Genomic DNA, 285234 nt, shown 5'->3' on the forward strand with positions numbered 1-285234 from the left:
CCGTCCTTGGAGGAGCTGTGCCCAGGCCCTCTGTGCACACGCAGTCCCCCATCCAAGCCCTCAAGAGGCCACTCCCCTTGTCTCCCTGCTCTCCGCCCCTCACCTGCCCCTGTCACAGGCCACTCCCGCTGTGGGGCCGGCCACCTCCTGCCCCTGTGTCCGCCATGCCCCCTGGGGCGACTCCCAGTGTCCCCGTGGCCGCCTGCCTGCTGCCCAGAGCCTGCCACAGCACTGGAGAGCCTTCCCGGAGGCAGGAAAGTTCATTCAACGAATGAACTACATTATATTAGGAAAAGCTGTCCCACTCACAGTGCCAATAAATCAAACATCCACACGTGGCCCATCAACACGTGAAGGGTCTAGTTTAAAAGGCTGTGAAACCTATTGAGAGGTAAGGTTGGCGTCATTGGCCTGAAATAGAAACAATATTCTCAGGATATCCATTTTTCTCCAAGTTTAGAAGAAATTTCAGTTAAAATTCCAATTGAATTTCCTTTCAAATTTGACTAGATTATTCTAAATTCAACTGGAAGAATCGCTAGATGAAACCGTAAAGGAACAAGAGATGCCAGGAGGCTAGGCTCACTGGAGAATAACTTAGGAAGCCCCATCATTAGATCCCATCAGCACAGGCCCAAACCCATGGCCAGTCCAGGGTGCCCAGCAGGGGGACCTGAAGCCATCCCAGCTCTCTGTACACTTTCAGACTCAACCAGTGGGCACGCCTGCGGGCACCCAATAAAGGAGGGCAGGGAACTGGGAGTGTATTTACGAAACAAGCACTTCTAACCCATACCTGGGACCTAATATGAACAAAGAGTTGCATGCCCCTAGGGGGGCTGTGAGCGTCCGGCTGACCTCGCGGGGAACTCTGTCACTGCAGAGCAGAGGGGCTGCTCGGGACAGACCCGCTGACCCGACACCCCCCCCCCCCCAGCGCTGCCCCTTCCCACGCCCCCTTCCCAGGCAGCCGCTTACTCTCAGAACTTGGTCCAAAATCAGAGCCCTTGGCCCAGCCAGGCCGCTTCCTCCCTTGTCCCGCCCGTCCCTGTGCTGCCACCTCCAGAAGACCGGGTCCCCTTGACAACCGCTGTTCCCACACCCCTCCATCCTGGGAGGGGCCCTAAATGCAAACCTGTCATCCCCTGCCCCAAATCCTTTAGGGCGTGCCACTGTGCTCTGCAGGAAACACAAGTTTCTTATCCCAGGTAGGGTCCTGGCACCCAGGCCTCCCCAGTGTTCCCCTAACCTGTCTCCCCTCCACCCACCACGCTCCAGCAGTGCCCCAAAACCCCTGTCCCACCATGCGGCCTCTCTCCCCTCCCACCCCAGGGCCTTTGCACGTGCTGTCTCCACTGCCTTTCCATGTCCACCTTCTCCTTACCCTCAGCCTAATATAAGACTGACCTTCCATCTGGACTTCCTTCTTGCTGCACTGCCAGCCCCTGTGGCACGGGGTCCTGTTGCTCCCGTCTCCCTGCTCCCCCCACCCCGCCATGTATTTGAGGTGGGGCCCTGCTCAGTAGGGACGTGGGAATTGATCCACCATTCTGAATGTGCCTGGCCCTTTAGCATCTTCTCAATCCTCTGGATGGGCCAGGGGCACCGAGGCCACAGGCCCTGCTTGGGGAGAGGGTCGGCCATCCACCCCAATGCCCCCACGCGCCCCTCCATGGCCCTTGACATCCCAAATCACCTTCAGAGAACTGGCCTGCAGAGCCCAAGGCGTGCATCTTCGCCCTGTCCCAGCTGTCCCCGCTCTGGCTGTAGCCCCCACCCACCCCAAGCCCATCGGTGGTCCCTGCCCCGGTCCCACCTCCCACCATGCCCACCCTGCTTGGCCGAGCCCAGCCGGCCGTCCTGGTGAAGCTCCCCGCCGCCCCGAAGAAAACTCAGGGCCTGGAAGGACAGGCCGCGGGGACCCTCCAACCCTTCCATCTTCAACTTTGTAGCCAGGAGCATCCCAGCAACGGCCCCATCCCCCACTGAAGCAAACCAAACTCTGCCGACTACAGAAGACGCTTTGTGGACCAAGGAAGAGGGTCAGAAATGGGCTTCTCCTGTAGGAGAGAGCGGGGCACCAGCCTGGGCGCCGGGGTTTGCCCTCTGCCACCTGAGCTGGTTTCCTAAGGAAGGACAGCTCTTCCAATGCCCAATATCGATATTTTACTTCTCTCCTTGAACAGTAGACGATCCTTAGGCTCTTGGTTCTTTTGAACTACGCTGAAACGCTGCTCCAGTAGTCAGTTAGTATGAAGACCCGATGATGCTTACGTCTTAGGAGCTGCTGTCAGGCCCTGACGGGGTCAGGCTCAGTGGACTTGGGGGAGCCTGGTCACCCCGCTGCCGCCGAGAGGGGCCACCAGGGCGCAGACTCCGAGTGCATGGAAGTGTCCGCCCCGCGCTGCGTCAGCCTGCACTCACGGCCGGGTCCTCACTTCCCACTCGGCCATGTCAGGGGGCTGCAGGGTTCCCTGGCACTCCAGGCCTCGGGGAGGAGGAGGCCCAGGGGGACCCCCAAAAAATAAACACGTGAAAGTGTTTCATTTTTTAAATTCTATCCAGTATTTAAGAGCAGACCAGCTCTGGGGAGACGGCTGCAAAGGAAGCTCCAGTCCTTCCGGGAAGGCGGCTCTTGGGCTGGCAGGACTGTCTGAATCGACTGCTGGGGAATGGAGAGGACACTGCAGTGGCCGGAGGGCAGGAGGGAGAGCCCGGTATACTGCAGAAAATCCGGTGGCCCTTATCCTCCCTGCAGCGGTCGCCAGCCCCAGCCCCAGCCCGCTGGCACGCAGCAGAGGGGGTAGCCGCCCGGGCTTCGGGTGCACCTGTGGGAGCTGGCGGGGGGGGGGGGGGGGGGGCCCGGCTTGAAGGCCCACTCCTGCAGACTCTGGGGGTACGCTCTGATTGCTGGCCACTGCTTGGGGTCAGCTACTTTGGATCCAAGGGTGGCCACTGTTCCCTTCTCCCTTATGCTGTCAGGATGCTCTGTGCTCCTGGCAGTCGGTTTAGAAGGTGTCTCAGTACAGATCTCTGAGTTCCACTTGGAGTTTATTGAACCTCTTGGCGGTGTGGGCTCACGTGTTTCATCAAATTTGGGGCGTTTTCAGGTACTATTTTTTTCAAATATTTTTGCCCCAGACCTTCTCCTTTCATTCTAGGACACTCATCTGCACACTTTGATGTACCTGATGTGTCCCACAGTTCTCTTATGCTTTGTTTGTTTTCCTCATTTTTCCTCTCCCTGCCCCTCGGATCGGATCACCTCGATGGACGAGCCCTTTGTCACTGACTCTTCTTCTGCCTGCCCAGAACTTCCTCTGAGTCCCTCCAATGAATCTTTTCATTTTGGGTGTTTCATTTTTCAACTCTGGAATTCCTATTTGGTTCCTTTCAACAATTTCTATCTCTTTATCGATATCCTCGACTTGATGAGGCATTGTTCTTGTGGCTTCCTTTAGTTTGTTATCTGTGGTTTCTTTTAACTCTTTGACCATATTTAAAATAGTTAATCTAAACAAGGACTTTTCTGGTAAGCCCAATGATGTGCTTTCTCAGGAACAGCTTCTATTAATTTCTTTTTTCCGGTGAATTGAATCATAATTTCTTGTTTCTTTTCATGCCTCATAATTTTTTTTGAAAACTGGGTATTTTGAATACTATAACATGGCAGCTCTGGAAATTAGATTCTCTCCCCTTCCCAGAGCTCAGTGTGGCTGCTTGTTGTTTAGTGAACTAATTCTGTAAATTTTGTATTCTTTGTCATATGTGGTAACTGAATTCCTTGTTCCATTAGCTAGTTAGTGATCAATTAGGGATTTGACAGAGCTTTTCTTAAATCCCTGAAACCAAACAAATGAACAGCAAAACCCTCCCAGTTTTGCAGGAGGGTGTCTTCTCTGTGGGTTGGGGCATGCCTTCAGCACTGAGCCAGGCAGTTCACAACTCTGCCTTAGCCTTCAATGCCTGTTCATACAGGGCCTGAAGTCAGCCGAAGGGGAAACTGAGGGCCTTCCAGGTCTTTTCTGAGGTTGAGCCCAGCCCCGGGCAAGCTCATGTCTTGTAGACACAGGCGTATGTGGGAGCTTCTCAAACACCACATTCCCTAAAGCACGACCCTCCCCAGAGTCTCCCTCCAAGGTTTTTGGTGCCTAATGTTTGCTCAAACTGTTACCCTTTGACCCAGAAATCTGTAGCTAATTCCACTGCTTTTAATTTTTTTCCCACACCTACCCCCCAGCCCCACCCCAGTAGCTGCATCTCTGCCCCAGAGGTGTTCCAAGTTAGGCAAAATAAAGACAAGTCCTGCGGTCACCAGGGAGCCACAAGGCGTGTCAAAACACCCAACCCAGTTCTCACTCACTGCACCCCTCGCTCCCTCCCTCTACTGGGCGTCATGGAGAACGTCCGAAAGGAACATCCGTGCGTACAGCACCTTCCTTTGCTTGTACGATCAGCAGCAATCTCCATTTTTAGACACTTTTCACTGGTCCACAATAACAAAGAACCAGCAAGCACAATGTCACCGACGACTGAATCAAAACTACCCGTTCTCACGTGTCCCCCCACCCGCCCCCCAGTTAGTTCCCTGGCAGTGCTGTGGCACTGTTGGTGTCTTCCTGTTGACTAATGGCCATCACGTGCATTTTTAGTGTCCCCCCATATCCCTCTACTATTGACTCTTTGTCCACTCTCAAGCCATTAGAATAGTTCATGCAAGAACTTATTTATAATTGTAACTTAATCAGTGGGATATATATGGCGTTATACATGCCCTTTCCATCATATTCACCTTCAATATGGCAATGTTACTTATAACCCCGCTAATTAGTTACTGTCACTCCTGTCCATTCCTGTGCATTCAGGTTCACCCTCTCTGGGCAGCCTTCCCCCATCTCTAGCTTCTGTGTGCCTCTAGGTCTGCTATGTCCTATGGTGGAAACTCTGAGATGGCCTTTTCCAGAATCCTAGTAGGGAAATCAGACACTTCGGTCCTTTTGTGAATGGCTTATTTCGCTCAGCGGTATGTCCTCAGGTTCCAGCCACGTTGTTGTGTGCTTTGGGACCTCATTTTGTTGATATGTCTAAAGCTTCCTTCATTTTTCCAATGTGTTCCTCATGGACTTCGGAGCTCCTTGATGGGAAGTGAACACATTTATGACTGTTATTTCTTCCTGATGAACTGCCCCTTTTATTAACATGTAGTTTCCTTCTTTGTCTTTTATGACGTCTTTACATTTAAGGTCTATTTTGTCTGATATCAGTAGACATGCTCCTGCTTTCCTTCAGTTACAGCCTACATAGAGGGCCTCGTTCCAGCCTTTCAGTTTCGGTCCATTGTGTCCTTAGGTCTAACCTGCGTCTTTTGTAAACAGCGTATAGATGGATTACACTTTTTTTAATCCATTCTGCCAGTCTGTGTTAGTCACTTACTTAGGTCACATGGGGAGGCACCGGGACGCGAACCCTGGTCGCTGGCAAGGCAGGTGAGAGCCCTGCCCTGAGCCACCACGGCCCGTCCCAGTCTGTATTATTGATTTGTGAGTTTAGTCTGTTAATGTTCAAAGTAATTACTGTAAAAACAGTTCCTGATCCTGCCACCTTAATCTTTAGTTTTTATTTGTCAGATGTATATATTTTTTTCCCGCTCGCTCTTTTTATCCTTTAAATTACCCTTTCTCATATTCTTCCGTTCTGTACCCTACTCCAGACCTCCCTCTCCTGTCTTTCTTTCAGCTGACAGAACTCCACTGAGTGTTCTTGTCCAACAGGTCTCTTGTTGACTAGCTCTCTCAGTCTCTCCTCAGTTTTGAAGGATACCTTGGCTGGAGAAAGAATTCTTGGTGGGAAGCCTTTCACATTCAGAATCTTAACCGCCTTCTTGCTTCCATGGAGTCCGAAGTCAGTCTTGTGTGTTTCTCCTTGTATGCAGAAGTTTGCTTTTCTTGTGCTGCTCTCAGGACTTTCTATCTCTCTGCCACACCTGACGGTTTGAGTAGTCTGTGCCTTGGCATAAGCCTATCCAGATTTTTTCTATTTGGAGTTCATTAGGCCTATTTGATTTGTGTATTTATATTTTTGATAAGGGTTGGGAAGTTTACCCTGACTATATTGTCAACTAACTCTCCCAGCCCCTTACTCTCCTCTTCTCCTTCTTGGACATCAGCGTTTCTTATATTTGTGTCCCTCTTGTTGCATTTTTTTCCAGCTTTCTTTTATGCACTCTAGTTCAACTGTTCTGTCTTCTAGCTCATTCATTTATTGTTCCTTCTGCTTCTTTGAATTTGCTATTGTGTGTCTCTAGTAAATTTCTAATTTGGCCTACTGTATCTTTCATTTCTGTGATATCTGCCATTTTTAATTTAATCTTCCAAATTCTTCTTTATGCTTTTCTAGCATCTTCCCGGTATCCTTTATTTCTTTATAAACATCCTTGAGTAGTTGTTCCATATTCTGTGTGCCCTGAGGAACTTTGATTTGGCCATTGGCTGGGGCAATTCCTGCTCGGATCTTCCCATGCTTCCTGATTTTCTGTTGTGTTCAAGGCATTTGATTATCTTTATATGGCTATTTTGCAAGTTGGTTTCTTTTGCTTATCTGAAGTTTGGTATTTATTCATGGAAGGTTTCCTTTTGCATTTGGTTTGTCAGTTATTTCCTGCCAAATCAAGGTCCGAACCTCATGTAGAGGATACAATTCAGTTTGAGGGTCTATGAGAAGCTAGGCTGGGCTGTACAGGCACTTCAGTGGCAGAATGGCTGCCTATCACATGGGAGACCCAGGCTTGACTCTTGGCCTATGAACCCAAGGAAAGAGAAAGAAAATAATAATAATAATAATAATAAAATAAAATAAGAATATAACAAAAATATGAAAAAAAACAACAAACAAAAAACAAAACAAAAAATAAACAAACAAAAGAACAACAACAAAATAGTAGAGTTACCTCGTGATCACGTCGGCTGCATCCACAGCTGATTGCATTTGTAATCAGCCAGCGGGAGTGTCTTCTGCAATGAGTAATGCTCAATCTAATCACTGGAAGCCTTTTAAGGAGGATTCAGAGGAGACAGTCTCTATTCCTGCTTCGGCCTGTGAGCCTCTCCTGTGGAGTTCATCCAGGCCATCCATCGGAGTCGTCGGCTTCACAGCCTGCCCTGCGGATTTTGGACTCTGCCTTCCCACGGTCATGTGAGACACTTTTATAAATCTTATATTTGCGAGTGTTCCCTGTTGATTCTGTTTCTCTAGAGAACCCTAGCTAATACAGGGAGCAAAATTATCTATCAAAATGAAGCAGAAATTAAGGCATTTACAGATAAACAAAAGCTTTATTACCAAACGACCTGCCCAAAAATAAGTGCTAAAGGGAGACCTTTGGCCTGAAGTAAAGAAGCCTAGAGAGTAACTTGAATCTTTAAGAGAACAATAAAGAACACCCGGAAAGGTAACTACTTAGGTAAATATAAAAATACTGTAATGTTGTACTTTGCTTTGTAACTATTATTTTTTCCTTTTGTGACTTAAAAGGCAAATGTGAAAAAAGATCAGAATCTATGTTAATGGGATACAATGTATAAACATGCAGGGTGAGGCAGTAATGATTTAAAGGCGGAAGGGTAGGCCTATATAGGAGCAGAGTGTTTGCATACCCCTGAAACTAGGTTACTGCTACTCAAATAAGACTGTTACTACTTTAAGATGTTAATTGTTATCACAAAGGTAACCACTAAAAAAATAATTTAAGTTATAGAGAAAGGAAAGAAAAAGAGAATAAAAAAGATATACTACAAAAATCGAGCTAGATACAAAAAAGGCAGTAACAGACTGAGGAATAAAAAACATACAAGACAGAGAAAAGAAGCCAAACAACAGGAGAAAACCCTAAAATGAAATGGATTAAATTCTCCTATTAAAAGGCGTAGATTGTTTCTGATCAACCAGGATGGCATTCTAAGGGGCTCCAATGATCCATTCCACCACATAGTCTTTGAACTACTAGCAAAACCGGCAAAGCCACTTCTTCAGAATTCTTGGAAAGAGTTAAAGATTTGCCGTAAATGGGTGAGTGCCAAATTAAGAAAATGCAACTTAAAAAAAAAATGGAAGGAGAAGCATGAAGCGCCTTTGCTGGATGCTGCCAGTCGTCTTCTGGCGTGGCGTGGGGCCCACCTGCGTGCCCGCTGTGGGTCTCTGGCTGTGTTCTGGGAGGAGCAGGGTAGCATCTGGGGTGCCCGTGTGTCAATCAGATGTCAGCCTGAGAGATGGTCCAGGGCATGCCTCTCTGGCTCGACTTCCAAGCACTTGCCTTGCAGTTAGAAGCAACTTGGGACAGCTAAATCAGGTAAAAAACAAATAAGTTGAAGTGGTCTGGGGCAAAGTGGTCTGTGGGGGGGGGGGTGTAATCCATTTCAAAGGAGTCGAGGGGGCATTTAAATTCCTATAAACAGGGGGATCCCAAAGGCCACAAGCTCAAGCCCAGAGCTAGACTCAGGCTCAGGAGACAGACACTCCACCTGGGTGCCCTTCCCGATGGGAGGACAGACTCCGAAGCAGAGCCCTAGAGCACAGAGCCAATTTGCAGAGACTGCAAAAGGTGGATTTTTTTCAATTGGTTGGTTTGTTTTTGTTAGCTCCTGGAACTCAAGGAAATCTCTGTCGTATCAATTGCTCAGGGACTAAATCTCAGAGTTAATATATCCAAATATTAAAATGTACAATGTATAATAAAAGACTACAAGACAAACAAACAATGATGGCCCATCCAAAGGAACAAGATAGAAATTCAGAAAATATGAATGAAGAAGACTAGACTTTGGACATACCAGACAAAGAACTTTTAAAAAAATAATCCTTGATATTCTCAAGAAGGTAAGAGAAAACACAGAGAACTAACTAAAGGATTTTAAGAGAACAATGAATGAACAAATGAGACTCTCAGTAAAGAGATAGAAATTTTTTAAAAAAGGAACCAAACAGAAATACTGGCTTTGAAGACCATACTAACCCAAATAAAAAAGTTCCCTGGAGGAGACTGTGGTAGGCTAATAATTTATTAGTATTGGTAGAGTTTGTGGAGAGACTGGAGAAAAAATATGGAACTACTAAACTTTCCCACCTGGGAAACCCCTGGTGCTCTCTCAAACATTTTTTTTTTTTTGCTAAAAAAAAAAAAGTCAAGTCCTTGATTTTGAGGCTTACCCTTACGAAACTTATTTTTGTTGCAGAGAAGCTAAGACTACCTATAGTTATGCCTAGGAGTTGCTCCCAGGAAACCTCTTTTGTTGCTCAGATGTGGCCTCTCTCTCTAAGCCCAACTCTGCAAGTGAAACCATTGCCCTCCCCGCTACACGGGACATGACATCCAGGGGTGAACGTCTCCCTGACAATGTGGCCATCACTCCCAGTGTGAGCCTGGCCCTGGCACTGCGGGCTTGACAATGACTTCTGAACCAAAAGGGGAGAAAATGTGACAAAATAAAGTGTCAGTGTCTAACAGAGTTCATATGGAGTCAAGAGGCTATTTTGGAAGCTACTCGTAGGAAAGCTTAGGTTAGATGTTGCTAATTGCCATGGTTTGCCAACCCCAACCAACATCACTCCTGTTGATGGTGAAGAACACCCGGCTTTATCTGAGATCCTACAAAAGTTTCACACACTAAGTTTACTCTTCAGAAACCTGAAACCCTCATGTGGTTCCCAGGCCAGGTGAGTCCTGAAACCCAAAGATGCCAGACTTCCCAGGACATCAGCTAGCCCCATCCCCCGTCCCATACTGTCGGATGGTGGTGACAGTGACACAGTGTTGGGAGTGTAATTAACAGCACTGAATTTTAGATTTGAATGTAGTTAAAAGGGGAAACTTCAGGATGTGTATATATTACCGGAATAAAATTTTTTAATTACCATAAAATTGGACAACACAGTGAATCCTAATGTAAACTATGGACTGTAATTAATAGCACAATTATAATAACATTGTTTCATCAATTGTAACAAAGATATCATATTAATACAAAGTATTAATAAGAAGGAAAACTGTGTATGTGAGGAGGTATAAGGGACTTCTGTACTTTCATATGATTTTTTCACATATCTACAGCTTCTCTGATTTAAAAATGTTTAAAAAGTCAGAGACTGGCACATTATGTAAAAACATGATCTCTATATGCTGTCAACAAGAGACTCACTTTAGATATAAAGTCATAAAAAAGTTGACAATAAAAGAGTGCAAAAATATTTTCCATGCAAATAATAATCAAAAGACAGATGGACTAGCTAAATTACTGACAGATAAAATAGACTTTAAATTATATAATAGTAAAAGTTTCAATGTAGCAAAAAGATATAACAATTATAGACATATATGCACAGAGCTCCAAAATATATGATGTAAAAATTGATGGACCTGAAGGGAGAAATAGATAGCGCAGTTTAAGTCTTTAATATACAAAGTCCGGTAATGAAGAGGTCAGTAAGGATATGGAGGACGTGACCAACGCAGTAAACCAGTCACCCCTGATGGACATGGACAAAACACCCACCCAGCAGCAGAAGGTACATTCCTTCCAAGTGCAAGTGGATTCTTTCCATAACAGATAATGTCAGGCCACTGGGTTGGTTTGAAGCTATTATGGACCCCAGAAAAGCAATATCCTTTCATCCTCATCCAATTTTGCTGGGTGGAATCTTTTTTATTATTTCCATGGAGATGTGACCCACCCACTTAAGGTGAGGTTGCTTACTGGAGCTCTTTAAGAGGGAACCATTTTGGAAAAAACTTCAGAGTCCACACAGCCAGAGACCTTTGGAGCAGAAGGAAAATGCCCCTGGGTGAGCCTTATGACATGAGGAGAAGAAGCTGGCAGATGTCACCATGTGCCTTTCCAGCTGAGAGAGAAACCCCAAACATCATCAGCCTTCCTGAACCAAAGTATCTCTCCCTGGATGCCTTAGACATTTTTATAGCCTTGCCTTAATTGGGGCATTTTCATGGCCTTAGAGCTGTAAACTTGCAGCTTAATAAATTCCCTTTTTAAAAAGTCATTCTATTTCTGGTATATTGCATTCCAGCAGCTTGCAAACTAAAGCAGCCACAAGTCAAATCTTAATAAATTTACAAAATCTGAATCACACGAAGGATCGCCGTTGACCTCAGTGGAATTGTAGTGAATTAAAATAACGGGAGCTTTGCTCTGACGTGATGCCTCAGCATCTTAGACCCTGTTGTTGGGTCCCTCAATATTCACCCAGGACACCTTCTCATACAAGATAAGCAGGTTCTGTTTCCTCCAAGCATTCTGCTCAGGTTTGCACCCCCACATGAGTCAAATGCAAATCCCCGAATCCCTACTTTTGCTCGATCAAGTGCTATGTCTCCACCCTGGTAACGTGACAAAGGCAGAGTCCCTGGATCCACTGTGGCCCTCGCTCCTCACCTGCTCCTGACGTGTTTCCCCACGTGACCTGGGAAGGTGCTTCTCCTTGCTGTTCTAGGGCTTGTAATTTCTGATAAACCTTCTTCCATCCATCTCCGGTGGATGCCACAACTGACTGTCCATAAAAAATCCTTATATGCAATCACAATGGAATAAAGCCAGAAATCAATAACAGAAGGAAAACTTGAAAATTTCCAAGAGTGTGCAACTTAACATGCTCTAATTAAACTACCAGTGGGTCAAAAAAGAAATAACAATGGAAATTAGAAAATACATAGAGACATGACAACAAAAACACGAAATACTAAAACTTACAAGTGAACAAAAGGCAGTGCTCAGAGGGAAATTCACCATTGTAAATAGTTAAATTAAAAAAAAAGAAAGATAGGGCGGGCCACGGTGGCTTGGCAGGCAGAGTTTTCACCTCCCATGCCGGAGACCCAGGTTTGATTCCCTGGTGCCTGCCCAGGCAAAAGAAAAATAAAACTCAACTAAAGGAATGAGAAAGAGAAGAGCACACTAAACTCAAAGTTAGCAGAAGGAAAGAAATAGTAAATGTTAGAACAGAGATAAATGAAACTGAAAATAGAAAGGGTGGTGCAACAGAGTCTCAGTGGCAGAATTCTCGCCTGCTGTGCCAGAGACCCGGCTTCAATTCCTGGTGCTTGCCCATGTAAAAAGAGAAAGAAAGAAAGAAAAGAAAATAGAAAAACAATAGAGAGAATCAACAAAACCCAAAACAAACCTTTAGCCAGGCTAACAAAGAAGAAGAGAGACACAAATAAGTAGAATCAGGAATGAAAACGCAGACAATACCACTGTCTTTCATAAATAAATAGGATTATAAGAGAATGCTATGAACAACTGTATGCCACTTATATAACCTAGATGAAATGGAGAAATTACTAGAAACATACAATTTACCTCAGGAAGAAACAGAAAATCTCTACAGACCTATAACAAGTAAAGAATTTGAATTAGTAATCAAAAACCTCCGAACAATAAAAGTCTGGACTGGAGGGCTTCACTGCTGAATTCTACCAGACGTTTTAAGAGGGATTAACACCAATCCTCCTCAAACTCTGGAGAGATTGAAGAGGAGGGAACACTTCCTAATTCATTCTATGAGGTCAATATTAATCTGATACCAAAGCCAGATAAAGACAGCACAAGTAAAGAAAATTACAGATCAATATACCTTATGAATAACATTACAAAAATCCAAGTGATATTTATTCTAGGAATACAAGATTATTTCTCATAAGAAAGTCAATCAGTATAATAGCCACAGTAATACAATGAAGAATAAACACAACACATGATCATCTAAATTGACACAGAGAAAAACATCTGAGAAAATACAACGTCCTTTCATGATAAAAACACTCAGAAATCTGGGAATATAAGAGAACTTTCTCAGCATGATAAAGGGCATTTATGAAAGATCCACATTGAGTCTTTCACCACTGAGTGAAAGACTGGACGCTTTCCCCTTAAGATCAGGAACAAGACAAAGATGCCCACTGTCACCACTGTTAGTCAACACTGTACTGGAAGTTCTTGCCAGAACAATCAGGCAAGAGAAAGAAATGAGGCATCCAAATTGAAAAGGAGGGAAAAAATCAAATTATCCATATTCTCAGATGACATAATCTGACGTATAGAAAATCCAAAAGAATCCACAAGAAAACCACTACAACAAATAAGCACGTTCAGCAAAGTTGCAGGGTACAAGATCAACACGCAAAAATCTGTTATGTTTCTATCCACCATTAATCAACAATCTGAAAAGGATACCAAGAAAACAGATCCATTTACTAAACCATCTGTAAAATAAAATAACTGTGTGTAAATTTAACCAAGGAGGTGAAAGATTTGTACACTGAAAACTGTAAGCCATGGCCAAAAGGAATTGCAAAAGACAAAAATGAATGAATAGACATCTTGTGTTCATGGATAGAAAGGCTTAATATTGTTAAGGTGTGACTAGTACCCAAAGTAGTCTGTAAATTCAATGCAATCCCTATAAAAACCACAGCAGCTTTTTTTTTTCAGAAATGGAAAAGCTGATCTTCCAGTTCACATAGAATTGAAAGGAGCCCCCCATAGGCAGAACAATCTTTAAAGTTAGCGAAGTTGGAGCACTCCCATGTCCTGATTCTGAAACTTAGTACAAAATGACAGTAATTAAACAATGTGGTACTAGCATAAGAATAGACACGCAGACAGATGGAATAGAACTGAGAGTCCAGAAACAAACCCACTCTCCTATGGTAGTGGATTTTCATTTTCAACAAAGTTTCCAAGTCCATTCAATGGGAAAAGAAGACTTCCTTCAAAAAATAGCTCTGGGAAAACTGGAAATCCACATGCAAAGGAATGAACTTGGGACCAAATCTCACGCCATAAACAAAATTTAATGAAAAATGGACCAGCAACCTAAATATAAGGGCTAATACTATAAAACTCTTATGAGGAAACAGGGAAATATCTTCAGGACCTTGTATTAAGCAATGGATTCTAAGACTTTTCTGAAAGAAAGAGCAGGCAAGGAAAAATAGATAAACGGGACTTCATAAAAACTAAAAACTTTTGCACATCAAAGGACATTATCAAGAAAATGAATGAAACCTACAGAATGGGAGAAAATATTTGTAAACCATATATCTGATAAGGTTTAATATTCAGAATCTGTAAAGAAAGCCTATAACTCAACAACAATAAACAAACTTTAAAAATAGGGCAAAGGGAGGGGTTTCCAGGAAGATGATGGAATAAGAGGTGGCAGAGCTCACTCCTCCACCAAAATACCCAGAGGACAGGCAGAAACTGTCCACAGGAGCTGTTCTGGGGCATGGAGACCAAGGGAATGCCATGCACCATCCAGGGAAGAGAAGAAAGAAGGGATGGAGGAAGGGCAGAGAGGGACTCACTTGGCCTTGGCTCCCAGCTCCCATTCCACCCACCCCCCCACCCCCCCCCGCCCCTTGAGGGCAGCAGCTTCTGGTTGATCTGGACTCAGAGCAGAGCTGAGCTGGTGGCTGCAAGCTAGGAGAGTTGGGGAAGCCTTTCCAACTCCCTGGGAACAGAAAGGGATGTGGCACAGTTCTGAGCCAATGGTGGGCTGGCAAAATTAGACCTCTGGGTCCCAGAACCTGGGCCCTTTCTGCATAAGTGCCCATGGCACAATTGTTTCCACCTGCATCATAAGCAGGGCAGACAAGGGGCTAAAAATATCCCATCATTGAAGAGCTGTGAGGAATAGGTGGCCAAAGGGCACCAACTGCTGGGCAGGCTGAACTGCTTTCCTGGCCCTTTTTCTAGGGACCTCTGGAACTGGTCTCTACTCCTTGCATGGATCATTGGCCCTGTTTTGGCTGGGAGTACTGCTAAGCCAAATGCCAAACAAGAGTTTAACACTAACCCAATTGAAAATAAAATCCTAGAAAAGAGAAGGACTGCCTTCAGAACAATCTCATCAAGATAATCAGATGCTCAGCAAAAAAGTACAAGTCATACTAAGAAACAAGAAGGTATGTCCCAGTCAAAGGAACAAATTAAAAAGTCGGAGAAGATATAAATCAAGGTTGTTCAAACAAATCTCCTAAATTAAGTCAAGGAGATGGATGAAAATATGGCTAAAGAGATAAAGGATATTAAGAAGGCACTGGGTGGGCATGAAGAAGAATTTTCCTTGCAAAAGAACAGAATGTATGAGATGAAAGGCACAGTGCATGAGATTAAAAATGCACTAGAGACACACGACAACAGATTTGAATGGGCAGAAGAAAGGATCAGCAGCCTAGGAGACAGGACATCTGAAATCAAACAGACAGGAGGACAGATACAGTGAGGAATGGGGAAATTTGGGTAGGGTGTCAGGCAACTTAACTACAACAGAAGTGTGTGAACATGTGTGTCACCGATGTCCCAGAAAAAGAACAGAAGGGAAAACAGGCAGAAAGAATATTTGAGGAAATAATGGCCCCAATTTTCCCAACTGTTATGAAAGACATATGGATAAAAAGTCCAAGAAATGCAAAGTACCTCGAACAGACCTAATAGATCCATTCTGAGTCTCCTACTAATCATGATGTCAACTGCCGAAAATGAAGAGAGAATTCTGAAAGCAGCAAGAGAAAGTGATTCATCACATACCAGGGAACCATAATAAGATTAAGTGCCAATTTCTCATCAAAAACCATGGAGGTGAGAGGAAGAACAAAGCAATGTCAATACTGCAGGGTGCTGAAAATAGATGGTAATTATATATGTTAAAACTTAAACCTATGTGTGGGACTAAAGCAAAAAATGTTTATTTGGTACAAAATTTATATTTTGACCAGTGCATTCCTAATATAAGTTATGTAGACAGCTTAATTGAACTCCATAAATACATGGAACCTTGAGTAGGGCATGAGATTTTGTGGGTTTGTCCAGAGTGATGCCCCGATAAATCCCAGAGTGATTTTGAACAGTGACTAAAAAGTATTTGCAAAGTCCACTTGGGGGAATGGTGAGAAAGGGGGAAAACTCAACTTCCCCAAGTGGAGAATTCTTGATATTCTCACAAGCAGTGGGGACAACCAAAGCAATAGGCTGAGCCCTCAATCTGGGGAGTTGTTCATATGAAACTTAACCCCACAAAGGATAGGCTAAGCCTACTTAAAATTAGGCCTAAGAGTCACCCCCAGAGAACCTCTTTTATTGCTCAGATGTGGCCTCTCTCTCAGCCAACACAATGAGCAAACTCACTGCCCTCCCCCTCTCTATGTGGGACATGACTCTCAGGGGTGTGAACCTTCCTGGCAACGTGGGACAGAAATCCTAGAATGAGCTGAGACTCAGCATCAAGGAATTGAGAAAACCTTCTCGACCAAAAGGGGAAAGAGTGAAATGAGACAAAATAAAGTGTCAATGGCTGAGAGATTCCAAACAGAGTTGAGAGGTTATCCTGGAGGTATATATCTTACACATTACATAGATATCACATTTTTAGTTAAGGTGTAAGAGAGAGGCTGGAGGGAACTGCCTGACAATGTAGAGCTGTGTTCCAGTAGCCATGTTTATTGAAGATGATTGTATAATGATATAGCTTTCACAATGTGACTGTGTGATTGTGAAAACCTTGTGTCTAATGCTCCTTTTGTCTACCTTATAGACAGAGGAGTAAAACATATGGATTAAAAATAAATAAATAATAGGGGGAACAAATGTTAAAATAAGTTTAGTAGATTGAAATGTTTGTGATCAATGAAAGGGAAGGGTAAGGGGTATGAAAAAAAAAGCATGGAGGTGAGAAGGCAGTGCTATGATATATTTAAGGAACTGAAAGAGAAAGCCTGCTAACCAAAAATTCTTTTTTTTTGATTTTTAAAATTTTTTTATTAATTAAAAAAATTAACAAACAAAACATTAAGATAACATTCCATTCTACATATACAATCAGTAATTCTTAATATCATCACATAGTTGCATATTCATCATTTCTTAGAATATTTGCATCAATTTAGAAAAAGAAATAAAAAGACAACAGAAAAAGAAATAAAATGATAACAGAGAAAAAAAAAGATTATACATACCATACCCCTTACCCCTCGCTTTCATTTACCACTAGCATTTCAAACTAAATTTATTTTAACATTTGTTCCCCCTATTATTTATTTTTATTCCATATGTTCTACTCTTCTGTTGATATTGTAGCTAAAAGGAGCATCAGACATAAGGTTTTCACATTCACAGAGTCTCATTGTGAAAGCTATATCATTGTTCAATCATCATCAAGAAACATGGCTACTGGAACACAGCACTACATTTTCAGGCAGTTCCCTCCAGCCTCTCTGCTACATCTTGAACAACAAGGTGATATCTACTTAATGCATAAGAATAACCTCCAGGATAACCTCTCAACTCTGTTTGGAATCTCTCAGCCATTGACACTTAGTCTCATTTCACTCTTCCCCCTTTGGTCGAGAAGTTTCTCTCAATCCCTTGATGTAATTCTCAGCTCATTCTAGGGTTTTTCTCAGTCCCTTGATGCTGAGTCTCAGCCCATTCCAGGATCTCTGTCCCATGTTGCCAGGAAGGTCCACACCCTGGGAGTCATGTCCCACGCAGAGAGGGGGAGGGTGGTGAGACTGCTCGTCATGTTGGCTGGAGGGAGAGACCATATCTGAGCAACAAAAGAGGTTCTCTTGGGGGTGACTCTTAGGCCTAAATTTTAAGTAGACTTGACCTATCCTTTGTGGGGTTAAGTTTCATGTGAACAAACCCCAAGACTGGGGGCTCAGCCTATAACTTTAGTTGTCCACACTGCTTGTGAGAATATCAAGAATTCAACTTGGGGAAGTTGAATTTCTCCCTACTCTCACCATTCCCCGAAGGGTCTTGCAAATACTTTTCTGGTCACTGATCAAATCACTCTGGGATTCACTCTGGACAAAGCAACAAAATCTCATGTCCTACCTGAGATTCCAAGTACTTATGACATTCAATCAAACTATCTACATGAGCTATATTAGGAAATGCTCTAGTCAAAATACAAATTTTGTAACAAATAAACATTTTTTTGCTTTAATCTCACACATAAGATGACATTTTAAAGTATTAATTATCATCTATTTTCAGCACCCTACAATAATGACATTCCTTTGTTCTTCCTCATGCAAAAACATTTTTAAAAAATTTGTACATTGCACATTTCACTATTATTACACACTCTAGGCATTCCTAGATTATACCATCTCAATCTTTAACATCTATCTTTCTTTCTGATTTCATTTATGTCCCCAGCCCTCCTCCCTCTATCATTCTCACATGCAGCTTCATTCAGTGTTTTAACATAATTACTGAATTATGTTAAATTAGGTAATATTGTGCTGTCTATTTCTGAGTTTTTGTATTCAGTCCTGTTGCAGAGTCTGTATCCCTTCAGCTCCAATTACCCAATATCTCACCCTATTTCTATCTCCTGATGGTCTCTGTTACCAAGGAAATATTCCAAGTTTATTCACTAATGTCAGTTCATATCAGTGAGACCATACAGTATTTGTCCTTTTGTTTCTGGCTAATCACACTCAGCATAATGTCCTTAAGGTCCATTCATGTTGTTACATACTTCATAACTGTATTCTGTCTTACAGCTGCATAATATTCCATTGTATGTATATGCCACAGTTTGTTTCGTCAACTCTCTGTTGATGGACATTTTGGCTGTTTCCATCTCTTGGTAATTGTTAATAATGCTGCTATAAACATTGGTGTGTAAATGTCAATTTGTGTCCTTGGCCTCATGTCCTTTGAGTAGAGACAGCATATAGATGGGGCCTGTTTTTTAATCCATTCTGCCAGACTATGTCTTTTGATTGGAGAGTTTAATCCATTAACATTCAGTGTTATTACTGCATGGGTAGTACTTTCTTCTACTATTTTGCCTTCTGGATTTTATATGTCATATCTAATTTTCCTTCTTTTTACCTTTACTCATAGTCTTCCTTTCTACACTCTTCTCCACACCTCTCTCTTCTGTCTTCGTATCTGTCTCTAGTGCTCCCTTTAGTATTTCTTGCAGAGCTGGTCTCTTGGTCACAAATTCTCTCAGTGATTTTTGGTCTGAAAATGTTTTAATTTCTCCCTCATTTTTGAAGAACAATTTTGCTGGATACAGAATTCTTGGTTGGCAGTTTTTCTCTTTTAATAATTTAAATATATTATCCCACTGTCTTCTCGCCTCCATGGTTTCTGCTGAGAGATCTGCACATAGTCTTATTGGGCTTCCCTTGTATGTGATGGATTGCTTTTCTCTTGCTGCTTTCAAGATCCTCTCTTTCTCTTTGACCTCTGACATTCTGATTATTAAATGTCTTGGAGTGTGTCTATTTGGATCTATTCTCTTTGGGGTATGCTGCACTTCTTGGATCCATAATTTTAAGTCTTTCATAAGAGTTGGGAAATTTTCAGTGATAATTTCCTCCATTAGTTTTTCTCCTCCTTTTCCCTTCTCTTCTCCTTCTGGGACACCCACAACACGTATATCCATGTGCTTCATATTGTCTTTCAGTTCCCTGGGTCCCTGCTCATATTTTTCCATTTTTTTTCCTGTAGTTTCTGTTTCTTGTGGAATTTCAGATGTTCCATCCTCCAGTTCAGAAATCCTATCTTCTGTCTCTCGAAATCTACCATTGTAGGTTTCCATTGTTTTTTTTCATCTCTTCTACCATGCCTTTCATTCCCATAAGTTCTGTGATTTGTTTTTTCAGACTTTCAGTTTCTTCTTTTTGTTCTTTCCTTGCCTTCTTTATGTCCTCCCTCAATTCATTGATTTGGTTTTTGATGAGGTTTTCCATGTCTGTTCGTACATTCTGAATTAATTGTTTCGGCGCCTGTATGTCATTTGAATTGTTGGTTTGTTCCTTTGACTGGGCCATATCTTCAGTTTTCCTAGTGTGATTTGTTATTTTTTGCTGGCATCTAGGCATTTAATTACCTCAATTAGTTTATTCTGGAGATTGCTTTCACTTCTTTTATCTAGGGTTTTCTTGCAGGGTGAATTTATTGTCTATCTGTTCTTTGACATTCCGTTCAGCTTTATCTGGACCTCTAGCTTAGGTTCTGTTTAACAGAGGAGAATTTTTCAGTTCTTGTTTTCTTGTTTCTTGCCCTGCTTGTGTGGTGCCTTCCCCACACACACACTTAGGAGGGTCTGCTTAGATATTATAGACCCCAGCCAGATTTTCCCAGACCAAACTGGTGTCCTATCAGTAGGAAAGAGGCACCTGTGTCAGTTTTCCCTGGGGGTGAGACCCAGCGGGTTGAAAGACTTTCCTGTGAAGTCTCTGGGCTCTGTTTTTCTTATCCTGCCAAGTATGTGGTGCTTGTCTGACTGCAGGTCCCACTAGCATAAGCTGATGCGGTACCTTTAACTTTGGCAGACTCTCCCTGCTGGAGGCGTGGTGGAGACGGAGGAGAGGTTGTAGGCTGGTTTTAATGGTTTCAAATTACCAAACCCTGGTGTCTGAATTCCTTGATGGAGGGATTCCACCTGGGTGGGGCTTCACCCCTCCCCTGGGGAAGGCTCAGGCTCCAGACAAGCCCTCCAAAGAGCTCACTTCTGCCTATGCCTGGGGCAGTTGCAGCCTGAAAAGTCCTGCCGCTGTATCCAGAGGCAGTCAAGCCTTTGTAGATACACAGCCACAAAAACCTCTGTTTCCTTCTTTTTTTTCCCCCTTTTTCTGTCAGTCCTGCCCCCTTGGTGCTGGGGCAAAAATGAGCAGCCTCCGCTTTGATCGGGTTCACCTAAGCTGGGGGCCTATTTTTAGTAGTCAGAATGTGTTAATTAGTTCCACAATTGGTGTTTGATTGTGCCCAGTCCCTGCTGCTGGTAAAGTCCTTTCCTTTTCCCTCTGGGAAGCGGCCTGTGGGGGAGGGGCGCCGGCCACCACAGCTTTAGGAACTCATGGTTCTGGGGGGTGCTCGCAGCCAGTCCAGCTGGTCCAGACTGGGATATGCTGTGTGTCTGGTCACTGACGTGGCCCCAAGAGCTGTTCTGTACTGTTTCTGGTTATTTAGTAGTTGTTCTGGAGGACGAACTAAAACATGCACGTTGTTAAGCCGCCATCTTGACCTGGAAGTCCCCAAAATTCTTTATTTGACAAAGCTGTCCTTCAAAAATTAGGGAGACAGCATCATGAAACTGACAAAGCCTTCTTGACCAAAAAGGGGAAGAGAGAAATGAGGCAAAATAAAGTTTCAGTGGCCAAGAGATTTCAAGCAGAGTGAAGAGGTTATCCTGGAAATTATTCTTATGCATTATTTAGATAACCCTTTTTAGTTTATGCTATAATGGAGTGGCTGGAGGGCAGTACCTGAAACTGTTGAGCTGTGTTCTAGCAGCCTTGATTCTTAAAGATGATTGTGTAATGATATAACTTTTGCAATGTAACTGTGTGATTGTGAAAACCTTGTGTCTGATGTTCCTTTTATGCAGGATATGGACAGATGAGTAAAAAATATATGGATAAATAAATAAATAAATAATGGGGGGATAAGAGGTAAAAAAAATTGGGGTAGATTGAAATACTAGTGGTCAGTGAGAGGGAGGACTAAGGGGTATGATATGTGTGAGTTTCTTCTTTTTATTTCTTTATCTGGAGTGATGCACATTTGCTAAAAGTGATCATGGTGATGAACACACAACTATGTGATGATCTTTTGAGCCACTGATTGTACACCATGTCTGGACTTAATGTGTATGAAGATTTATCAATAAAAATATTTTTTTTTAATGAGGGAGAGTTGGGTGCATGGGTGGTTCAGTAACAGAATACTTGCCTTCCATTCGGGAGACCTGGGTTCGATTCCTGGACCATGCACACACACAGCCCAAAAATGAGGGGGAGTTGAAAATAATCACAGATAAGCAGAAGCTGAGAGCTCATTAGCAAGAATCCTGTCCTGTGAGAAATACTAAAGGGAGGTCTGCAGGCTATAAAAAAAAAAGAAGAAGAAGACAGGAGACAGAGTCTTGGAGGGCAGTGCAGAAATGAAGATTATTAGTAAGGGTAAAGGAAAGGATTAAAAGAGACAAAAACAATATATGACATATAAAAGCCAAAGGATAAAATGATCAAAGCAAATTCTTGTCTTTCTTTACAGTAACAACATTGAATGTTTGTGGATTAAACTCTCCAATCAAAAGATACAGATTGGTAGGATAGATTTAAAAATATAGGGTGGGCCACAGTGGCTCAGCAGGCAAAGTTCTCACCTGCCATGCTGGAGACCCAGGTTGGATTCCCAGTGCCTGCCCATGCTGAAAAAATATATATATATGTATATATGTAATTCCTCTATGTGCTGTCTACAAGAGACTCTCCTTAGACCAAAGGAGACAAATAGGTTAAAAGTGAAAGGATGGAAAAAGTTATTCCATGCAATCAGTAGCCAAAAAAATGTGGGGTATCTACAGAAATATTGGACAAAATAGACTTTAAATACAAAAATGTTATATAAAAAAGTATGACATATATTAGTAAAAGTGGCAAACTGCCAAGAAGAAATAATAATCATAAATATTTGTGCATCTAACTAGGATGGCCCAAAATATATGAGGCAAATGCTGGCAACACCGAAGGGAGAAACACACATCACTACAATAATAGTTGGCGACTTTACACAGCACTCTTCTCAATAGATAGAACATCTAGACACAGGATCAACGAGAAAACAGATCTTGAATAAAATGATAAATGAACTAGACCTAACAGACATTTATAGAACATTATACCCTAAAACAGCAGGATATACATTCTTCTCAAATGCCCATGAATCATTGTCCAGGATAGGCCACGTGATAGGTTACAAAACAAGTCTCGATAAATGTTAAAAGACTGAAATTATGCAAAGCACTTCCTTTGATCATAATGGAATGAAGTAGGAAAGTAGCAGCGGATGGAGAATTCACAAATATATGGAGGTTAAGCACACTCTAAAACAATCAGTGTGGTCAAAGAAGAAATTGCAAATGAAATTAGTAAATATTTTGAGGAGAATGAAAATGATTATACAACATATCAAAACTTACAGATGCAGCAAAGACGGTGCTGATAGGGAAGTTCGTAGTCATAAGTGTGTACATTAAAAGGGAGAAGGAACTAAAATCAGTGACCTAATTGCACATCTGGAGGAACTAGATGTTCTTTTAGGAACTGTTCTTTTTCTAGTTCCTCCAGATGTGCAATTAGGTCACTGATTTTAGTTCCTTTTCCCTTTTAATGTACACACTTATGACTACGAACTTCCCTATCAGCACCATCTTCGCTGCATCCGTAAGAACAGCAAACTATCTCAGAGCAAGCAGCAGAAAGAAGTAACAAAGATTAGAGCATAAATAAATGAAATTAAGAACAAAGAATAAAGAGAATCGATAAAAGCAAAAGTTGGTTCTTTGAGAAGATCAATAAAATTGAAAAACCCTTTGCTAGACTGACAAAGAAAAAAAGAGAAAAGATTCAAATAAATTAAATCAGAAATGGGGCGGGGACATTTACTACTGATCTCACAGAAATAAAAAGATACTATCAACATCTGTTTGCCAACAGATTATACCAGTTAGATGAAATGGACAACTTCCAGGGAACACGCGAACAACCCACATGTCTATAGAAGAACTAGATGACCTCAATAAGCCAATCACAATGAACGAGATTGAATTATTCATCAAAAACCTCCCAACAAATAAAAGCCCAGGACCAGATGGCTTCACAGGTGAATTCTACCAATTATTCCAGAAAGAATTAATACCAATCCTGTTCAAACTCTTCCGAAAAATTGAAGGGGAGGGAACACTACCTAACTCAGTCTATGAAACAAGCATCACCCTAATAACAAAGCCAGATAAAAATAGTACAAGAAAAGAAAATTACACACCAAGTTCTCTAATGAGTATAATGCAAAAATCCTCAAAAAAAAAATCCTCAATAAAATACTTACAAATTGAATCCAACAGCACATGAAAAGAATTAGACACCGTGATCAAGTGGGTTTATCCCAGGGATGCAATGGTGGTTCAACACAAGACAAGCAATTAATTCAATACACATTAAGAAATCGAAGGGGGAACCACATGATCATCTTGATTGGTGCAGAAAGGGTATTTGACAAAATTCAGCATTTTTTGTTGTTGTTGTTGCGTGGTCTGGGAATCGAACCCAGGTCACCTACATGGAAGGTGAGTACTCTACCACTGAACACCATGCACCCGCCAACATTCTTTCCTAATAAAATCACTTTGAAAGACAGGACTAGAAGGAAACTTCCTCAAAGTTATAAAGAGCATATATGAGAAGCCCACAGCTGACATCGCACTCGATGCTGGAAGACTGAAAGCTTTCCCTCTAAGACTGCAAACAAGACAAGCACGCCCACTGTCACCACTCTCATTTGACATCATGTTAGAAGTTCAAGCTAGAGGAATCAGGCAAGGAGAAGAAATAAAAGACAGCCAAATAGAAAAGGAAAAAGGAAAACTTTCACTGTTTGCAGATGACATGATCCTATATTTAAAAAGTCTTGAAAAATCTACAGCAAAGTTCCTAGAGCAAGTTCAGCAAGTTGTGGGTACAAGATGAACATGGGAAAATCAGCAGTGCCTCTGCTCACTAGCACTGAGCACCCTTGGGAAGACATTAGGAAAAAAATTCCATTTACAATGGTAACCAAGATAGCCAAATATCTAGGAACAAATTTAACCAAGGATGTAAAGGACCTGTATTCAAAAACAAAAATACATTGCTAAAATGGATCAAAGACCTAAACATTAGAGCTAAGACCATAAAACTTTTAGAAGAAAATGTAGGGAAATATCTTATAAATTTTGTGATAAAAGGTGATTCCTAAATCTTGCACCTAAAGGGCAAGCAATGAAAAAAGAATTAGATAAATGGGATCTCTTCAAAATTTATAAACACTCTTGTGCATTGAAGAACTTTGTCAGGAAAGTGAAAAGGCAGCCTATGCAACGGGAGACAATATTTGGAAACCACAAATCTGATAAGGGTTTAATATTCAGAATATATAAAGAGATTCTACAATTCAACAACAAAAAGACAAACACCCAATTAAAAATGGGCAAAAGACATGAACAGACACTTCTCAGAAGAGGAAACACAAATGGCCAAAAGGCACATGAAAAGATGCTCAACTTCCCTGGCTATTAGGGAAATGCAAATCAAAACCACAATGAGATATAATCTCACACCCACCAGAATGGCCATTATCATTAAAACAAAAAATGGCTCCGCCGGCGGCACTCCCGCCACCAGCCAGACCTCCTCTCCCTCTTTCTCCGCCGGGGGCACTCCTGCCGCCAGCCAGACCTCCTCTCCCTCTTTCTCCGCCGGCGGACCTCCCGCCGCCATCTTGCCCTTCTCTTCCCCCTTCTGCTCTGGTGGCGCTCCCGCCGCCATCTTATCCTTCCCTTTCTCCTCCTGCTCCGGCGGCTCTCCAACCACCACCGTGCCCTCTTCCGCCTTCACCAGCTCCTCCGCCACCGGCCTCGACAGCCTTGCCACCCTCACCTTTCCTTCTCCAGAACAGCTACTGGGGGAGTGGACACGATACAGAGCAGCTCCCGGAGCCACGACGGAGATCAAAGGGACGGCGTACCCCATCCTGGAATGGCTGTCTGGGAGAACCAGCTCTGGTGAGATCGCCGAGGGGCACAGTCTTTCCTGGGCAGGACAGCAAGCGGCCGGAGTCCCTCCCTTCCTCCTTCCCAGGCCAGCTGGCAGAATTGGGCAGGCGGTCCCCTCGGGCCGCGGCAGCTGGCGCCCCCACCACGCGAGGCGCCCCGGACCAACTGACAGAGTTGGGTCGGAAATCCCCAGACCGCGGAGAACGGTGACCAGGGGGGTCCCTTCCAAACACGTGACTCCCCGGTCCGGCTGGGAACAGTGCACTCTCCTGGGCTGCGGTGGCTGGCACCCTCCCGCCACGCTTGGCGCCCCAGGCCGACTAGGAAATTCTGTCGGGCGCTCTCCCTGGCTGCGGCGGCCGGCGACCCTCCCTGCGTTTGGACCCCCGGGCCGGCTGGCACTCTTCCAAGCCGCTTCGGCTGGCGAACCTCCCCTACGGCGAGAGTTTTCCAAAGTTAAAGGACCCACAGCAACTTTCACTGGCGGAACCCGTAGACAAACGTGTGCCACGAGCGCCACCTACTGGGCAGGATAAGAAAAACAGAACCCAGAGATTTCACAGAAAAATCTTTCAACCTGTTGGGTCCAACACCCAGGGAAATCTGACTAAATGCCCAGACGACAGCAGAAGATAACGGATCACGCTCAGAAAATTGAAGATATGGCCCAGTCAAAGGAACAAACCAATAGTTCAAATGAGATACAGGAGCTGAAACAACTAATGCTGAATATACGAACAGAAATGGAAAACCTCTTCAAAAACCAAATCGATAAATTGAGGGAGGACATGAAGAAGACATGGGCTGAACAAAAAGAAGAAATAGAAAAACTGAAAAAACAAATCACAGAACTTATGGAAGTGAAGGATAAAGTAGAAAAGATGGAAAAAACAATGGATACCTACAATGATAGATTTAAAGAGACAGAAGATAGAATTAGTGATTTGGAGGATGGAACATCTGAATTCCAAAAAGAAACAGAAACTATCCGGAAAAGAATGGAAAAATTTGAACAAGGCATCAGGGATCTCAAGCACAATATAAACCGCACAAATATACGTGTTGTGGGTGTCCCAGAAGGAGAAGAGAAGGGAAAAGGAGGAGAAAAACTAATGGAAGAAATTATCACTGAAAACTTCCCAACTCTTATGAAAGACCTAAAATTACAGATCCAAGAAGTGCAGCGCACCCCAAAGAGATTAGACCCAAATAAGCGTTCTCCAAGACACTTACTAGTTAGAATGTCAGAGTGTTCTAGTTTGCTAGCTGCTGGAATGCAATATACCAGAAACGGAATGGCTTTTAACAAGGGGAATTTAATAAGTTGCAAGTTTACAGTTCTAAGGCCTAGAAAATGTCCTGATTAAAACAAGTCTAAAGAAATGTCCAATCAAAGGCATCTAGGGAAAGATACCTTGGTTCAAGAAGGCCGATGAAGTTCAGGGTCTCTCTCTCAAGTGAGACGGCACATGGTGAACACAGTCAGGGCTTCTCTCTTGGCTGGAAGGGCTCATGGCAAATACGGCATCATCTGCTAGTTTTCTCTCCTGGCTTCCTATTTCGTGAAGCTCCCCGGGAGGCGTTTTCCTTCTTCATCTCCAAAGGTGGCTGGCTGGTGGACTCTCTGCTTCATGGTGCTGCAGCATTCTCTGCTCTCTCTGAGTCTCTCATTCTCCAAAATGTTTCCTCTTTTATAAGACTTCAGAAACTAATCAAGACCCACTCAGATGGGTGGAGACATGTCATCCCCTAATCCAGTTTAACAACCGTTCTTAACTAAATCTCATCAACCAGGGAGATGATCCCATCACAGTCCCAAATACACAGCATTGAATAGAGACTATTCTACCTTTAAGAAATGGGGTCCATATTAAAACATGGCTTTTCTTAGGGGGCATACTTCCCTTCAAACCAGCACACAGAGGTCAAAGAGAAAGAGAGGATCTTGAAAGCAGCAAGAGAGAAGCAATCCATCACATACAAGGGAAACCCAATAAGACTATGTGTGGATTTCTCAGCAGAAACCATGGAAGCTAGAAGACAGTGGGATGATATATTTAAATTACTAAAAGAGAAAAACTGCCAACCAAGACTCCTATATCCAGCAAAATTGTCCTTCAAAAATGAGGGAGAAATTAAAACATTCTCAGACAAAAAGTCACTGAGAGAATTTGTGACCAAGAGACCAGCTCTGCAAGAAATACTAAAGGGAGCACTAGAGTCAGATACGAAAAGACAGAAGAGAGAGGTATGGAGAAGAGTGTAGAAAGAAGGAAAGTCAGATATGATATATGTAATACAAAAGGCAAAATGGTAGAGGAAAGTATTATCCAAACAATAATAACACTAAATGTTAATGGACTGAATTCCCCAATCAAAAGACATAGACTGGCAGAATGGATTAAAAAACAGGATCCTTCTATATGCTGTCTACAGGAAACACATCTTAGACCCAAAGATAAACATAGGTTGAAAGTGAAAGGTTGGGAAAAGATATTTCATGCAAATAACAACCAGAAAAGAGCAGGAGTGGCTATACTAATATCCAACAAATTAGACTTCAAATGTAAAACAGTTAAAAGAGACAAAGAAGGACACTATATACTAACAAAAGGAACAATTAAACAAGAAGACATAACAATCATAAATATTTATGCACTGAACCAGAATGCCCCAAAATACGTGAGGAGTACACTGCAAACACTGAAAAGGGAAATAGACACATATACCATAATAGTTGGAGACTTCAATTCACCACTCTCATCAATGGACAGAACATCTAGACAGAGGATCAATAAGGAAATAAAGAATCTGAATATTACTATAAATGAGCTAGAGTTAACAGACATTTATAGGACATTACATCCCACAACAGCAGGATACACCTTTTTCTCAAGTGCTCATGGATCATTCTCAAAGATAGACCATATGCTGGGTCACAAAGCAAGTCTTAACAAATTTAAAAAGATTGAAATCATACACAACACTTTCTTGGATCATAAAGGAATGAAGTTGGAAATCAATAATAGGCAAAGCGCCAGAAAATTCACAAATACGTGGAGGCTCAACAGCACACTCTTAAACAACAAGTGGGTCAAAGAAGAAATTGCAAGAGAAATTAGTAAATACCTCGAGGCAAATGAAAATGAAAACACAACATATCAAAACTTATGGGACACAGCAAAGGCAGTGCTAAGAGGGAAATTTATTGCCCTAAATGCCTATATCAGAAAAGAAGAAAAGGCAAAAATGCAGGAATTAACTGTCCACTTGGAAGAACTGGAGAAAGAACAGCAAATTAATCCCAAAGCAAGCAAAAGGAAAGAAATAACAAAGATTAGAGCAGAAATAAATGAAATTGAAAACATGAAAACAATAGAGAAAATTAATAAGACCAGAAGTTGGTTCTATGAGAAAATCAATAAGATTGATGGGCCCTTAGCAAAATTGACAAAAAGAAGAAGAGAGAGGATGCAAATAAATAAGATCAGAAATGGAAGAGGAGACATAACTACTGACCTCACAGAAATAAAGGAGGTAATAACAGGATACTATGAACAACTTTACGCTAATAAATACAACAATTTAGATGAAATGGACGGGTTCCTGGAAAGACATGAACAACCAACTTTGACTCAAGAAGAAATAGATGACCTCAACAAACCAATCACAAGGAAAGAAATTGAATTAGTCATTCAAAAGCTTCCTAAAAAGAAAAGTCCAGGACCAGACGGCTTCACATGTGAATTCTATCAAACATTCCAGAAAGAATTAGTGCCAACTCTCCTCAAACTCTTCAAAACAATCGAAGTGGAGGGAAAACTACCTAATTCATTCTATGAAGCCAACATCACCCTCATACCAAAACCAGGCAAAGATATTACAAAAAAAGAAAACTACAGACCAATCTCTCTAATGAATACAGATGCAAAAATCCTCAATAAAATTCTAGCAAATCGTATCCAACAACACATTAAAAGAATTATACATCATGACCAAGTAGAATTCATCCCAGGTATGCAAGGATGGTTCAACATAAGAAAATCAATTAATATAATTTACATTACATTACATTAATTACATTAATTAATGTAATATTACATTACATTAATTACATTACATTAATATTACATTAATTACATTAATTAATGTAATATTACATTACATTAATATTACATTAATTACATTCATTAATGTAATTACATTAATATTACATTAATTACATTCATTAATGTAATTACATTAATATTACATTAATTACATTAATTAATGTAATATTACATTACATTAATATTACATTAATTACATTACATTAATATAAAAATATACCATATCAACAAATCAAAGCAGAAAAATCACATGATCATCTCAATTGATGCAGAGAAGGCATTTGACAAGATTAAACATCCTTTCCTGTTGAAAACACTTCAAAAGATAGGAATACAAGGGAACGTCCTTAAAATGATAGAGGGAATATATGAAAAACCCACAGCTAATATCATCCTCAATGGGGAAAAATTGAAAACTTTCCCCCTAAGATCAGGAACAAGACAAGGATGTCCACTATCACCACTATTATTCAACATTGTGTTGGAGGTTCTAGCCAGAGCAATTAGACAAGAAAAAGAAATACAAGGCATCAAAATTGGAAAGGAAGAAGTAAAACTATCACTGTTTGCAGACGATATGATACTATACATCGAAAACCCGGAAAAATCCACAACAAAACTACTAGAGCTAATAAATGAGTACAGCAAAGTAGCAGGTTACAAGATCAACATTCAAAAATCTGTAGCATTTCTATACACTAGTAATGAACAAGCTGAGGGGGAAATCAAGAAGCGAATCTCATTTACAATCGCAACTAAAAGAATAAAATACCTAGGAATGAATTTAACTAAAGAGACAAAAAAACCTATATAAAGAAAACTACAAAAAACTGCTAAAAGAAATCACAGAAGACCTAAATAGATGGAAGGGCATACCATGTTCATGGATTGGAAGACTAAATATAATTAAGATGTCAATCCTACCTAAATTGATCTACAGATTCAATGCAATACCAATCAAAATCCCAACAACTTACTTTTCAGAAATAGAAAAACCAATAAGCAAATTTATCTGGAAGGGCAGGGTGCCCTGAATTGCTAAAAACATCTTGAGGAAAAAAACGAAGCTGGAGGTCTTGCACTGCCTGACTTTAAGGCATATTATGAAGCCACAGTGGTCAAAACAGCATGGTATTGGCATAAAGATAGATATATCGACCAATGGAATTGAATAGAGTGTTCAGATATAGACCCTCTCATCTATGGACATTTGATCTTTGATAAGGCAGTCAAGCCAACTCACCTGGGACAGAACAGTCTCTTCAATAAATGGTGCCTAGAGAACTGGATATCCATATGCAAAAGAATGAAAGAAGACCCATATCTCACACCTTATACAAAAGTTAACTCAAAATGGATCAAAGATCTAAACATTAGGTCTAAGACCATAAAACAGTTAGAGGAAAATGTAGGGAGATATCTTATGAAGCTTACAATTGGAGGCAGTTTTATGGACCTTAAACCTAAAGCAAGAGCACTGAAGAAGGAAATAAATAAATGGGAGCTCCTCAAAATTAAACACTTTTGTGCATCAAAGAACTTCATCAAGAAAGTAGAAAGACAGCCTACAAATGGGAGATAATATTTGGAAATGACATATCAGATAAAGGTCTAGTATCCAGAATTTATAAAGAGATTGTCCAACTCAACAACAAAAAGACAGCCAACCCAATGACAAAATGGGAAAAAGACCTGAACAGACACCTATCAGAAGAGGAAATACAAATGGCCAAAAGGCACATGAAGAGATGCTCAATGTCCCTGGCCATTAGAGAAATGCAAATCAAAACCACAATGAGATATCATCTCACACCCACCAGAATGGCCATTATCAACAAAACAGAAAATGACAAGTGCTGGAGAGGATACGGAGAAAGAGGCACACTTATCCACTGTTGGTGGGAATGTCAAATGGTGCAACCACTATGGAAGGCAGTTTGGCGGTTCCTCAAAAAGCTGAATATAGAATTGCCATACGACCCAGCAATACCATTGCTAGGTATCTACTCAGAGGACTTAAGGGCAAAGACACAAACGGACATTTGCACACCAATGTTTATAGCAGCGTTATTTACAATTGCAAAGAGATGGAAACAGCCAAAATGTCCATCAACAGAAGAATGGCTAAACAAACTGTGGTATATACATACGATGGAATATTATGCAGCTTTAAGACAGGATAAACTTATGAAGCATGTAATAACATGGATGGATCTAGAGAACATTATGCTGAGTGAGTCCAGCCAAAAACTAAAGGACAAATACTGTATGGTCCCACTGATGTGAACGGACATTCGAGAATAAACTTGGAATATGTCATTGGTAACAGAATCCAGCAGGAGTTAGAAACAGGGTAAGATAATGGGTAATTGGAGCTGAAGGGATACCGACTGTGAAATAGGACTAGATACAAAAACTCAAAAATGGACAGCACAATAATACCTAAGTGTAAAGTAATCATGTTAAAACACTGAATGAAGCTGCATCTGAGCTATAGGTTTTTGTTTTGTTTTGTTTTGTTTTTTTTTACTATTATTATTACTTTTATTTCTTTTCTCTATATTAACATTCTATATCTTTTTCTGCTAGTTCCTCTAAACCGATGCAAACGTACTAAGAAACGATGATCATGCATCTATGTGATGATGTTAAGAATTACTGAGTGCATATGTAGAATGGTATGATTTCTAAATGTTGGGTTCATTTCTTTTTTTTCCGTTAATTAATAAAAAAAAAAAACAGAAAACGACAAGTGCTGGAGAGGATCGGGAGAAAGAGGCACACTTATCCACTGTTGTTGGAAATGTCAAATGGTATAACCACTGTGGAAGGCAGTTTGGTGGTTCCTCAGGAAGCTAAGTATAATATTGCCACAGGATCCAGCAATACCACTGCTAGGAAATTATTCAGAGGAAGCAAGGCAAGGACACAAATGGACATTTGCTCACTGATGTTTATAGCAGCATTATTTACGATTGTCAGGAAATGGTGTGTCTGTTTGAATCTTTTGTGGACCCCAGAAACGCCAAGTTCTTTAATCCTCATTCAGCATTGTTTTTTGTTGTGTTTTGTTTTGGTTTTGTTTCCATGGAGATGTAACCCACCCAATTGTGGTGGTAACTTTTGATTAGATGGTTTCCGTGGAGATGTGTATCCACCCATTCAAGGTGGGGTTGCTTACTGGAGCCCTTTAAGAGGGAACCTTTTTGGATAAAGCTTTAGAACCACCAGAACCAACAGAGCCAACAGAACCGACAAAGCCCCAGGGAAGCCGTTGAAGATTCCTGGAAAAGTAGCAGATGTTGCCATGCACCCTCCCAGCTGGGAGAGAAATCCTGAACTTCATCAGCCTCTCTTGAGTGAAGGTAACTTCTTGTTGATGTCTTAGTTTGGACATTTTCATGGACGTACAACTATAAACTTGTAACTTACTAATTCCCGTTTTTAAAACCAGTCTAGTTTTGGTATACTGCATTCCAGCAGCTTACAGACTAAAACAGATGGGATCACCCCAAATGTCCATCAAGGGACACGTGGCTAAACCAGCTGTGGTGTACACATACGACGGAATATCACGCAGCTGTAAGACAGAAGAAACTCACAAAGGATGTAACAACGTGGATGAACCTTGATATTATGTTGAGTCAAATTAGCCAGAAACAAAAGGAAAAATACTTTGAATGGTTTCACTAATATGAACTAACATTAATGAGTTAGTTAACTTTGACAGTTAAGTTTAAGAGCACTGGTTACCAGGAAATAGAAAAGTGGGTAGAGATTGGGAATTTGGTGCTAAAAGAATACAGAATGCGTATCAGGACTGATTGTTAAGATTCAGAAATGGATAGCACAAAAAAATACTACCCGATGGCAGCACAAAAATATACATACACTGAATGCAGCTGAATGTGGGTGTGGTAGAGGGAGAAGGGCTGGGGGCCGTATGAAACCTAGAAGGAAAGGTAGTGGATAAAGACTGAGAGGTAAGACTTAGGAATGCTGAGAGTGGTCAATGATGGTGCTTAAACGTAAAAAATACAAGAATGTTTTGCATGAGAGAGAACAAATGAATGGCCCAGTGTAAAGTGTTGAAAATGGGATGGTACACAGGAAGAAGTACAATCAGTGCAAGCTGGGGCCCATATTTAACAGTAACGTTGTCATCTGCTGTAACAAAGGCATTATGCTAAAACTAAATGTCAATAAGCAGAGGTATGGGGAGGGGTGTGTGAAAGTAAAGGCAATATCCTCATACAGATTATGGTGGTAAAGACATAGCTATGTTATTATGCTGGGAACCACTGGCTTTTTATTGAGGTTGGATTGTGTGATATGGGTTTAAATCTGTTTCCAAATGAACAGAGAGAAGCAAGTGCTGGAGAAAATGTGGAGAGAGAGACATACCTGTTCACTGTCGGTAGGAAATGAGAGGTGCAGCCCCCTGGAGGGCAGAGTGGTGGCCCCACAGGAGGCTAGGGGTGGGGCTGCCATAGGATCCTGAGACCCCATTGCTCAGTGTATACCTGGAGGAGCTGAGTGTGGGACACGCATGGACATTTGCACCCTGGCGGTTATGGCAGCAGTGTTTGTGATCCACAATGGATGGAGGTGGCCTAAGGGCACAACGACTGAGGGAAGGAAGGGGGAACTGTGGTGTGTACATACAGTGGACTACTGAGAGGCCTCAAAAAGGAATGAAGTTGTGGGGCATGCAACTAGGTGTATGAACTTAAGGACTGTGTGCTGAATGCAATGGCAGGAACAAAAAGACAAATATTATCATGTCCCGCTTGTATGGACTAACTACAATATACAAACTTGGAGAATTGAAGTTGAGGGCCTGGGTTATGAGGTTGGGGCCTATCATAAATGTTCCTAAATTGCAAGCTCTTACAGCAGTCAAATCTATTCTGGAGTTGTAACTTTTATTTCTAAATTCTGAGATCCCGAGTGATTTGTGTATAACCTGGTCATTCCCTAGAAAATTCAGGTATTTGTATGACAGCTGAGATTCAGAGTTAGAGCTCTGAAACTATGAAAGTTAGCACGACCCCATACAATAACTGATAAAGTTGAAAAAGGGAACAGACTTTATCTAGAGCTATGAAGGAAGCTGATCTAGATAGGACTAAGGTGGAGCAGAACACAGGGTAAAGGGTGATATGGTCCATATTTTAAAACTTCAACCACAAAGAACCTCTTTTGTTGCTCAGATGTGGCTTCTCTCTATAAGCCGATGTGGCAAGTGAACCCATGCCCTCCCCCACTACATGGGACATGACTCCCAGGGGTGTAAATCTCCCTGACAATGTGGGACAGAAAACAAAACAAAACAAACAAACAAAAACTTCAACTTCTGTGGGAGACCAAAGGAAGAGATGTTTATTTGGTTCAAAATTTATATTTTTCGGTAGCACATTATCTAAGTTAACTTATATGGGCAGTTTATTTGAATAGCATAATCACACAAAATCTTGACTAGAGAGTGAGATCTTGTTGGTTTGTACAAGTTAATGTTACACCATGATATATCCCAGAGTAACTTGGGTAGAAAATAAAAAAAGTATTTGCCAAGTCACCCTTGGGGGACTGAGAAGAAAGGAGGAGATATTCAACTTCCCCATCTGGGGAATTCCTGATATCCTCACAAGCAGTGGGTACAAACAAATCAATAGGCAGAGTCCTCGATCTTGGGGCTCACCCCTGTGAACCTTATTCCTGCAAAGGAGAAGCTCAGCCGGCTCATAATTATGCCTGAGAGTTGGGAACCCCTTTTGTTGCTCAGATGTGGCCCCTCTCTCTCTAAACCAACTCGGCAGGTGAACTCACCGCCCTCCCCCCGGAGTGGGACATGACTCCCAGGGGTGTCAATCTCCCTGGTAATGTGGGACAGAAATCCCAGGATGAGCTGGGACCTGGCATCATGGGGTTGAGAAAACCTTCTTGACCAAAAGGGGGAAGAGAGAAATGAGACAAAGTGAAGTTTCAGTGGCTGAGAGATTCCAAACAGTTGAGAGGTTATCCCAGAGGTTATTCTTATGCATTATATAGATATCCCTTTTTAGTTTATGGTGTAGGGGAAAGGCTGGAGGGGAGTACCTGAAACTGGTGAGCTGTGTTCCAGTAGCCTCAATTCTTGAAGATGATTGAATAATGATATAGCTTTTACAATGTGACAGTGTGAGTATGAAAACCTTGTGGCTGATGCTTCCTTTATCCAGGGTATGGACAGATGAGTAAAAAAAAAATAAAGAAATAGTGAGGGGCATAAGGGGTAAAAAAAATGTGTAGATAACAATACTAGTGGTCAATGAGAGGGAGGGGCAAGGGATATGAGATTATGGGTTTTTTGTCTTTTTGTTTCTTTTTCTGGAGTGATCCAAATTTTCTAAAAATGATCATGGTGATGAATACACAACCATGTGATGATATTGTGAGCCACTGATTTTGTACTTTGGAGGGACTGTATGTACATGAAGATATCTCAATAAAAATCTGTAAAAAAATACATTGTTAAAAGAAATGAAAGAAGACATAAATAAATGGAAGAACATTCCATGTTCATGGATTGAAAGTTCAATATAGATAAGATGTCAATTCTACCTAATTGATTTACAAGTTCGGTGCAATCGCAATCAACCTTCCAATGGGCTACTTTGAAAAAAATGATTGTAATAGTATGCCACTATTACAAGGAGTTAATAATGGAGCAATATAGGGGAAAATGTATCTAATGCAAACTACAGGCTCTAGTTAACAGTAATATTTTAATATTTGTGCCAGTTTGAATCTCTTGTGTACCCCAGAAAAGCCATGTCCTTTAATCATCATTCAATATTGCTGTATGGGAGCTTTGGTATTGTATCCATGGAGATGTGACCCATCCAATTGTGGGTGGTAAATTTTGATTAGGTTACCTCCATGGAGACGTGTCTCCACCCACCCAAAGTGGGGTTGCTTAGTGAAGCCCTTTAAGAGGGAACCATTTTAGGAAAAGCTTTAGAGCCACGAGAACTGACAGAGCCAACACAACAGAAAGAGCTCCGGGGAAGTTGTTGAAGAAGCCTGGAGAGAAAGCTAGCAGATGCCGCCATGTGCCTTTCCAGCTGAGAGAGAAACCCTGAACGTCATCAGGCTTCTTGAACCAAGGTATCTTTCCCTGGATTCCTTGATTTGGACATTTTGATAGCCTTGCCTTAATTTGGACATTTTCACAAGCTTAGAACTTTAAACTTTCAAAGCCATTCCATTTCTCATATATTGCATTTCAGCAGCTTTTACAAACTAAAACAATATTCTTCCTCAAAAGTAACAAATGTATCACACCAATGCTAAGGGTTAATAATCGGGGGAAGGGTTAAAAAGGGTATGGCTTTTTTTTTTTTTGGAGTAATGAAAATGTTCTAAAACTGATTGTAGAGATGAATGCACAACTCTGTGATTATACTGTGAACCACTGATTGTATACTTTGGATGGACTGTATGAAGTATGAATATATCGCAATAAAACTGCCTAAAAAATAGTAGACCAAGGTTTTGATTAAACACTTCTCTAAAGCTGTAAGAATAGTCAGTAACCATATGAAAAGACGTTCAACCTCATTAGGCATTAGAGAAGTGCAAATGCAAGCTACAGTGAGCTACCATCTCACAGCCACTAGGACAGCTGTTATTAAGGTGACAGAAAATACATGTTGGCAAGGACGAGAGAAATAGGAACCTTCATACACAGCTGGTGGGAAAGTAACACGGGGCAGCCGCTGTGGAAAACAGTTTGACAGTTTATTAGAAAGTTACACATAGAGCTACTATGTGACACAGCAATTCCACTCCTCGGTACATACCCCAAAGAGCTGAAAGCAGGGATTTGAACAGATTTGTGCACACTAATGCTCACCACAGCACTATTCCCAACAGCCAACAGTGGAAGCAACCCCAGCGTCCACCAGCAGATGAGTGGACAAGCAAAGTGTGGTCCAGCCACCCAGTGGGACATGGCAACAGCTGTAAGAAGATGTGACGTGCTGGGACACGCTGTGGCATGTTGCATGGAAAAACCCAGGCACAAAAAGACAAGGGTTGTATGATTTCTCTTATGCAGAATACCTAGAATAAGCAAATCTTCAGACACGGAAGCATAACAGTGGCTGTCAAGGGATGGGCATGGGGGGTTAATGCTTGGGGTGGCCGGGTCTCTGCGAGGGCTGAGGGAAGTCCTCGCGAACCGCGTGGCGAAGGCGTCACGACCTTGGCAATGGACTTCAAGTCACAGAAGTGGCCACATAAAGCCGCTTACAGTGAGTTTTATGTTACTTACATTTATTACAAGCTTTCAAAAAATTTGTAAGTAAAAAAATTTTTCAAAAAATACAATGGTGTTTGTTTGTCCAGGTGATGCCCTGATGAATTCCAGAGTGATTTGATCAGTGAGTGGAAAAGTATTTGCAAAGTCCCCTTCGGGGAATGGTGAGAAAGGGGGAAAACTCAACTTCCCCAAGTTGAATTCTTGATATTCTCACAAGCAGTGTGGACAACCAAAGCTATAGGCTAAGCCCCCAGTCTTGGGGTTTGTTATATGAAACTTAACCCCACAGGGGATAGGTCAAGTCTACTTAAAATTAGGCCTAAGAGTCACCCCCAAGAGAACCTCTTTTGTTGCTCAGATGTGGCCTCTCTCTCCAGCCAACATAGCAAGCAAACTCACCACCCTCCCCCTGTCTACGTGGGACATGACTCCCAGGGGTGTGGATCTTCCTGGCAACGTGGGACAGAAATCCCAGAATGAGCTGAGATTCAGCATCAAGGGATTGAGAAAAACTCTAATGAGCTGAGACCTAGCATCAAGGGATTGAGAAAACCTTCTCGACCAAAAGGGGGGAAGAGTGAAATGAGACCAAGTGTCAATGGCTGAGAGATTCCAAACAGAGTCGAGAGGTTATCCTGGAGGTTATTCTTATGCATTAAGTAGACATCACCTTGTTATCCAAGATGTAATAGAGAGGCTGGAGGGAACTGCCTGAAAATGTGGAGCTGTGTTCCAGTAGCCATGTTTCTTGATGATGATTATATAATGATATAGCTTTCACAATGTGACTGTGTGATTGTGAAAACCTTGTGTCTGATGCTCCTTTTATCTACCATGTCAACAGATGAATAGAACATATGGAATAAAAATAAAAATAGAGAGAACGAATGTTAAAATAAATTTAGTTTGAAATGCTAGTGATCAATGAAAGGGAGGGGTAAGGGGTGTGGTATGTAAAATTTTTTTTTCTGTTTTTGTTTTATTTTTCTGTTGTCTTTTTATTTCTTTTCTGAATTGCTGCAAATGTTCTGGGAAATGATCATGATGATGAATATGCAACTATGTGATGATGTTGTGAATTGCTGAGTGTATGTGTTGGGAATTGTGCTGGTTTGAAAGGAAGTATGCCCCCTAAGAAAAGTCATGTTTTAATTATAAATCCCATTTCATAAGGTAGAATAATCCCTATTCAATACTGTATATTTGAAATTGTAATGAGATCATCTCCCTGGTTGATGTGATTTAGTTAAGAATGGTTGTTACACTGGATTAGGGGATGGCATGTCTCCACCCATTTGAGTGGGTCTTGATTAGTTTCTGAAGTCCTATAAAAGAGGAAACATTTTGGAGAATGAGAGATTCAGAGAGATTCAGAGAGAGTGACACTACGAAGCAGAGAGTCCATCAGCCAGCGACCTTTGGAGATAAAGAAGGAAGATGCCTCCCGGGGAGCTTCACGAAACAGGAAGCCAGGAGAAGACACTAGCAGATGAAACCGTATTCGCCATGTGACCTTCCAGCTGAGAGAGAAGCCCTGACTGTGTTCGCCATGTGTCTTCTCACTTGAGAGAGGAACCCTAAACATCGGCCTTCTTGAACCAAGGTATCTTTCCCTGAATGCCTTTGATTGGACATTTCTATAGACTTGTTGTAATTGGGACATTTTCTTGGCCTTAGAACTGTAAACTAGTAACTCATTAAATTCCCCTTTTTAAAAGCCATTCCGTTTCTGGTATATTGCATTCTGGCAGCTAGCAAACCAGAACAGATTTTGGTACCAGGAGTGGGGTGCTGCTGCTGTGGTTTGCAAATACCAAACCTGTTGGAACGGCTTTTTAATTGGATAAGGGGAAGATTCTGGAGGAGTTTTGAGGAGCTTGATAGAGAAGGCCTAGAATGCTTTGAAGAGACTGTTGGTAGAAATGTGGACTCTAAAGATACCTCTGATGAGGCCTTAGAAAGAAATGAGGCACGTGTTATTGAAAACTGGAAGGAAGGTGATCCTTGTTTTAAAATGGCAGATAATCTGGCAAAGTTGACTAATGGTATTGGTTGGAAGGCAGATTTTAAAAGCCATGAACTTGGATATTTAGCAGAAGAGATCTCCAAATTAAATGTTGAAAGTGCAGTCTGGTTTCTCCTTGCAGCTTATAGTGAAATGCGACAGGAAAGAGATAAGCTGAAAACTGAACTCTTGAGTAAAAATAAACCAGAAATTGAGGTCCCATAATTCTGAGCCTACAGAAAGGGAGACTACAGAGTATAGTGTGGATTTAACCAAATGTGGAACCAGCCAGCCATTTCAGAGAAAGCCAGGATCGGACATGGCGTTATCCAGGAAAGATTTGTGGAAACTCCTTATGTCTGATGGGCATGATCCAAGGCTACTGCATAGAAAGCCGACGAGAGTGCTGTGGGACATGTATAAACAGAGCCGCTGCCAGTCTGGACTGAGGGGTTCAGAGAAGGGACACATTGGAGGAAAAATAACTTCAGAGGCAAAACCATGGAGCCTGAGGTCTGAAGTCAAGAAGCCTCAGGCCAGGAGAACGGACCCACCCAAGCCCGTGGAGAGGGTGAGTTTGCCCCGAAGGCAGAGGATGGGCCTTCCACCTCATTGCAGTGGAAGAGTCATGCCGCCTCAGGCCTTGGAGAGGGTGAAGCACATTCCTTGGGGTTTGGGGAGAGCCTGGCTGCCATCACATGGAGGGGTTGAGCGTGTGCCCTGGAGATGGCAGAGAGCCCGGGTGCAGCCCCAATGCTTGGAGAGGGTGGAGCTGAGAAAAAGGTGGTCTCCCCAATATCCCCCAAGGTTGCATGCAGAGAGAGGCAGGCGTAGGCATTTGGAAAGGGTGGGACTACCGCTTTCTAAAGCCCTGAGGATAAATGACTCTCAGACTTTGAAATTTAATGGACTTTACCCTGCAGGTTTTCGAAACTGTATGGGTCCAGTGACCCCTGTGTTCCTTCCTCCCTATGGAAATGTGTCTGTGTATCCTATGAATGTTCCTCCTTTGTATGTTGGCAGCAAATAACTTGTTGTGAGTTTTCAAAGGTCCAGAGCAAATGGAGAGAATTTTGCCTTAGGACAGACCACGCCTGTAACTGACTTGATGAGATTTTATACCGTCTCTAAATTTGTACTTCATTTGTATTGCTATTGAAAGGCTTAAGGTTTCTGATATTGTTATGAAATTAACGTATTTTGTATATGGGAAAAACATGTCTTTTTTAGGGGCCAGAGGGTGGAATGTGCTGGTTTGAAAGGAAGTATGCCCCCTAAGTCATGTTTTAACATAAATCCCATTTCATAAGGTAGAATAATCCCTATTCAATACTGTATATTTGAAACTGTAATGAGATCATCTCCCTGGGTAATGTGATTTAGTTAAGAATGGTTGTTACACTGGATTAGGGGATGACATGTCTCCACCCATTTGAGTGGGTCTTGATTAGTTTCTGAATTCCTATAAAAGAGGAAACATTTTGGAGAATGAGAGATTCAGAGAGATTCAGAGAGAGTGACACTACGAAGCAGAGAGTCCATCAGCCAGCGACCTTTGGAGATAAAGAAGGAAGATGCCTCCCGGGGAGCTTCACGAAACAGGAAGCCAGGAGAAGACACTAGCAGATGACACCGTATTCGCCATGTGACCTTCCAGCTGAGAGAGAAGCCCTGACTGTGTTCGCCATGTGCCTTCTCACTTGAGAGAGAAACCCTAAACGTCGGCCTTCTTGAACCAAGGTATCTTTCCCTGAATGCCTTTGATTGGACATTTCTATAGACTTGTTGTAATTGGGACATTTTCTTGGCCTTAGAACTGTAAACTAGCAACTCATTAAATTCCTCTTTTTAAAAGCCATTCCGTTTCTGGTATATTGCATTCCGGCAGCTAGCAAACCAGAACAGGAATGTTTGTGTTTCTCACTTGTAATTTTTTTTTAATTAATAAAAAATTTTTTTAAAAAAGACAGTGGAGGCCAGGGGATGATGAAATCACATCTGTGCCAGTTTGAAAGGATGCATGTCCCCTAGAAAAGCCATGCTTTAATCCTAATCCCATTTTGTAAAGGCAGCCGTTTCTTCTAATCCCTATTTGGTATTGTATGTTGGAAACTTTAATTAGATCATCTCCCTGGAGATGTGACTCAATCGAGAGTGGTTGTTAAACTGGATTAGGTGACAACATGTCTCCACTCATTCCAGGTGGGTCTTGACTGGTTTACTGGAATCCTATAAAAGAGGAAACGTTTTGGAGAAAGCAGGAGGTTCAGAGAGGGCAGAGCAGAATGACATAGCCATGAGAAGCCGAGTCCACCAGCCAGAGACCTTTGGAGATGAAGAAGGAAAACACCTCCCGGGGAGCTTCATGAAACAGGAAGCCAGGAGAGAAAATTAGCAGATGACGCCGTGTTCGCCATGTGCCCTTCCAGATGAGAGAGAAACCCTGAACTTCATCAGCCTTCTTGAACCAAGGTATCTTTCCCTGGATGCCTTAGATTGTACATTTCTATAGACTCGTTGTAACTGGGACATTTTCTTGGCCTTAGAACTGTAAACTAGCAACTTATTAAATTCCCCTTTTTAAAAGCCGTTCCGTTTCTGGAATAGTGCATTCGGGCAGCTAGCAAACTAGGACATCTTCACAGAGTTTTTAAAAATTAACATGTCAACTCAGAATTCTATAGTGAGCAAAAACAGATGAATCAAGCTGCCTTCGGGTGAGAGAATTCATTCCCAGCAGCCGCGTCCCAGGAAGCACAGAGCATCTCTTCAGGCTGCCGGTGGTGGCGGGGGAAGGCTGGATGTGCGACGGGAGAAGAGAGCCAAAAGGCTACACGTGGGAGTTATTATAAAACATGTTTATACGTTCTACACACGTATAAATAGAGAGAGATTTTTCCCCACAACAATATACCAATATTTCTCAGGGTTTATAGTGTAATAGAAGCAGAATAGGAGACAGGGGCACAGAGGGTGGGGAGGGGTTAAATGAAGCTTTCTCTGACGACCCTCCTGCTTTGCCTGGGCTGCTGGTGTAATAGTATTTGAAGGTGGGCTGCGACATGTTACACATAACAGCACTCCTTAGAGCAACCTAAAAATAACCACAAAGGGTGGACGCTAAAACTCATTCGAGTGATACAAAGGAAAACCGAAAAGAACACCCAGCTCCAGCACATGTCTGTGCACGTCATTTCTCTCCACACCATGGAGCAGCTCTCCGGGGCACAGCTTCTGTCGGCTGTGCTTCAATCCCTGACGCTTTTGTGGCCATTCTGGACGGCGTGTGTAAGTTATCCTCCAGGTGCTTGACCATTTGCCGGGCGCATCTCCAGGGGTCCCTGACTCCCCGTAGGAGGGGCAGTGGGGGGTCACCAGAGCCCCAGTCCATGCTGTGCAGATGGGGCTGGCCGCCGGGGTCCCTTCTGCCACCCACCTCCAGGCGTGGAGCAGGATGGGGACGGGGAGGAGCACCAGCCGGCCCTAGCCCACCCCCTTTCTGTGAGCTGGGGTGGGGCGGTGGGCGCAGCCTCCAGGAGCAGGCACTGTGCCCCTCGGCCAGGCCCACCCGTCCAGCCACCTCACCAAGCCGGGGGCGGGTGGGGGGACGCGCTTGACAACCAACTCTGCAGGTGGGTGGGCCCCGCGCGGGTGGGCAGGTCCCGGGTGGGTGGGCCCCAGCATGAATGAGCATGGGCTGTACACAGGGTGTTTATTCTCAGCTCTCCAGGGAAACAAATGACCGGAAATACTTTGGAGAAACCAGTATCCCAGTGAATCTGGTGGGTGAGTAATTCCTTATTTGGTGTAGTAAATTCTAGGACCTCTTGTTCACTGTATCAAGTCAACAAGGCAAGAAGTTGGAACAAAAGAAATTCACCATGAAACCTGCCGTCTGTTGGCCGCCAAGGAGAGTGTGGCTGGGCCCGCAGGTGTCCTGAGCCCACAGGTGTCCCGAGCCCGCAGGTGTCCTGGGCCCGCAGGTGTCCCGAGCCCGCAGGTGTCCTGGGCCCGCAGGTGTCCTGAGCCCAGGACACGGTGAGGGGCTCACAGCGCAGCCCGGGTTCGCGTGGGGTCCGCGCCCGCCACCCTCTCCCGGGGGAATGAATGGGACTCGTGTCCCACAGGCCTCACGACAGCGACATGCTGAGCAGGCAGGCGTGGCGCGGGACTGACCGGGGCGCTCCCCGGGCGCATGGAGGTGCCATGCGGACCGGCTTCCCAGAGACGAGCCGGCCCCCCACGAATAAACAGGCCGCAGAGCACCCATCTCTGTTCAAGCACAGCAGCACCAGGGTGGCCCCGCGGAGCCCCAGGCCTGGGACTAGAGGGCAGGCCAGGCACACCCGGCTTTGGGGCGAGCTGCAAAACGAGTCCTGGCGACAGGCGGGAGGGAGGCAGGGTGTGGCCGCCCGGGGCGCAGAGGGCCGGGGCTGTGCCCACACCCAGAGGAAGGAGTGCTTGGGCCATCCGCTGTGCAAACCGCCCCCCGCGCCACCATCGCGGGTCCCTGTGGAAATCTCATTGTGTGGTTATTGTTTCTGGCACAGGCAGTTGTCCCACAGCAAGTCACACCCGCCTCTGGACGGTGCCAGGACATTAATGTGGGTTTCGTGCCTCTTCCTCGCGTCCACAGTCCTGAGCACGTTTTACGGTAGGATACGGCTGTGTCCTAGTGTGCACGTCTTCATTTGTTCACCACAGCTGCACCCAAATGTGCCGTCACCCAGCATCTATGAGAAACCTGTGCGCCCCATTCTTCTCCCTCTGCACACCCCACCTCCCTGCTCCGCGCTATGGGGCACGCCTGACTGACAGGGCACACCTGATCTATGGGGTATGCCTGGCCTACAGGGCACACCCACCTACTGGGCACGCCTGACCTACGGGGCACGCCTGGCCTACGGGGCACACCTGCCTAAGGGGCACACACGCCTACTGGGCACGCCTGGCCTACGGGGCACACCTGGCCTACGGGGCACACCCGCCTAAGGGGCATACACGCCTACTGGGCACGCCTGGCCTACAGGGCACGCCTGGCCTACGGGGCACACCTGGCCTATGGGGCACACCCGCCTAAGGGGCATACACGCCTACGGGGCACACACGCCTACAGGGCACACCAGCCTACTGGGTTCAATGGCAGCTTCCTCAGCAGCAGCGCGTGCTGACTGGGTGGAGTCCCAGAGTGGGGGTAGGGGTGGGGGGTGCCTCATGGAGTAGCTACGGCTGCAGCGGCTGCTACAGAAAACAGGGTGGGTGCATGCCTGCCACCCCCAGCCTGGAAGCCCCAAGGAAAAGATGAGCTTGAGAAGCACCACGCCCCAAGGCTAAGCCCCTGCTGAGAACAGAGACCAGGGCAGGCCCAGCCTGAGCTGAGAGTGTGGAGCCACTCCGGGGACCATGCAGCAAGGGCTGCACCCTAAGGTGGGGCGCTGACGGGGAGGCGGAGAGCCTGAGGCCGGGTGGGGCATTGTAGAAGGCACAGGCCAACTGAGAACGCGACCCTGCGTACCCCCAGCCGCAGGGCCCCAGCCTTCCCTTCGCGAGCCTTTCAAGGCTCTCAGCCGGGCATGGGTCACAGGGAGCGTCACTCCTCCCAGAGCTTGGCCTGACACAGGTGGAGCCGGCTGGGGGGACGCGGGGTGCCCCAAACGGGCTAAAGAACTACTGGCGTGTACCTTCAGGGGCCTGGGGTGGAGAGCAGAAGCACTAAGAGCAAAGAGAGCCCATATCAAAGCAAGCTAGTAAATGCAAGCCCAGTAAACGTTGGGTTAAATCTTCATAGGGTGCATTCACCCGGGATCTGGGACTTAACGATACTTGAAAGTGTGGAAAAAGTGACATCCCAATTGAAAAAGGTGGTGATGCCAGAGCTTCTGTGGAAGATGATGGAGGGATGAACCAAAGGGTCAGAGGAGGGGCCTGCTGGGGGCCGGGCCACCACGGCCAGAAAGCCTGCCGGCCAGCTCTCACCTACAGGGTGACAGGACACCTTTACAAAGCACTGAGGCATGTGCAGGTGGCAATACCTGCATCTCTGCGGGCCCGTGGCAGCACGCGGTACAGCTGGTCTCCCCAAGGCAGTCAAACCCGAAAGAGGAGCAGGTGGACACGTCGTGGGCAAGGTGGGTGCAGGCCCCACGACAAGCACCAGGAGGGATAGGCCACCGCCAAGGGGGGGCTTAATCAGGGTGTACAGACATTGGGGCTAGAACCCCAGGCGACTGAGGGCAGCCGCTTACACGAGGCCACCAGTTCTCAGAGCAGGTGCCCACCGACGGAGAGACCCGGGTGCCAGTGGGTGCAGGCAGTGACCACCCCAGACCCTCCCCAGTGACCGGGTGTAGGCAGTGGTGACCCCAGACCCTCCCCAGGTGACCGGGTGCGGGCAGTGACCACCCCAGACCCTCCCCAGGTGACCGGGTGCGGGCAGTGGTGACCCCAGACCCTCCCCAGGTGACCGGGTGCGGGCAGTGACCACCCCAGACCCTCCCCAGTGACCGGGTGCAGGCAGTGGTGACCCCAGACCCTCCCCAGTGACCGGGTGCGGGCAGTGGTGACCCCAGACCCTCCCCAGGTGACCGGGTGCGGGCAGTGGTGACCCCAGACCCTCCCCAGAGGACCAGGGCGTTTCCTCTAGGAGAGGGATGGCGAGGACGTGGGGGGTCACAGTGCTGCGTTGTGCCCAGGTGGGCTTATGGCCAGGTAACAGGCAGAGGCTTGGGGCCAGGTCCCAGTGGACCCTTGGGGCCAGGGCCCCACGACGGCTGGCTGAACCCCACACTGGCTTCTCAGCCTGTGGGCAAGAGCAGTCATGGTGCGGAAGCAAGGGAAATACCCAAAAGCCCCCCATGCCTGGCCAGGGTAATATCATTAAAAAGGTATTTTCAGAGAGTGGGTGGAAAGGTTAGTGGCAGCCCCGGAGTCAGAGGAAGGCTGGGAGGTGGTCCCCATTACAGCCCGGAGCTCACCGGCCTCACCTGGGCAGAGGTGCAGTGGGTTCTGGGGGGCTGCGGCCTGAGGACAGAGTCCACCCTGTGGCCACCCCACGGGCGCTGCTCTAGGGGTCGGGGCACTCCTGGGAGCAGTAGCGTCCACATGGGCTTGACGACACCCGGCCCCTCCACGGCCTTCCCCAGGGCCCTGTCAACCCTGCTGCCCCGGTCAGGAAGGCTGGACGCTGTCCAGAACACCACACTGGCCACTGCTGAGAGAGGTTAGAGACCTGGTAGGACAAAGGAGAAGGTGGGACGAACCCCACAGAGACGCAGGGGCAGCACAACAGAAAACCCCCCAGGGGAGCAGGGGGTGCAGAGAGGGCCGCTTCAGAGAGGACAACAAGGGCTGCGTCCCTGACCTCCTGCCGCGGGCAGAGAACCCAATGCAGCAGGCCTCGGGCTCTGTGGGGGCTCTGTGGGGGGGACTCTGCGAGGGCTGGGGGGGCCTCTGCGGGGGGAGCTCTGCGGGGCTCTGCGGGGGCTCTGTGGGGGGAGCTCTGGGGGAGGCTCTCCAGGGGGAGGGCTCTGTGGGGGGAGAGCTCTGTGGGGGGAGCTCTGCGGGGGCTCTGTGGGGGGAGCTCTGGGGGGAGGCTCTCCAGGGGGAGGGCTCTGCAGGGGTTCTGCAGGGGGGAGGGCTCTGCAGGGGTTCTGCGGGGGGAGGGCTCTGCAGGGGTTCTGCGGGGGGAGGGCTCTGTGGGGGTTCTGCAGGGGGGAGGGCTCTGCAGGGGTTCTGCGGGGGGAGGGCTCTGTGGGGGTTCTGCGGGGGGAGGGCTCTGCAGGGGGGAGGGCTCTGCGGGGGGGGAGCTCTGCAGGGGCTCTGGGGGGGCTCCTGTGGGACCCAGAGCTGCCAGGCATGCGGGGCGGGGCAGGACAGGCTGCTTTGTTTCCCGCAGGGAAAGGGAAAACAGTACCGACGGTGGACGGACCTTCGAGAAGTGTCAAGGCCAGGCGGCCAGCCGGGGCCCCGCTCGCCGGGCATCCCCTGCTCTAGGGGAAGGGGTCTGAGAGGTTCCCGCCCCCCACCACGCAGAGACCCCGGGCCTCCCCCGCCCCTGCCCCCCCCACCACACAGAGACCCCGGGCCCCCCCCACCCCGGCTCAGCTGGCCAGTGGCATCGTCTCAAGTCGCCCAGCCTGTGCCCCAGCGGCCGGCCTGTCGCCCCCCTCCTTTGTGCCCCAATTTCTCGGAGCGCGTGCCCCTCACCGGCCTTCACTCCCCATCACGCCGGGCACTCTGCCCTGCGTTCCTCACAGGACCCGCCCTGCAGGGGGTACGCTGGGGCCCCTGGGCCGCCTCCACCGGGTGCCACCAGCCTGTCCAGCCTGTCCTCTCCTCCTCCCACACCTGTGCCCACTGGGCTGGCGGCCCCTCGGACCCGTCCACCGTGGGGTCTGCCACCCGCGCACCAGGGCGCTGCACGGTCTCGACACACCCTGAAACAAAGCGCAGATGTGCCCGAGATAGAAGGAAAGGGCTCGCCCAGGTGCCACCCAGAGGCTGGTCTGCTGTGCTGGCACCAGCCCTGCTACCGTCCTTGTCATTGCTGATGGGGACAAAAGTGAGCTCTTGCCGTGTACATCTCCGGGGCTGCTGTTGCAGAGCTCCCGGTGCTGTGGCTTCACAACAGCAGTGGGACCCCCAGGGCTCTGCAGCCAGACTCGGCTGGGAGCGTGACATGGTGGATCCTTCTGGAAGCTGTGCACCAGGCCGCAGCCAACCCTGGGGCTCGGGGCAGGGAGGAGGACTCAGCAGATGGAAGAAAGAAACATTCGCCTGCTTTGAGGGGCACACAGGCAGAGACCCCCAAAACAGGTGGGGTAGTGGTGAGTGTCCTGACAGGATCCAGGAAACAGGAGTGTCAAATGCCTGCCAGCTCAGAGAGGCCAAGCCCGACTTGCCCTGGGCCTGTAGGATGTCGGGGAGTCTCTCTGCCCCCCGTTGTTCTGCTTTCCCACTGTGGAAGGCTGGGGTGGTTTTAAAACATGTCCCCAATTCTCTGCTGCTCTCCCCTGCAGGGGGTCTCCAGTCCCCCTCGGTGTGGCTCACCTGGGGAGGGGGGAGTGCCCGGGAGGGGCCTGGGGACAGGACAGCAGTCCAAGGGCACCCAGGCTCCTGAACCCCTGAAACCAGGTGGGGACCCATGGAACTGCTGGAAGCTGCTGCATTTGGAGGTCTTTGTCACATGGTGACAGGGTAATGAATACAGTGACTCAAGGAGCTTTGGCCGTGGGTCTGGGGAGACCGGACTGAGGCACTGGGTGGGGAGGGAGAGACGCCAAAGTGCCGCTCCCCACTCCTGTGGAATGCCCAACTGCATTTCTCTATACCAGAAAAAACAATGGCAAACAATAAAAATACAATTCACCAAAAACATGAAAACTGGTAATATATATAACAAAAGAAATTCAAGATCTCTACGCCATAATCAATGAGATTTTCAATATTGTTCAGATGTCAATTCTTCCCCAAACTGATCAATACATTTTATGTGACCTGAACCAAAATCCCAAAGGGACTATTAGAAATCGGCAGGTTGATTCTAAAATTCAAATGGAAACAGAGAAGATTTAAAATAATCAAGCCCATCTTAAAGGAAAAGAGAGGAAAGTTGGAAGACTTACACAGTGTGATTTCAAGACATGTTATAAAGCTACAGTAATTGAGCAGCATAATTAGTGGAGGGATGGACAAATATGTCTGCGGAACAGAATAAAAGGTTTAAAAATACACCAGCACACAAGCAGTCAATTGATTATCAACAAAGCTGCCACCAGTGAGGAGAGGAAGATATTTTAAGCAGTGGAGAAAATGAATCTTGACTGCTGTGTCCCACCGTTTGCGGAATTAATCCCAGAAGGGTCACAAACCTCAACGCAAAGCCGAAGTTAGTAAACTCAGAAGGAGAGAGCTTTCCTATCTTGGGGTAGTTGAAGATCTCCTAGGTGAGAAACAAGAAGCATGATCTCTAAAAGAAAAAAACACTGAAATAGGCTTCATTAAAATTAATATCCTCTTATTGAAAGTCAAATTAAGTAAATGGAAAAGCAAGCCACAGGTTGGAGAAAATCACAAAACGTGTACATGGGGTAGGACACGTACCCTGAAGATATCGAGCCCCTATACCAACCATAAAAAGACTTGAGCAAGACAGCACGTCAAGGGACAGGTAGGAACTGGCCGAAGGGCGTGAGAGGGTGCTGGACCTGGTCACTGGGCTCCGGGAGGCAGCTGTGGGCGCGGACACGGCCTGGGGTCCCCACGGGCGGGCCCAGGACCGCCCCTCCCCACGAAGCCAGACCCGCCCTCGGGAACATCAGCACCGTGTGGCCACCAGCCTCGGTCGCGGCTGCCCACACGGGACGCCCCCGAGCCCCTGCGGGACCCTAGGTGTGTCCACCACAGTCGGGAGGGGACAGAAGCAGCTGGGAAGGTGCCTGCCGTGGCTGGCCGAGAGGCTGCGGCCCCAGCGGGGAGGCGGGGCTGGGAGCAAGGCCTTGGGCTTTACAGGTATTTCATATTTCTCCACACCAGGTGCGGTAATGAGGACCCTTGTGAGTCCTTTAATTCCTTTTATTTACACAACTGGTTCCTCTTTGCCATTTCTTATTTTCCATAGCTGTGATCTCTTGCTTTTTTATGAGGTCAGCTAGTGGGATTATCTATTTTTTAAAACAACCAGATCCTGCATTTAACATTTTTCTAGCCCTTACATTTCTAATTTTGTGATTTTTTATTTCTGCTTCCTTTGGGGCTGTTACTGTCTTTATATGTTTTTCTGAGCAGAAGGCTTAAGTCGTTATTTTGCTCTTCCTTTTTAAATTAATACAACTATTTAAAGCTGGTGAGCACGCTGGACGTGACTCCCACTGGTCTGACAGACGGACGGTCCGCGGATGCCAGTTTCTGGTCATTCTGCAGCCTCCTCTGAGGCCCAACCGAGGGTGTCCTCCCCGGGCTGGCAGACCCCGGCTCCTCCCCTGCTCGGGGCTTCCCGTGAGGCCGTGTCTGCCATCTGTCTGCTTTCGTGGGCGGCCTCGGGGTCCCTGCTGGACGCAGCTGTTCAGAGGGAGGGGTGTGTGGTCAATTCCATTAGTGAGACGCCCAAAGAAGAAGAAAACTTTTTTACAGTGGCTCATGCCACAAACAATTTGGTCTCCACCCTAGCCCCAGTTTTTCCTTCGGAACTGCCCTTTCCAAAACAAAACGAAAACAAAAACAAAGCAACCCATGTGTACTAGGTAAGCTGCTGGAAAGCAATATCCCAGATATGGAATGGCTTTTAAAAGGGAATTTAATAAGTTACAACTTTACAGTTCTAAGGCTGTGAAAATACCCAAATTAAGGCATCAGTAAGATTACCTTCACTCAAGGAAGTTCAGTGGGTCGGAACCCCTGTGTCAGCTAGGCAGTCACGTGGCTGGCAGCTGCTGGGCCCTTGCCCCTGGGCTCCATTGCTCTCAGCCTCTGTGCCTGTGGGGCTCCCCCCTTGGCATATGCGGGCCTCACTCAGCTCCTCCGGGACACAGCTCTGGGGTCTGTCTGGCTTGTTGAGCATCTCACCGGAAGGCACATGGTGATGTCTGTTAGGTCCTGCATCTCCAAACGTCTGGGTCTCCTGTTGGCTTCTGTTCTCTAAGCGTCTGCATCTGAGCTTCTCCAAAATGTTTCTGGTTTTAAAGAACTCCACTAAACTAACCAAGATCCATCTGAAACGGGTGGAGTCACATCTTCATCTAATCAAAGGCCACACCCACAGATGGGCGTGCCACGTCACCATGGGGATAATCTAATCAACCATTTGTGCCCTACAGCACTGAACCAGGATTAAAGGACATGGCTTTTTTGGGGTACACAGCACCTTCAAACCGGCCCACCATGGGGGGAGTTGGGGGCGTCGGTAGGAAATCTCACCTATGGCATTAGTGGCATCCCTCCAGTAGGCTTCAAATTGGAGAAGGAGGAGAATCCTCACATACACGCTCACACTCACACTCACTCACTCACTCCCCCAGACACGCTCACTAGTCCTGGCTGAGCAGCACTCTGCAGGCGAGAACAGGTCTCTTGTCCTCAGGGCTCCTTTCCCCTCCGGGCGCCCGCACCCCCACCCCCACCGGGAACCCCGCCCCCCCCCCGCCCCTCCGCCCCCGCAGCTGGGAGCAATTCCTTGGAGACACTGAAAAGCAAAAGTTGTGAAAATAACAATTACGTGGTTTGGGTGAATTCCATGTCTCCACTTAACCACCGAAACTAATTACAGGCTATATTATTTGATCATTTGAAAGGGAAATCAAAGTTATCTTTTCACCACGCAAGGGGAGAACTACGGGTGCGCTAGGCGCTTTCTGTGGGGTGCATGCTTTCTGCAAAGGTGGTGTCGGCAGAAGCGGCGGCGTTAGCGCCTCCGGAGGTCCGCGCCGCAAGTGCAGGGTTGATTGGGGTTCAGGAAGCCTGCGGCGGCTGGACGAGGGGCGCGAGAGCTGGGGGCAGGCTGGCCCTGCTGGCTGCCTTGGGGTGCCAGGGGCCCTGGAGTCCAGCTGGGGGCGGGGGGACGGCCGTCGCAGCGCGTCGTTGTCCTCGGCTCCCCGCCCGCAGGGCCGCCGCGCGCGGGGCGGAGAGCGGGAGCGGGACGCCGCGTCCCCCGAACGGTGGCCTGAGCAGGAGTCGCGGCCCCCGTTCCCCGGCCACCCCGGACACCACGCGTTTGCCCGTCGGCGCCCGCCGCGCAGCCTGCGCCCGGGGCCTGGCAGACGCGGGTGCGGAATCTCCCGCGTGGTGGGGCCGTGCCGCGCGGGTCCCCCGGAGGCCCCGCGGCTGCCACCAGAACCCCAATCCCACGCTCTGGACGCCCCGGTGCGTTTCTGGCTCGGGGTTCAGGGGCGCAGGCCGCGAGCCCTGTGCAGGAGCGACGGGGGACAGCGGGGGCCCCGAGGAGCGCACGCGGCGCCCTTCCGACAGCAGGGAACGCGCCCAGTTCGCGGCCACGCTCACCCGCCACGCCCTCCGCGGAGTCTGTCCCGTCGCCCGCACGCACCACCACGCGGGGCGACAAGAGGGTGGGGAGGAAACGCCAGGGCCACTCGCGCCGCGGAACCCCACGGCGAAGGCGCGGGTCTGGGCGGGGCCTCTGCTGCACGGGGCCTCCCCGCCACGCGCCCATCGGGAGGAGCCCCGGGCTGACCCCGCCCCCGCGCTTCGCTCGGCCTGAACCTGCAGGAGCCTCTGCCAGGCCCACGGGGGCTCCCGCTCACCCCGCCCCACCCGGCACCCCGAGCCCCAGGGCTGAGGCGGGGCGGGAGGGTGCAGGTGGCATCTGCCAGTTGCTCAAGTGCCTAAAATAGCTAGAAGAAGTAACAGCCAAAAGGTCACCCATTTATACATCCAAAGCTTATGGGTGTCAGGGTATCTGGATTAGCAGAAGCAACGCGTTTCCTTTGCTCCTTCGTTTGTGACACGGCTGTCAGCTGTCCCTGTGTCCTCCCCGGGCGAGGTCGTTCTCATGCTGACCCCCCTCATGCTGAGAGAGGCGCGGTGGCCAGGTCCCGAGCAGGGGCCGCCTGGGTGTGGCTGGATTCCAGCACCTTCTGTCCACAGGCCCTGGGGGGCTTCAAGGCGGTGACTCCCCAGGAGGTCCCCTTCACCCTGCGTCCACCCTAGGTGAAAGGGCCCCTTCCCGTGACAGGGACTCTTGTCTTGTATGAGGACTATGTCACCGACACTAAACGTTCCAGAACCAGCTTCTCCACAGAGCAGGGCTGTGCCTGGAGCGGCCCAGGTCTGGGGGCTTTTCCTGCGGAGGGGGTGTCTGACCCCAGCCTGAGCCTGGCTCCCCAAGCTCCACCTCCCTGTCTAACCCCAAACCCAGCCTCAACCCTACAGGCCACCTGCCCTGCCCCCATCCCCGCAGGCCGTTTCCACAACGAAAACAAGGGGCTCCTTCACATTTAAGACACCTGCAGCTTGGGGGCTCCTGAGTGCTGGCAGTGTCCGGGGGACTTGTCCCTCAAGGCCTCCCGGGTGGATCCATGAGAGGATACACTGTCTAGGGGCTGCTGCTGCTGTGGGAAGTGGGTGCCAGGACTCTTCTACAGTAGAGAGGCGCGATTTCTCTACTCTGGGGGCAAGGCCAGCCTTCCTCTCATCCGGGTCAGTGGGGTTATCTAAATCCCAGACCAGGCCAGTGTCGGGGAAAGACGCCCTCTCACCTCCAGAAGGGAGGTCTGTCCAGGATTGGGGGCTCCCTCTGCCACCTCCAGTCCACCCCACTTCCCCAAGTTTGTTCTGTGCCACAGACAGGTCCTGGCTCCGAGTCTCCTCCAGTCCGTGCCAGGGCTGTGCTGTGCCGTTTCCCCACAGCCTTCGTGTCTGCTGCCGGGGCCCACTGCAGCTGGGGGCGCAACTGTGGGGCAAGGGGTTACCGTAGGGGATCTTTTAGTGTTGGGGTGTGGGGAGTGCCTGCCAGGACCCCACTGTTGCTGGGTGCAGGGGGCCCCTGGAGAGTGGGTGCACTGCTTCCCCAGCCTCTGGGAAGTGAGCTTCAAGAACTGTTGGCTCTGGAAAAGCCAGGGGCCTCCTGTGCCCTCCCCTCCCTCTTCCTGCTGCTGGACGGTAAAGGCCTAAGGACTTCCTCTCACATCGAGGGAGCAGGCCCAAGGGGGTGTTTAAAAGAAATGGGCATCCTCAGTCTCTCTAAACCCAACTCTGCAAGTGAAATCATTGCCCTCCCCCCTATGTGGGACATGATATCCAGGGGTGAAAGTTTCCCTGGCAATGTGGGAGATGACTCACAGGGATGAATCCAGACCTGGTACCGTAGGATCAACATTTGGTCATCCTGACCAAAAGTGGGAAAGGAAGTATAATAAAGTATCAGTGGCACCGTAGGATCAATAATTCCATCCTGACCAAAAGTGGGAAAGGAAGTATAATTAATAAAGTATCAGTGGCAGAGAGAGTTCAAATAGAGTCAGGAGGCTACTCTGGAGGTTGCTCTTACACAAGCTTCAGTTAGACATTGCTGCCTATCATAACCTGCCAACCCCCACCAGGACCATTCCAGCCAATCCTAAAGAACACCTAGGGCAGTTTGTAAGATACCACAAGGGTTCCATGCACTAGAGTAACTCTCCAGAAACCTACAACCTCCAGATGGGTCCCTGGACCAGTTAAGTCTTGAAACCTAGAGAGCCCAGCCTCTCAGAACATCAGATAAGTCCATCTCCCTACCCCATATTAGTGACAGAACCTTCCAATTATGAAAGATTTAGAATTGCCACAACCCAAACAACCCTAAAGAGAGGGATGGAAAGATCAAAGGTGATGGTGGAGTTACAGAGAAGATAGGATTTAACAAATTAATATGAATGCTGAATCATTAAATTGATATTTCTTTTAGTTTCCAGTATTTTCAAGCCACTTGAAGTAAAAACCTAAAATTATGAGACTATAACCCATGTCAAAGTCTGAAATATGTTCTACAACTAATTGTGATGCTGTGCTTTGAAATTTATAGCTTTTTGGTATATGTTATTTTTCACACAAAAAAGGAAACAAGTCAATCGTGATGATAAAAAGTATTTATTCCTTCTAGCCTCCTATATTCTGGAGCAACTAGAAGGAAAAATCTGAAGAGGATGGTATGGGAGCCCATGACAGACTCTGGGATCTGTCCTGTAACTACTCGTTGAAGAGTGCTTTGAAAACTACTGCTTTTTTCTTTCTTTGCTTTGTATATATGTTATATTGTACAATAAAAAAAGTTTAAAAAAAAAAAAAAGGGCACTGAAGACCGGCATTATGTGGCCACAGACACAGAATCCAAACCCTGGGTGACGGGTCCCAGCACCCAGCAAGCTGTGGTCCCTGTGCCATGCTTCTTGGCGCCAAATGGACGGACCCCAGATGCCGGCTCCGGAGGTGGCTCATCTTCAGACTAAGAGAGAAAATAAGTAACTTTTTTCCCTGATAAAGACGATTCAGAAAGGACCGGGGAATCCAAACGCACTTCACCTCTGTGCTCAACAAGCACCGAAGCAAGGTCGGGAGGAGGTGCGTGGCTTCTCGACCTGCAAACCCGGACGCAGCGTTCGCAAGCGCACTGTCCCCGCAGACCTGGTGAGACCCGGCCAAGTCTATGTGGGGGATGTACCCACTGGCTGAGGCAGCAGAGACCCCAGGAAGGCTGAGTGGAGGCAGGCACAGGTGCAGACACTGCACAATTCCACCTGCATGGGGTGCAGGGCAGCACGGCGGGAAGGGGCCCCCCTGCAGGGAGCATCCTCCATCTGGACTTCGCAGCAGTTTCACGGATATATGCACACAGGTGAAGACAGCTCGGGCTGCAGACTTTGCTTTAAGATACACTGAAGAGCTGGGCCCTGGCGCCCCGCCACCCTGCCTTCAGCGCTCCACGCAGCTCTCTGCTCCCCTCCCGCCAGCCCTGGGGGGCTGCAAGCTGTGCGCGCCCCAGAAAACATGCTCTTCAGCCCCCCCACCCCTGTGGGCATGGGCCCTTGTGAGCAGGACAAGGTTAAGGTGTGGCCCCTTCATGGGGAGTGGGTGTCTCCACCCTATTTGAAGAGGAGGAAATGCAGACAGAGAGAGCCACGGGAGGCAAGAGGCCGAAGCTGGAAGCGAAGGGAGGGAGGAGACACCCCAGGCCCCGGCCGGCAGCCAGCCCAGACCACCAGGGCCCTTGCGGGAAAGCATCGTCCGAGGTGGACTCTTCCTGGCCCCAGAACAGTGAGCCGGCAGCTCCCGCCGTGTCGGGCAGCCCACTGCATGGTGTTTAGTCAGGCAGCCCAGGAAAGGACACATCCCTAGACCCTGCCTCACACATTAATATTTTACACCAAACTGAGTACATTAAGAAAACTGAAAAAATCAATTAGTTGACACGGTTTATTTGGGAGGTATTCCAATTAACGAAACCCACTTTCGTTTCATTAAACAGGGGCTGGCTGTAATGGGGACCCGCAAGGGCTTCGGCACCGGGATCAATTCCAAATCCCGCCTCGCGCCCCCGAGGCCTCCACCCGCGGGAGGCAACCCAATCGCCTTCTCGGAGGAAGCGGCCCTCCGTTCCGCCCTGCAGGCATGCAGGCCTCCCACCCCGGGCTCCCCTTTCCCCCCCCGCCCCCAGGTCCCCCGGGCTCCCCGTCCCCCGGGGCTGCGTACCCTCTCCGCCCCCGTCACTTGCCCGAACCCAGCCGCAGATCCCGGAGACCCCGCGCGCGTCCCCTTCTGCCAAAACAGCGAAATCCTCAAGCTCCGCACTGAAACCCCGGGCGGGAGGCGGCGGCCCCATTGGCCCAGGGGCCCGCCACTCTCTGCCAGAGCCCGCCCCGCCCCCGCCGCCATTGGCCCAGGCGCCCGGTGAGCAAGATCTGCCCGGTGGCCGGCCCAGCGACCGCCTCCATCCTCGGGAGACTTGTCCTCGGGCGCGCCGGCCTTGGCGGCGGAAACAGAGACCCAGGACGCAGGGCCTTGCTTGCCTTCGCGGCCAAAGGACTCAGACCCGCCTTGGCCGGGAGCGACACAGAAGCCAGGAGGCCTTTCCACGCCAATCCCCGGTAGTTCAAGAAGGAATCCGCCCCTCCGGTGCTTTGCGCTGATTGGCTGAACAGGAGGAAGGCCGCTGGTGATTGGTCCGGCTGGACGCTTCTCGAAGCGCACGCCGTGCTGCGCGTACTTCCGCCGACAGGCCGGCCGGGCGGGACGCCATTGGCCAGACGCATCTGCCGCGCCCCGCCCAGCCCCTCGGCCAGAGGGCCGGACGTCATTACCCGGCGTGCCCCGCGCCCGGCTTCTCCCCCGCCCGCTAATGTTTGGGCCAATTCAAGATGGCGGTGCAGGAGTCAGCGGCTCAGCTCTCCATGACCCTCAAGGTGCAGGAGTACCCGACCCTCAAGGTGGGCGAGCGGGCAGGGCACGCGCCGGCGCCTCCCGCTGGTGTGTGCGGGCCGCGACAGGGCGGTCCCGGGGGCGGGAGAAGGGGCGGCGGGCCGGGCTGGGGCTGGGTGCGGCCTTCTTGGGCCGGGCCGGGTTCTCTGAGGAGCGGCCGGTCTGCTTCGGGCCGGACCCCGGGACGGCGGGGTCCTCGGGCCGGGCTCCCCAGAGGCGGAGGCCAGGCGCGCGTAGCCAGTGTGGCTGCCGCTGCGGGCCTCAGGCGGCCTGCGAGAGCTTCGTGGCAGGGGCGGGGAGCGCGTCAGCCTCCCCCTGCGGAACGCGAGTGCGGCCCGTCGGCCTTACACAGCGCGGGAGCCGCCCCTGACGGTCTTGGCGGTGGGCAGGGTGCCGAAAATGGGGGCTGGGATGGAGATCACCGTTTCCCGGACCTGGGGTCGCGAGCCTCAGCCCGAGGGTCCGCCGGGACTCGCGTCGGTCCAGCTGCCCCCCCGCCCCGAGGCCGCGTGTTGGAAGGTGTGGGGGGGCCGGCTTCCAGTCCCTTCTGGGGGAGCCTGTAGGAGGGAGAGACCCAGCGACCACTGCAGAGCGCTGTCCATGGGCGTCACCAAACCTGAAATACAGCCCTTGCCTCTCGCTTGCCGCTTGCGTGACCTTGGGTGGTCACTTGGCCGAGTCGCATGCCAGGAAGGTGAAACGCGCGTTCGGAACGTAGGGGCCGGGGCCGCCGGCCGCGCGGTCAGCGAAGGGTGTGATGGTGTTTGGATGGAAGGGATCACCTGAGAAGAAGTCTGGAAGAGCAAGGTCGCCGCGTTCCTGGGAGGTGTGCAGCTGAGCCTTCCTGCTCCTGGGTTCCTCCCCGGAGGGCCCCGAGTCCTGGCCACCTCTGTGGTGACGGAGGTGTGTGGGGGGAGGTTGCCGCGGTCACCCGCACCGCAAGGTGGTTTAGCCAGGGCGGGAAGAGCGCAGCTTAGCCGCCTGCCCCCAGCGTGCACCCTCAGGAAGCTTCACTGCCAGGGCCGGCGCTACCGAGGCCAGGCGGTGTACCAGCTGTTGGGGACTGAGTCGTGCCCCCCCGCGAAAGGTGCGTCCAGGTCTCACCCTGGGTTCTGTGGGTGTGGCCCCAAACCGAATGAGGGTGCGCTTTAATCCAACATGGCTGGAGTCCTCGTATGCAGAGGGAATTGGACGCAGGAGAAGCCATGGGAAGTGGCCAGAAGCCCGAGGTCAGCGGAACCCAGAAAGAAAAGGAGGGGACGCTGCCCTGTGTGCCGCCTTAGGAGGAAAAAGCCTAGGCCCAAGGGTTGCCAGCAGCCCGCCCACAACCCCTCAGTCTTCTGGGAGAAAGCAGCACCTCTCTGGAGCATTGACTGTGGACGGTTTCTAGCCTCAAAGCTGCGAGCCGGTCGGCCCCTGTTCTTTGAGCCCACCTGTAGTGTCACAGCTGGCAGGCAGGATCCCTGGTGCAGGTGGTCTTTGGGAGGGCAGCGCAGTGCTTCTGTCTCTCCTGTTCCCTGGCTGGGCAGCACTCTCCGCGCAGCACAGGCACGTTCAGCACTGCATCTGGTCAGGGCAGAGAGGCGGGAGGGCACTCACTGGGACCACATGCCCCTTTGCCAGATCCCTTCAGGTGTGGGTGGTGGGTTTGTAGCTCACTCCCTGAGGTTGGTGGTTGGCCTGTTGTAGAGACGGTCTCTGTGGCTCAGGGAGTGTGTACCAGGCTTCCCGCGGCCCCACTAAGCGTCTTCTGGGGTTGACATTTACCCCTGTACCTTAGCCTGCCACCTCCCAAAAAAGAAACATTGGTGTGGAGCATTGAACTTCTGACCTTTTGTCTCACTCACCCCACTTCCAGGGACTGTTATTTGTACTGACAGACGAGAAATCTTGAAGATAAGAACTATGGTGGTTCATCATTTTTGGTGCTGACTGGTGAATATGGAAACACCAGACAGAAGAGGTTTCCCGAAAATCCTTTCATTGCTCAACAAATGAACTGGAAAGGAAATGCAAGGTGTCAGGACGGAGTTTTCCTTCAAGACTTCCTCTTCTTGGATAATCTTGAATGTCATGTGTGCTTCAGAGTTGTTAAGTAGCATTTTGATTTAAGTAGTCTTGCAGATATACAGGTAAAGAAAGATTATAGTTTCATTCCAGGTGAGCTTACCAGATTAAAAGAAACATTTTATTTCTTTTTCTTGTAAGAATCATTTTGAAAGTGGAATTTTTGCAATTAGAAATGGTACTTCCACCAGTTTTCCTCCCTGTTGTTTAGATCCCATCTAATAATTCCTTTATTTATTGACATTTGTGTCACCATTGAGTTAATATTTTTTCCTAGAAAATTCTGGGAGTAATTCCTTGTGGATAATGGGGAAGTTCTATAGGGCACCAAGGGATCTTTGATTTGGAAGCGCTGATTAATGTAGAATTGAAGAGGGCAGTGCAGGCCTTTGGCTCCGGAGCAGCACCTGTGGTCTGGAGGGGGAGTCCATGTGCAGGGTGGGTGTGGGGAGCCTGAGTGCAGAGAGTGAGGGAGAAGGGCTAAGGGAGTTCTGGGAGGAGTGTACGGACAAGGCCAAATTCTTTTGCACAGTAACAAGAATTGGCATTTCCTTGACTGAATTTCCACCTGGCGGGGAACTGCTTTTTCGGAAGGAAGCTCTCTACAGACCTGGGGAGAAGTGCCTCCTCACGCAGTGAACACCCCCAAGGGAGTGGGAACCTAGTCGTGCTTCCTTTTATCAGCTGATGGTGGCCTCCTGTGTCCTGGCGAGCATCTCTTTTGCTTTTATTTTACTGGTAAAGCAGGAAGAACGTGAAGTAGCCAAGAGGTACCCCCACCAGCGACACGCTCTGAGCCTTGGCTCGCCTCATACCTGTTGAGCTCCCGTTGCTGCAACAGTGGACACGAGGGCACAGGATTCTTCTTTGGGGTTGGGGGCGGGTGCATTATAGAATGCTCAGCAGTGTTCCTGACCACCAAGTGCCAGTGGCATCCCCAGAACTATCCCCTCAAGGGCAAAAGTGCCTCCATTGAGAGCTATCGGACTAGATCTTGCTTTATGGGATCTGCTTTTATGTTTTCAAAACAGGGCTTGGCATCTCAGTACATACTGTGGGCTAGTCGTTTTTTTTGAGCTGCATGGGGGCTGTGCTGTGGGGAGCGCCTTTGGGGCCCTACAGGAGGAGACAGTAATTTATAAAAGTTTATTCTCCAAAGTTTTTAGAGCCAAAGTGTAGGAAGTGTTGAGGGTCTGCTACTATTGTGTGGCCCAGAGGCCATGGCATTCCATTTTGGGGTATGTTCTTCCGTTCCCCAGGGTTAAAGATGGTCCAGACACCTGATTGATTAATTAGTTAATGAATTTGCTTGAAGGACAGTCATGTATAAAACGCAGGATTCCCACATCCACCGTAATATGGGTAACCCCACCTGGCATTACAGTTGATGAAGCACGTTTTCATAGTTTTATTGTTAATGTAGTCCGCGGTTCAACTTCGGGCTCACTGTGGGTATTGTGCAGCTTCACAGAGGATTCTTTGGAGACTTTATTCCTAGGCTGTGACCCTGAGATCTCAGGTGGGAGGCTGCATGGCTCAGAAGCAGGAGTCTGCGCAGGGTCACTCCAGGCTTGGCGCTGGCCCTGCCTCTCCCCGAAGATGGCACAGCACCCTCCCTCCCATCCTCAGCTGGAGCCTCGGCTCCCTGGCCAGGGCTTGCCCAGTTGCTGCCTCCTCAGCTCCACCCTGTCCTGCACGTTCTTTCCTACCCCACTGTTCCTGGAGGCGGCTGGCTGGGTTGCACTGTTCTTCCTCGACTGGGTCCATAGATGCGTATGCACATGGGTTTGAGTTCTCTACAGAATGGTTAAATGTGAGCTTACAATCAAGTACGCCCTGCGGTTTCAAAGCCAGGGCTTGCAGTTGTCATAGGAAGCTCTGGGTGGCAAGGATGCACTTCAGGTTTTCTACATATCTGTGCTATATCTGGGGGACCCACATGTATTTAAGCTTAAGAAACTTTGGTATGGTTTGCAGTATTTGGACTTAGGAGTCAAGCAGGCCTTGTATTTGGATCCTGGTTATTCTGAGCCCTCAATGGGCAGCCTTAAGTGGATTCTTAACTTTTGACCTAACATTTTCTGATTTGCAAAATGAAGCTAATTCCCCCTCAGAAGGTGATTGCATTGAAGGCACTGGTCCTCTGGCTAGCCATGGGTACCTAATGAATAGTACTTCTCTCCCTCTTGCCAAGCTCAGACCCTTGTTACACCTTCAAAGCACCTTTGCTCCTGCCTGTAACATCCTCAGGTTTCCTTTCTGCCTGTCGGGATCCTACCTGTTTCTAAAACACCGTGCAGTAGAGGGAGGCCTGTTCTCCCACTCATGGTTTTGGTGACCATTCGGTCCTCCGAGCTTTCACGCCCTTGCCTGGTGTTTGAGCACACAGCTCAGGTGCTCTGTGTCTCTGAGGGGGCCACAGCTGTCGTCTTATGCCAGGTCCTTTTGGAACAGGCAGGTGTGGTGACAAGGAGTTCCTGCTAATTGTACAATTGTTGGGTTTTTGTTTTTTAATAATCTTTACTTTTAATAAGTTTCAAGTCATGAAAAGAAAGGACTTTCTAATAACTAGTTCTCTGTAATGTGTGGGTAATACTAGAGGCTATGCTTACTCCCTCAGCCCTGGGCAAGTGGCAGCAGCCACTGTCAGGTGCTCTGAGGGGCCTCCCCAACCCTCCCCCCACCACCACAACCTGGAATGTGGGACCATTTTGTCTGCTTCATTGCATAGCGTGGGAAAATGCTTAGAGAGGTCAAGCCCCTAGATTAGGCGGCCCAGCGGTGAGCAGCAGAGCCAAGAGCCAGCCCCAGTCTGCCTGACACCAGGCCATGCATGGAAGCCCTTGCCACACCTCTTAACAGCAGTGAGAACCCATATGTGCCAGGCATCATCTGGGGTCCTGGGTGTTACCTTGAAAAAGACAAATGAGGTCCCTCCTTTCCTCATGTAGCTTATACAGTTTGCATTCAGCTGGCAAGGTCAGCAATATATTTTCACTGTTCTGCCTCAGGAGTGTATCAACTCTCCAGCCCTATGTCATAATCTTGTTTTCAGGGACCTTGATCATTTCTCCCTCCCACAAGACATCACACTGGTCCATTATATTGATGATGTCATGTTGATTGGACCTAGTGAGCAAGAAGTAGCGACTACTCTAGACTTATTGGTAAGGTATTTACGTGTCAGAGGATGGGAGATAAATCCAACAAAAATACAGGGGCCTTCCACCTCAGTGAAATTTCTAGATGTCCAGTGGTGTGAAGCATGTTGAGATATCCCCTCTAAGGTGAAGGATAAGCTGTTTCATTTGGCCCCTCCTGTGACTAAAAAATAGACCCCTCATTGGTCTCTTTGGATTTTGGAGATAGCATATTCCTCATTTGGGTGTGCTACTCTGGTCCATTTACCAAATGACCAGAAAAGCAGCTAATTTTGAGTGTGGACCTGAACAAGAGGAGGCTCTGTGACAGGTCCAGGCTGCTATACAAACTGCTCTGCCAGTTGGACCATATGATCCAGCAGATCCAATGGTGCTGGAGGTGTCAGTGGCAAATAGAGATGCTGTCTGGAGCCTTTGGCAGACCCCTATAGGATGATCACAACACAGACCCTTAGGATTTTGGAGTAAAGCCTTACCATCTGCTGCAGATAACTGCTCTCCTTTTGAGATACGGCTTTTAACCTGCTACTGGGCCTTAGTAGAGACTGAACGTTTAACCATGGGCCAAGAAGTTGCCATGAGACCTGAGTTGCCTGTCATGAACTGGGTGTTGTCTAACCCATGAAGCCATAAAGTTGGGCATGCTCAGCAGCGCTCTATTGTAAAATGGAAATGGTATATATGAGATAGGGCCAGAGCAGATCCTGAAGGCACATGAGGAAGTGGCCCAAATGCCCATGGCCCCCACTCTTGCCACATTACCTTCTCTTTCCCAGCCCAGAGCTATGGCCTCTTGGGGAGTTCCTTACAGTCAGTTGACTGAGGAAGAGAAAACTCGGGCCTGGTTTACAGGTGGTTCTGCATGATATGCAGGTACCACCCGGAAGTGGGTAACTGCAGCCCCTTTCTGGGATGTTCTTGAAGGACAGTAGTGAGGGGAAATCCTCCCAGTGGGCAGAACTTCAAGCAGTGCACCTGGTTGTTCATTTTGCTTGGAAAGAGAACTGGCAAGAGGTGCGTTTGTATACTGACTCATGGGCTGTTGCTGATGGTATGGCTGGATGGTCAGGGACTTGGAAAGACCATAATTGGAAAATTGGTGACAAAGAGGTCTGGGGAAGAAGTGTGTGGTTAGACCTTTCTGCGTGGTCTAAAAACATGAACATATTTGTGTCCCATGTGAATGTGCATCAGAGGGTGACTTCAGCAGAGGAAGCTTTTAATAATCAGGTAGATAAGGTGATTGTCCTGTGGATACAAATCATCCTCTTTCCTCAGCCACTCCTGCCATTGCCCAGTGGCAATGAACAAAGTGGGCACGGTGGTAGGCATGGCGACTGTGCATGGGCTCAACAGCATGGAATTCTACTCAACCAAGGCTGACCTGCCACTGCTGAGTGCCCAAACTGCCAGTAGCTGAGACCCATGCTCAGTCCCCAATATGGCACCATTCCCTGAAGTGATCAACCTGCTACCTGGTGGCAGGTTGATTACATTGGACCACTCCCTTCATGGAAGCAGCAGTGAGATGTTCTAAAATAGACACATACTCTGGATATGGAGTTGCATTCCTACATGCAATGCTTCCACAAAAACTACCATCCATGGACTTAAGGAATGCCTTATCCACTGTCGTGGTATTCCATGCAGCATTGTTTTTGATCAGGGAACGCATTTCACAGCATATAAAGTGCGGGAATGGGAGTTTTCCAGTCTTACCATGTTTCTCATCATCCAGAAGCAACTGGGTTGATAGAACGGTGGAATGGCCTTTTGAAGACTCAGTTACCGTGCCAACTAGGTGGCAGTACCTTGCAGGGCTGAGATGATGTTCTCTAGGAGGCTGTGTATGCTCTGAATCAGCATCCACTGTCTCATGCTGTTTCTCCCATAGCCAGGAGTCACGGGTCCAGGAACCAAGGGGTGGAAATGGGAGGGGCACCACTCACTAATACCCCTAGTGATCCACTAGCAAAATTTTTGCTTCCTGTCCCTGAAACCTTAAGCTCCGCAGGTCTGCAGGTCTTAGTTCCAGAAGGAGTGCTCCTACCAGGAGACAACAATGATTCCATTGAACTGGAAGTTAAGGCTGCCACCTGGTCACTTTGGGCTTCTCATGCCACTGAAGCAACAGCACAGATGGGGATCACTGTTCTGTCTGGAGTGACTGATCCTGACTATCAAGGGAAAATAGGATTGCAAATACACAATGGGGGTAAAGAAGAGTTTTCCTGGAATGCAGGAGATCCCCTAGAGCGTCTCTTAGTACTACATGCTCAGTGATTAAGATTAATGGAAAAGTGTAACTACCTTATCCTGGCAGGACTACCAATGGCCCGGAAACTTCAGGAATGAAGGTCTGGGTCACTCCACCCGGCAGAGACCCACGGCAGCTGGAGTGCTTGCTGAGGGTAAAAGGAACATGGAAAGGGTAGTAGAAGGTAGTGGTAAATATGAGCTACAGCTATGTGACCAGTTACAGAAACACGGACTGTGATTGTATGGCTATTTCTTCCGTGTTTTGCATAGAAAATGTTTGCATTTGTACATAAGCAAATATCTTTGTTTTCCTCTTATTATGTGACATAAGTTGGATTGTTCATGTTTTAGCGTTTGAGTCATAGGATACGAGGTTAAGGACTCACGCCCTATTCTGGAGAGGCTTAGTGTATTTCTGGTTGTACGCAGGACAGTTGAGTATTATTAGGTGAAACATATCTATTATGGTGTTCTGTTTGGAAATTAAGCATGTTTCAAGGTGATGTGTATGGCTGCCAGGTTGACGAGGAGTAGACTGTGATGGTTTGATTCTGGTGTCAACTTGGCCAAGTGATGAGGTCCAGTTTTCTGGTCAGGAAGCACTGGCCTGGCCATCGCTGCAAGGATATTTTGCGGCTGGTTGATGAAATCACCAGTTGATTGCATTGCGGCTGATTGTATCTGTGATCAGCTAAGGCCACAACGAGAGAACCCAATCAGTTGAAGGCTTTTCAGGAAGAAGAGAGGCACTTTCACGGCTTCTTCAACCAGTGAGCCTCTCCTGTGGAGTTTGTCCATACCTGTGGTTGGAGCCACCAGCTTCTCAGGCTGCCCTGTGGATTTTGGACTCTTCCATTCCCATCGTTGTGAGACTACTTTATAACTCTCATATTTACAGATCTCTCCTGTTGGTTCTGTTTCTCTAGAGAACCTTGACTAACACAGCTGCTTGAAAGGTTTTGAGGAAGGCAAGGCTAATGTTGGGCCTAGGGAGGGGTGCAGGCCTAACAGGATGAATCTGACGTCTCTAGCTGGGTGGTGGGGAAGTTGTAATTTGGTTTGTCCCCAGAAGACAGCTGTCCCAGTTGTGTGACATGACTTGGGGTGTTTCACAGCCGTGCAGAGATTGTAACGGAAAGGTAGTGAGGGCCTGGCCTGGCAATGCAGGCCGGCCAGTGGGCGCCAGCTTGGGAAGGCAGATCAGCCCCGGAGGAGAGGAGGATGGCGAGTGCGTCTGAGGCGTAAATCCCTGATCTGCAGAAGGGCATTGGGCCAGGGTCCGTTTTCTTTGCAAGGACAGTCTTTTTGTTTTTGTTTTGTTTGTTTTTTGCATGGACAGGCACTGGGAACTGAACCCGGGTCTCTGGCCTGGCAGGCGAGAAGTCTGCCTGCTGAGCCACCATGGCCTTCCTCAAGCACAGTTTTTGACATGGGAGGTGCCTGTTGACTATTTTTAGGTATATCATTTCAGAGGCTTTATACCCAAGAACTGTTACTTTGAGATCTTTCTGGAAAAAAGAATCATTCATTGTTTTGGTGACTCGAATTGCTCAACTCAGCCTGGCTGAATACAGGAAAATACAGCTGTGCCGATGGGTCTCACTTAAATTCCTGACCATGAACCTCAAGGGGTCCTGGTGCTGCCCCTACCCACCGGCCTGCAGATGGGTTTCCTGGCTCTCCCTAGCCAACCCTTCCTCTCGCCCTCATGGCTTTCTCCATCTGCTGCTGCTTTTTCTGCTTCCTTCTTCCAGGGTCTCTCTTTTCCCGTCTCTCTAAATCAGAGTCTTGCCCCTAACATGCCACTTAAGTGTTCTCAGGTTCATGATTGACTTCCTGTTGCAGGTCACCCTTTTTCAAAGGCTCCCATGAGACTCTTCTCTGGGTTCTCTTCACTCTTCCTGTCATGGGGTGCTCAGAGTCTGTCCTGGGGTCTTTGTCCTTTTCTACTTTTGTTGCTAGTAGCACCGGTGACTTCCACTGTCTGCTTCCAACCAGGCCTCTCCCTGAGCCACCAAGTCCTTAGCTAGACTCTTGCTTGGTCTTTCTCTGGATGTGTGGGAGACATCTAGAAGATCCGCATACAAAACCAAGTGCCTGGTCTCTGCCTCCCCTTGCCCCACACCAGCTCCTCATAGCCCCCTCTCCCATCTCACTTAACAGCATCCTCCTTCTACTTGTTCATGCCAGAACCTGGGAGGTGTGCTTGACTCCTCTATTCTCATGTAATCCTTGAGATCTCCTCCCAGACCATGATGGCTGCTGGAGCTCCAGCCTTCACCTCCTCCAGGCAGTAAGCAGGAGAGAAGGGAGGGGGAGAAAAGTGCCCTTTCCCTTGGCGTAGCTCTGTGGGGAGTCTTTCTGTAGTCCTGTTCAGCATTTATACTCGGTACCTTGGCCAGGGCGTGTGGCCGTTTCTAACTTTAAAGGAAGCTGAAGGAAATAGAGCAGTTGTTGGGCTTGTGGAATTCTCTGCTGCTCTCTGTTCCTACCCCACTTGGTTCTTTGTCAGACTCCCCCATCCGTGTGGTCAGGGGTTTTGTTTTGTTCAGATCTGTGTTCACAGCCCTTAAGAGTGTTTGGCATGTAGCGGGGAGGGTAGCATGATAAATAGTTGTAATGAAATAGTTTCCCCTCGATTTGGTTGGACAATCCCCTCTTGAAATGTTGTAAATCGCTTTTGTCCACCTGCGTGCTCCCTGGTGCTCAGGGGACGTGCACAGAGACCTGGTGTGGCAGGCCTTTGAAGTTCCCAGTCACTGCCCCTCTCCCCACCCTTCATCCCTCTGGCTGTTCTGGCCTGACACAGTTCAGCCCGGGGTAAGTTGCATACTACACTTGGCACTGAGGCAGCCATTTGTGGCTGGAAAAAAACTGTGCCAACCACAGAGGGCTGCTCTGGGTCAGCCCATGCTTGCTGGCCTCAAGGATGAAAAGATCTTTCAGGCTTTCACCCCAACATGGGGCTGTGTTGTGTACCCCCTCTCTCTTCACGAGACCCCCAGTACCTGCTCCCCCATGCTTATGCTCAGCAGGCGCTGATTCCGCTCTGTTCCCTGTGTCCTGGCTGTGCCAAGGCCCACACTCCAAGTCTCCCTCCCGCTGCTGGGGGTGGGCCAGCCTCTGCCTTACTGTGCTGGGCTGGCCCCTCCGTGACTGCACTCTGCTGCCGCCTCCTGCTTGGCCTCGCCCTCCCCCATGACGGCCTCTCCTGTGGTTGGTCTGTTCCGTGGCAGTGCTCTGCTCCCGGTCCCCGGGGACTCCTCTTGTGCTGGCCTGGACTCCACCCCATGGTGCTCTCTCTTGGAGCACTTTCCTCCTTTCCCAGCATGCCATGTTTGCCTGATTCCTTTCTGCTCGTGACCGGTCCTCTTCCCTTGCTGACCTGTCCGCATCTTTTCTTTATATTGACACATGTTCACGTGCATACGTTTGTGATATCATCACATAGTTGTGTGTTCATCACTATGATCACTTTTTAGAACGTTTCATCTTTCCAGCAAAATAATAAAAAGGAAAAACACCTCATATAACACTCACCCCTCCCTCTCATTGACCACTAGTATTTCTGTCTACCCAATTTACTTTACCTTTTGTCCACCCTATTATTTATTTATTGTTTTATCCATATATTTTTTACTCATCTGTCCATAACCTGGAGAAAAGGAGCATCAGACACAAGGTTTTCACAATCATGCAGTCACATTGTGAAAGTTATGTCTTTATACAGTTGCCCAAGAATCAAAGCTACTGGAACACAGCTCAGCAGTTTCAGGTGTTTCCCTCCAGCCTCTCCAATACACCTTAAACTAAAAAGGGATATCTATATAATGCATAAGAATAACCTCCAGGATAACCTCTCAACTGTTTGAAATCTCTCAACCACTGACACTTCATTTTGTCTCATTTCTCTCTTTCCCATTTTGGTCAAGAAGGCTTTCTCAATCCGTGATGTGGGATCCCAGCTCATCCTGGGAGTTCTGTCCCACGTGATGCAGGATCCCGGCTCATCCTGGGAGTTCTGTCCCCACGTGATGTGGGATCCCAGCTCATCCTGGGAGTTCTGTCCCATGTGATGCAGGATCCCGGCTCATCCTGGGAGTTCCGTCTCCGTTACACCCCTGGAGTCATGCCCCATGTAGGGGGAGGGCAGTGAGTTCCCCTGCCAAGTTGGCTTAGAGAGAGACATCTGTATCTTTTGATCATCAGATATTGGGGTGCCCTGGGGCTCAGTCTGTGGCCCTCATCTCTGTTTATACTTTCTCTCATGTGATCACATCTGGATTTGTAGGCTGTAAGGACCCTCTGTATGTACTGATGTCTCCCAGATTTATGCCCAGCCCAGACCTCTCTCCAAACCCCAGAACCTTTTCCCAGCAGCCTCTAACCCATTTTGCTTGGAGCTCTGGAAGACATCTCACCATATTTAAACCTGAACTCGTATTCTTACCTGCCTTCCCCCCAAACCTGCTCTGCCGTCTCCCCCTGCTCGGTAAGAGGCAGCTCCTTCTTCCAGTCTGGCTCAGCCCAGAACCTTGGAGGCGGGCTTGCCCCGCAGTCTTCACACGTCACCTCTGGCCCGTCTGTACCTCATCACACTCCAGCTTGAGAGTCTCGGCGGGATCTCTCCACCTCCCTTCTCCTTGCTGCCCCGTGGCTGAAACCACCTGGCCCTCTCTGCATTGCCTTTGCCTGCTGCGATCAAGTCTCACCAGCTGCCACAGCCCCCAGATCGTGTTCTTCTGGCCTGATGTCTTCCCTCCTGCTCAGGACAAAATCCAAGGTCATTGAAGTCCCCACCCAGGGCACCACAAGGCCTCTCCTCTGCTCCTGGATGTGCCAGCATGCCGATGGTTCAGGGCGTTAACACTGTCCACCCCTCCTGGGATGCCCTCCCCCTGGGCACCACGAGCACTGTCCACTCCTCCTGGGGTGCCCTCCCCCTGGGCACCACGAGCACTGTCCACGCCTCCTGGGGTGCCCTCCCCCTGGGGCACCACAAGCACTGTCCACTCCTCCTGGGGTGCCCTCCCCCTGGGCACCACGAGCACTGTCCACTCCTCCTGGGATGCCCTCCCTCTGGGCACCACAAGCACTGTCCACTCCTCCTGGAATGCCCTCCCCCTGGGGCACCACAAGGCCTCTCCCCTCACCGTTTTTTGGTCTTTGTTCAGGTAAAGTTTAGTGAAGCCTTCCCCAAAATTTGCAGCTGTTCATTAGCCTTTTTCTCAGTTGTCCAAGCATCGGACTTGGAGTCAGCTTTCGTCTGTTCCTAACTGCTGAGGTTAGAAGCTCCATTAAGGGCAGTGCTTATAGTTCTTTATTTGTGGATGAACATGTAAATGTTATTTTGGAAACGCTGTCCAAAGCACTAAGACCTGAAAGAAGGAAATATAGTTGTTTGAAAGAAGGAGACATAACATATTGATGGAAAATGGTTACAATTAACAAGAAAGGTCAACACAAAATAAATACACAAAAATCACTTTTTTGTATACCAGCCATAAACATTTGGATTACCTTATGGGAAATTCCTTGTTTACAGAAGCCTAAAGAGAACAGAAATAAAATACCTAGGGTCAACTTACTAAGGCAGTGGTGGGTACTGAAGGAAACCACAGAGTGTGTCTGACTAGGACCTGGAGGAATAGGCAGGCGTTAGCAGAAAGCACAGTGCTTCTGTGTGGCAATCTCGAGGAGAATTGTGAAGATGTCACCTTGTTTTTCTGTGTCTAGTAATAAGGGGAGCACCAAGGAGGGTTGAGTTGCCCCTGCCAGCCACCAGCACCAAGTATGGCACTGCCCAAGTAACACCCTTGTTGCAAAACTGCTGGCTTCTGTTTGTGTATTTCATTTAGAAAGCAAGCAAGCTAGCTTTGCTGTTGTTTCCGCCGTGCAGGGGAGCTGGGGCGGACGCTGAGCTGCCTGTGGCTTGCACGTTGTGCTTGGTCGGTGAGCTGTCCGGAGGGATGAGAGGGCACTGCTGCAGTGTGCGGCGACCTTAGCGCCCCTGTCACGGGCGTCCAGTGGCTGGTGCCACGTTGCAGTGTGCACGGCTCACGCCCATGCATTCACTTACACTGCCCTTTGTGAGATGGACCTGTGCCGCAGGGAGATTTCCATACACACTAGCAGGTTGAGGAGGAGGTGGATGAGGCCAGCCCCCAGGCAGAAGAGAGCATGGAGGCACGGGCATCTCTCTGTGAGGCAAAAACAAGCAGTGATCTCCTCAGATACCCCTGAAAGTTGACTGGAAACATGAAATTTCAATAAGCCTATTTGAAATCAGGGGTTGGCACACTCCTATCTCTGGTATGCACCTCTGGGCACATGTGGAGGTCAGCTCATGATAGCATGAAGCCGCTGTGGTTCACAAACCACCAGCCACTGGACGGACTCCAGGACCGCTTTCCATGGCTTGGTCCAGCCCCCATGTCGAGTTTTCTGGTGTCATGATGTTTACAGACCTCTTCTGAGGATTCTTGCTTAATTGTGAATCAAAAACCGCATGTCATTGGGGAAACATTTCCTTCCTGCATTGGTAAAAATGGCTGAAAACGTGATGACAAACTAAAATGCATTCCTTTGTCAGTAAATACTGCAGAAAACACACAGCAAACACTGGAGAAAGTGTGAAACACGAATGAAGCAGCGTGGGAAGAGTGTTCTAGAGTGGATGAAAGTACAGGCGCGTCACGTGAGCTGCAGCTGATGGTGCTTGCCAGATTCAGCTTCAATAATGAAAACACAAGAATCCCTTTATGTGAGTTACTGAAGAGAAGATGTCCTGAAAAAAGTAGAGTTAACATCCATTAACTGATGGAGAGATCCTGTGACCTTAAATGCTGTAATGCAACAAATACCATGGACAAAATGAATAGATATGGTTAATATAGCTTTAATCTTTTGGTATAACCAGATACAATAGGGCCAGACTTTAAAAACAAATAAACTTAAAGAAAAAATGTCCCCAAATATGAACCTTAAAGAGCTGGTTCAAATTGAGGAGAAAGATGCAACTTATCCCCTCCTCCTTGTGGAGTGTTGGACAAGGGGTACAAACATCAGTAGGTTAAAACATCCATAGCATATCATTATTCCTTATGAGTGAACATAGATACAAAAATATGAGCAAACCAAATGTACAACTGGATAAAAGGACTTCTCGCCATGCATAGGTGGAGTTTATTCAGGATTGGAAGGTTGGTTCCATCTGAACATCAGTCAGTTTATTTCTTCAGGGTCTGTGGTAATGCATCCCTTCTTGTTTCTGATTTTGTTATTTGCATCCTCTTTTTCTTTGTCAGTCTTGCTAGTGGCCCATCAATTGATTTTCTGAAAGAACTAACGTTTGATTTTATTGATTCTTTCTGTTGTTCTTTTGGTCTCCCATTCCTTTAACTCTGCCTTACTTAATCTTCGTTATTTCTCCTCTTCTTTCTGTTTGGGGTTAGTTTGCTGTTCTTAGGATCTTCAGGGTGTGCTGATAAGTCCTCGATTTTACTCTTCTTTTTTAATATAGGTGTTTAGGGCAATAAACTTCCCTCTCAGCACAGCCTTTGCCACATCCCATAAGTTCCAACATGTATTCTTTTCATTCGTCTGCAGATAACTACTGATTTCTCTAACAATTTCTTCCTTGATCCACTGGTTGTTTAAGAGTGCTTTACTTAATTTCCATGTATTTGCGAGTGTTCTTGTTTTTTGGTGGTTATTGATACCCATCTTCATTCCATTGTGATTAGAGAAAGTGCTTTGGATAATTTCAGTCCGTTTAAATTTATAAAGACCTGTTTTGTGCCCCAGCATATGATCTATCTTGGAGAATGTTCCATGAAAACTAGAGAAGAGTGTATATTGTGGTGTTTTGGGGTGTAATGACCTATATATGTCTGTTAAGTCTAATTAATTTTCAAGTTGTTTAACTTCTGTATTTCCTTATTGATTCTCTGTCTGGTTGCTCTATCTTTAGAGGAGAGTGGTGTATTGAAGTCTCTACTATTATTGTTGAAACTTCTGTCGCTCCCTTCAGTTTTGCCAACGTCCATCTCATGTACTTTGGAGCTCCTTGATTGGGAGCATAAAATTTATGATTGTTATTTCTTCTTGGTGAATTGTCCGTTTTATTAATATATAGTGTCCTTCCTTATCTCTTATAATGTCTTTACATTTTTTTTTAATTTTTTTATTAATCAAAAAAAAGAAAAGAAATTAACACAACATTTAGAAATCATTCCATTCTACAAATGCACTCAGTAATTCTTAGTATCATCACATAGATGTATGATCATCATTTCTTAGTACATTTGCATCGATTTAGGAAAAGAACTAGCAAAACAGCAGAAAAAGATATAGAATGTTAATATAGAGAAGAGAATTAAAATAATAATACTAATAATATATATATATATAAAAAGGAAAAAGAAAAAAACAAAAACAAAAGATAGAAACACACAAACAAACAAACAAAAAACCATATTTCAGGTGCAGCTTCATTCAGTGTTCCAACCTAGTTACATTACACTTAGGTATTATTGTGCTGTCCATTTTTGAGTTTTTGTATCTAGTCCTGTTGCACAGTCTGTATCCCTTCAGCTCCAATTACCCATTATCTTACCCTGTTTCTAACTCCTGCTGGTCTCTGTTACCAATGATATATTCCAAGCTGATTCTCGAATGTCGGTTCACATCAGTGGGACCTTACAGTATTTGTCCTTTAGTTTTGGGCTAGACTCACTCAGCATAATGTTCTCTAGGTCCATCCATGTTATTACATGCTTCATAAGTTTAGTCTGTCTTAAAGCTGCATAATATTCCATCGTAGGTATACGCCACAGTTTGTTTAGCCACTCTTCTGTTGATGAACATTTTGGCTGTTTCCATCTCTTTGCAATTGTAGATAATGCTGCTATAAACACTGGTGTGCAAATGTCCGTCTGTGTCTTTGCCTTTAAGTCCCTTGAGTAGATACCTAGCAGTGGTATTGCTGGGTCGTAATCCATTCTGCCATTCTATGTCTTTTGATTGGGAAATTCAGTCCATTAACTTTTAGTATTATTACTGTTTGGATAATATTTTCCTCTACCATTTTGGCTTTTGTATTATATATATCATATCTGATTTTCCTTCTTTCTACAGTTTACTCCATACCTCTCTCTTCTGTCTTTTCATATCTGACTCTAGTGCTCCCTTTAGTATTTCTTGCAGAGCTGGTCTCTTGGTCACAAATTCTCTCAGTGACTTTTTGTCTATAAATGTTTTAATTTCTCCTTCATTTTTGAAGGACAATTTTGCTGGATATAGGAGTCTTGGTTGGCAGTTTTTCTCTTTTAGTAATTTAAATATATCATCCCACTGTCTTCTAGCCTCCATGGTTTCTGCTGAGAAATCTACACATAGTCTTATTGGGTTTCCCTTGTATGTGACAGATTGTTTTTCTCTTGCTGCTTTCAAGATCCTCTCTTTCTCTTTGACCTCTGACATTCTAACTAGTAAGTGTCTTGGAGAACGCCTATTTGGGTCTATTCTCTTTGGGGTGCGCTGCACTTCTTGGATCTGCAAATTTAGGTCTTTCATAAGAGTTGGGAAATTTTCAGTGATAATTTCTTCCATTAGTTTTTCTCCTCCTTTTCCCTTCTCTTCTCCTTCTGGGACACCCACAACACGTATATTTGTGCGCTTCATATTGTCATTCAGTTCCCTGATCCCCTGCTCAAGTTTTTCCATTCTTTTCCCTATAGTTTCTGTTTCTTTTTGGAATTCAGATGTTCCATCCTCCAGTTCACTAATTGTAGCTTCTGCCTCTTTAGATCTACCATTGTAGGTATCCATTGTTTTTTCCATTTTTTCTTCTTTGTCCTTCACTCCCATAAGTTCTGTGATTTGTTTTTTCAGATTTTCTATTTCTTCTTTTTGTTCAGCCTATGTCTTCTTCATGTCCTCCCTCAATTTATTGATTTGGTTTTTGAAGAGTTTTTCCATTTCTGTTCGTATATTCAGCATTAGTTGTCTCAGCTCCTGTATCTCATTTGAACTATTGGTTTGTTCCTTTGACTGGGCCATATCTTCAATTTTCCGAGCGTCATCCATTATTTTCTGCTGGTGTCTGGGCATTTGATCAGATTTCCCTGGGTGTGGGACCCAGCTGGTTGAAAGGTGTTTCTGTGAAATCTCTGGGCTCTGTTTTTCTTTTCCTGCCCAGTAGGTGGCGCTCGTGGCGCTCGTCTGTCTGCACGGCAGTCGGCCCGGGAAACCGCGCGTGGAGGTGGGGGTCGCTGGCCGCCGCGGCTTGGGAGAGTGCCAGTCCTAATTGCCCAGCTGGCCCGAAATGCCAGGCGTGACGGGAGGGCCCCGCTATCCAACGTTCCCAGTCAGACCGGGGAGCCACGTGCGTGGAGGGGACCCCAGTCGCCAGCTGCCCCGGCCGGGAAAACGCGCGCCCCTCGGGTATCTCTCCGCAGCAGATTCTCCCTGCCCGTTCAGCTGTTCCAGAATGGGGTACGCTGTCTTTTTGGTCTCTGTCGTGACTCCGGGAGCTGTTTCGTATTGTTTCTGTTTCTTTAGTTGCTTTTCTGGAGGAGGAACTAAGACCCGCGCATCTTACTAAGCCGCCATCTTCTCCGGAAGTCTAATGTCTTTACATTTAAAGTCTATTTTGTCTTGTATCAGTATAGCTACTACTGCCTTCTTCTGGTTACAACTTGTGTGGGACATCTTTTCCATCCCTTCACTTTCAATCTATTTGTTCCTTGTGTCTCAGATGAGTCTCTTGTAAGCAGCGTATATCTGGATTATATTTCTTAATCCATTCTTCTAATCTCTATTTTTTAATTGATAAATTTAATCCATTAACATTCAAAGTTGTTACTGAAAAGGCGTTTTCTTGAATCCACTATCTTATCTTTTTGATTTTATTTGTCAGATATATGTATTCTTTTCCCTCTTTCTCTTTTTTTTTTAATTTTTTTATTAATTAAAAAAAATTAACTAACACAACATTTAGAAATCATTCCGTTCTACATGTGCAATCAGTAATTCTTAATATCATCACATAGGTGTATGGTCATCATTTCTCAGTACATATGCATCGATTTAGAGAAAGAAATAGCACGACAACAGAAAAAGAAATAAAGTGATAACACAGAGAGAAAACAAAACTAAAAATAAAAAGTACAAAAATATATGAGAAAAAAAAAAAAAAAACTATAGCTCAGATGCAGCTTCATTCAGCGTTCCAACATAATTACATTACAATTAGGCAGTATTGTCCTGACCATTTTCTTTTTAGAAATCATACCATTCTACATATGCAATCAGTAATTCTTAACATCCTCACATAGATGCATGATCATCGTTTCTTAGTACATTTGCATCGGTTTAGAAGAACTAGCAATATAACCGAAAAAGATATAGAATGTGGATATAGAGAAAAAAAATAAAAGTAATAATAATAAGAACAAAACAAACAAAACAAAACAAAACAAAAACCTATAGCTCGGATGCAGCTTCATTCAGTATTTTAACATGATTACTTTACAATTAGGTATTATTGTGCTGTCCATTTTTGAGTTTTTGTATCTAGTCCTATTGCACAGTCTGTATTCCATCAGCTCCAGTTACCCATTATCTTACCCTGTTTCTAACTCCTGCTGAACTCTGTTACCTATGACATATTCCAAGTTTATTCTCGAGTGTCGATTCACATCATTGGGACCATACAGTATTTGTCTTTTAGTTTTTGGCTAGACTCACAGCATAATATTATCTAGGTCCATCCATGTTATTACATGCTTCATAAGTTTATCTTGTCTTAAAGCTGCATAATATTCCATCGTATGTATATACCACAGTTTGTTTAGCCACTCTTCTGTTGATGGACATTTTGGCTGTTTCCATCTCTTTGCAATTGTAAATAACGCTGCTATAAACACTGGTGTGCAAATGTCCGTTTGTGTCTTTGCCCTTAAGTCCTTTGAGTAGATACCTAGCAATGGTATTGCTGGGTCGTATGACAATTCTATATTCAGCTTTTTGAGGAACCGCCAAACTGCCTTCCACAGTGGTTGCACCATTTGACATTCCCACCAACAGTGGATAAGTGTGCCTCTTTCTCCGCATCCTCTCCAGCACTTGTCATTTTCTGTTTTGTTGATAATGGCCATTCTGGTGGGTGTGAGATGATATCTCATTGTGGTTTTGATTTGCATTTCTCTAATGGCCAGGGACATGAGCATTTCTTCATGTGCCTCTTGGCCATCCGTATTTCCTCTTATGGTAGGTCTTTTTCCCATTTTGTAATTGGGTTGGCTGTCTTTTTGTTGTTGAGTTGAACGATCTCTTTATATATTCTGGATACTAGACCTTTATCTGATATGTCATTTCCAAATATTATCTCCCATTGTGTAGGCTGTCTTTCTACTTTCTTGATGAAGTTCTTTGATGCACAAAAGTGTTTAATTTTGAGGAGCTCCCATTTATTTATTTCTTTCTTCAGTGTTCTTGCTTTAGGTTTAAGGTCCATAAAACCACCTCCAGTTGTAAGATTCATAAGATATCTCCCTACATTTTCCTCTATCTGTTTTATGGTCTTAGACCTAATGTTTAGATCTTTGATCCATTTTGAGTTAACTTTTGTATAAGGTGTGAGATGCGGGTCTTCTTTCATTCTTTTACATATGGATATCCAGTTCTCTAGGCACCATTTATTGAAGAGACTGTTCTGTCCCAGGTGAGTTGGCTTGACTGCCTTATCAAAGATCAAATGTCCATAGATGAGAGGGTCTATATCTGAGTACTCTATTCGATTCCATTGGTCGATATATCTATCTTTATGCCAATACCATGCTGTTTTGACCACTGTGGCTTCATAATATGCCTTAAAGTCCGGCATTGCGAGACCTCCAGCTTCGTTTTTTTTCCTCAAGATGTTTTTAGCAATACGGGGCACCCTGCCCTTCCAGATAAATTTGCTTATTGGTTTTTCTAATTCTGAAAAATAAGTTGTTGGAATTTTGATTGGTATTGCATTGAATCTGTAGATGAGTTTAGGTAGGATTGACATCTTAATTGTACTTAGTCTTCCAATCCATGAACACGGTATGCCCTTCCATCTATTTAGGTCTTCTGTGATTTCTTTTAGCAGTTTTTTGTAGTTTTCTTTATATAGGTTTTTTGTCTCTTTGGTTAAATTTATTCCTAGGTATTTTATTCTTTTAGTTGCGATTGTAAATGGGATTCGTTTCTTGCTCTTTGCCTTTTAAAATAAACTTCAACTGGGCATTTGATGGGGAAAATGTACAATAAGAGTAGTGTGTTATAAAGAAGGCAGAATTACTTAAGAGAGAAAAAAGCTAATTAGGAAGATATTAAAATATATTTGGGCCATGGGGGATGATTTCAGAAGCAAATTTGCTGTTGTAGTACATCTCTCTTTGGTGGTCAGCATTCCATGAATGCTGCATATAACACATTAATTTTTTTTTTATTTTATTTTTATTCTTTTTTATTTTTTATTTTTTTTATTAACGGAAAGAAAAAAAAAAGAAATTAACACAACATTTAGAAATCATACCGTTCTACATATGCACTCAGTAATTCTTAACATCATCACATAGATGCATGATCATTGTTTCTTAGTACATTTGCATCGGTTTAGAGGAACTAGCAACACAACAGAAAAAGATATAAAATGTTAATATAAAGAAAAGAAATAAAAGTAGTAATAATAATAAAAAACAACAACAAACAAACAAACAAGTAAACAAAAACCAAAAAAACCCTATAGCTCAGATGCAGCTTCATTCAGTGTTTTAACATGATTACTTTACAATTAGATATTATTGTGCTGTCCATTTTTGAGTTTTTATATCTAGTCCTGTTGCATAGTCTGTATCCCTTCAGCTTCAATTACCCATTGTCTTACCCTGTTTCTAACTCCTGCTGAACTCTGTTACCAATGACATATTTCAAGTTTATTCTCGAATGTCCGTTCACATCGGTGAGACCATACAGTATTTGTCCTTTAGTTTTTGGCTGGATTCACTCAGCATAATATTCTCTAGGTCCATCCATGTTATTACATGGTTCATAAGTTTATCTTGTCTTAAAGCTGCATAATATTCCATCGTATGTATATACCACAGTTTGTTTAGCCACTCTTCTGTTGATGGAGATTTTGGCTGTTTCCATCTCTTTGCAATTGTAAATAACGCTGCTATAAACACTGGTGTGCAAATGTCCGTTTGTGTCTTTGCCCTTAAGTCCTTTGAGTAGATACCTAGCAATGGTATTGCTGGGTCGTATGGCAATTCTATATTCAGCTTTTTGAGGAACCGCCAAACTGCCTTCCACAGTGGTTGCACCCTTTGACATTCCCACCAACAGTGGATAAGTGTGCCTCTTTCTCCGCATCCTCTCCAGCACTTGTCATTTTCTGTTTTGTTGATAATGGCCATTCTGGTGGGTGTAAGATGATATCTCATTGTGGTTTTGATTTGCATTTCTCTAATGGCCAGGGACATTGAGCATCTCTTCATGTGCCTCTTGGCCATCCGTTATTCTTCTTCTGGTAGGTGTCTGTTCAAGTCTTTTTCCCATTTCGTAATTGGGTTGGCTGTCTTTTTGTTGTTGAGTTGAATGATCTCTTTATATATTCTGGATACTAGACCTTTATCTGATATGTCGTTTCCAAATATTGTCTCCCATTGTGTAGGCTGTCTTTCTACTTTCTTGATGAAGTTCTTTGATGCACAAAAGTGTTTAATTTTGAGGAGCTCCCATTTATTTCTTTCTTTCTTCAGTGTTCTTGCTTTAGGTTTAAGGTCCATAAAACCACCTCCAGTTGTAAGATTCATAAGATATCTCCCTACATTTTCCTCTATCTGTTTTATGGTCTTAGACCTAATGTTTAGATCTTTGATCCATTTTGAGTTAATTTTTGTATAAGGTGTGAGATACGGGTCTTCTTTCATTCTTTTACATATGGATATCCAGTTCTCTAGGCACCATTTATTGAAGAGACTGTTCTGTCCCAGGTGAGTTGGCTTGACTGCCTTATCAAAGATCAAATGTCCATAGATGAGAGGGTCTATATCTGAGTACTCTATTCGATTCCATTGGTCGATATATCTATCTTTATGCCAATACCATGCTGTTTTGACCACTGTGGCTTCATAATATGCCTTAAAGTCCAGCATCGCTAGACCTCCAGCTTCGTTTTTTTTCCTCAAGATGTTTTTAGCAATTCGGGGCAACCTGCCCTTCCAGATAAATTTGCTTATTGGTTTTTCTAATTCTGAAAAATAAGTTGTTGGGATTTTGATTGGTATTGCATTGAATCTGTAGATGAGTTTAGGTAGGATTGACATCTTAATTGTACTTAGTCTTCCAATCCATGAACACGGTATGCCCTTCCATCTATTTAGGTCTTCTGTGATTTCTTTTAGCAGTTTTTTGTAGTTTTCTTTATATAGGTTTTTTGTCTCTTTAGTTAAATTTATTCCTAGGTATTTTACTCTTTTAGTTGCGATTATAAATGGGATTTGTATCTTGATTTCCCCCTCCGCTTGTTCATTGCTAGTGTATAGAAAAGCTATAGAGTTTTGAATGTTGATCTTGTAGCCTGCTACTTTACTGTACTCATTTATTAGCTCTAGTAATTTTGTTGTGGATTTTTCTGGGTTTTCTACGTATAGTATCATATCGTCTGCAAACAGTGATAGTTTTACTTCTTCCTTTCCTATTTTGATGCCTTGTATTTCTTTTTCTTGTCTAATTGCTCTGGCTAGAACCTCCAACACAATGTTGAATAATAGTGGTGATAGTAGACATCCTTGTCTTGTTCCTGATCTTAGGGGGAAAGTTTTCAATTTTTCCCCATTGAGGATGATATTAGCTGTGGGTTTTTCATATATTTCCTCTATCATTTTAAGGAAGTTCCCTTGTATTCCTATCTTTTGAAGTGTTTTCAGCAGGAAAGGATGTTGAATCTTGTGAAATGCCTTCTCTGCATCAATTGAGATGATCATGTGATTTTTCTGCTTTGATTTGTTGATATGGTGTATTACATTAATTGATTTTCTTATGTTGAACCATCCTTGCATACCTGGGATGAATCCTACTTGGTCATGATGTATAATTCTTTTAATGTGTTGTTGGATACGATTTGCTAAAATTTTATTGAGGATTTTTGCGTCTGTATTCATTAGAGAGATTGGTCTGTAGTTTTCTTTTTTTGTAATATCTTTGCCTGGTTTTGGTATGAGGCTGATGTTGGCTTCATAGAATGAATTAGGTAGTTTTCCCTCCACTTCGATTATGTTGAAGAGTTTGAGGAGAGTAGGTACTAATTCTTTCTGGAATGTTTGATAGAATTCACATGTGAAGCCGTCTGGTCCTGGACTTTTCTTTTTAGGGAGCTTTTGAATAACTAATTCAATCTCTTTACTTGTGATTGGTTTGTTGAGGTCGTCTATTTCTTCTTGAGTCAAAGTTGGTTGTTCATGTCTTTCCAGGAACCTGTCCATTTCATCTGAATTGTTGTATTTATTAGCGTAAAGTTGTTCATAGTATCCTGTTATTACCTCCTTTGTTTCTGTGAGGTCAGTAGTTATGTCTCCTCTTCCATTTCTAATCTTATTTATTTGCATCCTCTCTCTTCTTCTTTTTGTCAATCTTGCTAAGGGCCCATCAATCTTGTTGATTTTCTCATAGAACCAACTTCTGGTCTTATTGATTTTCTCTATTGTTTTCATGTTTTCAATTTCATTTATTTCTGCTCTAATCTTTGTTATTTCTTTCCTTTTGCTTGCTTTGGGATTAGTTTGCTGTTCTTTCTCCAGTTCTTCCAAGTGGACAGTTAATTCCTGCATTTTTGCCTTTTCTTCTTTTCTGATAAAGGCATTTAGGGCAATAAATTTCCCTCTTAGCACTGCCTTTGCTGCGTCCCATAAGTTTTGATATGTTATGTCTTCATTTTCATTTGCCTCTAGGTATTTACTAATTTCTCTTGCAATTTCTTCTTTGACCCACTTGTTGTTTAAGAGTGTGTTGTTGAGCCTCCATGTATTTATGAATTTTCTGGCACTCCACCTATTATTGATTTCCAACTTCATTCCTTTATGATCCGAGAAAGTGTTGTGTATGATTTCAATCTTTTTAAATTTGTTAAGACTTGCTTTGTGACCCAGCATATGGTCTATCTTTGAGAATGATCCATGAGCACTTGAAAAAAAGGTGTATCCTGCTGTTGTGGGATGTAATGTCCTATAAATGTCTGTTAAGTCAAGCTCATTTATAGTAATATTCAGGTTCTCTATTTCTTTATTGATCCTCTGTCTAGATGTTCTGTCCATTGATGAGAGTGGTGAATTAAAGTCTCCAACTATTATGGTATATGTGTCTATTTCCCTTTTCAGTGTTTGCAGTGTATTCCTCACGTATTTTGGGGCATTCTGGTTCGGTGCGTAAATATTTATGATTGTTATGTCTTCTTGTTTAATTGTTCCTTTTAATAGTATATAGTGTCCTTCTTTGTCTCTTTTAACTGTTTTACATTTGAAGTCTAATTTGTTGGATTTTAGTATAGCCACTCCTGCTCTTTTCTGGTTGTGATTTGCATGAAATATCTTTTCCCAACCTTTCACTTTCAACCTGTATTTTCTTTGCGTCTAAGATGTGTTTCCTGTAGACAGCATATAGAAGGATCCTGTTTTTTAATCCATTCTGCCAGTCTATGTCTTTTGATTGGGGAATTCAGTCCATTAACATTTAGAGTTATTACTGTTTGGATAATATTTTCCTCTACCATTTTGGCTTTTGTATTATATATATCATATCTGACTTTCCTTCTTTCTACACTTTTCTCCATGCCTCTCTCTTCTGTCTTTTTGTATCTGACTCTAGTGCTCCCTTTAGTATTTCTTGCAGAGCTGGTCTCTTGGTCAGAAATTCTCTCAGTGACTTTTTGTCTGAGAATGTTTTAATTTCTCCCTCATTTTTGAAGGATAATTTTGCTGGATATAGGAGTCTTGGTTGGCAGTTTTTCTCTTTTAGTAATTTAAATATATCATCCCACTGTCTTCTAGCTTCCATGGTTTCTGCTGAGAAATCTACACATAGTCTTATTGGGTTTCCCTTGTATGTGATGGATTGTTTTTCTCTTGCTGCTTTCAAGATCTTCTCTTTCTCTTTGACCTCTGACATTCTAACTAGTAAGTGTCTTGGAGAACGCCTATTTGGGTCTAATCTCTTTGGGGTGCGCTGCACTTCTTGGATCTGTAATTTTAGGTCTTTCATAAGAGTTGGGACATTTTCAGTGATAATTTCTTCCATTAGTTTTTCTCCTCCTTTTCCCTTCTCTTCTCCTTCTGGGACACCCACAACACGTATATTTGTGCGGTTCATATTGTCCTTGAGTTCCCTGATCCCCTGTTCAAATTTTTCCATTCTTTTCCCGATAGTTTCTTTTTCTTTTTGGAATTCAGATGTTCCATCCTCCAAATCACTAATTCTATCTTCTGTCTCTTTAAATCTATCATTGTAGGTATCCATTGTTTTTTCTATGTTTGCTACTTTATCCTTCACGTCCATAAGTTCTGCGATTTGTTTTTTCAGTTTTTCTATTTCTTCTTTTTGTTCAGCCCATGTGTTCTTCATGTTCCCCCTCAATTTATCGATTTCGTTTTTGAAGAGGTTTTCCATTTCTGTTCGTATATTCAGCATTAGTTGTCTCAGCTCCTGTATCTCATTTGAGCTATTGGTTTGTTCCTTTGACTTGGCCATATTCTCAATCTTTTGAGCGTGGACAGTTATCTTCTGCTGCTGGCGTCTGGGCATTTATTCAGCTTTCTCTGGGTGTCGGACCCAGCAAGGTTGTAAGATTTTTCTGTGAAATCTCTGGGATCTGTTTTTCTTATCTTGCCCAGTAGGTGGCGCACGTGGCACACGTTTGTCTCAAGTGTTTGGAATGGGTCTCCCCCAGTCACCAATCTCCGCGGCCTGGGAATTTCGGATCCAATTCTCTCCGTTGGTTCAGGGGCCGCGCGTAGTGGGGGCGTCAGCTACTGCGGCTTGAGGGGACCCTGTGGCTGGTCGCGGGCCGCAGCGGGCCTGGGGAATTCCCCACCGGACCAGGAAGCCTCCCATGTGGGTGGGGCCACCGCGGCTTGGATAGCCCTCCGATCCGAGACTCGTATCCGCGGACTCGAAGCCGAGACTCGAAGCCACCTGCAAAAGAGGGGCGCCGGCCGTCACGGCTTGGGAAACTTGCCTCTCCGAGACTCTCAGCCAGCCCGGGAAGGAGGGAGGGAGTAGCTCAGACCGCCGCAGCTGCCGCTGATCGGGAAATCGCGCGCCGCCGGGGGTCTCACCGCAGCCGAGTCTCGCAGTCAGACTAGCCAGCCCAGACTTTGGATAGCCCTCTGATCCGAGACTCGTAGCCACGGATTCGAGGCCGAGACTCAAAGCCGCCCGCAAAAGTGTGGCGCCGGCCGCCTTGGCTAGGAAGCTTGCCTCTCCGAGTCTCTCAGCCAGCCCGGGAAGGAGGGAGGGAGTAGCTCGGACCGCCGTAGCTGCGGCTGCTCGGGAAATCGCGCGCCGCCGAGTGTCTCACCGCAGCCGAGTTTCGCAGTCAGACTAGCCAGTCCAGATTGGGTTACGCTGTTGTGTCCATTCCCTGCTGTAGCCCCGGGAGGTGTTCTGTACTGTTTCTGTTCACCTATTAGTTGATTTGGAGTCGGAGGAACTAAGACGCATGTACCTTACTAAGCCGCCATCTTGGATCCATCCCTCTTTCTCTTTTTATCCTTTAAATTATCCTTTACTGGTACGCTTCAATCTTGTGCCCTTCTCCAGACCTCCCTCATGTCTTTTTTTTTTTCCAACTGGCAGAACTCCTTTTAGTATTCCTCATAGGGCCGATCTCTTGTTGACAGATTCTTTCAGGAATTGTTTGTCTGTGAAAACTTTAATCTCTCCCTCAGTTTTGAAGGACAGTATGGCTGGGTACAGAATTCTTGACTGAAAGTCTTTCTCTTTCAGGATCTTGAATGTATCATACCACTGCCTTCTCGCCTCCAGGTGCCGGTTGAGTTGTCTGAACTCAGCCTGATGTGGCTACCCTTGTACGTGGTAGGTTGTGCTTCCTTTCTGCCTTCGGGGTTTTCTCCTTCTCTTCAGTGTTTGGCAGACTGATGGTGTGTGTCTTGGGGAATAAATCCTGCTTGGATTTATTCTCTTCGGAGTTCGCTGAGCTTCTTCGGCTTGTGTGTTTCTGTCCTTTATACGGATTGGGAACTTTTCCCCCATTATATCTCAGCTAGTTTTCCTAGCCCTTGACTCTCCTCTTCTCCTTCTGGGACACCAGTGATTCTTATATTTGTGCGCTTTGTTTTGTCCATCATTTCCCTGAGATACAATTCAAAGTTTTCCATCTTTTTTGCCATTTTGCTGTTTTGAGTGATCGAAATCAGCTGTCCTATCCCTTAGTTTGTGTATTCTTTCTTCTGCCTGTTCAAATCCACTGTTGTGTATGTTTTTTATTTGGTCTACAGCGTCTTCAATCTCTGATACCTGCTATTTTTCTGCTTATTCTTTCAAACTCCTCTTTATTCTCTTCTAGTGTCTTCTTGATCTCCTTTATGTCATTAGCCATCACATTTATTTTGTTTAGTAGAGTTATATGAACGTCTTTGATTAGTTGTTCCAGTATCTGTGTCTCCTCTGGTTTTTAATTTGGTCGGTAGGCCGAGGTATACCTGTCTGCAGCATGATATGCCTAGTGACCTTCTGTCTTCGTGGCATGTAAATATCATGATTGGTTTACTTTGGAAGTCGTTTTCCTTCAGGAGTGTAAACCCTCGTGTTTGCAGAGTGGCTGTGGAGCAGGCTGTAGGGAGGAGGGCGGGGCAGGACAGCACGGAGATGCGTTGCAGGGCAGGTATGGGTGCAGGTTGAGGATGCTACGCTGGCACCTGTGAGCGTGGGCTCCCAGCAGCAGGGAGGATGTGGCCATTCGGGTGCATGGGTCTGGGGGGTGGGGCCCTGATGTGCACTGGTTTAGGGTGCGGGGCCCTTTGTGCTCAGGGCAGCGGGTTGGGGTTGCGGCAGTGTGGGCTGGGGGTGGGTGTAGCCTGGGTATTGAGGTAAACGCCCGCGACCTTTCTGCACCGCGACTGCCTGCAGGGGGCAAGGAGGGGGAGTAGGGCTTGGGAGGGGCAGGGCGAGACTGCACATTTGCGGGAGAGGTGGGTTGGGGTGGGGCAGGCGTGCGCATTCGGGGGTGGGGCTGTGGGGTGGGTACATGCGCAGGGGTTTGGGGGGGCGGGGGCACTTGGAGCCCAGCAATGGGGGACGGGGTTACTTGGAGCTCAGCGATGGGGGGCGGGTGATGGGGTTCAGGTGCGTGGGATGTGGGGTGGGTAGTGGGTCGCGGGGCTGTGCCAGTAAGGGTAGTGCGTTCAAGGAACATGAACGCGGCTTGACTTACTTCACAGTCCCCGTCTCCCACTCCTGAGGGCTCCGGGCATCCACACTAGGACAGTCTCTGGTCCTCTGCTTCTCAGTTCCTCAGCTTTTGCAACCAGGGCCTCCCTGTGTGGTGCAGAAAACTCTCCCACATCACTACACCCTGGAAATCGCCGTCTCGGTCACCGTCCTGTCCCTTCTCTAGCTGTTTCGCCATCTTCCTGGAACTCCACATCAGTCAGTTTAATACATCGTATTAGTAAGGATAAAAACCAATGGTCATCTCAGTAGACACAGAAAAGCATTTGACTAAGTCCAGTATCCTTTTATGATTAAAAAATACTAGAAACAAACTAGGAATAGAAAGAAGCTTACTCAGCCTGATGAAGGAGATTTACGAAAAAAACATCATCATGCTAGATGGCGAAAGATCGAAAGCTTTCCCTCTTAAGGGCAGGACAGGAGGACAGGGATGCTCACCTTTGCTGCTTCTCAGACCAGGGTGGTTAGGCAGCGACAGCACCAGAAGGCGTAAAGATAGACTCGTGGGCCAAGAAATAGATTTGTGAGCCAGAAACTAACCCGGGTATCTGTGACAGGTTAATTCACTGGGAAAGAATAGTTATTTCAACCAATGTTTTTTTCCCCTCTTGATGTCTGGTCTGGCATGATTGAGGCACAAACTGTGTGTGCTGGTTTGAAGCTGTTGTGTACCCCAGAAAAGCCATGGTCTTTAATCCTCATTCAGTATTGCTGGCGGGGACCTTTTTGATTGTTTCCATGGAGATGTGTCCCACCCATTTGTGGGTGGTAACCTTTGATTAAATGGTTTCCATGGATATGCATGCCCGCCCTTTTAAGGTGGGGTTGCTTACTGGAGCCCTGTAAGAGGGAGCCATTTTGAAAGAGCTGCAGAGCCAGTGCAGCCAGAGACCTTTGGAGATGAAGAAGGAAATGCCCCCAGGGGAGCTTCATGAAACAGAAAGTTGGGGGAGAAAGCTAGAAGACGTCGCTGTGTGCCTTCCCAGCTGGCAGAGGTGTTCTGGGCCCACTGGCTTTTCTTGAGTCAAGGTATCTTTCCCTGGATGCCTTAGTTTGGACATCTTCACAGCCTTAGAACTGTAAACTTGCAACTTAATAAATTCCCTTTTTAAAAGCTGTTCTGTTTGTGGCATATTTCATTCCGGCGGCTTTAACAAACCAAAACACTGTCCTTTCTCCGTGGACTGCCTTGGTACCTGGGCCTGCATCGATGTCTGCCTCTGGCTGCCGCATCCTGTCTTGAGCCCTGCATCCATTCGTAGGCCAGGGCCACGCTGTCTTGGTCATGGTAGCTTTGTAGTGTGCGTAGCTTTATTTGAAACCAAGCACCAGTGCCCGTGTGTTACTGAAGCCATCAGGAAAATGTTTTTTAACATTTTCCTTTTTTCAGAATGTGCTGTAAAGATCTATCAGATTATGACGTTTATAGTCATGTTATCTACCCTTAGGCTGCCTGCCTCTGTAGTGTTTCCGTCTTCACTGCCGCTCTGGCACCCTGGGTGGCCTTCCCTTGTGGGTTTACTTTTGCTGGCTTCAGGACTGTGGGTGATTTTCCTTCCAGAAAGCGTTTACGAGTACTAAGCTTTGAGTCCCTGCACTCTGAGAGAATATTTATTTTGCCCTTATTTTTTTTTTACTTTTTATTGTATAATATAACATACATACAAAGCAAGGAAGTAAAGCAGTAGTTTTCAGAGCAGCCTTCCACACGTGGTTACGGGACAGATCCCAGAGTTTGTCATGGGCCCCCACACGATCTCTCAGATTTTTCCTTCTAGCTGCTCCACAATGTAGGATTGCCCTCATTCTTGAATAATAATTTGGCAGGTTTGGAATTCTTGGCATTTCTGAAACTCTGTTCGTTCTTTTGGCAAATGCCCTTTGGGAAGGAGACTGTGAAGGGGAGGTTGGTGAAGGCCGGCAGAGGACAGGGCCGCAGGCCGGGTGCTCAGGGGAAGGAGGCTGAGGAGGCCCGAGGCCGACATGGAGAAGTGAGTGCGGGGAGGGGCTTGGACGGGAAGCAGTGCCTGGCACTCCTCATGTAAGTCCCGGCAGTCCCTGCAGTGGGGGAGAGCCCCCCAGTACATAGCCCCTGGACAGGGACTCCACACCCACAAGCTCTGGGCCCTGGGCTGGAGAGGCAGCATTCTGCACTGGGGTGGGGGAGCAGGTGCCAAGGCGTGGACCAGTGGGGAGGGTAAGGTGGATGTGGGCTTGGGGGCGCTAAGCCCCCCCAAGAAGGGCACACTGGGCTGGACACAGCCATAGGCAGGCTGGGTCTTCTGGGTGCCAGGGCCTCACCCGTGTAGAGGGCGGCCTTGCGCATAGGCAAAGTGCCTTCGGGGGCTACTGTCACATTGGGTCTCACCAGGCATCCTGGGCAGGGCTGTGCTGGGTGTGCCTGTAGCCCTGGGACCCCCTGCGAGGTTTAAGTTTGTTTTGATTGCACCCCAAAAGTGTGTCAGGCTGGGAGGTGGTTAATTGGACTGTGACCCCCCCAGCGCACATTGTTGGGATGGGGCTGTCTTGGGCTGAAGATACTACAGCTTTGCTTGCCTCCATTTCGGGTGGATGTTAAAAATGAGTCAGTCTGAGGCGAGTATCTCTGGCAGGCGCCATGTGTGGGTTCTGCCACTGGCAGGTGGGTCGCAGGCCAGGGCTGAGCACGTGGCCCCTGTGCGTGTATGGGCAGGGCCCCCCCAGGCTGCCACTCCAGCTTCCTAGCGGCTCTGGGGCACCTCTCCGTCACCAGCACACGCCTGAGTGGACAGTGCGGCAGTGTGGTAGCCTTTCTTTTTATCTGTTATGTTTGTTTGGATCATGTTTATTGAAATACAAAGTTAATGCCTGAACCTGATAAAAAAAAGTTGGGAGCTTGCATGTTGCACCTTTCATCTTGGGATTCGTTCACTTCATCTTTTAATGATTTTTTGGGGGGGGGGGTGAATGTTCTGGGAATCAAGCCCAGGTCTCCTGCGTGGAAGACAAGCATTTTACCACTGAACCACCTGTGCACCCAAGTTACTCTTTTTTTTTAAATTTGTTTGTTATGTAATGTAACATACATACAAAGCAAAGAAAGAAAAAAGCAGTGATTTTCAGAGCACTCTTCAGCAAGTGCTTACAGGGCAGATCCCAGAGTTTGGTCATGAGCTACCATACGATCCTCTCAGAGTTTTCCATTGGCTACTCCGGAATAGGATACTAGAAGGAATAAATATTTTTTTATCATGACAATTGACTCTTTTTTTCTTTTTTTTGTGATAAATAACAGATATACAAAAAAAGCAATAAATTTCAACGCACAGAGCAACAATTAGCTGTAGAACAGATTTCGGAGTTTGGGATGGGTTACAATTCCACAAGTTTAGGTTTTTATTTCCAGCTGCTCTAAGATACTGGAAACTAAAAGAAATAGCAATTTAATGATTCAGCAATTATATTCATTTGTTAAATCCTACCTTCTCTGTGTAACTCCACCATCACCTTTGATCTTTCCATCCCTCTCTTTAGGGGTATTTGGGCTATGGCGTTCTAACTTTTTCATGTTTGGAAGGGTCTGTCACTAATATGGGATAGGGAGATGGAACTAGCTGATGTTCTGGAGAGGCTGGGCTCTCTAGGTTTCAGGGCTTATTTGGCCCAGGGACCCATGTGGAGGTTGTAGGGTTCTGGAAAGTTACCCTAGTGCAAGAAACCCTTGTACAATCTTATGCCCTAGGTGTTCTTTAGGATTGGCTGGAATGGTCCTGTTTGGGGGTTGGCAGGTTATGACAGGTAACAAGGTCTAACTGAAGCTTGTATAAGAGTGACCTCCAGAGTAGCCTCTTTACTCTATTTGAACTCTCTCTGCCACTGATAACTTTATTAATTATACTTCTTTTCCCCCTTTTGGTCAGGATGGAATTGTTGATCCCACAGTGCCAGGGCCAGACTCATCCCTGGGAGTCATCTCCCATACCAACAGGGAGACTTTCACCCCTGGAAGTCATGTCCCACGTAGGGGGGAGGGCAATGATTTCACTTGCAGAGTTGGGCTTAGAGAGACTGGGGCCACATCTGGGCAAAAGAGGTCCTCCAGAGGTGACTCTTAGGCATATGTATAGGTAAGCTAAGCCCCTTCACTACCTACATAAGTGTCACACGAGTAAGCCCCACGATCAAGGGCTTGGCCTATTGATTTAGGTGTCCCCAGTGTTTGACACAGAATCAGGGGATTCCCTATGGTAAAGTTTAATAGTTCCAAATTTTTCTCCCATCCCCCATGGGACTTTGCCTGTACGTTTTGATTATCTGCTTACTGTACTCTAGAATGTATCCAGGCATTACATTAAACTACACAGGATTAAAATCCTCATTCTTATTCTGGGCTCTCTGTGTTTCAGTTGTTCAGATGAGCTGTCCAGGCAGTTTGTTAGATTATGTGCTACCGAAAATTTAGATTCTGGACAAAATAAAACTTTCTTCCTTTGGTCTCAAAGAGTAGGTGCGATTCTAAAATACAGGCACTGTCTTCCTCACCCCTGTGTTCTGAATTACCTTAATCCCGACCTGATCGCCTTCATTCTTATCTCTAAGTACCAGGTTATAGATATATAAAACGGCCTTTCCAAGTCCAGAAATAATAATTACCACTCCAGACTAAATGTGTCTGCCGTAAGAGCTTACAGTCTAGGCCCCTGTTTTCTTATAAGCATTTTCTAGAGGAGACCGTACAATGAGTGTTCTTTTGTTTCTGGCTTATTGTGCCTCTCCAGATGTCCCACCAGTTCATTCACATCGTTGGATGCCTCACGACTTCATTCCTTTTTTGTAGCAGCACAATATTCGATCATATGTATACATCATCGTTCACCAATCTACTTCTCAGTCAGTGAGTCCTTCAGCCACCTGCATTCATCAGGCATCATGTGTAGTATCCAAAGTCCATTGGCCATCAACACCCTCAATTTTAGATAATGTCATTGTTCCCAAGAGAAAGATAACCAGTACACACCCCTTCACCAAATAGGAACTCTAGACTGCCCCTTAACTCTTGTCCTCCCCCCATTATTTACCCCTTTGTTGCTTTGGTGGTCTTGATGTATTCCTGCTAAACAGCCCACAGCATACAACAACAGCAGCATCTCCCCGCACCCCAGACCCAAACACCCGTTGTACACGAATCCCACCCTTGAAGCAGTTCCTACAAGAACCCATTTATATTTCTAGTGTTAATCAGTGTAACACATGGGTCTATACAACCCCTTTCAGTCTTGTTCATCTTCAGTATGGTAATACTACTTACAGACCCCCAAGTGATTCATTTTTATTGTGTTTTATGAGACTGTCAGCCCAGGTCAGGTAGGAGTGAGTCCAAGGCCCTGGTTTGGGCTGGGGCCCACCCAGCATGGTCTTAGGGTGTGTGACTAGAGAGTTGGGCTTCCTGGCTTCTCTGCCTCCCCACTTGTCTTCTGTCTGAGCCCCTGGGCTCCCTCCGTCTGTCTGCAGGTGTCCAGCTCATTGATTAGATGTTGAGTGAGGGAAGCCACTGGGGTACCCTGCATAGCTCTGGCTGGTGACTCAGTCTCTGGCAGCCCTGGAGTGGAGCGTGTCCTCTTCCGGAAGTACTAAATTGAATGCCTGCACTTGGACTTCTGGAAGAGTTCAGTGCTCTGACAGGGAGTACACGGCTCCTGGTTCCCTTCCTGTGGCAGCTTCCTGCTTCTCTTTGCAGGGACTCTAGGACATGCATGCATTCATGTCTGCATGCCCTTGTTATTTTGTTTTTATTTCAAACGATGTGTTTTGAAGTAATTTTGGACTTGCACAAAAGAGTTGTAAAGATGCGGGGAAAGCCTGCCTTCACCCAACAGCAGTTTCTCCTCCGCCTGCACCTCGGAAGCTTGCAGAGCTGTGAGGCACTGGCCAAGCTGAGGCTGTGGGCAGCATTCCTGTTCCCTTGTGCCCAGAGGACCAGCGTTCATACCTGCCGCAGCCAGCTGCTTGGGTCACCTGTCCTGCCTGATGACCCCTTTAGCACAAGCGTGCAGAGCCTGGTCATAGGAGGGGTGGTCAGGGAGGCCTGCTTCAGCCAGCAGCTTAGTGCAGCGAGGAGTGCTTGGGCAGAGTGCCGGCCTGGGTGTCGTGGGCCTTCTCTCGGAGACGACGACATTTTATTTTCTTTGCTGCAAAGACGGTCTCGTCTCAGTGAGAGGGCTGTGTCATACTTGATACCCTTGAGAAATTTCATGTGTGCAGTGACGGAATCAAGCGTGGGAGAGTCTGCCAGAGTGTAGGTTGGAGGGTGGAGGACTGCTTGGCCACTTGTACGAGGGGCTTGTTCTGTCCACTCAGTGTCCTGCCCTGCACTGAACACTTGGTGTTGTTTGTAGCTCACCAGGTGGATGTGGAGAAAAGCCCACCCCCCACCTTTTTAATTTTATAAGTAGTACTGCATCCCAAGAAGAAAGGACCTACCAGGACGTACAGTACAGGTGAGGGGAACAAGCCCCACAGCAGCGCTGGCAGGCTCACGGCTCTGGACCTGTGCGTTCTTTGTCCAAGTGTCCTGCAGAATGAGACCCAACAGCTCCTAGCAGCCCCTCCAGGCGTGTGCCCGCTGCTGCTCGTGCTGCATCCTGCCTGGGAGGGGCACACGCCACACACTGTCCAAGCTTGCACTGCGGCAGTGCCTCTCCCATCCTGCTTTCCTTTCCTTCCTCACCGTCTGGGTTTTCAGCGGGTGTTGTGTGTGGCTTGGCTGCTCTCTCCCACCGTTCAAGATTCCTGTGTTCGCCCACAAGCGTGAGTCCTGGTGAACCAGCTACCTGAGCTGAGCCCTTGCTGTGTGGCCCACCCAGCCGTACCTGTCCTGCACCTTGTCAGCCTTTGATTGCCTGCTGGCCTGAGTGCAGCCTGCCCAGTATCAGAATAGGCCTGAGGTACAGGTGGGCATGGCGGCTCCATTCAGCACTGGCCATTCCTGGGACACTGCTGGCTGACCCCTGGAGCCTTGGGTCTTGCACCTGCTTCAGGGCTCCTTCCTGGGCCCACGCGGGGCTGCTCTCTGTCTGGTGACCCTATTCCTAGGAGGTCCGACTTCCAAGCCGGGCCTGGATGCTTTGGTGCGCCCGGCCTTCTTCCTGTGACCCCCCTGCTCCGTGCGGAGCCCAGAGCCCCGTGGGTGCCTGACCGTGCGGAGCCCAGAGCCCCGTGGGTGCCTGACCGTGCAGGCGGAGGAGTCAGTCCTAGATGTTGTCGGGCTGGTTGAAGACGCTTGACCCCAAAACACGGTCACGTCACAGAGCCTTCCGCACCGGGAGCCCTTGCTCCTTCCAGCCCGTGGTTGCGGGTGTGTGCAGGGATGCACCAGCCCAACAGCCGGCGGGCGCAGTCCGGGTGCAGCGCAGCCCTGTTTGTCGCGTTGAAAATCATGGGTGCGTAAGAAAAGGAAGAGAGATTTAGTAGCAGTTCTCTAGAGCCGAAAAGTAGAGGTTATTTTTAGATTATTTTTTGTTTTGTATTTTTATAACAAGCATCCCCTCACTGAGTTTAGTTGAATATGTCCCCAAGACCTCCCGGGGGTATTTGTGTCCCTTTATTTCGCTCTGTTGGATGTGCAGCACATGTTTCTGTGCGCCCTTACCTCATATGGCTTGTTATCTGCCGATTCACTCACTCTCTGATTGGCCCACACTGAGAGACCCCGAATGCTACACTCGTCTGCTTCTGTCAGCCCCGCCTGGCACGTGATTGGCGTCTTGGTTTTCACATTAGATAGAGTTAATCCCTGCTGGTTCTCTCCTTTTCGATGGCTTCTTTACCTTTCTAGATGAACATTGGGATTATGTTGGAATAGTCCAGGAGCGCGGACAGTGCCTCACTCACTCCAGTCCCATTTGGTGGAATGGTTGAAGGTTAGGGTAGATGTGGTTTTGAGAGAACAGAAAGTTGAGCGCTTTTGCCACAAAAGGTGCCACGCTGGAGCCTTGGCATGTCCTGAATGTAGCCCCGGGCATGACTCTCGGTGACCCTGACTTCTCCCCTAGGTGCCCTACGAGACCCTGAACAAGCGCTTTCGGGCTGCTCAGAAGAACATCGACCGTGAGACGAGCCATGTCACTGTGGCGGTGGCCGAGCTGGAAAAGACTCTGAGCGGCTGCCCTGCCGTGGACTCCGTGGTCAGCCTGCTGGACGGCGTGGTGGAGAAGCTCAGTGTCCTCAAGAGGAAGGTGAGTGCGCTGGTAGGGCTGCAGGAGGTTTTTTTTTTTCAGTCTACTAAACTTATTTTAACGTTTGTTCCTCCTATTATTTATTTATTTATTTTTAATCCGTATGTTTTACTCATCTGTCCATAAGGTAGATAAAAGGAGCATCAGACACAAGGTTTCCACAGTCACACAGTCACATTGTGAAAGCTATATCATTATACAATCATCTTCAAGAGACATGGCTACTGGAACACAGCTCTACATTTTCAGGCAGTTCCCTCCAGCCTCTCCACTACATCTTACCTAACAAGGTGATATCTATTTAATGCATAAGAATAACCTCCAGGATAGCTTCTCAACTCTGTTTGGAATCTCTCAGCCACTGATACTTTATTTTGTCTCACTTCTCTCTTCCCCCTTTCAGTCGAGAAGGTTTTCTCAGTCTCTTGATGCTGAGTCTCAGCTCATTCTAGGATTTCTGTCCCACGTTGCCAGGAAGGTCCAAACCCCTGGGAGTCATGTCCCACGTAGAGGGGGGAGGGCAGTGAGTTTGCTTGTTGTGTTAGCTGAAGAGAGAGGCCACACCTGAGCAACAAAAGAGGTTCTCTTGGGGGTGACTCTTAGGCCTAATTTTAAGTAGACTTGACCTATCCTTTGTGGGGTTAAGTTTCATATGAACAAACCCCAAGATTGGGCTCAGCCTTCTGCTTTAGTTGTCCACACTGCTTGTGAGAATATCAAGAATTCTCCACTTGGGGAAGTTGAATTTTCTTCTTCTCACCATTTCCCCAAGGGGACTTACTGCATGAGCTTCAAACTTCAAACTTCATGCTTCAGACTCATGCATATTAATGTTTCTAAAATACCAGGTTTCATAAAAATACTTTTATTTTTTTATAATAAGGTAGATTGTAGAAGAAGAAAGATTAATCTTCATTTCTTTGTATTTCTACTTGAAAGCATTAAGTGTTTTTCAAAACTGTGTCACCAAACTGTGTATTTCTTTAGAAAGAACTCAGTAATAAGAATTTGCAGGTGTGGGTACAGCTGGATTTACCACAGAGCAGGTTGAGCTTGGTATTCCAGACTTTTTTTTGTCAAAACCTCTTTCCATTTGCTGTTTGGAGCATGCAGACACAAGTGGCCCAGCTTTGAAAATGAGCCCCTCATAGCTGAGGGTATTGCAGATGCAGTCAACTGACTAGTAGTTTAAGTCCATTTGTGAAACATCCTCACGGTAATAGTAAGGCCAGTGCTTGCTTGACCAAACAACTAGATGTGTTAACCTGACCAAGTTGACATGAAATTAAATAATTGGGAAGACATCCCCTGTTCATAGATTGGAAGACTGAATATTGTTAAGCTGTCAATACTGCCTAAAGTGATCTACAAATTCAGTGCAATCCTGACTAAAATTCCAGCAGTCTTTTTTGCAGAAATGAAAAAGCTGATCCTCAAGTCATTTGGAATTGTAAGGGGTCCCTAATAGACAAAACAGCTGTGAAAAAGAAAACCATGGAGTTTCCCTTTGAATCCCAGCAGGGGCCCTGTGGCTGCTTATGGCATCAGTGCTTGAGAAAAGCCTGAGGAGGAAGTGAGGAGGGGTGGGAGCTCTGCAGAGGGTCCCGGAGAGCCTCCTGGGAAGTGCTGCCACTGGGCTCTGGTCTGCGCTGTCGCTGCCCACACTTGGAGCTGCTGGACTCATCTCCCTGGTCCACTCAGCTGGGCGGGAGCAGGGGTCAGGTTGTGTGTTGGTAGGTTGTCCGCAGCTGTCGGATAGAGGGGCTGGATTGACCGAGCGGTTGACGGCCCAGCAGAGCATTCCTCTTAGAGCACCTGACTCGGAAAACAGTGCATGCACACCTGCATCTGGGGGGAGTGCCGGTGCTGAGTTTCACAGTCAGAACTGTGGGGAAGGGGCTTCCAGTGCTCCCAGAGAGCTTGGTGCCTTGGGCACCTCCCCTGCTCCCCCTAGCCCCTCCTGGAGGTACCCTGGGGCCCCTGCGTGGAGCTTTTGAAGCCTCCGTTCTCAGAACGGCTGTCTAGGTCTGAGCAGGTGTTCAGGGAGTGTCCAGATGTGTCTCAGGCACCATGAAGACTAGGGCCCCAGGGCAGGCCTGGAGAGGGTGGGGCTTTCAGAGATGGCCACGTGGGTGGGAGCTGGCTTTCCAAACTGGCAGGGCCATTTCATGTGCCCTTTTATTTCTGTCCTGCTGTCCACATGTCCCAGGACGTCCATCTGCTTCCCTGGTGTCTGTCCTGGCTTCCCAGAATCAGCCTTGGGAAGTGGGCACCCGATACTGGATGGATCAGCAGGCCCATTCCCACGCACGTCTCCCTTTGTGTGCAGGCCGTGGAGTCCATCCAGGCTGAGGACGAGAGTGCAAAGCTGTGCAAGCGCAGGATTGAGCACCTCAAGGAGCACAGCAGCGACCAGCCGGCGGCCGCCAGCCTATGGAAGCGGAAACGCATGGACCGCATGATGGTGGAGCACCTGCTGCGCTGCGGCTACTACAACACCGCTGTGAAGCTGGCCCGGCAGAGTGGCATTGAGGTGGGCCCAGCTGACAGGGATGGGTGGGACAGGGGAGGGGGCACGGAGCAGGGACGGGGAGGGGAAATAGAGCAGGGAAGGGACACCGGAGGGGGCACGGAGCCGGGGACGGGACAGGGGAGGGCACGGAGCGGGGCGGGACGGGGAGGGGGCACGGAGCAGGTGCAGGACGGGGAGGGGGCACGGAGCAGGGATGGGACAGGGGAGGGGGCACGGATCAGGGGCGGGACGGGGAGGGGGCGCGGAGCAGGTGCGGGACGGGGAGGGGGCGCGGAGCAGGTGCGGGACAGGGAGGGGGCACGGAGCAGGGACGGGACAGGGGAGGGGGCACGGAGCAGGGACGGGACAGGGGAGGGGGCACGGTGCAGGGATGGAATGGGGAGGGGAATAGGGCAGGGGCGGGACAGGAAGCAACCGCAGGGAACGGGACAGGTGGGCTTATTCCCAAGTCTCAGTAACTGTGGCCCTTGCACACTGACATCGCCATCCGCCCCTGGGGTGTGGGGTGGCCCCGGCCTATGTCTGGGCGGCATGTCCCCGCTTGGACAGTGGGCCTCTCTGTTTGCTTGTCAGGCCCTGAGTCTTCACTATGAAGTGTCTCCTGTTCTGTGTTTTTTGAGCTAAAAGGATATCCATATCCAAATGTGATGAATTCAGGTGCTTGTCATCTGCAAGTAGTTTAAACATGTCCTGGTTAGGAAAAAGGAGGAAAGAAATTTCCCATCCTGTTCCTTCCCGTTCCCATCAGTGTGCTTGTGGATGCGTCCCTGGTGCTCTTCTCTGCCAGATCATTTCCCATCGTTCCACTTTGAGTGGAACCGAGGTGAGAGGGAGGGAAATGGAACCCGCCTTTGACACCAGAATGTCGAGCAGAGTCGGAGGGGGCCCTGCGGGGGGTGGATCTCCAAGTTGTACCCTCCCAGGTCTTGGGGTCTTCATCACCCCCGTGCCCCTGTCTTGCATCTGGGCTGTTGCTCCTTGGGTGCCCCCTGGGCTGCTCCCTGACAGGCTGTACCCCACCTGGTGGCAGAGCCCATGGCAACCAGGCCCATGCCCTGTGCCTCCTGCCAGCCGCCCCTGAGTTGTCCACAGTCACTTCATGCGGCCCTAGGCGGCTCACCGCGACCTCTGCCTCTTCTCGTGTGAACTCCAGTTGTCCAGTCACTCCATGCGGCCCTAGGCGCCTCACCACGACCTCTGCCCCGTCTTGTGTGAACTCCTGGCTCTCCCTGACTCCCTTCTCTGCCCCTGCTCCGTCCTCCTGTGCTCCCCCTCCTCTTGTCCCCACAGCAGCCATCCATGGAGTAGGACGAAGGGGGCAGGTTACCACTGGGGTGTCCTTAATATCAACTCAGTGTATCACATGGAACACAATCCGAGAAATCTACCATGAGAGCAATCTCTTGACTAGTTTCTGGAAACTTAAAGCGAGCAGACTTGTTGTAGAGTCTCCTTTGGAAAGGTGGGCCAGGTTCCTCCAGCGCTGTGTGCTCGTTCTCATCCCAGCGGGGACTCAGCATCTGGGTCAGCTTGAGCCGGGGTGGGGGGGGGCTTCTACATCTTCTCTGAGCCAGCGAGGAGGCAGGGGGTTTGGGGCTGTGGCTTGGTTGTTCTCATGACAGACACAATAGGCAATTGGCAGAGAAGCAGATGGACGCCTGGGCCGTGGCAGAGAAGTCTGACTGCGTATTTGATTTGATCAGATTTTGCTGCCTGTGCTCTTGGTGCTTCTTGAACTGCTGGCCACACTTGCCCATCCTCCTCCTTCAGTCCTTTCTCCCGTTTTTTCTCTCTGCTTCTCTGGCCTCCTGCATGCTTGGGCTGCGTGCACGTCTCACTGGCTTCTCAGCGGCCCCTCTCTGGGAGAACGTCAGCCTGCGGGGTGTAGTCTCATCTGCTTGACTTCTCTCTTATGTTTCTGCTGCTGCAGCGGAGCCAGGCCTGAGGCTCTTGGGAAACACCTGTGGAATGGATTAGACACATGCACATGTGTGTACCCGCGCATGCACATCCAAAGGGCGAGTAGGGCAGAGGGCCTCCTGAAGCTGCCTGGTGAGCAGTCGGCCCCCTCAGAAGAGCGTCCGTGCATGGGCCCCCGGAGCCCAGAGGCCCTGAGCCAGGAGTTCAGAGAGGCCAAGTTTGCCGGGCCAGGGCTGGGACAAGTGCCTGGCCTGGTGGGTGGGGTGTGTCCTGCAGCCCCCTGTGGAGAGGTGGCCATGAGTCGCGTGTCCTTGCACACACTCACCTGTTGCTGCCTGGCAAATGAAGGCACATCGTTCGCAGGCCGCACTCGTTTGGGAGTCCTTCCCTCTGGGGAAGGCCCTGGGATGGTCCCATTGGCCACACCTCCCACCCCCCTGCAGGAAGGAAATCATGGTTAGCAAACATCTGCCCGGTGATGAGCTGGCAGGACTCTGTGACAGGAAGGCTCTGTCCAACCAGGGCGAGTTTGACCTGTGTACAACTGCTCTTGTGCACAGTTAATGCACTTTAGTTCCCTCAGGCTCTGCAGGTGGTTGACTCTTGGGACTTCATTCAGGTCAGATCCTGAGACAGGATCTGATCACGTCCTTGCTGCCAGAACAGCTTGGCATGGTGTTTTGAGATTTATCATTAAACTGATTTCCTTTGCCAGAACTGTCTCAGTTCAGATTCTCCTCTGCCCCCCTCTCTCTGGGTCAGCGGCAGCATGCTGCCTGGCGGCAGGGCCACCGCCCCATGAAGCAGACACCCTCACTCGGGCAGCCTGCCTGACAGGGAAGGCCTGTGGGTGGTGTGGGGTCTCCTGACCAATGCCTCCTTCTACGCTTGGCTCATGGGGCTGTGATTTTACCTTTCAAAAGAAGACAGTCTTCAGAAACTGAGAGAGGCAGGCAGGAGATTCTGACCCAGGCTCAGCCCGCCCTCACTTCCCCTTCCCCCCAGACCCCCAAGTCTAAAGAAATCTGCATGTGGGGCTTGAGGGAGCAGAATCCACGTGGGCAGGCCCCCAGTGCCCTTGTGGGTGGCCTCAGGTCATTCTGGGTGCGGTGGGCAGGCAGTCCACCCTGGCCCCAGCCCCAGCCCTCACAGCAGTGCTGTCCTAGCAGGGTGTGTCCACGTGGCTGACAACAGACTTGGGGGCTTGGCTGAGGTTACCCACCCACTATGCTCTTCTGCCAGGGACGTTCAGACTTGCATCGTCTGGACGTGTGGACAGTAGGGCGAGTCGCACTTTGCTTGTCTTCAGGGCACATGACCTTGGAACTGCTGGAGGCTCGCCCATTCAGTCTCCTGGATAGCAGCTGCCATCCTCCTCGGCCCTGGGGCCCTTCAGAATGTTTGAATGCTGTCACCAGGTTGTTAAGTGTCCACTTCGAAATACACACTGCTCCCAGAGCTCTCGGGTCATGAGGAGACGTGACAGGCTAGAGTGGTCAGTGTGTGGCCTTCAGAGCTAGCCTGAGAGCTGCACGATTCCAGGCAAGACCTCCAGGACCCTGGCGAGTGTGGAGAGGCCGCAGTCCTGCACCTTGCTGACTGGCCTCCCTGGGCTCATTCACGGGCCAGATGCGTGAACGTGGGTGTCCGAGTCTCCTTTGTGCTGTTTGGGACAGGAAACAAGGCACCAGGACCATGCCGTCCTGTAGGCCTCTAACCCCAGCGTCTTCTCCCACTCCTCGAGGGCTGAGTGTGTAGCCCACATTGCTGTGGCTCAGCTTCAGCAATGCCCCCACAGCACAGATGCAGGAAGCAGGAGCGTCTGCCTGGAGCTTGGCCCCCAGCCCTGGCTACTCCCCAACTATGGCAACGTGCCGCTGGCCTGGGAGCAAGCTGGAAGCAGGGTTCAGCTGGACATGTGTCCTACCCTGCGGGGCCTCGTGGGGGGCATCAGAGGGGAGCTGGACCTGGGTACCTGTGGGCCTCAGCCACAGGCCCAGCAGGGGTGGGGCAGCAGGGGGAGGTGTTGGGATTCTTCACCCCTTGGGTTCAGAGGTCATAGGTCGGGGAGCGCTCTGACCTTGAATTGCTCCCTTTCTTGAAGGACTTGGTGAACATCGAGATGTTCCTAACGGCCAAGGAGGTGGAGGAGTCCCTGGAGAGGCGGGAGACGGCGACGTGCCTGGCCTGGTGCCACGACAACAAGTCCCGACTGCGTAAGATGAAGGTGGGCTGCTCTGTGGTGGGGAGGCTCTAGCCCTCACCTTCCGGCGTTTGGCTGGCTGTGCTGCGGCCGAGACCTGTGAGCAGTATGCCCTCTTCCCTGTCACACGGGGAAGCGCCCGCAGTTTCGGGGGCAGGTGCCGAGGCCCCAGGGTAGGGGTCTTGGGCCTGTGGCCTCTCCAGAGCCTGCTATGATGGGTGGGTAGCCACCTTGCAACGTGGCGTGTGGAGCAGGCTGCAGAGTTCTGAACCTGCTCCTGTTACATTGTGGACACGCTTTCTCAAGGCCCACAGGTGCCTAAAAATTAGGCTTTTAACAAGGATTGTAGGTCATAAACTTTCCTTCTAAAAGGTGGGGGTCAGTGTAGTTCTTGCAGGAGCGTTTTAGGTTAACCCCTGTGCCCAAGCAGGTCGGGCTGCCTGTGATCACCAGCAAGGGTGGCTCTCTGCATGCAGGGCTGTCCAGGTGAGCACAAGTTGAAGGTGGGACAAAAGAGCACAGCAGCCTGGGCCCCCCAAAGAGAGTAGGGACCCTGGAAAGGAGCCTCCAAAAGGAAGGCCCAAATTGGGCTGTACCCTTGGCCCTGCTCTTCTCCCCAGCACCCCTGAGATTGGACAGCTCTCCCTCGCAGGGAAGCCCGTCTGGGTGCTTGCTGCCAGATCTGTCTGGGTGCTCACTGCAGACCTAGCCTGTCTCGTGGGCATTTCTGCAGGCCCTGGCCACCCGTTGGCCTGTCCAGTGTCGCAGGACTGCTGGGGGCCACTGTGCTGCTTGGGCACCCAGCCAGATCTGGGCAGGCAGGGGCCTTGAGGGAGGGGCACGGCCAAGGTCATGGCCATGACAGGATCTCATGGCACACCAAGGAAGGTGGCGCAGTGCACGACCATGGCTGCCGGGCAGGATTGTGGGTGTGCTCACATTCTCATACGTTCTCATGTACATATTCACACTCACAGATGCTCACATACACACGCGTACTTGCTCATGCACATGTTCTCATGTCACACTTGTTCATGCCTGCACATGTATGTGATTACACTCGTGCATAAGTACTCGTGCATAGTCACATGCACGCGCTCACACACATTCATGCCGTGCGCAGACGCACATGCTCTTGCTCACACATTCATGCTCTCACACGTGCTCCTCATGTGCTCGCCTGGCAGTGAGTGGAGCCTGGAGGAACTGTCCTGGCCCCTTCCAGGCCCCTTGGACCGGGAGTCCTGTGCTGGCGTCCTGCCGAGGACTCTTTTCTAAGGTCTTTTCCTAGCAAAGAGGAAAGTCCAGGTGGAAAATGAAGTGTTGAGACCTAATTTCACACAAATGTTTTTAAAGTAACGGGGTTTCCTAGTCAGTGTCTCTTAGGTTGACCCAGGTCTCAAGATGCCTGAGAACACAGAAGCCGGGATGCACGTGGTGTGATGGGTTGGAAGACTCAAGGGCCCGCGGTGATGGGCACCTGTGGGGGGTGACCTTCACGACTCAGTGCGCCTGTGGTGGCTGCATCCACACGTTCACCTAGTGGCCCACTTAGGGCAGCTGTTGTGCCGGTGACACACCTTACAGAGCTGTCACCTGGACTTGACCCAGGTGACGATCTAGGAGGTCACATGGTCCCTCTTCCCTGCTTTTGGGGGTCCCCCAGGAGCCCCTGCTTAGGGCAGCATTTGAACAGGCCCAGCTGGCTTCGATTCTCATGCCCTGGGGAGACTCAGGGCAGAGGGGAGCAGGCTTCAGGAGGTCCTGCATGGCGATCCCCCACTGTCTGTCCCTTTGGTGGGCCTGGGGCCTGTGGGCAGTGTGGTGCCTGCCCTCTTCACCGGTGTGTGCCAGACCTACATGGCGCTCACGGCCCAGATGCAGCGGCATTGGGGAGGCGAGGGGACAGGGCACAGCCCATGCGTTCCTGTGTTTATCATGGGCGCCAAGTATGCGGCCCTCCATTCACAGCTGGGAAGGTAGGCGGCTCCTCTGCCCCCTCCTCATGTCACTACTCGTTGCTGCTGCTGCATTGCCTTGGTGTTGCGGAGAGGACTGCCTGCTCCGGTGGGTTGGGGTGGCCGTCTCAGGCCTGGCTGGAACTGCTCTGCAGGAGTCGAGGGCTGCTGCCATCTCGCCACATGTCCTGCCCATTGGGTGACTTCACGGCTTAAAGTCACGCTTTTGTACAGTAGTCCTGCTTTCCATCTTGGATCACTTGGTTTAAATTTGCATGCTTGTCCTGTCCCCACTGTGAGCTGTATGAGTTTTAGCCAAAATTTGACTGACGTAGGATTCCAAAAAGTTGGCATTTAGGTGTATGTTAAAACTACCTCTGCCAGGTGTCTACTCCACTAGCTTTCCATCAGTCATTTCCAGAACCTTTAGAAACAGATACACTAGAAATGCAGCTGCACAGACATCCTGCCAGACTCCCCATTTCCCTGTGCAGCAGCAGCATCTTTCTCAGACTCTACTGCGAACCTTTCTACCTCCCCACGGCCTATCGACAGGCTCTGGGTCCAGCCTCTGGTTGTTTCTACCCACCTCCATGGTTCTCAGGACCTGAGAAGAGCTGCCTGTGGCCTCTGTTCTCCCCCCTGCCTCACCCCCTGCTCAGGTGTCACCTGCTCAGCAGGCCCCGGATATGGCTGCTCTGCTCCTGTCCCATGGCCTTTGGGCACTGCCTGCCGCAGCAGATGCTCACTGTGGTCCCTGTCTCCCCGCCATGTGTCAGCACGTGGAGACGGGCTTGTCTGTGTTGTTCCAGGACTTCCGTGGTGCAGCTCATAGGCTGGGGTGGGGCTGGGGTGGGGCTGGGGTGGGACTCGTGCATGTGCTCCTGCGACGGTGTGGCAACAGCATGGACTCCAGAATGCCTCTGTGTCCTCGTGCAGGTGCCTGTCGCTTCTCCTCCAGTCGCTTCCTTTACCCGGGGAATTGAACTGTTTTGTGAACTGAGGACAGCTCCCTACACAGGAGCCTCTTGCCTCCCTGGAGCCCGTGATGCCTCCTGGTGGCCATTTCTCACCCGCCAGGCTGGGGCCGCCCTTTTCATGCTCACTGACGGCCATGGCTCCTGCCCACCTGCTGACCCTGCGGGCCACTCCACACTCCTGGCAGTAGGAGTTGGCCAGCCCTCGAGTAGTTGACCCCAGTGGAAAGTTACTGCAAGTGAGAGCGAACCTCACTCCCAGGCCTGCCTCCCGGTGCTCGTTGGGTCCGCGCGTCTGAGCGCTCAGCTGTGTCCATGCAGGCCAGCCCAGCGCTGTGGGTCTCTTGGGCGTGAGGGCGTGTGGCGTGGCAGTGGGCACAGGTGGACACACTGTGTGAGACCTTGTCTGTCTTTCCTCTCAGAGCTGCCTGGAGTTCAGCCTGAGGATCCAGGAGTTCATTGAGCTCGTCCGGCAGAATAAAAGACTGGACGCTGTGAGGTAGGAGTCTAGGTCCTGGGATGAAGCTGCACGGCCCCCGCCTCTCCCTGGGGGCGCTGCCCCCTCCCTGCCTGGAGGACCCGGGGATCCAGGGCCTCCGTCTGCTTCAGGGCAGCTCTCCACGCAGGCTGGCCCAGCCCAGCCCTGCCTCGGAGCTCGGGTGGGGCAGCGCTCCTGGGGTGGAGTCTCTCGCCTCTGGGTGCAGCCATTAAGTTGTTCAAGACCTGGGAGATGGGGCTGTGGGAGCCTGCTCAGGCTGAACTAGCTGGACGAACACCTGGACTGCACTGGGCTTCCCCGTCCTATCTCACTCGCCAAGTGTGGGGAGCCCCCTTGCTGAGGAGCGTGTCCGCAGTGGGCTGGTCCTAGGGAGTGCTGACACGCGTGACCTGTGGTTGAGGCCAGGTGGAGAGGTGCCAGCAGTCCTCAGCACGTCTGAGACCCTCTGTGCGCAGTGGCGGGCTCCTGACTGCGCCGGGGCTGCTGGGCCTTCCTGTGCGCATGGAGCTGCTCTGGGAAGCAGCTTTGACACTCTCTGGGCGGCTGGTGTCTTCGGCGTGAGGGTGTTGGGGTGTTGCAGAGCAGCCCCGTGGAGACCTGTGCTGCATCCAGAGGCAGGTTCTCAAGGGCCTCGGCCTCTGTGTCTCTGGAACCTAATCCTCCCATCCTGGTCGAACCTGAAAGGGGAACAAGCTGCTGCCACCACAGGGAGAGCCTGCTGAAGACCTGGCCTTGTGTGCGTGGAACACAACACCTGCAGGCAGCCCGGGGCTGGGACCCTCGTCTAGGGCCTTCCTCCTGCCTCCGCCCTCTGGGTGGTCTGCTCAGCCGGGAGGGGCTTGCCCTTGAGGACCTGTGGGCTTCCCCTGTGGCCATGGAGAATGGTTGTGGGGGTGCCTGCGAGGACAGGCCCAGCCTGGCTCCTGGGCATGCTTGTTGCTGGGGGGAGCGTGCGGGTGGCTGGGCAGAAGCATGGACCCTCACCGCAGTGGGTGCTGCTTCCCAGGGCAGCAGGTGGGGGGCAGGCCCAGAACTCGGGGTGCTTGTCCTTGAGGCCTGAGCCCTTGTCCCAGCTCTCTGACACCACTGCACGCGTGTGAGCTGCCTGGGCTATGTTCTGGGGTGTGGAGGTGTGTCCTGCTTGTGTCTGGCTTTGTCCAGGGAAGGAGTGTGTGTGCTCTCATGGATCACTGTGGCCTAAGGCAGAAATGCCACAGGTGCGGGGACCTGACAGCCCAGGTTTCCCAGAGTGCAAATGTCCCATGTGTGCAGGCAGGGAGATGAGTGGTTTGGAGGTAGACAGGAGGTGTGTAGGCAGCAGTTTGGTAGACTGAGGCAGGTCGTGGTTAGCTCTGTCACTTAAAATGAGGGTCTAATGTCATTTCCCCTTTCACATTGCTTTGCTTGGATCCTGCCCACGTTTTTGGTGCTTTCGGCTCCACTTGGAAGTCGGAGCCGGCTGTGTTGGTTTACTCTTGTTCAGCCAGGTGGAAGGGGCATGGTGACCCCTGCTCTGCCAGCCCACCCCGCTGTGGCATTCGTGGAAACTAACCTGTGAGGTCAGGAGCACAGGACCGCTGCTGACCGGTGGGCGCCCTTGTTTCTGGTGAGGGCTTGCCACAGCGGGGTGGATCCTTGCCCACTCTGTGGAAAGAGCTCTCACCCCAACTGGTCAAAGTCACTTGGATATTTAGTCTTCTGAGCTTTTCTGCCACATGTGTTTATTCTCTTAAACCGAAGTGGGCCCTTGTTGTCTTAAAGTGGTGGACGTGGGGTGCTTTCTGGCTCATCTGCCACGTGTGGAGGTTTGGTGCAAGAGTGTCCTGGGCGTGTTCCGGGGTACTTCTTCACGTGGTTTGGGGTCCTCAAACCTGAGACATGTCTGCTGTCACTTTTTTGGGTACACGTCCAGTTTCTTTTCTGGTGTCAGGCAGACCCTTGTTCATTTTCTTGAAAATGCTGTAGATTTTTAGATCACAAAAACTGAACACACGGTTGTGCAGCTTGAGTCTAGCAAGGATCAAGATAGTTCATCGAATGGTTGTTTGTTTGTGAGGTAAGATAATCAAACCAGATTGTGCGATTAGATGTATTTGTAGATGTCGGGCAAGCAGAACCGGAGAGACTGAATCATCACTTTTAACCAGCTTTGGGGAGGTGTCAGGTGGCCAGTGGGACAGAGTAACTGGGTGGACCACATCCTTTCCGTGTTTTGAGGGACGAAAAGGGAGTGTCATGGGGCATGTAGGATGTCAGTTATAGTGGAAACAGGGTGCATGTGTGCGTGGAGACAGATTGGGTGGCAGTGGGTCTGTCTCGAGGACTGATGAGAGGGTCGGTGCCGGGCCGCCACGAGCACTCCCCAGGGCAGGCAGAAGCAAGACTGCGTGCTCTGGCCCCATTGTTTGGACGCAGAGCCCAGTGAGGAGAACCCTCCGATATGTGTGCAGGAAACGTGGGTGTGTGCATGCCTGAGTGCGAGTGTGGATGCGTGCTTGGGTGCGATGCGGTTCAGCCGTCTCCATGGTGCGTCCTCATATGTGCTCCCTAGTTGGGCTGTCTTTCCTCATGGAAGAGGAAGTTAGAGAGTGGGGATGTCCATGGCCGCCGCACTGGACTCTGGGCTCGCAGGCCAGCCGCTGCCACATTGCTTCTTGCCCACAGGCACCAACATCAAAACTCTGCCTGTGTCCCACACTATCCTTCTCTCGCCCACTGGGTCAGGGCTGTTTGCTTCCCAGAGCAGAGAGCTGCAGTCAGCTCATGGTGCCCATGGCCCCCGCCTCGGCCTCCTGGCCTGCAGCCTCTCAGGCTAAAAGGAGTCCACCCACCTGAGGACGCCCCTGTGACCCTGAGGGAAGGAAGCTGTCACACTTGGGGGCGGGGGGGGGGCTCTGTCTCCTTGGGTGTCAAGAGTGGGGTGGCCCCTGCTGTGGTAGGTGCAGGGCCGCCTCGGGGCCTGGGGGCCGTGCCCGGGGTGGCCTCCAGGAGGGAGTGCATGGAGGGTGTAAGGGTTGGGTCCTTCTGAAATCAAAATGAGACTTGGGAGACTTGGGGCGCACCTTGTTGGCTCAGACACCCCATTCTGAGTTGCCAAGCCAAGGAGTGTGGGCCCTGCGCTCTCCCATCCTGCGTGGCGCTGTGTGCACCCCTCTGGTGCCCCCAGTGGACCGTCCTTCCTACTGCCCCGGGGCCTGTAGGGTGCTGGGGTGGTGGTTAGCCCCGAGCCTGGCGCAGGCCGTGAGGTCAAGTGGTCAGGGGCGAGGTGCCAGTTCAAGTGTGCGGTTGTTTTTCAGACACGCCAGGAAGCACTTCAGTCAGGCAGAAGGGGGCCAGCTGGACGAGGTCCGCCAGGTCATGGGCATGCTGGCCTTCCCATCAGACACGCACATCTCCCCATATAAGGTAACGCACGCCGGCGCCCGGTGGGCAAGGCTGGGTGGCAGTGACAGTGGCCAACACACCGAGTGGCCGTACCCATGTCCTCTGTCGGCGAGTGAGGCGGTTGGTGCGGAGAGGGAGCGGCAAGCGCCCGGCACCATCTCTGTGCCCCTGCACTGTTGGCGGCATGATGGCTTGGCCTTAGCAGCTCCCCCGCCGCGTGACCAGACTAGGAGTGGGGTGAGGCCGGTCTTGACCGAGCTGGGAAAGAGCAGGGTGAGGGGCTGAGGTGTGCCTTGAGGCTGCCTGAGGCACCTGTGCTCTCGACCTGGAGGGTGGCAGGCGGAAATGGGGTCTGGGCGCAGCATGCAGCAGGGCACCCACAATGCTCAGCCCGTGGCTCCTCACCCACCAGCTGCTGCCCCCTCTGTGGGGCTGCTCTGGGTCCCAGGGCAGAGCAGCAGCCACTCATGTCCTGGCCCACCCGGTTCTTGTCTTGGGAAGCGGGAGGACACAGTGGCGGCAGGAACACCATTCCATGCTTATGCGCAGGGGCAGGGCTGACTGGGTCCCCAGCAGTGAGTGCAGGTGCCAGGGCATTGAGGTCGAGTCCTGGGGACCCTGCCCTTCTGGGGCAGGCGAGTACAGGGAGGGCTCAGAGAGTACAGCCGGAAAGGCAGGGCATCCCCTCTTGTCTGTACCCACGGGTGCATTAACAGAGACAGCACTTCTCTCTCCACTTGCTCTGGGTTTGTTGGGTGGGGGTGGCATGTGTTTTGAAGCAGGTGGCCGAAGGATTTGAGGAGGGAGGGCATGCTGTGCTGGAGTGGAGCTGTGCCTGCCCCACCCTGTCCAGGGCTCCCTCGGGGTCCAGGGCACCATTCTGGAGGCTGTCAGGGTCTGCAGCCTGTTTCCGCTCGCTCCTAGTGGCAGGTATTGGTCCCCGCTGGCTGCAGCTGTCCCAGCAAGCAGGGACCCAACCGCAGAGACAGGAGCTGCAGGCAGCGTGCCAGGGGACCAGCTTCTCCGGCCATGCGTGCTGTCCCTTCCCGGGGTTTCTGGAAGTCTCCCAGTCCAGGCCTGCCTGCCAGTCTTCCCACTCGAGCCCACGTGTCCTGTCTTAGGGGCTTTTGTTTGGGGGATGTATGGGCTTCCCTCGGCCTGGCCCCCTAGCCTTCCCAGGTATAGTAGGTGGGAACCGTGTCAGTGATGTGCAGGCTTCTCGTTGGCTCTTGGGTTGCTGCTGAGAAGTCCTGTGTTGCTTTGCATGCCACCTGCCCATTTCCTGCAGGCAGTTTCAGGATGAGCACCTTGGTCTCTCTGTCGTGAAGGTTTCCTTGTGCCCTATGCTGTCGGGTTCTGTGCCTCGCACTGAGCAGAGAAGCCTCTCTCTCCGGGTCTCCTGACCGGAAACTCCTTATCTGCCTCTTCACAGCTCCTCCCCTCGTCTCTCTGCAGGCCCCTTTGGCCAGGAGTTAGGCCATCGTGGGCCCTCCCCACCCCCGTGGGTGCTCACTGTAAAGCAGGGGCCCTCCCCGCCCTCGTGGGTGCTCAGTGTAAAGCAGGGGCCCTCTGCACGCCCGTGGGTGCTCACTGTAAAGTAGGGGCCCTCTGCACGCCCGTGGGTGCTCACTGTAAAGCAGGGGCCCTCCCCGCCCCCGTGGGTGCTCACTGTAAAGCAGGGGCCCTCCCCGCCCCCGTGGGTGCTCACTGTAAAGCAGGGGCCCTCCCCGCCCCCGTGGGTGCTCACTGTAAAGCAGGGGCCCTCCCTGCCCCCGTGGGTGCTCACTGTAAAGTAGGGGCCCTCTGCACGCCCGTGGGTGCTCACTGTAAAGCAGGGGCCCTCCCCGCCCCCGTGGGTGCTCACTGTAAAGCAGGGGCCCTCCCCGCCCCCGTGGGTGCTCACTGTAAAGCAGGGGCCCTCCCTGCCCCCGTGGGTGCTCACTGTAAAGTAGGGGCCCTCTGCACGCCCGTGGGTGCTCACTGTAAAGCAGGGGCCCTCCCCGCCCCCGTGGGTGCTCACTGTAAAGCAGGGGCCCTCCCCGCCCCCGTGGGTGCTCACTGTAAAGTAGGGGCCCTCTGCACGCCCGTGGGTGCTCACTGTAAAGCAGGGGCCCTCCCTGCCCCCGTGGGTGCTCACTGTAAAGCAGGGGCCCTCTGCACACCCGTGGGGATTCATTGGGTGTCTTTTCTCTCCCTCCATCTGCTGTCCCCTGCCATGATTTTCTTGGGTTGATTTTGGTCTTTTTCCTCCCCGTGTTGGGAGTCCGTAGTCCTTTGCTGGCTGGGCTGCCCCTGGCTTTCTCGGGTCTTGTGTGGTGGTTAACTTCTGATTTCTCGTTTGTGGGGTCTCGGGAGGCAAGGAACGTGGTTGTTGGACCAGCATGAACCGCAGCCAGTCCTTCTAAGTCCAAAGCCTTAAGGCTTCTGGCTCATGCCCTTGGCATCTCCCGCCCAAGGTATACCAGGAATCCCAAGTTCCCTGTCTTATCCTGCTGGGACATTTGCAGACAGTTCCAGGAAATATGCAGGGCAACCCTCCTTCTGAGCCAGAGCAGTTCTTGAGCCTGATGCTGGCTTGTCTTGTAGCATGCTGGGTGTTTCCCCTGCAGCCCCCCCCCCCCCACGACACAATGCTTTGTGAGTCTTGCAGCACCAATTAACAGGCTCCAGGGAAGCCCCAGGCAGACCCAGTCCCCCTTTGCCCAGGAGCTCACGGCTGCAGGCCTTCCGAAAGGCTACTGGACACTCTGCACCCTGCCGGTCACATGGGCCTGTGGTGTGGGGGTTGCTGCATGGTGAGGAATCGTCTGGAGGAAACCGCTGATGCTTCCGGGGGGTGAGACGGAGCCTGTGGGATGCCGGGAGGGCCATCCTGTCTTGGAGGCTGGTGTGAAGCACCACGCAATGCACACTTCTCCTGCCTGACAGAGTGCCACAGAGGTAGACAGAATGGGGACTCGAGCTGGGGGAAGCCGGCAGCATGGGCCAGGGGACTGCAGAGGGTCCAGGCTGTCACAGCAGCACAGCACAGACACACGGCTTCCTGATTATGGACGGCCAACCAGTCGTTACCACGAAGGAGAGAGCCTGAGAGATTCGGGCGCAGGGTCCTCTGGAGTATAATTAGTGGGGGTGGGGTGGGGTGGGGTGGGGTATGGGGGCTTGAGATAAGAACAGGAAACCACGAAAGGAGGGACTGGGCTTTGGGGGCCTCTCAACCCACCTGCTGGCTTGTGCATGTCTTTGTGGCTTGTTTTGTTTTGAATTTTATCTCAGGTTTCTTTATATTTACCAAATTCTACTCTGTGATTTTTTAATCTGAGGTAGAGTTGCTCTTTCCATTTTGACAAACTATTTCTCTGAAGTGAGACTTTTCCCCCTAAGTCCCAGCATTCTCAGAAGAGGCCCTGCAGCGTGCTTTGCCCTGAGCCATCCCTCCCGGGCCCCTGGGTTCTCCCTTGAGCCCGTGCCACGGGAATCATGTAGAGGCTGTCGCCCACTCACGGAAGAGCTGCTGTCCCAGGGTCTGGGCTGGGGGCTTTGTGTTGGTCTGTGCTGTCCCCACGGTTGCTCCGAGGGCTCTTGTCAGTGCTCCTGCCTTGCACTTACTTGGGCAGGTTTTTATGCATCGGCTCACGACAACCCAGCTTCCACCTGCTTTTTAAGCCATTTTCTGGGGTCACAGCGGGGTCCGTCAGGAGCTGCCCAGGACAGGACCCGACCCCTACGCCTATCTCTTCCAGGATCTCTTGGACCCAGCTCGGTGGCGGATGCTGATCCAGCAGTTCCGGTACGACAACTACCGGCTGCACCAGCTCGGCAACAGCTCGGTCTTTACCCTCACCCTCCAGGCCGGCCTCTCCGCCATCAAGACCCCGTATCCTCCTGGCCTCACGCTTGCAGAATTGCAGTGTCTGTCCTCTGTGCTGTTTTGCCGTGCTCGGACGGAATCTGGGGTTTTGGTCTCTGTCTGTTTTATGAAACGCCTGGGCCGTGTGAGGTAAAGTCTTCCCCCTTAAAACCAGGGCTCCAGCCAGACCTTGTTTCCATCTCATGCCTTCACCGCATCAGGAGTGCTGTGTGGGGACCTCAGCACTGGTGGCGCACGCACCAGCGGAGTGCTTCCCCCTCTCGTTCCCGTGGGTCTTCGAGTTCTAGTTGGTCTCGACCCTGTGGTCCTGTCTACGTTTCTTTTCTTCTCATTTGAACTTGTAAAACGACACACATAACGTGGTGGTTATTTCTTGGGTACAGCGGCAGCCTCCATGTTGTGAGAGCTGAGCACCTGGGGGCCCCTCCGTCTGGGATTTGGCACATCCTTCTGGAGTTTGCTTGGAGCACAGCAGGGAGCAGCCCCTCCATGCCCACTGTGCTCTGCTACTTCCAGGCCCCGCCGGGTACCCATCCAGCTAATTGCTATCATGCAGTCCACTTGCCTGTGCCTGGGCATGCTGTGTCCTGCTCAGAAAGTGTCAGACCTGGAGAAGGCCCTGTTTCACTTTGTTAAAGCTGCTGGAATGCGATATACCAGAAACAGGACAGTTTTTAAAAAAGGAATTTATTAAATTGCAGGCTTATAGTTCTAGGGCCATTAAAATGTCCAAACTAAGGCATCCAGAAAAAGATACTGTTCTAGTTTGCTAGCTGCCAGCATGCAACACACCAGAGATTGTTTGGCTTTCAATAAAAGGGGATTTATTTTGTTAGTTCTTCAGAGGAAAGGCAGCTAACTTTCATCTGAGGTTCTTTCTTACATGGGAAGGCACAAGATGGTCTCTGCTGGCCTTCTCTCCAGGCCCCTGGGTTCCAACAGCTTTCCCCGGGGTGATTCCTTTCTGCATCTCCAAAGGCCTGGGCTGAGCAAGTGCTGAGATGAGGAATGCGGAGCTGCTTGGGCTGTGCTACGTTGAGCTCTCATTTAAGCACCAGCCAATTAAATCAGCGTCATTCATTACAGCAGGCAGGCCTTCTAGCCGGCTGCAGATGTAATCAGCAACAGATGAGGTTCATACCATTGGCTCGTGTCCACAGCAACAGAACTAGGTGCCTTCACCTTGGCCAAGTTGACAACTGAATCTAACTACCACAGATAACGTTAAGTCCAAAGAAAGGGCTGGTGAAGTTCGGGGTTTCTCTCCCAGCTGGGAGGGCACATGGCGACATCTGCTAGCTTTCTCTCATAAGGCTTCTCCAGGGGCATTTTCCTTCATCTCCAAGGGTCCGTGGTTATGTGGGCTCTGTTGCTTCTGGAGGTTCTAAAGCTTATCTAAGGTAGTTCCCTCTTAAAGGACTCTAGTAAGCAGCCCCACCTTGAATGAGTGGAGACACATCTCTGTGGAAACCACCTAGTCAAAAGATCCTACCCACAAGTGGGTGGGTCACATCTCCAGGAAACAATCAAAAAGCTCCCACCCAACAATATGGAATGAGGATTAAAGAACATGGTTTTTCTGGGGTACAGGACAGTTTCATTCCGGCACAGTCCCTCACGCTCTCGTGGGCACTTTCAGGAGGAAGATGCTTGTGATAAGTTACAGCTCCAGGAGAACGCCCTGGAGCCCCCAACTCCTGTGTGTCCTGCCTTATAAGGCCATGGGGTGGGTCAGAGGCCCAGAGGGTGAGGCAGGAGGGGTCCCTGGAGGTGAGGGCTTTAGCCTTGCTTTCTCTACTCCCCACTTTACTCCAGGTCACCTCCTTCCAGGCCTTTCCAGCTGAGGGCCCTAAGCATAGCCTCCTGGGGTCCATTTCATTTATTTTGACTCAGGGTTTGTTGAGATGGACATTTATTCTTATAAATTAACTGTGCGTCTGTGTACTGTGCAGTGCCTGAGCAGCTGAGGCTTGCTGTGCCTGGGCAGGTGAGTTTGTGCAGCGTCTCTGTCTTGCAAGGGCACCTGTGTGCTTCCTTAACCCCCCACCCAGACAGTGCTACAAGGAGGATGGCAGCTCCAAGAGCCCCGACTGCCCCGTGTGCAGCCGGTCCCTGAATAAGCTGGCGCAGCCCCTGCCCATGGCCCATTGCGCCAACTCCCGCCTAGTCTGCAAAATCTCGGGCGATGTGATGAACGAGAACAACCCGCCCATGATGCTGCCCAACGGATACGTCTACGGCTACAACGTGAGCGCCTGGTGGGGCGGGCAGCGCCTGGCGAGGCCCTGGGGCTTGTTGCCACCCCAGATGCCACCTGTTTTTGAAAGTGGTGAAGGGGTGATGGTGGGGAACGACCCATCACTGAGAAATCCCCCAAAACTCCATGATGTGTATTTTCAGGAAGGAACTGTGGCAAAATAAGATCATCTGACAGTTGGTTGTATTGGTTTTTTTTTTTTTTTGCATGGGCAGGTATGGGGAAGAGATCCCAGGGTTCTGGCATAGCAGGCAAGAACTCTGCTGAGCCACTATGGCCCACCCTAATTGATACATATTTTATATTCACATACCATGTAATCATCCAAAGTGTACAATCACTGGTTCACAGTATCATCCTATAGCTGTGCATTTATCATCGCAGTCAACTTTTTGTGTGTGTGTGAAAACTAATACATATACAAAAAAGCAATAAATCTCAAAGCACAGCACAACACTTAGTTTTAATGGTAGGCCTAAATTATACTGCATTTGCTTGTCTTAATATATTCCTGGTCATATTTTTCAGTCCCTGCTTTCTATCCGTCAAGATGATAAGGTTGTTTGCCCGAGAACCAAAGAAGTCTTCCACTTCTCCCAGGCCGAGAAAGTGTACATCATGTAGGCCGCGTCGCCGTGCACGCCGTGGTGGCTCCGGGGCGGCCGCCTCCAGCACCCCTTCGCTGCGGCGTTGTTGTTTCTTGCGACCAAAGATCAGTGAGCAACAATATGCGTCCTAGGAAGAGAGGAAATGTGGTTTAGTAAGTTTGTACTTGAAAGCAGCGTTTTGATTGGTAAGATTTTGTAACTTAAGTCAACTATTTGATGCTTCTGAACAGTACTGTCACCTTTCCAAGGAAACTTTTCTGTAAAGACTGACTTAAACACTGAGGGGAACTTCTAGAACATTTCAAAAATAGGAATCAATTGTTTCTTGAGTTTTCCTCCTTTTTGCTAATCACAAGACTTGGGGACAAGGGGCTGGTCCCTCACCAGACCCACGGTGGCCTTGGCCGGGAGCGTGGCGCTGTGCTGTGTGGTTTGTGGCGTGGTGCCATGATACCGTCCTCGGGCTCCTGCCGAGTGCCACGCACACACCGCTGGCCGCGGGCCCAGTCTGCCTCGTAGCAAGTCCGTCTGCTGAATTAGTCTGTGCATAGGATTCAGTGTGCGTCGTCTACACCGCCTTATTTCTTGCTTTGAGAATGTATTCACGTGGAAACCCACTGGACGGCGTTTCTGCAGAGGCCTTGCCGGATGGTTCCATACGTTCAGAGTCTAAATACTGCTCAGTAGAGAGAAACTAAGAGTTGAGTCGAAATAACTACCGATGACTTCCCAACACATGAACCGTTGTAGTTTACACAAAACCGGATCGTAGAGGTTTGTACTCAGCGCTTATTTTTGCATGTTGATGTTGATTAGCTAATAAACTGTAAGTGTACAACATGTTAATAAAGCTGTTTTCTATTTCTTAGTTCTGTATGAGGAGGAGCTGCTGTGCATTTCTGACACGGGTGGAGTTGGCTGGCAGGGCTTTCGGCTCTGCCTTGTGTGCCTCTGTGTCCGCCAGCAGCGGCTCAGGGTGGAGGTGGAGGTGGAGGTGGAGGCGTCCCCTTCACAGGCCCGGGCACGGCCTCTCGGCGTGTGAACTCCAGCAGGCTGCCTTTCCCTTGTCCTGGTGCAGTTGGCCTTGCAGGGCTGTCTCCCAGGAGTCCTGCCAGAGGCCGCACCCCAGCCTCACAGCCTCTCCTCAAGACCTCACCAGGGTGACAAGTGTCCCCAGCTGGCCCCACTTCCCCCGAATGTGGCTGCCTCATGACCACACTCTGACCTTCCTCCCGCTGGTCACTGTGGCTCTGTCATGGTGTCCATCCCACATCTGTCATTTCTGGCTCTACTTCTTCCATCCCTCCATGCTGCTGTAGGGTCCTGCTCACCCCTTGGCAAAATCCCCTTAGCCACCTCTGGTCGCCACTCTGGCAGCCCTGCCCCCTTCTCTCCTCCCCCTCCCTTCTTCCCCCTCATTTTTCCCTTCCCATCCACTCACAGCTGCTCTCCCTGACACACTCTCTGATTTGTTCTGACTTTTGAGACTGCTGTTCCTTTCATACATTTATTGCTAAAGTCATAGACTACCTCCATGGCACCAGGGGCAATTCATTCCTCTTATAACCACTCCTCCCTCCTTCCACAGTGCCCATCTTACCTGGATTTTTTCCCATTTCAATGACCACACCATCTGGGTTTTCTTTGCTAACTTCTTCACCCAATTTCAAAGTTGTACAGTTCTAGAGGGTGTCCTTAACCCCCCTCTCCCCCTATCCTGGCCTGGCCCTCCCAGGACTATACACTTGGTGGCTGCCACTCCAGTCCAGCTCCAGTGTCCACTCATGGTCACTAGGCTCAAGGGAGCCCCTGCTTCTCTCCTCTGAGGCTGCTGCAGCTCAGGTCTGTTCTTTGTAGCCACTTGTAATATTTCTATTTAATTATTTTTATTACAGACCATACAAAAGAAAATAAACAGTTTAGCGAGCCAGAGGTGGGAAGATGGCAAAGTAGGAAGCTTCAGGAATTGTTCACTTCTTTGGCCTCTGAAATCTGGAGGAACACCAGGCAGCACCCAGGGAGGAGCTGGACAAAGAAGCTGGTAAATTGCAGTGTAAATACCAGTGAAGTTTACCCTTCATGCAAGGGTCACCATCCCATGCCATCCCCCAGCTGCAGTGGAGGTAGCAGCCTGTGGTGGTGCAGTGTGCTGGTTCTGGGGTCTTCCGTAAGCACTGGTCCTCCAGTGTCTGCAGTGGTCTTGAGTCTGACTGTGGGCTGCCTCTGGACCTACCACAGGTTACCGTGGGGCTGGTACCACCGGTGGCCGTTGTCCCGCCGCTGCCTCGGGAAAAGTGAGAGGGATCTTGAAGAGGCAGTATCTCTTTTTTTCCTTTTTCCTGATTGGGGGCAGAAATGATTAGGAAATGTCACAAATTGACAGCTCCAGCTTTCAGTGAGAACAACAACAAAAAGCTAGCAGTCTCAATTGAAGAATTCAATTTCCAGAGTTACAACAACGTAATACTCAGAATGCATTGTTCTCAACAAAAAACTACAAATCATACGAAGAAATGGAAAAGTATGGCCCATTCCAAGGGTAAAAAGAATTTGTCAGAAACCACAGGGAAGCTCATTTATTGGAATATTAGTCAAGAATATTAAATCAGTTGTTTTAAGTATTATCAATGAGCTAAAGGAATATTTATAAATATGCACAGAACTTAGGAAAATGAACAAAATAAAGAGAAATTACAAGAAGGAAATAAAGGAAATTTTGGAGCTCCAAAATACAGTAATTGTAATTTACTAGCTGTGTTACTCAGCAGTGGGTCTGAGCAGGAGAAAGGCTTGGTGAGCGTGAAGATGGGACAATAGAAGTGACCCAGCACGAACAGTATAAAGAAATAAGAATGAAGAAAAGTTCTGACAGAGCTGCTTGAGTTGCCTCTGGGACCCATCATGTGTTCTAACATACAGATCATTGGAATTCCAGAAGGACAGAAAGATACAGAAAAGGCATTTTAAGAAAACCTCCCAAATCTGATCAAAGACATGAATATTCACTTTGAGGAGGTACAGCGGGCTCCACAGAGGACAGATGCAAGGATAACCAAACCAGACAGATCATTCCTGAAGTTGTCAAAATCTGATTTGAAAGCAACATGACAAAGTGACTTGTCACATACCGAGGGTCCCCAGTAAGATTCACAGTGGATCTCTCATCAGAGACCATGGAGGCAGAAGAGAGTAGGTTGACATATTTAAAGTCCTTAGAGAGAAAAAAAACTGTCAACCAAGATTCTTTTTTTTTTAACTTTTGTATTAATTTTAAATTAAAAAATATGACAAAGAAACAAACATTCTTAATATATAATCATTCCATTCTACATATATAATCAGTTATTCACAATGTCATCACATAGTTGCGTATTCATCATCATGATCATTTCTTAGAACATTTGCATCAATTTAGAAAAAGAAATCAAAGATAACATAAAAAGAAATAAAATGAAAACAGAAAAAGAAATTATACATACCATACCTCTTACCCCTCCCTTTCATTGATCACTAGCATTTCAAACAATTTATTTTAACATTTGTTCCCCTTATTATTTAATTTTATTCCATATGTTCTACTCATCTGTTGACGAGGTAGATAAAAGGAGCATCAGACACAAGGTTTTCACAATCACACAGTCACATTGTGAAAGCTTTATCATTATTCAATCATCATCAAGAAACATGGCTACTAGAACACAGCTCTACATTTTCAGGCAGTTCCCTCCAGGCTCTCCATTACATCTTGAATAACAAGGTGATATCTACTTAATGCATAAGAATAACTTCCAGGATAACCTCTCGACTCTGTTTGAAATCTCTCAGCCATTGACACTTTGTCTCATTTCACTCTTCCCCCTTTTAACCGAGAAGGTTTTCTCAATCCCTTGATGCTGGGTCTCAGCTCATTCTATGGTTTTTCTCAGTCCCTTCATGCTGAGTCTTCGCTCATTCTAGGATTTCTGTCCCACGTTGCCAGGAAGGTCCACACTCTTGGGAGTCATGTCCCACGTAGACAGGGGGAGGGTGGTGAGTTTGCTTGTTGTGTTGGCTGGAGAGAGAGGCCACATCTGAGCAACAAAAGAGACTCTCTTGGGGGTGACTCTTAGGCCTAATATTAAGTAGGCTTGACCTATCCTTTGTGGGGTTAAGTTTCATATGAACAAACCCCAAGACTGGGGACTCAGCCTATAGCTTTGGTTGTCCACACTGCTTGTGAGAATATCAAGAATTCAACTGCGGGGGGGGGGGGGGTTGAATTTTCCCCCATTCTCACCATTCCCCAAAGAGGACTTTGCCAATACTTTTCCACTCACTGATCAAATCACTCTGGTATTCATCGGGGTAACACTCCGGACAAACCGACAAAATCTCATGTCCTACTCAAGGTTCCATGTACTTATATAGATAGTTGGTTGAACAACATAAGTTATATTAGGACATGCACTAGTCAAAACATAAATTTTGTACCAAATAAACATTTTTTGCTTTAGTCTCACACATAAGTTGAAATTTTAAAATATTAATTACCATTAATTTTCAGCACCCTGCAGTAATGATATTCTTTTGTTCTTCCTCAATGCAAAAACATTTCTTAAATTTGTACATTTAGTCGCTATCGTTACATACTCTAGGCACTCCTAGATTATACCATCTCAATCTTTATTGTCTATTTTTCTTTGTGATTTCATTTATGCCTCCAGCCCTCCTCCCTCTATCATTCTCACATTCAGCTTCAATCAGTGTTTTAACATAATTACCTTACAGTTAGGTAGTATTGTGCTGTCCATTTCTGAGTTTTTATATTCAGTCCTGTTGCACAATCTATATTCCTTCAGCTCCAAATACCCAATATCTTACCCTATTTCTGTCTCCTGATGGTCTCTGTCACCAATGAAATATTCCAAGTTTCTTCACTAAAGTCAGTTCATATCAGTGAGACCATACAGTATTTGTCCTTTTGTTTTTGGCAAATTTCACTCAGCATAATGTCCTTAAGGTCCATCCATGTTGTTACATTGTTTATAACTTTATTCTGTCTTACAGCTGCATAATATTCCATCGTATGTAAATGTCACAGTTTGTTTAGCCACCTTTCTGTTGATGGACATTTTGGCTGTTTCCATCTCTTGGTAATTGTAAATAATGCTGCTGTAAACATTGGTGTGCAAATGTCCATTTGTGTCCTTGCCCTCATGTCCTTTGAGTAGAGACAACATATAGATGGGTCCTGTTTTTTAATCCATTCTGCCAGTCTGTCTTTTGATTGGGGAGTTTAATCCATTAACATTTAGTGTTATTACTCCACGGGTAGTACTTTCTTCTATTTTGCCTTCTGGGTTTTATATGTCATATCTAATTTTCTTTCTTTTTAACTTTACTCATAGTCTTCCTTTCTACACTCTTCTCCACACCTCTCTCTTCTGTCTTCATATCTGTCTCTAGTGCTCCCTTTAGTATTTCTTGCAGAGCTGGTCTCTTGGTCACAAATTCTCTCAGTGATTTTTTGTCTGAAAATGTTTTAATTTCTCCCTCATTTTTGAAGGACAATTTTGCTGGATATAGAATTCTTGGTTGGCAGTTTTTCTCTTTTAGTAATTTAAATATATCATCCCACTGTCTTCTCGCCTCCATGGTTTCTGCTGAGAAATCTATGCATAGTCTTATTGGGCTTCCCTTGTATGTGATGGATTGCTTTTCTCTTGCTACTTTCAAGATTCTCTCTTTCTCTTTGACCTCTGACATATTGATAAGTAAATGTCTTGGAGTACTTCTATTTGGATCTATTCTTTTTGGGGTACGTTGTACTTCTTGGATCTGTAATTTTAAGTCTTTCATAAGAGTTGGGAAATTTTCAGTGATAATTTCCTCCATTAGTTTTTCTCCTCCTTTTCCCTTCTCTTCTCCTTCTGGGACACCCACAACAGGTATATTTGTGCGCTTCATATTGTCCTTCAATTCCCTGAGTCCCTGCTCATATTTTTCCATTTTATTCCCTACAGTTTCTGTTTCTTGTCGGATTTCAGATGTTCCGTCCTCCAGTTCACTAATCCTATGTTCTGTCTTTCGAAATCTACCATTGTAGGTTTCTATTGTTTTTTTCATCTCCTCTACCGTGCCTTTTATTCCCATGAGTTCTGTGATTTGTTTTCTTCAGACTTTTGATTTCTTTTTGTTCATTCCTTGCCTTCTTTATATCCTCCCTCAATTCATTGATTTGGTTTTTGATGAGGTTTTCCATATCTGTTCGTATATTCTGAATTAACTGTTTCATCTCCTGTAGCTCATTTGAATTGTTGGTTTGTTCCTTTGACTAGGCCATATCTTCAATTTTCCTAGTGTGATTTATTATTTTTTGCTGGTGTCTAGGCATTTAATTACCTTAATTAGTTTATTCTGGAGATTGCTTTCACTTCTTTTACCTAGAGTTTTCTTGCTGGGTAAATTTGTTGTCTATCTGTTCTTTGACATTCAGTTCAGCTTTATCTGGACCTCTAGCGTAGGTTTTGTTTAACAGAGGAGAATTTTTCAGTTCTTGTTTTCTTATTTCTTGCCCTGCTTATATGGTGCCTTTTTCTCCCCCACACTTAGGAAGGTCTACTTAGGTATTATAGACCCCAGCCAGATTTTCCCAGACCAAACTGGCCTCTTATCAGGAGGAAAGAGTCACCTGCGTCGGTTTTCCCTGAGGGTGAGACCCAGCAGGTTGAAAGATTATTCCTGTGAAGTCTCTGGGCTCTGTTTTTCTTATCCTGCCCAATATGTGGTGCTTGTCTGCCTGCAGGTCTCACCAGCATAAGATGATGCGGTACCTTTAACTTTGGCAGACTCTCCCTGCTGGGGGCATGGTGGAGACAGAGGAGAGGTTGTAGGCTGGTTTTTTTTTTTTTGTTTTTTTTTTTATAATTCAGGTGCAGCTTCATTCAGTGTTTTAACATAGTTACATTACAATTAGGTATTATTGTGCTGTCCATTTTTGAGTTTTTGTATCTAGTCCTGTTGCACAGTCTGTATCCCTTCAGCTCCAATTACCCATTATCTTACCCTGTTTCTAACTCCTGCTGGTCTCTGTTACCAATGATATATTCCAAGTTGATTCTCGAATGTCGGTTCACATCAGTGGGACCATACAGTATTTGTCCTTTAGTTTTTGGCTAGACTTACTCAGCATAATGTTCTCTAGGTCCATCCATGTTATTACATGCTTCATAAGTTTAGTCTGTCTTAAAGCTGCATAATATTCCATCATAGGTATACGCCACAGTTTGTTTAGCCACTCGTCTGTTGATGGACATTTTGGCTGTTTCCATCTCTTTGCAATTGTAAATAATGCTGCTATAAACACTGGTGTGCAAATGTCCATCTGTGTCTTTGCCCTTAAGTGCTTTGAGTAGATACCTAGCAGTGGTATTGCTGGGTCATAATCCATTCTGCCAGTCTATGTCTTTTGATTGGGGAATTCAGTCCATTAACTTTTAGTGTTATTACTGTTTGGATAATATTTTCCTCTACCATTTTGGCTTTTGTATTATATATATATCATATCTGATTTTCCTTCTTTCTACACTTTACTCCATACCTCTCTCTTCTGTCTTCGTATCTGACTCTAGTGCTCCCTTTAGTATTTCTTGCAGAGCTGGTCTCTTGGTCACAAATTCTCTCAGTGACTTTTTGTCTATAAATGTTTTAATTTCTCCTTCATTTTTGAAGGACAATTTTGCTGGATATAGGAGTCTTGGTTGGCAGTTTTTCTCTTTTAGTAATTTAAATATATCATCCCACTGTCTTCTAGCCTCCATGGTTTCTGCTGAGAAATCTACACATAGTCTTACTGGGTTTCCCTTGTATGTGACAGATTGTTTTTCTCTTGCTGCTTTCAAGATCCTCTCTTTCTCTTTGACCTCTGACATTCTAACTAGTAAGTGTCTTGGAGAACGCCTATTTGGGTCTATTCTCTTTGGGGTGCGCTGCACTTCTTGGATCTGCAAATTTAGGTCTTTCATAAGAGTTGGGAAATTTTCAGTGATAATTTCTTCCATTAGTTTTTCTCCTCCTTTTCCCTTCTCTTCTCCTTCTGGGACACCCACAACACGTATATCCGTGCACTTCATATTGTCTTTCAATTCCCTGAGTCCCTGCTCATATTTTTCCATTTTTTTTCCTGTAGTTTCTGTTTCTTGTGGGATTTCAGATGTTCCGTCCTCCAGTTTTGAAATCCTATGATCTGTCTCTCGAAATCTACCATTGCTGGTGTCTGGGCATTTGATCAGATTTCCCTGGGTGTGGGACCCGGCTGGTTGAAAGGTTTTTCTGTGAAATCTCTGGGCTCTGTTTTTCTTTTCCTGCCCAGTAGGTGGCGCTCGTGGCGCTCGTCTGTCTGCGGGGCCCACCAGTAAAAGATGCTGTGGCTCCTTTAACTTGCCAATCCAAATCTCGCAGTTGGCCCGGGAAACCGCGCATGGAGGGGGGGTCGCCGGCCGCCGCGACTTGGGGGACTGCCGGTCCAAATTGCCCAGCTGGCCCGAGACGCCAAGCGTGGCGGGAGGGCCCCGCTATCCAACGTTCCCAGTCAGACCGGGAAGCCACGTGTGTGGAAGGGACCCCAGTCGCCAGCCTCCCCGGCCCGGGAAAGCACGCGCCCCTTGGGTATCTCACCGCAGCGGATTCTCCCTGCCCGTTCAGCCATTCCAGAATGGGGTACGCTGTCTTTTTGGTCTCTGTCTTGGCTCCGGGAGCTGTTTCGTATTGTTTCTGTTTCTTTAGTTGCTGTTCTGGAGGAGGAACTAAGACCCGCGCGTCTTACTAAGCTGCCATCTTCTCCGGAAGTGTGTAGGCTGGTTTTAATGGCTTCAAATTAGCAAGTCCTGGGGTCTGAATTCCTTGAGGGAGGGATTCCACCCGAGTTGGGCTTCACCCCTCCCCTGGGGAAGGCACAGGCTCCAGACAAGCTCTCAAACAACCTTGTTTCTGCCTGTGTCTGAGGCAGTTGCAGCCTGAGAGGTCCTGCCGCTGAATCCAGAGCCAGTCAAGCGTTTGTAGAAACACAGCCACAAAAACCTGTTTCCTTTTCTTTTCTTTTTCCGTCAGCCCTGCCCCCTCTTCTTCAGCGCAAAAATCAGCAACCTCTGCTTTGATCAGGTTGACCTGAGCTGGGGGCCTATTTTTAGTAGTCACAACTTGTTAATTAATTCCACAATTGGTGTTTAATTGGGCTCAGCCCCTGCTGCTGATAAAGTCCCTTTCCTTTCCATTCTGGGAAGCAGCCTGTGCAGGAGGGGCGCCGGCCGCCACGGCTTGGGGAACTCACGGTTCTGGGGGTGCTCGCAGCCAGTCCAGCTCGTCCAGACTGGGGTACGCTGTGTGTCCGGTCACTCACGTGGCCCAGGAGCTGTTCTGTACTGTTTCTGGTTATTTAGTAGTTTTTCTGGAGGACGAACTAAAATGTGCACATTGTTAAGCCGCCATCTCGGCCTGGAAGTCCGTCAACCAAGATTGTACATCTGCTAAAATTATCCTTAAAAAATGAAAGAGGGAGTGCTTGGGTGGTTCAGTGGTGGAATGCTTGCCCGCCGTGAGAGAGACCTGCGGTTGATTCCCAGACCATGACCCCCCCCCCCAAAAAAAAAATAAGGGGTAAATGAGGTCATTTTTTGGTAAATGCAAGCTGAAAGTGTTCATCACCGGAAGACCTGCCCTACAAAAAATGCTAAAGGAGTCCTTCAGGCCAGAATAAAAGGACACTGGATAGTAACTCAAAGCCATGAGAAGTAAAGAGCATAGGTAAAAATAAAATCCTGTTTTACTGTACTTTTGGCTGAGAACTTTTTTCCCCTCCCACACCCGTTCCCCCATATTTGACTTAAAAGGCAAATGTAAAAGCCAATTAAAATTTATGCTTTGGTCATACCGTGTGTAAAGACGTAATATGACACAATAGCTTTATAAGAGGGGGATGTTTTGTATACTGTACATAGTAGATCGTTTTTGTTCCAGTAAAGTAGGTTGGTACCAGTTGAACTTGGTTGCTGTTAAAGATGTTAATTGTAATCACAGAGGTAACCACTAAACAAATAATTTTAAAATATACTGAAAAAGAAGGGGTATGGGATTTATTTATTGTTAATTTTTTAGCACTGAGTATTATTATATTGATTGTGGTGGTGAATACACAGCTCTGATTATACTCAGAGCCATCAACTGTACACTTTGGATGGACTGTATGGTGTGTGATTAAAACTGTTTTACATACACACACAACATACACACAGATGAGGAAAGAAGGAAATCAAAATGGTAGACTACAAAAGAAACAACCAAATACAGAAAAGGGCACTAATAAAGCAATTGAGGACCTATAAACATACAAGACATAAAGAAAATAGCTAAGTGGCAGAAGTAAATATACCCATATCAATTATTACCTTAAATGTCAATGGATTAAGCTCTCCTGTTAGAAGGAAGAGATGTCAGATTAAATGAAAAATGTGATCCATCTACATGTTGCCTACAAAAGACTCACAACAGGTACAAAGACACAAAGAGGTTGAAAGTAAAAGAATGGAAAAGTTTCCATGCAAACAGTAATCAAATGATGAAAGGTTCAATATAGAAAGAAACCATAAGAATTATAAACATATATGCCCCTAATAACAACCCCAAAATGTATGAAGCAAAAATTAATAGAAGTGAAGGGAAAAATAGTTTGATGATAACAGTTGGAGACTTCAGAACACTACTTTGCACAATTGATAAAATTCTTGAAACAATGGGTGGTAAGTAAATGGACTTGTACAACACTACTGAATAGTTAGGCCTAATGGTCTAGAACACTCTATCAAACCACAGCAAAATGGACAGTCTCCTTATGTGCACGTGTATCCTTTTAGGGACAGACCATCAGGCCAAAACATTTGATTTTGAAATTTTACTAAATTTGAAAATATTGAAATCATATAAACTACCTTCTTAGGACCCAGTGGAATAAAGGTAGAAGTTATTAACAGGAGGAAAACTAGGAGATTTACAAATAGGTGGAAAATAATGTTATTAACTTGTGGGGTAAAGAATTCACAGGAGTATTAGGCAAATATCTTGATACGAATAAAAACAAAATGCACCATACCAGAACTATGGGATGAGGTGAAGGCAGTGGTAACTTCACAACTGAAGGACTAAGAAAAGTAATAGCAAACTAAAGATAGACCAAAGGAAGAGCAAAAGAATTAGGAAAAGGGGTGCAGTTAGTAGAAGAAAGGAAGTAAGACAGATTACAGCGGAGATGATTGAACTAGGGACTAGAAGAACGATAGAGGATCAGTGAAACCAAAAGTTGTTTAAACAATCAACAAAATTGACAAACCTATATGGGAAAAAGTACAACCAGTGCAAGCCGGGGTCACTAGTCAACAGTAACATTGTGATATGCTCTCACTGAATGTAACAGCCATTATGCCAAAACTAAAGGTCAGCAGGCGGGGTACATGGTGAGGGGGTATGGATTCTGTGTGAAAGAAAAGGAAGTGACTTCAGATAGATTTTGGTGGCGAAGACATGCCTATACACTTTGGTTGGATTGTATGATATGTAAATAAAACTGCTTAAAAATGGGGGAAAAAATTGACAAGCCTTTAGCCAGACCGACAAAGAGAGGGTAGAAATAACTAAAACCAGGAGTGAAAGTGGAAAAGTTAACTACCTACCTTAGAGAAATGAAAAGCATCATAAGAGGGCACGTAATCTGTTGTACACCAATAAATTGGAAAATCCATGTGAAATAGACAGATTCCTAGAAACATATGAATCATGTGATGCAAAGAGAAATAGAAAAATCTCAAAAGACCAGTAATAATTAGAGATTGAAACCATAATCAAAGACCTTCCAACAAATAAGGGTTCAGGGCCAGATGGCTTCAGTGTTGAATTCTACCAAACATTTAAAGAAGAGTTAACAACAATCTCGAACTTGGCGAGGAGGTGACACTCTCTAATTCATTCTATAAGGCCAGCATTATCCTGACGCCAAAATTGATTGAAGAGAGTTCTAGAAAGGAAAATTACAGACCAGTATGACTTATAAGTAAATGCATATATCCTCAAGGAAATATGCTGGCAAGCTGAATCCATTAGTGTATTAATAGTATGTTTATATGACCATGTAGGATGTCCCAGCAATGCAAGGATGGATCAGCATAAGACAACCAATCAATAGGATACATCACATTAATAGTGTGAAGGAAAAACACATCATCTTGATGCAGAAAAAGCATTTGACAAAATGCAATATTCTCTCATTGATAAAAACACTCAGAAAACTAAAAGTAGAAGGAAACTTTCTCAATATGATTAAGGACATTTTTTTTTAAAAAAAACCTACAGCAAACTACATGGTCAGTGGTGAAAGTCTGAAAGCTTTCCCCCTAAGATCAGGAATAATAAAAAAGGGTGCCCACTGCACTACTGCTATTCAGTATGTAATGGAATTCTATCCAGAGCAGTCAGGCAACAAAATGTAGTAAAAGCCATCTAAATTGGAAAGGAATAAGTAAAACTATCCCCATTCCAAGGTGACCTGGTGCTATCTATATCTACCTACCTACCTATCTATCTACCTACCTACCTGTCTGTCTGTCTGTCTGTCTATCTATCTATCTAGCATATATATATGGGAAGTCCTCAAGAATTCACCAGAAAGCTACTAGATTCAGTAAAGTTCCAAGAGGAAGGATAAACATGCAGATGTCGGTTGGTTTTATACACCAGTAATGAGCAAACTGAAAAGGAAATCGAGAAAATATTTCCATTTTTAGTAGCTAAAGGAATAAAATAGCTAGGAATAAATTTAACCAAAGACTACAAAACACTATTGGGAGAAATTAAGACAAACAAATGGAAAGACATCCTGTGTTTATGGGCTGAAAGACTTAACATTGGTAAGATGTTTATACTATGGCTATCAAAATTCCAGCAGCCTGGTAGTAACCAGTGGGAGGGGAAGTCCTCAACCCAGCACCCACTCCCGGGGCGTGGGTGGCAGTATGACTTTCTGCAAGCCTGAACAGAGAGCGGCAGACCACATGCCTGGTTGGGTGCCCTGCCCGAACCCACGCTGCCCATGTGCTGCCTGTCAGCACTTCCTGGGCTGATGCCAGCCCAGGTGTCGGAGAGGCTCTTTTTTCATCACCCACTCTTCATTCCTATTTTCTTTCAGTTTCCCTCTGCAGATGCAGGAGGCAGATGGGCTGTGAGGTTAGATGGGAGTCCTGATAGAATAATTTGACTTAATATTTTGAAGATTGAATCCGGATCACTTATTGTTTTAATGGAATGATTTTCTACAGAGCTGTAATATATTTAAAAACGTGAATGTGTTGTGTAAATACAGCTTGTTTACATCAAAAATAAAAGGTAAACACACACACACACACACACACACACACACACAAAATTCCAGCAGCCTTTTTTGAAGATACTGAAAAGTGGAGCCACGGATTCATTTGGAATTGCAAGGAGTCCTAAATAGTCAAAACAATCTTGAAAAAGAAGAGGAAAAGTCCAGGACTCAGTTTCTGATTTCAAATCTTAATACAGAACAACAGTAATTTAAAAAGTGTTACTGGCATCAGCATAAACAGAACAATAGAAAAGAATTGATAGGTGAGAAATAAGCCCACACATCTCTGGTCAGTTGATTTTTGCAAGGTCGCCAAGTCAATTCAATGGGAAAAGAATAGACTCTGCAACAAGTTGTACTGGAACAATTGGAAGTCTACATGGAAAAGAATGAACTTTGACCTCATTTTCAAAAATTTTTTTAAAATGGATCAGTTACCAAAGCTTACGTGCCAGTTTGGAAATATTATATACCCCAGAACCATATTTTAATCCTGATCCAATCTTGTGGGACGAGACCCATTGTTTAGGGTTTATACTTTGATTAGATTGTGTCCATGGAGATGTGACACACCCAGCTGTAGGCACGAGCTTTTGATTAGATTATCTTGGCAGAAACCTACAGCCAAACCTCAGTTGTGCACTCAATTGTGGGTGTGACCTTTGATTCAGTGGAGATGTAACTCCACCCATTCAAGGTGGGTCTTGATTAGTTTACTGGAGTCCTTTAAAAGTGGAAACATTTTGGAGAAAGCTCAGATGCAGACGCTTGGAGAACAGAAGCGACAGAGTTGACAGAGCCAACACAAGAGTTTGGAAATGCAGAGCCCAGCAGATGTTGCCAAGTGCCTTCCCGTGAGATGCTAAGCAAGCCAGAACCCAGAGTTGTGTCCCAGAGGAGCCGAGTGAAGGCCCACAGATGCTCAGAGAAGAGACCACTGGCGTCAGAAGTGAAAGCAACGAGCCAGGAACAAGGACAAGCAGGTCCTTCCCAGATCAGCCTTATTCGACAAAGTATCTCTCTGGATGCTTTAGTTTGGACATATTTATGGCCTTAGAACTGGAAACGTGTAACTTACTAAGTTTCCTTTTTAAAGGCTACATCATTTTTGGTATATTGCATTCTGTCAGCTTTAGCAAACTAATACAATATAAGGACTAATAGTATAAAATTCTTACAAGAAAACATAGGGAAATGTCTCAAGCCCCTCATATTAGGCAATGGGTTTTCAGATTTTACACCAAAACTACAAGCAACAAATGAAAAAACATAAAATGGACTTCATCAAAATGTAAAATGTGCATCAAAGGACATCAAGAAAGTGGAAATGTACAGAATGGGAAAAATATTTGGAAACCATATAGCTGATAAGGAGTTATTATCCAGAATATATAAATAATTCCTATACTCAACAACAGAAAGGCAAGCCAGTTACAAAATGGGCAAGGACTTGAATAGCTGTTTCTCTACAGATGACATGCCTGTGGCTGATGAGTATATGAAAAGATACCCAACATCATTGGCCTTCATAGAATCGCAGAAATGCACACTGCGGTGAGGAGGCACTTCACAACCACTGGTTCCTATATTCTTAAAAACCAAAGTGAGTTTGGGCAACAATGCAAATAGGTAGGAATCGCAGTACATTGTTGGTGGCAATGTAAGATGGCAGCTCCTCAAAAAGTTAAACATATAATTATCATATGCGTCAGTAATTCCACTTTTAGGTGTTTACCTTAAAGAACTGAAACATTTGTACACCAATGTTTATCACAGCATTATTCGCGATAGGCAAAAGGTGGAAACAACCCAAGTTCTATCAACACATGAATGAATGAACAAATGTGGTCTGTCTATGTGATCGAGTATCATTCAGCCACAAAAAGCAATGTATGCTGGTTCGTACTACAACATGGATGCCCCTTGAAGACATCATGTTCAGTAATTAAGTCAGACGTACAAGGCCACTTAACATGATTTATCTTCTGTGAAATCCTTAATCAAGTTCTTGGAGACAGAAAGCAGAATAATGGTTACCATGGGGTGGGGGGAGCAGTTGGGGAGGTATTACTCAGTGGTTATGAGTTCCTGTTTGGGATGTTGAAAATTTCCTGGAAACCCAGTAGTGGTGAATGTTATATTAACATTGTCAATGCCCTAGAATTGTTCACTTAAAAATGTTTAAAATTATGTTTGTGCTATGTACATTTTACTTCAGTTTTAAAAATTAAAACAAACCCCAAATCCCATCAGCACCCTCTGCCCCTCTCCCTTGTCCCTGTGTCCTGTAGTGGACAGGACAGCCTTTACATTGTCCCTGTTTCCTGCTCCTGCTAACATGCCCACAAATTTTTCTTTAAAATAGGAGCATGTCTATGGGGTGCTCAGCAGTGCCCCTTTCTTCACTTCCAGATACACAGGACACTTCAAGTTCACTAGTCAGAGTCACTCTGGTGGAGTGTAGAGGACACTGGACTGGGTGGCTTTGGCTGGCCTCTGGCTGACAGACAAGCACCAGGATCGGCCTTTCCTTAAGACTCCTGCTGTTCTAAGAAATAAGCTCTTGACAACATAGACATCTTCAAAAGGGGCTTTCTCCCAGAAAAGAGCTCAAACAAGATAATGCAACTCAAGTGCCCAATTAGAACATTCCTTCGTTTCCAAGTTTGCCCTGGAAGCTCCCCCTTTTCCACTCCCTTGGGGAACTCCATACCACTTTCTTTTTGGTTGGGGCCATCCGATTCGCAAGTCATTTGTTGCCCAAATAAACTTTGATAAAACTTTAAATTGCTGCAGTATCTTTTACAGTTATGTCCAGGGATATCCCCTGGTGTGGACACACTATTAAATGTATGTTTCAGTCTTTTTGATCATTCAGACATCTCAGCTCAGACGCTGGGACCCCAAGCCTGTCACAGAGCCAAGCCCCTCCTGGGACCTTCCCCCTTCAACTCTGCCCTCCGCTCCACTTTGGGCCACCTGTTCCCTGCCCTTCCACCTACCACCACCACCCCAGTCCAAGCTGGTTCTCCCTGTCACGTCACCACAGTTAGCAGTTCCACACGTGTAGACTTCTGCCTTGTTTAGCCCGTGACCCCCGCACGTGCCCTGGCTAATGGATGCAGATTCAAGAATTCATTTGAGATGTGTGCGGGTGAAGTTGAAGCTTGGAAGCAGAACAGCATCTGCTGTGCTCACGGCTGTGCCCCAGTGCTGCTTAGAGCCCTGCTGGCTGCTGTGGCCCTGTGGGTCCTTACCTGCCAGCGGCTTTGAGCTCTGCACCCCTGCACCCGAGTTCCTGTGAGATGGCCACCACAGCAGCCCCAGGATTCACTAGGGCCGTTGCGAGCAGTGCCTTCTGCCTCGTCTCATCATTGCCTTCCTTCTCTTTTTGCTCCTTTTTTTTTCTCATTAATGTATAACATGATCAAGTATACAAATCATAAATATTCACATAAATTTTTACATATGTACGTGTGTATCACCACTTAGATCAATTTCAGGCTCCCCACAAGGTGCCTTCATGTCCTGTCACAGTCATTTCTCCAGTGACCAGTATTAGTCAGAGACTGGCTTGGGCTCTTCTTGATCTTCCTGAAGATGAAGGTGCCCATTATGGGCCATCAGCTCAGCTTCGTGCTTGGGAGAGTTGTCCACAGCGTAGCGGCTGTTCCTTCTTTGTACTGCCGTGAAGTGTTCCAGTGTGTGAATACAGGGCAATGACTTACCGGTTCTACATGTTGATGGACACCGGTGTATGTTTTTGTTTCCTAGGTTGCCTGAAGCAGTTACTGTGAAATGGTTTGGCTTAGACAATAGGCATTTTTTAGCTTATAAGCTTAGAGTTTGGAGACTTGAAAATGTCCAAATCAAGGTGATGCTTTCTTCCCAAAGACCGACTGCCAGCAATCCTTGGCTCCTCTGCCACATGGCAGGCACATGGTGGCATCTTCTGGATTCTCCTTTCTCTTCAGGTTTTGTTGATTTCAACTTCTTGGCTCCATGACTTTCTCTTTCTCACTCTGTGTTCAATTCTGTTCATAAAGGACTTCAGTAGTAGGACTAAGACTCATCCTGGATGACTGGGTGATACCCTAACTGAGGTAACCTCATCAAAAGGTCCTACTTAGTTGATTCACACCCACAGGGATGGACTGACTCTAAGAACCTGCTTTTCTGGGGTCCATGCAGCTTCAAACCACACAGGGTGGTTGCTGGATTTTGGCTTCTATAGATAAAGCTGCTGTGGAGACTTTTAGTGCTGCCGAGCATAGATGCTCTTTACTGATGGGAATATGCTTCGAAGTGAAACTGGGGGTCCTGTGATTCCCTTCAGGAGCTGCTGACAAACATTTTTCTAGTTGTACCAGCTCCACCTCCTCACCAACCCTTGGCATTGGGAGTCTTAAATATCAGATGTTCTATTGGCTATGATGGTTTTTTTCCTGTAGTTTTAAATTTTGTTTAATTGAGGTAAAAATTGCATACAGTGAAACGTGCAGATCTTAAGTAAACAACTGATGAAAGTTTATGGATACGAGGTGCAGAGTACAGCCATCAGCCCAGAACACAGCCTCGCATCTTTTATATCTCTACTACGCCGCCATCACCGCAGTTAGTTTTGCCCTGATGTCAGTTTTTCATGAGTCTGTGTTCTTTTGTGTCTGGCTTATTTCACTCAACGTGGCATTTTCTCGGTTCATCCCTTTTGAGCCATGTACCAACACTTTGTCTCTTTCCATTGCTGAATATTCCACTGTGTGGATACATCACACACTGGTCGCGTGCTGCTTCTACCTTTTGGCTGTTGTGAATAACACTGTGATGAACACTGACCTACAGGTAGCCGTCTGGTGAGTCCCTGGTTTCGGTTCTTCTGGAATTTATCTAGAAGTTGAATTGCCAGGTGGTAAGGTAATTCTATGTTTAACCTTTTGAGGAACTGCCAAACATTTCCACAGTGATGTGACCGTCCTCGCACATTCCCACCAACAATGCAAGAGACCCTGTTCCTCTGCATTTTCACCAGCACTTGTCATTGTTTCTAGTCACCATCTTAGTGGGTGTGAAATTGTATTTCACTAGGGGGTTCATTTGCATTTCTCTGATGACAAATAGTGTTGAGTATCTTTTTATATGTTTATTTGCCTTTTGAATATCTCCTTTAGAGGAATGTCTATTCAAATCCTTGGTCCATTTTTAAGTTGAGTTGTTTACTGATTTGTTGTTGAGTTGCAGGAGTTCTTTATATAATCTGTATATTAAACCCTTATCAGATAATCTTCTACCATTTTTTAATTTGTTTTTCACTTTCTTGATAAGGTCTTTTGATGCACAAAACTCTTCAATTTTGATGAAAACTATTTTAACAATTTTTTTCTTGGGTTGTTTGTGGTTTTGGTATAAAATCTAAAACTCCATTGCCTACTACAGACTCCTGAAGTTTATTTTTTTGGTTTGCTATAGCTGCTGAAAACAATATACCAGCAAGGGACTGGCTTTTACAATAGTGATTTATTATAAGTTACAAATTTAAGACCATGGAAATGTCCAAATTAAGACATCAACAGGAGGATGACTTCTCTGAAGAAAGGCTGCCAGCATCTGGGACACCTCTGTCAAATGGGAAGATACATAGCCGGTGTCTGCTGGTCCTTCTCTCTTGGGTTTCATTGCTTTCAGCTTCGGGCTTCAGTGGCTCTCTCAGCTTCTGTGGGTGTGTCCTTGATCCTCAGCTTCTCTGCTAGATTTTTCTCTGAGCTCTGGGCTTTGTCCATCCCTTGTCCTCTTATAAAGGACTCCAATAAAGGAGTAAGACCCACCTTGAACGGGCTGGGTCACATCTCCAATTGAAGTAATCACAACAGGTCTGCCCCCACAGGAATGGATTAAAAGAACATGGCCTTTTCTGGAGGACGATAACCACTCCAAAGTACTACATCTATGTTTTCTTGTGAGAGTTTTATGGTATTAACCCTTATATTTAGGTCATTGATTAATTTTGATTCATTTTGAATTAAATTTTGCATATGGTGAGATACAGGGTCCCAAATTCTTTGCACCTGGATTTCCAGTTGTCCCAGCACCATTTGTTTGGAGATACTATTCTTTCCCCATTGAATGAACTTGGCATCCTCATTGATAATCACCTAGCCATAGATGTGTGGATTTATCTCTGAACTCTCAATTATATTTCATTTGTCTATGTATCTATCATTATGCCAGGATCACGCTGTTTTGAATACTGTTGCTTTTTAGTAATTTTTATAATCAGGAACTGTGAGTCTTCTAACTTTGCTCTTCATTTCAAGATTGTTTTGGCTCTTCAAGGCCTCTTGTAATTCTATATGAATTTGAGGATCTGCTTTTCCATTTAGGCAAAAAGGCCTGCTGAAATTTTGATTGGGATTGCATTGAATGTGTAAATTTGCTTTAGGCCAAACTGACATTCTAACAATAAGTCTTCTAGTCCATGGACTTGGTAATGCCTTTCTGTTTATTTAAAATTTCTTTCCATGATGTCTTGTAGTTTTCAGCGTACAAGTTTTTAGCCTCTTTCATTAAATTTGTTCCTAGGTATTTCATTTTTCTCTTAGATGTTATTATAAATGGAATTGTTGTCTTGATATCCTTTTCAGATTGTCTGTTACTGGTGTGTAGAAACACAACTGACTTTTGCATGTTGATCTTGTATCCTGCAACTTTGCTGAATATGTGTTTATTGGTTTTTAGTAGCCTTGCGGATTGTTTGGGATTTTCTCTCTGTAGTATCATGTCATCTTAAAATGGAGATAATTTTACTTCCTTTCCAATTTGGACGAGTTTTATTTCTTTTTCTTGCCTGATAGCTCTGACCAGAACTTGGGGTATAATGATGAAAAGTAATGGTGTCAGTGGGCATTCTTGTCTTGTCCCTGATCTTAGGGAGAGAGCTTTTAGTCTCTCAACTTTGTGCATGATACTTACTAGATTTCATTCGTAAATGCTCCTTATCATGTTGAGAAAGTTCCCTTCTATTCCAGGCTTTCTAAGTGTTTTTATCTTGGAAGGATGTTGGATTTTTTTTCAAATGCCTTTCCTACATCAATTGAGATGATCATGTGGTTTCTCCTCCCCTTCAGTCTGTGGACATGTGGTGTATTACAATGCTTTTCTTGCGTTGAGCCATCCTAGTATTCCTGGAATAAATCTCACTTGGTCATGGTGTATAAATCCTTTAATATACTTTTGGATCTGAAATGCCAGTTTTTCCTTGAGGATTTTTCATCTATATTCCTAAGGGATATTGGTCTGTAATTTTCTCTTCTTACACTGTCTTTATCTGACTTTGTTATCAGGGAATTGCTGGCCCAATAAGATGAGTTAGAAAGTATTCTCTCCTAGTTTTTGGATATACCATATAATTTTTTTAATTGACAAAACAAAACAACATACAAACACAAACATTCTTAACATATGAACATTCCATACTTTGTGTATAATCAGTGGCTCACAATATCATCACACAGTTGTATATTCATCACCATGATCATTTCTCAGAACATTTGTATCACGCCAGAAAAAAGAAATAAAAACAGAAAAGAAGAAACTCATACATCCCACACCCCTTACCCCTTCCTCTCATTGACCACTAGTATTTCCATCTACCCAATTTATTTTAACCTTTGTTCCCCCTAGTTTTTCCTATACCCCTTACCATTCCTATTCATTAATCATTAGTATTTCAATCTATTCAATTTACTTTAACATTTGTTCCCGTTATTTATTTATTTTTAATCCATATGTTTTACTTATCTGTGCATACCGTAGATAAAAGGAGCATCAGACACAAGGTTTTCACAATCACACGGTCACATTGTGAAAGCTATATCATTATACAATCATCATCAAGAAACAAGGCTACTTACTGGAACACAGCTCTACAGTTTCAGGCACTTTCCTCTAGCCTCTTTAATACACCTCAAACTAAAAAGGGGATATCTATATAATGTGTAAGAATAACCTCCAGGAAAACCTCTTAACTCTGACATCTCTCAGCCACTGACACTTTATTTTGTCTCACTTTTCTCTTCCCTTTGTTGGACGAGAAGGTGTTCTCAATCCCTAGTGCAGAGTCCCAGTTCATTCTAGGATTTCTGTCCCACGTTGCCAGGAAGGATTATGCCCATGGGAGTCATGTCCCATGTAGAGAGGAACTTTGCTTGCTGTGTTGGCTGAGAGAGAGAGGCCACATCTGAGAACAAAAGAGGTTCTCTGGGGGTGACTCTTAGGCCTTATTATTATTATTTAAATTTTTATTAATAAAACCAATCAACATACAATATGAACATTCTTTTTTTTGTCACGTAGTTGTATGTTCATCATCATAATCATTTCTTAGGACATTTGCATCAATTCAGAAAAAGAAAGCAGAAAAAAATTCATACATACCATACCCCTTACCCCTTCCTTTCATTGATCACTAGCATTTCAATCTACTAAATTTATTTTAACATTTGTTCCCCCTATTATTTATTTTTAATCCATATGTTTAACTCATCTATCCATAAGGTAGATAAAAGAAGCATCAGACACAAGGTTTTCGCAATCACATAGTCACATTGCAAAAGCTATATAATTTTACAATCATCTTCAAGAAACATGGCTACTGGGGCACAGCTCTACCTTTTCAGACAGCTCCCTCCAGCCTCTCTGTTAGCCTTAACTGAAAAGGTGGTATCTATTTAATGTGTAAGAATAACCTCCAGGGTGACCTCTCAACTCTTTGGAATCTCTCAGCCATTGACACTTTATTTTGTCTCATTTCTCTCTTCCCCCTATTGGTCGAGAAGGTTTTCTCAGCCCCTTGATGCTGAGTCTCAGCTCATTCTAGGATATCTGTCCCACGTTGCCAGGAAGATCCACACCCCTGGGAGTTATGTCCCACGTAGACGGGGGAGGGCAGTGAGTTTCCTTGTTGTGTTGGCTGAGAAAGAGGCCACATCTCAGCAACAAAAGAGGTTCTCTTGGGAGTGACTCTTAGGCCTAATTTTAGGCCTTATTATAAGTAGCCTTAGCCTATCCTTTGTGGCAATAAATTTCATCTGAACAAACCCCTAGATTGAGGACTCAGCCTATTGATTTGGTTGTCCCCACTGCTTGTGAGAATATCAGGAATTCTCCAAATGGGGATGTTGAATTTTCCCTCTTTCTCACCATTCTCCCAAGGGTACTTTGCAAATACTTCTTTATTCACTGTTAAATCACTCTGGGATTTATCGGGGCATCACACTGTACAAACCCACAAAATCTCATGCCCTACTCAAGGTTCGATGTACTTATGGTGTTCAATTAACCTGTCCATATAAGTTATATTAGGAAATGTGCTAGTCAAAGTGTAAATTTTGTACCAAATAAACATTTTTCCTTTAGTCTCAGACTAAAGTTGGAGTTTTAAAATATGAATGACTATTTTCAACACCCTGCATTACTGACATTCCTTTGTTCTTACTCATGTACATTTAGTCACTATCATTGTACACTCTAGGCATTCCTAGATTATACAATCTCAGTCTTTATCGTCTATCTTTCCTTCTGGTTTCATGTGTGCCCCCCGCCCTCCTCCCTCTATCCTTCTCACATTCAGCTTCATTCAGTGTACTTACATTATTGTGCTACAGTCAGGTAGTATTGTACTCTCCAGTCCTGTTGCATAATCTGTATCCCTTTGGCTCCAATTACCCAATATCTACCGTATTTTTATCTCCTGATAAAAATATACCATATACTAGAATTTTTAACATCTGTAGGATCTGTAGTGATGGCCTGTCTAATTCCTCATGTTGGTAATTTGTACTTTATTAATCTTTTCTTGATCGGTCTAGCTAGAAGTTTACCAACTTTACTGTTTCTAGGATACACCTTTTGTTTTTTATTTTTGCTACTGTTTACCTGCTTTTATCATATTGACTTTCTATTGTTTATAATATTGACTTTAACTTTTATCTTTATTATTTCCTTCTTTTTGCTTATTTTGAGTTTAATTTGCTCATCATTTTCTAGCTTCTAAGGAAGAAGATTAGATTACAGATTTGGGGCCTTTCATCTGATATAAGCATCCTGCAAATTTTTAAAAATATATTTTTACTGTAAACAAACAAACACACAAACATTCTTGACATACAAACATTCTTGACATGGTTACAATCACTGGCTCACAATATCATCACATAGTTGTGTACTCATCATTATGATCATTTCTTAGAATATTTGCATCACTCCAGAAAAAGAAATAAATAGAAAAAATTCATACACGCCATATACCTTACCCCTCCCTCTCACTGACCACCAGTATTTCAATCTACTCAATTTATTTTAACCTTTGTTCCCCCTATTATTTATTTCTTATCCATAATTTTTACTTATCTGTCCATACCATAAATAAAAGGAGCATCAGACACAAAGTTTTCAATCACACAGTCACATTGCAAAAGCTGTATCATTATACATTCGTCTTCAAGAAACATGGCTACTAACCACAGCTCTACAGTTTCAGGTACTTCCGTCTAGCCATTCTAATACACCATAAACTAAAAAGGGGATATCTATATAATGAGTAAGAATAACCACCAGGATAACCTCTCGGCTCTGTTTGAAATCTCTCAGCCACTGACTGAGAGATTTTGTCTCATTTCTCTCCTCCCTCTGTTGGTCGACAAGGTTTTCTCAATCCCTTGATGCAGAGTCCCAGCTCATCCTAGCATTTCTGTCCCAGATCCTGGGAGTCATGTCCCACATAGAGACAGGGAGGGCAGTGAGTTCACTTGCAGTGTTGGCTGCAAGAAAGACCACATCTGAGCAACAAAAGAGGTTCTCTGGGGGTGACTCTCAGGCGCAATTTTAAGTAGGCTTAGTCTATCCTTTGTGGGGATAAGTTTCATATGAACAAACCCCAAGATTGAAGGCTCAGCCTATTGATTTGGTTGTCCCCACTGCTTGTGAGAATATCAAGAATTCTCCACGTGGGGAAGTTGAATTTTCCCCTTTTCTCTCCATTCCCCCAAGGAAACTTTGCAAATACTTTTTATTCATTGTTCAAATCACTCATCCTGCAAATTTTAAGATGTGTTTTCATTTTCATGCAGTTCAAAATATCTTTTAAAGTTCCTTATGATTGCTTCATTTACCCATGCAATATTTAGAAGTCTGTTGGTTAAGTTTCAAATATTTGGAAAATCTCCAAATATTTTTGGTTAGCATCTGAAAACATGCTCTGTAACATTTAAGGCTTAGGAGTTGTCTTTAGGCACAGAAGAGATCCATTTTGGTGTGTGTGACGTGTACACTTGAAAAGAGTGTGTGTTCTGCTGCTGTTGGGACGTGTTTTCTAAATGTTCATTGATGGAGTTGTTTAATCATTTCTACTCGTTCTATTACTGAGAGAAGAGTTTAAAAAATCTACTATAATTATGAATTCATCTGTGTCCCCTTTTACTTCTGTCATTCTTTTACTAGGTTTATATGCATTTAGGTTTAATGTCTTTAAAATAATTGATCCCTGTGTCATCATGCAATGTTCCTGTCAGGTAATCTTCCTTGTTAGAAAGTTTCATATGACTATAGCCGCTCTACCTTTTGCATGCTTAACGTTTGTACATTCCTCTTTTTTTTTTTTGCACAAAGTTAATGTTTATTCCAACTTTGTGTCACATTCCTAGATCCTTCCCCAATGTTACATGAAGAAAAAAACAAAACAGAATGAATAAATGAAAGCAGAATCACTAATGTTATCAAACAGGGAAACAAAACCACGCAGCCATCAACAAGAGTACAGCAAAGACAATACTGTAAAAAGAAACAAAGAAAATTGCTAGCAAACTAGAGGCATCATATTTTTTCACAACAGCAAAATATGCTCCTGCATACAATGGAACATAAACAGAATTTTTTTCCTTTAAGATACAGACATGCAAATTCTTTTTTTAGTATTGTGGCTAGATAAATGTGTTTGTAATGGTAATTCTACTAAGCTACTACTGAGTGGGCCAGGAACGGATTTATGGATACTGGGGGTGATGTGTACTGTAATTCTTTGATTGGGATGGTGGATACGCTAACCAAAATAAAAAAAATAATATGTGAACACAGAAGTACAAGAGAAAGGTGAATGAGACCTCTCTTATATCTTAGCAACATAGAGATAGAAACCAAATTTAAACACAGTCCACTCTGCTTTTGAGGAGGCTGTGGTTCAGCCCCGTCTCGCCTGCTGACGCAGTCCCCTGTGAGAGTACTCACAGGTGTCTTCTAAACAGCAAACCTGTGTTTAGTGGTGGAGCTGCTCTTCTAGCTGCACCTGCATGGGACTGATGACCAGTTCCTGTCCTTGGAGGACGTTCTATTCTCTCCTGTGTGCCCTCCCTGCATGTGTCAGAGCCCCTCCGTCCACACTCAGTAGTCCACGCTGCCGACCTGTCACCTTTAGTTCTCATGTTAACACAGCTCCACCTACATCATCACTGAAGTCATCAAGGTTCCCCAGTAAGGCACCGCCGAGTCTCCAGCCAAAAGCAGTCAAGGTCACTTTGTCTCTGCTGTTTGTTCAGTGTATGTAGCTACATCCTCCTCGTTTGTTTGTTTGTTTGTTTGTTTTCATCTTTCCATATAGGTGCAATACCATCCTTAAAAAGTGAGCAGTCACAGCCAGGCATTAAATTACTAGACAGCAGGATATGTTTGCAGAGCCCAGAAGTCTTCAACAGTACCAAACTTAGAGTTAGTCAAAAATTTCCTTGCCAAATTTTGATTTTATCATTTTTCAAGATCCAAAGCAACCGTGTCTTCTGTGGTGGATGTTTAATACAATGTTCTGGGCTAGCAACCTCCTGACTAGATTCTATTCTCTCTCCTTCTGTAGGTCAGGGGATTAGGGGTAGGGGTGGGTTTTGGTTCCACAGTCACCACCTCAGAGCACTCTTTATCCTTTTACTTTTAACCTGAGTTTTTAATTTGAAGTCTGTTTCTTGTGGACAGCATATAGTTAGGTCTTGCTTTTTCATTCCAAGTTGGCAAACCCTGCCTTATAGTTGGTAACGTGTCATCTTGCTGCTTGTATTCTATTTGTCCCATCTGTTCTTTGGTTCCTTTTTCAACCTTACCCTGCCTACTTTTGGGCTGAGTACTTTTAAGTTGTACACTTTATCTTTTGTTGACTTTTAAACTACTACTTATATTTTATGGTTGCTTTAGGGTTTCAGTGTGTATTTTTCAGTTATCACAATGTACTTTTAAACAATATATCACTTCATGTAAATTATAAGAATCTCACAATGTATGCTCCTATTTCTCCCTATCCTTGGGCTATAGTTGTCAAATACTTTACCTCTACAGGGTATATACCATTTATGTCACCTTAGTGTTTGAAGGCTATTTCACTGTGTATGTACTTCTAAGTCGAGATAATTTTTTTCTTTCATTACTTTAAAGCTGTTGTTCCATTGTCTCATGGTTCACATTGTTCCTACCAAGAAATCTACCATCATTCTCATCTTTGTCACCATGTAGTAAGAGTCTTTCTTCTCTGGCTGCTCTTATGATTTTTCCATCACTGGTTTTCCACAGTTTATGATGTACCTTGGGTGGTTTTCTTTGTGTTTATCCTCCTTGGGGTTTATTGTCTCTAGGTATTCTATTTGTTTTTTTAAAATATCTAATTGTCACCACAATGTCACCATTTTCTTTTCTAATTTCATTCATTTCATTTAATATTTAACAGATGTTGAACACATACTGTGTTCCTGGAATCAGGAAGTGATCAACACAGTGATCCTTGTTCTCATGGAGCATATGTCATGAGGATAGGGGAGAAGAGAAAAAATAAACAAGAAACATCAAAAAATGTTACAACCCTTGCGTAATAGAAAGTAGGAAGTGTTATGGGAAAAGTAGAGCATATTAGAAAAATGGAGAGTGGGAGTGGGGGCTCGTTAGAGCCAGGATGGTGAGAGACTGAGGGAGGGAGTGCTCAGCAGAGGGGGGGGGGGGGTATGAGTAGACCAGAAGGCTGTGGGAGAAAGCATGCAGCTACTGCGGGTAGGGTCTTCCAGGGAGAAAGCATGCAGCTACTGCGGGTAGGGTCTTCCGGGGAGAATGCGGGTAGGGTCTTCCGGGAAGAAAGCATGCAGCTACTGTGGGTAGGGTCTTCCAGGCAGAGGCATCAGTTCCCCAGAGACCCACTGTGGACTGAGCGAGGCAAGCAATGGAAAGCTCAGAGCAGTCAGCCCATGGAAGGAGAGGGGAGAAAGCACTTATCAGGAAGAGCATTGCAGATATATTTGTTTTTCCTTTGCGTGAGAGGGGAGCTGTTAGGGGGTTTGAGTGGAAGAATCATTTGATATCACCTTAGATATTCAGGGTACAGGGGCAGAAGTGGGGTGACAGGAGGTGAGGGGTGGTGCGTGGCATGGCAGTGGGGTATCATGGGGTGCTCAGATCCTGGATACAGCTCGAAGGTAGGGCCAACAGAACCACCGAAAGATTGTGGGGCAATGGGAAAAGAAGAGTCAAGGTGTGTCTGAGGTTCCTGACCTCAGTGGATGGAAGAGTGGACACCCATCCACTGAGATGGCAAGGTCAGAGGTAAGCAGGCCAGCTCAGGGGGCTGTGTTGAATCTGAGAGCCAGGGGCCATCCCTGTGGAGATCTTCCCAGGGGCCTGAGTGGAAGCAGGTCCCGTGGGTTGGCTCTAAGAGTGTGGAAAGAGGAGGAAAGCGAGGCGCGAGGTGTGTAGACAGCTCTGCTGCACAGCAGCATGGAATGCAGTGGGTCAGTGGAAGTGGGTGAAGAGAAAGGTTAAGAATGGGAGAAAAGTTAGCCACTGCTATGCCGACAGTGGGGAAAAATGATGTCCGCGGCAGGGCGGAGCTTTAGGTTGGAGCCCGCAGGTGGGCTTTTGCAGAGTCAGGTGGGCACGCGGCTCTAAGCAGCACTTTCCCCAGTGCAGCGGGAAGCAGGGCCTTCGGCCGAGCCCAAGGCGGAGACGGGGTTAGAGGCTTGCAGAGAGCAGAGGTAGGAGGCAATGACTGGTGATGCCCATGCTTCTGACCTGGGGCGGGGAACGGCGCTTCCTACAGGTGCCACCGGGCCAATCCGGGATCTAAGCGGGACGGGGCTTTGCCAAGAAAGTGGAGTGAAACTGGGCCAAAGGAGCCATTGTAATGGCGAACCCTGGAAAGGGCACTGCGCTGGGTAAGGCGTGAAGGCTCAGGGCGCTTAGGGCGGGACAGTAGCGGACTCCCCAGCGGGGCGCAGCGGCGGGTGAAGTTGGGGTATTTATCCGTTTAAAAAAAATAACTTTGAGACACTGAGTTCATCCTTTTACAGTGTATAATTCAATGAAGTTCAGTATTCTTCACACTGTTGTGTAACCATCACCACTACCTTATTCCAGGACATTTTCACCCCTCCCCAAGGAAACCGCAGGCGTGTGTTGGCAGACACTCTCCACCCCTCCGCAGCCCGTTTTCTGCCTTGCGCATCTGCCCACTGAGGGCCCTGCGTACAAACGGAAGCATTCGATATGTGGTCTTCTGTGTGCCTTTCGTTCAGCATGTTTTCAAGGTTCACCCATGGTTTCGCCTTGATCGGAACTTAATTCCTTTTCACAGCTGAACACCATTCTATCGCGTGGACAGACCACATTTTGTTTATCCATTCACCATCTGATGGGCGCTGGGTTGGTCCCACTCTCCGGCTATGTGAATAATGCTGTTATAAACATTTGAGGACATGCTTTTGAGCGGGTATCTATATATTTTTTTTCTTTCAATTATGATGCCACCCCAAGCCCCGGGGTCTGACCTTACTCAGCACCTGCTTCATACCTGGCACACCTGGCGTCTCGGGGCGTCGGGCAGTCACAGGCCCGGAGAAGAGGGTTCAGGGGCCCAAAGCTGAAGAAGAGGGAACGGCAGGGCCGGTGGGCGGGGCAGAGGGTGCCAGGCGGCCAGCACGTGCAAAGGCCCCGAGGCGGGCACGGGGAATGAGGAGAGGACGGCGGGCCCAGCCCTGCAGCGCGGACCCCGTCGGCCTCGGAACGGACGCGCCCCTCGGCTGCGTGGGAGACGCCGCTGGGTCACCCTGGGCCTCCTGGGGTCCGGGTGTGAGCCGTGGGAGAAGGGGCCTCGGGATCACCCACCTGGGCTGCGGCGGCGGGAGGGCGGGAGGCTCTGCACAGGGCTGAGCCTCGGGGGCGGGTCCGAGTGGGGGGAGTCGCTCCCTTGGCCGCGGCAGCCCCGAGGTACCAGGGGGACATCAGGGGCGGCCGCCCAGCCCTGAGAGCGAGGAGCAGATGGGCCTGGAGCCGCAGGGCTGCTGCGGGGTCGGGGCGGCCGCAGGGACCCCTCGCTGGCCGCAGCGGGCGCGGGCGGGGCGTCACCGGCCACGACTCAGGCCAGCGCGGCGCGCCCCGAGGTGCCCGTTCCCACAGAGCTGCTGGGGCGCGGGGACCGCGGGGGGCTTAGGACGGCGCCGGCGCCGGCCCCGGCATGGGCGCCCCTCCATGCCCCCACCCCGCCGCCACCCGAGGTCGGCACGCGCCCACGGGGGTCCGCCCGGGGTCCCACCCGGCCCGCCCGCAGCGAAGGTGCGCTCGCCACCCTCGGAGGGCCTCGGCCTCCGGGCGTCCGCACGCGTCCCCTTTAAGGCTTTGCTGCGCCCTCCCGCCTCCTTTTTCCAGCGCGTTCCCGTCTCAGCCGGCCCCGCCCCCGCCGGGGACGCTCTGCGTCACCGCGCTCACCCGGGCTGGCGTCCGCGCAGACGGGTCACCACGGGCCACTGGGTGAGGAGCTCCGAGGCACGTGACAAGAGGCGAGGCGGGTCCCCGCCGGAAGGGGCGTGTCGAAAGCCGGGGCGCCGCGTCACCCTATGTAAGCATTCGTCGCTGCATTGACGTACTTCCGGGCTAGAGCGCGCCAATGGCTGCAGAGCTCGGGAGCACGTGAACGAAGGCCAGGGCTGCGCCGGAAGGGGCGGGGCGGAGGGCGGCTGCGCCCATCGCCGCACTGACGTGAGTTGGCGTCACCGCAGCCCCGCGCCTAGACACCCGTCGAGATCGCGGGGGCGCGCCCGGGGCGCCGGGGTTCGGGCGGCCGTCTCGGAGCCCCGCCCCGACGCTGTTGCCGGTGAGAGCTCGCGCTGTGAAAGTGCAGTTCCCGGTGACACGAAACGCCGGTCTCGGCGGGTCCGGAGGGCTCCGCGGGTGTGGACGCCCCTCCCGCGCCTGCGGGGCTGTGTAGACCCCGCTCTGGCCGGCCCGAGGGAGCCCGGGGTCTCGCCTCCTCGGGGTGCCCCGTCACCGCCGGCCCTAGCCCGTGCCGCCCGTCCCCCGCCGCTGCGGTCCCAGCCTTTCCGCGGCCAGTGCGTGGCGCCGGGTCCCTGCCTCTGTCAGCCCGGAGCCGGCCTCTCACCCCTGCGTTCCGGAAGCTGCCGCGAGGCGTGCGGGTGGTCGGCTGCGGGGAGAAGTGGCCCCGACACATCGGGAAGACCTGGTTGGGGCTCGACTTCTCAGCGGTGGCTGTTCCTTTACCCCGCCTGGGGGGGGCTGCACCCCCAGGTGTGGTCAGGCCCAGCTGCCCGTGCTTTTCCTCGTTGCCACCAGCTCTGAGCATCACCTGGGGTTGTGGGTGTCGCCGGGGCCAGCTCCCGGCAGTGCTCACCCCGGCCTTGGGTCGCCCAGAAAGCCCGGCGTTCATGGGGCTCAGTAAACGCTTGTTAGTAAAACTGTGAGCAGTGGGGTGCGAGGCTGTCATTTGGCATCTCTTACTCCACGTTTCTAGATATGGATCAAAAACTTCCAAGGTTGATAGAAGAGCTCACAACTTCTGGAGAACCCAAACTGAATCCTGAGAAAATGAAAGAACTGAAGAAAATTTGCAAGTAAGTCTTAGGGTTCAGCATTACACTGAGGGGAAATGGCCCAGCGGGGCTGCGATGTACCTGGAGGTTGTTCGGAGTCTGGGCCTGGCTCCAGCCGCGTCCAGTGCCTCAGCCAAGCCCGCCCACTCTCCACGGTCACCTTACCTGGGAAAGAAACACAAGGAACATGGGCCAAAGGCCCATGTCTTGTCGTCTTCCCTGGTACTGCAATGCCAGTGCAGTCATGTCCTGTGGTCCCTAGGGTGTTGTGTGCTGTGTGGGGGACAGCACGTTTGGACCCTGCAGTTGGCATCCCTGCCCAGTGTGAGTGTGCGTGCACAAGTGTGAGAGAGCGGGCAATCATGTGCATGACCTCCTAGTTCCCCTGTGCGCGTATGTGCTCACAGGTGAACAAATACCCCTTTGCTGTTGGAGCATGTGATGGGGGGAAGGTCAGAGCTCACAGAAGGGCAAGTTACACACTGGCTTGGCAGGATCTGTATGTCTGGACTGTTAGAATGTGCCCATCGTCATCTTTCCCTTACGGAAAGCATTGGCTGGGTCCTCTGCTGCCCGCCTGGAGATTTCCTGCTAGGCAGCCAGCCTGGGGTGGGGTGAGGGGAATGCCTTCCTTCTGACGGAGGTGGCGCGGGCAAAGGGCTCATTACCCTGTGGCCTGCACTGTGAGATGGGAGCTTGCAGGTGATTGTTTAACAGATGAAGTTTTCACATACTGAGCAGTAAGTGAGGCTCTGATCGGGTTTAGCTGCACACCCCTGGAAAACCCTGGAAAAGAGCAGCTTACACAAGGGGTCAGTAGCTGGGAAGAGGGTAACAGAGAAGCAGAGGGGGTGTTTGTGCACCAGCTCCCTCGTCACATGGGCTCCTAGAAGCTGCCAAGGTCCCGTCCCCTCTCCGTTCCGTCCCACAGCTGCAGCGGGGCAGGATCTCTGTCTGAGTGCTGGGTTTACACTTCTGATATCCTAGACCAGGGGCTGGCAGACTTTTCCGTAAACGGCCAGAGAGTAAGGGTTTTAGGTGGTAGGGGTCACACGGGCTCTGTAGTAGGCACTCAACTCTGTGAAAGGAGCTGCAGGCCTCTAGGAACATGGGGCTGTGCCCCAGTAGAACTTTAAAAGTTTGTAAAGTTTGTGTTTCATGTAATTTTCACATATTACAAAATATTGTTTTTGATTTTTTTCCAATCATTTAAAAACATAAAAAACATTCTTGGTTTTGGGGCCATACGAAAACTGGCAGTGGTCAGGTTTGGCCCATGGCAGGAGTTTGCTGGCTCTGTCCTGGAAGAGGTAGATGGCCACTGGTCAGCCTGAAGTGACAAAGTGTCCACCTTCAGGGAGCATTTGCTCACTTGGGGGAGAAATGGCTGAAGCAGTGTCCTTCAAGCAGCACCAGGTACCTAGCTCAGCTCTGCCTGTACCCCATGCCCCCAGGGTGTCAGAGGAGCAGCTCGGCCATGCCTACCGCCTTCTGATGACCCAGCTGAGCCAGGAGCACTCCGAGGTCCGCCTCTCTGCCTTCCACGTGGTGGACGAGCTCTTCGCCAGGTCGCATCAGTTCAGGACGCTGGTCGTCTCCAACTTCCAAGAGTTCCTGGAGCTCACCCTGGAAACGAACCATGAGCGGCTTCTGCCCCCACCCCGGGAGGCGGCCCAGAGGCTGAAGCAGGCTGCCGTCAGGTCCGTCAGGGAGTGGGGCGAGAAGTACGGCGAGGCCTATAAGAAGCTCGCCTTGGGTGTCCACTTCTTACGGCACAACAAGAAGGTGAGTGCATCCGTGCCGCAAGGACAGGCTGGGGTGGCACAGCTCTCTGCGCCTAGTTGGGTGGGCTGTGCACCCAGCCTCCTGTGGGGAGGCAGCGAGCCGGGTCCTGCAGCCAGGACATTCTCAGCAGATGTGCCCTAGCGAAGCTCCTGATGACGCACTCGGGGACGTACTGTGGTGGTGGACCGAAGTGGCAGCTGGGACTGTCCTGGGGCTATCCTGGGGCTGTGGGCGAGGGCAGTGTGTTAGGTTCCCAGGGCTGCCGTCACACCCACTGCAGACTGGAAGCTTGAAGCAGCAGTTCTGGAGGCCACAAGTCCAGAATCAGGGTGGCAGTAGGGCTGGCTCCTTCTAGAAACTTCCGGGGGGGCTGCACTCTGCCTCTTCTAGCTCCTAGGGGCTGCCAGCAGCCCTTGGTGCCCTTGGCTCTGCTGCTCCCCCCATGCCTCCCCCCCCTCCCCGTGGCTGTCTGTCTCCTCTTCTGGTAGGGTTGGGGGCCGCCCTCATCTTTCCTAGTCGCGTCTGCAGAGACGCTACTTCCCAGTAAGGTCCCTTTCTGAGATTCCGGTGGGTGTGATTGCGGGGGGCACTAGTCAACCCTCCCTAGGCGGTGTCAGCAGACGGGGTGGTGGCCGGTGAGGTTCAGAGAGCTGAGGGGATGGTAGCTGGGGATTTCCTGAGAGGAAGGGCAGCTGTGGGATGTGTGCAGGGATGGAGCTGAGCCCGCAGACAGGGTTCCACATGTGTGTGAGATCAGTCACCTCTCTTCCTCCGAGAAATAAGGGTGAAATTTAGCTTCTCAAGTGTGGTTTTTCTCTCCGGGATTCCCAGACTTGGATCTGCACACCTGCACTTCCCTCCCCCACCTGGACTCTGCCGCGGGTTCTGGTGCCTGCTGGGGTCCACAGTGTCCATGAGGGTGTGCGGTGACCCTGGCGCCCATGGCCGGCCCAGCCTGCCCTCTTCTCCTCCTGACTCCCCACTGCAGTTTCAGGTTGGCTCTGAGCGGGGAGCTCTGAGCCAGCTCCCCAGGCTTTGGCTTCCCCGGTGGGACCTCCCTTGCTGCACCCTCCCAGGCAGCCTGTGCCACACACTCCTTTGTCATCTTAATTGGGTTTGCCCCTTTGGTTTTAAGGCAGCTGTTTTGGTCTGCTAAAGCTGCCAGGCTGCAACACACCAGAGATGGATCGGCCTCTAATAAGGGGATTTATTTAGTTAAAGATTTACAGTTCTTCGGAGGAAAGGCAGCTAGCTTTCATCTGAGTTTCTCTGTTACATGGAAGGCACACAGCAACGTCTGCTGACTTCTCTCCTGGCTTCTGGGTTCCATGGCTCTCCCCAGGGCAATTCCTTTCTGCATCTCCAGACGTCCGGGCTGAGCTGCGACTGCTGAGATGAGGCGTGCTGAGCTGCTGAGCTCTGTTCTGACCTCTCTCTTTTAAGCCTCCAGCCAATTGAATTAAACCTCACTCATTGAAAGGAAGGTGCTCCCCTGAGCTGACTGCAGGTGTGAACAGCTGTAGGTGAATTTCACCTGCTGGTGATTCACATCCACAGCAGCAGAGTGACAGGGCTCCATCACCTGGCCAGGCTGGTACCTGAGCCTGACTGCCACAGTAACCGTGCTGCTGCTTTCTTCTTTCCAGGGATTAGACATCAGTGTGAATGTGGGTTTCCTTCTGTTTTTAACATGCTGGGAGTTTGCCTAAATCCTAGGGATCCTGACTGTGTACTGATGCTGGGAAAGCTTTGGAGACTTATATTTCAAAATTTATTTTGAAATAATTTCAAACTTACAGGACTATTGCAAAAGTAATTCAAATTCCATTCAGAGAACTCCAGCATACCCTCCCCGGATGCCCATATCTACCACTTTTTAGTAGTTTGCCCCAGTTGCCGTATCATTCTGTCTTTCCATCTGTCTGTGCATGCATCTGTCCATCTCTATCTGTCTGTCTGTTCATTTAGCTGTTTCCTAAACATTTGAGAGTAGGTTGCATATACCAATTCCTTTACACTTAATACTGCCAAGGACGTTTCCTAAGAAAGGGGGTGTTGTGTTCCCTTGTGTAAATATCCGCCTGAAGTGCAGTCATCAAGTTCAAGAAATTTAACATCGATACGAAACTGACAGTCTGTTTTCCACTTTTCGATATGTCATAATAATGTGCTTCATGGCCTCTCCTCTTCCAGTGTTCGTCCCAGTACAGTATGATGGACTGCGTTCACTTGTCATTGTTTCTTTAGTCTCTCTCACATTTGCTGAATTGTGGAAACGTGACATGCACAGTGCTCAGTGGGATCCATCACATTCGCAAGGGCGTGCCCCCTCACCCCTTCCCTTTCCAGAGCTCACCCCTTGCGGCACGAGCCTTAGCCCGGCGTGCAGAACTGCCCCTCCCCCCCATTCCCCTTGGTCCTTGGAAACCTGTACTCTACTTTCTCTTGCTGCGAGTTCATGTGTTCTGACCGTGTCATACAAGTGGAATCGTGGAATGTGTCCCTTGGCGCCTGACTGACCTCAGCACACGCCCCAAGGGTTTGTCCACATCGTGGCGTGTGCCGTCACTTCCTTCCGCTCTGGGGCCGAGTGGTTCCCCCATGGGGTGGGCCGCGTGCGTTTCTCCACGTTCTGCTGGGGGGCTCAGGCTGCTTCCCCATTTGGTGACCGTGTCCGAGGCCGCTTTGAGTGTCGGCGTGCACGCGGCCTCCCCGCCCTTCACTTCTGAGTGTGCCAACACGGGACCTTCAGCTCGGGTGGCAGCTCTTCTGACCTTGCAGGAACCCCCAGACAGGCCTCAGCAGCGGTGCCGGTCCACGTTTTCACCAGCCGTGTACCTTCCTAGTTCTCTGCGCGCACCAGGACTTTTTAATTTGTTCTTTCGTTTTGCACTGGATACCTCATTACAGTTTTGATTTGTACTTCCCTATTGTCTAACGATGTTGAGCATCTTTTCATGTGTCCGTTTGTGTATCTTTACAGAAATGTTTATTCTATCCCTTGTCTGTTGTTTGATTGGGTTGTTGTGATTTTGCTGTTGAGTTGTAAGAGTTTTTGAAAAATGTATTCTGGATAGTAAACCCTTACAGGTGCATGGTTTCCAGATACTTTCCCCATTCTGTAGACAGTCTTTTCACCTTCTTGATAATGTCCTTTGATGCACAAAATCTTTTAATTTTGATGTTCGTTTTATCTATTACTTCTTCTGTTGCTGTGCTTTTGATGTAAAATCCAAGAGTCTGTTGCCTAATGTAAGGTATTATATGAACACCTTGAATTAATGTATATGTATTGATATATATTCAAATATGTGTTTTATTTTAAGAGTTTTATAATTTTTTTATATTTAGGTTGTTGATCCATTTTTTTAATGAATACAAAATTTTATTCCTTGACTTTAGAAAAGTTAATTTGTCAGTAGTATGATAATTTTTCATTGTTTTGAAACTGTTAACCATTTAGTTGACTATACTAACAATAATGGGCAATTGTTTGCTTTAGAAATAGAAAATGATATAAAATGTATAAATATATGAAGAACAGTGTGGTTGCAGCTCATGGTCCTCAAATAGCAATCGCCTCGGAAGGTGGAAGCCGTCAGTTACATGGAGAGCAGAAGGCACAGGTTAAGAAATCTGGAGGGGTGCGATGGTGGTTCAGTGGTAGAATTCTCACTGCCGTGCAGGTAGTCCAACTCCCAGCCCGTGTGCTTCCCCGAAACAAGCAAACGAAAGAAAGAAAGAACAAACAGAAATTCACAAGTGGTGCTGCAGTAATGGGGTACTCACATGGGAAAAGAATGAAATGTGACCCCACCCTATGGTGTACAAAAAAAAGAAATGGGGAAAAGCAGATCTATTAATATAAGGTCTTGTTTTAGATTTTGATCCAAAAATCAAGGCTAAAGTCAAGCTCAGATAAATGGATACAACCTGTAGTCCTTGTCCCTGCAGGACCAGGAATTACGTTGAACTGTGCTAAGGCAAAAACTACGCACAAAAAGCCTGTTCTGTTGCAAGTTTCAAATAACCAGCTGTTTGGTTTTCAAGAATTAAAGAGATGAAATGAATTTAGCTCATCAAGCAAAGATGGTTGAACTGTTTTCTCCTAACACATGTACAGTGTACAGTGATGTACTGTTAGAATGAAAAAGTTTTAGGTAACATTTAAATAAGATTAAAAACCTATCTTTTTAAAGCATCTATTACCCTACTTTACAAGTTCCTATGAACTGAATATGATCACAATATTTGATGTTTGTGTGTTTTGTTTTATAAACAATTGATAGAAACGTAAATATACATATACTTAAATGACAGCCCAGAAGTTGGTAATTGTATAAGCTTACTGGCTATTGCAGCTATGCATAAAAAGAATTATAGAGAAGACAGACATTTATGATTTGTGTAAATTAAGGCATTTTTATTACTATTTTTGAAAATTAGTTATTTTTTAAAGTTTCCTTTTTTAAAATTTAGGTAATGCCTGAGTTCAGCTTTTTTTTTTTTTTTTTTATTAACGGAAAGAAAAAAAAGAAATTAACACAACATTTAGAAATCATACCATTCTACATATGCACTCAGTAATTCTTAACATCATCACATAGATGCATGATCATTGTTTCTTAGTACATTTGCATCAGTTTAGAGGAACTAGCAACACAACAGAAAAAGATATAAAATGTTAATATAAAGAAAAGAAATAAAAGTAGTAGTAATAGTAAAAAACAACAACAACAAACAAACCAACAAGCAAACAAAAACAAAAAAAAACCCTATAGCTCAGATGCAGCTTCATTCAGTATTTTAACATGATTACTTTACAATTAGGTATTATTGTGCTGTCCATTTTTGAGTTTTTGTATCTAGTCCTGTTGCACAATCTGTATCCCTTCAGCTTCAATTACCCATTGTCTTACCCTGTTTCTAACTCCTGCTGAACTCTGTTACCAATGACATATTTCAAGTTTATTCTCGAATGTCCGTTCACAACAGTGGGACCATACAGTATTTGTCCTTTAGTTTTTGGCTGGTGAGTTCAGCTTTTTAATAGGAATAGATTTGGACACCTTTTCTTTAGTCACCTTAAAAATTAAACGCAAAACAAACGAACAAAACACACACACGCAATAATTGAATGCAAAACAATGAAGAATGTAGGCCTGTTACAAATGTATAGGTACTTATAGTGATCTTTTGATTCACATGGTGCTGAAAAATATTGCTTAATATTTTTTAAGTTCAGCTTCATTGTCCGGAAGTGTAAGGCTAGATTGTTGTCCTCTGCCTTGGCTGAAGGTTCTGTTCTGTGGCTGGAGGGAGTGCTCCTCAGCAGTTCTGTTCTGTTCTGTGGCTGGAGGGAGTGCTCCTCGGCAGTGCTGTCCTGTTCTGTGGTCGGAGGGAGTGCTCCTCGGCAGTGCTGTCCTGTTCTGTGGCTAAAGGGAGTGCTCCTCGGCAGCGCTGTCCTGTTCTGTGGCTGGAGGGAGTGCTCCGTGGCAGTGCTGTCCTGTTCAGTGGCTGGAGGGAGTGCTCCTCGGCAGCGCTGTCCTGTTCTGTGACTGAAGGGAGTGCTCCGTGGCAGTGCTGTCCTGTTCAGTGGCTGGAGGGAGTGCTCCTAGGCAGCGCTGTCCTGTTCTGTTCTGTGGTCGGAGGGAGTGCTCTTCGGCAGTGCTGTCCTGTTCTGTGACTGGGGGGAGTGCTCCTCGGCAGTGCTGTCCTGTTCTGTTCTGTGACTGGGGGGAGTGCTCCTCAGCAGTGCTGTTCTGTTCTGTGGCTGGAGGGAGTGCTTCTCGGCAGTGCTGTTCTGTTCTGTGGCTGGAGGGAGTGCTCCTCGACAGCGCTGTCCTGTCCTGTTCTGTGGTCGGAGGGAGTGCTCCTCGGCAGTGCTGTTCTGTTCTGTGATTGGAGGGAGTGCTCCTCGGCTCCTTCAGCTGCTCAGGTACTGTTTCTGCGTGGTGCTTCCTTGGGGCTCTGCCCTGGGTCCACGCCATGGCCATGCCTCAGTCCGCACAGGTGAAGGCCAGCCTTTGGTGCATTTCCCACGAGGGAGGACTGGGCTTTTTTGTTTTGTTTTGTTTTGTTTTGTTTTTTAATTATTAATTTTTAAATTTTTTTAAAAATACCAAAAAACACCAAACAGAAACATTCGTAACGTTTGATCATTGTGTTCTACATACATAGTCAGTAATTCACAGTGTCATCACATAGTTGCATATTCATCAACATCATCATTTCTTGGAACATTTGCATCTATTCAGAAAAAGAAATAAAAAGAAAACAAAAAAAATTCATACATACCATACCCCCAACACCTCCCCCTCACTGATCACCAGCATTTCACTCTAAATTTATTTTAACATTTATTCCCCCTATTATCCATCTTTATTCCATATATTTCACTCGTCTGTTGACAAGGTGGATAAAAGGAGCATCAGACACAAGGTTTTCACAATCACACAGTCACATTGTGGAAGCTATGTCATTATTCAGTCATCACCAAGAAACATGGCTACTGGAACACAGCTCTACATTTTCAGGCAGTTTCCTCCAGCCTCTCCACTACATCTTGACTAACAAGGTGATATCTACTTAACGCGTAAGAATAACCTCCAGGATAACCTCTCTGTTTGGAACCTCTCAGCCACTGACACTTTATTTTGTCTCATTTCACTCTTCCCCCTTTTGGTCGAGAAGGTTTTCTCAACCCCTTGATGCTGAGTCTGAGCTCATTCTGGGATTTCTGTCCCACATTGCCAGGAAGGTCCACACCCCTGAGAGTCATGTTCCGTGTAGACAGGGGGAGGGTGGTGAGTTTGCTTGCTGTGTTGGCTGGAGAGAGAGGCCACATCTGAACAACAAAAGAGGTTCTCTTGGGGGTGACTCTTAGGCCTAATTTTAATTAGGCTTGACCTATCCTTTGTGGGGTTAAGTTTCCTATGAACAAACCCCAAGAGTGGGGGCTCAGCCTATAGCTTTGATTGGAGGACTGGGTTTTTTATGTCAGCCAACTATAAGGTCCCTAATGCCAGAAATTTCATATTTGCCACATGTTTTTGGATGATGATTCTTTTCTCATTATTTCTGAGGTTTTCAAATAATTTTTTAACGGTGCCTTAATCATGGCAGATAAAATATTAAGCTTTGGTAATATGGTAGCCATATTCAGTATAGATACCCTTTAGCTGCTGCAACAAAGACAAATTCTTGACTGCTAGAGAGCTAGCTACCTCTTGTTCTTATGGCAGTGGCTCTGACTCCATCTTGTCCAGAGCAAAAGGGCAGCACATGTACCTGGTAGCTTCTTCAAATGCAACTAAATCATTTTCCCCTTGGTCTGTTAGTTGTTTGGCTCTGTTTCCCATCCACGTAGAGTTAGTTAATGCTTCCTCAAAATGAAACCCTCCTTTGAAGCAATAGCCCAGAAGATTTTGGAGGAGACGATGCTGGATGACATGTACGTGTCTCTTAGGATACTGAGATTTTGGTTCTTTTCTTTCTAAGAGGTAAAGAGCCACCATCCCAAAAGCACCCCCAGTTCATTGCCTGGAAACACTCTCATTCAACGCTGTCTTGCTCTACTGCACTGAGTCATTGGCCAAAACAGTTTTGGCCTTGGTTTTGAGGAAAAGCCGGAGCCGTGGTTTAAAGCATGGGATGATTCTCTGACGGACGGCAGTTCACTTCTTCGTGACTCAAGGGCTTCCATCTGTAAGGACTGCTTTGAAGACCTTACGAAATGCTGATTTCACCGGAGTGGGGACAGAGCCCGTGGTGGAGAGTGCTATGTGGGGAAAACACCTACTGCAAGCCATGGACTCTAGTTCACAGTAATACCCGAAGATTCTCTCATCACCTGCAGTGGTGCAGCACACCACTGCTAGGGGCCAACGACGAGGGAAGATACGGGTGTCCTGGGTTTGCTTCTTTGAAATGGTCTAAAAGCGAGTGTGACGAGTTCACAACTAAGTGATGATACTGTGAAATACTGAATGTATAATTTGGATGGAATATATGATAAATGACTATATTTCAATAAAATGGGAAAAAATAAATAAAAGAAATGGATCTTTCTTTCCAAAAGAAAGCAAAGGATACAATAGACTAAAGCCTGTGACTGCGCCTCTCGAGGCTGTGCCCAAACAGAAAGATCCTGGTCCTGAGTTTCCGTTTCTTGAAATACCCGCATCCCGAGAGGGGAGAGGGGTCTTGCCTTTGTCTGTTGGTTTGGCCAACCAAACCAAGGCCAAAATTGTTTTGGCAAATGATCCGAAAATGTATGTAGTTCTTGTCACAAATTACATATTTATTCATTGTGTGTCCAAAACTATTGCTTTATCGTTGTTTCTTACACATTTGCGTTTTAGGTCCTGTAAGAAGAAAAAGTGAAGTTGCAATTAAAAAACACAATACAATTGGCATTTTTATTCACTTGTCATTAGCTTTGCAGAGATCATTAATTTGTTGTGTGGCTTTAGTCTATTGTGTCCTTTGCTTTCTTTTTATTATTATTATTACTATTATTTATTTATTGGTCTCCTTTGCCTTCAACCTGAAGAGCTTCCATTAACAATTCTCTTTAGGGCCAATCTCGCGGTAACTCCTTCAGCTTTTATCTGGAAATGGCTTAATCTCTCCCTCATTTTTATTTATTTATAAATTTTTTAAAATTCTTTTTATACATTAATTTTTTTTCTCCCATGTTTTTGAAAGACAGTTTTGCCAGACAGCGAGTTCTTGGTTGGCAGCTATTTCCCTTCAACACTTTGACTATGGCATCCCACCAACTTCTTGTAATGGTTTCTGATGAGAAATCAGAACTTCGTCTTATCGAGGCTCCCGGTACATAAGGCGGTACTTCTCTCTTAAGGCCGTCAGGATTTTCTCTTTTATCTTTTGTATTCAACACTTTGGTTATATGTCTCAGTATAGGTTTATTTGGGTTTATTCTGTTTGGAGTTTGTGGTGCTTCTTGTATGTGTAGATTTGTGTATTTCATTAAATTTGGGAAGTTCTCAGCTGTTATTTCTTTGAATGTTCGCTCAGTCTCTTTCTGTCTCTCTTTTCCTTGTGGGGAATCCCACAACGTGTACGCTGATGTGATTGATGGTATCCCACAGGTGCCTCCAGCTCTGTTCACTTTTCTTTTTTCTTTTGGTCCTTTGGATGGAATTATGTAAATTTTCTCCTCTTCATATGCACTGATTATTTCTTCTGTCAGCTCCAGCCTGTTGTTGAACCTGTCTGGGGAATTTTTTATTTCTGTTACTGTCACCTTCAGTTCTGTTTGGCTGTTTTTCAGAGTTTCTGTTTTTGTATTCTCCTTGTGTTTCCATTAGCTCTTAGGGTTTATTTGGGGTCACTGTTTTAAGTCTTTGTTTTGGATGTTCTCGGTCTGGCCCTCCACTTTGGTGGTTTCTGAAGCTTTGATCTCCTTTCCACGAGCCATCACTTCCTATTTCTTTTATTTATTTTTTCCCATTTTATTGAAATATAGTCATTTATCATATATTCCATCCAAATTATACATTCAGTATTTCACAGTATCATCACTTAGTTGTGAACTCGTCACACTCGCTTTTAGACCATTTCAAAGAAGCAAACCCAGGACACCCGTATCTTCCCTCGTCGTTGGCCCCTAGCAGTGGTGTGCTGCACCACTGCAGGTGATGAGAGAATCTTCGGGTATTACTGTGGACTAGAGTCCATGGCTTGCAGTAGGTGTTTTCCCCACATAGCACTCTCTTATTAACCCTTTGTACCAGTGTTGTACGTTTCTACTGGTCCACGTAAGTACCTTGTAGTGTTCTTTGTAAATTTGTAGTGTTCGTTGGTGATGCATGTGACCCTGAACAACCCCTTTCAACCCAGAGCACCTACGCTGCGGCACTGTTCTTTCTGGTCCACCCAGCATCCCCTCATCCCATGTCTGTCTCCAGGTCAGTTCAACCTCATTACACGTTCTGCACACGTTAGGTTACCCCTCCCCCTTCTGAAGCCTCTGTTCTAGGTATCCCCTGTGCTGCATTCTAAGACTCTGAATTTACATAGAATTTACATAGTCTAGTTAGTTTATATTAGTGAAATCACACAGTATCTGTCCTTTTGTGTCTGACTTATTTCACTCAGCATTATGTCCTCGGGGCTCATCCATCTTGTGTGTTTCAGGACATCATGTTGCATAATATTCCATCGTATGTATATGCCACATTTTGTAAATCTGCTGGTCTGTTGATGGGCACTTGAATTGTTTCTGTCTTTTGGCAATTGTGAGTAGTGCTGCTATGAACATAGGTGTGCAAATGTCTGTGTCACTGCTTTCAGTCTTCTGGGTGTATACCGAGTAGCAGAAGTGCCCAGCTCGTCAGGCATCTGGATATTTAGTTTTCTGAGGAAATGCCAAGCCACCCTCTAGGGCATCTGCACCATTTTCCCACCAGCAGTGAGTGTCGCAGTTTCCCCACACCCTCGCCAATACTGCTTCTTTCCTGCTTGTCTAATTACCTTCCCACCAGCAGTGAGTGTCGCAGTTTCCCCACATCCTCGCCAACGCTGCTTCTTTCCTGTTTGTCTAATAGCAGCCATTCTAGGAGGTGTGAGATGATACCTCATTGTCATCTTGATTTGTATTTCCCTAATAGCTAATGAAGAACATCTTTTCCTGTCTTTTTAGCTGTTGATATTTTCTCTTTGGAGAGATGTCTGTTCTTGTCTTTTGCACATTTTTTCATTGTGTTGTCTTTTTATTGTCGAATTGTAGGCTTTTTTTTTTAATCTTTGTGCCAGTTTGAAGCTATTCTGTACCCCAGAAAAGCCATGTTTTAATCCTGATCCAGTCTTGTGGAGACAGCAGTTTCTTTTACTCCTGACTCAGTACTATAGGGCAGAAACTTTTTTTTCTTTTTTTTTTTTTGTTGTTTTTTAATTTTTTATTAATTAAAAAAATTACAAGAATGAAACACAAACATTCCCAACACATACACTCAGCAATTCACAATATCATCACATAGTTGCATATTCATCATCATGATCATTTCCCAGAACATTTTCATCAATTCAGAAAAAGAAATAAAAAGACAACAGAAAAATAAAACAAAAACAGGAAAAAAATTTTTACATACCCTACCCCTTACCCCTCCCTTTCATTGATCACTAGCATTTCAAACTAAATTTATTTTAACATTTGTTCCCCTTATCATTTATTTTTAGTTCATATGTTCTACTCATCTGTTGACAAGGTAGATAAAAGGAGTATCAGACACAAGGTTTTCACAATCACACAGTCACATTGTGAAAGCTATATCATTATACAATCATCATCAAGAAACATGGCTACTGGAACACAGCTCTCCATTTTCAGGCAGTTCCCTCCAGCCTCTCCGTTACATCTTGAATAGCAAGGTATCTACTTAATGTGTAAGAATAACCTCCAGGATAACCTCTCGACTGTGTTTGAAATCTTTCAGCCATTGACACTTTGTCTCATTTCACTCTTCCCGCTTATGGTCGAGAAGGTTTTCTCAATCCCTGCATGCTGAGTCCCAGCTTATCCTAGGATTTCTGTCCCACGTTGCCAGGGAGGTCCACACCCCTGGGAGTCATGTTCCTCATAGACAGGGGGAGGGTGGTGAGTCTGCTTGTTATAGGGCAGGAACTGTTGATAGGATTATCTCTACTGGGGCGTGCTGCGCACAATTGTGGTTGTGACCTTTGGGTTGGATGGAGACATGACTCCACCATTCGGGGTCGATCTTGATTAGTTTACTGGTGTTCTTTAAAAGATGACACATTTTGGAGAAAGCTCAGAGCCAATGTAAGTGTTTGGAGGTCAGGACAGAAATAGCCTGGGTCCCAAGCATGGGCTCACAGAAATACCCAGAACCTGAAAGGAAGAAATCTTCGGCCCCGGCAGATGCTGAGCTAAGAGATGAACTCAGAGTTGTGTCCCGCAGTACCTATGTGAAGGCCCACAGACGCTTACAGAGGAAGCCAGTGGCATCAGAAGTTGGAAGCAACGGAACCCGAAACAGGGACCAGCAGTCGCCAGCCACTTGCCTTCCCAGATCACCCTTCCTTGATTCAAGGTTTCTTTCTTAGGGTGCCTTAGAGGACATATGTATGGCCTTAGAATTGTAACTTTTAACTTATTAAATTCCCTTTATAAAAGCCACTCCAGCTCTCGTAATTGTTTGCAGGAGCGTTAGCAAACCAGTACAGCCTGGATATCAAACCCTTACCGAATATTTTCTCCCACCGCATCGCCGGTCTTTTATACCGTTTTGACTAAGTCCTTTGAAGCAAAGCAGTGTTCACTCTTGAGGAGTTCCCATTTATCTGTTTTTCCTTCATTGCTTCTGCTTTAGCTGTAAAGTCTGGAAGCTACCTCCTGTAACTAGGCCTTGAAGATTCCTGCCTGTATTTTCTTCCTGGAGCTTTATGGTCCTGGCTCTTATATTTAGGTCTTTCATCTGCTTTGAGTTAATTTTTGCATAGGGATAATTCAGGGGTCCTCTTTGATTTCTTTGGATATGGATATCCAGTTCTCTCAGCACCATTTAGTACTCAGTCCTGGGTCAGCGGATTTAGGGCTCTTGTCAAAAATCCAATGACCATAAATCTGAGGCTCTCATTTTGAATTCTCAATTTAATTCCAGTAGATCAATATGTCTATATTTGTGCCAGTACCATGCTGTTTGGACCACTGTGGCTTTATAATAAACTTTAAAGTCCGAAGACCTCCCACTTAATTCTTATTTCTTTTTATTTTTTTTATACTTTGAAATTCTAATGTGTTAGTCCTGAAATTTAGACTTTGAGACATCTATTTCTTAAGATTGTGTCCATCTAGTGCTGTGACAGCACTTTCATTGAATGTCAGGAATGTACACCAAAAAAAAAGACAAGCTCTCTCCCAGTGTTTGTAGATGGACCTGTGCGAGTGCTCTCCTTCAGGGGTTGTCCACACAGTGAGTTTGGAGGATAGCTTGTGGCCAGAGTCTTGGGGCCCCTGGCTCAGTCACCATCCGGCTGCTTTCCCATAGCACCCCGTAGGGGAGTGCTGCATGCCCTCTCCAGGTGCAAGGCAGGTTCCTGGAGACACAGGGCTAGCCAGAGTAGGAGCTGGGGTGGGAGGGGCCGGCCAGGACAGCACGCGGTTCTGCTATCTAGCGTTGCCTTGTTCTGGTTTTGGCATCTGCCCATTACTGCAGCCGTTATCTGTTTCCAGAGCCCTCGCTCACTGTTTAACTTTGGTGTGGTGCTGGGCTGGACCTCTATGCAGCATCTGATCCAGATAGGGTCCAGCTGCCTGGACAGAGCATTCAACTTACCCTTTCTTCGTGTCCTTTATAGACAGGCCTAACACTTAGTCTCAATTTCTCAGGTGGATTTTCAAGATGTGAATGTCAGAACTGTTGCAGAAAGAGAGAGAGATGAGAGGAAGCAAAAGCACTTGGACGCCATCTACAGAGAGCGAGCCAAGCATGCCGAGAGGGAGATGGAAGGCAAGTTGCTCGTCTGTATTGTCCACCCTTCCTTCCAGTCACAGCGGCCTTGGACAGGACCTGGTGGGCTGACAGACTGCCCAGGTGTGGGGCTCCTCTCAGCCGCACACCCAGACCTGCTCCCAGGAACTTTTCTGCCTGGGCCAGCGTGACAGAGGCACCCCTGGCATTTGTGCTGATGGATATAACTCTTACTGGAGGGAGCTCTGCAGGGGGCGGGGAAGAACAGAGGTTGAGAGATGGAGCTCGAGGGAAGTGAGACAAGGACAACCATCAGAGGAGGACGTGGAGGAGAAGGAAGAGTCCATCCAGGCGGTGGTCTGAGCTTCCTGGCCCAGCAGGAGATCCCCGGAAGATTTGCCCCGCTCTTTGCTCTTGGTCATCTACCCCCCCCCAACCAACCAAACCTAATGAAACGCCACCATTTGCTTCCTGGCAGCGGCCTTTCCCAGGACAGGTAGGGGGGGGTGGTGTGGGGCGCTGTGGGCACAGGCTCAGCCGCCCAAGCTTTGAGCAGAGGACCCACAAACAGTCCAAAGGAGCAGGAGGGCATCGTCATCTGTCCCCCAGGGAGGCCACTGCTCTGTCAGGGTCGGGGGGCAGCGGCGCGCCCCCACCTCTTGTGGATGGGAGACCAGCCCGCCCTGCTCCCATCTCTGCAGGGAGGGTCCCTGCCGCAGGCAGCCTCAGGGGCCACGGGTCCTGCTTCCAGGGTTCATGTCTGTTGACCTTGTGGGAAGAGCAGCACAGTGAGGGGCAGGGGCGCTTAGCGCATGTCTGTGGGAAGGGTCCCAAGGCCTGTATTTGGCAGGTACTTTCTGCCGTGCTGCAGGGCTCCCACACCCCAGGTGCAGGCTCTTGCCGGCACCCACATCCTGGCCGGGCCTCCCCAGGAGAAATCTGGGCACAGGCGTCCCCCCAGTGTGTGCAGCTGCACCCTGGGGCTTCTGAAGAGGCCCCTGCAGAGCGTGTGGGGTGATGCCGGCGTTGGCTGTCCTGGCCAGGAGACTTGACTCGGGCCTTGTTGCTCCTGCCTGCCCCCCAGGGCCTTCACGGGTGGTCTCATCTCGGGCAGTGCTGCGGGGGTGGCCCCGCAGGCTCTCAGACAGTTGGGAAGCTTCCAGGACACCTGGTGGTTGCAGAGACGGGGGCAGGCTGGGTGTGCGGTAGGCCCAGCGGGTTGGAGGGGCACGGGTTCCGCCCCACATCTTGGGGGCGGGGGGAGGGGCGTTTGGGCCAAAGCACGGTGTCAGCCAGCGCCTTCTTGTCTCTTGGCAGAAATGTCTGGAGAGATCGGGTCCTGCCTGACAGAGGTTGACAGCTGCTTTCGGCTACTGGTGCCGTGTGACTGGACTGCAGTCCCCGGACTGCCTGCCCCGGGCACCCCCTGTGCTGAGGGCCCCCCGGATGACGAGCAGCCCTGCTGCAGCACCCAGCTGTCTGTCGCTCCTCACTGTTGGGGGGCTGGGGAGGGGCTGTCGGAGGACGAGGGCCAGGACGAGGATGAGGATGAGGATGAGGACCCGGGCGAGGAGGCCTTCGTCCGGAACCACGGGCTGGGCTCACACAAGTACGCGCTGGACCTGGAGCTGTCCTCAGGTGACGGCCCTCCCAGCCCCCTGGGAACCCTGGGGGCCGGTGTCAGGGGTCACCTAGCTCCTCTGCAGTCTCTGGGCTGTGCCCACCGTGAAGGGCCATGAAGGGGGTATGAGGGTGGGGACGCAAGGCCGGGGTGAGGGCAAGGGAGGAGGTTAGGATGGGGGCATGGGGGAGGGCGAGGCCAGGGTAGAGGCTAGGGTCAGGAGTGGGGATTGACGGTGGGGATGAGGGGTGAAGGTGAGGACGGACATGGGGGCCGGCCGCACAGTGTCCCTGGTGCCCTAGGGTCCCAGGGTTGACCACCTGGGTTGTTGCACAGCTGGGGTAGGACGCATGTCTCCCTGAGCCTCGCTGGCACTGCCTTCCGGGCCTGGGCTCTGGTTAGCCTCGTTGCTGGGGCCAGAGCCCAGCCCCGTGGTGCTCAGCAGTCTCCCCAGGGTGGCAAGCTGGACGTCTTCTGGCATCACAGGGGAACCTGGGCTGATGGTGGGGCAGGTGTGGCTGTCCCTGCTGGCCCCCTCTCCACACCCGTGGGTGGTGGTGGCCTCCCTGGCAGCACTGGTCACCCAGTGTTAGCCGGGGGTGTGTCCACGCTCCTGACCCACACGTGCTCTGTTCCAGATGACCTGAAAGTACAGGAGAGTGAAGACAACAGCGCTGTCATCCATGCTGCCCGTGACGCACTCAGGCTCATCCACAACAAGTTCCTTCCAGCCGCGAGCTCCTGGGTGCAGGTGGGGCAGCTTGGGGAACAAGGTGGGGGGGGGCAGCTCGAGGAGCAAGGTTGGGGGACAGCTTGGGGAGCTGGGGGAGATGCGGCTTGGGGAACAAGGTGGGGGGGCAGCTTGGGGAGCAGGGTGAGGGGGTACACCTTGGGGAGCAGGGGTGCGGCGCAGGGAGCAGGGGGGTCAGCTCAGGGAGCAGGGTGAGGGGGTACACCTTGGGGAGCAAGGTGGGGGCAGCTCGGGGAGCAGGAGGTGTGGCTCAGGGAGCAGGGTGAGGGGGTACACCTTGGGGAGCAAGGTGGGGGCAGCTCGGGGAGTGGGAGGTGTGGCTCAGGGAGCAGGGTGAGGGGGCACACCTTGGGGAGCAAGGTGGGGGCAGCTCGGGGAGCGGGAGGTGTGGCTCGGGGAGCAGGGTGAGGGGCTGCGGCTGAGGCTCCCTGAGCTTGGTGTGCCTTGTCTGCTGTCACATGCTGTGTCGGACCCCACACATACCCGGGCTGGTGAGCGGCATCGAGGTCCCTGTGGGGTGACAGGAGGGAGTGCGTGGAGAAAGGGGCCAGAGGGGCTGCTTCAGAGTCCCTGGGAACTGGGGACCCATCCTCCTGGGAGCTCTGGCCCTGGGTCCTTGACACCCCCTGCCATGCCCCTTGGTAGGGGTGGCTCAGGCCTGCCACAGAGCTCCTGGGGGCAGTGGTGATGCCTGTTCCCTGCAGCTGTTCACCCGCGCTGGGGTCCACGACGCACGGCTGAAGCGTGCCATCGACCTCAAGGCCGGTTTGGATGTCGCCGTCAGGAAGTCCAAGTATCTCCACATCGAGCCTGCAGGAGGCTGGAGGATGGTGAGAGACCAGTAGGCCTGCAGAGCAGGGGGGGTGGGGTCGCCGCAGCAGGTCCACGGGCACTCCAGCCTCTCCACACCCTGTGCCCTGTGCAGCCCTCTGGGGCCCATCCCAGCCCTCCGGCCAGCAAGCTCGCTGGGTGTGAAGGACCCCAGCTCCTTCCTGCTCGGAACTGGGGCTGAGCACAGGGAAGTGGGGTGGGAGTCCACCCCTTGGGGGAAGAGGGGAGCTCCACGCTGACCTGGGAGGCCTGTTCTGTGGGCCTGGGCCAGTCCCCACTGCCCTGCACGACTTGGCCTGAGCTGCAGGCCCACCTGGCCCCCAGCGGGGCCTCCTCGGGCATCAGGTTAGTTCAGAAAGTCGGGGGTCTGGTCCTGTCATTGCGACTCCCTGGAAGGGGCCTCCAGGGCCAGGTGTACTGGTGCCACACAGGTGGGCCCGAGCAGAGCCTGCAGGAGGTGGCCCAGCTAGACCCCAGTGACTGTCCTGACCACCGCCCACGCTGGGGGGGAGCCTCGGGGCGGCCACGGTGGGACGTGGGCTCAGGGCGGCCTGAAGCCGGTTGGTGTCCCCCAGCTGGTCTCCTGCCATCTGCTGCATGCAACCTCCACATTGTGCTCTGGGCAGTGGACATGCCACAACAGCTGCCTCTGTTGTCTCTGCTGGGCTGGGAGCCAAGGTGAGGACCACAGGCCAGGGCAGGGCCGACGTGGGGCCAGGCAGGGAGGCCTCCAGCACCTGACCCGGACGACGCGCCTTCAGCTCTATCCAGGCCTTTGGGGCAGCTTGCTCCCGATGAGAAGGCTGTGCTCGCAGAGAGGACCCAACTCACCACTCCTGGCAGCCCTGGACCCAGAGCCGAGTGCCGCCGGGTACCTCCCACAGAGGCACATGGGGGGTGTGCCCTTCCTGGGGTGCAAACGCCCCGTAGCTGTTGCCCATCCTGGCCGAGGGTACAGTGGCTTGAAGGGTTGGAGTGTGCGGTAGAGAAGATCCTTGAGTCAGACAAAGCTGTAAAGTGGCCTGGCGTGTCCTGGGGGTTTGGCTGGCCGGTCAGGTGCCCGAGGGTGCAGCCCCAGGCGCAGCCAGCAGAGGGCAGCCTGCTCTGCTCCCCACAACTGGTCACTGCCGGCCGGAACTGTGCCCAGCTCATGGTCATCGGACCCACCCTGCTCTCCCTACTGCATGGCCTTGGCAGTGGACGGGCAATGGCTCCGACCCCCAGGCCGGGCACACATGTACCGTTCAGCCTTCATCCTGGGGCCAGGCCCCGTCTGAGCAGTCGGGGCTGTGAGCTGCCCACATCCTCACAGCTGCTGCCTAGAGGCAGGGCAACACACCGTCCGGCTGGTCAGTTATCCCAGGACCTGTGTGCTGTGGGGGGGTGGGGACACTCCCCAGCTGGAAGGCTTGAGGGGTGAACAGAGGTGGCCCCTGCAGGTGCCCCTGGCCCCTCGGCCCCGCGGTCCGGCCCGCCTTATCTGGGAGCGCCGCCGAGCTGGGGAGGCTTCCACGTGAGGGATGCATCCCCCTTGTCAGCTGGATGGGCGCTTTCTAGACCCTTCTCCGAGCTCTGGGTCTGAAGCCCGGGGGGACTTCGCTAGCCATGAGCTGGCAGCGCAGTGCGGGAGCCGCCTGGAGATGGAGCATTTGGCGCCGCCGCTTCCCAGAATAGCTGCGGCTGGCCGGGAGGGGCGGCCACCGGGTGTCCGTGGTAATTAGGGTCGTTTTAATTAGAAATTATGAACGCGGTGTTGTTCACTAATTTTCAAATAAAATTCATGAAGGGTTTACATCACTTGCTGCCGTGTTTCCCCATTTAACTCAGGATCAGCGTCGTTAACCCTGCGTGTGAGCGGGTCAGCTGAAGGCACTAATTCAATCACACGTGATTTAAATATTCTGGAACTTCTGAAAAGCGCAGAGCGGCTGACACAGGCATGTGACCCTCCCTCGTCACAGCCAGGGACAGAGGCTCAGACCCCCGGGCCAGGCCCCGAGGCCGTCCTTCAGTGCCCTGGGGCTCGGCCTGCCGTCCCCATTGTTCCCACAGGGGCTGCTGTCCTGTGACAGAGGCGCTCCATCTTTAAAAAATACTTAAGCCAGTTTAAATATGTTTAACTGTTTGTTTTATGGAGTCTGCCCGTCTCCGTTCCGTTTGGAAGGAGGCCGGGGATAAATCTCGAGCGGATCAATATGGAGGATCGTTGCGGAGATTTAGCCTCCAGCCTGGCTCCGACAGGGGATGGGCAATAATCCGTGGCTGCTACATCCGTTAAACTGATAAAAATCCTTTGAAACTTTTAAATCGCTGGCTGCTTAATTGTGTAGCGAAGGACGCCAATTACTCTGTATTGTGTAATTAACAAAGTATTAATTTTCTTCCAACCGGTAAGTCAGAAAAAATAATTTTAAGCATCAGTCTCTTTAGTGCTGTCGGCTGTGGGGTTTTTGTTTTGTGGTTGAAAAGGCTGAGACAGCCACGTGGGTCCCTTCTCTGCTCCTGACCGAGTCTGCGTGGCATTGGACACCCCTGAGCTCTTTCAGAGCCTGGGTGTCGGTCTGTCCGCATCCATCCATGGCCTCCTTTTAGACAAGCCTCCCCCCAAGACCCCGCCTTCAGAGCTGGCCCCTAGGCAGCGTCCAGTGGCTTTGCTGAGGTGCCCCCGGCCCCTCACCTCTGCCAGGAAAAGCTTCCCGCGCTGCTCAGAGAACCGTGCGCGTGGCCTTCCTATGGGTGAAAAGGACAGGCAGAGGCCGGGCAGCAGAGAGTCTGGTGCAGCGGCAGCTCCTGGAGGCAGCAGCTAAATCAGCTGCTCGTCAACCAGTCTGCCGGGCTCCATGCTGGCGGCCTTGACGTGACGCCTCCTCCATCACACCCAAGGCCAAGCCGCCACGCAGCAGCCTGGGGAGGGGCTGGGAGGGCCGGGGCGGGACCCAGGAGGGCCCTGAGCTGGGGGGGCTTGCTGATGGCCCCCTCCCCGCCCAGTGGCCTGGGAGACCCCAGCCCAGATCCCAGAGACCTCCCCACCGGGGATTATGTCATGGCCCCTGCTTGCATAGGAGGAGTCCGAGTCTCAGGGGACGCTGCCCGGGGGGAGTGGCTCCTGAGGAAGGCCCCACCCGCGGTGCTGCTGCCACCCGGCCGGGCACCCTCCCCCGCACGTCCGCCCCTCCCGGGCTCCTGTGAGCTTGGCCACTTGCTCTCTGACCTGTGAAGGTCAAAGGTCAGGCTGAGGGAGAGGGCTCTCTTCTCTGGGTGTAGGGTGCCCATGTGGGTGTGTGCACACCTATGTGTGCAAGCATAGGTGCATGTGTGCGTGCATGTGTGCGTGAATCATGGAGGACCCTGGAGCAGATGTCCGCTGGGCTCCCTTTCCCTCGCCTGAGGTTGCCTGCCTCAGTGGTGCGCCTCAGAGGGACGACAGGGACTCGCTGGCGCGGGCACAGTGCTATAATTCCACACCCCGCTGGGTACGCCGCGGGCCTTATGCAGGCCGCGGGTAGCAGCGACGACTCGCCCGCTCCCCCAGCACCGCCACCAGCCCCCCCCTTTCGGCGGGAACTGGTTGCGCAGCCACTACTCAGGGTGCGGCCTACAGCTGACCTCGGGCTGCTGGCGCTGAGCGGTCAGTGCGGGGCCCAGCTGACATCGGAGCGCTGCCGATGCCCCCACCTCCGGCGGGTCAAGCGGGCCCTCGGTCCCAGCCTCGCTCTGGAAATGGACCTGCCACTACCTCCTGGCTACGCGCAGCGGCCCAGACCTGGGCTTCACGGAGCGGCCAGGTCCCATGGCCCCTCAGTGCCTTCTCCCAGTCCAGTGTGCTCCACTCTTTTTCTGCTAATGGTTTAAATGAGACGAGTGTGAAGAGTTTGGTGGGGAGAGCCCACTTCCCAAACGTTTTCTGATGTCAAAATTATGTTTAACAAGCTTGGGTTTTATAGAAAGACAGTCATTCTGGAAAATGCTCATTTGCTTTAGAATATCTTTTGGAGCTCTCTGTTTTTAGGAGGTGGAAGCACCTTCTCCAAGGCCTCTCTGCAGACTGTTTTGTCCTGATGGCGTTGACCTCGCAGTCGCCTGTTCCAACAGGCTGGCCATGGTCAGCGCTGGGTGCCGGCCCTCGGGAGGGGCGCCTCTGGCAGGGCGGGGGCACATGAGCTATTGGCCTGGTGGGTAATTTGCACGGCCTTCCAGGGAGGGCATTAGCATATAAATAGCAGATGCACTGACGACCATCACAGCTGAGTACATTTAATTTTTAGTTTATAAGATAGAATGGGTTTTTAAATGCATGGCCATCAAGCCTGCTGAAAGACAAATGAAGTTTAGAGTTCACTTGTCTGACCATGCCTTACATCATTTTTTTTTTTTAAAAAGGGAAACAGACACACATAAAACTGAACAAAAGTGATTTCTTGGGTGAAAAGTAATTGAGATTGCGCACCAAGTTAATTAGATCGTACAAAATTTATTTAATGGCCCCAGCTGTAGTCTGCGTGCAGCTTTTAGTGAGTGGGGAGCCCCCGCGCCTGTTCCCTTGCTTTTGCCTCGTGTCTGTGACCTCACCACAGCTCCTTCTGTAAGCTGATTGCGGTGTGTATTTTAGCCATTTTATGGCTTGTTTAATTATGGTCGCAGAGGTTCATTTTTCTAAATCCTTTTACCTTTGGGTGAGAATCGCTTGTATAGAACTGATGGCCAGTCCCATGGTGCCTCCCGAGGCCCCGAGACTGCTCAGCGCCGTGGTGCCTGCCACTCCTGGGGTGGGCTGAGGGCCACTGGCTGTCCAGCGAGGGAGGAGGTAGCAGTGCCCTCTCCGCACACAGGTGAAGTTTGGGTCTCTTGCTTGCGTCTGGTGTTTCATCGTGGTTGGAAAACTCGGTTCTTGGGTACCAAATTCTGCATGTCTGCCACAAACGTGAAAACCTGTGGCCTGATGCCAGAGGCCGCATGGAGAACACGGCACCGGGGACCAAGCTGCAGGGCCCCTGTGCCCCTCGCCTGGCCTCCGGCCCCCTTGCGTCTTTGCCCTGGACCTCAGGTGGCGGGCGCTTTCCGGGGAAGAGGAGGAGTCTCTCTTGGGGCGGACAGGGGCCGTTTGGCTCCTTGCACACCAGGCCTCTGGATGGGATCACGAGGGGAGCAGGCGGCATGCACGCGCCCAGCGGGCAGGTCTGCCCCGAGGCTGAGGTGGGCGGTGGGTGGTAGGCAGGTGCCGCTTGGCCTGTGCCACAAAGCCGGTCTCGGTTCTGAGCTGATGTGGCCTGGACGTCACACAGGCGTGGGGTGGGAGCTGCGGTGAGTGCTGTCCAGGAGAAGCTGGTGCCTGCAGGGGCCTCACCCCCAGCAAAGCCGCCCCTGACGCCCCGCCTTCTGCCGCAGAGAAAGAAGGGGGGTCCTAATAGTTAGCTAAGCAGTTAAGTACTTTTTAGGAAATGAAAATTTAATAAAAGTCCCCAGTGAAATCTGAGGGTGTGAGCAATACACATAATATTTTATGAAAACGACCCCCATATTTAAAGCTGGCACTCTGTTCTGCATTGTAGCACCAAACCCACATCTACCTTTTAGAAAATTAAAACGCATAAATTCTGTTTAGTGTTGGCTACGTGCCGCGCCAGCCGAGAGCCGCAATGCCCCAGAACCTTGGGCTGCTCTCCACCTTTCATAAATTCCTGGGTAGATTCTATACAAAAATAATTTTCAGGTCCGTGGCTCATTGTTATTCAAACGTGATTGATCGTCGTCATTTGCTCAGCGCGGGAGTTAAGTGCCCCTGTCATTTCCAAAGAGTATAATTGGGACGTTTCACAGGTCAGCGGTGGGGACAGGCTTCCCTTTTGATCAGTGTTAGACTGATAACAAAAATTACAGTTTCCCGTGATGAATGTGTCCGGGGCTCCCAGATGCGCGGCAGTGGTCGCACTCCAAGTGCATTTGCATCTGATTACGCCGCTGGGCGGGCCAGGGACGGCCCCTCCACTCACCTTGGTTGGGTTTCTGGCGAACGCCCAGGCCTCCCAACCGTGGGCACTCTGGGCGGTCCTCGGGGGTCTCAGGTCTGTGACAGTCCTTCCTGCGTGTGGGAAACAAAGCCGCGCTGGGCCGGCCTCAGCAGTGTCACCGTAGAGAGTGACTTTTGGGAGTAAAGGCAGGGGCTGGGCAGTGAAGATGTTCAGTGCTTTTCCTTGGCGATGGCCAAGTGCCCCACTGCACAGGGTCTGGCAGGAATCTCCTTCTGGACGTCGCTTTAGCCCTGCTGGACGTGGCTGAGGAAATGGCTTGGCTGCCACAGCCCCCAGTGAGGAGAACAGCGCTGAGCCCGCCGCCCTGCTCTCCCTGTGGCCCGCACGCTTGCAGGGCTGCCCAAGGGAGGGGCACTGTGGGCCCCCGGTGGATGGCGCAGGCAATGCCTTGACCAGGGGCGGCAGGGCACTACGTGCTGTCTTCCTAATTAGTGAGTCTGAAGGAGCAAGTGCTTCAGGACAGTCGCCTCCCTCCTGAGCGTCCTGCCTGCCCTGGGTCAGCACAGCTGCCCAGTCGGGCTTCAGGCTCGCGCTGACCTATGGCCTGACCCAGCACAGCAGGCCACTGCCTGCACGGAAGCCCCCTGTGTCGGAGGAAAACCTCCTGTGGACACGCACGTCCCTCCCACGGGTTGGGGCTCATGGGTAACCCTTGGTGGTTGGCGTTGGTGCCCCTTGGCATGAGGAATTGTTTGGAGATGGTGTTGCCTAGGAGATGGCACTGAGAGTGGCTCGCTGGGGCACAACCCCTGCCTGCCTGGGGCTCACTGTGCTTGGGGTTTCTCCACAGATGGGGACCCCGGTTGGGGACCAGGACAGTGAGGACGATGAGGAGTTCGTGGAGGTGCCCGAGAAGGAGGGATTTGAAGCCGACGTCCCCAAGCACCTCTGGCCCACATGCAGTGAGTGGATGGGGGGCTGGGGGTGCCATTGGGGGCGGTACCAGTGCCCCTGCGGCAGACCCAGCACGACAGTGTGTGCAGAGGTATGAGACGAGATGAGAGTTCGTTACGGGCGTCTGGACGCCATGGCAACTCAGCCGCCCAGTGCTTGCTGTCCACAGCAGCTGCAGGAGCCAGGGAGGCGGCCTCAAGCAGGGCTAGCCAGGTGAACCTGTCCTGGGTGTGACTGCAGCAATGACTTGGCCCTGCTCCACCCTCAAGGCACCCACAGTCCAGGTGGGAGATGGTCAGGCATGGGCATGGTGGTCTGTGTGCCTGAGACCCCAGCAGGGTCCCCCAGGCTGGCCCTGCTGGCCCTTGTGCATACTGCCCAGGTCCCCCGAGCCCACCAGGGCTTGGCTGCACCGTGTCCTGCCTCACCGGCTCTAGGAGTTTCCTCAGCCTTGGCCTCGTGCACCCTCCTGACACCAAGTCCTGTTGGAACTGGCCTTCTGCCCATCTCCTGGCTCCTGTTGTCTCCCCTCCTAGATGCAGCTACCTGTGGCCAGAACCCTCACCTGCGACCCCCCAGCTGAACCCCCACACTGCCCACAAGGCACCTGGGGGCATCAAAGGCAGCTGTCAAGTGCAGGGACCGCCCTACCCACTTGGGCCCCTGCTGCTTGAGTGTCCGGGACAGGCAGGGCGGGTGGGGTGGGGGCAGGCAGGGTGTGGCTGCCCGGGTCCCCACACCTCAGAGGACAGCCCCGGCTAGGCTGACAGGCTTGTCTGTGGCTCCACCTGGTCTGGAACAGGCTGGACATGAGCGGACAGGTAAGACGCCATCTCCAGAAGTCGGGCTGTGACCTCCTCAGTCAGAGGTGGGGGGTGGGACGCGTTGCCACCGCTGCTGCTGCCAGTGACAGTGGTGACAGCGGTGACAGCGACTATGATGACAGGTAACGATGGTGATGATGGTGACATGGCAGACAATGGTGACATGAGTGACGACAGTGACATGGTGATGATGGCAGTGACGACATATGGCCGTGGTGACGACTGACAACATTCAGAGACTGTGACAACAGGATGATGGTGATGACGACAGATGACTGATGGCAGATGACAGCGGTGACAGCAGCAGTGATGACTGATGACAGTCGTTACAGGTGACGGTGATAACATGATGGACATGACAGTGACAGCAGGTGATGGTGACGACAGCAGTGACGACTGATGGTGATGAGTGGCAGTGACAATAATGAGTGACGACTGACGGTGGCAGTGACCATGACAATGGTGATGAGTAGCTATGACAATGATCATGGTGATGGTGATGGTGGTGATGATGTCAGTGGTGACGGTGATGGTGCTGATGGTGGTGACAACAGTGACAGTGTTGGTGGTGATGGTGACGGTCGTGATGGTGATGACGGTGACCATGGTGTAGACAACAGTGGTGATGATGGTGGCTGATGACGGCAACACCCCAGTGCGCTGGGGGCGTTCCCGTGTCCTCAGCCCTGATGAGCCACGTGGGGACTTGGTGGAGCTGTGCCCTGACCCGCTGCGCCTGCTGCCTCTGCCCACGGGCTGCCGGGTGTGGCTTGTGTCCCCTGCCCTTGACTGGGCGAGCTGGGCCTGTGCCGGCCAGCTGGTTTGATGGAAAGACAGAGTTATGAGGCCACACAGCTTCCAACTTGCTGCCCTGTGTGGCCACTATGCTGCGAGGAAGGCACGCATAGAAGGTGTGCAGGGCCACGGCTCGGGGGCAGCCCCGCTGACCTGGCTCTTGAGCCATCTGGCCTCAGCCTCAGGCGTGGTAGGGGCCCTGAAGCTATTGTCAGCATCCCCTACCTGCACCCCCGTTCAAGTCTCTGCAGCAGGGCCCCAGGCCGGAAGGAGCAGGACAACCCCCCATGGTTTCCTGGGTTCGGCTCCCGCCCAGCCATGGCCTCCTCAGCTGCATCGTGCCTTGTGGGAGCAGGGTCAGTGTCCCCCTTGTCCCTGCGAGGCCATGCAGGGCAGCCAGCTCAGCTCCATGCTCTGTGGGCCTGAGACTGCCCTTGCTGGGTGAGGGTTCCATGGGGGGACGGCCATGCTTTCCCCAAGGGGGGTGGGGGCCTGCCAAGGCAGTGGGCTCCATGTGGGAGTGCTGCCGTGCCAGGCCCTGCCAGGTGGAGGGCTGCCGGGCACAGACCCCAACAGCACAAGGTGGGGACGGAGGTGGCTCTGGCCGCTAAGCCTGGGTGGGGCTCATGTTCTGGGGTAGACATGGGCGCACCCTGTCCCCCTTCCTCCAGGGGGGCAGCACCAGGGAGCCTGGCATCCACAGAGGTCCCCAGGAACGGGCAGAGAAGCTGAGACCTGAGAATGGGGGTGCCGCGCCCATCTCCTGGAGAAGGTCCAGAGAGGACGGTGGGGGCATGGGGGCCCTGCTAGAGTTGCGGGGAGAGGGGTCCATGCTGGAGGACATGCTAGGGCCCTGCCTGCCAGCGCCCTCCAGGCCCGGGCCCTGGGAGCTGGAGAGCCGCCCTGGCCGTGGCTGCCGCAGCCTTTCCAGTCGAGGCGGGCGAGTAGCGGCGTCGGATTCGCTCTGAACCTGCACGGCTGCGCTTTTTTTCTCATTTCTTTCTCTGAATTTTCACTGAGGGGCTTTTATCTTCCCCTTAATCCCACCATTTCTGTCAGGACATAATCTCTTTCTCAAATTTACATTTTAATTACGAGGCCAGCTGAACTGGTAAAATCAATAGTGTCAGCAGCGCAGCCGAACTGAGCTGAAGCCCGGCCTCTCCATTTCCTCCTATCGATCGATCTCGCCAGCACTGTCTGCGCTAGTGCTTCAGGCAAATAGGTGCCATTTGGTCAATTTAAACAAAAAAGGGGATTTGGACATTTTTATGATTCTTTCTAAAAGCAGCTGTGGGAGTAAGTTGGAGCCAAGACCTTGCTCTCGAGTTCGCCAGCTCCCGCGCATGAGGCACTGCGGCGGCTTCAGGCTTTTGGCCGTGCTGTGTGATCTGCTTTTCTGAGAGTCCCTTATTCTTCCCGAGAGTGCCTGCTCCTGGCATCTGAGCAATGCTGTCTGCTTTTTGGGTTTTTACTTTGAAAGTGTGTCAGCAAGATTGATTTTCTAAAGCAGTTTGAAAACGGCAGTGTTTTTTAGTGCCCTCAGCGTTTACCCTGCTATAACACGCATACCCATCTTTTTAATGCTTTAAAACAACAAATCAATGAAAGATGTATCTCATTCTTGTAACTTTTAGGAAATCTCGCATTGACGGTGTGGCTGTGATTGTATCTGTCAGGATGTCACGTTGTTCCCTAACCAGGCTTGCTTCCCCTCTGCGTGTGTGCTGGCGTGGGTGCATGGGTGCATGGGTGTGTGCCTGTGTGTGCCGGCCTGTACCACACGTGTGGGCATGCGTGCGCGTGTGTGCGCGCGCGCACGTGATGTCCCAGTGCTGACGGGCGGCCTGCGTAGGTGTTGCATCAGCTAGTGCTGACGCCCTGCTAGAAACCAAGTGGGTGGCGTGTGGCGGTTTTTGTGGCTCTGCTTCAGGGGTCTTGTTGGACGACCGAGGTAAGTCAGGCCCACTCAGTGCAGCTTGCGGCTGGGCTTGAGGGCCTCAGAATCGTGGCACCTTCAGGGGCGCTGAGGGGCCAGTCACCTCTGAGGGGCTCTTGTGCGCGTTCTCCAGCCTCAGCTCACGCGGACCCTGAGGGTGGTGGCAGGTGCAGCGTGTGCTGGCCTGGCCAGGGCTTGAGGGTGCCCGAGGCAGGGCCAGCGGACTCTGAAGAGCAGAGAGTAAGGAGTTCGGGCTTTGTGGGTGCTTACGAGTGCTCTGCAGTGCAAAAGCAGCGGCAGACAACCTGTATGCCGGTGTGTAAGGCTGTGTTCCAGTAAAGCTTTACTTATAGACAGGCATTGGGCAGGGTGTAGCCCCAGGGCCTAGGTTGCCAGCTCCAAGAAGAAGCACACAACAGGCGTGAACAGCAGAAGTGAGCTCTGTGTAACCTTTCTGAGTCGTGTACGTCCCAACCTCTGCCATGGAGGGGAGTGCTGGCCTGCGTCAGGCAGCCGCAGGCAGCCCGTGCTCCGTGACCCTCCCCCAGGGGCTGCCCATTCCCTCCTCTTTGGGGCTCGGCGCAGAGTGGAGTTGGTCACACTTGCACCATAGGCCTTCCTCATGTTGTTTACCTTTGTCGCCGTCACTCCTCACCCCACCTCCTCACCTCCTCCCCGGGAAGCCCCGGCTCCTGTGCGTTTCCAAGCAGGGCTCCTTGACGCTCACCTGCCAGAGCGTCACCGTCTCCCTTACAGCACTCAACGGACTGGGTGTGTTCAGTGTGCCTGTGCGTGTGCAGTGCGTGTGTACCGTGTGTCACCTCCAGTCTTGGTTGTGGATCGTTGGCGAGCACCCAGCAGTCAGTGGCCCTGGAGGGCCCTAGGGTTTACTGAGGTTTCTGTCGTGGCTTCGTGCTCCCTTTTTTTTTTGTGCTCACTTTTGCTTCTATCCTTGAAAATTATTTGTTTATAATATCTGTTAGTTTGGCCTTTTAAATCATGTTATACAAATCATCCATTAATTCCGCATACTTGTCGGAACAGAGCCTGCTGCACTTATGTGCACACTTACTGAACACGCACTCTGTACATGCCCCGTGCATGAGTGTGTACACTCACACTTGCACGCCTGCATGCACTCTCACTCAGCACACATGCTTACTGCACACGTGTTTCTTCCTGTGGCTCTTGCAGCACTGCCCTGTGTGCTTTAAGTAGGTTTGTTGGGCGCGTATCTTCTCACGTCCATTACCCCTTCACATATCCCTTCCACGCTCTTCTGATATTAACACTAACTGAGCTTTCTTTTGGTTTTTATTTGCAAAGTGAATCTTTTTTCATCCTTTTATTTTCAACCTTTCATTTGCCGTTTAAGTGAGTCTCCTGCAAACAACACATTGCTAAATATTTTTAACCCAATCACAGCCTGTTTTCATTGATGTTTAAATAGCTGTCATTTCTTTATTTCCGGACTTCTCCAGCGGTTTGTTGCATGCGTCCATCTGCCGTGCTCTTTGTGATTTGCTGTTGCCGTTGCTCGTTTGGTTTTTCTGTCCCACCTGCTATTTGCTACATTGACTTTTTTCCTTTGATTTTAAAACTTTCGATCCCCTTTTTATTTTTCTGGTGGTTCTCCCTGGATTTTAAAGACTTATGCTACATTGCTGTCCATGGTTTATTTTTGCAGCTCGTCCCCGTCTGCGTGACTCCCTGCACGGTGCAAGGCCTCAGCACAGGCTCGCTCCCCGCAGCCCTCCCTCCGCTCGCTGGGCCACGGGCCCCAGTGTCGTCCAGGTGTCGTGGGTGTTCTGTGATTTGATGGCAGTGGGAACTGCAGTGGACTTGGCAAAGTTATACGCTCGCTTTTACTTCCCATGGCTTGCAGCAACTCTTCAATTTGTTTTTCTTCTTGACAGTTTGAGAACGTTTGAAGAGCAGCACAGGCCATGTGGGCAAACCCAAGGCCTGTGGGCGTGAGCTCGCTGCCCGCCCGCATGTGGAATCGGTGGTTTAGAGCATAAAGCCCTGGGCTTGAGTGTGTATTCCTTCAGCCCTTTCAGAATGGCCTTCCGAAACCTCTTGCGTTCCGTGTCGCTGTTGTGATAGGGTTTTTTCTAGAGCGTTGGCTTTTTCTCTTTGGGCAGTTTTCACGTTTTCCTCTTCGTCTTTGATGCTCTTAGATTTCCCTTTAATGTGTCTAGCTGTGGTTTTTCCTCCTGTCTTCCCTCTGGCTCTCAGTGCGCCCTTTCATCCTCCCTCTAACTCAGGAAAGTTGGGCTCATTATTTCCTATTCCCCACACTCCGGTATTTTTCTCTTCTGGGACTCCAGTGGCACGTGTGCCCAGCCCTACACGCCTCACGGGAAAGGTGGCCTTTCTGTGCTTGGTCCCTGGGGCCTGCCCCTTCCGCTCACACCTTTTATTTTCCCTGCCTGTTCCCTTCAATAGCAGGCGTCTTCAGTGTCCCCGTCCCCGTCAGGATTTCTTGATATTGCTTTGCTTCTGGCATCTTCTGTGACCTCTTTGAGATGGTAGGATATGCTTAGTCTGCATCTTGTCCTGTCTGTTTGTGGGCTCCACTTAGGCTGGGGCCCGTCTTCCCAGCTCTTTCCTTCTGGCTGCAGCTCTGCGCTCAGAAGTCTCGGTCCTCCTGTCAGCCTGTATCCTTGCAGCTGTGGCTGTCCTCCACTGGCACTGTGGGGGAAGAGCTCAACTCCAGGCCTGGTGGCTCCCCAGTGAGCTTGGGGAGCAAGGGATGCCCCCAAGCATGGTGTTTCTAGGTCCAGTCCAGCCCGTCCCCCCATGCCTCCTCCCAGCTTCCAGCCCTGGGGGACTCAAAAAGCAGTTGCAGAGAAGAGACTGCAAATGGAGGCTGTGCCGGTGCCGGGCATGGGCCGGAGCGTGAGCTCCTCAGCCTGTTCTTTTGGGGACATCTCCCGCAGTCAGGAGAGGAGGTTTCTGCAGAAGCCTGGCCTGGCTCTGGCTGCCCCACCACAGCTCTTGGAGAACTGGTTCATTCAAGGCCAGCTCCGGTGACGGAGTGCGGCCTGCACCATGTGGGCTGAGTCCCAGCACGCCCTGCGTGGTCATAGACTCAGGAAGCGTGACTGGGAACTTTGGAATCCAGTCTCCCTCTCTGGGCTGAGCCAGGCGGCTCTCGGTTTTCTCTGGGTGGGACCACTATGTCCCACCTGGGGTGGCCCCTGCCCGGGCAGCTGTCTGGGGCACGTGCTCCTCTCTGGCCGTGGAGGCCACGTCCCCTCTGCAGCAGGCCTGTCGCTGAGGGAGACCGCAGGCCTTCTGGGCACAGCTCTGGGGCATCTACCCCCCGGCTCTGAGGTGCGGAAGGGGTGCTCCTTCACCTGTGGGGCACCAGGTGGGGCCCTGCTGCAGGCCTGCTCCCTGGACAGTTTGTTGTACGCCCACGCCATTCAGAACGTGCACTCGGGGCCGGCTGCAGGCTTTGACGCTTTCACAGCCCTGCCAGGTGTGGTCTTGACCAGTCCCCGGGACTGCGAGAGAAGGTCTTAGCCCCACAGGGGCACGGGTGGGCATAGCCCAAGTGCTAGGGAGCTGCCTTGTGAGGCCCATGGCGTGGAACGGCGTGCCCTGTCATGGGGGCGTGGCCGTGAGTGGGCACACCCATCTCTTCCAGGGCTAGAGCCGGCAACCCCCATCCAAGCCCTGCAGAAAGACCTGGTGAGGAGGTCGGGGGCAAAGGGCCTGCCCTTGAAGCCCAGCAGGACCTGGGACAAGGCAGCCTTGGATCCCACCTCTGCTGCTGCCCAGCCACAGCTGCTCCAGGACCGGCTGCCTGCGCCGCCCCCTGCAAGGTGACTTCCCTGGGTGCCTCCGCTCCCCAGAGAGCTGGGTTTTCTTCTGCCCGTGGAAGACAGCCGGGGCCGCACCCCTCCCAGAAGGGTGGGGCCTCCAGGGGATGTGAGTGGTCTAGAGAGCTGGCATGAGGGCCGGAGCTTGACGACAGGCCACGGAGGCGCCCTCCTTGTTGCAAGGGCCCGGGGGTGGGCCAGCCTCTGGTTGAGAGGCTGGCGTGGGCACAATGGCCAGGTGTCCTCAGAGCTGAGCCCGGCTTCCCAGGAGTAGGACCTTGTCCAGGGCCCCCCAAGGACCCGGCTTCTCCTGCCGGGCACTGTGGGTGTGCAGCGGAGGGCTTCTGCCACTCTTTCCCTTTCGCGTTCACATGTCATTCGAAGGAAGCCCTTTCCTTCTAGAAAATAAACAAACGCGCAGGAGATCGGAGCTAGATGGGGCCTCAGAATTCAGTCCCCAAAAAGAGAAACTGAGGCCCAAGAGGGGAGCCCTGCACGAGGCTACCCCAGGCCTGGGCTGTGCCGGGAATGCGACTGCCATGCGGTGGCCTGGCTGGTGGGGAAACGGCGTGGGGGGGTCCGGCTGGGATGACGGGGGGCTTCCTGCCTGCGCTGAGCCTTCGGCAGTGGGGAAGGTTTTGCGGACGTGGTGCCGGTTCTCTGGACAGCCTGTGCTCACCCAGGGGGGCTGCCGGCCAGCAGGGGCGGGGGGCTGGGGCAGTAGGGAGGCAGCCTGCGGCCGGCCTGGGCTTGGTGGGCATCCTGCTCTGCCCGTGCAGCCCCTCCACGGCACTGCTGGGAGCAGACGAGACCCAGAGGCTGGCTGCAGAGCGTGCCCGGGCACCTGTTGTGCCCTTCGGCGTGGACTTGTGCTACTGGGGCCAGGACCCTCCGACGGCTGGGAAGATTCTCAGGTGAGTGTGGGTGCATGGAGTCTCCAGCGCTGCTCACCCTACCCCCTGTGCTCCTGCTGCCCCCTCAGTCTGCCGCAAGGGTCTGCCCAGGGACCACCCAGTCCCTCGGCTGCTGAAGGCTCTGTGCTGGGGCGGCGTGAGGTGGCCTCCTTGTGGCCAGCTCTGCCACGTGGCCTCTCCCTGTGGCTGAGGGTGCAAGTGTGTGGCCCCCGACACGGAGGGGAATCCCCGCACTGCTCACCCGGCCCAGCCGGGGGCCCTATAGCTCCGTGGTTTCGGAGCTGCTGCCCTGCTCTGCCGCCCTCTGGACCTGCACTTCTGGGCTCCTTTCGCTCTTGGAGATGGTTCTGTGTGCCCTCCCTGAGGCTGGGCTGGGGTCCCAGCGGCACAGAGAAATAGAGGGAACCGTAGCCCTGGGACCCATTTTCTTTGTCATGAAGCCATGCTGGCTGAGAGCCGGGTGCCTCCGGGAGTCCCGTCCACCCAGGCTTTCGCCCCTTCCCTGCCAGGGCCTTGGCATCCAGGGTGACCGCCTCCACGTGCACCTGAGCCGGGCCGGGCCCGGGGTTCTGCCCGGTGTTTGCAGGACGCTGTCCTCTCTCTCTCTGCCTCTCTCCCACTCACTGCATGGGCTCTGACATTAAGGACAATGGTTGTCGAGTGCCCCATGCAGCTCAGGGCTGGAGGCTGGCCCGTCCCTGTCCAGGGGAGCGAGTCCCGGGTGCTGGGCACGCCCTGGGCATGGGCTGTGAGGGTCTCCCTTTCGTGCTCGGCAGGCCTGACTCCCAGCACCGCTTCTGGAAGCCCTGCGAGGTGGAGGCGGAGGCAGACAGTGCAGATCTGGCTGCGGCACTGCGGACCCGCCACATCGCCTTCCCGGGCACCTTTGTGCCTGTGCAGCACCGGTGCCGCGCCCCGAGGCCCGACGGGCGGCTCTGTGAGCGCCAGGACCTGCTGAAGGTGGGGCCAGATGCATATGCCCCTTGGCTGTGGGCCCACCGGCCAGTGCTGTGCTCGCCCAGCGTCCTCCTGTGGTCATGGGTGGGGGCCATGGGGGAGAGAGAGGAGAGCACCATGGGGGGGGGGTCCCGGGCCTCCAGGAACGGCCGAGAGGCCAGACTGACGAAGGCCCCTGACTGCCCCCCAAGTTCCCCTCCCTGGGCTCCCCTCTCCCAGGTTCTCTTCCTTCCAAGTTCCCCTCCCCCCAAGTTCCCTGACCCCCAGTCTGCCCTCCCCCCAGACTCCCTGTCCCCTGGGCTCCCCTCCTCTCCAGATTTCCCTGCCCTCAGATGCCCTTCCCTCGGGCACTCCTCCGCTGCCCTCGTCGCTCCTGGGTCCACAGGAGAGGACACCTGCTGCCTGAGGCCGCTCCACCTGGTCCCTGAAGGGCTGTGCCGGCACAGATGCTCTCGCTTTCCACCCCTTTCCTGTGGACGCTGCGCGCCTACTCAGCCATGCCAGTGGGCTGCAATGGGCTGGCTCCCCACCCCGTAACTCTTCTGCCATTTGCTTGCAGTGCCCCTTCCACGGGAAGATCGTCCCTCGAGATGACAGGGGGCAGCCCCTCAACCCTGAGGACAGGGCCAGGGAGCAGAGGCAGCAGCTGCAGCGGCAGGCGCTCTGCCCGGGTAGGTGCGGGCCACAGGGCCGGGCAGGGTGCAGACGGGGAGCAGGCGGGTGAGGGTGGGGCACAGCCCTGGGGCTCAGGCTGCCACAGCTGGGCCCTCCAGCGTCTGCAGTTGTGTGCAATCTCAGGCTACTTGCACGCCCCTCTCGCCAGCCCAGTGCCCTCTTCCATTCTCACCAGTGAGGGCACAGCCAGGGTCGCCTTGCATATTTCTGCAGGCAGCCCAGGCCTTGTTGGAGCCGTGTTTTCAAGGAGCTGTGATGGAGACAAGGCACACCCAGAACCATCTTTTCTTTATTTGTGTCTTGTTTAGGTCGGGACTTTTAATTATGTTTTTCTGAACAGATGAAGGAATTGAGGCAAGAAAGACTAGTTATTTGACCCCTACATTACTTATCGGAAACCAGCCTCTTTTCCACCCCACATCTGTTAACCTTGCTCCTGCCCCACTGGCCTGGCCCGGGCTGCACCCTGCAGCACCAGCTCCTTCAGGGCCCCCCGGGCCGGGGTCCAACAGGAGGAGGCACAGGTGGGCAGGCCTGGCGCACAGGGCCTGTGAAGAGAGGGCTGTCTGCTCGTGCACGAGTGTGGTGTGTGCAAGTATGTGCCTGCATGCGCATTCTGAGCAGAGGGCAGGGGACATGGTCCAAGCTCCCCGGGGTCCCAGTGGGTTTGAGCTTTGCGTGCTGAGGCCAGGTCTCCAAGATCTGCCTCCAGGGTCCCTGATGTCTCAGCCAGTTTCACGCTCAATGAAGGGTAGACTTCAGCCACTTAAAAATTATTATCAAAAAAAACTATTAGGGCACCCATTTCGTCATGGGTGTGTGGCACGGCCGCCTCCAGGGTGCATGCTGTGGCCTGGGGGTGGGGGTCCCTGACCTTCAGGTCTCTGTCCACACCCAGGCCCCGTCAGCTTGGACAGGGGTCGTGGCCCCCTGGGGGAAGGCCTGTGTCTGCAGCCTGCAAGGAGCCCTCTGCTCTGTCCTCACGGGGGGTCTCACAGGAGCGAAGCCCAGCTCTCGACCTGGTGCCCAGGCCTGGCAGGGCCTCCTGGGGGCTCCCGCTTGGGAGCAAATTACGCGCCTCTTGCTGCGCTTGGCCCTCCACCCTCCACCCTCGGTGCCTTGTTAACAAACAGGTGTCAACGGCGGCTGGCCAGCCAGATGTGAAATGGCATCTCCCCTAACTGCGCCATCGATCCCGCCCCGCCTGCCCGCAATTTTCTTTCCCTGGTGCTAACCTCGGCGACAATGCGCGACGAGCCGGCCACTGTGTGGGAGGGCGGCACACCCGGCGGCTATTGATTTTCTTCACAGGCTTTTAAATTGCTCCTTCATTTTCTTGAGATGCTCATTCCGTCTCTACTGGAGGCCGGCATTTTTCTGTTGTGTTTAAACAATTGCTCCATTCACCGGGTTCCTAAACTGTGACGCCTTCTTATTACTGGGAGATAAACTGTTTAGACAGTTTTCCTTAATCTCGGATTAATCATTCCTGTGTCTGAACTGTGTGGCCTGTGTCCCGTCACTTCAAAACTCCAGCCTGGGAGGCCCGGCCAGCCACCTGGGAGCTGCTGCCCCTCGCAGCCTTGGCCCTCGCAGTGGTCAGCACCCAGGCTTGGGGGTTCAGGCCACACTTGTTCCTGGCGCCCACACATCTGCCCAGTGCAGGTGGCAGCCCCGGGGGCAGTTGAACAAGCCCTCGGCCCACCATGTGTCCAGTCCCAGAGCTTAGGGGATGCGGCCTACCCACCCTGGGGCCTGTGGCAGCTGGACGCACTTCCTCCTGCTGCTGCAGCGCTGGCACCTTTGCCTCTGCCTGCATCAGGGGTCTGGGGCCTGGCGCCATGACTCGGTGTCCAGCTTAAACCACAGTGGAGACACATAGCTGAGGCCCGCGGCTGGAGTATCTCTGGAAGACCAGTAACAATTAAAAGCCCCTCCTGGGGCTGGTGTCCGGCCGGCCCCCACACCGCACTGTGACCTCCTCCTGCTGGGTGGCCTCAGTGTCCAGCAGAGGTGACACAGCCAACTCAGACCACCAGCTCTCCCAGCCTGGGGGCTGCCAGATGCCTTGTCCAGCTCCACGCCCTGCATCCAGTTTCCAACGTTGGGCAGTGGTCCCTTGCTGTCGCGACTGGCACAGGAAGTGTGTCCTGGCCGGCCCTGCAGTGCTGGGCTCCACTCAGGGCAGAGAGCGGCATCCTTTGGTTGGGGTGGGAGTGCCCTGAGGCTCCGGGGGGAGGACCATGCTGGCCGAGCCTGTGGTTCTGCTTACAGAGTGGCGGGACCCCGAGTTCATGAGGGACATCGAAGCCGCCACCGGGCTGGATCTGGGCTCGTCCCAGGTTAGCCGGAAAGGCAGTGGCCAGAGCAAGAAAAAGAAGTTCCCCAAGCTCACGGACCTGAAGCAGCAGGTCAACACCAGCCGCGCACGCCTCGGCAGGAAGGTCTTCGCCAAGTAAGTACTCCTGCCCAGGTGCCCCTCCACCCACCCCGCTTGTCCCCTGGAGGATTGACTTGGGGTGCAAAGCCCCCCTGGCCCAGGCATCCATGCCACAGTTTACCACGGTCAGCTCGGTGCTGCTGGAGCCTGTGCCCTCTGCCCTCCTCCACACAGGCCCCCAGCCATGTCCCCCCTCTGCATGGGGGGCCTATAGCCAGCTGGGTGGTGCCTGAACTCAGCCCTCCCCACCGCATCCTCCTGCCCGGGCTGCTTCCACACAGTTCCCGGGCAGGCCGGGCCCTTGTTCTGAGGTGCATCCCCGGCATGGGTGGGAGTGGGGACCCTGGCAGCTGCCTGCAGCTTTCGGGGACGCAGCCCCGGCTGCCATTGCAGGTCACGCCATGCATGAGGCTCTGTCGGGGGGCACTGTGGTGCCCTGGAGGACTGGGCTGTGGCTCCTATTTCTGGGCCACTCTGAAGCCCGCGCCTGTGGGGTCTGGGGCTCTAGCGCGGTGGCCTGTCCTGCCTCCCCCCAGGGCTGCCGTGCAGAGGGTCGCCTCGGCCATGAGCCTGATGGACCGGAAGAAGCACGACAAGTTTGCCAACCAGTTCAATTATGCCCTGAGCTGAAAGGCTGTCCCTGGGCGGGCCGCGGTGGCTCAGCAGGCAGAGCCCTGCCATGCCAGAGACCTGGTTCGATTCCTGGTGCCTATCCACGCAAAAAAAGAGGCTGACCCTCCTTCTGGCTACCAACTCTACCACTCCCGCACTGCTGCATTTGGACTGGAGAGCACACGGTGGTGTGGGCAGCAGAGACAGGGCTGGGCGCAGCTGTGGGCGACACATAACTCAGTGACTACGGTGGGCTCTGTCTGGCACGGGGATGTGGACTTTCCTGTGTGGGCGCCAGGCTCTGCCAGCTGACCAGAAAGACCCTCAGAGCCCCGCGGAGAGGACCTCGCAGCCAGGTCCCTGGTCTGTGCGCATCGCAGCACCCAAAACAGATGGGATGTACCTGCTGCTCAGTACCCGGAAAATGCTGGAGGATGGACAGTCCCTCCATTTCCCTCTCTCCCTCCCAGGAGGCGACCACTGATGCCTGGGGTCCGTTCAGCTGGGCACACCCCAGTAATGGACAGTGCCCTGTGTCATGGACCCAGGGTTGTGGACAGTCTCTTTTCTGTACCTTGCCTCTCACCTTCACGGAGTCTTAGTGGGCACTCACATCCACAGTGGCTACCTCCCTTTCTTTTTCTAATAACAGCTTTATTGATACATGACTCATGCAGCAGAAAATTCACCCCTTAAAAGTTGTACCATTCATGTATTTTAGTGTATTCGCAAATGTGTGATCAATACCACAAACCAAGTTTAGAACATTTTCATCACCCCAGTAACATACCCAGTGCCCTATTCCCCCTCTCCCTATTTCCTCTCCCCCTCCCCAGTCCCTGGCATCTGTTAATCTATTTTTTGTCTCTCTGAACCTCTCACATAAATGAAATCATAGAGTATATGGCCTTTTGCATCTGGCTTCTTTAACTTACCATGTTTTTGAGGTTCATCCATGTTGTAGCACATATCAGTCGTTCATTCGCTTACATGGCTGAGTAATACTCCATTGTATGGATATACCACATTTTGTTTCCCCACTCATCATTGACATTTGGGTTGTGTTCTAGTTTGCTAGCTGCCAGAATGCAATATACCAGAAACAGAATGGCTTTTAAAAGGGGGAATTTATTAAATTGCAAGTCCACAGTTCTCAGGCCTGTGAAAATGTCCCAGTTGAAGCAAGTCTATAGAAATGTCCAATCTAAGACATCCAGGGAAAGATACCTTGGCTCCAGAAGGCCGATGACATTCGGTGTTTCTCTCAACTGGAAAGGCATGTGGCGAACATGGCAGCATCTGCTAGCTTTCTCTCCTGGCTGCTGGTTTCATGAAGCTCCCTCGGGGGCGTTTTCCTTCTTCGTCTCAAGGGTCTCTGGCTGAGTGGGCTCTGGGAGTTCTCGTGGCTGACTCATTGACAGAGAGTGTCTTCCAACTCTGTTCTTTTTCAAGACCCAGTTATACTGGGTCCCTTGCATTTTCATGTCAATTTTAGGATCAGCTTGTCCATTTTTTCCAAAAGATAAAAAAAAAAAAAAAGGGCAGCTGGGATTTTATAGGGTTTGCTTTGAATCTGCAGATCAATTTGGGGAGTATTGCCATCTTATCATCATCATCAGAGCCATGAGCATGGGATATCCATTTATCTATGTCTGTAAGTTATTTCAGTGCTGTTTTATAGTTTTCAGTTTGCAAGTCTTCCACTTTCTTGGTTAAACTTACTATTTTTGATGCTATTGTAAATGGGATTTTCTCTTGATTTCATTTTTGGATTGTTTATTGCTAATGTATAGAAATACAGCTAATTTTATATATTGTTCTTGTATCCTAAAACTTTGCCGAACTTGTTTAGTTTAATAGATTTTTTTGTGGGTTCCTTAGAATTGTCTTTGTACAAGATTATGTCATCTGCAAATAGAGATAGTTTTACTTTTGCCTTTCCAATCTGAATGCCTTTTTTCCTTTGTCTTCTGTAATTGTTCCTGTCTGAACCTCGTTCGATGCTGGGTAGAAGTGGCGAGAGTGGGCATCCTTCTTGCTCCTGATCTGAGTCTTTTCGCCATTGAATGTGATGTTGTGTAGTTTTGTAGGTACCGTCATCAGCTGGCGGAGGTGCCTTCTGTTGTGGCTTGTTGAGTGCTTTTGTCTTGTGGGACTCTTTCTGCAGCTATTGAAATGAACATGTGTTTTTGCCCTTTGTTGATGTGGTGTTATTATGTTAACTAGTTTTCATATGTCGAAGAAACTTTGATTCATGGGAAGTGAATCCCAGGTGGTGCTGATGTATAAACCTTTTTACAGGTTGCTTCATTCAGTTTGCTGTTATTTTTTTGAGGACTTTTACATTTATATTCATAAGTAGTTTTCTTTTGATATCTTTTTCTGGTTTTAGTATCAGGGTAATCTGGCCTCATAGAATGCACTGGGAAGTGTTCCCTACTATTCTGTTTTTTGGAAGGGTTTGTAAAATATTGATGTTAATTCTCCTTTGAACATTTAATAGAATTCACCAGTGAAGCCAGCTGGTCCTGGGATTTTCTTTGTGAGAAATTTCTGTTTATTACTAATTCAGTCCCCTTACTTGTTGTGAGTCTATCAGACTCTCTGTTTCTTCTTGGGTCAGTTTCAGCAGCTTCTGTCCTTCTAGTATTCGTCCGTTTCATATAAGTTACCTGATTTGTTGGCATAAAATCGTTCATGGTATCCCATCCTAATCCTTTTTATTTTTGTAAGGTCAACAACAATGTCCCTTCTTTCATTCTTGATTTTAGTAATTTGAGTGTTCTTTTTTCTCTTTGCTAATCTAGGTAAAAGTTTGTTGATTTTGTTGATCTTTTCAAAAAATCTTTCTTAATATTTGTCTATTATTTTTCTATTCTCTATTTCACTAATTTCTACTCTAATCCTTTGTTATTTCCTTCTTTCTGCTTGCGTTGGTCTGCCTTTTCTAGATTCTTAAGGGGAAAATTTAGGCTATTAATTTGAGATCTTCCATCTTTTTTTCTAATATTTTAATATCTTTATATATGTATATTTACATATTATTTTTTTTCATGGGCAGGCACTGGGAATCAAACCCAGATCTCCAGCATGGCAGGCAAGAACTCTGCCTGCTGAGCCACTGTGGCCCACCTGATCTTTTTTTAATATAAGCATTTACAACTATAAATTTCCCTCCAGTAAACTGCTTTAGCTACATCCCATAATTTTGGTATTTTTTAATCTTCATTTTCATTATGTCAATATATTTTCTAATTTCCTTTGTGATTTCTTCTTTAATCCATTGATTATTCAGAATGTATTGTTTAATTTCCACATATTTATGAATTGTCCACATTCCTTTCTATTACTAATTTCTAATTTCATCCCATTTTGGTTGGAGAACATACTTTGTATGGTTTTAATCCTTTTAAATTTATTGAGACTTGTTTTAATTGCTTAAAATTTGGTCTGACCCTCAAAACAACAAATAAACCAAAAAATGAACTAACAACAACAAAAAAATTTGGTCTGTCCTGCAGAATGTTTTGTATGCAAATGTACAGCCTGCTATCATTGGATGGGGTATCCCATTGATGTCTGTTAGGTGTAATTGCTTATTGTTCCAATCTTCTTTTACTTTACCTTCTGCCTAATTGTCTATCCATTATAGAAAGTAGAGTATTACAAACTGCAACTATTATTTGCTGAATTATCTGCTCTTTGTTCAATTATGTCAGTTTTTGTTTCACATATATGGGGTTCTGTTTGTTAAGTGCATATATTTTTATACTAATTATGGCTTTGCATATGTTTTTATACTAAATATGACTTTCTGATAGATTGACATTTTCATCATTATAACATACCCTTTATCACTAGTAACAATTTTTGTTTGAAAATCTATTTTATAATCTGATATGAGTATAGCAAATCCAGCTCTCTTTTGTCTAGTGTTTGCATGATATAACTTCTTCTATCCTTTTACTTTCATTGTGTGTTTGAATCTAAAGTATGCCTCTTATAGAGAGCTTATAATTGAATACTATTATTTAATCCATTTTTCCAATCTCTGTCTATTGAATGGACTATTTAATCCATTTACATTTAATGTAATTACTGATAAGGCAGAATTTATGTCTGCCATTTTTGTATTTATTTTCTCTATATCTTTTGTCTATTTCTTCCTCTATTTCTCCATTACAACCTACTTTTGTGTTAACTGGATATTTTCCGTTGTGACATTTTAATTCCTTTGTTGTTTCTTTACTATATGTTTTAAGTCTTTTTTTTGTTGGTTGTCGTGAAGATTATGATTAACATTTTAATTTATAGCAGTCTAATTCAGATTAATACCAACTTGATTTCAGTGGTATACAAAAACTACTCCATTATATCTGTTACCTTGTACTATTTTGTCATACAAATTACATCTTTATACATTATAAGCCCATTTAACCCAGTTTTGTAATTATTGTTTATGTAGTTGCCTTTTAAATAAGTTAGGAGAAGATAAGATTCACAGACAAAAATACATTTATACTGGGTCTTATGTTTAGGTATGTAGATACTTTCACTGGTATTCTTTATTTCTTTGTGTGGATTTGAGTTTAATATCTTTCATTTCAACTCAGAGGATTCCCTTTAGTATTTTTTTTTGTAAGGCAGGTCAGCTAGTGATGACTTCTCTTAGTTCCTACTTATCTGGAAATGTCTTAATTTCTCTTTTTTTGACATAAAATATATTGGTATTTTGAAAAAGGGATGTTAAGAAAATATAATTATGAAGTCTTTTCTTTTAGAATCGCAAATTGCAATTCTTCATTGATTCCCATACTATCCTTGTGATGAAAACAACGCAAGTACTATGAGATCCAATTACAGAAATGGGAGGGACAAAAATAAATTACTTCTTTTTGCTATTGAAAAAGGAAACATGATAATAGATGAAATCGGTTTATGTAAGTACTAAAGAGAGATTATTGAATATTGTATGACTATCTGTGATTATGGAAAATAGATGTAACTAGGTACAAACCAGGCTTCCAAGGAGTTCATCTCACTAGTGATGATACAGATTGTAAGAGACTCTGGAGTAGATCCAGTAGAGGAAAAAGGCCTAAGTTTTTCTGTGAACGTATCAGTGAAGGGATAAATGCATGATCTATTCTAGTTATAAAGTGAAACTTACCAACTCATAATCTGGAAAAACGCCAATCAGCACTATGTTCCATGCTCCACATGTAGTAGTCGAACGCTGAAAGGGCCAGCACCCATCCTCTGGTGATGGGGAGGCATTAGCGTTTCTGGGGAAGAGTCTTTACACACCTGTGGACCATCACCTGGGCCTCTCATTTCTGTTGCCTCTGATGCTTCTCGGCACCAAGTGCTTCACCGCTCAGGCAGCTGGTAGGAAGTATCTTGGGGTTGTAAGGAAGGTTTGTGTCCATCACACTGTAGGCCACATTTTTCTGTTTTCTGATATAACAAGATTGGGGTGGACAGTTTCAAGATTAGTTTCAAATATACTTTAAATCATAATTTTTTCAGCTGAAATATAGTGGAGAGAGCAATTCCCTTTCTTTAATTCGTATGAAGAGACTTAGAGGGATTTTAGGTTTTTGTAGCTGTTGTGGATACTTCCAACACCTGTCAGTAAATCCAGGTCTACCTGCACATACTTTTATTTCCCTTAACATTCTTTTCAGTGTGAAAATACAGTCTGAAATTTGCATTTGATTTTCAATTAATTCTTCCTCAACATCCTCCCCAGAACAGCTTCCCCTGATTTCTTCAGTTGTTCAAATTCAGTGCAGTATAGTGTCCCACTCCAATTTCACACCTTCATCCTCAATTCAAAATAATTTTGAGACTTGTCTTTCTAACCCCTTTTTAACACCTTCAGCTTGCCTCCTCAGAGGTTCAGCTGTGCATTTGAGTCTCCTCCTGGGACTGGCAGCAGCCTGCTCAGGGGACATCGCATGGTGGTCCCAGTGGCTGGAGGAGACCCTGCACTGGGCACGCAACAGCTCAGGTCCTGCCCGCAGAAAGGGTCGGGACCTGATTGTGTTTCTCACAAAGAGGTTTCTTTCCTACCATTTCCTCTTGTTCCTTCTGGTGAGAGGAGGTCTTAACAGTGGCAGTCATGTGATGTAATTGGATGTCCCACTGAAGCTCCCACTGGAGCAGTGCTGCAGGAAGACGGGACAGGGGAAGATGAAGTAGACCTTCCCAGCGTTAGTAGTTACAGGAGCAACAGAAGTTGTGGTCACAATCAGTGGTCACTGTGCCTCAAGTAGGAAGGCAGGTGGGGCAACTGACATCTGCTTGGAGGTCAGCCGGGGAGACACTGAAGGTCATCATGGAATGAGGGTTTTGGTCTGAAGAAACTCCCTTTAGAAAGGCCTAATTCTACAGGAAAATCCCAACAGGATCTTCCTGCCTCCTGCCCTTTAGGTATTCGCTGGTCCTTTTAACTGAAGATTAGTTATGGAGTCCTCTTGGTCAGGAAGAACTACAACTGCAAGGCACATTATGGTTTCTGGGGCAGGTGGGCTCTGCGGAGGGCCCCTTAGGCAGGTCCCCTAGACTGGTCTCCACAGACACGCCTGATCATGAGGTCAGTGGTGTGACCTGGGTGTACATGTGTAGGGAGCGAGAGGATGGAACACTTAGGACTCCCTCTCCAAGGACTCTCTCCTTCATTTTGGAAGAAGAGTTGCTGAATATTATAGAGTCCTTGGTTGATAATCTTTCTTTCAGGTCTTCGTATGCACCATTCCGCTGCCTCACTGCTGTCTTGGCTTCTGTGGCTTCCTGATTAATGGTTGTACACCATAAATTCTGTTTCTCTTGCTGTTTTCAAGAATCTCTGTCTTTCTGCAATTTGATTACGATATGTCTAATTGTAGTTCCCTTTGAGTTTATCCTACTTGGAGTTTATGACTTCATTGTAGATATTAATACTTTCCTTAACATTTGGGAGCTTTTTGCCATTATATCTTCAAATATTCTTTCTGCTCCTTTCCTCTCCTTCTGGGACTCCCACAACGCTCATGTTGGTATGCGTGATAGTGTGCCACTGGTTTCTGAGGTTCTGTTCATTTGTCCTTATTTTTTCTTTCTGTACTTCAGACTATAAAGGTAATCTCATTTGATCTATCTTCAAGTTTCAGATTCTTTTTACAGCTAAAGTCTGATGCTGAGCCCCTATAGTGAAATTTTAATTTGTTATACTTTTCAATTCTTGAATTTCTTTCAGTTCTCTTATATAATCTTTTTTTTTTTTTTTTTTTGATATTCTGTATTTGATGAGACCATCTCTTACTTCTTAGGCTGCCAAAAGCAGACACCATGAAATGGGTTGGATTAACAGTGGGGATTTATTAGCTTACAGTTTGAGGTTGAGAAAATGATCAAATCAAGGCATCATTGAAGTAATGCTTTCTTCCTGAAGACTGGCTGCTGGAAATCCTGGGCTCCTCTGCCACATGATATGGCACATGGAAGCATCTCACTCTCTCTCTCCTTCCCTCTCTCTCTCTCTCCTTCTCTCTCTCCTTCTCCCTCTCTCTCTCTCTCCTTCTCTCTCTCTCTCCTTCTCTGTCTCCTTCTCTCCCTCTCTCTCTCTCCTGAATGAGGTGGGTTCACACCTTAACTGAAGTAACCTCATCAAAAGATTCAACATACAATGGGCCACACCCACCTGAATGGATTAAATTTAAGAGCATGCCTTTCTGGGTTACATACAGCTTCAAACCATATCATCATTACCATTATTTAGCTCCAGAAATATGGTTTCCTTTATTTCTCTGAATGTATTTATAGTGGCTGATGTAAAGACTTCACCTAAGAAATCTAATGTGTGGGCTTACTTAGGCAAAGTTTCCACTGAGTTTTCTCTTGTGTATTGGCCATACTCTCCTATGTCTTTGTGTACCTCATGATTTTTGTTTTGGTTTTTGAAAACTGGACAATTTTTTTTCTATTTAGACATTTTACTTTAGTTTTTATTTATTTTTTTTGCATGGGCAGGCACCGGGAATCGAATCTGGGTCTCTGGCATGGCAGGTGAGAACTCTACCTGGTGAGCCACTTTGGCCTGCCTCATTTAGACATTTTAAATAATATAAGTTTGCTGTTCTGGAAATCAGACACTCCTTAACCCCCACCCTTTCCACTCTCTTCACCAGGGTGTATTTTATTGCATATTTAGTGCCTTTTCTGGATTAATTCTGTGAAATCTGTTTTCTTTGTCACATGTAGCTACTGAAGTCTCTGCTTGGTTAGCTTAGCAGTTAGCTAGTGATTGGACAGAGGTTTCCTTAAGTGTTTTGAATCAAAACATCTCCCAGTCTTTTTGGACAGGGTGTGTGTGTTTGTTGGTTTCACCTTCAACTCTGCCTTAGCCCTCACTTCCGATTTGTGTAGGATCTCCAGTCTGGCCAGCAGTGAGAGCTGGAAGCCTTCTCGATTCTTCTGGACATGTGCACAGCTCTGTACAGTCCATACTTGACCCTCTCCAGGAGCATGTTGGAACTTCTCACAGCTGCCATGGGCCTCTAATTCCTCAGGCTGCCTTTTAAGGTTTCTGGCCTCTTATTTGCCCCAACCAGCATCACCATTTCGGGCAGCTGCCTTGTTAAACAGTGGTCCCTGATGATGGGTTAGGGCATTCCCCCCTGAGCTGGCTCTGTCAGGCCAAACAGCAGTAAGCCCTGAGAGTGGGCATTTCCAAGAAGCAGCCAGACAAGTCCAGTAGTGGCACTTTTATGGATCTGGGATTTCTGGGGCATGCCGAGCCTAGTCTTCCGTTCCACAGCTTCCGAGGCTGAGGCTGCTGGTCTGGAAGGCCATCACAGCGTGGGCGGAGAGGTGGCGACAGCAAGTTGAATGCCACGAAGTTTGCTGTTTCTTTCCAAGATTCTGCCCCCCCCCCCCATAAACACTCCTTGGATTGTTGTAAACTTTTGGTTAATTTCCAGAGTTCTGAAAAAGTTGACTTTGACCATTCTCTTCCTGCGTCCTCATTGCTCTTATGGGGGACTGGTTTTGGGGACCCTCACTCTGCTGTTCTCAGGTGCACCCCGCAGCCTGCAGCACAGTGTGGGTCACCTAAGTATCCAGTGCTGGTTGGTGGACGTTCTGCTGGCTGCTGGCCTCTGCCATCCCCAGCAAATCCAACTGCAAATATCCTTGCACACGCGCCATTTCACACACACTCAAGGTTTATCTGTGGGTTAAATTCCTGGGCATGGGATCACTGAAGTAAAAGATTCATGCAGAAGAGCTTTTCAATGGCTCTCCCAACAGGAATGCATGAAAATGCTTATTTCTCCAAACCCTCATGCACCGAGTGGTTAGCAGACAACTTGACCTTTGCCAACCTGATAGAAATGGGGTATTTTGTAGTCTTGATGGACATTTCTCTCAGGAATGAGATTGAGTGAGCATCCCTCCCGTGAGCTTCAGAACTTGTTGTTCCTTTTCTGGAGTTGTTTGTCCATATAGTTTCTTCAGTTTTCTATTGGCTTGTTGACTTAGTTCTTAAGTTGTTGGAGCTCTTTATTTATGAAGAAAACTACCTCCATGTGATCAGATGTTTATGCTTCCTCAGTTTGTCTTCTGAATTTGCTTATGTTGTTTTATGCTGGGTAGATTTTCATGTAGTTGAATTTATCAGTTTTTGAATGCTCCTGGATTTTGTGTTATAATCAGATTGGTCTTCCCAACTTGAAGGTTGTATTTTTAAAATGCTTCCCTGTTTTCTTTGTGGGTTTCATTTTCACACTTAAATCATTAATCTACTAGGAATTTATTTTGGTATAAAATGTGAGCCAGAAAATCCAGTTTTTGAACTGCAGATAGCTGCCCAGTTGTCCCAACACCATTGTGAACAAATCCATGATCGTGCACATCTGCAGTTCACCTGTGGTGTGACGCGAGAGTCCCCACACGTGGCAGCTGTTTCCGGGCGCTCTGCTCTGCCCCACTCAGCTGTCTGCCCATCACGTTATTACTGCACTGTTCTAATACTGTAACTTCTGATATGTTTGCACACAGCAGGCCCCTTCTGTATTTCTTGAAGTAAAGTTGGAAAATTGGGGGGAGATGGGAGAGGAGAGGAGAGGGTGTGTTTGTAAAGGTTAGTTCAGGACTGACTTGTTGCTCTTTTTGAATCATGTTGAAGAAAAGCCTGGTGCGTGCTGTGGTGGGCGGGCCAGGAGGCTCTGCCACCCTGAGCCGGGGCCCCCACTTTCCTGGGAGGGCTCAGCAGATAAGGGGGCCCCACACCCTCCGTGCCGCCCTGCCCCGTCAGCTGTGGCCTGTGTGTCCAGTGGGCAGCGGGCACGGCGACGCCTCCACTGTGAGGAAGGGATCGGGGCAGCCAGGCGGGGCTCAGCCGCTCTGGGAGCCAGGGAAGGGCTGCAGGTGGTCTAGGGTCTCTAAGGAGCCCACATCCCCGGTCCTGCTTCCTCTCGAGTCCCATGCAGGCCACTCGCTTGCCCTTTTGCTCAGGCTGATGTGCCCGGTGCCCGGGAACTGCCCGTCCCGGCTCTGTCCCTCTCAGGCTGGGAGCGTGGCGGGGGGGGGGGGGTCTCATGGCAGGCCCGGGTGGACAGTGATGGCTCCTGAGAACCAGGATTTGCCCCCATTTAGGGGGCTCCCCCCTACCCCATGCAGCTAGCCAGCCCCCAGACCCCTGAGAGTCCGGGGTGGACACCGGTGAAGGACGTGCAGGGGCCCGGGGGCTGCCTGCATGGTGGGCTGAGGTGGGTCAGGCAGCCCTGAGCAGGCCCATGGGAGCGGGCTGGGGGTGGGGGGTGTAGGCTGGGGACGTGGAGGGGAGCGGCCTGGGGGAGGGGTGTCGCGTGGCCTTGGGGTTATGGTCATGGGCTTCTGAGAAGAGGTGCAGGGCTGATGGAGGGTCCCGGCACACCCAGCTGCATGGGGGGTATGGGGTACGGGCCAAAGCTGGGCTAACTCCCAGGTGGGAGCCCCCACCCCCACTCCCTGGCCCAGGAGTGATCACAAGGCGTCTCTGGCCAATGAATTGTCCGCGGCTGTTGAATAGACTTTTGGGAAACCTCCTCCAAAGGAAAGGGGTGTGCCTGGAATGGAAATGTGGTGGCCGGAGCCCCAGCTTCTGTGTCTGAGGATGAGGCTTTTGACCAGGGATGGCGCAGTCAGAGCTTGACAGAGCCTGTGCATGGAGCCAAAGGGTGCAGGGCGGCCACCTGAGCAGGAGAACAGCAGTCCTTCAGACGACTAGTGGGTTTTCTCAGAATGCAGCCGCACCTCACCCTCACCTGCACTCCAAGCTGGGTCAGGGGCGGGAAGGGGGCAGAGGCCAGGCTCTCCTGGCCGCCAAGGCTGGGCCATGTGTCAGGCACAGAGACCCAGGCAGGCAAAGGGCCCGAGCCTGGAGGAGCAGTGCTGGGGAGTGGGTCTGAGGCCCCCACAATGCAGCTGGAGATTGTGATGTCCGCAGGTGCATGGCAAGGCACAGGGCCCGGGGGCAGAGCTCCAGGAGGAAGCAGTGTAACAGGGCACCCAGACGCCTGAGGAATGCGGGGCCAGAGCAGGCGCCAGGAGGTGCCCGCCGCAGCCACCACTGACTGCAGCACCGAAGGGGCTGGGCCCTCCTGCAGCAGGCCCCTAGCCCTGCGGTGTGCGGTGCGGGCCGCTTCCTGCCTCAGCCGCAGACCCCAGCCCTCCAGGTGGCTGGCGCAGGGCGTGTCTGCGGGGGCTATGAGGACATGGAGGGGAGGAGCCCCGCGGGTGGCGGCATCCTCGTACCCGAGCACGGGCAGCCAGGCTGTGGCCAGGCAACTGCTGGGCCTGCACCAGGCCCTCTCCGCGACAGCGTTGCCTCGTCCTGGGACTGCTCTTCCGTTCCCAGCCGGGTTGGCAAAGGGGAGGCAGGGGGCCCTCTGGGGACAGGTCTGAGGGTCAGAGGTTGGGGGCGGACTGATGGGCGTGGCCTTCCTGGCTTCTCCTGGAGGAGACCCTGGAGGTGGAAGCTGTGAGTTCCTCCCGGCAGCCTCAGTGCCCGCAGGCACCTGAAATGCCATTGACTTCACTGGATGTCAGGACAGCCCGGCCAGCTGCCTGCACTCACGATGCCCGGGGCCTCACCTGCCAGACCAAAAGGTGTCCCACCAGCCTGCACCCTCAGGGACATCCATGCAGCCTCAGACCCCAGCTGCTGGCTCACTCACTCACCACACGCCGTCAGTGCTGTTTGCGGCTGGCAGACTGAGCTGGACCAGGCAGGCGAGGGGAGCAAGGGGTCCCCAGGGGGTGGGGGCAGCTCGTAAGAGTCACCCAGGCCCACTCCCGGCAGGTCATTTTCAGGCACTGCCAGCGCTGTGCAGCCTCCAAGAGCAGGGGCAGGAGGCCCGGTGGTGGCCTGGCACTCTGGGGGCGGCAGTCAGGCAAACTCACCCGGGAGCTCCCCTGGCCTTCCTGCCTGCCCCATCCGGCCCAGAAGGGCTTCTTTTTCACTCTGCCCTCAGCGCTGCCCGACCCTGCCTAGCCCCTTCTTGCCCCCACCCCAGTAGGGACCATCCTACCCCTCACCCCCAGCCTCAGCTCCCCACACTGCTCTCAGTCTGATCTTCTCAAATGTTGGAGTCGCCTGGAGGAGGCGCGGCCCGGCTCCCTCCACCGTCCCAGGGCAGGGAGGCAGCGCAGCGGCCCACCCCGTTGCCGGGCTCTGAACCGTCCTGAGTCGCGCAGGGCTGTGCGGGGTGTGCCCGGCGTGGGCGCCTCCCTCACTGTTACAGGAGCCCAGCCCCCGCGCCCTCTGCGCCCAGCTCAGGGAGGATCCGTGCGCCAAGCCAGGTCTCGCGGGCGGAGGGGTCCCAGGAGCGCCCGGGCCGCGGGCCGCGCGAGAGGGCCCCGGACTCCCGGTCGACGCTGTCCTGGGCGGGTCGCTGGGCCCGGCGGAGCCCTCGGTCCCCTCCTGAGGCCGGGCCGGGCTGGGCCGAGTGCGCTGCGACCTCCAGCTGTGGCTCGGCTCCTGGCTCGGGCCCCTGGGCGCGGAGAGGACAGGCGGTTGGGGACACGCCCCGCAGCTGCTGTCCGGGAGGCTCAATCGTGCGGCCGGGGGTGGGAGGGGACGACGAGGGCACCCCGGACCCGCAGCCCACCCCACGCAGCAGACAACCCCGCGCCAGCCCCAACGCTCAGGGAGGACGGCGCCCCAGGCCCCAGGCGACCGACCGGTCCCGCCGGCGGGAGCAGCCGGGGCGCCTCCACCGTGCTCGTCGCTCGTCCCAGGAACCCGGGGCCTCCGGGTGAAGTCGGCGCGCCGCGGGGAGGCGGGAGCCTGGGAGGCGGCGGGGCCTGTGCGGTTTATTGATTGGCTTGAGTTCTGCAAAGTGCTTCCGACGGCCGAGCGCGCCGAGCCGCAGCCCGCCCCCGACTCAGTCATTTATAAACGTGGAACTCTTCTGTCCACCGCCGACGTGCAGAGGCAGCGGCTGGCCGAGGAAAAGTCCGGGCCGCCGCCGTCCGCGTCCCCCGTGTCCCTGCGCGGCGCGGCGACTCAGAGGTGGGGCGCGTAGAAGGCGGGCGCGCCGTACGTCTGCGAGCCCAGCACGAAGGGCGAGAGCACCGCGGGGCTCGACAGGAAGGGCAGCTGCGCGGCGCATACCAGGCCGCCGGGGCCGTGCGCCGGGTACCCGGCTGGGCCGTGCATGGCGAGCGGGGCGCCCATGGGCGGCGACGGGCTGAGCGGGCTGAGACCGCCAGGCAGCCCCGCGCCGGGCCCCGCGCCTGGGCCCGGGCCCCCGCCGCCACCGGTCGGGGCGCTCGTGTCGGCACCCGGGTTCTGCTTCTTCCACTTGGTGCGGCGGTTCTGGAACCAGATCTTCACCTGCGTCTCGGTCAGGCTCAGCGATAGCGCCAGGTTGAGGCGCTCGCACACCGACAGGTAGCGCGTGGCCTTGAACTTGTTCTCCAGCGCCACGAGCTGCTCGTAGGTGAAGGCGGTGCGAGCGCGCCGCGGCTTTCCCGACTTGGAGTCGGAGCCCGTGCGCTTCCGTTTGGGCTTCGTCGCCGGCCCGGCCGCTCCCTGCGTCGCGGTCCCCGCGCCACCCGGCGGCGCCGCCGAAGCCCCCGGCGGGCCCGGGACTGCGGGCGAGGTCGCGCGGGCTCCGGGGGCCGCGGGCTCGTCGCCGACGCCGGGGGCCTCGGCCTCGGCCGCGCCCAGGCCGCCCGACCCGCGGGGCCCGGCGCTGCCGCCGCCCCGAGTCTCCTCCGCGCCGGGCGCCTCGTCCTGGTCGTCGTCGGCCGCCTCGTCCCCGCTGTCCGCGCTCGGGCTGCGTCCGCCGCTGCTGTAGCCGTTGGCCTCGGCCTCGTCCGCCCTGGGGGGGCCGCCTGCGTCTGCGGAGCAGCACGGAGAGAGCGCGACAGGTCAGCTCGGACGCGCCCCGCGGCCCGGCGTCGCCTCGCGCCTCCTCCGCCCCCTTTCCGCCCCTGGCTTTTGCCCTTTCGTTTTCCCGGCCCCTCTCCGGCCCTTCCTTAGTTATTTCTATCGAAAAGCTCCCTCCCCGCGGCGCCCCCTCTTCCCGCCTTCACCCGCGTTCTGGCCGCCGCGCGGACACCCCGACCGGGGCCCCCAGCCTCGCCTTTGCCGGAGCCGGGCCGCGCCGAGTTTGAAGCCGAGTAAAACGCCCATCGATCCTCGGGGCAGAGGCAAACTTAATTAAACTCATTTCGTGTGATGCACAAACTGGTTAACGGCCATTGAATTTATTTCGGCGTATACGACCCTCGCCGATTACCCCGCACTAAGGGGCCGGCCGGGCAGAGACGCAGGTGGGGGCCGGCGCCGGGCCGCGGGGAGGGGCCTCCCGGCAGCGCGACCCTCGGCCCCACCTGAAGCCTTTGGACCCTGGGCTGGGTGGCTGGGGGCAGCCGGGCTCTGCTGGCCTCGGCCCCTGGCGGGACCCCTGAGGCCGGCGCAGCGCACGGTGGGTCCGGCGGCCGGGAGCGGGAGGCTCTGCTAGGGGCCGATTCGGCGCAGCAGCCCCGAGCCCTCCAAGCAGAAGCTCGGGACGGCCACTCTTCGGTCTCCAAAATTTGGACGCCAAAGGCCGATCCCGGCAGGGCCTCCTGGGTGTGTTTCTGCTCCCGCACAGGGGCTCCTCAAGCCCGGCACTAGTGCCGGCAGGGCGCCCTTTCCACGGTCTCAGCCGGGGCAGCCCCAGCTGGGGTGGGGCAGGCAGCCAGGGCGTGGGGTGTACTCGACGAATCTGTCCTGTTCGTGGGTCGGCAGCCCGCGGAGGGTCCACGGAGCGGGACCAAGGGCGTCCTCCTGGCAGACACAGGGGCTGTCCCAGGCACCCCTGAGGGCACCACAGCCACCCCTTCCCTGGCCCCTGCCGAGCTCCAGCTCCCCAGCTGCCCTCCGTGGACCAGCCAGAGCCGGTGCCGGCCCAGGACGGGCTCCCGGGCGGTGCAGGCTCCAAGAACAGCCGCAGCCCAGCACCGGGGTTCCTCCCCCGGTGAGCCGGGTTTGGCTCTGGCCGCATCCCTGGCGGCCTCGAAGAAGCCCGGGGTAGGGCAGCCCTGGGCAGGGCAGCGCGGGGCCCTTTGCCCGGAGTCGGCTGCCCAGCTTTGCCCGTCCCCGGCTCGGGCGGGAAGTTGGAGGGAGGATGGGCGGCGGGGGTGGGGGGTGGAGGAGAGGGGCACAAAAAGCAATCAGGAGCAGGTCGAATGCAATTCTCGATCAATAGCGGCCCCTAATAAGTGTAATAGGTTTTAATCGAGTAATTATCCGAATTTTGACCCTATAATTTAGATGTTCGGGGGGAGTTTGCAAGGTGCTTGAAAGAGATATGCAGGCTACCGTAATGGGATATCGACCAGGCCGGGGGCGCGGGCCGCCCCATTACCGGCCGCTTTCCGCCGCTAAGCACATTTCCCCTTAACTGTAATCGAAGGGATTTAATTGTTTTTCCAGAGATAACCAGCGTTTTGTCACAATTAGTCTGATTTGTCCAAAAATAAATAAATAAATAAAAAGTCGGGAGGAGGGAGGACGAGGCGGGGGCAGGGAGGTCACGTCCCCGCGCCGCCGGCACCAGCCGCCGTGCGAGGACAGGAGAGCGCAGAGGCGGTCGCGGGCCGGCCTCACAGTCCCGCTGCCCGTGGGCCCGGCCGGCCCGAGCCTTCCCTCAGGCCGCGGGGCGAGGCGCGCCAGTGCGGGCCCCGGAGCCCGGATCCGGCGGAGGCCAGGGGCGGCCCAGGATCGGGACCCGCGCGCCGCCAACTTTGCGCGGAGCCCCTGCGCCCGGTCACTTCCGCCGCTGCGGGGCCCCGGCGGGTCAAGGCGCTGCCCCCTCCCCTGACCCGGGTGCCAGCCGCGTCCTACTCACGCGGCGGCTCGGCTCCCGCGGCGGCTCCCGCGGCTCCGACTCCTCCGGCGGCGGCGAGGGCGCGGCGCTCCAGCTCCTCTGCGCGCGGCGGGCGTCCCGGGGCGGCGGGGGCCGGGGCGCAGGGGGCGCACGCGGCGGGCGCTACCGGGCCAAGCAGTACGCAGCGGCGCCTCCTGCTGTTGAACTTGTTGGGGTCCAGGATGTCCAGCACCGAGAAAGAGGTGGGGCGCGGGGGCGCGGCCGGCCGGGCGGCCCCAGCCCCCTCGGGCGCCGCGGGCACCGTGTCGCTGGCCGCGAGCGGCGGGGCCCCGGCCCGGGGGAAGGCGGGGAGCTCGGCGCGCCCGTCCATGGCGTCCCGGGCGGTGGCGTGTGCCGGCGGCGCGGGCCCCGGGCCGGACCCGGGGGGCGGCGGTGGCAACGCGGGGCCGTCCCCGGGAGCCGCCGGGCCGCTGGCGCTCATGCCGGCCTCCCGCCGCTCCGGCCGCTCGGGCCCCACGGGCTACTGCGCTCCCATCCCCGGCGGCCCCGCGCCGCCGCACGGTCCCGCAGAGGCTGCCTCCGCCCGGGTGGCTGTCGGCCGGTCCTGCCCGGCGCTCCGCTCCGCCGCCGCCTCAGGCGCCCGCTGCGCCCGGTCGGCGCATTTATGGCGGCCCCGCCGGCGGCGCACACGCGCCCCCACGCCGCACACACGTGCGCCCGCAGGCGGCCGTGGGGCTCCGCGCCCTCGTTAGCGCGCGCGCCTAATTGGCTGCGAACGGTCCCGGGCGGAGGAGGCGGGCTCGCGCGGACACACCGAGCCAGCGGCCTGCGGGACCGACAGACGCTCAGTCCGGGGCCGGCGCGGCGTCCGCGAGCGGCTCCCGCGGTCGGCGGCTCTCGCTGCGCCTTGGCTGCTCCAGAAACGCCGCGCCGCCTCCTCGGCCCAGGGGGAGGAGACAGGGCTGGCTTTTAAATTGCGGGACAGGTGGGCGGGGGCCGTGGGGGCCCGGGCGCTCGGCCGGCGCCGCCAACAGTTGGTCAGGACGTCCCGACGCGGCGCGCTGCGGCCCGGCCCGGCCTCGGCTCGGATCCGGCCGGCGCGGGGCCCTGTCGCTTCCGCGGCTCCGGCGACCCTCGCGAGTGGGGGGTGCGGGTGGCCACACGCAGCGGACTCCCGGGCCGGCTCCAGGCCCTCCCGCGCGCCGCTTGGGTGTCGCTCCCGCCTCGTTCCGTCGCTCCCTCTCGGGGTCTCCTCCCGCGTCCCAGGCTCTCTGCCCTCAGCCTCCCGCGCCCGCCCCTTCCACCTCGTCCAATTAGGGCCGGGCCGGGCCCGGGGTCGCGCATTCGAAGTGGAATCGAAAACGAGGCGGGCTGCCGACCCTCCCGCCCCCACCCACGAAACCCGGGACCGAAAGCTCGTGCCCGCCGCAGGGGCCTTCCCGGCAGGGGACGGGCTTCTCCCAGAAGCAGGGCGACAACGCCCCCTTCCCCGGGCCTGGAGGAATCAGAAGGGCCTCCGGCTCGGGCCTTTATCTGTGCACGTTCTCTGCGCAGCGGCGCCGTGTGCCCGGCGGGGACTTGCGGCCCTCGGAGGGGCGGGCGGCGGCCGGTGGAGCGCGGCGGGCCGGTCCCCTCCGCCTCCTGCGCAGCGAGCGAGCAGAGGCCGCCGCGGGGACCCAGGTGGGAGCGGGCGCCGGGGGCGCGGGCGCGGTGTCTTCAGGGTGTGCGGCTGTGTGTGACGGGTGTGAGTGTGTGCGCGGGCGGTGTGCGCGGGCGGGTGTGCGCGCCGCCTCACACTGCGGTCCCCGGAGCCTGCTTCGCGCACAAGGACGGGGTCTTTGCAATTACCGCAGGCAATGAGCCTTTGGAAGCAGAAATTAAAAGTTGAGAGAAATAATGGGGGACCGATTGGCAGTAATTTGGGCCAAGCTCGGACATGCTGAGCCTCAGGGACGCTGGGACTGAAGAGGGGCGCAGGCCGCCCCCCGCCCGCCCGCCCCTCCCCCGCGAGCCGGTCCATCCCGAGATTCTAATCAGACCCCACAACGCTGTGTCCTTCCCGGCGAGGACTTGATTGTTCTTTATCTTTAAATTATAAATCACCTCTGGGGGAGGAGGTCGGGTAATCTCTCATCGCGGGGAGGTAATTATCTCCTTCTCGCCTCCTCTGTGGTCTCCTCTCTCACCCCTCCCCCAGCTAAGTTTGAATATAGACGTACAGCTCCGTTCACACCCACCCGCGCTCACGCACACTCATCCACAAGCACGCACCACACACGCACACGCACAAACCATTCATGAACACCAGACTCAGGCGCCCTCCCCTCCCTGCAGCCTCCCCTCCCCTTCGCCTTGTCTTGGTGTCTCCCTTTAACTCTTTCCGTGAAGAAGCCCCCTGCCTGGACCTGCACTCCCACCCTGGGCTCAGATTATGGGGCGCCTCGAGGGCGCGGGGGCCACCTCTGTCCTAGCTCCGGCTGGTCCAGGATCGACGTGACACAGAGCGGCCCCCTTCCCCCAGGTGCTCTGCGTGCCGCAAATTTTCTCTCCCTTCCGGAGGTCGGAAGCTGACGCTCCCTGGCTGGCAGGCCAGCTGCCCCGAGCCGCAGCCCGCCCCCCAGCGCCCCTCCGGGTGCCGGGCATGGACTTTCTCCCCGTTACACACAAGCTCCACCTGCGGAAGAGACGTGCAGGCACTGTAGAGTGCAGCCAGCCCCCTTTGTGCAACTTTCATTCAGAATGAACACAAACACTTGTGAAATGGTATAATTTTTGTATAATATAGATACAGGATAATGTATGATCATTATCACCACAGCACAGTAAATATAACACCATATACTAAAGGTGAGGTGTAATAGGCATAACAGCACAATACACCATAATGCAATACTCAGCTACCCAGTGTCCTGGGCTTCCCCTCCTCGCTTCTCCCCTCACCTCTCTCCCTTGACCTCTCCTTTCTAAGGCTGTGCCTGGCAGGGCAGTCCATCCCAAGGGAATGGGGCCAGGCCAGTAGAGCATGAGGAATCACCCCAGGGCCAGGGAGGGCACCTCCAGCCACTTCCCACGGGAAGCGTGGGGGCTCCCTGCATTCTCTTCCACCCCATGGCACCAGGCCCCACCCCTCCTCGTCACTAAGGACCAACCCTGACCACTGAGAGGCTTGGCACCCCCCTCTCCTCTTCCAGATCCCCGGAAACCCTCACCTCCGTACCACAGCCTGCAGTGTCTAGGGCTATAAAGATGTCCTTTCTCTCCTAATCACAATTGATTGTCAATTAGACCCTCATTTGTGCAATCTTTGCCCATCTGCCATCTCAGGTTATCTCCAAGCCACCAGCTTCGCTTGCGGGGCCCCAGGTGGGCACTGACAGGTGAAATCAGCTTCTGGGAGGTGGGTGCACTGCCTACTCAGTGGACAGGAACCACCCTCTTCACGGCTGGACCTCCCCCACACACACACACACTGCAGATCAGGACCAGGGTTGAGGTTGGTGATCTATGGGGGTGGGGGGAGTGTCACAAGGCAGGGACCAAAATGGGTCAAGGGTAGAGATCTGGGAGAGGGAGCTGGTGGGAAAGGGTCTTAAAATGGGTCCGGGAAAGGAGTGGTTGGGGAGGGGTTTAAAGAAGAGATATGGGGGGGGGCAAGCTAAGCATCGGGCCCTTCAGTGACTGGGAGGTGGGGGGAGGGGAACAGCAGCAACCTGGGCAGGCTGCCAGTCCTGCCACCAATGCACCACGTGCTTCTGAGCCCCATTCCAAGCTTTTTCGTCTGTCTTTTTGGGGGTTGAGCTCGATGTGACCTCCTTATAACCCGCCCTCATGGGGGGACCATCACAGAGCCACAGCCTTTTACTTCACACATGGTGATGCCTTGGGGGCTCTTGCAGCTGCAGAGCTTTGCCGTAGAGTCGGGGTGTCTCTGGGGTTGCTCATTTGCATTTTGTATAGTGTGTGTCTCGTGCAAAGTGATTCCACCCCACGCTCCCAGGGTCCTCGCAATCTCGCTGTGAAATGTGCTGGGAGGTTTTCCACCCCCATCTATGCATTAGCATTGAGACTCGCTGAATCCACGCTGGGTCCCACTCCTGCCAGTGTCCTGGCATCTGTGGAAAGGTTCATGAGGGAGAGGCAGAAACTGGGAGAGAGAAGCTTCCTACGCTCCTCTTCTCGCCCCTGCACTCCCTCCACCCCATGGCCAACCCGGTTGCTCACCTAGTTTGAGAAATGAATGGGTAATTCTGTGTTTCTTGGCGTCGTCATTCATCTTCCCGTGGGTATGCCACTCCTGGGGTGTCCTAACTCCCCGAGAACAGGCACAGCACACCCAAGACACCAGAGAAGAGAGGAGCTGCTGGTCTCCCTAGAACGCCAAAGCTTCGGGGATCCGAGGGCCGCAGCCGCGAGGGGCCCCGACACAGCGGAGGCTCCTCAGCACCGCGGACAGCGCCAAAGCTCCGCACGCCCCGTCAGCACCGCGGACAGCGCCGGCGACCCCGCGCCTTCCCTCTCTGGGGCTGGCTCTGCCCAGCCCTCCCTAGCGGAGGGGGTGCGTGGCGCAATGTATACTGTGGCGGCTTGGCACAGCGTGCGTTACAGCGCCAGGCCGTCTCCACCCAGCTGGGGCTCGCCACAGGGCAGGGGACATTGACTGTTATTTGTTGCCAGGCCTTGAATTCTGCTGTTTGCAAATGGCTTGAGTTCAGAGATGCACAGAACGCGATGCAGAACCCGGCTCGTGGCAGTGAGTGAGTTGGACACATGAAGGTGGGGTGTAGGCCCTTTTAACTTAAAACAAGCCTGGGGATCTCAACAACTGGACTTCCCCTACACTGCCCGTGAGAGGGGATGTAAAACGGTGCAACCGCTTTGGAACACAGCTTGGTAGTGTCTTAAGCATTTGAATATACACCTACCATACGACCCAGTTACTCCACTCTTTAGTATTTTCCCAAGAAAAATGTAAACATATGTCCAAACAAGGACTGGTACATGTGTTCACGCCAGCTTTACTGCTCCAAACCGAAGACGGTGGATGACGGACAAAATCTGGTCTGTCCATATCATGAAGCACTAATCATCAATAAAAGGGAAGCAGCCATCAATTAACACATGCAAAAATATGGGTAAAACTAGAAATAATTATACTAAGTGAAAGAAGCCAGTCAAAAATGCAATAACCCAAGGTGCTATAGGGGGTTGGATGGGAAATCTGTATTCTCTGCACTATTTTTCTGCAAACACACAAATTCTCTAAAAATATATATATTAGGAAAAGTACTGTCCTGTACTAACAACAAATTTATCTCTAAAAAAAAGAGCACTTATGACTTTATAAAATTCTAGATAGTGGGAACTAACCTTTAGTAACAGAAAGACGCACACTGGTTGCTCGTGGTTGGGAGAGGGAGGCCGTTCCCAACAGGACAGCAGGGAATGTCGGAGGTTATGGATAGACTCGTTATTTGACAACTTTTCATACACATAAGAGAAAATTCATAAGGTAACAGTTTAACATGAGCCAGAAAACAAACTCTGCAAAACTAAAAGGAATGTAACAAAGATGGGCAAATAATGAAGTTGGTGTTGGGAACACGGGAGTGAGGTGATTCACTGGTAATTTTTTTTTCTGCTTTTCTGTATGTTAGAAAAGTTCCATAATTATTTTAAACATTTTTATTTAAAAATATAACATATTTTAATGTTTTATATATATATATATATATATATATTTTTTTTTTTTTTTTTTTTTTTTTTTTTTTGCATGGGCAGGCACTGGGAATTGAACCCAGGTCTCTGGCATGGCAGGCGAGAACTCTGCTACTGAGCCACCATGGCCCGCCCTTAATGCTATATTTTAAGACAGAAAAAAAGTAATAATTTTCAAAGCACACCTCAATAAGTAGTTACAGAACAGATCCCAGAATTTGTCATAGGCAATCTTTCCACTATCTCAGATTTTTCTTTCTAGCTGTTCCAAAACACTGGAGGCTAGAAGGAATATTAATATAGTGATTTAGCAGCCAAACTCGTTTGTGAAATCCCATGTTCTCCATTATACCTCCTCCTTCTCCTTTAATTCTTCTCCCATTCTATAGGAATCTTTGGGCAATGCCTGTTCTGACTTTTTCATGTTTAGTGTTCACACTAACGGGTGGGGGGATATGATTAATTGATAATCCTGGAGAGGCTGGTCCCTCTGGGTTTGAGGATTTATCTGACCTAGGAACCCTCTGGGAATTATAGGTCCCAGGAAGGCAAACCTAGTGCATGAAACCCGTAAGAGTCTCAGTTCGAGCCCTACGTACTCTCAAGAGTCAACAGGAGTGACGCTGGTTGGGGGTTAGCAAACTGTGACAATTAGCAATATCTAACTGAAGCTTGCCCAAGAGCAGATTCCAGAACAGCCTCTCGACTCTATTTGGTCTCTCTTGGCCACTGATATGGTATTTTGTTACACTTCTTTTCCCCTTTCTGGTCAGGAAGGCATCAATCCCATGGTGCCAGGGCCAGGCTCATCCCTGGGAATCACGCCCTAGATAGGCAGGGAGAGCTTCACCTCTGAATGGCTTGTGCCCTGTAGGGGTAGGATAATGATTTTCCTTACAGAGTTGGGCTCAGAGAGAAAGGGGCCACATCATCATTTTTTTATTACAAAAAATCAAACTGAAATCCCAGACTTTTCCACAGCAACAAAGTGTGTGTGTGTGTAGGGGGGGGTTGTTCCCTGAGGCTGTGGACCTAAGATGGCTCAACCAAAGATGAAGACAACTGGGGAAGACAGGCCCAGGGCTGTCGGAGGCAGGACACTGGTGTGCAGCCGCTGTCTCTGGGTTGACAGAATCAGCGGTTACAAGGACGTGCCTATTGGGAGTGTTTGAAGAAATGATATTCTTTTATTAGTTGTCTTTGAACTTGATTCAAGAAGTGGATTTCACTGTTGGACTTCTCAGGGCTTGGTCTGGCCCCTCTCACCTGTGGCGGTGGGTGGATTTCTGCCCGTGAATGCAGGTGTCCCTGTGGCGTCTTTGGGCTGCACTGTCGAGAAATGTGACATCTACTGGGTGGACTGTTACAGCCAAAGGCAGCCGCAGGTGTGTGAGTGTGACTGTGCATGGCTCCTGGGCTGTAACTCTCCCACCAGGACCTGTCCCAGGGACTATTTTGGGGGAAGTACTGGCCCAATAAGAGTGGATGGGGGTGGGGTGGGGGGAGATGCAGCGCTTTCCGCACGATTGGAAAGCCCCGTTGGTTTCCTGTGTAACACCCGCGCGCATTGGGGGGTGCCCCGAGGATGCCCAAGGATGGACGAGGCGGCTGTCCCGCGGTGTGGTGAGGCCAGCGGGAAGCCAGAGTCGACAGTGGGTGCCACCGCCGTGCTCTGGGCGCAGGGCTGCTGAAACGGGCACCATCCGACAGGCCGGCTTCGCGGCAGGGCCTGAGGGGCTCACGGCGTCAGAGCTGGGGCTGGGCCACACCTCACGGGAAGCAGCCTCATCGAAAGGTCCCACCTACAATGGGTTCACACCCGCAGGAATGGATTAAGATTAAGAAGGTGTTTCTCTGGGGTGTATAATTCCATCCCCCAAACCCCCAAGAACAGAGGTGGTGACGGATCCTGGAGCAGACCCCCCTGGAATCTCATGGAGTCCCAGATTCCCACTCCAGGGCCATGGTCAGGAGACAGCACGAGAAGACCCAGAGCTCCCAATGCTCGGCCCAGGGCCCACCCTCCCCAGGAGAGCACGGCCGGCCGGCCCAGCCCTCCCCCGCCCCGACCTCAGCACCTCCTACTGCTTCCAGCTCGTCCTGAGCCCATGCCCAGGCAGCACGGGCAGTCCCTTCAAGGCAGAGCCCTGTCCCCACCCCCAAGTGCAGACTTACGCCTGCAAGCCCCGCTGTGGCCAGGACTGGGGAGCAGCCGCGCCCCACTCCCCTGGTGAGTGAGCTGCCTTCTCCTGGTGGACCAGGCCCCATGCTTGGCTGCTCCCATCTTCCTTCCCTGGCGTGGCCTGGGTCCGTCTCTGTCCCCAGACCAGAAGCCTGTGGGCCTCCTCATGGAGCAGCCCTAGACACACAGAGGGGAGGAACAGGTGCCCTCCAGAGCTGAAAGGACCCTAGGGGTACCTTCCACTTTGCAGGGGAGGAGACAGAGACCAGCAGCAACCTCTGATGGTGGAGGAGCCGGGGGCACCTGTGCTGCTGGGGGGCGGGTGCAGTCTGTAGGGGGCAGGAGGAGCTCCAGCCATTTGACTCCCTCTCTTGGGCGGTGCTAGAGAGGCCGGGGGGCCTGCTGACCTGGGGGCAGGGCAGGGGGCATGACCCCAGTGCATAGATGCCTGTGGCACTGGGCTTTAGTGTGTGATGGGACTGGGCGTCAGGGCTGCAAGGAGCAATGTGCCCACGGGAGATGCCCAGAGACACGTGGAGTCCACCCTCTCCTCCAGGGCTCCTGCCCCCAGGGAGCTGGGCTTGGCCATGTGGCCTGTGACGGCATGCGGGCAGGCGTGCTGAGGTCAGGCCTTAAGTGGCTCCCTGTGTTCTGCCCTCTCAGAGCCTCCATCCTCCTCCAGGAGCCCTGGACTGGGCTGAAGGCGTGGAGCAGCCCTGAACCCAGCCCAGATGCACCATCTGTGGTAGATGGGTCAGGTGTCAACCTGGCCAGGTCAGGGTACCTCGTTCTGTTGCTGTGGACCTGAGCCATCAGCATGCAAAACTCACCTGTGGCTGATCACATCCACAGTTGACTCAGGGGAGCGCCTTCTGCAATGAGTGAGGCTTAATTCAATTGGCTGGAGGCTTAAAAGAGAGGTCAGGAGAGAGCCAACGCAGCTCAGCCCTCGCAGCTCAGCACCCCTCATCTCAGCCCTCACAGCTCAGCCCAGACGTCCGCAGATGCAGAAAGGAGTCACTGGGGAAGGCCATTGAAACCCAGAAGCCAGAAGAGAAGACCAGTAGACATCACCCTGTGTCTTTCTGTGTAACAGAGATCCTCAGATAAAATTAGCTGCCCTTCCTCTGAAGAACTACAAGTTTTTAACTAAATAACCCCCTTTGATTAAAAGGCAATCATCTCTGGCGTGTTGCATTCCGGCGGCTTTGGCAGGCTGGGCCACCACCATAGCCGACCAGCAATCTGTGGGCAGGAAGCACACGAGCTGGGAACCACTGGAGTTTGGGGCTGTGTTTGTTACATGGCATGGCCTGGCAGAAACCTGACCGGTACAACTGAGACAGCTTACTGCCCCTGGCATCTGAGAGTTGAGAAAGCACAGCCTTTATCAGCACCCTCCCATCTGAGAGTTTGCACGCATCTTCTTACCCAGTTCCCAACTCACTTGACTTTTCAGTCCACCCCTGCCTCAGTTTCTCCGTCTATGACCAAACTTCCATTTGTCTACTCCCCACCCCCACCAGGCCTCGGGACCTTTGTTTTGGGGTATTCCCCACAGTCACCCAGACTCGGCATCCCCTCCCTTGCTCCAAGAGGGACTCCTTCACGCCACACCATCCATGCCACCCTCAGAGGGGGGACCTGTGGTGGGTGTGGGGGGTCTGGGTCAGGATGCTCCGGGAGGGCTCCATCCTGAGGGCTGGGGGGGGGGGGGCTGCGGCTGTGCGGGGGGAGGTTCCGGGAAGCGGAAAGGAGGGAGGGGCGCGGGGAGCGTCCTGGGCAGGTGGGCGGGTGGTGCAAGGCGGGGAGGCCCTGTGTGGACCGGGGGTTTCGGAGGCCAGTCCCGGGTAGGGGCGGGAGGGGCACAGCACGGGTTCACAGCCGGCGCTCCTTGGCTGGGTGCAGAGGAGACGCCCCCACGACGCGCCCGCGGGGGGCCCTCTTCAGCCCCGGGTGAGGTGGCGGCCCCGGGGCCCGACGCGAGGTGGGGGGGGCGGTGCGGGTCAGGCCGCCTAATGAGCTTAATTGAGGTTAATGCCTCTTGAGGAGCCTTGATTATTAAATTATTATGATCACACGCATGAATCATAATTAGAAATTTGAATAACTCTCGAGGGGAAGCCTCCGAGGAGCGAGTCCGCCCACAGCGAGGGGGCTGGGGGGCGCGGCGCGTGTCCGCGGAGCTCTGCGCGCTCACGTGGGCGCGCGCTGCCGGCGGCTGAGCCGCGGAGCGCGGAGTTTCGCCGAGACCCCTCCCGCCCTAGGCGCGCTGGCCCCCGCCGCCCGCAGCCCAGGCCCCCTCCGCCGCCCCCTCCCCGCCGCCGAGCCCCTCCCCTTGGGGGGGTCCCCTTATTGCGTATTTGGGGTCTCGGCGCCCGGCCCCTTGAAGCTGCCGCCCACCCCCTAGTTGGGCGGGACGGTGGACCAGAGACCGGGCGGCGGGGGCGGCAGGCGATGCGCGTGTCCGAGGGGCGATGCGCGTGTCCGAGGGGCGATGCGCGAGTCCGAGGGGCGATGCGCGTGTCCGAGGGGCGATGTGCGAGTCCGAGGGGCGATGCGCGTGTCCGAGGGGCGATGTGCGAGTCCGAGGGGCGGTGCGCGTGTCCGAGGGGCGATGCGCGTGTCCGAGGGGCGATGCGCGTGTCCGAGGGGCGATGTGCGTGTCCGAGGGGCGATGTGCGTGTCCGTGGAGCCATGCGCGCGCAGGTGGCGCCGTCTCAGGCGCGGGTTTCCCCCGAGGCCTCCCCGCCGCCCCCGCGCGCCCCTCGGGTCTGACTCTTGTGGACCTCGGTCCGCGTGGGCCGCCCAGGACCGTCCGTCTGTCCTCTTGCATGTGCTGGCGTGTGTCCGTGTGTCCGTGCGCGGCGCTGGGCTGTCCAGCGAGACCTTCCGCCCTCCAGTCTGAGGACGCGGGGGGCCCTTGGGGCCCCCCTGAGAGCCACCCTGGGGCGGCCCCCGCCGTCCGCGCTTGTGCTGTCGGCGATTTTAACCTGGGGTGGCCCACTGCGTCCCCGCGGCCGCCGGCGTGTGGCCAGGACGCGAGCCCGGGATGGGGGCCCTGAGCCCGAGGCCGCCTCCCTTCCGCCGCGCACGCCGCGATTTCTTTCCCTCCCTGGGGCCGGGGCTGCTGCAGGGGGAGGACAGGAAACGGCAGCCCCGGCGCCGACGTCGCAGGCGGTTTAACGATTTCAAATGAGCTGCGCTGCGCCGAGGGCCTGACAGTCACCCCAGGGCGGCAGCTGACGGCCAAATTACCCCGAGCCGGGCCTCGCGCCGGGTGTCCCGGCCTGATAAGCGCCGCCAAGACAATGTTGACTATTAAAGTCGACAGCTTGAGATATTACACTATTAGTTATGCTATTTTTAATAATCTATAATATTTGGGCTATAATTAATTAATTATACGGGTCAGATGATATCTGGGCTGGAATGAGGTCTGAAGGACCTATTACGGTGGTAATGAGAAAGAAGAAATCGAATCTGGGGACGGGAGCTGCAGGAGCCGGGCACTCGGGGCTCAGGGTTCCAGCCTTGCCCTCGCTGGCCCGCCGGCCTCCTCGGGCCCGGGAGGCAAAACGCAGGGGGGCTGGGCTCGCTGCTCCGGGCGCGGCCGGGTGAGTGGCTGGAGGGAACAGTGTCCACGTGTCTTGCCCGCAGCCCCATCCTCTCTGCAGGAGCCCCCCTCGGCCTCGGTGCCGGAGCCTGGATCCCCGCGGTCACCCCAGTCCCTCTGTATTGCTGTGTCTGGAGAACAACCAAGACGCTGGGCTTGGAGACGCTGGGCTCTGCCCCTCCCTCCGCCTGGCCTCGGCACACCCCTGCACGTGCTCTCCTGCCCCAGGACCTTTGCACAGGACCTCCCTCACACCTCCCCCACTCACTTCTTCACTCCCATGTCAGAGCCGGCCCTTACCGCCCTGCCTCAAGGCCTGGGCCCTCAGCTTTCGGTCCCTGCCCTGGCCACTGCCCCAAAGTACATAATATTTGTGTGCCAGCTTTTAGCCCGTCCCCCTGTTCTCGAGGGTGACGACCTTCCCGTCGTGCCCACAAGTGTGGGCCATGAGTGGGATTGACCTGGGCTCTGCCTCTAGGCAGCCGGTCAGCAGGCAGGAGCAGGTGCAGGATTGCGTGGTGGGGGTCGCCGGGGGAGGTGCCCACCCGCCTGCAGCAGCTGCTCCGTGCACGCTGACGCCCCCTCCCCCCGCACTGGGTGCCCGCAAGGCGGGCGCTGGCCACTCTCCAAATGCCGAGGATGGCTGTTCCCCACCTACTCGGGGTCCCTGAGGGATCTGGACAGGCGCCCCGCCCGCCGGAGCCGCCCCCACTTCCCAGTCTTGAGCGGGGTCCCACGGTCCTACTCCTGCCGCCCCTCGGGGATGCAGCCCTGGGCGCGGGGGCCACCCAGACGCTCCGGTCACCCAGCAGCCGGCGCGGTGCGCGTCCACTCTCCCCGGAACCACTCGCGGCTGCTCCAGTCCTCGCAGTGGCGGCAGCACTCCAGCGCGCTTGTGTCTGTCTGTGCACCCCACGCGCCCCCGGCCGCTCGCGCGTGACCCGCCTCGCAGTCCCGCCCCTTCAGGGGTCGCCCGCGGCCGCCTCCCACCCAGGGCGCCCAGGTGCGGGTGGGACGCTGCCTCGGGGGTCCTGACGCGCAGACCCGGACGCAGCGGGAATGTGGGGCGGGGGCGGCAGCGCGCGGGGCTCAGTCCCTGCCAGGGGCCGCGTTACTTCCGTTCGACCAGTGCCCGTCGCTCTGTGGAGCGTTCACCTTGCAGGAGTGCGGTGGGGACCCATGGTCTTTTTTTGTGAATCTAAAATTGTTCCAAAATAAAAGTTTACTGAAATACACTAATGTGATTAAGAAGTATCAATCCATCATTCTTTTCCTTTCTTTTTTGCCTTGTAACAACTAGTAAATTAACCTTTTACTGATGATTTTGTAATATAAAAATTCAATAAAGGAAAATTTTCACTGCTGGCGTTGGTTTGTTTTACTTCATGATTAATACTCAAAACGGTCTGTGGTCTCGGAGCCGGAACTCCCTGCAGGGGCATCATTTGGCCACCCCGCTGAGGCCAGGGCAGAGGCCATGGGGCCTGGAGCCCCTGTTTGCTGCTCAGGCCATAGGGTGTGTGTCTGTCCCCCCATACAGGTCTGGGCGGCAGCTCAGGGCTGGGTTGGGTGTGGGCAAAGGACCACAAAGTGGGGGGGGAGGCTTGAGACGGCTGAAAGTCCCAGTGCAGGGGAGGGCAGGGCACACCCAGAGGCCCCCGAAGGTCTTGCCTGCCCCGTCCACGCCCCATGTCCCCAGGCACCTCCCCCCCATCTCTGCCCATGCGGCCTCCTCTCCGTGCTTCTGTGCCCACATCCCCCTCTCATCGCCTGGATCAGCCCCCGGACCCGGGACCCGGGGCCCAAGCCTGGGACGGCCCACCCCTGCCCTGCTCCTTCCTCGGAGACCGTTTCCCAGCCAGGGCCCATCACAGGTCTTGGGGTTGGGACTTGGCACATCTTTTGAGGGACAGGCTAGAAGCCACGGCAGCATCACAAGCAGCAAAGCCCCAGGTGGCACACCCAGGTGTCTGCCCGGCTGCAACAAGGGTGCCCGTGCACGCCCTGCTGACCGGGCTGAGCCCTGCCTCAGAGGAGGGAGGACCCTGCTACCTCAGACAGTGCCCCCTCTCCTGATGGTAAAAGTAAGGCGTGCTCGTGAAAAGATGCAAAGGAGAAAAAGCCCCCCTGTGTCCCAACAACGCTGCCGCGGTCCCTGCGCAGGTGGGTGCTTCCCTCTGACCTTCTCTTAGGGGTTGGTGACCGACGACAGCTTTCGCGGCCGCTTCTCCACCCGCACTCCCAGCGTAAGCATCTCCTGTAGTGATGGAGCTCGGGGTGCGCTTTGGTGGGCAACTGCTCCGCCACCCTTCGCAGCTGCATGGAGAAGCAAGGGTGGGACTGTGGGGTGAGAGGGAAGGCGTATTGTTTTCCTTTTCATTGCACATTCGTGAGATTTCGTCACACACTGTGCAGTCCAGCCAAAGTGTGCAATCAACAGCCCACAGCATCGTCACGTGGTTGTGCATTCATCGCCGCGATCAGTTGGAGAACATCTTCATCACTCCAGGAAAAAGTAAAAAGAAAGAAAAACCGCCAAACATCCCATCCCCCATCCCCCCATCCGTGAACCCTGGCATTGCAGTGGCACGTCTGTAACTGCTGTTGAGAGAAAGTTAAACGTCACTGTTAAGCCTGGTCCACAGTTTGCAGCCAGGTGCATTTCCCCACAGGCCCCTCTATTATTAACTCCTTGTGTGACAGTTTCACACGTTCGTTCGGGTTCATGGAGGACGTGTTCAGTTTGTACGTCAGCCACGGTCATCGTCCACCGCTGGTCTCACTGCTCCATTCCGTGCTTCAAGGCCCAGATTTCCTTCTGGGGACCCACCGACTCTGCCCGTCCCCTGTCCCCTGCCCCACACGGCGCAGCTCAGTCCCCACGCTCCACGCAAGCGCTGCCAATCCATTCCCACTCACCTCCGGTCAGTCTAGTCAAAACCTCGGCATGTCGGAAGCAACGGCTCCCCATTCTTCAGCCTCGTTCTATCTCCTGGAACTCTATATTCCGTGTCCATTTTATCATGCACATTACAATGGGTTCTATGGGTGACATCACACAGTGTTTGTCCCTCTGGGTCTGACTTAAATCCCTCAATGCAGTGTCCTCGAGGCTCATCCACGCCGTCGTCCCAGGACGCCACCAGCCAGAGGCGGTGGGCCTTGTGGGGCCCCCGGCTGTCAGGGATTTGCTATACGTCCCTCCCCCTCCCTCGCTGGGGCCCCCTCATCCCCTCCCTTCTCCCCAGGCCAGGCCGAGTGGAGGGACCCAGTCAGGTGGGGTCGTTGGGCTTCAGACGGGCGGGCTATGCCGCATGTGTCCTGCAGGGGGCCTCCCTCGGCGGGGGGCTGGGCTGGGCCGGCCCGGGCCCCTGGCCTCCACTGACCGCCCTTGCCCAAGGCGCCGTCACGGTTTTTCCTCTCTCCCCCTCTTTCTGTTCAGAGTTCTCACCCCGTATCTTTTTTTTTCTATATCTTCACCGATAGATCTTCACACACACACACAGTCCATGCATGGTGTACGTCAGTGGCTCACAATATCGTCACATAGTCGTGTGTTCATCACAAAAATAATCATTTCTAGAACATTTGCATCAGTCCAGAAAAAGAAATAAAAAGATAAAAGAAAAAGCTCACACATCCCATACCCTCACCCCTCCCTCTCATTGACCACTGGTATTTCCATCTACCCAATTTAGTTTATCCCTTACCCCCTCATTATTTATTTATTTTTATCCATATTTTTTTACTCATCTGGGCACATCCTGGATAAAAGGAATATCAGCCACAAGGTTTTCACAACCACACAGTCGCATTGTAAAAACAATATCATTATACAATCATCTTCAAGAATCAAGGCTACTGGAACACAGCTCAATAGTTTCAGGGGCTTCCCTCCAGCCACTCCAATACACTATAGACTAAAAAGGGATAGCTATAGAATGCATAAGAATAACCTCCAGGATAACCTCTTGACTCCGGAATCTCAGCCACTGAGACTTTATTTTGCCTCATTTCTCTCTTCCGCCTTTTGGTCGAGAAGGTTTTCTCAGTCCCATGATGTCAGTTCCTGGCTCATTCCAGGAGTTCTGTCCCATGTTGCCAGGGAAGTTTACACCCCTGGGAGTCATGTCCCGTGTAGGGGAGAGTCGCCCCTTAATATTAAGGGGTGCTGAGGGTTGAGGGCCTGTCTTCTGTAGCTGCTTCCTGCTTGTCAGGGGGCATACGCCCTGCAGAAGACACTTTTAAGGGCTGAAAAAAGTCTCCAGCCAAGCTTCCCCCCAACCCCAAGAGGTAGCAAAGATACTGACTGGGGTTGTTGGCCTTTCCCTGGATCCCAGACAGGTTGGAAGTTTCCCTTCATGGCTATTGGACATGTGTTTTCAGTTTTTGTGAATTGCCATTGTCACTTTTCTTTTTGTTTAGCTATTGGGGTTATTTTGTCATAATAGGTCAAAAAATTTAGAAAATTAATCTATTTGTAAATTATATCACACACACACACACACAAAACAGAGAAGAGTAAAATCAACTCCCCTGTGCAGGTCCCTCAGACTCAACACTTAGCACCATTTTGTCAATATGAGTCATCAAACCACAATTTTTTTCTGTTTAATTATTTACATTTGTTGCTAAACATGTATGTTTAATTTTTAAAACACAAAGTCTTAACATTTATTAACTAATAACATTTGAGCTTTATTTTGGACTGTGTTTCTTAATTCATGAACTAGATCGACGTGGACACCTAATGAGGTGGAACTCCAACGGAAGGGAAGGGACAGGAGTGAAGGTGATTGCTGGGTGGGTCTGCACGCAATCTCGCCATATTGAAGGTGAGCATGATAGAAAGGGGTTGTTTCGACCCATGGGTCCCATCGATTAACACCACAAACATAAATAAGTTCTTGCATGAACCACTTCAAAGGTATGAATCTTGCATAAAGAGTCGATAATAGAGGGGTACGGGCAGAAAACTACCCTTGCCTGCTCTGGGCTACGTTTAACAGGAAGACGTCAACAGTGCCACAGCAACACGGGGGTAACTGATAGGGGGGAGGACAAGAGTTAAGGGGAGGTTTGGGTTTTCTATTTAGTGAGGGTGTGTTTATTGATTATTTTTCTCTTGGGAACAATGAAAATTGTCTAAAATTGAGAGTGTGGATGATTGTCCAACTGAGTGAGGATAATGTGAGGTACAGGCTGCTGGCTGTGGACACTGTCCATGAGCCCAATGGCTGGAGGTGGCTGGAGGCTGCACCGGCTGAGAAGTAGAATGACCAGCTGCGCTGTGTACGCGTGATGGGACAGTGGGCGGCTGTGGAAAGGAACAAGGGTGTGAGGCATCCAACGAGGTGAATGAGCCTCGGGACGTCATGTGCTGCAAAATAAGCCAGAAACAAAAGATCAAATATTGTATGATCTCTTTTCAAAAATAATTATAAGAACATCGGGGCCTAGATTGTCAGTCCTTATGGCAGTCACATGTAGTCCAGTGCTGCAATTATTATTTATAGATTTTGAGAGGCTGGGCTGTATCTATAACCTGGTATTTCCTTGAGCCTTTGGGCGTCTGTGTGACACGTGAGGCTCAGAGGAGGTCTGCAGTTCTGGAAGTCAGCGTTGCCACGGACAAGCGTTAAAGGAACGAAAAGAGATCAGGCTTCGGTTAGAGGTAAGAATGAGGCTGCTTGGGCCGGCACTAATGGAAATCAGAGCATGGGGTAAGGAAGACATTGTCCGTATTTTAGAACTTCACCTACCCAATAAGAACAAAGGAGGAGAGGTTTATTTTGTCCATAATCTAAATTTTCTGTAGCACATGATCTAACTCAACCTGTCTGGATAGATCATTAAAATAACCGGAACCCATGGGGCCCAGAGTGGGAACATGGGCTTGTCATTCTGTGTGGCCTGGTAGGAAAACCAGATACAGCCCAGAGCACATTGAGCAGATAATTAAAAAGCAAAGTCCTTTGAGGGACGGGAGAAAAAAAAATGGAACTACTAAGCTTTACCCCTGGGGAAACCTCTGATACTCTCTCAAACATTAGGGACCCCCAAGTCACTAGGCCAAGCCCTTGATCTTGAGGTTTGCGCTTGTGCATCTTATTTATACAGCAGAGAAGCTAAGCCTATCTATAGTTATGTCTAAGAGTCACTTCCAGAAAACCTCTTTTGTGGCTCAGATGTGGCCTCTCTCTCTCTAAGCCCAACGCTGCAAGTGAAACCATTGCCCTCCCCACTACGTGGGACATGACATCCAGAGGTGGAAGTCTCCCTGGCGGCGTGGGAGATGACTCCCAGGGATGAATCCGGACCTGGCACCATGGGATCAACAATTCCATCCTGACCAAAAGGGGGAAAGGAGGTGTAACAAATAAGGTATCAGTGGCCGGAAGAGTTCAAATAGAGTCCAGAGGCTTCTCTGGCTACTCTTAAGAAAGTTTCAGCGAGATATTGCTATTTATCATGGTTTGTCAAACCCCAACCAAAACCATTCCTGCCAGCCCTAAAGAACACCAAGGGCTCTAGCTGAGATTCTACAAAGATTCCATGCACAATGTTTACTTTCCAGAAACCTACAACCTCCAGATGGTCCCTAGGCCAGATGAGTCCTGAAATCCAGAGGGCCCAGCCTCTCCAGAACATCAGCTAGTTCCATCCCCTACCCCATTTTGTTGACAGCCCCTTCCAACACGAAAAAATTAGAACATGCATAACCCAGATACCCCTAAAGAGAGGGATAGAAAGATCAAAGGTGATGATGGGGTTAGAGAAAGATAGGGTTTAACAACAAGTATGATTGCTGAGTCAGCATAGCAATATTTCCTAAATATTGAAGACTAAAGTTTTCAGTGCCTTGGAGTATTTAGAAGGAAAAACCTAAAGTTTTTAGGTTATAACCCAAACCAAACTCTGAAATCTGTTCTACAACTACTTGTTACAATGTACTTTGAAATGTATTGCTTTTTTGTATATATTATATTTCACAATAAAAAAACTAAATTGACAAACAGAACAGAATAAAATGCCACAAGATATTTTACAGTTTTATATTCTTTCTGCAATCTATCCTGATATCTTTTGATTTCAAAATTTCTAAGACTTATGAACATTCTGCATCCCTAACAAGCAACAACTTTCCCTCCCTCATCCCTTCAACCCCTGGGAGGCTCTGATCTACTTTCTGCCTCTATGAATGTGTTATTTCTAGATACAAGTGTTATGTGAGTATCGTGAACGTGACAGCGTGCAGCATTTGTCCTTAGGTACCTCACTGACTTCACTCAGCGTAATGTTTCCAAGGCTCACATGTGTTGTGGCAGGTTCACAACTTCGTTCCTTTTTGTTTGTGGCTGAATAACTTTCCGTTGTGTGGCTACATCACACTCGGCCGGTCCATTCATCTGCGATGGACGCGAGCGTCTCCACCTTTCGGTGCGAATATGCTGCTTTGGACACTGGTGCATGTGCATCTGCCCGAGTTCCTGCTTCCAGCTTCTGTGCGACCGGGAGCGGACTGGCGGGTCATTTGGTAATTCTGTCTTCTCCGCAGCAGCCGCGCGGTCTGATTCCACAGCTTCCGTGCACGGGGGCTCTTATTTCTCCACGTCTTCAACAGCAATGGGTATTTCCTTTACTTAAAAAACAAATAGTCATTATTATGTTTAATAAATGGTATCTCATATGTGGTTTTGATTTGCATTTCCCTAATAACTCATGTTGAGAATCTTTTCATGGGCTTTTGGCCATTTGCCTGTCTTTGGAAAAATGTCTGTATGTGTCATTTGCCCATTTTTATCTGGGTTGCTTATTTTTTGGGTGTGTGGAGGAGTTTTCTTTATATGTTCTGAATATTAATCCCTTTTCAGATATATGATTTGACACTTTTTCCTATTCTTTAGGTTGGATTTCACTTTTTAAAATAAAATCCTTTGATTCACAAAGTTTTTATTTTGATGAAGGTGAATGTATCTATTTTGTGTGGTTGCTTGTGCTTTTAGTGTGAAATGTAACTATCCACTGCCAAATCCGTCATGGAGATTTGCCCCATGTTATGATTTAAGAGTTTTATGGTTTGGGCTCTTATATGTAGCTCCTTGATCCACTTGTGTGGTTTTTTTTTAGATTTTCAGGATTTCCTTTTGTTTTACATTTACATTACTGTCCTCTAAAGCCTGACCTGGAACCTTTGTTCTGGGCAGGCTTACACGTGGCCCGTTGGGGGTCAGGTCGCCCAGCCCATGCGGCTGAGAATAAAAGATGACCTGCAACTTAGCACCCTGTCGATGGTCTTGTGGAAATTACACGTCTATGATACAGTGATACTGGAATCCAGTAAAGTCTTTAAAAAAAACATTTTAATTGTAAAATATAACATATATACAAAAAGGCAATAGATCTCAAAGTACATTGCAACAAATAGTTGTAGAACAGATTTCAGAGTTTGGTATGGGTTACAGTTCCACAATTTTAGGTTTTTCCTTCTAGCTGCTCCAAGACACTAGAAACTGAAAGAAATATCAGTATAGTAATTCAGCAGTCATACTCATTTATTCAGTCCTCTCTTCTCTGTTGTAACTCCTCCCTCTCCTTTGATCCTATTACCAATGTTTAGGGGTATTTGGGCTCTGCCCATTCTGACATTTTCATGTTGGAAGGGGCTGCCGAAAACATGGGGTAGGGGATGGAACTAGGTGATTCTGGAGAGGCTGGGCCCTTAGCATTTCAGGACTTATCTGGTCCAGGGACCCATCTGGAGGTTGTAGGTTTCTGGAAAGTAATTTTGGTGCATGGAACCTTTGAAGAACCTCAGCTAAGACCCTGGGTGTTCTTTAGGGTTAACAGGAATGACGTTTATGGGGTATGACAATCTGTGGCAATTAGCAGTGTCTGACTGAAGCTTGAGTAAGAGCAGCCTCCAGAGCAGCTTCTCAACTCCATTTGATTTCTCAGCCACTGATGCCTTATTTTGTTACGCTTCTTTCCGCCTTTTTTGTCATAAAGATATTGTTGCTCCCTCAGTGCCAGGGCCAGGCTTACCCCTGGGAGTCACGCCCCGCATTGTCAGGGAGATTTTTACCCCTGGATGTCATGTCCCGCATGGAAGGAGGGCAGTGACTTCACTTGCAGAGTTGGGCTTAGAGGGAGAGAGAGAGGCCACATCTGAGCAACTAAAAAGTTTCCCTGGAAAAGACTCTTAGGCATAATTATAGATAGTCTTAGTTTTTCCACTACAGAAATAGGTTTCATAAGCGCAAGCCTCAAAATCAAGGACGTGGCCTTTTTTGTGGGAGTCCCTCATGTTCTAGGGAGCACCAGGGGTTCCCAGATGGGGAAGTTTAGTGGTTCCAAACTTCTCCAGTCCTTCAAGGGACTCTGCCAATACTTTTAAATTGTCAGCTCACCATTATCTAAGATGTCTCTAGGAATTACGTTAAACCTCACAGAACTGCAAGGCCTCAATCCCACTCTGGACTCCAGGAGTTTGGGTTGTTTAAATGAGCCATTCGGACAGGGTGATTTAGATTGTGTGTTACAGAAAATTTAGGTTCTGGACATAACAAACCTGTCTGCCTTTGATCTCACACAGTGGGTGAAGGTCTGGAGTGCGTATTCGATCACCTTTACCCTGTATTCTGATTTACCTTAGACCAGCAGATTCGATTGGTTTTTATCTCTAATTGAAGCTCGACCTCTTTTTTGTTTACTTCAACTGTTATTGCACGGAACCACGTTGCCTCTCCGAGCTGCAGAGCTCGCTCTGAGTCTCACGTGTCACGGAGGGACTCAGAGTCCCAGGGAGACGCCAGCCAACCCACGCACAGCTCAGAGTCTCGGATCCCAGAAACACATCCACGACTTCCAGCTAAGTGCGGCTCCTCTAAGAGTTTACAATTCAGCCTCCAATTTTCTTACAAGTATTTTTTGAAAGCGACCTCAGCATGTTTGTCTTTTGTTTCCGGCTTATTTTGCACATCACGTTGTCCCCAAGGTTCACTCAGTTTGTTGTGTGCCTCGCAATGTCCTTCTGTTTTGTAACCACACATTTCCTCATTTATATATATTTATATCTCTCTATATATATATCACAGCTTGCCTTTCTGCTTCTCAGCTGTTGTTTGTTTTTTTACACACTTGTTAGTGCTTTTAATTATTTGCTAATTTAATAGGTGCAAAATTACTTAATTTGTAAATTACTAACAATATATAGTTTTTCTTTCTTTTTTTTGCACAAATATACATGGCAGCTTTATTTTTAATCAAAAACTGGAAAAACCCAAACATAATCAATATTTCTTTTTTTTTTTGGCTTCTCAGTTATTGCACCCTTTGGCCTCTTCCATGCATCGGGTGTCATGGAGAATGTCCAAAATAAACAAACCATGTCTTACAGTGTCCTCACTTGATTGTACAATCTTCAGCACTCTCAGTTTTAGACAATTTTCACTGGTCCAAAGAGACAAAGAATCGATAAACACAGTCTCACCAAATAACAAGTCAAAACCTCCCCTTGAGACTTCCTGGAAGATGGCGGCTTAGTAAGACGCGCGGATCTTAGTTTCTTCTCCAGGACACCTACTAGGGGAGTAGAAACGATACAGAAAGTGCCCAAAGCCACAACAGAGATAAAAAAGACAGCGTACCCCATCCTGGAACGGCTGGCTGGCTGAGAGAAGCAGCTCGGGTGAGATCGCCGAGGCGCGCGGGCCTTACCGGGCGGGGTGGCAAGCGGCCGGAGTTACTCCCTTCCCCCTTCCCGGGCCGGCTGGGAGAATTGGAGAGGCGGTCCCCTGAAACAAAGACGGCTGGCGCCCACACCACGCGCAGCCCCCGGACCAACTGAGAGAATTGGATCGGAAACCCCCAGGCCGCGGAGAACGGTGACGGGTGGGGGAGGCCCCTTCCAAACCCGTGACTCCCGGGGAACGTGCACTCTCTCGGGCGGGCCGCTGCCGCTGGCGCCCTCCCGCCACGCTTGTTGCCCAGGGCCGACTAGGAAATTCGGACGGGCTCTTTCCCTGGCTGCGGCGACCAGCAACCCTCCCTGCGTTCGGACCCCGGGCCGGCTCAAGCCGCTTCGGCTAGCGAACCCCCAGGACGGCGAGAGTTTTCCAAAGTTTAAGGTCCCACAGCACCTTTTACTGGTGGGACCCGCAGACAAACGTGTGCCACGAGCGCCACCTACTGGGCAGGATAAGAAAAACAGAACCCAGAGATTTCACAGAAAAATCTTCCAAACTTTTGGATCCAATACCCAGGGAAATCTGTCTAAATGCGCAGACGCCAACAGAAGATAACGGATCACGCTCAAATAATTGAAAATATGGCCCAGTCAAAGGAACAAACCAATAGTTCAAATGAGATACAGGAGCTGAGACAACTAATGCTGAATATACGAACAGAAATGGAAAACCTCTTCAAAAACGAAATCGATAAATTGAGGGAGGACATGAAGAAGACATGGGCTGAACATAAAGAAGAAATAGAAAAACTGAAAAAGCAAATCACAGAACTTATGGAAGTGAAGGACAAAGTAGAAAAGATAGAAAAAACAATGGATACCTACAATGATAGATTCAAAGAGACAGAAGATAGAATTAGTGATTTGGAGGATGGAACATCTGAATTCCAAAAAGAAACAGAAACTATCGGGAAAAGAATGGAAAAATTTGAACAGGGTATCAGGGAACTCAAGGACAATATGAACCGCACAAATATACGTGTTGTGGGTGTCCCAGAAGGAGAAGAGAAGGGAAAAGGAGGAGAAAAACTAATGGAAGAAATTTTCACTGAAAATTTCCCAACTCTTATGAAAGACCTAAAATTACAGATCCAAGAAGTGCAGCGCACCCCAAAGAGATTAGACCCAAATAGGCGTTCTCCAAGACACTTACTAGTTAGAATGTCAGAGGTCAAAGAGAAAGAGAGGATCTTGAAAGCAGCAAGAGAAAAACAATCCATCACATACAAGGGAAACCCAATAAGACTATGTGTAGATTTCTCAGCAGAAACCATGGAGGCTAGAAGACAGTGGGATGATATATTTAAATTACTAAAAGAGAAAAACTGCCAACCAAGACTCCTATATCCAGCAAAATTGTCCTTCAAAAATGAGGGAGAAATTAAAACATTCTCAGACAAAAAGTCACTGAGAGAATTTGTGACCAAGAGACCAGCTCTGCAAGAAATACTAAAGGGAGCACTAGAGTCAGAACCAAAAAGACAGAAGAGAGAGGTATGGAGAAGAGTGTAGAAAGTAGGAAAGTCAGATATGATATATATATAACACAAAAGGCAAAATGGCAGAGGAAAATATTATCCAAACAGTAATAACACTAAATGTTAATGGACTGAATTCCCCAATCAAAAGACATAGATTGGCAGAATGGATTAAAAAACAGGATCCTTCTATATGCTGTCTACAGGAAACACATCTTAGACCCAAAGATAAACATAGGTTGAAAGTGAAAGGTTGGGAAAAGATATTTCATGCAAATAACAACCAGAAAATAGCAGGAGTGGCTATACTAATATCCAACAAGTTAGACTTCAAATGTAAAACAGTTAAAAGAGACAAAGAAGGACACTATATACTAATAAAAGGAACAATTAAACAAGAAGACATAACAATCATAAATATTTATGCACCGAACCAGAATGCTCCAAAATACGTGAGGAATACACTGCAAACACTGAAAAGGGAAATAGACACAAATACCATAATAGTTGGAGACTTCAATTCCCCACTCTCATCAATGGACAGAACATCTAGACAGAGGATCAATAAAGAAATAGAGAATCTGAATATTACTATAAATGAACTAGACTTAATAGACATTTATAGGACATTACATCCCACAACAGCAGGATACACCTTTTTCTCAAGTGCTCATGGATCATTCTCAAAGATAGACCATATGCTGGGTCACAAAGCAAGTCTCTACAAATTTAAAAAGATTGAAATCATACACAACACTTTCTCGGATCATAAAGGAATGAAGTTGGAAATCAATAATAGGCAGAATGCCAGAAAATTCACAAATACCTGGAGGCTCAACAACACACTCTTAAACAACGAGTGGGTCAAAGAAGAAATTGCAAGAGAAATTAGTAAATACCTCGAGGCAAATGAAAATGAAAATACAACATATCAAAACTTATGGGATGCAGCAAAGGCAGTGCTAAGAGGGAAATTTATTGCCCTAAATGCCTATATCAGAAAAGAAGAAAAGGCAAAAATGCAGGAATTAACTGTTCAATTGGAAGAACTGGAGAAAGAACAGCAAACTAATCCCAAAGCAAGCAAAAGGAAAGAAATAACAAAGATCAGAGCAGAAATAAATGAAATTGAAAATATGAAAACAGTAGAGAAAATCAATAAGACCAGAAGTTGGTTCTATGAGAAAATCAATAAGATTGATGGGCCCCTATCAAGATTGACAAAAAGAAGAAGAGAGAGGATGCAAATAAATAAGATCAGAAATGGAAGAGGAGACATAACTACTGACCTCACAGAAATAAAGGAGGTAATAACAGGATACTATGAACAACTTTACGCTAATAAATACAACAATTTAGAGGAAATGGACGGGTTCCTGGAAAGACATGAACAACCAACTTTGACTCAAGAAGACATAGATGACCTCAACAAACAAATCACAAGTAAAGAAATTGAATTAGTCATTCAAAAGCTTCCTAAAAAGAAAAGTCCAGGACCAGATGGCTTCACATGTGAATTCTACCAAACGTTCCAGAAAGAATTAGTACCAATTCTCTTCAAATTCTTCAAAAAAATCGAAGTGGAGGGAAAACTACCTAATTCATTCTATGAAGCCAACATCACCCTCATACCAAAACCAGGCAAAGATATTACAAAAAAAGAAAACTACAGACCAATCTCTCTAATGAATACAGATGCAAAAATCCTCAATAAAATTCTAGCAAATCGTATCCAACAACACATTAAAAGAATTATACATCATGACCAAGTAGGATTCATCCCAGGTATGCAAGGATGGTTCAACATAAGAAAATCAATTAATGTAATACACCATATCAACAAATCAAAGCAGAAAAATCACATGATCATCTCAATTGATGCAGAGAAGGCATTCGACAAGATTCAACATCCTTTCCTGTTGAAAACACTTCAAAAGATAGGAATACAAGGGAACTTCCTTAAAATGATAGAGGGAATATATGAAAAACCCACAGCTAATATCATCCTCAATGGGGAAAAATTGAAAACTTTCCCCCTAAGATCAGGAACAAGACAAGGATGTCCACTATCACCACTATTATTCAACATTGTGTTGGAGGTTCTAGCCAGAGCAATTAGACAAGAAAAAGAAATACAAGGCATCAAAATTGGAAAGGAAGAAGTAAAACTATCACTGTTTGCAGACGATATGATACTATACGTCAAAAACCCGGAAAAATCCACAACAAAACTACTAGAGCTAATAAATGAGTACAGCAAAGTAGCAGGTTACAAGATCAACATTCAAAAATCTGTAGCATTTCTATACACTAGTAATGAACAAGCTGAGGGGGAAATCAAGAAACGAATCCCATTTACAATTGCAACTAAAAGAATAAAATACCTAGGAATAAATTTAACTAAAGAGACAAAAATCCTATATAAAGAAAACTACAAAAAACTGTTAAAAGAAATCACAGAAGACCTAAATAGATGGAAGGGCATACCGTGTTCATGGATTGGAAGACTAAATATAGTTAAGATGTCAATCCTACCTAAATTGATTTACAGATTCAATGCAATACCAATCAAAATCCCAACAACTTATTTTTCAGAAATAGAAAAAACAATAAGCAAATTTATCTGGAAGGGCAGTGTGCCCCGAATTGCTAAAAACATCTTGAGGAAAAAAAACGAAGCTGGAGGTCTCGCGCTGCCTGACTTTAAGGCATATTATGAAGCCACAGTGGTCAAAACAGCATGGTATTGGCATAAAGATAGATATATCGACCAATGGAATCGAATAGAGTGCTCAGATATAGACCCTCTCATCTATGGACATTTGATCTTTGATAAGGCAGTCAAGCCAACTCACCTGGGACAGAGCAATCTCTTCAATAAATGGTGCCTAGAGAACTGGATATCCATATGCAAAAGAATGAAAGAAGACCCATCTCTCACACCCTATACAAAAGTTAACTCAAAATGGATCAAAGATCTAAACATTAGGTCTAAGACCATAAAACAGTTAGAGGAAAATGTTGGGAGATATCTTATGGATCTTACAACTGGAGGCGGTTTTATGGACCTTAAACCTAAAGCAAGAGCACTGAAGAAGGAAATAAATAAATGGGAACTCCTCAAAATTAAACACTTTTGTGCATCAAAGAACTTCATCAAGAAAGTAGAAAGACAGCCTTCACAATGGGAGACAATATTTGGAAATGATATATCAGATAAAGGTCTAGTATCCAGAATTTATAAAGAGATTGTTCATCTCAACAACAAAAAGACAGCCAACCCAATTACAAAATGGGAAAAAGACTTGAACAGACACCTCTCAGAAGAGGAAATACGGATGGCCAAGAGGCACATGAAGAGATGCTCAATGTCCCTGGCCATTAGAGAAATGCAAATCAAAGCCACAATGAGATATCATCTCACACCCACCAGAATGGCCATTATCAACAAAACAGAAAATGACAAGTGCTGGAGAGGATGCGGAGAAAGAGGCACACTTATCCACTGTTGGTGGGAATGTCAAAGGGTGCAACCACTGTGGAAGGCAGTTTGGCGGTTCCTCAAAAAGCTGAATATAGAATTGCCATACGACCCAGCAATACCATTGCTAGGTATCTACTCAAAGGACTTAAGGGCAAAGACACAAACGGACATTTGCACACCAATGTTTATAGCAGCATTATTTACAATTGCAAAGAGATGGAAACAGCCAAAATCTCCATCAACAGAAGAGTGGCTAAACAAACTGTGGTATATACATACGATGGAATATTATGCAGCTTTAAGACAAGATAAACTTATGAACCATGTAATAACATGGATGGACCTAGAGAATATTATGCTGAGTGAATCCAGCCAAAAACTAAAGGACAAATACTGTATGGTCCCACTGATGTGAACGGACATTTGAGAATAAACTTGAAATATGTCATTGGTAACAGAGTTCAGCAGGAGTTAGAAACAGGGTAAGACAATGGGTAATTGAAGCTGAAGGGATACAGACTGTGCAACAGGACTAGATACAAAAACTCAAAAATGGACAGCACAATAATACCTAATTGTAAAGTAATCATGTTAAAACACTGAATGAAGCTGCATCTGAGCTATAGGTTTTTGTTTTGTTTTGTTTTGTTTTGTTTTGATTTTACTATTATTACTTTTATTTTTCTCTCTATATTAACATTCTATATCTTTTTTGGTTATGTTGCTAGTTCTTCTAAACCAATGCAAATGTACTAAGAAATGATGATCATGCATCTATGTGATGATGTTAAGAATTAATGATTGCATATGTAGAATGGTATGATCTGTAAATGTTGGGTTAATTTCTTTTTTTCCGTTAATTAAAAAAAAAAAAAAAAGAGAAGGGATAATTGGAGCTGAAGGGATACAGACTGTACAACGGGACTGGATATAAAAACTCAGAAATGGACAGCACAATACTAACCAATTGTAATGCAATTATGTTAAAACACTGAATGAAGCTGCATGTGAGGTATAGGTTTTTTGTTTTTGTTTTTTTTGTTTTTTTTTCTTTCTATTATTGTTTTAATTCTTATTCTGTTGTCTTTTTATTTCTTTTTCTAAATCGATGCAAATGTACTAAGAAATGATGAATATGCAACTATGTGATGTTATTAAGAATTACTGATTGTACATGTAGATTGGAATGATTTCTAATTGTTTTGTTAATTCTTTTTTTAATTAATAAAAAAAAAAGAAAAAAAAAAACCTCCCCTTATCACTTGTCCATCCTCCAACCTCCCACTTAGTTCCCGTCTTCCTGTTAACTATTGGCCATAGCATGCAGTTTTAGTTTTCCCTCTATATCCCTCTACTATTCACTCTTTTACAAGATCAAACCTTTGAAGGCATTCATGTGAGAATTCATTTATAATTGTAGAGCTAGTTGGAGGGATATATGGAACTATCCATCCTCTTTCCATCGCAGTCACCTTCTATGTGGCAGTGTCACTCATAACTCCATTAGCTGCCATCACTTCTGTCCATTTCCTTGCATTTAGGTTCAATCTCTTTGGGTAGCCTTTTCCCCGTCTCTAGCTCTTGCATGCCTCTAGGTCTGCTAAATTCTACAGTGTGACCTCTGAGAGGACCTTTATCAGAGTCACAACAGCAAAATCACACAGTACCTGTCCTTCTGTGTCTGACTTATTTCGCTCAGCATTATGTCTTCAAGATTCATCCACATTGTCATATGCTTTGGGACCTCATTCTGTCCTACTGTTACATAATATTCCATGGTGTGTGTGTGTATATGTATATATATATATGTATCTATATGCTACATTTGGTTTATCCACTTGTCTGTTGATGAACCACATGAATTGTTTCCACTTTTTGACATTTATGAACAGTGCTGCTATGAACATCAATGTGCAAATGTCTATTCGTGTCACTGCTTTCCGCTCTTCTGGGTATATACCGAGTGCTGGAATTGCCAGGTCATAGGGCAACTCAATATTTAGTTTTCTGAGCGATGGCCAAACTATATTCCACAGTGGCTGCACCGTTATACATTCCCACCAGCAGTGAATAAGTGTTCCAGATTCTCCACATCCTCTCCAACATTTGTAGTTGTCTGTTTGTTTAATAGCAGCCATTCTCATAGGTGTGAGGTGGGATCTCATTGTAGTCTTGACCTGCATTTCCTTTACAGCCAATGAAGAAGAACATCTCTTCATGTGTTCTTTAGCCATCTGTGTTTGCTTTTCAGAAAAATGTCTATTCATATCCTTTGCCCATTTTATAATTGGGTTGTTTGTTCTTTTGTTGTTGCAATGTATAATTTCTTTATACATACAGGATATCAAGCCTTTATCCAATATGTGGTTTCCAAATATTTTCTCCCATTGAGTTGGCTGCCTCTTCACCTTTTTGACAAAAGTCCTTTGAAGCACAGAAGCTTCTGATTCTACGGAGTTCCCATTTATCTATTTTTTTCTCTCACTGCTTTTTACTTTGGGTGTAAAGTTTAAGAAACAACCTGCTATTCCTAGGTCTTGAAGATGTTTCTCTCTATATTTTTCTAGGGTTTTTTGGTCCTGGCTCTTATATTTAGGTCTTTAATCCATTTTGAATTAATTTTTGTATAGAATCTAAGCTAGGGGTCCTCTTGCATTCTTTTGGCTATTGTTCCCCCATGCCCATTTATTGAAAAGACTATTCTGTCCCAGTTCAGTGGAGCCTTAACAAAGATCAATTGTCCATAGATTTGGTGATCTATTTATGCACACTTGATTAGATTCCATTGGTCGATACTACTATCTTTGTGCCAGTACCATACTGTTTTGACCACTGTGGCTTTATAATCAGCTTTAAAGTCAGGAAGTGTGAGTCCTCCCACTTTGCTCTTCTTTTTAGGATATCTTTAGCTATCCGAGGTCTCTTTCCCTTCCAAATAAATTTGATAACTAGCTTTTCCAAGTCTTCAAAGTAGGTTGTTGGAATTTTGAATGGTATTGCATCAAATCTATGGATAAATTTGGGTAGAATTGACAACTTAACAACATTCAACCTTCCTATCCATGAGCACGGAGTGTTTTTCCACCTATTTAGGTCTTTTTTTATTTCTTTTAGCAATGTCTTATAGTCTTCTGTGTACAGATCCCTTACATCCCCGTTAAGTTTATTCCTGGATACTTGGTTCTTGTAGTTGCTATTTTGGATGGATTTTTTTCCTTAATCATCTCCTCAGTTAGGTCACTACTTGTGTATAGACACTTTGCTAATTTTTGTACATTAATCTTGTATCCTACCATTTTGCTGAATTTGTTTATTAACTCAACTAGTTTTGCTATAGATTCCTCAGGATTTTCTAAGAATAGGATCATATCATTTGCAAATAATGAAAGTTTTACTTCTTCTTTTCTGATTTGGATGTCTCATTTCCTTTTCCTGCCTAACTGCTCTAGCTAGAACTTCTAGTCCAATGTTGACTGTAGTGGTGACAACCGGCATCCTTGTCTTAGGGGGAATGCTTTCAGCATTAAATATGATGCTGACTATGGGTTGTTCATATATACCATTTATGATATTGAGGAAAAAAACACTTTTAAAGTGTTTTTAAAGTGTTTTTTCATCTGTTTTTATCAGAAAAAGATGCCTAATTTTGTCAAATGCTTTTTTGGCATCAAGTGATATGCTCATATGATTTTTCCCTTGTGATTTGTTTACGTGCTGTACTATGTTGATTGATTTTCCTGTGTTGAACCTTCCTTGCATTCCTGGTATAAACCACACTTGGTTGTGATGTATACTTCTTTTAATGTGTCATTGGATTCAATTGGCTGGTATTTTGTTGAGAATTTTTGCATCTATGTTTATTGAGAAGATTGGTCTGGAGTTTTCCATTCTTGTAGCATCTTTATCCCATTTGGTATTAAAGTGATGTTAGCCTCATAAAATGACTTTGGTAGCATTCCTTTTCCCTCAAATTTTTGGAAGAGTTTGAGTAGGATTGGTGTTAGTTCTTCTTGAAATGTTTGCTGAAATTCCCCTGTGAAGCCTTCTGGCCCTGGGCTTTTCTTTGTAGGAAGATTCTTGATGACTGATCAAATCTCTTTACTTGTGATTAGTTTGTTGAGCTCTTTCATTTCTTCCCTAGTCAGTGCAGGTTGTGTTTTCCTGGGAATTTGTCCATTTCATTTAAGTTGTCTAGTTTTTTGGTGTATAGTTGTTCATAGTATCCTCTTATGATTTAAAAAATTTCTCCAGGATCCGTGGTAACAACCCCTCTCCTATTTCTTGTTTTCTTTATTTTCATACTCTCTCTTTCTTTATCAGCCTAGCTAGGGGTCCATCGATTTTGTTGATTTTTCTCAAATAACAGACATTTGGTTTTTGTTGTTGTTGTTCTCCAGTTTGTTTCTCTGTGCTTTGATCTTTGCTATTTCTCTTCATATATTTGCTTTGGAGTTGGTTTGCTGTTCTTTCTCTAATTTCTCCAGGTAAGCAGTTAAGTCTTCAACTTTTGCTCATTCTTCTTTTTTAGTATAGGCATTTAGGGCAATAAATTTTCCTCTCAGCACTGCCTTTGACATATCCCATAAGTTCTGATATATTGTATTCTCATTTTCTTTAGTCTCCAGATATTTAGCAATTTCTTCTTTGACCTACTGATTGTTTAAGAGTGTGCTATTTAATCTCCATATATTTGTGAAAGTTCTGGTTCTTTGTTGGTTGTTAATTTCCAGCTTCATTCCATTCTGGTCAGAGAAAGTGCTTTTGGATAATTTCAGCCTTATTAAATTTATAAAGACTTACGTTGTGTCCCAGAATATGATCTATTCTGGAGAATGTTCCATGAGCACTAGAGAATGTATATTCTGGTGTTTGAGAGTGCAATGATCTGTATTTGTCTATTAGGTCTAATTCATTTATCCCATTGTTTAGGTTCCTATTTCTTGTTGATCCTCTGTCTGGTTGTTCTACCTATAAGCAAGAGTGAAGTGAAGTCTCCCACTATTATTGTTGAAACATGTATAGTTCTGTTCAGTTTGCCTCCTGTTCTTTAGAGGTCCTTGATTGGGAGCATAAACATTTAGGATTGTTATTTCTTCTTGGTTAATTGGTCCTTTTACTAATATATAGTGTCCTTCTTCATCTTTTATGACATCTTTGCATTTAAAGTCTATTTTGTCTGATATCAGTATAGCTGCTCCTGCTTTCTTTTGGTTATAGCTTGCATAGAAGATCTTTTTCTGCCCTTTCACTTCCAATCTATTTGTATCCTTGTGTCTAAAATGCATCTCCTGTAAACAGGATATAGATGGATCATAATTTTAATCCATTCTGCCAATCTGTATCTTTTAAATTGGTGAGTTTAGTCCATTAACATTCAAGATTATTACTGTAGAAGCAGTTCTTGAATCTACCATCATATTCTTTAGTTTTTAGTTATCAGATCTATATTCTTTTCCCTCTCTTTCTTTTTTATCCTTTCAATTACCCTTACTGGTAGTCTTCAGTTCTATGCCCTTCTCCAGAACTCTCTCTCCTGTATTTTTTTTAACTGACAGGACTCCCTTTAGTATTTCTTGTATGGCAGGTCTCTTGTTGACTAGTTCTCTCAACCTTTGTTTTTGAAGATTTTAATCTTCCCTCAATTTTGAAGGACAACTTGGCTGAATAAAGAACTCTTGGCTGGAAACTTTTCCGTTCAGAATCTTAAATATACCACTGCCTTCTCACCTCTATGGTGCCTGTTGAGTAATTCAAACTCTGTCTTATGTGGTTTCCCTTGTGTGTAGCAGATTGCTTTTCCTGCGCTGCTTTCCAGACTTTCTGCTTCTCTTCAGCATCTGACAGTCTGCTTGGAGTAACCCTGCTTGTTCTATGTGAGGTTGTGGGCTTCTTTAATGGGCATATTTGTGTCCTTTATAAGAGTCGGGAAATTTTCTCCAGTATTCATTCAACTGGCCTCTCAGACCTTTATTCAGCTCTTCCCCAGTATCCCTTCAACCGGCCTTCCAGCCTTTTATTCAGATTTTCTCCAGTGTCCCTTCAACCGGCCTCCCAGCCCTTTATTCAGCTCTTCCCCAGTATCCCTTCAACCGGCCTTCCAGCCTTTTATTCAGATTTTCTCCAGTATTCCTTCAACCAGCCTTCCCAGCCCTTTATTCAGCTCCTCTCCTTCTGGGACACCAGTGATTCTTATATCGTCTATCATTTCCCTGAGATCTAGTTCCACTTTGTCTTTCTTTTTTTGCCATTTGTTCTTTTGCGCACTCTAGTTCAAGTCTTCTGTCTTCTAGCTCACTTATTCCTCCTTCTGCTTCTTCGAATCTGCTGTCATGTGTCTCTAGTGCATTTCTAATTTAAAAACTAGGCAGAAAAGTGTGGCACAGGTGGTTCAGTGGTGGAAAGCTCACCTGTCATGCAGGAGACCCAGGTTCAACTCCTCTCCCATGCACGAGGGGAAAAGAAAAAGATTGTGATGTAGGCTCAGCCCACCTCTCCAACCAAAGATTTCTGGACCTCTGAGGGTAAAGGGGAGCAGGGCAAGGAACCCACGAGCCTCCCTCACCAGCCAGCTGTAGAATCAGCTGTGCTCCATATCCCCCTCCTCCCTAGGGGGGACCTCCCCATCACTGCTGAACCCAGGCACTCATGGCAGTCCCCCTCAGTGGAGGGGAGCAGGCACCATACAAGAAGGTGCACAGGGGAAGCAAGTCCATTGTCCTCCAGGCTCCCCTTGGGAACTCCAGGCTGTGGGGCCATGAGGGAAGATGCCCCAAGCCTGCTGCAGGAGCTGGCCAGAGTGCAGGAGCACGCAGCTCCCTCAGGACACATGCCCCCTGCATGCTGCCTGCCTCCAGTGGGCTGTTGGTTGAGGACACTCACCCCACTCTCTCTGTCCCTGTCTCTCTACTTCAACTGCAGTCCTGGTTGTTTGTTTTTATTTATGACCCCTTTCTTATTGTCCCACGGAGCTTGAGTGAAGTCAGCCTACCCTACTCCACCATCTTCCTGGCAGTCTCAGGTTTTGATCAATTTTGACTTACTTTTTGATTATTCAAAAAGTAAGTTCTAGTTCTGTTGCTGCAGACATGAGCCAATGGTACGTGAACCTCATCTGTTCCTGATTACATCTGCAGTCGGCTAGGAGGCCTGCCTGCTGCAATGAATGATGTTTGACTTAATTGGCTGGTGCTTAAATGAGAGAACACAACGTAGCACAGCCTAAGCAGCTAAGCATTCCTCATCTCACCACTCGCAGCTCAGCCCAGGCCTTTGGAGATGCAGAAAGGAATCACCCTGGGGAAAGTTGTTGGAACCCAGAGTCCTGGAGAGAAGGCCAGCAGAGATCGCCTTGTGCCTTCCCACATAAGAAAGAACCTCAGTTGAAAGTTAGCTGCCTTTCCTTTATTTATTTACAAAATAAATCCCCTTTTATTAAAAGCCAGTTCGTCTCTGGTATGTTGCATTCCGGCAGCTAGCAAACTAGAACAAATATGGTATAAGGTAAAGATCCTACTTCATCCTCTTGTGTGTGAAAATCCAGTTTTTCTAGCAGCATTTGTTAGAGAGACCATTCCTTCCCCATCACATGTATTTGGCACCTTCATTGGAAATCAATTGGCCATAGATGTGTGGCTCAACTTCTGGACTTTCGGTTCAATTCCATTTGTCTGTTTGTGCCAGCTCCATACTGCCTCGATGACTGGTTTTGTAGGAAGCTTGAGTCCTCCAATTCGGTTATTTCCCAAGATAGTTTTGGCTTTTCTGGGCCCTTTTCAATTCAGTATGAATTTGGGGATCAGCTTTTTCATTCATGCAAAAAGGGCTGCTGGAATTTTGATAGGGATTGCATTGATTCTGTAGCTTGCTTTGGGTAGTATTGCTTATAGCCATATTAAGACTTCTAATCAATAAACTGGGATGCCTTTCCATTTATTTAGGTTTTTAATTTCTTTCAACAATGTTTTGTACTTTTCAGTGTACAAGTCTCTCACCTTTTCGGTTAAATTTTTCCTAGGTATTTTATTGCTCTAGATGCCATTGCAAGTGGAATTTTCTTAATTTCCTCTTTGAATTGTTCAGTGCTAGTGTATGGAAACATGCAGATTTTTGCATGCTAGTCTTTTACTTGCTGAATTTGTTTATTAGTTTTAGTAGCTTTCTTGTGGATTCTTTAGGATTTTATCATATCATCCGAGAATAGAGTTACTTTTACTTCTTCCTTTCCACTTTGAATGACTTTTATATCCTTGTCTTGCCTAACTGCTGTGGCTAGAATGCCAGCACAAGGTTAAATGGTGGTGTGAAAGCAGACTTCTTCTCCTTGACCCTGAACACAGAGGGAAGCTTGCGGACTTCCACCGTCAGGTCTGACATCCTCTGTGGCTTTTAATGAATGTTCTAATCATGTCAGAAATTTCCCTTCTATTCTTAGTTTTCTGAGTGTTTTAATCATGAAAGGGTGTGGACTTTTTCAAATGCCTTTGCTGCATCTATTGAGATGATCATAGGGTTTTCTCTTCATTCTATTAATATGGTGAATTACATTGACTGATTTTTATATGTAGACCCAACCTCCTATGTCTGGGATAAATTTCGATTGGTCATGATGTCAAATCCCTTTGATATGCTGTTGGGTTTAATGTGCTGGTATTTTGTTGTGCAATATTTTTTTCTATTTTTTATTGTAAAATATAACATATATACAAAAAAACAATAAATTTCCAAGTACATTTTATCAAGTAGTTATAGAACTAAAGTTTGGTATGGGTTACAGTTCCATGATTTTTTGTTTTCACTTCTAGCTACTCCAAGACACTGGAGACCAATGGAAATATCAATATCAATATAATCAGCGATTCAGCACTCATACTCATTTGTTAAATCCTATCTTCTCTGTTACACTCCTCCTTCTCTTTAAATAACATATATACAGAAAGGTAATAAATTTCAAAGTGCATCACAACAATTAGCTATAGAACAGATTTCAGTGGTTTGTGTGGGTTACAATGTCACAATTTTAGATTTTTACTTTTAGCTGCTCTAAGGTACTGGAGGCTAAAAGATATATCAGTATAATAATTCAGCACTCATACTCATGTGCTAAACCTGACCTTCTCTTTATAACTCCGCCATCACCTTTGATCCACTCGTTCTAACTTTTTCATGTTGGAAGGGCTGTCAGTAATATGGGATTGGGGTATGGAACTAGTTGATATTCTGGTGAGGCTGGCCCCTCTTCATTCCAGGACTTATCTGGTCCAAGGACCCATCTGGAGGTTGTAGGTTTCTGGAAAGTTACCCTAGTGCATGGAACCTTTGTAGAATCTTATATATTGCCCTAAGGTGTTCTTCAGAGTTGGCAGGAATGGTTTTGGTTGGGGGTTGGCAGGTTATGATAGGTAGCAAGGTCTAACTGAAGCTTGCGTAAGAGTGACCTCCAGAATAGCCTCTTGACTCTATGAGCTCTCTCAGCCACTGATACCCTATTTGTTACACTTCTTTCCCCCCTTTTTGTCAGGATGGAATTGTTGATCCTACAGTGCCAGGGCCAGACTCATCCCTGGGAGTCATCTCCCACATCTCCAGGGAGACTTTCACCCTTGGATGTCATGTTCCATTTAGGGGCGAGGGCAATGATTTCACTTGCAGAGTTGGGCTTAGAGAGACTGAGGTCACATCTGAGCAACAAAAGAGGTCATCCAGAGATGTGTTGTAGAATTTTGCCTCTATATTTGTACAGGAAATTGATTTATAATTTTTCTTTCCTATGCTGTCTTTATCTGGCTTTCTTATTAGGTAATGCTGGTCTCATAGAATGAGTTAGGAAGTGCTCACTCTTTCCATATTTTGGAATAGTTTGAGAAGAATTGGTGTTAATTCTTTTTTAAATGTTTGTAGAATTCACCAGCAGAGCCAACTGCTCCTCAACTTTTCTTTGTTGGCAAGTTTTTATTATTTATTTAGAAGTGTATTATTTAACTTCTAACTATTTGGGATTTTTAAATGTATCTTTCTGTTATTGATTTCTAGTTTACTTCTATTATGGTCAAAGAATATTGTATAATATTGATTATTTTCAATTGGGTAAAGTTTGTTTCATAACACAGGATATAGTCTCTCTGGTGACTGTGCCATGAACCAGTGCTGTTGGCCGGAAGGTTCGGTAATTGTCATTAGGAAGAAATGAGTAATAGTGCTGTCCAGCTCCTCTTGTGCCCCCTGCTGACCATCTTGGTGCTGTCCGGCTCCTCTGTGCCCCCTGCTGACCATCTTGGTGCTGTCCGGCTCCCCTGTGCCCCCTGCTGACCATCTTGGTGCTGTCCGGCTCCCCTGTGCCCCCTGCTGACCATCTTGGTGCTGTCCGGCTCCCCTGTGCCCCCTGCTGACCATCTTGGTGCTGTCCGGCTCCCCTGTGCCCCCTGCTGACCATCTTGGTGCTGTCCGGCTCCCCTGTGCCCCCTGCTGACCATCTTGGTGCTGTCCGGCTCCCCTGTGCCCCCTGCTGACCATCTTGGTGCTGTCCGGCTCCCCTGTGCCCCCTGCTGACCATCTTGGTGCTGTCCGGCTCCTCTGTGCCCCCTGCTGACCATCTTGGTGCTGTCCGGCTCCTCTGTGCCCCCTGCTGACCATCCAGTTGCTCTCTTGGTGCTGAGAGAGGCGTGTTGGAGTCCCGGCTCTTGTGATGGTGTGTTAGTCAGGATTATCTAGAGAAACAGAACCAACAGGAGAGATCTGTACATATGAGCTGTATAAACGTGTTTCACACAACCGCGGGGAAGCAAGAGTCCAAAATCCGCAGGGCAGGCTGTGAAGCTGGCAACTCCAGTGAGTTCCACCAGAGACGCCCATTGGCTGAAGAAAAAGAAAATACACTCTTGTAACTAATCGGATCAAATCCAACAGATTGGGACATCTCATTCGCAGGAGACATGCCCTTAGTGGGTCACAGATATAATCAGCCACCGATATAATTAACTGACTGATGATTTAATGCACCAGCCTTCTGGTTTACCAACCAGCCACACACATTGCCTGGCAGCAATGGATACGTCAGTGCTCGTGGGACCAGACAGATGGGCCTCATCACCCGGCCAGTGGGTTTGTCCATTTTTCCTTCTACTTCCATGGATTCTTGTTTCATGTAGGTTTTTGTCTTCTTGGTGAGTTAACCCTTTCAACATTATGTAATACTCTATTTATCCCTCATATTTTTACTTGTTCTGAGATCCACTTTGTCAGATATTATTGTAGCCACTCCAGCTTCCTTTTCATTAGTATTTTCATGATATATCTTTTTGCTAATTTTTACTTTTAATCTATCTATATCATTATATTAGAGTGAATTTTGTGTAGACAACACGTACATGGAGCTTTTTAACTGAACGTGACAGCCTCTGTCTTTTAATTGGTGTTTATACTTAATGTAATTATTAATGTGTTTGGAGTTAAAGCTACCAATTTATTATTATTGTCTCTTCATCTCTCATTTTTTTGTCCTCTGTTTTCTTTTTGCGAGCATCTTTATTATCATTTCTACATTTTAGTATCTCATTTTTCATTTCTTTATTTTTAAAATATATCTTCTTGCATATTTTTTTAAAGTAATCTTTCTGGAGATTACAACATATATATAAATATATTTATTGTTCACAGTCTACTTAGAATTAATATTTTATCCCTCAAAGGGCAAAGTAGAAAAGTTACCACACAACTCACCTTTATCTTTCTCCGCATGTCACACTGTCTCATGTACTAATCTACGTACACTCAAAATCCCCCATTATTCTATTTTTTTTGCTCTCTATCAACATATGTATTTTAAAGAATAGGAAAGTAGTAATCCATAATTACCCAGATGTTTATTATTTATTTTATTTCATTCCTAAACACTTTCTTCCCATTTCCTTTCTTCCTTTCTCTTTTCTTTTAGAGCATGTCTGTTGGCGACTACTTCTTTAGTTTTCTTTCATCTGCTTGATATAGAATTCTGTGTGGACAGACAGTTTCTTCCAGCAGTTGAAAAGTGTCCTTCATCGCCTTCTTGTTTCCATGTTCTCCAACGTGAAATCCACAACCATTTAAGTTGTTGCTTCCCTGTACGTAATATGTCATTTTCTCTGCACCCTTCCATTTTCCTTGTCTTCGGTGTTCAGCAGTCGGTTATGACGCTCCTGGGCCTGGATTTCTGAGTTTATCCTCTTGGGATTCACTGAGATTTCTGAATGTACAAATTTATGTCCTTTGTCAGATTTACGAAAATTTCAGCCATTACTTCTTCAAAGATTTTTCTGCACTCTCTCCTCTTTCACAGAGCTCAGTGACACATGTTAGACTTTTGCTAGCATTACATAGGGGTCCAAAGCTCTGCTCTTTTTTTCAAGTTTTTTTTTTTTATTTTTCTGTCATTCCGATTAGAAAATTTCAATTGATCTATCTAAAATTTCACTTTTATTTCTATTGTCTCCATTATTCTCTTGGGACCATCTAGTGTTTTTTAGACTTCTTATTTTGAAATAATTTCAAACTTACAAGACAGTTTCAAAAACAATGCAGACCGATCCACAAAGCCATAAAAGAAAATATTGATAGATTTTACTTAATAAAAACTGAAAACTTCCATATGGCAAAAGACACTGACTAAGGCAAAAAAAAATACAGACGGAAAATTGTAAATGTTGGAGAACACCTGGCAGACAATGGGTTAATAGTCATTCCCGCTATGCCAGGAAGGTCTTTCTGTTAGAAAAGATAAAAATAAACAAATAAATAAACTTGGCAAAACAATAGAAAAGAAAATTTACAAAAGAGAAAATGCAAATATCAAATACACAAATGAAAATGTTTAGTTAGACAGAATTTTAATACAAATTAAAGCAACAACATCTCATTGTTATCAGTAGCTTTGCAACAGTTAAAGATACATTACATGCTGCTGATTACATCCAGCAGCTATATAAGAAAATGGGCCATGTCATTTACTATTGGTTTTCTGGTGAATTGCTCTCTCCTTTTTTGCAAATTAACCTGGCATCACCTATTAAAATAAAAAATGTACATATAGGACGGTGCAACGGTACCTAAGGGGCAGAATTCTTGCCTGCCATGCTGGAGACCTGAGTTCAATTCTTGGAGTCTGCCGATGCCAAAAAAAAAAATGTACATATAATTTGACCCAACAGTTTAGTCTTTGCTATCTAGTTTAAAGATGTAAAAACATTTACCTTGTAAAATTTATCACAGAATTTTGCAGAATGTATTGCAGAATTGCTGTTAATAGCAACTAATTTAATTAACAGTTGCTGTTAATATCCTTGTATTATTACAGAATTTTTGCAGAATTTATTGCAGAATTGCTGTTAGTAGCAAAAAAGAAAAAACCTGTAAACAACCTGAATGCCATTAACATAAGAATGATAAAATAAATGACACTAGATGCAGACTAAAAAAAAAAAAACAATGCAGACCACATAAAGAGAGACAGCAAACATACCTCACAGCTCAGATATCCAGATCCACCAATTTTAACATTTCACAACCTTTGCCAAATTTTTATCTACCTATCTATCTATTTCCTGAACATTTGAGAGCAGATTGCACAAATCGTACTCCTTGAACACATACTTCCAAGTGTATTTCCTATGAACAAAGATATTCATGCATGAAACACCTTAAGTGCAGTTATCAAGTTCAAGAAACTTAACATTGATATAAAGCTTACATGCCATTTTCCCCTAAGTCCCAATAACATCTTTTTGAGCATTTTCTCCTCTATTTTTTGATCCCATTCAATATCATGTGTTGCGTGAAATTGTCCTTATCTCTTAGTTTCTCTTTCTTTTTCAGTTGTGGAAACGTATGTGCAATATAAGTCTTCCCGTACCACCCTCCCAAACAACCGCTCAGCGGGACTGATCACACCCAGTGTTGCCGTGCCCTCACACCGCCCCTTACGAGAACTTTCTGTTCACTCCGAACACACTCACTTTGCATCAGCTCCCAATTACCCCTGCCCCACCCAGTAACCTGTATTGTATTTCTGTCTCTATTATTTACATATTCTCGGATCTGTGTATGTGTGTGCTTGCTTACCATGGGGCCTAAATTTAACATCCTAAATCTGTAACAACCTCCTTTGCCTTGTTACCAATTTAACTTCAATAGCATAAGAAACTATGTCCTTATATTTCTCTATTTCCCCACCTTTATGTGGTTCTTGTCACAAATCACACACTTACACACTATGAGTCTACAGCCACCGATTCATCATTACGTTTTATGCATTTGTCTTTTAGATCCAGTAGGAAGTAAAAAAGTGGAGTTAAACAAAAAAATACGATTGCACTGTTGTTTCTATTTACCAATGTTGTTCTCTCTACTGGAGACCTTCATTTCTTCACGTGGCTTCAGTCGATTGTCTCGTGTCCTTTACTCTCAGCCTGCGGAGCTCCCTGTAGCACATCTGTTGTAGGGATGTTCTAGCGGCGACCATGTCCCTCAACTTTTGTTTATCTGGGAATGTCTTAATCCAGCCTTTTTTTCTGGATACAGAATTCTTGGTTGGCAATTTTTACTTTCAGCACTTTAAATATGTCTTCCCAGCGCCTTCTCGCTTCTGTGGTTTCTGATGAGAAATCGTCTCTCAAGCTTACCGAGGCTGCTTTGTGCGTGGCGTGCTGCTTCTCTCCTGTGGCTTTCACAACCCTCTCTTGAGCTTGGCATTGGGCGGTCTGATTAAAACGTGGTACAATATGGTCTGTTTGGTTTTATCCTTTTTTGGAGTTCATGGAGCATCTTGGATGTACATATTCATGTTTTTCATTACATTTAAGAAGTTTTCAGCCGTTGTATCTTTGAGAATTCGCTCTTTCATCTCCTCCTGGGACCCCCACACACCGTGCATATGTGGGTGTGCTTGATGGTGTCCCCAGGTGCCTCAGATTATGTTCACTTTTTTCATTCTCTCTTTCTGCTCCTCAGGCTGGATGATTCCAATTGTCTTATCTTCCAGTTCACTGACTCTTCCTTCTGCCAGCTCCAATTCGCTGTAGAAACCCTGTAGGGAATTTTAAATTTCTGTTTACTGTGGTATTCAGCCCTGTTTAGTTCCTTTTCATTATTTTCATCTCTCTATTGATATTCTCATTGTATTCTTCTATCATTTTCCTGATTTCTTTTAGTTCTTTGTCTATGCTTTCCTTTAGTTTTTTTTTTAGCATATTTAAGACCATTCTAAACAGTCTTTTTCTACAATGTCCCAGGACTGTTCCTTTTAATGATGGTTTCTAATGCTTTACTCTTATCCTTTTCCTGGGTAATCATTTCCTGTTTCTTTGTATTTTGTAATATTTTATTGAAACCTGGACATTTTGATAGTTTGATGTGTTATCACTATAATTTAGACTCAAGCATCTGTCTCTCAGGCTTGTCCCTAGTTTGTGTTATGACAGAACTTTCCTTGAGTATCAGGAGATAACAAAACTTTAAAAAGAAGGAAAAAGGAAAACACCTTTCCCAGTGTTTGAAGACTGACATGTGCAAGTGCTTTCCTTCTGGCTCACCTATGCAGTGAGTTCAGAGAACAGCCCCAGACCAGAGTGTAGGGGCCTCCCCGATACTTTCTGTGCATGCCGCTTGTCTAGGGCAGGCACATGCAGCCATAGAGTTCTCCCATCTGCACAATTCCAGATGTCCCCTCTTCCTTAGGATCATTTTCTGCATGGTCCTGGGCACTGCCCTGTTATGAGCTGCAGCCAGCAGTCCCTTGCCCCAGGGGACCGTGGCTCATCTGCTCTCCCACTGGGTACTGCAGGAGAGCCCCCTGAGCCGCCCTCTACACTCTGGGATGGCGGGGCCCTCAGGCGCCACAGGCAGATTGGGCCCGACCTACAAGCTCCTGGCGTGTGCACGGGGGCTGCTCTGCTCCCTCTGAAACCGAACCAGGGGCCTCTGCCTCCGTGCTGAGCCAATTAAAGTCGGGGTTGTCCAGCCAGGGTGCTGCACAATCCCACCACTTTTTTAAAAAATTTTTATTAATTAAAAAAAAATACAAGAAAGAAACACAAACATTCCCAGCACATACACTCAGCAATTCACAATATCATCACATAGTTGCATACTCATCATCATGATCATTTCCAGGACATTTGCATCAATTCAGAAAAAGAAATAAAACAACAGAAAAATAAAACAAAAACAGAAAAAAAAATTATATACCATACCCCTTACCCCTCCCTTTCATTGATCACTAGCATTTCAAACTAAATTTATTTTAACATTTGTTCCCCCTCTTATTTATTTTTATTCCATATGTTCTACTCATCTGTTGAGAAGGTAGATAAAAGGAACATTAGACACAAGGTTTTCACAATCACACAGTCACATTGTGAAAGCTGTATCATTATACAATCATCTTCAAGAAACATGGCTACTGGAACACAGCTCTACATTTTCAGGCAGTTCCCTCCAGCCTCTCCATTACATCTTGGTTGACAAGGTGATATTTACTTAATGCGTAAGAATAATCTCCAGGATAACCTCTCAACTCTGTTTGGAATCTCTCAGCCATTGATACTTTGTCTCATTTCACTCATCCCCTTTTGGTGAAGAAGGTTTTCTCAATCCCTTGAAGCTGGGTCTCAGCTCATTCTAGGATTTCTGTCCCACGTTGCCAGGAAGGTCCACACCCCTGGGAGTCATGTTCTACGTAGACAGGGGGAGGGTGGTGAGTTTGCTTGTTGTGTTGGCTGGAGAGAGAGGCCACATCTGAGCAACAAAAGAGGCTCTCTTGGGGGTGACTCTTAGACCTAAATTTTAAGTAAGCTTGACCTATCCCCTGTGGGGTTAAGTTTCATATGAACAAACCCCAGGACTGGGGGCTCAGCCTATAGCTTTGGTTGTCCACACTGCTTGTGAGAATATCAAGAATTCAACTTGGGGAAGTTGAATTTTCCCCCGTTTTCACCATTCCCTGAAGGGGACTTTGCAAATACTTTTCCACTCACTGATCAAATCTCTCTGGGATTCATCAGGGCATCACCTGGACAAACCAACAAAATCTCATGTCCTATACAAAGTTCCATGTACTTAAGGTGTTCAATCAACTATCTACATAAGTTATATTAGGAGATGTGTGGCATAATTTTATTCTTGGCCTGGTGGCTTAGTCTCTTTCTCTCCCTCCCTCGCCATTTTGGCACGTCCGGTTCTTCTAAACCTCTGAATAGTGATGATGCAGTCTTGTCTCTTTAACCCTATTGGCCTTCTCCTTAGTCCTCCACCTGCCCAACATCCTCTGCTACGGGTACACTCAGGAACAGCATCTCTATGGCCACAGTCACTCATCCGTCCTCCCTGTGTGATTGGCTACCCTCCCCTGGAGTCCACGCCCCGACTCCGCCTCTCCTCAAACTGTATATAATCCAGGGCTCGTCAAGCCTCGTGGTCTTTAGCTTCTGGCGGCCCTGGCATAAGTGTCTACCAATAATAAAGCTACCTCGCTTCATGCCTTAATTGACTCGGCCTCCAGTCCTTTGGACCCGCAGCGAGGTCTCCTGCGCGCGCCCCTTGGACCCAGACCCCCGGCTCGAGCCCCTTTTCTGCGTGCGGCAGTGTCGTCTAGCAAGCAGTGAGAAGCTGAGGAGTAGAGGGTCCCCGATAGCTTAGCGGTTGGGCCAAACCGCAAGTGGTGCCCAAACAGGGACCCCTCTCTCCTCACCCGGCGAACTCCCATGGCACCCTAGGACCTCGTCCAAGGTAAGCGCCCTCGGCACTAGCCACCCAAATAAACTCCCAAGGAAGTCCTAGGCCCTAACCGGAGTGGCTAGTTGTCTCCCTAAATTTTGGTGAACATGGGTAGCAGAATTACTCGGCAGCAGGCACCACAGGTCCGTGCCCTAGCGGCACTTTTAGACGCTCATAATTGTAAAGTCTCTGTTGAGCAGCTGCAGGTTTATTGGGATCTCCTGCTTCCTTTTAACCCGTGGCTAGTGACTTGCCACCTGTGGAGTATAGACACTTACGATCAGCTAATTGCGAGAGTAATGGACAAAATGGAGCACGAGGGTAAGCGTTTCCCTCCGGGGTTGCTCCCCACTCTCCTTGCCATTCGCTCCTGCCTTCAGGGCTCCTCGCCGCTGACAGACGGCCGCCCGGCCCGAGCGAGGGCCGCGGAGGCTGACGGCTCCGATTCTGAGTCAGACTCGGTCGCCGAGTCGCTGCTCGATCAGCTTAATAATCGGCTAGAGGTAGATCCCCCGAGGGATACAAATGGCGACCTTCCGGCTTCTTCCTCGAGTAAAGAGCAAAGCCACAGGAAGAACCTCTACCCCGCCCTCCCGAAAGGGAGTGGCCAGGAGCCATCTCGTAACTCACTCCCTCCCAACCCACTTCCGCCTCCTCCGGAGTTAAAAACGCGGAACGACACTCCCTCGACCCCTCCTCTCACAGGGGAGGAGCCTGGTCCGCCATCTTATGCCCCTCCTCCGCCTTTTTGTGAGACCCGTCCATCATTTTGTAACTCCGGGGCCACAGCCGCCGGCCCAGTCTGGCCTGGTTGCCCACCTGTTCAGTCCACTGCAGCAGCATGGCCTACTGAGCCCCAGCGGCCCCTCCCACCGCCCGTGGTTGGATGCTTCCCTATGAATCTCCAGCCGACGCAGCAGCGCCCACTTGCTTGGTATCCTCACAGTGCAGAGGCAATCAAGCAACTGCGCAAAGCAGTCAAGGAAGACGGGTTTGCGAGTCCATACGCGACCCACCTGCTAGAGGAAATGTCCACGCAGCTTAACACACCTCACGATTGGACAACTCTAGCCAGAGCTATTCTCACCCCAGGCCAGTATGTTGATTGGAAGGCGCACTTCAACTCAGAGGCCGAGCGGGCTGCTCGACAAATAGATTACCCAGGAGGGCCCCCGGGCCTCGGCATCCCTCTCGAGTCTTTCCTCGGGAGCGGTCGGTACTTCAACCCAGCGGTCTATGCCGCTGCCCCGTATGGGTTTTGGGTTCAGTTACGAGAAGTAGCCATGCGGGCCTTCCGTAATTGTTCAGCCTCCAGACCAGAACAAATTACCAAGTTAATTCAGAAAACAGACGAGGATTTCGCCTCCTTTGTCTCTAGGGTACAAGAGGCTTGCAGAAACAAAATATATGATCATCAGGGGCAGGATGCACTGGCTAAGGAACTCATATTTGAGGGAGCCCGTCCCATCTTCAGACAAGCGCTGGCAGGCGTTAGAGAGAAGTCCATCTCTGACTGGGTACTTGCTTGTTCCAACATTAACCCTTCCGCAAGAGATCTTGCTGACTCCCTAGCACTCGCACTTAGAGCTACTAATGAATGTTACCGGTGCGGTGAGTCTGGACATTTTGCTCGGGAGTGTCCTAAGCAACCTGACCCGAGAGACACGGGGGCCAAGCCACCGGAAGGAAAACGCTGGCAAGAGAGAAAGCCCAAAACCCCTTGCCCAAAGTGTAACAATGGCTATCACTGGGCACGCAATTGCCACGCACCTAACCCACCTTTAAACTTCCAAAGGGGCAGGTCTCAGCCCCGTCCCCAAGAGACCCGGGGTGTCAGCAGGAACACCCCCAAACCATAATGTGGACCGTTCCTATAACCCCGAACAAACCCACCCGTAAACTAAAAATCGGAGCCGATTGGCTTCTAGGTACGGTGGACTCGGGAGCAGAAATTTCATGCCTTCCTGCAAAATGGAAGAATCTGTGCCCAACTACCGCAGGGCCCGCAGTAATCGGTGCCACGGGCTCTGCCCCCTCGGCGAGAGTCACCATTCCCCTTACATGGGAGGATGAAGAAGGCCACCGAGGTGTCTTCAGGCCATTGTTTCTAAATGGTCACAGTCACTCATCCGTCCTCCCTGTGTGATTGGCTACCCTCCCCTGGAGGCCACGCCCTAACTCCGCCTCCCCTCAAACTGTATATAATCCAGGGCTCGCCGAGCCTCGTGGTCTTTAGCTGCTGGCGGCCCTGGCATAAGCATCTACCAACAATAAAGCTACCTCGCTTCATGCCTTAATTGGCTCGGCCTCCAGTCCTTTAGACCCGCAGCGAGGTCTCCTGCGCGCGCCCCTTGGACGCAGACCCCCGGCTCGAGCCCCTTTTCTGCATGTGGCAGTGTCGTCTAGCAAGCAGTGAGAAGCTGAGGAGTAGAGGGTCCCCGATAGTTTAGCGGTTGGGCCAAAACTGCAGAGATGCACTAGTCAAAGTATAAATTTGTACCAAATAAACATTTTTTGCTTTAGTCTCACACATAAGTTGAAATTTTAAAATATTAATAGCATCTATTTTCAGCACACTGCAGTAATGACATTGTTTTGTTCTTCCGCATGCAAAAACATTTTTTTAATTTGTACATTTAGTCACTATTATTATACACTCTAGGCATTCCTAGATTACACCATCTCAATCTTTATTGTCTATCTTTCTTTGTGATTTCATTTATGCCCCAGCCCTCCTCCCTCTATCATTCTCACATGCAGCTTCATTCAGTGTTTTAACATAATTGTATTACAGTTAGATAGTATTGTGCTGTCCATTTCTGAGTTTTTATATTCAGTCCTGTTGCACAATCTGTATCCCTTCAGCTCCAATTACCCAATATCTTACCCTATTTCTACCTCCCGATGGTCTCTGTTACCAACGAAATATTCCAAGTTTATTCACTAATGTCAGTTCATATCAGTGAGATCATACAGTATTTGTCCTTTTGTTTCTGGCTAATCACACTCAGCATAATGTCCTTAAGGTCCATTCATGTTGTTACATACTTCATAACTTTATTCTGTCTTACAGCTGCATAATATTCTGTCTTATGTAAATGTCACAGTTGTTTAGCCAACTGTCTGTTGATGGATATTTTGGCTGTTTCCATCTCTTGGTAATTGTTAATAATGCTGCTATAAACATTGGTGTGTAAATGTCCATTTGTGTCCTTGGCCTCGTGTCCTTTGAGTAAAGACAGCATATAGATGGGTCCTGTTTTTTAATCCATTCTGCCAGACTATGTCTTTTGATTGGAGAGTTTAATCCATTAACATTCAGTGTTATTACTGCATGGGTAATACTTTCTTCTACTGTTTTGCCTTCTGGGTTTTATATGTCATATCTAATTTTCCTTCTTTTTACCTTTACTCATAGTCTTCCTTTCTACACTCTTCTCCACACCTCTCTCTTCTGTCTTCGTATCTGTCTCTAGTGCTCCCTTTAGTATTTCTTGCAGAGCTGGTCTCTTGGTCACAAATTCTCTCAGTGATTTTTGGTCTGAAAATGTTTTAATTTCTCCTTCATTTTTGAAGGACAATTTTGCTGGATATAGAATTCTTGGTTGGCAGTTTTTCTCTTTTAATAATTTAAATATATTATCCCACTGTCTTCTCACCTCCATGGTTTCTGCTGAGAGATCTGCACATAGTCTTATTGGGCTTCCCTTGTATGTGATGGATTGCTTTTCTCTGGCTGCTTTCAAGATCCTCTCTTTCTCTTTGATCTCTGACATTCTGATTATTAAATGTCTTGGAGTATGTCTATTTGATTCTATTCTCTTTGGGGTATGCTGCACTTCTTGGATCCGTAATTTTAAGTCTTTCATAAGAGTTGGGAAATTTTCAGTGATGATTTCCTCCATTAGTTTTTCTCCTCCTTTTCCTTTCTCTTCTCCTTCTGGGACACCCACAACACGTATATCCATGTGCTTCATATTGTCTTTCAATTCCCTGAGTCCCTGCTCATATTTTTCCTTTTTTTTCCCTATAGTTTCTGTTTCTTGTTGGATTTCAGATGTTCCGTCCTCCAGTTTTGAAATCCTATGTTCTGTCTCTTGAAATCTACCATTGTAGGTTTGCATTGTTTTTTTCATCTCTTCTACTGTGTCTTTCATTCCCATAAGTTCTGTGATTTGTTTTTTCAGACTTTCAATTTCTTCTTTTTGTTCATTCCTTGCCTTCTTTATATCCTCGCTCAATTCATTGATTTGGTTTTTGATGCAGTTTTCCATGTCTGTACGTGCATTCTGAATTAATTGTTTCAGCTCCTGTATGTCATTTGAATTGTTGGTTTGTTCCTTTGACTGGGCCATATCTTCAATTTTCCTAGTGTGATTTGTTATTTTTTTGCTGGCATCTAGGCATTTAATTACCTCAATTAGTTTATTCTGGAGATTGCTTTCACTTCTTTTATCTAGGGTTTTCTTGCTGGGTGAATTTATTGTCTATCTGTTCTTTGACATTCTGTTCAGCTTTATCTGGACCTCTAGCTTAGGTTCTGTTTAACAGAGGAGAATTTTTCAGTTCTTGTTTTCTTGTTTCTTGCCCTGCTTGTGTGGTGCCTTCCCCCCCCCCCGACACACACACACTTAGGAGGGTCTACTTAGATATTATAGACCCCAGCCAGACTTTCCCAGACCAAACTGGCCTCCTATCAGGAGGAAAGAGTCGCCTGTGTTGCCTGGGGGTGAGACCCAGCAGGTTGAAAGACTTTCCTGTGAAGTCTCTGGGCTCTGTTTTTCTTATCCTGCCCAGTATGTGGTGCCTGTGTGCCTGCAGGTCCCACCAGCATAAGATGATGCAGTACCTATAACTTTGGCAGACTCTCCCTGGTGGGGGTGTGGTGGAGACAGAGGAGAGGTTGTAGGCTGGTTTTAATGGCTTCAAATTACCAAGCCCTGGTGTCTGAATTCCTTGATGGAGGGATTCCACCTGGGTGGGGCTTCACCCCTCCCCTGAGGAAGGCACAGGCTCCAGACAAGCCCCCAAAAGAGCTCACTTCTGCCTATGCCTGGGGCAGTTGCAGCCTGAGAAGTCCTGTGCTGTATCCAGAGGCAGTCAAGCTTTTGTAGAAACACAGCCACAAAAACCTCTGTTTCTTTTTTTTTCTTTTTCCATCAGCCCTTCCCCCTTGGCGCCGGGGCAAAAATGAGCAATCTCCACTTTGACAAGGTTCACCTAAGCTGGGGGCCTATTTTTAGTAGTCAAATTTGTTAATTAATTCCACATTTGGCATTTGATTGTGCTCAGTCCCTGCTGCTGGTAAAGTTCCTTTCCTTTCCCCTCTGGGAAGCAGCCTGTGGGGGAGGGGCACCAGCTGCTGCAGCTGTGGGAACTCACAGTTCTGGGGGTGCTCGCAGCCAGTCCAGCTGGTCCAGACTGGGGTACGCTGTGTGTCCGGTCACTGACATGGCCCCAGGAGCTGTTCCGTACTGTTTCTGGTTATTTAGTAGCTGTTCTGGAGGACGAACTAAAATGCGCACATTGTTAAGCCACCATCTTGACCCAATCCCACCACTTTTAATTAGCTTTTTCCTTGATTCAACACTTGCCCTGTTACTCAGTCCTGTAGTTGGCTTTTGGAGCTTTTACAAAAATGCTTCTGCCAGTCCTTACCAGTTCAAAGCTTCTGGGGGACAGAGCCCTGCAGCGCCCGACTCTACCATCTTGACTGGGGTGGAATCCATCTGGTAAATATTTAACTTTGGTTATTGTATACTTTTGTTCTAAAATTTCCATTAAAAATAGCTTCTTTTCTTCTGCTGAATCTTTCAATCTTTCCATTTATTTCAAGAGTGTTTCCCCATATTTCTTGGAGCATGATTATAATAGTTGCTTTAAAATCTGTCTGAAAATTCCAACAACTAGGTTTTCTTGAGGTTGTCATCTGTTGATTGTCTTTTCCCTTGAAATCTGTCAAAATTTTATGGTTCTTTTTCTGTTGGGTAATTTTGGGTTGTGTTATGGACATTTTGGATATTAGGTTATGAGTCTTTGATTCTTTTTTCCATCCTCTAGAGACTTTTATTGATATATATTATATATTCACATACCATGGAATCATCCAAAGTTAACAGTCAGTGGTTCACAAAGTCATCACATAGCTGTGCATTTATCACCACAATTGACTGTTTTTCTTTTTTGTGAAAAAAAAACATATATGCAAAAGAACCCAATAAATTTCAAAGCACGTTGCAACAATTAGTTGTAGAACAGATTTCAGAGTTTGGTATGGGTTACAATTCCACATTTTTCAGTCTTTGCTGCTCGTTGCTCCCAAACACTAAGAATTAAAAGAAATATCAGTATAATGATTCAGCAGTCATACTCGTTTGTTAAAACCTACCTTCCACCATCACCTTTGATCTTTCTCACATTCTTTAAGGATGTTTGGGCTCTGTTCATTCTGACTTTCTCATGTTGGAAGGGGCTGTTGATAATATGGGATGGAATTAGTTGATGCTCTGGAGAGGCTGGCCCTCTGGGTTCCAGGACTTATCTGGTCCAAGGAGGAAGAGGTCGTAGGGTTCTGGGAAGTTACCCTAGTGCATGGAACCTTTGTAGGGTCTTATATAATGCCATAAGTGTAGCTGGAATGGTTTTGGTTAGGGTTTGGCAAGCTATGACAGTAGCAATGTCTAACTGAAGCTTGTGTAAGAGTGACCTCCAGAGTAACCTCTCCACTCAATTTGAACTCTCTCAGCCACTGATATCTTATTAGTTACGCTTATTTTCTCCTTTTGGTCAGGATGGCAATTTTGATCCCACAGTGCCAGGGCCAGACTCATCCCTGGGAGGCATCTCCCACGCCACTAGGGAGACTTTTCACCCGTGGATATCATGTCCCATGTAGGGGGGAGGGCAGTGATTTCATTTGCAGAGTTGGGCTTAGAGAGTGAGAGGCCACATCTGAGCAACAACAGAGGTCCTCCAGAGGTGACTCTTAGACATACCTATAGATAGGTAAGCTTCTCCACTACCTACATAAGCTTCATAAGAATAAGCCTCAAGATGAAGGGCTTAATCTATTGATTTGGGTGTCCCTAATGTTTGACACAGTATCAAAGGTTTCCCTGATGGTAAAGTTTAATAGTTCCATATTTTTACTCCCATCCCTCAAGGATCTTTGCCCATCCTTTTTTCTCTTTTTCATGGGCAGGCACCAGGAATTGAACCCTGGTCTCTGGCATGGCAGACAATAACCCTGCATGCTGAGCCACTGTGGCCCACCCTGCCAATACTTTTTGATTATTTTCTTAATATGCTTTGGGATATATCCAGGCATTACATGAAGCTATACAGGATTAAAGACTCTCATTCTTATTCTGGACTCCCTGTGTTTGGATTGTTTACATGATCTATCCAGACAGGTTGAGTTAGATTATGTGCTACAGAAAATTTAGGTTCTGGACAAATAAACCTTTCTTTGGTCAAGAGTAGGTGAAGTTCTAAAATACAGACACAGTCTTCCTTACCCCTGTATTTTAAATTACCTTTATCCTGACCTAGCCGGCCTCATTCTTATCTCTAAATACCAGGTTATGCATATATAAAACAGCCGCTCAAAACTCAGAAATGACAATTATCGCTCCGGACTAAATGTGGCTGCTATAAGATCTTACAATCTAGGCCCTTGTTTTCTTATAAGTATTTTCTAAACGAGACCATACACTATTTGCTCTTATATTTGTGGCTTATTTTTCCTCACCAAACGTCCCACAGGTTCATTCACAACGTTGCATGTCTCACAACTTCGTTCCTTTTTGTGATAACACAATATTCAGTCACATGTACACACCATCATTCCCCAATCTACTTCTCAGTCTGCGCATCCTTTAGCCCCCTGCACTCACTGGACGTCACGTATAATGTCCAAAGCCAACAGTCCATCAACACTCTCAGTTTAGATCATGTCATTGCTCCCAAGAGGACAATGATCAATAAACACCCCCTCACCAAATAGGAAATCCAAACCTCCCCTTAACTCTTGTCCCTCCTCGCATTATATCAAAGAGTTTTAAAGGAAAGTTTTTAATATATATTTCACATACAGTACAATTTACCATTTAAAGTGTACAGCTTAATGCATTTTAATATACTCACAGATATGCACAACCATCGCTACATTTTTAGAACAGCTTCACCACTTCATAAAGAAACCCTGTGCCCTTTGGTTGTCACCCCCATCTTCCCAGACTCCTGAGTCATAAACAAGCACTCATCTACTGTATCCATAGATCTCCTTATACTGAACATTTACTATACACAGAGCCATATACTCGTGGCCTTTTGTGACTGCTTCTTTCACTAGGCATAATGTTTCATCCACACTGTGGCACGTATCAGCCCTTCATTTCTTATTGCCCAGTGATATTCCACTGTGCGGATACGCCCCATTTTACTTACCCATTTCATCAGCGGTGGCACTTGGGTTGCTCCTGCTTTGTGGTTATTATTAAAATCTGCTGTAAACTTCCACGTGTACAGACGCTTTTACTCCTCTTGAGTAAAGACCTAGGAGTACAATTGCCAGCTCACGTGATAATTCTGTGTCTAACCGTTTGAGGAACAACCAGACTTTTTCCTGAGTGGTTGCACCATTTTATATTCTCGCAGCCGTGTATGAAAGTTCCAATTTATCTACCTCTTGCCGGCATTTATTGTTACTTGCCTTTTTGATTCTAGCCATCTTACTGGGTGTGAAGCGGAATCTCACTGTGGTTTTGATTTGTGTTTCCCCGATGGGATGACTGGAGCACCTTTTAATGTGTTGCTTGGCCATTTGTATGTCTTCTTCAGAGAAATGTCTGTTCAGACCCTTTGCCCGTTATGTTAGGCTGTCTTTTCACTGATGACCTGTAAGAGATTTTATATACTCTAAATATAAGTCCTTAACCATATATATGATTTGCATTTGCAAATTTGCAAAATTTTTCCCATTCTGTGGGTTGTGTTTTCACTTCATTGATAGCACTCCCGAAAGCACAAAAATTTTCATTTTAATGAAGTCCAATTTATGTATTTTTTTCTTCTGTAAATCACATTTTTGGTATTATTTCTAAGAATCCGTTGCCAAATCTGAGACCATGAAGATTTACCCCTAGGATTTCTTCTAAGAGCTCTGTAGTTGTGGCTCTTACATTGACGTCTTAGGTCCCTTTTGAGTTAATTTTGGTAGATGGTGTGAGGTAAGGGTCAACTTCTTTCTCGTACACGTGGTTGTCCAGTTTTCACCATTGGTGAAAAGGTCTTTCCCCCACTGAGTGTGGCGGTGGGTTGAACTCTGTACCCCAGTCTGGACGTGCTTTCGGGCTTGGGCTGCACTGGTGGCCCTGTGTCAACAAGGTCACTTCAAGGGGTCACTTCCATTAAACTGTGACCCACCTGCTCAGGCCGGACTTCGATCCCGGCTTCTGGAGTCCTTTGGAAGCATCATGAAGACGAGACGAGAGAGAGGGCAGGAGACGCCGCCACGTGCCTCGCCGTATGATGGACAAGCCTGGGGCCCGGGTGGCAGCCGCTGCAGGACTCTAGGGTTTGGAAGGAAGTGCTGCCTTGCTCATCCCTCGACTTTACACTTCTTCTGGCCTCAGAACCATGAGCCAATAAATTACCACGGCTGAAACCAACCTCTTGCATGGGGTTTGTTTACCAGCCAGGAAATAAAATACGGCGTTAACACCGTCGCCAGGAATCGGTTGCCATAGACCTATGTGCTTTATTTCTGGGTTCTCGGGGCTATCCTGTGTATCCGTAAGTCTGTCCTTAGGCCGGTGCCACTCTGCCTTGATTGTGGTGCTTTGTAGGAGGTTTTGAAATTGGAAAGGGTGAGTTCTCCTACCTTCTCAAGACTGCTTTGGCTATTCTGCGTCCCTGGAAATTCCACGTGAATTTTGGAATTAGCTTGTCAATTTCTACACAGAAGTCACTTGGGGTTCTGACCGGGATTGTGTTGAATCTGTAGCTCAGCTCGGGGAATGCCGGCACCTTAACAATAGTAAGTCTTCCGACCCACGGCCATAGGACGACTCCCACTTATTTAGGGAGTCTTTAATATCTTTCGGCAGTGTCTGAAGTTTTTAGGGTACAGGTCTTGCACCTCCTTTGTTAAATTTATTCCTGGGTAATTTTCTTTTCTTTTTGGTGCTATTGCAAATGGATATTTTTTTAATTTCACTGTTGGATTGTTTGTTAAGATGACCAAGCTTGAAATTTTCATTTCTTTGGTTTGCAATTTCATCTTTTTTCTCTATGCTAAAAATTCAGTTTCTATTGACATCCACATAATTGCATACGTCATCCTGTAAGTATAATTCCAAAATAATAATGCTAATGACTCAATTAACATTCGGATTAGCAGGTGGGGGTTAAGATTTCTTTGCACCTTTGGATTGTCCTTAAAATGTATGCTACTAGGCGGGCACAAGGAACTACTGTCTGTCACAGTCACTTGAATTAACTCTCATTATTTGTGGTTAAGTTCATAAGTTGTTTGCTTTAAAATTTTGTGGATGGGTTGTCTCCCTTTTAGTTTCATCTTGTTTGTAAGTATGTGGAATCTTTGCATGGTATGATTCACGGACATCTCACTTTCATCTCATCCCCTTACTCCCGCTTTCTCTCTGTTCCTACGAGAAACTATTTTTAATTCATTTGCGGTTTACCTTCTCACCATCCCTTTTGAAAACGTAAGCGATGGGAGCGTCTGTGCAGTGGCCCCACCGAGGGCCGCAGTGGCCCCCGCCCCGCAAGGGCTGTGCCTGCTCCCCCAGCCTCCCTCTCCCGGGTCTCGGCTTGCAACCTCTGCCGGTCAGTCCTGCGGCCAAGGCAAGGGCCCCCCCGCAATGACCTGGGGGCGACTCATCCTCTTAACGCTGTGTTGAAAGCGGCCTGGGGGCTGAACTGGCCAAAAAGCCAGTGATGGCAGCTGCAGACCACATCACTGCCACCCTCCCTGTCACGCCCCTGCACCGGTCCCTCCCCGGCACGCCGCCCCCCCCCCCCCCGGGGGGAGCTGTGCCCACCAGTTCCGCCCTGCACGCCGCTTTGCGGTCCCGTGACAGTCTCCCGGTGTCAGCTCATCTAATCTTCACGGCTCTGATTTCACTATCCGCTCATTCACTCGGTCATTCGGTCACTACACAAAAAGCCTTAAGCACAGTTACGAACTCTCCCGGACCTGGGGGTGGGCAGGTCTGGCGGGCCGCTGTGAGGCGGGGGCCAGCTCTGTGTCCCCTGCCGGGCGTCTGCCCCTTCCCTGTGTCTGTCCCTCAGGGTGCAGCAAAGCTTGGGACGACGTTCTGAGGCCCGGCGTCCCTGCGTTGGAGCTCGGCTGGTGGCTGCTGCGGGGACCGCAAGGCGGGCGGTGTCCCGAGCTTGGCTTGCCGCACCCTGCCGGGTCCCGACTGCCCGGGAGAACCGAGAGACTCGGACAGAACTTTGCACCACAGCGTCCCCAGCGGCTCGATCCAATTGTCAAAAGGTGGACGCAACTCAAGAGCCCGTCAAGAGAGGAAGGGACAGACACCGTGCGCGTCCACAGGAGGGAATATTGCGCAGTCGGGAGGAAGTCCTGGTCTGTGCAGCAGATGGACGAGCGCGAAGATGCCACGAGGACTGAAGTAAGCCGGACACAAGCGGGCAGATGGCGTCTGAGCGCCCCGACAGGAAACCCCGCCAGCAGGAGAATCTCTCGACACGGGAAGCCGACCGGAAGTCACTCGGGCTGGGGGACAGGGTGGGAGGAGTCGTGGCTTATAGGGTGGGAGGTTTCTTTGGGGGTGACAGTAGCGATGGCTGCCCAACACGGGGGGAATCTAATTAATGCCACTGAATTGTCCACTCCAAAATCGGAGGGGCCGGCTGGGCCTGGGAAGCAGCAGTCTGGTTTGCCACGTAACGTTTCTTGGTGAGCCAGTGGGCAGACCAAGGAGGCGGCTGGGCGCCGGCGTTTGGCGAGGTAGGCGGAGGGTGGCCTTGAACACACTGCCCTGGGGAGATGCGGCCAGACCCAGCTGGGGCTCTGGGCCCTGGGGAGGAGGGGATGGGGTGCCTGGCTGGGGAGCAGAGGGTGGGGTCTGCCACAGGAAGAGCAGCTGGCGGCGCACCTGGGGTCCTGCTTTGTGCGCCCCGGGCCCCCTTGCCCCCCGGCCCCAGCTCCCCAGCCCCGACCCCTCTGCTGCAGACACCCTGGGAGCCCCTCCTCCGAGGCGCCCTGGCTGGGTGTTCCCGCGACCCCCACTGCCTCCGCCACCCTCGTTGCGTCTGCCGGGAGCCGAAGGGCGCAAGAGGAGGGGTGCTGGCCGGGGCCCTGGCCGCGTCGATGCAGCGCGCGGTCGCTTTGATTCTGTAGTCACCAGAGGGCGGTAAGTGGGCAAACTAAGGGTGGAGGCTCTCACTGATGAGAGGCTGCAGGAGTCAATCGGGCCCTTCGATTCCTGCCACCGGGACTGGGGTTGATGGTCTGTAGCAAGGCCGGGGGCCCTGGCGGTCGGAGAGGCCAGGCCAGCGTGGACGCGACATGCTCCTCGGGGTGCTGGGCTGCGGGATGGATGGGCGTGTCCCTCACGGGCCCTGTGTCCACCACCCCCACGTCTGCTGCTGCTTCCCCCACCCAGCCACGCGCCCCCTCCCGCGCCCCCGGCCCCACCCCACGGCCTGTGTCCCTCGCGAGTGCCAGCAGTGGGACCCCAGCCCCAGGACCAGCGACGTGCAGAGTGAATGAATGAATGAATGAATGCATGAAGGAAGTGCCTCGGGCGCATTCTGTCCTCCTGTTCCCCGAGGGCTGCAGTGGCCGGCTCCGGGCCGCCCTGTGGTTCCAAGGCCCCGTGTCCACCGCGTCTGCTCCATGTGTCCTGGCTCGGAGGCCACATGGCCCGAGGTGGGGGTGCCCTGAGCTGCCCTGCGGCCTGGGAAAGGCCACGGGAAAGTCCCTGCCACCCGGCCTAGGGAGACAGGAACAGCCCCGCTCTGCCTCCCTCCTGGGGAGCGGCCCCCATGCGCCCCTGGGGCCGAGGGACCCCAGACAGTAAGCAGGAGGTCCCAGCGAAGCCGCTGGTGCCGGCAGGGGCAGGGGAGGGGCAGGGGCAGGCGGCGTCTTCGGGGTGCTCGGCTCTCAGACCCAAGGCCGGCAGGGGGCTCAGCAGCAGAACTGCCTGTCACCACGTGGGCCCGTCGGCCTGGTCGGCAGACAGATGGACGGATCGATGGACAGAGGCGATGCTCCAGGTGGCCGACTGTGGGGAGTGACGGACAAACCGAGACAACAGGAGACCAAGGGGGGCCACACCCCAGGAAGGAGGAGGTGCTGCTGAGAACACACAGGCAGAGCTCAGCACAAAAAGTAGGCATTTCCATGAAAAAGCCCAATGGGTCAAGGATGGCTGCTGAGGAGCCCCGAGGCGTCGGAGAGATCCAGGATCTGTCTAAATGGAAAAACAATTGTCCAGTTTTCAAAAACCATCTTGTGTGGGCAGGCGCCCGTTAGCTCTCCGCCTCTGTGCGGGGGGGGGGGGGGGGGGGGGGGGGGGGGGGTCTGGCCTGGGGGAGCGAGGTGCCCACCTGGGCAGGGCAGGTGGGAGCGCGGTCAGGGTGGGAGAGCGGTCAGGGCCCCCGCGAGCGGCCACCGTGCACCCCTGCGCCAGACCCCCACCCACTGTGTGCCCAGACCGCGTCCGGCCGGCGGTGCCCACCCTCAGGGCCCTGTGAGGCCCCACTCGGCCGCCTTATTTCTGCAGAGAAACCGGGGCGAGCTGCGGGGCTTCCCGAGCCAGCCTGGACGGGCCGCGCGCCCCAGCCGCGCGTTCCCGCTGCCTCGGCCCCAACGTCTGCCCGAGTCCGCTCTTCAGGCCGAATCGATGCGCCTCCCCCCGCCCCCCGCAGCCCCGACGTCCCGGTGGCCGCCGCCCCGGCTCACCTGGGGTCCCTCTGCCCCGCCTGCCCACTCTGCTTTCTCTGACTCGCAGCAGCAAACGTTTCGCCGTGAAACTCCCCCGGACTCCCTTTCCTGTGCTGCGAGGCGCAAATGAAGTCGGACGGCGGGCAAAACTGGTCCAGCGCAGGACAGACCCGCGGCCCGGAGGCCCCTCGGAGCTCAGGGGTCGCCCCCGCCCATGCCCGCCCCACCCCCCCCACCCCCACCCTGCCTGCCCCTCGAGCCCCAGACCGTCTCCCCGCATTGCTGGGGGGTGATGATGGATAGCCCCCAGCTCTCAGTAACGATGTGCTGCTTTGTGGGCGAGGAGGTGGCCCCCAGGCATCGAGGGCGGCAGTTCCCACAGACTCCAGGCACACGGGTGGGGGACTGGGCAGTGACTACCCAGAGGAGAAGGGATTTTCCTGGCTGAGTCCTGATTCGAGACCCCTTTTCTGTCGGGTTGGCTTGAGTTTGGGTTTTGTTAGTTCCTCCAGGAAGGGCCCTGGGGCTATATCCCAGGAGCTGCTGCCCATCTGGAGGTATCTGCCCGACCCTTCAGATGAGTGGCATCCTAACGCTGTCCTCTCTCCTGAAGGATTTGCGACAATTCTTCCCTTGCGACACCGAAAGGCCAAGGAGAAGTCTGAGGCTGGGAGGTGACTCAGCTGTCCTCACTATCGTGCCCCATGTCCAGAAAACTGGACTTGGAGGTCTGGCTTCTCACTGTTGATTGATCTGTGTCTGTCCTTCCTGGGCAGCAATGTGTCTTTTCAACCTGTATCTTAAAATCTTTATTCTATTTAATTCCTTGAGTTTCTCTGAACTTCTGTTCTGCTGAATTTGTTCTAGTTGTGGTCTCAGGGGCGCCAGTTGTGCGTATGTTGGCTCCCCTTTGCTGTCCCCCACATCATCATATCCCTCTCTGTCCCAGTCCTTTTTTAAAAAAAAATCTCTTTGCTCTCTTCAGTCTCATTTTATGCAGTTTTCTCAGGACCAATCTCCATATCCCTGACAGTGTTTGTGTCAGGGCTTCTTCTTTTCACTGCTTCCAGAGTGAGCCTCATATTTAGCAATGGGTCAGGGTTTGTGTGATGCTTTGGTTTTCCCCTTTCACTTCTTACTTGAGAACTATTGGTTCATTTGTCATTTTCTTCCACTGTCATTTCTTTTTTGAGCTTTTTTATTTCTGTTTTGAACTCTTGATTCATTTCATAAAAGCCAATTTATCTGTAAATCTTTTGATTTTTGTAGAGAATTGTTTGGTCAGATTTTCATCTCTTCTGTGGGAAAACCTTCCTGATGTGTCCTTTGGCTTCTCATGTCCTTTCTCTCTCTCTCTCTCTCTCTCTCTCTCTCTCGTTCCCCGTCCTCCCCCTCCTCCCCCATTCTCCTTCTCTCCACCCCTCTCTCCCCTCCCCCTCCTCTCTCTCTCTGAATCTCAGAATTTCAGGGTAGGTTGTGCCCTGACCCCCTGACCCCCTTCGTGTTTCTTTGAAAAGCGGAACTCCCGGAGTGTCCTGAGGCTGAGGTTGGGGTCACTTCCTGAAGATTAGGTCATCCAAGCTCAGTCTATGGCCCGCAACCCTCACAGAGCCCCCTCCTGGGCTGTGGCCCCCGACCCCGCCCCGTCAGAGGGAAGTCTGCGTGGTGCAAGGGAAGCTCATGTGCAGGGCGTGTGTGAGATTTGGGGTGTGTATAGAACAGCGTGAGTGTGTGTGAGAGCACGTGCCCCTGAGGTTGTCTGGGCTGCAGAGGGGCTGCTGCCCCTGCCGTGCCTCTGACCCGACCCGAGCGGGTGACCCCGTCTCCCGGGTGGCCCCCAGCCTGCTGAGTAGAGCTGGGCAGCGGCTCCACCCGCCCGGCCCTGCTGCGGGTCTCGGTGCAGACGATGCAGACGTGGCCCTTTCCTGGGCAGACCCTGCTGTCCGGCATTTGTATGCCCTGGCGTGGTGGGAAATAACTGAGGGTCCCTGTGTCCCCTCGGCCCCCCGCCTGCGGCCCTGCCAAGTGCCTGTCTGAGCAGGACGTGGCCGCACAGATGCAGGGAGGCCAGGGCAGAGGCGGCCACTCAGGCTTTGAGCCTCAAAACTGAAAACGAGGCGGAGGACCCTGCATGGCGATGTGGGGGGCCCCTTACAGCACCCCCAGCTCAGATCCTGGGGGGGAGGGGCGGCTGGGGGGGACAAGCAGGGGTGCCCTGTGTCCTGCACCACGTGGACCCCGCCAAGGCGGGTGGGGTGAGGGAGAAGTCCAGAGGGGAGCTGGGAGCACATGGGGTGCAAGCCTTGCTCTGGCCTCTGGAGCCTTCCAGGGCTTTCCGGAGCCTTCCAGGGCTTTCCGGAGCCTTCCAGGGCTTTCCGGAGCCTTGCAGGGCTTTCCGGAGCCTTGCAGGGCTCTCCGGAGCCTTGCAGGACTCTCCAGCACTAGGGCAGCAGAGGGCAGCCCGGTAGCCAGGGCCGTGGCAGGAACCTTGCGGATGTGAGTGGGAGCTGACCAGCAGTGACCACTGGGCCGCCTGCCCAGCTTGGACAGCCATGCACAGCCCTTGGTGGGAACCCATGGAGAGTGAAAACGCCGACCTTTGACCTCTGACCCTGCCCGAGACCAGGGTACGCCCAGGAGGATGTTGGAAGTGTTGGGACTAAGTTTCCTCTCCAGTGGAAAAGGTGCTGGAAGCAGGCTGAGTTTTAGGGACAGAGGAAGACGTGTTTCCTGCAAGCTGGCCTGTGCGGGGCAGGGTCGCCAAGGTGGGAGGCTCTAGTTCCGGCTCTTGGTCTTCCAGGCTTCGGGGCGGGCGGGGGGCGGAGAGCCAGGCAGGGCCGCACAAACGTCCGTTCACTGCCTGGCGGAGCCTCTGACTCTGGTGCCGCTGAGCTGCTGGTGTTAGAAGACACCGGGAGTGTCCCTAACAGGGGAGCACCTGTCAGACACTGGACCTCTGACCTCTGACCCTGCCTGGGACCAGCCTTGCTATGCAGCCTTGCCACGGAGACAGGCTGGGCACTGAGTGACTTTGTCCGTGTCCACCAGAGGCTGAAACAAGAGAGGGGCCAGTCCACCAGGCCAAAGGGGCCCCCCATTGCCCTGGCATGATCAGGGTGCAGCTGCAGGAACCCAGGTCAAAGTTACTCGGTTTCCTGGGTGATGCAGGACAAACACCCTTTCTGATCAGAGAAACTGAGCAGTGACCCCAGGCTTCTGGACAGCACTTCCCCTGCACACCTGGATGTGCTGCATCTTTGAGCTCTCTGTTTCCTCTTTGCATTTGCTGTTCCCTTTTTTATCTCTCTTTTTTCCCCATTTGCTCTTGCTGTCACCTCTTTGCATTTGCTCTCCCTTCTTTGCTCTGTTCCCTCTGCTCTCTCTGCTCCCTCTTTCTGTTCCCTCTTTACCCTCTCTGTTCCCTCTTTGCTCTCACTGTTCCCTCTCTGAGCTCTTTCCCTGTTTGCTCTTGCTGTCCCTTCTACCCGGCGTGGCTGCCCTCCTCGTCTTCGGCTGTGCTGTCCTTCTCACCCCTGGAGTCCCAGCTCTCCTGCCTCTCTCCCTGCTACCTCCCAGCACCCACTGGATGGGCCCTGACCTCAGCTCCTCTCGGCGAGTTTGCTTTCTCCCCAGTATCTGATGGGCTAGGATGAAGCGAGTCGTGTCTGAGCTGCCCAGCACGGCCCACTTCAGAACTGGGGCTGCTCTCACTCCCTCAGGTTCTCGGGCCTGGCCCAGAGCTCAGGTCCTGGGTACCCTTGAGCTTGTTCTCGGGGACTGCCCTGCCCAGGGGGGGTCTGCGGCCCAATTCCTGCGACTACGTGGCTCAGGTAACCTGGCAACACCGGCGGCGCAGGCGGCTCAGAGGCTTGCGGTCCCCGCCGCCCAAAGGGCCTCAAACAAAAGGGGTGGCCCTACTGCAGGGGCTGGAGGTGTTGGCCAGCAGGAGGAGATGGGGGGCTGGGGGGCAGCGGGAATTGGGGGGACTGCTGCAGGAGCAGGTGGGGGCACAAGCAACCCCCACAGGCCCATCTGTCCTGCCTCTCTGGGTCTCTCCCAGCCGCACAGGAGCCCCTGTGCTCCCCCTTCCATGTGGCCTGTTTTGGGTCTCACGGGTCAACGCGGCCTCTTGTCCTTGTCACCCCCACTCCCCCCTGCCTGGGATGGGCCCTCGCGTTGGCGGTCAGTGTCTGCGTCCCTAAAATGTCTGCGCCACCACAGGGGCTTGGGAGGGGGGGCCTGGCCAGGACAGAGCACCCCCCGGGGAGGGGGCTTCTCCCTTCCCCTACCTGGGGAGGCTGCAGACAGGGGAGGGAGGGGAGCACAGAGGGGAGGAGGGGAGGACCACCCCTCTGCCCACCCTCCCCTCCCCCAGCGCCACCCAGGCAGGCCCACCTGCCCTCTCATCACTATTGTTAATTAAGACTGTCCCATTATAGGGCTAATTAACAATTAGCATAAACATAATTAGCCAGCGCTGACATTTAACTCATTACATTGTTTAAATAATTTTCGGAAATTGCCCCAGCGGCATTCTGTCATCCTGCAATAATGGTGCCACTTTGTCATGTAAATGGAGCGACATTTGGTCCCTGGACGTGGGGTCCGGCAGGGACAGAGACTGCCCTGGCCCCTCGCAGCCTCCTCAGCTCTGCTCTGGCTTGTTCTGGCAGCGGGGACTGCGGGGAGTGGAGTCCCCGGGTCCCCGCCTCCCACCTCCGGGACTGCCGCCCCCACCCAGTTAGACCTGGGGAGCCATTCCCAGCACCTGAGGTGGCTACTGAGGTGGCAGTAGCCTCCACCCCGGGCTGGGGAGACCCTGGGGCTGTTCTGGGAAGCAGGGACTGAGGTCTTGGGCCTGGAGAAGTGACAGCTGCTGTCCCCAGCGACCAGCGGAGCTGCCCTGGATGCCCCAGAAGGGGGTACGCCAAGGTCACACCCCCCAGGCCCTGCTTCGCCTCTTCCCTGGGAAACTGCACCCACAATTCACGCGCCTCCAGGGGTTCTCCCAGGCCTGCGCTGGGGCCTGCATAGCCCGGTGGCGGCTTCGGGGTTCCCCGGGGTCCCCGCCGTCCCGCCTTCACCTGTGGGACATGGGGGATGGTCAGAGGGGCCGCCTGGCGTGGAGCTGGGGGCTCCTGCCCTTTATCGGGAACCCTCCTGGTGAGTAGTGACCCCTGACCTGCGGGAGGTCAGGGGCTGGGGTGGGGAAGCCGGCTGGACGCGGGCAAGACTGCTCAGGGGGCAGGGCCATCCCCTCCCCATCCAGACCCCCAGCTCGGAGTCAGCGACCAGGCAGTGGGGTGGTGGTCCCCGAGAAGGTGACTCCTGGCCTGCCTCACCGAGATGCTCACCACCCATGGGTCTGGGAGCTTCTGATCAGCAGCGCCCCCCAGTTCCCTCCCACCTGGCCAGCCCCTCTGCCCACCCGCCCTCTCCCCAGGCTCCACACCCCCAGCCCTGTGGCCCCCAGGTGTCTGCAGGGGACACCCACGGCTCGGCAGATGCCGTACTCAGATCTCGGGGTCCTCAACAAGCCCCATCCTCAAAGCATTCACCCCAAACCCAAACTAACCGTCCTCGCCGCATCCCACCCCACCCCGTTTCCCCTCGTGAGGAGGCTCCAAGCCAGCTCTGAACCCCTCTCCAACCCAGAGCACTTGCTGGCTCTGAGGTGGGTGCTGGGGGCCCACCGGCAGGCGTCGGCTCCCATGTCCACTCATTCATTCACTCACTTATTCTTTCATTTGCCAAATCCACCCATCCACTCATTTGCACATTCATTCATTCACTGATCCATTCATTCTTTCACTCATTCATTCATTCACCAATGGTAGGCAGTTGCAGGCAGGATATGATGGGGCCTCCAGGGGCCCTCCTTGCCCCAGGGGTTGGTGTGATTTCCAGGGAAAAGTCACCTGCTGGGGCTGTCACCTGCTATCTGGGTGTGCCTGCCTAGGGGAAGGGCACCCCCCGACCCTGACTTCCCATGAGGCCCCTGCCCTTTTGCCGTGTGCTCTGGTCTCAGTGTCTCGGCTCTGCGCTTGGGGAGCCGCAAAGGGCCCCCTCCCAAGGGGTGGTGCCCTGGGGGCAGTGGGTGCTGACCAGCCTCCTCTGGGGCCTGGGTCCAGCCGGCAGCCCCTGTCTCTGGCCCCAGGGTGGCAACGAGCTGCGACAAATGAGCCGGTGGCCCCGGAACGGCTGCTTCCCAGGCGGAACAGGCGGCCCTGTGCCCCGCAGGCTAAATCACATGTCCCCGCGAGTTGTTGGTGCTGGTTCTGGCTGTTAAGTGCTTGTCAGAGTCCACAGGGCCCCTCACGACTCTATAAAATTCCCGAGAATTATAGGAGCACCAGGGTCACATAATTCATTGCACAGTAGATTTAACCTGGCGCCAGTAATTCATATTTGTGGCGATAATATTGTTTTCCACTTTCTGAGAGTTATCGCTGCCTCCTTCCAGGTCACTGTGGACATCAAAAATCCATTTGGAGGGCCGGGGACTGGGGGACTGTCAGGGAATAAAGCATGGACCCCCCCGCAGAGATGGCGCCCGGCCGCGCTCCTGGCCCTTGGGGGCTCTAGGGTGCCGAGCGGGGCTTTACCTCGGGCGAAGCTTTTCCCACCCCCGCTGCGGCCCCCACACCCGGCCCAGCCCAGCTGCCCCCCGGTGTGAGCGCTGGGGACCCCCGCGTCTGGGGTCCCGGGCCCTGGAGCTTCCCACAGCGCATCCAGAGGACGCGGGCCCCGGCTGCCCCTCAGCGGGCCTGGGGTGTCCAGGCTGAGCCCACGGGGACAGCTGTGACCCCTGGCCGCGTCTCAGCCCGGGCAGCATCCCACAGGGAGGACACGCCCCCCAGAGCCCTGCGTTCTTCCCCAGGGCCCCGACACGGCCTGGCCCTGCCCAGGAGGACACGGTGCGGGGCGCAGGATGGGACCACTGTTTCAGCCAAGGCCGTGCGGGGGACAGACGGCGTTGGGGTTCAGGGAGGGTCCCCGAGTCAGGTGGGGGGTGGGCCGGGGCAAAGGGGGGCGGGGTGCAGGGCGCAAGGGGGCAGGCTGGGTGGGGTAGGGGGCGGGGCACAGGCCCACTGGGCTTCCAGGCCTGGTTCATGTGCACAGAACGCACCAGGTCGCGCCTCCCCCCGACCCCCACAGGGCGCCCCGTTGCCCCATTGCCCCCGGGGCTCACAAGAGCTGGCTACAGAGGGGGGAGACATGCCCCCGGAGGTGGCGGGAGGGGGGCGGCCCGCAGTCTTCCCTCCTGCCGCAGCTCCCGCAGCCCTGGGCCGTGTGCTGGGGCAGGGCCTGGCGTGCGGGCTCCACGGGTGGGTGCCTCGGCGTGGCAGGGGCTGAGGGTGTGAGCGCGTGTGAGCGCGTGTGCACCACGCAGCTGGGCTGTGTGCCACAGGGATGGCCGTTGGTGTGCTGGTGGCCAAAGGCAGTGGGCGCGATGTGTTCGTGGCTGTTGATTGGGATAGTGGGTTCGGGGTCAGCACAGGCAAGTGTGTGGTGGTTGTGCGTGCGGGTGAGCTGTTGTGAATGTGTGTGGGGCTGTGAATGTCAAAGTTTGTGACTGTGTTCAGTGTTTGAGTGTTAGTGGTTGTGAGTGTGTGTGGGTAGTCCAGTGTGTGGCTGGTTGTGAGTGTGGATGGTTGTGGATGTGTTGGTATTTGTAGGTGTGTGTTGAGTGTGTGGTTGTGAGCATATGTGGCGATTGAGAGCATGTGTGGGTAGTTGTGTGTGGAAGTGGTTGTGAGTGTGTTGATATTTGTGAGTGTGCTGGTTGTATGTGGGGTGGTTGTGAGAGTGTGGTTGTGAGCGTGTCTGGTTGTGAGTGTGTGTGTGGTTGTGAGCATGTGTGGTTGTGAGCGTGTGTAGTGAGCGTGTGTGGTTGTAAGCATGTGTGTGTGGTTGTGAATGTGTGGTTGTGTGTGTGTGGTTGTGAGTGTGTGTGGTTGTAAGCATGTGTGTGTGGTTGTGAGCATGTGGTTGTGTGTGTGTGGTTGTGAGCATGTGGTTGTGAGCGTGTGTAGTTGTGAGCGTGTCTGGTTGTGAGCATGTGGTTGTGTGTGTGGTTGTGAGTGTGTGGTTGTGTGTGTGTGTGGTTGTGAGCGTGTGGTTGTGTGTGTGTGTGGTTTTGGGTATGTGTGGTTGTGAGCGTGTCTGGTTGTGAGTGTGTGTGGTTGTGAGTGTGTGGTTGTGTGTGTGTGGTTGTGAGCGTGTGTGTGGTTGTGAGTGTGTCTGGTTGTGAGTGTGTGTGGTTGTGAGCGTGTGTGGTTGTGAGCATGTGGTTGTGTGTGTGTGTGGTTGTGAGTGTGTGGTTGTGTGTGTGTGTGGTTGTGAGCGTGTGTGGTTGTGAGCATGTGGTTGTGTGTGTGTGGTTGTGAGTGTGTGGTTGTGTGTGTGTGTGGTTGTGAGCGTGTGTGGTTGTAAGCATGTGTGTGTGGTTGTGAGCGTGTGTGGTTTTGGGTATGTGTGGTTGTGAGCATGGGGTAGGAGCAGGCTGGGTCTCGTGGGCAGAGCAGTCTCAGGCGGGGCCAAGGGGCTGAGTCACAGACCCCACGCCCCACCCCACCCCCGCCCCAGGGCCTTAGCACACGCCCCTGCCCGGCTCCACACTGCCCTGCCGGGCCCTGTTCCCTCCCATCACTCAGCCTTGACTCCAGACCACCCAGGAAAGGCTGAAACGCCCCGCGCAGGCCCATCGCCACTGGAAATTACGCTTTCTGGCTTGCCTGTTCCTCCTCCAGGCACGCTTGGCAGAGGTTCGAATCCCACGGGGCTGTGATGGATGCGCGTCCCGGAGCTCCAGGGACTCATCTGTACCTGGGCCTGGCCGGAAGTCTCCCCCTCCCCGTGGCCGACATGGCCCATGCAGCCCAAGTCCTAAGCAGATCCGGGATGCTGGCCCGGCTACCGAAGTGGGGGTGCACAGTCTGTGACAGGCCCCCAGCTCTGAGTCCCCGCTCCACCGCTGCCCCCACCCTGCCAGCCCACTGCGGCCGTTCTCAGCTCCAGCCCAGGGCACCAGCCGAGGCCTGGCCTCTTGCCCCACTTCTGCCCCCAGCCCTGCCCTGCTGTTACCGCAGCCTCGAGGGGCTCTAGAAGACCCCTGAGATCCGAGGGGACTGGGGTAAGAGGGCAGGATGCCCACCCCATGTGGGCGGGTGTGGGTGCAGATGGGGTGTGGGGCACAGGACGGGATGGCAAGCCCCTCATATCAGGCCTGCGGGGTGTGTGGCCCAGAGTTTTGGGGGTAAATACACTACTGGTTCTCTGGCCAGGTCCCCCCTTGCTGCCTCATTGCTGTGGGGGACCGGGCTGGGGCTGGGGGACAGTTAATTAAACAGCAGCCAGTGCCGCCCAGGGACAGTGGCCCATGGATCACTGTCGGGCAAGGCCCGGCGGTCAGCGCCAGCGCCGCCCCTCCACTAAGAACCAATTTAATTCTGGCTGTATTTCATTAAGACGGGGCTGCGGAAGCCCAGCACGGAGACATGTTTTGAGAATGGGGTTAACCTCCTGCTGCGTGCAGCCAGCAGGCGAGGGGGGGCCCACAGGCCGGCCCCCACGGTGACGTGCCCCCACCGTCTCGATGGGCAGTAGCCACGAGTTCCCCTGTCCCCAGGCTCGGCTCCTGGTTCCCGGCAGTGGGCTGGTCCCCCAGCAGGGGCTGCACAGGCTTCTGTACCCCGGAGCCACGGCCGGCTGGACACAGGCCCTGCGGCCACAGCCGTCTTGGCTGCCCTCGTCCCTGTCGCCTGGGGGCAGGCTCGAGGGGCACAGGCCTCACCCAGCACCCACCGGCTGCCCCCTGCTCACCACGGCCTGAAATCGGGTTCTAGGAATGTGGCCTGACCCCTGCGGGGTGGGGGGGTGCTGCACACTGGGGAGGCGGGGGCAGGGGCAGGGTCCCAGGGCAGGGGCTGATGGAGCTGGCCAGCCTGCGGCACCCCCGTCCCACCAGCGGGCAGGGACCGTGCTGAGGGCCTGTGGTCTCCGTGAGCTCGGTGTCTGGGACCCCTGACCACAGCCTCCCAGGGCTCTGAGCCCGCCTGGCCCCGCCCCTGGAGCCTCAGGGCCTTCTGGAACTTTCTTTCCCAGGCCAGGCCTCAGCCAACAGCAGGGGGCCGAGGGGGCTCATAACCCACGCCCGGCCCGAGGGCGCTGCCCTCTGACTTCCGAGACCCAAAGCCCTTGTGGTTGGGGGTCTGGGCTGGAGGAGGGGCTGCTCCCCAGCACCCACCAGGGCGCTGCCAGCGGCCCCCGGGCCCAGGTCGGGGAGTGAGGGGCACGAGCAGAACCCCGCCAGGGACCCCCGAGGACAACTTCCCGGGTGCGGATCAGGACGGGGAGCCCCACTGCTCCCCACCCCAGCCTCAGCCCACCTGGGGCCCACCTTGGCTCACTGCCTCCAGGTATCAGGGCTGAGGGCCAGATTCCGCCCTCACCTCTGCCCACCGAGTGACAGGTTGGGGCAGGGGGCAGGAGGGCTGCACCCGGGCGGTGGCTGGCTGGTGGTCCTCGCAGGTGGCAGGTGGAGCAGGTGCTGCTGGGGCTGACGTCTGGGGCTTGGGGGCGGACAAGCAGCGGGACCCTGAGCACATGGCCCCTCTCTGAGCTTTGGGCCCCTTAAGGAAACGCAGCTGGGTGGTCCCCAGGGCAGCCCACCAGGACCAGGGGTCCCTCCAGGCCCAGCTCTGCCTTACGTCCCCAGGGACAACAGTGGGTGGTGCCCCAGCGGCCACTGCCCTGGGTGTCCCAGGGTCCCACAGAGTCACAGGGCGTCTGGGCAGGACGGCACTTCCAGAGCCAGGTCCCAAACACCCAGAGGAGGGGCAGGCCGAGGCTGCTGCCCGCCCAGGGTCCCTGGGGGCTCCGGGAAAGGGAGGCGCCGCCAGCCGAGGGTCAAAGCCCCTGCTGGCCCCAGCTCCCGTGCTGCCCACTTGCACTCCCCTCCCGGGAGCTCGTCCACGCCCTCTCCCCTCCCTGTCCCTGGCTTCCCTCCCGCCCAGCTTGCTCTCGGCGCCCCATCACCATCTGAAAGGCCCTCACAGCCCCGCCTGCGGCCCCGCCTCAAGACCACAGCCTCCTCCTGGCTCTCCTCCACCTCCGCCGCTCCCGCTGAGCCTGCAGCTGGCCATCACTCGCCCCTCAGCCTCTCCACCTCCACGCCCCGCAGGCTCCACAAGCTTGGTGTCCTGAGCTGGCCCCAGTCTCGTCCCAGGCCTGCTTCGCCCTGTCGCCCCACCTCAGTCCCCTGGGCTCCTCCCTTTGGCCGCTGGAAGCCCCTCACCTTCACGTCTCCGGGACGTGCTGCCAGAACCCAGCCCTGCTGCCCACGCTGCCGTCGGGCGGCCACACCGTCTCCTGCATCTTGCCGCAGTCCCCGGGCCGCCAGGTCTGTCTGTTTTGCAGCTGGACAAAGCTCGTGTCCTTGAGATTGTCCACGTGGCCTCCCAAGTAGCCCCCAGGCCCAGGACTGCTGGGCAGGATGCTGCAGAAGGGCAACTGAGACCCCCACGGGGCTCCAGAGTCCCCAGAAGTTTTAGGTAAGGCAGGGGTGGGCAGAGCCCGTTCTCGTCTTTCCCGCAGGCCCTTCATTTGGGAGACCCTGCGGTGGATGTCTGCGGCACTTTAGACGCAGACCTCATGGCTCTCTGGGAGCCCCCCTCCCCACTTCAGGGGACAATGAGTCACTAAGTCCCCGTCACCCCTGGGAGCCCCTGTGGCAGCTGCTGAAGGTCCTGGGATATGGCGAGGCCACCGTGGGGGTGGAGGGGCCTCTGTTGGGCCTCTGCCCCCCACACACACACCATGAGTGGCCTCTCCACCAGACTCCCACCAAAGACCTGCAAGTTCATTTGCTTGTATCACACCTGGCAGCTCTGAGCCCGGCTGTGATGCGCTTATGGAGCTCCACGAGGAAGACCCTATTGATTTTAATTACCCAGAAACCGCCCGCAGGGACAAAGGACTTTGGCTGTTTGTTTAGCTGTGCTGCGCTGTGGTATTGTGGAAGGAAGATCAAATCAGCTGCCCTCATTATTACTATAATAATAAGGCCAAAACGCTGCTTGGGGCTGAGGGCATTTTTTAAAGCAATAACCTCACCGTTCGTCCCCCTCTCCGCCCCCTACTCAGCAGGCTTGAGCAACAAGGAGCAATTACATGCTGTCGATATTAATTCAATTAAATCCAGGTTATTTATTGGGCATTATGGAAAAGGATTCCTTGGCCGTACAGAGACGAGCTGTGACTGAGGGAGTGAGCAGGACACAGGGGCCTCAAGCAAAATTGATTGTGGGCAGAGGCCAGGAAATAAGCATGTCTCTATGTGGGGGGTCGCGGGGGGTGGGTGGGAGCAAAATGGGAGCTGTTAGGGGTAGGCTCCGGGCCTGGGTGGAAATCAGGCTAGATGATGAGCTTAGTCCGGGCTCTTCTATGTGCTGACTGAGTGGCCTTGGGCAAATCGCCCAGACCTTCTGGGCTCTGACTTGGCAGCTGGAAATCGGTTTTGGATGTTGATGGTGATAATTGTGGGAATTATGATGGTGGTGATGGTGATGATGATGGTGATGATGATGATGATGATGGTGATGATGGTGATGATTATCGTGATGATGATGATGATGGTGATGATGATGGTGGTGGTGGTGATGATGATGGTGGTGATGATGATGGTGATGATGATGGTGGTGATGATGATGGTGATGATGGTGGTGGTGATGATGGTGGTGATGGTGGTGATGATGGTGATGGTGATGATGGTGATGGTGATGGTGATGGTGTTGATGGTGGTGATGATGATGGTGGTGGTGGTGATGATGATGGTGATGATGATGATGATGGTGATGATGGTGATGGTGATGATGGTGATGATGATGGTGGTGGTGGTGATGATGATGGTGGTGATGATGATGGTGATGATGACGGTGGTGATGATGATGGTGATGATGGTGGTGGTGATTATGGTGGTGATGGTGGTGATGATGATGGTGATGATGATGGTGGTGGTGATGGTGATGGTAATGATGATGGTGGTGATGATAATGGTGATGATGACGGTATGATAATGGTGATAATGATGATGACGGTGATGATGATGGTGGTGGTGATGGTGATGATGATAATGATGATGACGGTGATGATGATGGTGATGATGATGGTGGTGATGATGATGGTGATGATGATGATGGTGATGATGGTGGTGGTGATGATGGTGGTGATGGTGGTGATGATGATGGTGATGATGATGGTGGTGGTGATGGTGATGGTGATGATGATGGTGGTGATGATAATGGTGATGATGATGGTATGATAATGGTGATGATGATGACGGTGATGATGATGGTGGTGGTGATGGTGATGATGATAATGATGATGACGGTGATGATGATGGTGGTGGTGATGGTGATGGTGATAATGATGATGACGGTGATGGTGATGGTGATAATGATGATGACGGTGATGATGATGGTGGTGGTGATGGTGATGGTGATAATGATGATGACGGTGATGGTGATGGTGGTGGTGATGGTGATGGTGATAATGATGATGACGGTGATGGTGATGGTGATGTTCAGATGTTCCTGCCTTGCTGACCTCACACCACAGGCATAAAGATTAAATGGGATCATGGGTTAAAAGCCTTGCTAAAGCACGTAGGTGCAAAGCTGTAATCCCATAGGAGCCACTGTTTGGAAGACCATTGATGAGCATCAGTGAGTGTGGCAGGAGCAGACGAATGACCTGAAAAATGGGACCAGCTGCAGGGCAGAAGCAGGCCACCTGTGCTGGTGACACCTTCCACTACAGGCTGAGGGTGCAAGGTGAAGGGCCGAGTTTTCAGACCCCAAGGATCAGAGGGTAATGACAATGTTGATACAATGTCTGTTGGTCCCCAGTAGGTGCTGGACACAAGCTTTACACAGATCACCTCACTGAGTCTACATGAAGGCCTGGGAATGAGTAGAGGTGGGGTGCGGGGACAGTCCCTGCCTTCCCTGGCTGGGGAGGTGTGACTACGGTGTGTCTGTAATCACTTCCTGTTTGGATGTTGAACTACCGGTCACCTCAGCAACACGAGTGTCTCCCAGTTTCACAGAGGCAAACCCTGAGGCTCAGAGAAACTGAGCATTTCCTTCCAGCTCCTCCCGAATGCTTGCCTGTGTCTTTAATTCAGTGCCCTTCTGTCACACTCTCTTCTGAGAGAGAGGTCACCATGGCATTGGGGAGGGCATGGGGCTCTGAGGACCAAGGAGGAGGTGGGAAGGTGCTGCCGAACCCTCCTGCCTGGGGGGTTGCGGGGACCATGGTAGACCATCTAGGACTGACCAGAAGGACTGAGGTTTCTGAGTGGGTTTAGGTGGGCAGAGATGGGGAGGGGGGATGGGCTAGAAGGTAGGGTGCAGGACCCCAGAACAGCAAGGTATGTGCATGGGAGCCAAGATGGGCTGCATGAGGAGAGGACAGGCGGTGGGAGGTGGAGGGCAGAAGCTGAGGGACTTGGGACGGGGCTCTCACCACCATCCTGGGAGACGTGGGGCTCAGGACGGCAGGCGGTGCTGACTGTGGGTCAGTTGCTGGTGACCTCTTTAGATCAAGGTTACTGCCCCCACATGCCCACCTAGCCGAGCCCCACATTCTCTGGCAACACTCTCCCTCCCGGCCTTGAGCCACAGCCAGAGCCACGCGTCCATCAGGGCAAGAGGCGGCGCGGTGGTATCTCAGGCCCCCGAGGTGGGCTGCGTGGCCGTGTCCGCCACCGTGTCTAACTGGCCGAGATTGACCTGTTTGGGACTCCTCACTGCAGCTGAGCGATTCGATCTGAGCCGGGGACAGCAGTTGGGGCAGTAATTGGATGTTCTGAGGATGGAAGGCCACTTTCCCGAGGCGGGGTGGCCAGGGGAGGGGGCTGTGGCCGCTGTCCGCAGGAGATAAGCCCCTCATCCACGGCCGGCCGCCTAATCCCCTGGCCGGGGGCGCGGACGGAGCCCGAGGCGAGATGGGATGAACTCGGTCGCGGTTTGGCCGCCGCCTGGCCCCGCTGCCCTGACGGCGCCTGCTCTACAATTAGCTCTAAATATCAATTTCACGGCTGCTGGGGGAAGAAACGAGCAGGCAGGTGATGCCTGCCACAGACCTGGGTATGTCTGGCTGGCTTCAAGTTTGTAGGAAAAAGGAGAAGCTGTCAACACCGTGTCCAGCGGGGAGATGCCAGTCCCCCTGCCCCCGAGGAGCTTCCCGCCTCCAGGCCTGCTGGGGACTTCTGTCTTCAGCCTCTGTCCCTGCCAGTCCCTCTCCTGCTCCTGGCTCAAGGTCAGCTGAGAGGCCTCCTCCTCCACGAAGCACTCAGGGAAAGCTCCTCGGATCTCAGGCCCCCAGCTCTGCCCAGGACTCTGGACCAGTGCTTCTGCCTTGTCCACACACTGGGTGTGTCCCTCTCCCACCTGCCACCCAGGCCCCTCTCTTCATCTGTTGAAGCAGTTCAAGCTGGGTCAGGCCTTGACCTGGGTGCCGGGGGGGCAGGGGAGGTGGGAGTTCAGAAGCTCCTGGGAGGGTCTGTGGAATGGACGGGGAGACAGAGGGGAAGGCCAGGTCCCGACCAGAAGTGAGGTGGAGGAGAGAGGGGCGCGGGGAGGGAGCAGCATGTGCAAGGCTTCATGAGGGAGGCAGCTTTAACCAGCCTGGAAGTAAGGGCACGCTCGGTGGAGGACCCCATGTGAGCCACCGCCCCCCATGCTTTGACCCAGGCCATGCCCCTGCCTCGGGACCTGGGGGCTGAGGGTGTGCATGGTCCTGGCGTGGGCGTCTGCATTGAGAAGCCCTGGGTGGGAGTCACCTCTGTGACTGCCCATTGCCTTCGGACCACCCAGGTGGGCAGGGAGCCCGGCGTCCCCCAGTGGGTGGTGCCCACAAGATCCTTGTTGAATAAAAATCTAGGGCAGCTGCACAGCCAGGTGCCTGCATCCATTCATTCATTCATTCACTCACGCACCCCAGCCAGATCTGGCTGCTGGTGGGCTCTAGAGGAGCAGGGGGACCCCGAGAGCTCAGGGCTGGCAGGGTGCAGCTGGCCGGCTGGGGGGGGGGGGGGCAGGGGGAGGGTCTGCAGCGCCCGGGGCGCGGAGCGGGGTCCCCGGGCCTGACAGGCAGCCCGACGGGATGTCACCGGACGTCTTGGCCAGGCCCGCGGCGGCCGCGGGGGCAGCGTGTCGCGCGGCCTCACCCGGACGGCGCGGCAGCCGCAGGCAATTTATCTCCGTCTTCCCGCTCTTAAAACACTTTTATCAAAATTGGCGGTCACACCGCGCTGAACCGTGGTGGCCTCAATCTTAAACGCCGCGCTGCAGATTTTAATTTGGGGAAGATTAATGCGCTCGCGGCATCGGCGCTGCCCGCTATCGGGCCTGACGGGTGTCACCGCCCCGGCGCGCGCCCTGTCCGCGGGGTGTCCGCGGCGTGTCCGCGGGACCACCCACGCTGGGCCGGCCGGGCGCGCATGGGCGCTGCCTCCTCTCCCGCTCAGGGGGGAGGGGGCGCGGGGGTGGAGCCTGCTTTTGCGGGGGTTGTGGGCGCACGGGAGGCCCCGCCCGCGCGGGGAGGAGCCGGCCCAGGGCTGCTGCAGGGGGAGGGGGCGGGGAGGGGGAAGGAGGGGAGCTCCTCGCCTGGGCCGGGCTGTGGGGCCGCTGTCCCGGAGGCCCCTCTCTCGAGACCCCGGAGGCGCCTGGCGCTTCTCACTACACAGTGGAAGGCGTCACCCCAGATGTCCGGGGGAGCCCCGGAACCCCATCTCCGCCTCGGTGTGAAGCCTGTCTCTAAGCGCAGGGACTGGAAGGTTCCTGTCTAGCCCGGACTCCAGGCTCCTAAACAACAGCCTGCTGGGCCTACCCTGGGCCAGGGAGTCTCTGCTGCCCTGCCTTCACCCCTTTCTCGCCGGCGCCCCCCTGGCCCCCCTCTTACCTGCTTGCGGTGGCAGCCGGTCCCCTGGCCCAGCCAGCCCCTCCACCCTCCCCTGCCAGCTGTTTGTTCTCACTCGGTTGTCCAAGTGCCTGTCAGGGTCCCCCTCATCCTTGACCCCACCCTCCGTTCTCCCCACGGCAGTCAGAGTCCCCCGACTCTCTGCCTTCTTCCCCCGAGTCCCTGAGTCAGCCCGGCCCTGCGCGCCCTCCCTGCCCCCAGCTGCCCGGCCCCTCACCCGCCTGCCCAGGCCAGGCCTCCCTCGGCTGTCCTTGAGCACCGGCACCTTCCCTGCCGCTCCCTAGGCCTGGAAAGCAACCCCTGCCCCCAGTACCCACTGCTCGTTCCCTCACCCCCTTGGGACCCCTCCTCAAAGGTGCCTGGACAAGAAACTTCCCTATTTAAACTTGTGTCCTGCCCCCAGCACCTTCACTTTCCCCTCCACTGCCTGCATTTTGTCTACAGCAGCCTGTGGCATCTGTCCTTTATCCTCGCCACTTTCCTGGCTCCAGGAGCAACGTCAGGCACTCAACAGATGCCCGGTAAACGCCAGCGACCCCCTAAAACAGGCTTCACCCTGTAGCTCTGGGGTTCGGGGTGGGCACAGGGGAGCTGAGGGTCCAGGAGACTGTGCCAGCAGGGTGCTCGCCCGGACGTGGGTGGGGAGAGGCCTGAAAGGAGAATGTCACTGAGGATCTGCAGCCCAGCGGTCTTCGGGCCTCAGACCCAGTCCCGGACCTCACCCATAACAGCTGGGGAGGGGCCCTCATGTGGGATGGGGAGCCAGACAGGGAGGCCTGGGCTGTGAGGGTGAGGAGAAGGAAGAAAGCCGAATTAACAGAGACGCGGTAAGGGGGTGAAGTGGGAGGAACATGCATCCCAGGCAGGGCCCCCGGTGCAGATGCCATGGTGGGATCGCTGGAGGCTGCTGCACTGAGTCCAGAAGGTGAGGAAGGGGCTTAGAGACCTCTTCCCTTGTCCCTTGCTTACCCACCCAGTCACCTGGCCTCCTGGCTGTTTCTCCAGCTGTCCACCAGCCCTCATGTTGGCCTCCCCTTGCTTAAATGCTGCTTCCTTGCTGTGGTCTCCTGGATGCCCCCTGCCAACTTCCAGCACCCCAGACCCTTCCCTACATTATTTTTTTTCCATGTTAATATCAGCAAGATGCGCTGTATGTTTTCCCATTTTATTTTTTCTTATCTATCTCCTTTGCCAACCTCATCCAAAAAAGTGAACAACCAAAAGACTCCTGTAGCCTTGCCTGTCCTGCTCCCTGCTGTGTGCACAAGTATGGCAGACAGAAGCACTCAGTGCACACTCATCAAATGGATGGATGGATGGATGAGTAGGTAGATGGACAAGTAGATGGATGGATGAGTGGATGGTGGATGAATGAATGGGTGGATGGCTGCATGAGTGGATGGGTGGATGGGTGAGTGCATGGATGAATGGATGATGGCAGGTGAATGGATGGATGAGTAGATGGATGGATGACTGGACGGATGAATGGGTGGATGGACTGATGAGTGGATGGGTAGGTGGATGGAAGAATAGATAGATGGATGAGTAAATGGATGTCTACCCAGTTTCTCTGAAGAGATGCCAAATGAAGGACAACCATAGCTGACCCTTCTCTGCCAGATTGCTACCTGGCCTCTGGGAAGAAGTGATATTGAGGTGAGTTTTCTTGCCTCAGCCAGACTGATAACCTTCAACCATCCCCATCAGCTTCCTACTGATGGGGAGCTCTCCTCTGAACCCCAGACTGCCCAGCTTGACCCTGAGTGTGCAAACACCTTCCTCTAAGCCAAATCTTTGCCTGAGAGGTGACATGGAAGCTACAGCAAAGACCTTGCCTCGTCTTTGCCTGCCCCTGACCTTCACTCTGCCCAGAGCTCCTGGTGGAGCTGAGGCCAGTGCTCTGCTCTGCCAGGTGACCTGGAGTCACCAATCACTTTTACTCTCTTGTGGACCAATGATTCCCCCTGCCCATTCCACAGCCAAGCCTTCTCCCTTTCTCAAAGGGCCAGCACCCTTGGAAGGTGGCTCCTGCCTGACTCTTCCTAAGAAGACCTGAGTGAGCATCTGAGTCTCCATGGGGCATGGTGGGGCCCAGCGGGGCTGTCCCTGGTGGTTCTGGAAAGCCTCCTTGGCCTTCTGTTCCTCCACCCAAGTGCCTGTCGAGGGGCAACTGAGATTCCACATCGGGTGGGTTGGGTTAGGGCCCAGAAATGCTCAGAAAAGGAGATCACCCAGCTCCGTGCCAGACCTCGTGTCCTTGGACTCTGCTTCCTGCCAGGCCCCTCCTCTACCCAGACCCACCGAATCACCCGGAGCCTCAGGAGCCCAGCGTGGCTGCAGGGGAGCACGGCGTCAGCTCTGACTGGCAGCCTCTCCCTCCCTCCCCTTGCCGGGAGCAGTGTCCACACAGACGCTCAGGCCAAGACCCGGTGCTTTCCTGGTCTCTCTGCTCTGTCTACCTTGCTTCCTTTCCTTGAGGGACTGGCCTGGGAACCTACATTCCATCTGCTGGACCCAGGCGCTGTGCTCCCTGCCCACCAACAGCCCTGAGGGCTTAGCTGCTCATGCTGTGCTTGGCGCCTGCTCCACAATCCCTACCTGTGCACGGTTCTGCCCTGCTCCAGTTTCCCTTGTCGAGGACAGTCCTGCCCTCACGGTCATCCCTGGGGGGCTGGGACACCGAGCCAAGGGCCTGCCCCTGCCCAAGCCCCCGCTGACCCCTCCGGACAGGTGCATGTCCACCACTGTGGGGGCTGGTAGGCACGTGGGGACCACTCCAGCTAACTCGGTCAGAGGTCATTTACTGGAAAGACTGGCGGGTGGCGGGTGGGCTTGCCTGGGCTGGACCACGAGCCCTGAGAAGCCTCACCTCCTTGGGCCACCTGGCCGGTCATGCGGGGCTGCCCAGCTGCTGTCACTGGACATGGGCTGAGTGGGTCAGGGTGCTGGGTCACCAGGAAGGGGCCCCCCCGCCAAGGCAACGGGAAGCCTCTGGCTCCAACTCTGGACGCCCCCAATTCTGATGTGTGGAATCTAGCAGGGGGCTGAGGTGTGGCCCACCCCCTCCTCAAAGCCATGGGCGTCATGCTGAAAAAAGGTGTGAGGCCCAACCCTGGGCAGGAGGCAGTGGAGAAAACTCATTTGCGTTTTCCAGGGCTGTTCATGAAACCCCACGTACAATTTGAGGACCTAATAACCCATTAGTCATGCAATAAGTCTTAGGCCCGTCAGCTGGCAAATGCCCTCGGGGGGCCTGGCCTTCCTGGCTGAGGGCCAGGCAGGCACTGAGGGGGCTGCAGCCCGTCGCGGGAATGGCGCCGTCCAGGGCGGAGTCGCCGCTGGACACTACGGGCTTGGGGAAGTGAGCGCAGCATCCTTCAGGGAACATGCCCGCTGAGCTCGCAGACCACATGTAACAGCCTAATAGAAATATGCAGGTGAAGGTGCAATTAATTTTAATTACTAGACTCTACACTGTTGGTTGCACAGCCATGAGTAAAATTAAAATGGCAATCACAATTAGAAAATTGCAACCTCATTGTGCAACAAATTAGTCACTAATTAAAAGTCCAGGCGGTTTTATGCTTGGGGACGGGCCGCCACCCGGGCCTCGTCCCCTCCCTGGATCACCTCTTGGTCACTGCCCAGCACCTGTTTGGGCACAGAAGTCGGACGCTGCCCTTCCACCCGCTCTAGCCGCCTAGGGGGCGGTGGGGGCTCAGGAAGCGAGCCGGAGCTTCCGGGGACATCTTGGCCATTGCGTGGGTGTCAGTCTCCCACTCCCGCCCTGGCTTGCTGCTGCCCCCTCCTCAACCCCCACAGCCCACCCACAGAGGGCCTTGGGATTTGCTCCAGAAACAAGCTCCAGGGACAGCGCCTAGGGTGCGGCATCACCCAGCGGAGGGACAGTGCCAGCTCAGGGGCTGCCAGGAGGCTGGGCCGCCCTGATGCTGCCCCCACTCCGTCTCGCTTCCCCCACTGCGACCGGTTTTGCAGTGGCTGAGGCAACTCAGCCCTCACCCCACCACCCCCAGCTGCCGCCTACGGACCCCTGTCCCCTCCGATCCCAAGTGCCTCTGAGCTTGGGGCCTGCGCGCCCCTCTCCCCATCCCGGATGCCGGCCTGTCCCCCCACCCCCTTCTGGAGCTCTCCCACCTGCTTCCCCTCCCAGGGCAGCTCCCTCCAGCCTGCACAACTGTTGTGCAGTGCAGAACGGTCAGGTCCACCTGGCCACTCCTCACTCGCCTGACCGCTCGCTCAGGCCGCATCAGTCACCTGCCGCGAGTCAAGATTCAACCCAACTTCAGCCGAACCCCCAGAAGAGCCACCCCTTCATGGGGATTCAGGGATTGGGGGTATCCCTGAGGTGAGAAGAGGACGGGGTGGGGTGGGGAGCCAGGGAGTTGGCATGACCTCTTGCCCCCTTCCCAAGGCTAATTCTGAGTCTGGGGTTTACTCAGGATAGAGGAGACCCCAGGCGGGAGGAGCTGGGGCGCCGGGGGGGGGGGGGGGGAGGAGGGGAGCTTGGGGCAGACGAGCTCGTCGGAGCCCAGAGTTAGGGACGCACACGCAGCCACTCACACTCTCAGGTGCCCATGTGCTCGCCTGAACTCCATGGCGATCAGAATGGGGTCCCCGTGCTGCCCCCACAGTGGGGAGAAGGGACCACGAGGCCCATGGCAGCAAGTCAGAGCAGCTGCCCCGCCCTGGGGAAGGCTTCAGGGCTGGGGGTCAGGAAACCTGGGCAGGCCCAGGGCTGGAGGCCCAGGTGGGTCAGGGGCCCAAGCAGGGATGGGGGCGCAAGCCCCTCCTCCAGCCAGGGTCAGCACTGCCTCTGCCCAGCCCACCTTTTGCCCCGCCGTCCCCACTCAGGGCACCGCCATCCCCCACCAACAGTGGGTGCTTGGGCAGAGTCTGGGAACTTCCCTGCCCTCCAGGGGAGAGGAGAGCAAATTCCCCAGGGTCTCCTCATGGCATGCTGGCATGTCTCAGACCTGCGAGTGCCCGGAGGAGGTGGCAGCAGAGCCAGCGCCCGCACCCAGGTAGCCGGAGTCGGGGCAGGTGCTGGCCTGTTGCGCTGCCGGACTGTGGAGACAGTTCCCAGGCCTCTCGGCCCTGCACCCCAGCTGAGCCCCCCATGCGAGGGGCCGCCTGCCGGCACTCACGCTGCCTCCTACAGTGGGGTTGGAGCTGCTGGGGACAGCACAGAGGTAGACAAGTTCCCCGTGCTTGTCCCATCGGGCCCCCAGCTGCCCGCAGCGTCTGCAGACTGCCCAAGCCAGGAGCCTGGTACCACTGTTACCAGGGAAAGGCCACCTCATCCCAACAAGAGGCTGGTATTTATGAAACAGACAATGACAAGTGTCCGTGAGGACAGGCACTGGTGGAGGGAACCTAAAATGGTGCCTGTGAAGAAAAGAGTTCGGCAGGTCCTCAAAAAGTTAAAACAAACTGAATTTTCAAGAAGCAGCACAGGACCTGGCGACCCCATCCTAGCTGAGCGCCCGGCAGAATTGAAACAGGGCACAGGACCCAGTCCACAGAGCTGGTCGGCGTCGCTCAGTTGCAGAGAGGCGGCCGGCCAGCAGGCGAGTGGATAAATCGAGGCGCACGCAGCGGCGTATTATCCTGTCGGAAAAGGAGGGAAGCGCTGAGACCGGTGCCGCGTGGGTGAGCCCTGGAAACGTGCCGAGTGAGGTCAGCAAGGCGCAGGACACACGCCGCCTGCGTCCACTTCTGTGAAACACCTGGGGGCGCGAGCCTAGAGTAGAGAGTAGGAGGTTTCCGGGGGGGGGGGGCGGGGGGGGCGGGGCAGAGAGTGTTTGTGAGGTTGAGAACTTTTCAAATAAAAGAAGAGCTCACGGCCCACATTATTGCAGGAGAAATGTGAAGGAAAGTGTGAAATACATCTCGATAGTATTTTCATCTTGCCCTGTGGTCCGCCAGCGGGTGGCCAGGGCCCGCAGTGGGGTGCTCTGGGCTGCGGTGGGCGGGGGGAGACCGCGCCTGCACGGGGGCCTCGGACGATGCTGCGGAGAGGGAGCGCGGTGCCGCCCCGCGTGGCGAGTTACACGCCCAGAGAGCGCACGCGCCGTGGTCTTCCTCCGCTGCTGCGGCAAGAGCCGTGGATGGCCCGGCAGTCCTGCTTGTGGTCAGGCCAAGGTGGGCCTCTGCCTGATCCGGGGGGCCTCCCGGGGCTGCAGGGGAGAGGAGAGGACGTCGCCGTGGGGGGTTCGCCAGCCCCCGTGTCCCGCCGTGAGTCGAGGCAGCTGGACACCGAGAGCGTGTCACCGCCGTGGAGCGCCCAGTGTTGGGAGGCGCAGACGCGAGCAGGGCAGGGGGGCCGGGGGCGGGGACCTGTCCCGGCCAGGACAGAGCCTCTGGCTGGGCGGTGGAAAGGGACTGGAATGGTGATGGCAGAGCAGCTTTGTAAAGCAACCAAGCCACCGAATTCTACACTTAAAAATGGTCCAAATGGCCTTTACATGCTTTGAACATAGGTTGCCATGGTAAAATTAAAAATAAAAACTAGCAGTTATCTAAGAGCTACTGGAGGAAATCAGCACTTGACCGTGCAAGAGGGTTTTTCGCCTCCAGGTTTGCGCACTTCAGGATGATAATGCCGGGGGTACCGGGGTGCTGCCCTGGCACCAGGTCTGTACGCTGACGGGGGCTCTTCTAGCCCTTCCAGGAGCGCCCAGCCCAGGGGCACACACAGCCTCCCCGGTCACCCCGGAACCCTCCTGGCAGGAGCTCGATCGCCAAAGGAACAGCCGGGCTGTGTTTCTAGCCGACACAGTCCCTGGGGTGTCCCCACGCCGGGCCCAGAGGGGCACGGCCAACACTCCAGCTGCAAGCACCTGGTGGTCACTCCGGCTGTGGGGCCATGCAGGGCAGTGAGGGCTGGTCAGGGTCAAAGCAAAGAACCAGGGACTGGCCCCGGTGCAGGCCCGACGGGGAGCAGGGGGGCCTGGGCGGGGGGCTGCGGGGGAGGCTGTCCAGCCAGAGGTGTGGCCCTTGGCACAGCCGGTCCAGCCCGCTGCTCCGTGCAGGAGGGGGTGCGGGTAAGTGGGGGGCTGCTGCTGGGTGAACTAACACGAGTGTGGCAGGCTGAGTCACCAGGATGTCCACTGGGCTGATGGCGAGCCCGGGGTCAGGAAGCGGGAGCCCCTCTTCGTTCCCTTGTCAGGGCTGTTGGCCCGTCCCCGTCCTTTGAATGAGCCCCTGCCAGTTTCTACCACAGAAGGGCCGCCGTGATGCACTGGGACGCCCGGCTGCGGTCGGCTGAGAAGGGTCAGCGTCTGAATGCTGCGAGCCGTCCATCCGACCACGGTGCCTCTCTCTGATGTGAGGGTTTCGGCTTCCCTCTGCAGTGTCTGCAGTTCAGGACTGAGGTTTTGCACATATTTTGTCAGATTATCCCACGTATGTCATATTTGTGATGGTGTTTTAACTACCATTTTTACAATTTTAAATTTGCTAGTATAGAGAAGCACAATTGTTTGTGTGTGTGTGTGTATGTGTGTTTTTTGTATATTGATCTTGTATTCTGCAACCTTGCTGAACTCACTTAAGTATTTATTCTATTAGCCTTTTTATAGATCTCATAGGATTTTCTACGTAAATGGTCGGGCTCTCTAGGAATAAAGTATTACTTCTTCTTTTACATTCTGGGTGCTTTTTATTTTTGTCTTACTGCACTGGGCGGCACCCTCAATACAATGTTGGAAGAGGTTGAGAGTGGACAGACTCGCCTTATTCCTCCTCCGAGGAGAGAGGAGCTCAGCCCTTCCCCATTAACTGTGTTGCTAGCTCTAGGTTTTCGGAGTGTCCTTATCAAGTTGAGGAAGGAGTTCTGTTCGATTCCTATTTTGCTGAGGGTTCCTTTCTAAAATCAGGAGGGCTGTTAGAGTTTGTCAAATGCTTTTCAGTATCTATTTAGATAGTCATATATTTTTTTCTTTTTTAGTCTGTTAATTTGGTGAAATTTCATTG

At 49.9% G+C, this 285234-nt stretch overlaps 3 protein-coding genes, 2 long non-coding RNA genes and 1 pseudogene across 8 annotated transcripts; 2 read left to right on the plus strand and 4 right to left on the minus strand.

Annotated features, from left to right (window-relative positions):
• Positions 1 to 57802: 57802 nt before the first annotated feature.
• On the plus strand, positions 57803 to 116234 carry MAEA (macrophage erythroblast attacher, E3 ubiquitin ligase). Of its 2 annotated transcripts, XM_077136209.1 has the most exons (9): positions 57805 to 57960; positions 94974 to 95156; positions 97486 to 97689; positions 101714 to 101836; positions 105170 to 105246; positions 108543 to 108651; positions 112374 to 112507; positions 114553 to 114748; positions 115287 to 116234. In XM_077136209.1, exons 1-9 carry the CDS (start codon positions 57892 to 57894, stop codon positions 115380 to 115382), a joined length of 1191 nt encoding a protein of 396 aa, XP_076992324.1. In that variant the 5' UTR covers positions 57805 to 57891; the 3' UTR covers positions 115383 to 116234. The 2 variants fall into 2 exon arrangements, with proteins under 2 accessions (XP_076992323.1, XP_076992324.1); XM_077136208.1 differs by lacking the exon at positions 115287 to 116234 and having other exon boundaries at positions 57803 to 57960; positions 114553 to 114938.
• Positions 115061 to 145618, minus strand: LOC143662938 (uncharacterized). Of its 2 annotated transcripts, XR_013165677.1 has the most exons (4): positions 145530 to 145618; positions 118495 to 118577; positions 117600 to 117705; positions 115061 to 115493 (listed from the first exon to the last, which is right to left on the minus strand). It is a non-coding gene; the product is annotated as an uncharacterized LOC143662938 (long non-coding RNA). The 2 variants fall into 2 exon arrangements; XR_013165676.1 differs by lacking the exon at positions 118495 to 118577 and having other exon boundaries at positions 145530 to 145617.
• Positions 140963 to 142240, minus strand: LOC143663432 (eukaryotic translation initiation factor 4E pseudogene; annotated as a pseudogene).
• A 79-nt stretch (positions 145619 to 145697) lies between the features above and the next one.
• UVSSA (UV stimulated scaffold protein A) lies at positions 145698 to 185906 on the plus strand. Of its 2 annotated transcripts, none has more exons than XM_077136206.1 (14): positions 145698 to 145799; positions 146569 to 146668; positions 148102 to 148432; positions 161811 to 161931; positions 163210 to 163530; positions 164152 to 164264; positions 164969 to 165094; positions 171915 to 172026; positions 179232 to 179409; positions 180186 to 180320; positions 181097 to 181280; positions 181837 to 181948; positions 184227 to 184407; positions 184929 to 185906. In XM_077136206.1, exons 2-14 carry the CDS (start codon positions 146571 to 146573, stop codon positions 185020 to 185022), a joined length of 2106 nt encoding a protein of 701 aa, XP_076992321.1. In that variant the 5' UTR covers positions 145698 to 145799; positions 146569 to 146570; the 3' UTR covers positions 185023 to 185906. The 2 variants fall into 2 exon arrangements, with proteins under 2 accessions (XP_076992321.1, XP_076992322.1); XM_077136207.1 differs by lacking the exon at positions 145698 to 145799 and adding an exon at positions 145810 to 145914.
• A 12629-nt stretch (positions 185907 to 198535) lies between these two features.
• Positions 198536 to 201831, minus strand: NKX1-1 (NK1 homeobox 1). The gene is made up of 2 exons (XM_077137105.1): positions 201372 to 201831; positions 198536 to 199374 (listed from the first exon to the last, which is right to left on the minus strand). The coding sequence occupies exons 1-2, from the start codon at positions 201829 to 201831 to the stop codon at positions 198536 to 198538; spliced, it is 1299 nt and encodes a 432-aa protein (XP_076993220.1).
• An 8272-nt stretch (positions 201832 to 210103) lies between these two features.
• On the minus strand, positions 210104 to 215862 carry LOC143663443 (uncharacterized). The gene is made up of 3 exons (XR_013165906.1): positions 215783 to 215862; positions 215046 to 215179; positions 210104 to 210332 (listed from the first exon to the last, which is right to left on the minus strand). It is a non-coding gene; the product is annotated as an uncharacterized LOC143663443 (long non-coding RNA).
• Positions 215863 to 285234: the final 69372 nt, after the last annotated feature.

The sequence above is a fragment of the Tamandua tetradactyla genome, chromosome 19 (genome assembly GCF_023851605.1).
Source record: "Tamandua tetradactyla isolate mTamTet1 chromosome 19, mTamTet1.pri, whole genome shotgun sequence".
NCBI classification, from domain to species: Eukaryota; Metazoa; Chordata; class Mammalia; order Pilosa; family Myrmecophagidae; genus Tamandua; species Tamandua tetradactyla.

Bases quoted from the DNA above. Each gene is read 5' to 3' on its own strand.
- MAEA (XM_077136208.1), top strand. From the start codon at position 57,892: ATGGCGGTGCAGGAGTCAGCGGCTCAGCTCTCCATGACCCTCAAGGTG. The intron at 57,961-94,973 runs GTGGGCGAGCGG...CTTCTCCCCTAG, and splicing joins AGGAGTACCCGACCCTCAAG to GTGCCCTACGAGACCCTGAA. The intron at 108,652-112,373 runs GTAACGCACGCC...TATCTCTTCCAG, and splicing joins CGCACATCTCCCCATATAAG to GATCTCTTGGACCCAGCTCG.
- UVSSA (XM_077136206.1), top strand. From the start codon at position 146,571: ATGGATCAAAAACTTCCAAGGTTGATAGAAGAGCTCACAACTTCTGGA. The intron at 165,095-171,914 runs GTGAGAGACCAG...GTTTCTCCACAG, and splicing joins CTGCAGGAGGCTGGAGGATG to ATGGGGACCCCGGTTGGGGA. The intron at 181,281-181,836 runs GTGGGGCCAGAT...ATTTGCTTGCAG, and splicing joins AGCGCCAGGACCTGCTGAAG to TGCCCCTTCCACGGGAAGAT.
- NKX1-1 (XM_077137105.1), bottom strand. From the start codon at position 201,831: ATGAGCGCCAGCGGCCCGGCGGCTCCCGGGGACGGCCCCGCGTTGCCA. The intron at 199,375-201,371 runs GTGAGTAGGACG...GCTGCTCCGCAG, and splicing joins CGCGGGAGCCGAGCCGCCGC to ACGCAGGCGGCCCCCCCAGG.